Below are 245,771 nucleotides of genomic sequence, written 5' to 3' on the forward strand. Positions count from 1 at the left end.
GGCACCGTTCGCGGACGAAGACGGGGTCCCGTGTCCAGTGGACCTGTGGTCCCTTGGGTTGGACGAGTGACAGAGTGGATTCGCAATTCGGTTTCCAGGTCCACCTGGGGGAGGTATGGTAAAGTGTGGGACGAGTGGGCGGCCTTTGAGGACGGCTGTGGGGGTTTCCCGAATCACGCTGCTCGGGTTCGTGGCTTGCTTTCCCTCCTGTGTCAGTGGGACTCGACCGGGGTGTCCCCGTCTGCGGCTTCGGCTCGCCTGTCGGGTCTTAGTTTTTTGTGTAAGTTGATGGGCATCGTCGATTTTACCAAGGATTTCCTTGTTCGCCAGGCCTTGAGGGGATGGCGCAAGGGGGTTGTTGCGAGGGATACTCGGAGGCCGGTTTCGGCTGAGTTGCTGGTTCGGTTGTGTGGGGTGTTGGGTTCTGTTTGTGTTTCGGACTTCGAGGTTCGGTTGTTCAGGGCGGCTTTTAGCTTAGCCTTTTTCGGGGCTATGCGAATAGGGGAGTTGGTTAGCCCTAGTAAGCGTGTGCCTGGCGGTGTTTTGGCGGAGGATGTGGATTTGGGGGTTGGTGGTCTGAGCTTTCGCATTCGGCGCTCAAAAACGGATGTCCTGGGTCGGGGGTCTTGTGTTCGTTTGGGTGCCATTGCGGGCTCACCTATTTGCCCGGTGTCGTCAGTTCACGAGTTTCTCTTGGTTCCCCCGGCGGTGGGGGGTCCGCTGTTGGTGCATCAGGACGGGTCGTTTTTATCCCATTTCCAGTTTGTCAGCGTTTTTCGGAAGTCGCTGTCGGTCTTGGGTGTTCCTGCCGGGTCTTTTGGGGGTCATTCCTTTCGGATTGGTGCAGCCACGGAGGCTACCCGGGTTGGTTTGCCTGATTCCTCTGTGCAACGTATTGGGCGCTGGCGATCGGGTCGTTTTAGGTCGTATGTTCGTTTGGATATGCCTGTTTAATGTTCTCTGTTTTTTGTAGGTGTGGTTCTCCCTCAAGTCTGGCTCGTTGGACATTCCTTCATCTTCTGGGCCAGGAGGCGGGCGGCAGTTCGCCCGAACGGGGAGCAGTTGGGGTTCTCTCCTCTTGCGGTTGAGGTGCGGTGGTTCGGGAAGCGGGGGATGCGGTGGGTTCATCTCCTCCCTGAGCTGGTCCGGTTGTCTCGGTTATTGGGTCCTCCCTCTGTCCTGGTGATTCACCTCGGGGGGAATGATCTTGGGGTAGTCCCGGTCAGGTCTCTGGGGGACACGGTTCTTCGGGACCTTGCTAGGGTTCTTGTTTTGTTTCCTGATGCCCGCTTGGTATGGTCCGAGGTGGTGTCTCGGAATTTTTGGCGGGTGGCGACTAACCAGCGGGCCCTGGAGCGGTCGCGGGTTAAGTTTAATCGTTGGATTTCCAAGTTTGTGGCTAGCATTAATGGCGTGACGGTTCGGCATAGGGTGTTTGAGAGGGACGCGGCTAATTTGTTTCGGAGTGATGGCGTTCATTTGAATGACATCGGTTTGGATCTTTTCAATTTGGCTCTGCAGGAGGCTATCGGTCAGGCCATGGCGTGTGCTGGTGGGGGCCCCCGCTGATTTAAGGGGTTAAACAGCGGGGTTAGTGGCGGTTTGTGTGTCCTTGCCGGTCTGGTTTTGGTAAGTGATGGAGTTTGGATGCTGGTGTAATGGAAGGCTCAATCCTCCCCTAACCTCTGGTGTTTTATTGGACGTGCCCACCGAGCTTGTTGGATGGCTGGTGGTTAGCATTGGTGGTGGGACAGCGAAAGGTAGCTGTCAATTTTGTTTGGATGAGGGGGGAGGTGAGTACCTGTGGTCTGGATTGTGCAGTGTGAGAGGCCGGCAAGGACGGGGTTAATTCGGTTCCTGTGTTGGTTATGTTTTGAATATGTTACGGTAATGTGTTATGTATATTTGTATATTTGTATTTATTATTTATCGGTTATTGTATATTATTCTTATTGGTTTATGGTGTTTTGGGCCAACACAGTGTTTTATGGTTTTATAATAAAATTGTGCTGTGGCCTGCTTTATCCAATTTCGGTCTCCGTGTCGTTATTTGGTGGGTTAAACTGGTATTGGGTTTACAATGCACGATACACACTACCTACATACAAGGCCCCTGGGAATCAGCGTAGCTAAATGGACAGGGAGCATGTATGTGTGTGGGTTAGTGCATGCTCAGGGCATGTCCGTGTTTTGATTGGGGTATGTTAATTGAGGGGTGGGAGACCCTAGGTGATATAAGGTGCCCTCTGGGTGACCCCGGTCACTGTCCTTTTTTACAGACACGGCCAACAGTCTTACCTGCTTCCCACCCTCCCTCCCTATTTCTTGTGTACTAACTTTCTTTCTTTTGTCACAGCTGGCGGTTTGTGTGTCCTTGCCGGTCTGGTTTTGGTAAGTGATGGAGTTTGGATGCTGGTGTAATGGAAGGCTCAATCCTCCCCTAACCTCTGGTGTTTTATTGGACGTGCCCACCGAGCTTGTTGGACGGCTGGTGGTTAGCATTGGTGGTGGGACAGCGAAAGGTAGCTGTCAATTTTGTTTGGACGAGGGGGGAGGTGAGTACCTGTGGTCTGGATTGTGCAGTGTGAGAGGCCGGCAAGGACGGGGTTAATTCGGTTCCTGTGTTGGTTATGTTTTGAATATGTTACGGTAATGTGTTATGTATATTTGTATATTTGTATTTATTATTTATCGGTTATTGTATATTATTCTTATTGGTTTATGGTGTTTTGGGCCAACACAGTGTTTTATGGTTTTATAATAAAATTGTGCTGTGGCCTGCTTTATCCAATTTCGGTCTCCGTGTCGTTATTTGGTGGGTTAAACTGGTATTGGGTTTACAATGCACGATACACACTACCTACATACAAGTGTCTGGCCATTTTACCAGTGCTAGCATGAAGCATCACCTCAGCACTCAACACAACGCTGTGCTATTGGGGAAAGATGCAGAAGTAAAACCCCCAACAGCTTCTTCTTCTGAGCCAATAGCAGCAGCAGCAGCAGCAGCTAGTGCTGGCAGCCAGAGACCAAGGCAGGTTGGAGCACTGCATGTCCAGCCCACCCTGGAACAATTTGTGGCATTCCAATCCAAAAGGTCAATGCCCAAACAGCAGGCCAATAAAGTAACGCGACTGATTGGTCAGTTCATTGCTGTTGGAGGGGGCATCCTTCTCTATGATCGAAGGGGAGCCTTTCAAACAATTGATGGCGGCTGTGGCTCCGCAATATACACTTCCGTCACGTTCCACTTTCAGCAGGAACATTGTCCCCTCATTGTATCGGTCCTGTGTTGCAGCAGTGAAAGAGGAGCTTTCCAAGGCTGCTGGTCAGTGTGTTCATTTCACTACAGATTTGTAAAGTGCACCTAGCGGCCAGCATGCCTTTCTTTCTTTGACAGCACACTGGTGGCAGCCCGGTGTGTCTAAGGAAGCTGCTGCAGCAGGCTACCGATCTTTCCTTCTCCATGCAGAAGTGATGGATGAAAAGCACACTTCCCAAAATATTCTGCATGCAATGAGGAAAATGTTTAGCCTTTGGGTGGGAGCAGAGGCGGGGCACCAATGTTGAAGTTGGTTTTGTGGTAACTGACGGAGGTGCCAATATGGTGAAAGCGCTGCGAGATGGTCATATTGTTGGTGTGCGCTGTGCAGCCACATCATCCATCTTGTAGTGAAGGCAGCAATGTCAGAAGGAACTAATGTGGCAGCAGTAGTTCTGTCCCGCTGCAGAAAGATCGCTGGGCACTTTCACCATAGTGTTAAGGCTAGCCAACTTTTGAGGGAAGAGCAAGAGAGGTCAGGTCTTCCCGTACACTGCCTACGCCAGGATGTCAGTACACGGTGGAACTCCACGTTAGACATGCTGGAGAGGATTTTGGAGCAGCAGAGGGCAATCCATAATCTTGCCTCAGAGCACAATATTGGGATTACCTCTCCATTGAATAGGGAGGATTGGACAGTGATCGCCCAGCTAGTGGCAGTCCTTAAACCATTCAGGGATGCCACAGAAAATTTTAAGCTCAAACACTGCCAGTTCTGGCCCAGGTAATCCCAGTGTTCTCCCATCTAGGCAGCAAGATGGATGTGTTCCTTGGAAACCGTGAGGCTGTTCAAGGTGGCACTCTACATCCTGACGTAGCAGCCATAGCCAGGAAGCTGAAGGATCTGCTAAAAGTACACCTTCGCAAACGAATGGAAGAGAGTCCCGAAATGATGCTAGCGTGCCTTTGCGATCCAAGAATTAAGGGAAAGCTAGCTTTGAAATTTAATGTTCTCAGTAGCTACCGGGAGCAATTGGTCAACAAGGTGCGTGACTGGCAGCGTAAAATGGGAATGCTGTCCGAGGAGGGAGAGGTGCAGGAGGAGGAAGAGATGATGTGGTCTGCTACTCCTAGCAGCAGCATCAGCAGCAGTGCCACAAGCAGCACAACACAGCTGAGTGGAGCAGCTGCGTTTTGGGAAGAGGCACTTGGGAGTATAGTTGGACCATCTGACAGAGCTAGCAGCAGAAAGGAGAGTAGTGCTGCTGAAATGGTCAAACTTTACCTCTGTGAAGTTCCTTCTGCGCCTAATGTTGATCCTCTTAGCTACTGGGATGAAAAGAAGAGTGTGTGGCCTGCACTCTCATGGGTTGCGCAGCAGCTACTATCATGTCCGCCAACCACTGTTCAAAGTGAGCGCGTGTTTTCTATGACTGGAAAACATACTGAGTCCACAGCGCTCACGCATGGCACCTCATCTGATGGAGCAGATTGCCTTTCTTAAATTCAATCTGCCCAAGTTGGGTTACCCAGCTCTTAGCTTGGAAAGTAAATTTTTTTTCTCTGTAATGTTTAAGGTAGTTTCTCCCCCTGGTTGCACGTGTTTGTGGTGTGGCAACGTCTGCTACCTCCGCCGGTGTAGCCAATTTACGCTAGGGCCTAGTGTCTGAGTTCTGGAAGTCCGCTCCCAAACGCCATGGACTGACAGACTTTCATGCTTTGCCCTGGGGTGAAACAGGTGAGCGGGTCGTCAATTGTCCACTCATTCACCTTTTTCCGTTTCCAACGCTGCTGCTGGTGGTGGTGCCAGTATCTTTTGCCAGTTCGCTTCCTGGCTGAAATCATGCCTGAAATGTCCCTAATGGAGAGGGTAGTTTCTCCCCCTGGTTGCACTTGCTGTGGTGTGGCAATGCCTGCTACCTCCGCCGGTGTAGCCAATTTACGCTAGGGCCTAGTGTCTGAGTTCTGGAAGTCCGCTCCCAAACGCCAAGGACTGACAGTCTTTGGATGCTTTGCCCTGGGGTGAAACAGGTGAGCGGGTCGTCAATTGCCCACTCATTCACCTTTTTCCGTTTCCAACGCTGCTGCTGGTGGTGGTGCCAGTATCTTTTGCCAGTTCGCTTCCTGGCTGAAATCATGCCTCAAATGTCCCTAATGGAGAGGGTAGTTTCTCCCCCTGGTTGCACTTGCTGCGGTGTGGCAATGCCTGCTACCTCCGCCGGTGTAGCCAATTTACGCTAGGGCCTAGTGTCTGAGTTCTGGAAGTCTGCTCCTAAACGCCAAGGACTGACGGTCTTTGGATGCTTTGCCCTGGGGTGAAACAGGTGAGCGGGTCGTCAATTGCCCACTCATTCACCTTTTCTAATGTTGCTACTGCTGCTGGTGGTGGTGCCAGCGTCTCTTCTCTGCCAGTTCGCTTCCTGGCTGAAATCATGCCTCAAATGTCCCTAATGGAGAGGGTACTTTCTCCCCCTGGTTGCACTTGCTGCGGTGTGGCAATGCCTGCTACCTCCGCCGGTGTAGCCAATTTACGCTAGGGCCTAGTGTCTGAGTTCTGGAAGTCTGCTCCTAAACGCCAAGGACTGACAGTCTTTGGATGCTTTGCCCTGGGGTGAAACAGGTGAGCGGGTCGTCAATTGCCCACTCATTCACCTTTTCTAATGTTGCTACTGGTGCTGGTGGTGGTGCCAGCGTCTCTTCTCTGCCAGTTCGCTTCCTGGCTGAAATCATGCCTCAAATGTCCCTAATGGAGAGGGTAGTTTCTCCCCCTGGTTGCACTTGCTGCGGTGTGGCAATGCCTGCTACCTCCGCCGGTGTAGCCAATTTACGCTAGGGCCTAGTGTCTGAGTTCTGGAAGTCTGCTCCTAAACGCCAAGGACTGACAGTCTTTGGATGCTTTGCCCTGGGGTGAAACAGGTGAGCGGGTCGTCAATTGCCCACTCATTCACCTTTTCTAATGTTGCTACTGCTGCTGGTGGTGGTGCCAGCGTCTCTTCTCTGCCAGTTCGCTTCCTGGCTGAAATCATGCCTCAAATGTCCCTAATGGTAAGGGCAGTTTCTCCCCCCTGGCTGCGTCTGTATGCGGTGTGGCAACGCCTGCTACCTCCGCCGGTGTTAGCCAGCTTACGCTAGGGCCTTGTGTCTGAGTTCTGGAAGTCCGCTCCCAAACGCCAAGGACTGACAGTCTTTGGATGCTTTGCCCTGGGGTGAAACAGGTGAGCGGGTCACCAATTGCCCACTCATTCGCCTTTCCCAATGCTGCTGCTGCTGGTGGTGGTGGTGCCAGCGTCTCTTCTCTGCCAGTTCGCTTCCTGGCTAGTGTCATGCCTTAAATGTCCCTAATGGAGAGGGTAGTTTCTCCCCCCTGGCTGCGTCTGTTTGCGGTGTGGCAACGCCTGCTACCTCCGCCGGTGTAGCCAGCTTACACTAGGGCCTTGTGTCTGAGTTCTGGAAGTCCGCTCCCAAACGCCAAGGACTGACAGTCTTTGGATGCTTTGCCCTGGGGTGAAACAGGTGAGTGGGTCGCCAATTGCCCACTCATTTGCCTTTCCCAATTCTGCTGCTGCTGCTGGTGGTGCCAGCGTCTCTTCAATGCCAGTTCGCTTCCTGGCTAGTGTCATGCCTCAAATGTCCCTAATGGTAAGGGCAGTTTCTCCCCCCTGGTTGCACTTGCTGCGGTGTGGCAACGCCTGCTACCTCCGCCAGTGTAGCCAGCTTACGCTAGGGCCTTGTGTCTGAGCTCTGGAAGTCTGCTGCCAAACGTCTAAGACTGACAGTGTTTGGGTGCTTTGCCCTGGGGTGAAACAGGTGAGTGGGTCGCCAATTGCCCACTCATTCGCCTTTCCCATTTTTCAATGCTGCTGCTGCTGGTGGTGGTGGTTGTGGTGGTGGTGCCAGCATCTCTTCTGTGCCAGTTCGCTTCCTGGCTAGAGTCATGCCCAAAATGTCCCTAACGGTAAGGGCAGTTTCTCCCCCCTGGCTGCCTCTGTCTGCGGTGTGGCAACGCCTGCTACCTCCGCCGGAGTGGCCAGCTTACGCTAGGGCCTAGTGTCTGAGCTCTGGAAGTCTGCTGCCAAACATCTAAGACTGACAGTGTTTGGGTGCTTTGCCCTGGGGTGAAACAGGTGAGTGGGTCGCCAATTGCCCACTCATTCGCCTTTCCCATTTTTCAATGCTGCTGCTGGTGGTGGTGGTGGTTGTGGTGGTGGTGCCAGCATCTCTTCTGTGCCAGTTCGCTTCCTGGCTAGAGTCATGCCCAAAATGTCCCTAACGGTAAGGGCAGTTTCTCCCCCCTGGCTGCCTCTGTCTGCGGTGTGGCAACGCCTGCTACCTCCGCCGGAGTGGCCAGCTTACGCTAGGGCCTAGTGTCTGAGCTCTGGAAGTCTGCTGCCAAACGTCTAAGACTGACAGTGTTTGGGTGCTTTGCCCTGGGGTGAAACAGGTGAGTGGGTCGCCAATTGCCCACTCATTCGCCTTTCCCATTTTTCAATGCTGCTGCTGGTGGTGGTTGTGGTGGTGGTGCCAGCATCTCTTCTGTGCCAGTTCGCTTCCTGGCTAGAGTCATGCCCAAAATGTTCCTAACGGTAAGGGCAGTTTCTCCCCCCTGGCTGCCTCTGTCTGCGGTGTGGCAACGCCTGCTACCTCCGCCGGAGTGGCCAGCTTACGCTAGGGCCTAGTGTCTGAGCTCTGGAAGTCTGCTGCCAAACGTCTAAGACTGACAGTGTTTGGGTGCTTTGCCCTGGGGTGAAACAGGTGAGTGGGTCGCCAATTGCCCACTCATTCGCCTTTCCCATTTTTCAATGCTGCTGCTGGTGGTGGTGGTGGTGGTTGTGGTGGTGGTGCCAGCATCTCTTCTGTGCCAGTTCGCTTCCTGGCTAGAGTCATGCCCAAAATGTCCCTAACGGTAAGGGCAGTTTCTCCCCCCTGGCTGCCTCTGTCTGCGGTGTGGCAACGCCTGCTACCTCCGCCGGAGTGGCCAGCTTACGCTAGGGCCTAGTGTCTGAGCTCTGGAAGTCTGCTGCCAAACATCTAAGACTGACAGTGTTTGGGTGCTTTGCCCTGGGGTGAAACAGGTGAGTGGGTCGCCAATTGCCCACTCATTCACCTTTCCCATTTTTCAATGCTGCTGCTGGTGGTGGTGGTGGTTGTGGTGGTGGTGCCAGCATCTCTTCTGTGCCAGTTCGCTTCCTGGCTAGAGTCATGCCCAAAATGTCCCTAACGGTAAGGGCAGTTTCTCCCCCCTGGCTGCCTCTGTCTGCGGTGTGGCAACGCCTGCTACCTCCGCCGGAGTGGCCAGCTTACGCTAGGGCCTAGTGTCTGAGCTCTGGAAGTCTGCTGCCAAACGTCTAAGACTGACAGTGTTTGGGTGCTTTGCCCTGGGGTGAAACAGGTGAGTGGGTCGCCAATTGCCCACTCATTCGCCTTTCCCATTTTTCAATGCTGCTGCTGCTGGTGGTGGTGGTTGTGGTGGTGCCAGCATCTCTTCTGTGCCAGTTCGCTTCCTGGCTAGAGTCATGCCCAAAATGTCCCTAATGGTAAGGGCAGTTTCTCCCCCCTGGCTGCGTCTGTTTGCGGTGTGGCAACGCCTGCTACCTCCGCGGGAGTGGCCAGCTTACGCTAGGGCCTTGTGTCTGAGCTCTGGAAGTCCGCTGCCAAACGTCTAAGACTGACAGTGTTTGGGTGCTTTGCCCTGGGGTGAAACAGGTGAGTGGGTCGCCAATTGCCCACTCATTCGCCTTTCCCATTTTTCAATGCTGCTGCTGGTGGTGGTGGTGGTTGTGGTGGTGGTGCCAGCATCTCTTCTGTGCCAGTTCGCTTCCTGGCTAGAGTCATGCCCAAAATGTCCCTAACGGTAAGGGCAGTTTCTCCCCCCTGGCTGCCTCTGTCTGCGGTGTGGCAACGCCTGCTACCTCCGCCGAGTGGCCAGCTTACGCTAGGGCCTAGTGTCTGAGCTCTGGAAGTCTGCTGCCAAACGTCTAAGACTGACAGTGTTTGGGTGCTTTGCCCTGGGGTGAAACAGGTGAGTGGGTCGCCAATTGCCCACTCATTCGCCTTTCCCATTTTTCAATGCTGCTGCTGGTGGTGGTTGTGGTGGTGCCAGCATCTCTTCTGTGCCAGTTCGCTTCCTGGCTAGAGTCATGCCCAAAATGTCCCTAATGGTAAGGGCAGTTTCTCCCCCCTGGCTGCGTCTGTTTTCGGTGTGGCAACGCCTGCTACCTCCGCGGGAGTGGCCAGCTTACGCTAGGGCCTTGTGTCTGAGCTCTGGAAGTCCGCTGCCAAACGTCTAGGACTGACAGTGTTTGGATGCTTTGCTCTGGGGTGAAACAGGTGAGTGGGTCGCCAATTGCCCACTCATTCGCCTTTTCCATTTCCTTTTCCATTTCCATTTCATTATTTTCCTTCTGATACACAACCAACCAACCAAACATAACACACACAATAACACAAATAACACAGTGACATAACACATAACACATATAACACACAGTGACAACACACATAACACACATAACACATACACGTACAATGCACAAATCACAAGGACCTTTCCTCTTGTTATTTGTCCTGGCCTTCACTTCTACACTCACTAGCATTAACGCTATAACTCACACTTCATACTATAACATTTTTCCATCCACATACCTGCCAACAGACCCAACTTTTTCAGGGACAGTCCTGCTTTTTTCCAGTCCTGTCCCATCTAATTTAGCTATCTAGGTATGCAAATACACGTTGGTAGTTATAGCTCGGTAGGTAGCACTAGTATAAACATTAAATAAATATAATAAAGTACTAAATAATAAATCTAACTTTAAAATACATTTAAATAAACCCCTTAATTTTTTGAAACCCATTAAAATTAAATTATTATTTAGACATAATACATCTTTAACCAAACCAGTGCACTGCTACTAATCTTAAACATAACCGTACATTAACCCTAAGCTATTTTTTAGTTCTTGTCCAACATTTTTCCATCCGCATACCTGCCAACACACCTAAGATTTTGGTGGACAGTCCTGCTTTTTTCCAGTCCTGTCCAGTAAAAGTTAGGTTGTTGCAAAGTATGCCATTGTGAATAGGTAGCAAATGTTAGGCATGTATTACAAGTGGTCCAAAATCAATTTAAAAATGTAAAATAATCCCTATTCTTTTATTAAACATCTATGGATGATGATCTTGTGTATGATAAACGGACGCCAAGTTCCTTGGAGCATTTGTCTCTAGGTCATTTTGTGTACAGTACACCTCAGTACGTGTGTGCAACTCTATTGGTCGTTTCGGCAGGGGGCTGGCCTGCCATCAACGAATGAAGTGCGTTCTGCAATTCACTCGTTGATGCCAGACCAGCCCCCTGCCGAAACGACCAATAGAGTTGCACACACGTTCCTTCACGGCAGCTGCTGCTGCTCCGATGTGTTGTTAACCCCGTATTAACCCCTGCTAGGCAACCGGGAAGGAAACGAAGATTAAACGAGCACGAAGAATGTCCGCGAATATTCGCCCGAAGAGAAGACAGGAACGGGCGAATATTCGCGGAATACGAAGGTTTTTTTCCCCCCGAAGACGAGCACGAAGACGAACACGAAGAGCCCCCTGGTGCCCAAGTCTACTTTTCAACATTTCCTGAATGACATCTTCTGAGATTTGTTGGATGTCTTTGTCATGATGTATCTGGATGATATTCTAATCTACTCTCCATCTCTGGAAGAACACAGACAACACTCTCTCATTCTCACTAGATTACGGAACCATCAACTCTACACAAAGATTGAAAAATGCTACATAGACCCAGCCAAAATTACATCCTGTATCATTTTTCTCAAAGAAATTAGCTCCAACCAAACAGAATTATGCAGTAGGCTACCAGGGACTTCTTGCCATCAAAATAGCCTTAGAAGAATGGCGTCATCCCAATTACGCTATATACCGACCATAAAAATTTGGAATATTTCAAATCCGCTATGTTCTTTATATGATTCCAACTACATATTACATATCGTCCAAGATCCAAAAATGGTAAAGCAGATGCCTTGTCCAGACTGTATGAGGATACTACCATCGGGTCATTTCCTTGCTATACTTTTAGAAAAAGTAAAAACTGGATATTACACAAACTCTGTCATACCTGAAGGACTAACCCAAAAACAAGGTCTCTTTTATAAAGGAGGATACGTACCCGAAGCCCTCCGATCCAAGGGTTTCTTCCCACAGCCGGTCATGGAGGTGTTCACAAAATCTTAGAGCTAGTGCGTCATTCTTTTATTTTTATTTTTTTATATTTTTATTTGCGTTTTAAAAATAAGTACAAAAAAAATTCAATTGTGTCTTGACAAGCGAATTTTACAAACAAACAGAAAAGAATACATACATATTAACAAAATTAAAATTTCCGTTGGATCACAAACATTATTTTCAGGCACACTTTATTTTTGGTCCCCGCATCACCAGGGTTTATTATACCTATTGATTAAGTTCACATGCCTTGCTTGAAATTGTTTAATATTAATCTAATTTGGGGGGCGTGGCTTGGATGGAAACCTGAGCAGACGTGTTTAGAGAGAGCTCTGAGGCCCGAGAGCCAAATCGCACGCCATCCGCATTATTTCCTCACTACAATTTCTTCTAAAGTGCTTCCTAGTTCATGGCGGCCTCCAGATCACGTAAATCCTCCGCTATGCCGGGGTTTTTCGAACCGAAAACTCGTAAGAAGCACTCCTCCCGGGACTGCGGCCTACCGCGTGCGCTTGATGAGGATTCAGAGGCCTCTATGGGCCTACACTCACCGCCTCGATCCGAACCGCCCTCACCTTCTTCACATCACACGCAACATCCTCTGGAGGATCAAGATGGCCAGCAGCTTACCTCTCAGGTTTTGAAATCTCTGCTCCGTTGTAATAAATATAAGTCAACTATTAATCTCCAAGGACAACAGCTGGATCCCAACACAATGGGATTCCTCTTGAGTAAAGCAGTTTCAAGGAATTACACTAGTGGCGAAACCCAAATGTCCAGGAACTCACAATACATCAAAGGGCTATCTCTCTACCAGGTGGGAACAATAAACAGGAGATACAATCTACAATCTCCTACAACAAAAGGACTGCAGGAGATAGTATCTGGGCTGGAGACAAGCACGTGTTTCTCCTACAACAAAAGGATTGCAGGAGACAATATCAACCCACCCTGAATTTGCCCTGAGGACCATCAACTTCACTGTGGGGGCAATCTAACTTCCTGGACAAGAGCGGTCTCTACAGGCAGCTGGTGCAGGTACAAGATTGCACCAGTGGACACAAACTAAGAAGATGATTGGCTGGGACTGTTTGGGCATAGTGGCTATAAAGGTGTTGTGTGAGCAACAAAGACAGGAGAGAGAACCAGAAAGAAAGAAGGAAGGATAACATCAAGGTGACAGGGACACCCCATCCTTACATGCACACATACAGTCATTAGCATAGTATAGTTAGAGTCATAGAGCCTTGTATTTCAGACGCTTCTCTATATACTCATATATATGTATTTGTTATTTTAATAAACCCATTGTTTTAAGCCACTGGTGTAAGTGGAGTTTCATACGACGAGGAATCTGTAGTAGTTAAAGGAAATATATATAGAAAGAGTGAGAAAAACCAGTATAGGGAGTAAGATAGTGAATAATAGAAATAATCGGCAATAATGACTTTCCTTTCGTGTCTGGAACCACAGCTGCAACCCTTAAGCAACACTCTCCAGGTGTTGAAGTAATACTGCAAAAAGTCCACTAGGGGGCACTCGTGTGTTCCATTCAATGAAAAATAAAACAGAAAAAAATTATATATAGTGTAGAAGTAGAAAAAAGTGTACTGTGCCCTGCGTATCGCAGATTTCCCACTCACAGTGTGTTGGTATTGTTCAGTACATCATGGCGCTGGTCTTGGGATCCATATACGTGAGTGTATGTCGAGGAAAAAGCAGAAAAGCATCCAATAGTGTATTATGTATAACACTGCATACGCAACAAATGGAGATATACTTACACTTAAACAAGTGTCTAGATGCCCGTAATGTCTGGTGATGATCCGGTTGTATCCGTATGTTTTTCTATTTGATGGATCCAACGATCAAATATCAATGTGTGTGTGGTGTGTCAAAACAACCACTATCCACATAGAAAATATATTAAAAAAGAAATATTTATTTTCAATTAACAACCAGCTTGATCCATATTGGGTACAGCTGTAAAAGTATTTAAAAGTTTTAAAAGTACTGGTACAGATAAAAAATATAGTAAAAAGTCCTAAAAAGTTAACTCAACGCGTTTCACCATATAGGCTTCATCAGGAGTATTGTCTTCTTTCTAATGTAGGTCTTTTTAAATGTTTTGGCGCCATCTGCTTGCCGTCCGTGTTATGGCATCTGACGTCAGCTAGATAATTGCTTCCGGATTCCAATCATTCGTTCGTGTGCCGGGGTCACTGCCTTCAATGTAGCTTGATCCACGGTCAATGGAGCTTGGTTGCCAATCGGAGGATTCGTTGGACCGGAGGATGAAAGGTAAGTGTAAGAGCAGTGTTTGTATCTTCATGCAGTTGTATTTTGATTGTAATTGTGTTTTTATATTCTAGGTGCCCGTGGAAGGAAGAATATCACGATCGGTGTTGATACCTATATATCTACTGCCAGTAGGGGGAACCGTAAATACTATGAAGAGGAGACAATTTCAAGGACAAATGGGGGACTAGGGGCATACAGTAACATTAATTAAAAAGGATGATATTAAAGTGATAGAGATAAAACAAATGAATAAAATAGAAAATAAATGAATAAATGTAAAATGAAATGAAATAAAATGAACTAAAAATTAATATATAAGTTGATGTACGAGTATATGATCTAATGTGCTGCTATATCTATTTGATTAAACTGAATTAAGAGATGGTGATGAAATGATGAGAAATAAATAAAACCAATAAATGAATATGGAATGAAATGAAATAAACTGAAGATATTATATGTTACTGTATCTATTTCTTACATAAAATAAACTGAATAAATGGAAAAAATGCTTGAGACTCGTTATTTTTAGAAAGGAGAATTTATAATGTATAGGATAATATCTAGATGTGAGCTAGAATATCTAGCTCCATATTCAATCCCCCACTTTTAAAGGTTTTTAGTTTAAATATCCACTCTGTCTCTTTTTTAATAATATTTATTGGTTTTATTTATTTCTCATCATTTCATCACCATCTCTTAATTCAGTTTAATCAAATAGATATAGCAGCACATTAGATCATATACTCGTACATCAACTTATATATTAATTTTTAGTTCATTTTATTTCATTTCATTTTACATTTATTCATTTATTTTCTATTTTATTCATTTGTTTTATCTCTATCACTTTAATATCATCCTTTTTAATTAATGTTACTGTATGCCCCTAGTCCCCCATTTGTCCTTGAAATTGTCTCCTCTTCATAGTATTTACGGTTCCCCCTACTGGCAGTAGATATATAGGTATCAACACCGATCGTGATATTCTTCCTGCACGCGCACCTAGAATATAAAAACACAATTACAATCAAAATACAACTGCATGAAGATACAAACACTGCTCTTACACTTACCTTTCATCCTCCGGTCCAACGAATCCTCCGATTTGCAACCAAGCTCCATTGACCGTGGATCAAGCTACATTGAAGGCAGTGACCCCGGCACACGAATGAATGATTGGAATCCGGAAGCAATTATCTAGCTGACGTCAGACGCCATAACACGGACGGCAAGCAGATGGCGCCAAAACATTTAAAAAGACCTCCATTAGAAAGAAGACAATACTCCTGATGAAGCCTATATGGTGAAACGCGTTGAGTTAACTTTTTAGGACTTTTTACTATATTTTTTATCTGTACCAGTACTTTTAAAACTTTTAAATACTTTTACAGCTGTACCCAATATGGATCAAGCTGGTTGTTAATTGAAAATAAATATTTCTTTTTTAATATATTTTCTATGTGGATAGTGGTTGTTTTGACACACCACACACACATTGATATTTGATCGTTGGATCCATCAAATAGAAAAACATACGGATACAACCGGATCATCACCAGACATTACGGGCATCTAGACACTTGTTTAAGTGTAAGTATATCTCCATTTGTTGCGTATGCAGTGTTATACATAATACACTATTGGATGCTTTTCTGCTTTTTCCTCGACATACACTCACGTATATGGATCCCAAGACCAGCGCCATGATGTACTGAACAATACCAACACACTGTGAGTGGGAAATTTGCGATACGCAGGGCACAGTACACTTTTTTATACTTCTACACTATATATAATTTTTTTCTGTTTTATTTTTCATTGAATGGAACACACGAGCGCCCCCTAGTGGACTTTTTGTAGTTAAAGGAAAGCCAGACGGGTGAAGGTTATATATCCCGGGATTTAAAGGTGCTTTCTACATCCGTGACATGCGAGAACAGCTCAGGGGGGACATACAGGAAATTGCTACGCTTCGCCGCGACATTGATGACATAGGTGAACGCATGGATCAATTGGAGAGGAAAATGGACGACTTCACTGAAGCCCATAACACTCTCTCAGATTCTTACACCTATCTGCATACAGAGTTGGAGGCTCTTCGCACTAAAGTTATGGATCTTGAGGACCGATCCCGGCGCAACAACATCCGGCTGCGAGGCATTCCTGAAGAAGTCTCACCGGCGGACTTACCTCAATATGTTCAACCTCTTTTTCAAACTCTCCTGGCTGATGGCTCTGCTTCGCCGGTCCGGCTGGATCGTCTCCACAGAGTTGCTAGACCCAAGTCTCTCGCGTCTAACCTGTCCAGAGATGTTCTGACTCGGATCCATTACTTCGACATCAAGGACAGAATTATGCAGGCTGCTCGTCGAAAGCCCAATTTACCTGCACAGTTTCGCGATATTTTATTGCTGACGGACCTCTCGCAACTCACACTTCAACGGAGACGCTTGTTTGCCCCTGTCACATCACTGCTGCGATCTCATCGCATCCCATACCGATGGGGCTACCCGGTTCGCCTTCTTATCCAAAAAGATGGTTCCACGTCCACCGTCACTTCGCCCGAAGACGGTCTCAACCTACTCACCTCTTGGGGCCTCCCCCTGGATCAACTTTCTGCTGCCTCTCCTTCATCTGTTCCTCACCTGCGCTCTTCTCCCCCGAAGAAACTCCAGAAAGTGTGGTCGACTCAGGCAAAATCCTAACTTCCACACCCTCCGTGAGACCTCCGGTGCTACCTGCAAGCGACGCTTCATCCTTTCCTCATCGACTGACCTTCCACTTCTCTTCAGGACCTCGGTGTGCTGCGCTCCACTTCGCTGCAGTCCTCTTCCTCCGAGTGCCTCCTCACGGCCGCACCATGGACTGCATTGACTCGCTATCCAGCTAAGTGATCTGATTGTCCTGTGCCTTCTGTGCCTAAATTTTCGTATTCTAAATTTTATGCACTGCACTGCTTTACTTTGAACGCCTTGGTTTACCTTATGCTACCCTCCTCGGTTCTCGGGCCTGCCAAAGGCTCTCCACCCCACCCTTCAGTGCTACCTATTATGCTGGCACTACCACAAACTTGTACACATGTTTATTTTAGGTTTTTTGAGTTATGTTGTTATACACACTGTTCTTTTTTGGGTTTTTTTCGTGGCTCATATTGCAGGTTCATATTACTGATTGGTCAGGCGCGACTTCTCTGTGAGTTCTGCTTGGCTTTTGCAGTTGCATTTAGCTTGGACACACAAGCGAATCCTGAGCTGGGGCGAATCTCCTAAGTGACATCTCTAAGTGAGGAGTTACAAGCAAAGAAGGAGAGTATATTCATTACTATTGCAAGGGGGAGCACTGTGTTTGTTTGTGTTGTGTTCAGTGTAAAGTTTTGTTGAAAAAAGAAAAAAAAAAAAGGGGTAAGGGCTATTTCAGGTGTGTTGCTAATTAAGTAACCTTCTCTGTGAGTTCTGCTTGGCTTTTGCAGTTACATTTAGCTTGGACACACAAGCGAATCCTGAGCTGGGGCGAATCTCCTAAGTGACATCTCTAAGTGAGGAGTTACAAGCAAAGAAGGAGTTAAAAAGCAAGAAGGAGGGTAAAGTATAAATCCTTGTGATTCCATATATTTATATATATATATATATTGCACCTTACTGTCTGTTTTTGCCAGTTATTTGAGCTATCCCCATTGCCAAGATGTCCTCCATGTTTGACAATGCGGTCAGGTGTACATCTTGCTCAATGTATGCAATCCTTGATCAGCGCTTCGAGGGTGCATATTGCTGTGCGAGATGCGTGCGGGTTGCTCATTTGGAAGCACAAATCCTGAGTCTAGAGGAGCAACTGGCAACACTGAGATCTATTGACAACTTGGAGAGGAGTCTGCTGCTCACTGAGCAAGCTCTCTCGGGGGTAGAGGTGGGGGAGGATAGCGGGATGGAGGTACAGGACAGTCAGGCAGATAGCTGGGTTACAGTTAGAAGGCTGGGTAGGGGGAAAAGCGCCAGGGAGGCTAGTCCTGATCTAGCACACTCCAACAAGTTTGCCCGGTTGGCAGATGAGGGGGGTGTTAGTTCAGAGTTAGCAGTACTGCAGCAAGTCACTGCCTCTGACCACCAGAGGGGTGTCTGCTCCAGTAAGGAGGGAAGGAGGAGCGCAGGGCAGGCCAGACAGGTGCTGGTAGTGGGGGACTCAATTATTAGGGGGACAGACAGGGCGATCTGTCACAAAGACCGGGATCGCCGAACAGTGTGTTGTCTGCCTGGCGCTCGAGTTCGGCACATCGCGGATCGGGTTGACAGATTACTGGGAGGGGCTGGAGTAGACCCAACAGTCATGGTGCACATTGGCACCAATGACAAAGTGAGAGGTAGGCGGAGTGTCCTTAAAAATGATTTCAGGGACTTAGGTAGCAAGCTTAAGGCAAGGACCTCCAAGGTAGTATTTTCTGAAATATTACCTGTACCACGTGCCACACCAGAGAGGCAGCGGGAGATTAGGGAGCTAAACAAGTGGCTCAGAAGCTGGTGTAGGAAGGAGGGGTTTGGGTTCATGGAGAACTGGGCCGACTTCTCTGTCGGATACAGGCTCTACGGTAGGGACGGGCTGCACCTCAATGGGGAGGGTGCAGCTGTACTCGGGGAGAAGATGGCCAGAAGGGTGGAGGAGTGTTTAAACTAGGTAAAGGGGGAGGGAAACTACAATATAGAAGGGGAAGATAGTGTAGATAGAAAGCTGGGGCTTATAAATGTACCTGGGGGTGGAGCGGAGGGAGGGGTTAGAATAGTCAATAGGGATAGGCTTCATAGGGAAAAAAACCATACACCTCTAAATTGTATGCTTACTAATGCCAGAAGTCTGACCAATAAAACTGATGAACTGGAGTTAATAATGTCTGAAGAAAACTATGACATAGTGGGTATAACAGAGACATGGTTGGATGATAGCTATGACTGGGCGGTTAACATACAGGGTTATAGTCTATTCAGGAAGGATCGAAAAAAACGAAAAGGGGGAGGAGTTTGCCTTTATGTAAAGTCCAGCCTAAAGGCCACACTGCGGGAGAATATATGTGATGGAAATGGTAATGTGGAGTTATTATGGGTAGAAATATATGGAAAGAAAAATAATAAAATACTGATCGGGGTTTGCTATAAGCCACCAAATATAATGGAAGCAGCAGAAGATCAATTATTAAAGCAAATAAACAAGGCAGCAAATCACAATGAGGTGGTTATTATGGGGGACTTTAACTATCCCGACATAACCTGGGAAACAGAGACCTGTGAATCTCATAAAGGAAACCGGTTTCTGACTATAAGTAAGGATAATTATCTGTCCCAAATGGTACAGGACCCGACCAGAGGGGGCGCCCTACTGGACTTAATATTAACCAACAGACCTGACAGAGTAACTAATGTGCAGGTCAGGGGGCATCTAGGAAATAGTGATCACAATATGATACATTATAACTTGTCCTTCAATAAGGGAACTCTTAGAGGAGCCACAAGAACTATGAACTTTAGGAAGGCAAAGTTTGATCAACTAAGAGAAGCCCTTAACACTGTAAATTGGGAAAATGTCCTCAAAAACAAGAGTACAGACACTCAATGGGAGATTTTTAAGGATATCTTAAATTCTCACTGTGAAAGGTACATACCGTATGGGAATAAAAGAGTCAGGAACAAGAGAAAACCAATGTGGATAAATAAAAATGTAAAGGGGGTAATAAATGGCAAAAAAAAGGCATTTAAGCTACTAAAACAGGAAGGCAGTGAGGAAGCACTAAAAAGCTATCGGGGAAAAAATAAAATATGTAAAAATCAGATAAAAGCAGCAAAAGTGGAGACAGAAAGACTCATTGCCAAAGAGAGTAAGACAAACCCCAAAATGTTCTTTAACTATATAAATAGACGGGGATCAGGAAAAAGCTAATCTATTAAAAATATTCTTCTCTGCTGTATTCACAGAGGAAAATGAAATGCCAGGTAATATACAGCAGGATGAGATAACTGCCCCAGTACATGTCGCCTGTCTAACCCAGGAAGAAAAAATCAAAATAGACAAATCACCAGGTCCAGATGGCATTCACCCCCGCGTTCTAAGGGAGTTAAGTAATGTAATAGACAGACCCCTATTTCTAATATTCAAGGACTCTATAGTGACAGGGTCTGTTCCCCAGGACTGGCGCATAGCAAATGTTGTGCCAATATTAAAAAAGGGGACAAAAAGTGACCCGGGGAATTATAGGCCTGTTAGTTTAACTTCTGTATTTTGGAGTATCTCAATGAAAATAAGTGTATGACTCCATATCAGCATGGGTTTACAAGGGATCGGTCCTGTCAAACTAACCTGATCAGCTTTTATGAGGAGGTGAGCTCAAGACTGGATCGGGGTGAATCGCTGGATGTCGTATATCTTGATTTTTCCAAAGCATTTGATACGGTGCCACATAAAAGGCTGGTACATAAAATGAGAATGCTTGGGCTGGAGGAGAATGTGTGTATGTGGGTAAGTAACTGGCTCAGTGATAGGAAACAGAGGGTGGTTATTAATGGTACATACTCTGAGTGGGTTACTGTTGCTAGTGGGGTACCACAGGGGTCAGTTTTGGGTCCTATTCTTTTTAATATATTTATTAATGACCTTGTAGAGGGATTGTATAGTAAAGTATCAATCTTTGCAGACGATACTAAGCTCTGTAACGTGGTTAACACAATAGAGGACAGTGCAATAGAGGACATATTCCCAGCCTGGATTTTTCTTCCCCATGTGCATAACCTTACATTTATCTGTGTTGAACCTCATCTGCCACATCCCAGCCCAAGCCTCCAACCTATGCAGATCCATTTGTAATCACAAATGGATCTGCATAGGTTGGAGGCTTGGGCTGGGATGTGGCAGATGAGGTTCAACACAGATAAATGTAAGGTTATGCACATGGGGAAGAAAAATCCAGGCTGGGAATATGTATTAAATGGGAAAACACTGGGGACGACTGACATGGAAAAGGACTTAGGAGTTTTAGTTAACAGTAAATTTACCTGTAGCGACCAGTGTCAGGCAGCTGCTGCTAAGGCAAATAAAATCATGGGGTGCATCAAAAGGGGCATAGATGCCCACGACAAGGAAATAATTCTACCACTGTACAAGTCACTAGTCAGACCACACATGGAATACTGTGTACAGTACTGGGCACCAGTGTACAAGAAAGATATAGTGGAGCTGGAGAGGGTTCAAAGACGGGCAACCAGAGTAATAAGGGGAATGGGAGGACTACAGTACCCAGAAAGATTATCAGAATTAGGGTTATTTAGTTTGGAAAAAAGACGGCTTAGGGGGGATTTAATAACTATGTATAAATATATAAGGGGACAGTACAGAGATCACTCCCAGGACCTATTTATACCCAGGACTGTATCTATAACAAGGGGACATCCTCTACGGTTGGAGGAAAGAAGGTTTCTACACCAGCACAGACGGGGGTTCTTTACAGTAAGAGCGGTGAGATTATGGAACTCTCTGCCAGAGGAAGTGGTAATGGTAAACTCAATAAAAGAGTTCAAAAGGAGCCTGGACGTGTTTCTTGAAAGCAATAATATTACAAGTTATGGATATTAGATTAATATGATCCAGGGATTTATTCTGATTGTCATATTTGGAGTCGGGAAGGAATTTTCCCCCTGGTATGGGGCAATTGGCATCTGCTTCATAAGGGTTTTTTTTGCCTTCCTCTGGATCAACACAGTAGGGACGCAATATGTATATAGGTTGAACTTGATGGACTTTGGTCTTTTTTCAACCTTATGAACTATGTTACTATGTTACCTTTTTTCCTAGGGGTGTTATATTTTGATCTCTTCTGTGTCTCTCCTATGGGTCCTACAGGGGTCTACCCCTTAATTTGGCTCCTGCCACACCTCACTTATTTCCCCTATGCCCTCTCTTAATATTTTGTCCCTGAATGTTAAGGGCCTCAATTCTCCTCATAAGCGACGCCTATTATGGGCAGAGGCAAAATCGTCCAAAGCTGACATACTCTGTGTCCATTTGAAAAAAACTGCTCACCCCTTTCTCTATTCTAAATTTTTTCCCACACAATTCCACTCCATGACTTCTAAGAAAGCTGGAGTCTCCATCCTTATCTTTAAACGCCTCTCCTTCACTGTTAATCATAAGCTCCTGGACCCACGGGGGAGGTACGTTATTCTTAACTGTGTTATTAATTCTGTTTTATATACGATTGCCACGTTCCTTGCCCCTAACTCGAGCCAATTTACTTTCTTTCGCTCATTCCTAGAAAAGCTTGATCGCCATAAACAAGGCCAACTCATTCTATGCGGCGATCTTAATGCCACCCTGCATCCCCCCCTTGACAATCTCAAATCCTGTCACTCTCCTCACTCACACGCAACATTACGCAACATTACGTATGGGACGAGACCTTACAGCACTGATTCATTCACACGGTCTATTTGATTCGTGGCGGGTTCTGCACCCCTTAGACAGGGACTACACCTTTTTCTCTAACCCACATAATTCATATTCCAGGTTAGACTATTTTTTTACTGATAAGCTCTCTCTCCAACATACGTTGTCCTGCCATATAGGCACTATTTCCTGGTCTGATCATGCCCCGGTGGTGCTCACTGTAAAATTAGAACACCCCATAATGGGTAAGGACACTTGGCGACTCAACGACTCACTATTACACTCTGACGCTCACAAATCGCAAATTCGCTCTCATCTCACGCAATACTTTCAAGACAATCAGTCCCCGGACGTCTCCATCTCCACACTCTGGAACACTCACAAAGCGGTCATCCGTGGTAGATTAACCCCTTAACGACAATTGCCGGTCCTGGCACGACACGGAAAAGCATGTGCTTTACGACAATTGACGTGCCAGGACCGGCACGTCTTTAAACGGGTGCAGAAAGCGATCTGTTTTCGCTTTCTGCACCCAAAAAACGTTGCTGAATGCCTCGACCTCGAGGCATTCAGCAACGCCGCGATCGGAACGAAGGGGCCATCTCTGGCCCCTCCACGGAGCGTCAACATCCGCCCGTTTTAAAAGCGTTTAAATGGTTTTAAATGGTTTAAATGGTGTCGCTGGAATGCCTCGATCAGGAGGCATCCAGCGACACCAAACACTTACCTTTCGATGGGCTGTGACCGCTCCGGAGAGCGGTCACAGCCGCAGCTGCCGATGATCTTCGCCATCAAGCAAGATGGCCGCTGCCCTGTAACAGGAACCAACACATTTTAAAAGTTCGCTAGATGGTCCAGACCATCTAGAGAACTTTGGCTCCACTTGCAGGTTGAGTACAGGTACTGCATTCACCATGCAAGTTAATGGAACCCAGCTTTCTAATCACAGTGTGATTAGTAAAAATAAATTAAAAAATAAAATAAAATTAATAATAATTAGAAAAAAATAGTAAAAAACTAGTAAAATGTAAAAATCATTTCCCACTGATGTCACTATCAGGGGAACCTCCAAGTTGAAAAAAAATGTTAAATTTTTTTTTTTTAAAAAGACAAAAAAAAAATATATAAAAAATATATTTTTGTGAGCAAGTCCTAAAATTAGCATATTAGCTTAAAACAATTCTCGCATGGAAAGAGTTAAAATACTGGCATATTAAATGCCCGTGGGGTGTCTACTTTTAAAAAAGGTATGATTTGATGGGGTAAATTGAATTGGCCAGGTTCAACAACGTCCCAATTAACACCGGGGGAAGGATGGCCACACACCTAATTTCCAATTAGAAAAATGCACACGTACCAAATGTGGCCTTTTAGTTCCCACAAAAATGACAAACCCATGCATGTGGGATATCACTGCACTCAGGAGATGTTGCTGAACACATATTGGGGTGTCGTGTGACAGCGGCATATACCAGGAGCTGTAAATTCATACATAAAGTAGGTGTGTGTGGGAAAAATACACACACAAAAATACTACTGCAAACTTTGAAAACATGCTGGTGGTAAAATGTGTGCATGCAAAGAGTTAAAATACCAGCATTTAAAATACCCTGGGGTGTCTAGTTTTCAAAAATATATGGTTTTATTGGGCATACTGAAATGGCCCGGCTCAAAGATGTACCAAATAGGGCATGAGCAGTGGATCCCCAAATGCCAAAGTTCAACATTGAAAAATGCGCATGCCCCAAATGTGACCCTTTTGCCCCCAAACGGCCAGGCAAAATCATTCATGTGAGGTATCGCTGTACTCAGGAGATGTTGCTGAACACATATTGGGGTGTTTTGTGATAGTGATATATACGAGAACTTTTTAATTCATACCTGAAGTAAAATGTGTGTGGAAAACCAAATGCAAAAAAATGACTACCACAAAGTTTGACAAAGACTGGTGGTAGATATGGTGCATGGAAAGAGTTAAAATACTAGCATTTGAAATACCCTGGGCTGTCTAGTTTTCAAAAAATATATGATTTGATGGGGTAAATTGCATTGGCCGGGTTCAAAGATACCCGAAATGGCACATGGGGGGAAGAATTACCAGATTTGGAAAAAATGGCTTTGAAATAGCAAAACGCTACCTGTACTTATTGCCCCATAATGGGTAGAAAAAAGCAAAAAAACATAAAAACATTGTGTATTTCTAAACTCAGGACAAATAGTAGAATCCATTTAGCAGGTTTTTTCATTACCTTTTATAGATAAGTAAAAGATTTTTTAACTAAAAGTTAGAAACAGTCATTTTTTTCTAAATTTTTCACCATATTTTATACTTTTTTTAGTAGTAAATAATATGATACAATCAAAACAATGTCATCTAAAGAAAGCCCTTCTTGTCCTGAAAAAAACAATATCTAATGTGTGTGAGTTCAGTAAACGGGAAAGAAGAAAATTACAGCTAAACACAAGCAGCGCAGAAATGTTAAAAAGGCCATTGTCACGAAGGGTACAAAAAGTAAAATCAGCCTTTGTCACGAAGGGGTTAATGAGCTTAGCCTCCCATGTCAAGACGCAATCTGCCCTTACCTATGACACTCTTCTCCTTAAGCTATACGAACTAGATACTGCTAACAAGCTTTGTCCCACAGCCTCTCTTCTTTCTCAAGTCAGGAGGCTACGTCTCCAACTGGCTGAACTTAACTCCCAACGCACCTCTTATATGCTTCTGAAACTAAAGCAAACATTTTATGCCAAGGGTAACAAGGCTGACACACTTTTAGCCCGCAAATTACGTCACATCTTGGCGTCATCTAGACCTTCCCACATATGCGACCCCATGGGGCGTAAAATTTCCAACCCATCTCAAATGGTTAACATTTTTGCAGACTTTTACACTCAGCTTTACAACCTCCGCAACTCACACCCTTCTCCTCACCCTTCTTCTTCCGACATTGACTCTTATCTCTCTTCTGTTGTTCTTCCCTCTGTCCCCTCACACATAGCTACGGACATCGACGCCCCTATAGAACTCCGCGAAATAGAGAAGGCAATCGCTCAACTTAAAAAGAATTCTGCCCCGGGACCGGATGGGTTTACATCCTCCTACTATAGTATCTACCTTTCTACCTTAGGTCCCTTCATGCTAACCCTCTTTTGCTCTTACATGACCTCAGGACTGATTCCCTCGGAAAACCTTCGTGCTCATGTTATTACTATACCCAAGCCAGGCAAACCCACTGACAGCTGCTCTAACTACAGGCCCATATCTCTTCTTAATAATGACAGTAAAATATATGCCAAAATCCTCGCCAATAGACTGGCTCCTCTCCTCCCATTCCTATTGCACGCCGACCAGGTGGGATTTGTCAGAGGCCGTCAGTCCTCGGACAACACACGTAAATTCATTAACATGATCTGGGCTGCTAATCTCCGCAAGATTCCCACTCTCCTTATATCATTCGACGCGGAGAAGGCCTTCGATAGGCTGCATTGGCGATTCCTCCAAGCAACCCTCCTTAAATTTGGCCTCCCCCCCCTCATTTACCCAAGCCATATTAGCTCTCTACTCCTCACCTTCGGCTTGCATCTCTATGCTAGGTTTTCTCTCCTGCCCTTTCCCTATAACTAATGGCACCCGGCAAGGCTGCCCCTTGTCCCCTCTCCTATACGCCCTTGCACTTGATCCACTTGCGGAACGTATTCGACAGGACCCTCTCATCTCAGGCTTCCCGCCTTACTGCGACAATTTGAAAAGTATGCATCAGTTTCATACCACAAACTTAACATTTCAAAAACTCAAGCCCTTTGCCTCAACATGGACACTTCTCAATCGCGGTCCCTCTCTATTCTCTATCCTTTTGATTGGAGGGAATCCTCCTTAACATACTTAGGTATTCATCTGACTACACACATACGATCCCTCAATGCTTATAACTTAATTTCTATGTGGCGACAAGTCAAAAGGGACATCTCACGATGGAAGGGCTTTGAATTGTCTTTGCTGGGGCGCATTAATGCACTGAAAATGACTGCCCTACCCAAACTCCTGTATGTCCTACGTACCGTCCCTATCCCTCCCCCTCCCTCTTTACTGCATTCTATACAGTCCTTCTCCGTTGACTTCACAAAACAGAAGGGTAAATCCCGTGTTGCCAATTCCACTAGGTTCTCTCCCAGACTTTGTGGGGGATTGGGGGTCCCACATATTAAGTCATATCATGAGGCTTGCATTCTCTCTCAAACCCTTATGTTCCATGCCTCCTCTAACATACCGGCCTGGGTTTCCCAGGAAAATGCCCTCCTCTCCCCCCACTCCATTGCGCAACTTCTATGGTCCGCTAGTTCATCTCATCCCCCATTGCCCACCCTACCACCTTCCACCTCTTATATGCTCAAAGTATGGTCCCAAGCTAAACGTCGTTTCCCCTCTTTAGCCAGATGCTTTCCCTTTACGCCCTTAGGGATCCTTGATTTGTTGATCCCGGACCTGCATATTGATCGTTGGATTCGTCCAACCTTCCGAACCATGGGTGACCTCTTCCACAATGGTATCAACACGATTTCTTCAAATATTTACAGATACGTCACGCCCTTTCTTCCATTACCTCCCCCGTGGCTCCATCCCCATACGAATTGCACCCTATTCTCTCCTTATTTCGTTCCGCCCCGGAGATTAAAGGAGCAATCTCCCGTTGGTACCTTTTGTTGGTCTCCAAATTTTATGTACACAAATTGCCCCACATGCACGCCTGGGAGAGGGAACTGAACCAAACCTTTCCGTCCGATTCCTGGTTTGAGTCGGAAGCTATGATGCAAGGGGTATCCCATTGCTTGAACCACTTAGAATTGCAGAAAAAAATAAGCTGCCGCTGGTATCTGACTCCGTCCCGCTTGTCCCACATGGTCAAGGGCTACCCTAAATTCTGTTGGAGAGGCTGTGGTCAGGAGGGCTCCATGCTCCATATGTGGTGGTCTTGCCCACTTCTGGCCCCGCTTTGGCGACAAATATTCTCTGCCATTCGCTCTATGCTCCATTTCCACCTGGATCCCTTACCTGAAATTGCTCTCCTGCATATGTTTCCAGACCCTCCCCCGAGCCCCATACGTAAATTGATTATTCATGTATTCCTGGCTACTAAGCTATGCATTGCGATTCGCTGGAAAGCTGACTCTCCGCCACCACTAGCGGAAGTATTCTCAACTCTCGCCCGCCATAGCATGCTGGAAAAAATGTCCCATGCCGCCTCACACGCCTCTCCGCTTTCACCAGGTCTGGGACCCTTGGCTCCAGTATGAGAGTAGACTGTCGCCTGCTCTCTAACTTCTCGATGTTCACATTATGCCTCGCCTCACCGACCACACACACACTCACACCCCATTCGCGCCTGTACAATGACTGACTCTCCACCTGATGAGTCCTCTCATGATCCACACATAGGAGGGACCCTTCTCCTCTCATAGGGGCCTCTATGTTTGCATTCTATTTGGGCCGGGTACTGGTCCCCTGACTTACATTCCTGCCTGTCGTGTCCTACACTTGGATATGTGCCTTATTTTCTGTTTGCTTTGTTTGCCCGACTGTTTTCAGTTTTTAGTTTTACGTTGTTTTTCTTTCTGTTTTATGTTTTATCTGTGAGTGGCTTCATTGTATTGCGGGCTACATGCACGCACCTCGGTCAGTTTTTTTCTCTCCTGCTGCTCATTTTTTGAAAAATACTGAAAAATCTCAGATCCTTTTAGAGCCAATGTTAGGTACTGATTTTATTGCAACATTTGACACCCTGTACTGTATTGGCAATAACCTACATTGTGTCTGTTTCTCTCGTTCATTACTATGTAACTTCTTACATTTTGGGCCTACTGTGGCTAAATGTGTCATGGTTCTCTGCTGTACTGTATCTGACTCTTTGGATCTGAATAAAAACTGTTATTTACAAAAAAATAACATTAATTAGATTAATTAATCTAATTTGCCCTTTTGTAGTTGATCTACCCAGCCATTCCAGAAGAGATATTTTTCTCTACGAAAGATTGGGTAGCTTGCAATTCCCCTCTCCATTTGGCATTGGTAAATTAATTGCGCTTTAACTTTAGTCCAAGTAATCCCTTCAGCCTTTTTCCAATTCCTTGCCACTTCGATTTTTGCGGCTGTTAATAAATGGAGGAGGAATCTCAGATCATTCTTGTTTGTATTAGGGAGATTTAAATGTAACAAAGCCTGATCTGGGGTCAGGCTCCAATTTTGTCCAAAAATTATTTGCAAACGAGAAGATATAAAATTCCAAAATTTCTTGTTAACTGTACAATTCCACCACATATGTAATTCATCACCCTTTAATTCCCCGCACCTCCAGCAGTTAGGTATGGCATTGTGGTACATTTTAGCTAGTAGTGATGGAACTCTGTACCATCTATTCACCAGTTTAAACTGTAGCTCATTAAGGTTCAAACAGTGAACATGTTTCATAGTAAATTTCAAAGCGTAATTCCAATCTTCTGGTTCTATAACGCAGTTTAGATCTTTTTCCCATTTCTTTAAAGCTGGAGGGAGGGGAGTTTTTTTATATGAATTAATTATACCCAAGGATTTAGTAGTCTATTGTATTCATTAGATTTTAATATTTTTGTAAAAAGAAGAGTAGAACTGTTTTTATTATTAAAGCAAATATTTTTACTTAAAAAAGTTTTAATCCTTAAGTATTTAAAGCATTCCCCCTGGGGTAGAGCGAATTGTATTTGTAAAGTCGGAAAGCTTTTAATGATCTGATCCTCATATAGGTCTGAGATCTTTAATATACCAGCCTGTTTCCATGATGTCAAGGTTATATCTTGAATTAGATTTTCAATTATGATCAGTGGTAAAGATATAATAATTGTATCTTCAAATCCCATTTTCTTTTTTATCTGAGTCCACACCCTTAATAAATGTACCAAAATTAGGTTATTACAAGTCTTGACATATTCAATGCTTTTATTTTTGGGCAACCAAAAAAGTGTTTGTAGATCTTTAAATGGGGTATTATTTATCAATTCTAAGTCATACCATGATTCTTGTTGTGCATTATCAAATAAGGTCATTAATATATGTGTAAATTGCGCAGCCAAAGCATAATCCTTAATAATTGGGAAACCCAAACCTCCCTCATGTAACTTTTTTGCTAATAATTGAGAGTTCAGCCTAGGTTTTTTGAAGCCCAAATAAATTTTATAAATGCTTGTTGTATTAGTTCTAACCAAGCATCAGGGACAGAAAATGGTATTAATCTAAAAAAATATATGAATTTTGGTAATATATATATTTTGACAGCATTTAGCCTTCCCATCCATGAGATGTATAGTTTTTGCCAATTTTTAAATGATTGATTCATTTCTTTTATAGCTGGCAATAGATTAATTTCCAGCCAGGCAGCAGGGTTTACTGAAATTTTTATACCTAAATATTCTATTGAGTCTTTAGCCCAAGAAAAGCCAACTTTTTCTAACTGTGTCTTCTGAATATTCTTAAGAAATAAAGGTAAAGCAAGCGTTTTTGAGACATTTAATTTATAATTCGACAGTTGGCTATATTGGTTAATTAATGCCATAAGGCCCTCTGTTGATCTTACTGGATCCTGAATTATTAGGATGTCATCCGCGTATAGTTTTATTTTATGGGTCTCGTCTCCCCCACATCCTTTAATTTGTCGACTAGATCTAATCTCCCTAGCATGGGGTTCTAACGAAATAATATATAAAAGGGGGGAAAGCGAGCAGCCCTGTCGGGTACCATTAGTTAACAAAAACCAAGAAGACTCAATCCCCGGTCCAACTACTCTACCCTCAAGGCGAAAGGGAGTTCCCCAACTGACCGTCATTGTATGCGGAGAAAGCCTTCGACAGAGTCAGTTGGGGATATATGTCAGAAGCCCTACTTTCATTTGGTATTGGTGGGGATTTCCACCGAGCTATTATGGCCCTATATACAACCCCAATGGGTAGAGTAGTTGGGCCGGGGATTGAGTCTTCTTGGTTTTTGTTTACTAATGGTACCCGACAGTTGTGCTACATCTTAATTGTAAGTGTATTTTGATCTTTTAAGATCAGCTTATAGAAGATACTGCACCATCCTAGTTTATGTTTGCTTTTACAGAATACAGTTTTTAGAAGCCTGAATTTTGATGAGCCTGCTTCATCCAGTCCTTTTGTGAGTGGAACTTACACCATATAAAATTCTTTATTGTTTGACAATATCACACTATTGGTTTTGTTTTTGTTTTCTTCCCCATGTATATGCGCTCCATTATTCCTTGTTTGATCCTTCTTTACAACAGGTGTCTTGACATTGTTTGGAGTGAAAGGATACTGTTCCCGTTGCCCAATTGATAGAAGGATTGTGTCTTCGTAACCAAGGAAGTCCCAAAATAAGGGGAAATAAAGGAGACTGGATATGTGTTCAGTATGTTTTTTGCCGCACATGAGAGAGGGATTTTGTTTCAGCGGTAACAGGACCAGATTGAATTGATCTCCCCTTGACAAGCTGAATCAATACAGGTCGTTTTTTTTGATACGATGGCGTCAAAATCATGCTTCTCACAGCCTCACTGTAAGGAAATAGGTATAATCAGATGGGGGTACCAAGAAACACAAAGTTATTGGACAAAAAAGGCTTACGGGTTTGGTTGGGAAGTACGAGGTTCTTTCCAACCACCTCTCTCTAAAAGCGATGATCCATACGTATGACCAGGCTAATGGTTTAAACTTAAGAGTATGACAGTATAATTACATCTCTTGGGATCTTTTGAGGTTACATTACATTTATTTATAAAGCCCCGGCATATTCCGCAGCGCTGTTACAGTCAGTAGAACAATTTACATACAAAAACACATACAATAACAAACTGGTGCAAAGAAGAGGAGGGCCCTGCTCTTGCGAGCTTACAATCTAGTCGGTGGTTGAGGGGGAAGTGAGACAATAGGAGAGGACTGCTTGGATGGGGATGAGTTGATCTGGTTCCAATGATGTGTTGAAGCTGTTGATTGTTCTTCAGATGGCCTGATTATGATGGTTGGGAGTAATGGGAAGGAATGTTGTACGCTTCCCTGAGAGGTTTTGAAAGTTGCGTTTGAGGCAGAAGGTCTGAACGGAACGGGGAAGGGAATTCCACAGGAGGGTTGCGGTGCGGGTGACATCCTGCTTTCTGCAGTGGGTATGTAGTTTTTATGTTCTTTCCCTCCAGTGTAACTCGTAACTGCCCACTTATGAAGAGTCTACTAGGGGTAAGGCCACAGCAGCTACATTTCCAAGCAAGCTTGTTTCCAAGTGAGGCCTAGGAATTTATAGGGCTGCCCCACAAGTGGTCAGATAAGGTGAATGCATACAGGAGACGGATGTTTCATACCTTGGCTAACAAATGCAATTAAGCTAGACTAGTGGGCACCAACTTTGATAGCAGCAGGTCATGGAGACATGCATGATACAGACATACCGGGTAGAAAACAGGGGTAACAGCAGGAAATGAGGGGTTCAGATGAAAGGTGTGAGTCATATCGGGTGAAAAACAGGGGTGACAGCAGGAAATGAGAGGTTCAGGTGAAAGGTGTGAGTCATACCTTTAAGAGAAGGAGATATGGCAGACATTAGTGATTGCCAGAGTAGTAGTTGGATGAAAGCATGAAGACCAGGGATGGATGTCAGGATACTCCAGTGTAACTCTTAACTGCCCACTTTTGAAGAGGTTTCATAGTTCTATGGCAGCTAGTCAGATAGTTGTGTTAGGGGGCAAATGAATAGGATTAGTGGAACGGAGAACCAAAGACCAAGAGAGGGTCCATTCGGTCTGAGATGTGCCATGACCGACGCACCAGGTAGGCCTATAGAGGGCCACCTTGTAAATAGAAAATGAATGAAAAGGATAGAGGAGAAGAGAGGAAATAAAAGGAAGTAAATTAAAAGGGGGGGCCAGGGAGGGCAACGTTAGGAGCTGTAACATAGCTGTGGAAAGGAGAGGTGTTGGTTAAATAACCATAGCCCCTCCAACAACTACAGGCTAATATACATCAGCCTTCACATTTGTGTTAGGGGCAAATGAATAGGATTAGTGGAACGGAGAACCAAAGACCAAGAGAGGGTCCATTCGGTCTGAGGTATGCCATGACCGACGTACCAGGTAGGCCTATGGGAGGGCAAAAAGAAGAAGACACAAAGTTAGTTGTACCATAACATGACAATATGAATGACCAAGCTTATAGAGGCATTACGCATTCTGAGATTGGTTGTGAGATATAAAGAGGGAAACAGGAGGAGTTCCATCTGCCTAGCTTTTAATCATCTGGGCTGGAAACGTATTCTTAGACGCCGCTGAGGCTGCCCTGATTATGCAAGCGGTTTAAGGCCAATCCTGGTACGTAATAACCTAACATATCTGATAAACATGACTGATGAGCGGTCGGCGGCCATACCTGGAGGCAGCATATTGAGAGGGCTCCCCCGCGCTTGACACAATCCGGGGTGTATCACCCTTACCGAGCGCCATCGCCGCTCCCTGAGAGTGCCGGGAAGCGGCGGACACTCTCCGCGATCTAGCCAACACTTTGGTGCGGAGAGGAAACAGCGGGGGGCCCCCGGCCGGGAGCCCGGCAGTCGGGGCCTACCTTGACGACCACGTGGCCAACTTTCTGCCACACCGAGGCCTCGTTCCGGCGACGTTGGAGTCGGGGTTGATCGGCTGTCATCCCCTGAGCTCACCGGTGCCAGCACACACGCTACAGACGGTGGAAGAAGTGCCGTCCATCACTTTTCTCAAGCTCTCCGGAGCGCTGCGTGGCCGCCACCTGCTATAGGATCCTTGGCTCATCGTCACACCATTCAGGCCTGTATACCACCACAGCATATATACTTCTACAGTGAAAGAACATTGTACAAGAAAACGGCTTTTACTTAAATTTACTACTGATAGCCTATCAATATATATCGTATGTATTCTTCAAGATGTTTCACTGGGCCCCGATGCGCCTAACGACTCCATTGTTTTGATATATAACACATTGCATGGGGCTCATATCAGTCTGCACTCTACAATTTTGTACTTTATCACCGTTATCTTCAAGTGCCAAACTCAAAAATTCAAATTAACCCCTTATACGTCAACGGCTCATCAAATCCAGCAACGATTTAGGCGTTTTGGCCTTAAAATATAAGATCTCTGCTCTGGGCTGCTACTATATCATATATACTTGAATTTTACTACACAAATCTCCCTAGCACCTGTGCTGACTACCTGCTATATATTGGAGCCTTACTTCCACAGCAAAGCGTGGCTCAGTATTAGTTTTATTTTCCACGTTTTTGTGTATACTCATCTAAAGCCTGATTCACTTACTGACAGCAACAACGCATCGTGCGTGACGCTCTCCAACTTTTACCTTGAAACTCAAATACCTCATTGGCAATATTCTTACCTAGCAAATTTTATTGTCTCCACTGACTCGTTCTGTGCCAAAACGTCATTACCTATTACAGTGCCTATTCTTTTCTGCATATAACCACTACACTGTTCAAGAAAACCAGACAAGGAGAGGTGACAAAGCTAACGGCAACCACGTAAAGATGGATAAATTCCTCAACTCTTCGGGTAAAACACCCGGCAAATCCTCTCAAAAAAAGCGTTTAACTAAACTGCAGTCATCCCAACCGACAAGTGAAGACTCGCAGTCTCTTTCTCCCAAAGCTGCTTTCTTTGAAGAGGATCCAGAGGACAGCGCTACCCCTCCTCAGGCTCTGGCACTGGTGAAAGCGATTTCTGACATCATGATGCCAATGCTGGACCAGCGTTTTCAAGACCTCAAAGAAACTTTACTCACTATACGGCAAGAAGGAACAGATCACACTAGCAGACTCACCGCGTTAGAACAGCGACAAAGTGACAGCGAAGACCTCATTGCCAAAATGGAAACTGACCTATCCACTCAGGCCCAACAGATTAAAACACTCACTGACAAATTGGATGATCTTTAAAACAGAAGTAGAAGAAACAATTTGAGATTTGTGAGTATCCTGGAGTCTGTCAAACCGTCCTCTCTACTCGCGACACTTCAGAACTGGCTTCCGAAAGCGCTACAGCTGACTTTGGACAACGGCTTACCCCTTCAAATTGAACGAGCCCATCGTTTGGGCCCTGAGAGACCAACAAACAATAGCCGACCGAGACCTGTCATTATTAAGCTGCTGAACTTTGTCAACAAAATCAAAATACTAACAGCTTATTGTAAAGTTCCTGGTCTCCGATTTGAATCTAACAAAATAAATAATTTTCCAGGACTACTCGGCTTTGGTGGCAGCCAGGCGGCGCGAATTCGCTCCAATGTGCAAGCGGCTGATAGAGGGTCAAAAAAAATTTACCATGCTTTACCCGGCGAGACTTCGCTTCACAATCCACGATACGACCTGGGTCTGCGACTCACCCCAAGAAGCGGCGCTACACCTGGATGCGATGACGTCTTCACCTACTCCATCTGCTTCACACACCTCTCCATGAATTCTGAACTGTTCGTTGCGGTACCCACAATACTTAACTTCCTGTGTAAGCTGGGACACACAGGGATGCATATTGTGCCACTATCTTTTCAACAACTAAATAACCCCTTTCTACCCCCATTTCTAGATATCAATGACTTCACCATCTGATCAGACTCACACACAATGCCCCTTAAAATTGGTATCATGGAACGTGGCGGGACTTAACACCCCTGTCAAAAGGAAAAAAGTTCTAACAGTGTTACGAAGGTACAAACCCCATATAGTGTTTCTCCAGGAAACGCATTGGAAAGTAGGCTCTCAATCGACACTAAAGGATTACTGGATCGAAGCCTGCTACTCAGCCCCTTATAAAACTAAATCTCGGGGAGTGGCAATCTTAATTAGTAAATCCTTACCTTATGACATCCATAATACAATTATTGATCCTAATGGCAGATACATACTCTTGGATCTCACCATACATCGCCAGAGGTTTAATATTATTAATTTATATGCTCCTAACTACCCGAATCATTCATTTTATGTACACCTTTACAAAATGCTTATTAATATCTTTCTTTCTCCTTCAACTTCCTCATAGGCGGTGACTTCAACACAGTTCTAGATGACAATTTGGACAGGACGGGACGGACTTTACACTTGATGACCCCCTTGGAAGGTATTCACCTATTCACCAACTCATTACACCTAGTGGACCCATGGCGTGTCACACACCCTACACATAAAGAATACACTCATGCTTCTAGAGTACACCACTCTTTCTCTAGGATCGACATGTTTCTTACATCATCTTCGCTTTTACCGTTTATATCTGACACTCACATAGACACAATAGTAGTCTCGGATCACGCACCCATTTGTCTTACGGTCCAACTACCCAACACACAAAGGTCACATAGACATTGGACATTCCCTGCCCACTATACCTGCAGAGACGATTTTACCACCATGTACAAACATCTTGGGCAAATTATCAAGATGACAATCTGGAACACATTGATAATCATATGCTCTTCTGGGAAGCCTCTAAAGCAGTAATAAGGGGTAACATCATATCTTATGAGGCAAATCAACGTAAACGCTGGTACCAGAGGTATGATTCGTTACTTGCAGATGTGCAACGCACTTTTCTTGACTACTCCGTCTATAAAGATGACTCTCACAAAATCAAATACACGGAATGTAAACAACTCTTAGACTCTTTGTTATTAGAAAAAGCCCAAACTCAAATAGACTACACAAAAAACAAATTTTTCCAATGGGGCAACAGAGCTGGTAAATTGTTGGCCAATATGGCGAAATCCCGCAAACCAAAACATATTATTCATAAAATCGTTACGGACGCGAGTTTTTCAACCTAAGGATATTAATCATGCATTCTCCACTTTTTATTTTTTTTTTACACACCTATATACTCCAGCACAAGATAACAGAGTCAGGCATACAATTATTACAGAAGGCAAAACTGACAAAACTTACCAATGAACAAAGGGACAACTTAAAATGCTATTATAACAGAGGAAGAGGTTAAACACACTATTCACTCCCTGTCCAACGGTCGTGCTCCTGGCCCAGACGGCTTCTCCGCTGAATACTATAAGATACTTTCACAACACCTAGTGCCAGCCTTCACTGCATTATACAATGATATTTTTCAAAATAATTGCCCTCTACAGTCTTTGACACGTTCCACCACTATACTAATACCTAAACCACACAAAGACCCTACAAAAGTTCAATCATATCAATACTTGAAAATTCTCACTAAATTAATTGCTTCCAGACTGCAATCCTTCCTACCAAAATTATTAATCCATCACCAATTGGGTTTCGTAAAAGGTCTTAATTCGGTCAGGGGTATCCGTACAGCCCTAGCAGCTGTAATAACATCCAACTCTGACCCAGATCGCCATCCTCGAGCCTTATTAAGTCTAGACGCAGAAAAGGCTTTCGATACTGTAGCTTGGCCTCACCTCTACAGGCTCTTAAAAAAACGTTTCTTTGGACAAAATTTTTTAAACTTTATATGCAATTTATATACATGTCCAGAAACAGTTATCATCACAAACGGGATGGCGTCTGAGTCTATCCGCTTGGGCCGGGGGGGGGGGGGTTAGACAGGGATGTCCTCTTTCTCCTCTTTGATTTGGCTTTGGACCCCCTACTCCGTATTCTTATTTCTTCCAATGATTTTCGAGGTATTACTTTTGCTTCACTGGAACACAAACTGACGGCTTTTGCTGATGACATCCTCTTATACATCTCTGACCCCAAAACGTCCATCCCACACATTCTCTCTTTACTACACACCTGGGGGGAGGTGATAGGTTTTAAAATTAATGTCAACAAATCGGAGGCGCTTTATTTGGGCCCCTCTGTCTTGCCTCCGGATACCCCTAGTTTTGGCTTTCATTGGGCGACAACCTCAATTAAATATCTAGGCATCATTTTACCAAAACACCCACGTCTACTCTACAGATTAAACATTTCTAGAATCATTAAGGAGGTTACGAATGAACTGAAATTATGGCACGCATAACGCTTGACACTGACGGGTAGGATTTATCTCATTAAAATGATTAGCCTTCCTAAACTTCTTTACACCATACAATCCTTACCCCTCTTAATCAAATCCACTGATCTCAAATTTTTGGACAAACAATTTAACCTCTTCCTCTGGAAGGGAAAGAAGCCCAGGATTGGCTTATATAAACTTAAACACACACCACAGTCCTTGGGTTGTAATTTCCCGGATATTAAGCAATATAACATAGCTGCTCTTTCACGACACGCAATTGATTGGTTGTCGCTATCCCACAAATTTACAGATACCTCTCTTGAGAGTCAATTATGCACCCCGCATATGTTATCTGTCTTATTACACACGCCATACCTTTTATTACCGGAGAATATTAAGGAAAATACTTTATTATACTCCACGATTAGGGCTTGGAAATCTCTTCGTACCCTCCTCAAACTCAATTGGCAATACACTTCTCACTTACCGCTTGTTAACAACCTAGCCTTCCAGGAGGGACACTCCACATTTCCATTTACCATGTGGCACGCCATGGGTCTCAAATCAATTTCTCGTCTCCTTGATGAGTCTAACCAACGCATTCTTACACTGAGTCAATGTCGAGACAAATTTCCAAACCTACAGATTCCTTGGTTTGCATACCTGCAGCTTCAAAGTTATGTTGGTTCGGTCACTGCTCATTTCACCCGCCATGACTGGCACAACCTTCTTGACAGACACATTCACGAATACAGAGGACATACAACTTCCATCAGTTTTTTTATATAAGTTTATTCGATCTACATGTGACTCGACTGACAAGATTGGTGGACTGGACAGATGGACAAAATACATACCGACTATTACCAGAGATGATATATGTAAAGCTACCGCTACCGCCTCCTCTATTTTGCCAGTGGCGACGTATAAGGAAATGGCTTATAAAATAACTCATGTCTACTTTTCTCCTGAACGTCTCCACAAACTGGGTTTGAGGCCAACCTCTAATTGTCCTAAATGCAATGCTGAAAATGCACACTCCTTTCACTGCTTCTGGCAATACCCTTTAATTCAAACTTTCTGGTCCCAAGTACCTACTTTTGTTTTGAACCACAAGATTGTATCGTTTCCGCTATCTCCTGAGGTGGCGTTGTTTGGTATGGTTGGTCCTACTGGTCGTTCTTTTAAAAAAACCTCATACATATTGTTACTGCTGTGGCCCGTAAATGTATACTTCACCACTGGATCCGATCTCAACCACCCACTCTCACTCTTTTCCAAGACAAATTGTTCCACCTGGATTGGGTAGATGCCACGCTGACAAAAGAAAAATCCACCAGTAAATTTTTTTTGACACCTGGGGCACATTCATTTCCACATTGAAAACACACAATTGTTGATCCAATCCGCTTTTCAACCTATCTAGTGGTACAGTCTCCAACTCTTTCAAGGCAGAACTCCAATTGTACCTACATAGGTTCTGACGCTGTACACAACATGGTGTTTAATAATGGGCAATCCCCCCCCCCTTTTTTTTTTTTAACCACCACACAGGATGAGCAGAGGGTTTATCTGTTCTTGTTTGTTATGTTCTGTTTCACAGATTACATTTATACACGCCAATGTCTATGGATACACAGTATAATATTTACACCTACCCATATTGCTGACACACACATTACCATCTCACCTCCTCTTTGTAGATCTCTATCTGATACTATGTCATTCTCCTCAAATGTTGGGAACTACTCATGCTTTTCGTTATCTTTGCTACATATCCTTAACTTATATATATATTCTTACTTATATTTATTCTACGACATTCATGTTGTGATGACTCTGTACCCCTTCACATGCACTGTATGAATATGTTTGTCATTTGAAATTTACCATGGATCTGACACTGCATTATTTGTGACCCCCCCTTTCTTTCTGTATCCTTGACGTGACGAACCAAAGAAAACATAAAAAAGAAAAAACTTGAAATAAAAAGAAGTTTAAAAAAAACAAAAAAAAACATGACTGACGACAACGGCTCCCTGGGGAAGGGCAAAAGAATACTGGTTTTCGGTTTCCCAGTCAAAAAAAACAAGTCTCCCAGGACTGCAACTGGGCACCAAATGGAATCGGTAGGAAAGAACATAATTCGTGTACTTGGCCGGGCTGATTCGTTTTCGTATGACCGAGAGACAGAACAAAATGATCAGCAACAGGACACAAGTCCGAGACTTTCAGAGATGACAAAGAATAAGGTGTAATGGCCACGATTTGCGTATAATCGTCAATGCGTTAGAAGATGAGTGAATGATGACAGTCGCTGAGTGAGACCAGAAGGCTCACACTCAATCCTTTCTCTAAACGTCCCACTCACTAGAGCCTGAGAAGCAGACATGTAACGGACTTACAGACATGGAGCCTGAGAAGCAGACATGTAACGAACTCACGGACATGGAGCCTGAGAAGCAGGCATGTAACAGACTCATGGACATGGAGAAGCAGACATGTAACGGACTCACGGACGTGGAGAAGCAGAAATGTAACCGTCTCACGGACATGGAGAAGCAGACATGTAACAGACTCACGGACGTGGAGAAGCAGACATGTAACAGACTCACGGATGTGGAGCCTGAGAAGCAGACATGTAACGGACTCACGGACGTGGAGCGACAACCATGAGCTTACCTCCCCCCATTGACTCTGGCCTGAATACTGTACCCACAGAGGCGCATTTAAGGAAAAACTCATCAACCGGAATGAGGGAGTTGATGCTGAAGCTCGTATGGGGAATAAGGAGCAGAATTCAAAATCGGCCTGTTCGATTTGAGAATTTGCTTACAGCGATAGCAATCAGGCTAACCTTCCAGGTCAGAAAAGGAGGGGAATCAAAGGGCCGATAATAAAACCCTGTTGCCAACTCTTGTAACAAGAGAAGATCCTCCGCCTCTGGGTCTACTTAAGGCCGAAATGAGGTTGTACCTATGGAGCTTCTTGAGGTACAGCCACAATACCTGTATAGGAACCACATGATAAACCCTAATCAGAAAAACAGCAGCTGCTCTTAAAACCAGATTCCACACTAATAGGCAATAGACATTGCTTGGGAAATAATGCCCCGGGCACATCGCTTTGGTAGGGCCCAATGGCATCAGAGCAAATATGCAGTAGCATGTACAGACTAAAATGGCAACCAATGGTGGCAGGGCATGCAGGAGAGGAAGGGGGCAGGCCTTCCGGTGCAAGCTGGTCTTCCAAAATTGGCTAACCTCTCGTGAATGAAGTGAGGCGAGCATGTCCCTCATTGCACCCCGTCCACAGAACTAGATTGTGGTGGGCTGGATCTATGAGGAGGAGACAGGAGACTAGCAAACAGTAGGTAGAAAAATTCCGCTATGCTGGCCGAGGCCGAGAAAGGAATGCATCACCTTGTTAATACAGCCGTCGATTTAGCAATAGACTGAGCACGGAGAGAATTTGAGGCGGCAAAGTCTGACCCAGGAGTGTGTGTGAATAGGGAATGGAGGACCTCTCCTCTTGATCGGATAGGAATGACAAGTCTATGCAATGGAACCTGGACAGATACCCCGGACCTAAATCTGAACTAACTGAATATCTAACCGAGCTCCGCGATGGAGCGGGACGACAACGTAGAGGGGAGGCCTAGTTAACTAATAGTGAGGCACGAATACTAGCTTGTGGGGCGTAACCTCCAAACGAGGAGGGGAGATTGCCTCGGGGGGGGGGCAACTGCCTAGTTCAAGGAGGCCATCTATCTAAGCGGGGACGTAACGAGGTCTAGAGAATATTGCCTCCTATCTGACTTGCTAAACCTGACACTCTAAGGTTAGCAACCCCACGGAACATCTGTTTCTTCCAATTATTGGAAGAGGGGCCCCGGTTGTGATGACAGGACCCGACCTGCCGGTAATCTAATTATAGGAATGAGAAACCAGACAGTGAGATAAAACAGAGTACCTCAATAATGACGTGACCTGGACACGTATCCTGAATAACACGCAGTATGAAAACATAAAAAACCTAGAGCAACACGAAGAATTTTTTTTTTTTTTTTTAGCAGGACGGTTGATACGTGGAACCACCTCCCAGCAGAAGCCAACCATGAATACCTGAATTAGCAACAAGAGGCAAATAGCAGTACCTAAGGTGGCAGTCCGCTCGGGAACTGCTTAAGCGATGACTAGGTAGAGAAGACCTATAGCAGAAAGTACTGGAAGACCAAAAGCAACTAACCACGTGACCTGGACAATTATCCTAAATAACACGCCATAAAAAAACATTTGAAAACATAAAAACCTACACGACTTATCACACGGCCAAGCTGTAATCGTGTAGAGTAACGTGAGGAAAAAATCCAAGCGGGACAGTTGATACGTGGAACCGCCTCCCAGCAGAAGCCAACAATGAGTACCTGAATTAGCAACAAAAGGAAATAACCGTACCTCAGGTGGCTGTCCGCTTGGTAACCAACTAGACAACTAGTTAAGAAGCAAACAAACCAAAAAATGTATGGGGCGCAGGAACATATATAGGAAAAAAACAAAATGGAAAACAACACAATATAGTGTAGATTGTACTTTCAATATTAATGATTAAGTGATATATTGCACTCACAGGAAAAAGAGGCAAATCCAACCCTTCAATATGGACTGTAAAAAGGCTTTAATATTCTTCAATGAAAATCTAAAAAACAAATTTAAAATAGTGCAGTATCTTAGGTAAAAAGTATATACCAAATAGAAATGCACTCACAATTTCTTCATGCATAAAATGCATATACAGGCATAGGTTAAAGTCCAATTGAGTCTTTTTCTACGCGTTTCGCCCTTAGGCTTCTTCACGAAATCAACTGGTAAGGTCTCTGCGTGTATCAGCAAAGTCTGTAGTCTGTAAGTATTTCTGTTCGTTATGTCTGTTCTTTTATAGTGATTTGTATGTGTATTTCCGGGTATGTCACCGCGTATTTGACCTTTGTTCTCTGTTGTCATCACGTTTTGTTCGTCTTTTTCTGTTTTTTTCTGCTGTTGAAGTTGATCATTCTCTCGTATGTTAATAAAGTTTGTCGGCGAACTCGTTGGGAGGAACAGAAACCGCGTCATCTCCTACATTTAGGCGTCTCTGTTTGTCACTCAGAAGACAAAGAAGAAATACCATTACATAAGTTATGGTGGGTAAAAGGTGATGGAAACCCTTCCACTTAAATTTAAGGGGTAAATAGAAGTATTATTAAACACCCATCTACACACACCAGACAAGCCAGAAGGCTTGTTTTTCCCTCAGAAATCTCATGGTGCTTTCACAACCACAAGGGATTCTGGGTAGGCACATGCAAACAAGGTTAACAATTATCACCTTTGCCTCTATATCCACTTTATACATGGATTCCTTGAAAGTAATTGCCCGCTGTACAAGACAGCCTTTAGACAAAACTCAGAAAGAGGTACAATAGCCAGATCACCACTCATGGACAGCTGTTTCGTCCTTCATGGGACTCGTCAGCATGAGGTTGTGATACTGGCTTAATAGTATGAGGCTTGGGGTAACTAAGAAATACCATTACATAAGTTATGGTGGGTAAAAGGTGATGGAAACCCTTCCACTTAAATTTAAGGGGTAAATAGAAGTATTATTAAACACCCATCTACACACACCAGACAAGCCAGAAGGCTTGTTTTTCCCTCAGAAATCTCATGGTGCTTTCACAACCACAAGGGATTCTGGGTAGGCACATGCAAACAAGGTTAACAATTATCACCTTTGCCTCTATATCCACTTTATACATGGATTCCTTGAAAGTAATTGCCCGCTGTACAAGACAGCCTTTAGACAAAACTCAGAAAGAGGTACAATAGCCAGATCACCACTCATGGACAGCTGTTTCGTCCTTCATGGGACTCGTCAGCATGAGGTTGTGATACTGGCTTAATAGTATGAGGCTTGGGGTAACTAAGAAATACCATTACATAAGTTATGGTGGGTAAAAGGTGATGGAAACCCTTCCACTTAAATTTAAGGGGTAAATAGAAGTATTATTAAACACCCATCTACACACACCAGACAAGCCAGAAGGCTTGTTTTTCCCTCAGAAATCTCATGGTGCTTTCACAACCACAAGGGATTCTGGGTAGGCACATGCAAACAAGGTTAACAATTATCACCTTTGCCTCTATATCCACTTTATACATGGATTCCTTGAAAGTAATTGCCCGCTGTACAAGACAGCCTTTAGACAAAACTCAGAAAGAGGTACAATAGCCAGATCACCACTCATGGACAGCTGTTTCGTCCTTCATGGGACTCGTCAGCATGAGGTTGTGATACTGGCTTAATAGTATGAGGCTTGGGGTAACTAAGAAATACCATTACATAAGTTATGGTGGGTAAAAGGTGATGGAAACCCTTCCACTTAAATTTAAGGGGTAAATAGAAGTATTATTAAACACCCATCTACACACACCAGACAAGCCAGAAGGCTTGTTTTTCCCTCAGAAATCTCATGGTGCTTGCACAACCACAAGGGATTCTGGGTAGGCACATGCAAACAAGGTTAACAATTATCACCTTTGCCTCTATATCCACTTTATACATGGATTCCTTGAAAGTAATTGCCCGCTGTACAAGACAGCCTTTAGACAAAACTCAGAAAGAGGTACAATAGCCAGATCACCACTCATGGACAGCTGTTTCGTCCTTCATGGGACTCGTCAGCATGAGGTTGTGATACTGGCTTAATAGTATGAGGCTTGGGGTAACTAAGAAATACCATTACATAAGTTATGGTGGGTAAAAGGTGATGGAAACCCTTCCACTTAAATTTAAGGGGTAAATAGAAGTATTATTAAACACCCATCTACACACACCAGACAAGCCAGAAGGCTTGTTTTTCCCTCAGAAATCTCATGAGACATTAATCCGTTCATACAACCCACAGCGGACGATCGCGGCTAATACCCTTCAAGAGTGCACCGGCAACAGAAGACGCGTGAATAAAGTACAACTGAATAGAATACGGTGTCTACACCTCAAAAATAGAGTGAACGGGACAAGCGGAGACCCACACCAGAAGATTAGAAAAAAGAGAAGACGGAGAATAAATCTGTGGACTCAGGGATGAATGATGTGGTATTCAATATATATTATAAAAATAAAATCATTTAGAATCATGTAAAATGTATAAAGAATCGAAAATTGTTGTGGACGAAGTTATACATGGCTCCCAAAGTACATCAAATGTACATGTCTATCAGAAACTTATATAACTCAATATCTTCAAGATGAGCTATAATTAAAATGAATCACGGAAATAAAAGGAAAAATAATTAAGTAATCGATGTGTGTGTATTTAAATTGATTATCCTTATATTAATTGGAAAGGAATGAATCATGTATAGATAAAAAGTTAATTATATGTGTTGAATAATGAAATGATTTATTGAATTTAATGAATTGAATTAAATTAAAATGTTTTATATATAAATTATATATAAACGGATAAAAATAAAATTGTGTGCTGAATAATAAAATAATGATTTATCAGTGACTAACTGTGTGTTCCGTGTTATTGTGGTGTGTATAAGTGATCCTGAATGTGAATGTGGGATGAATTAATGTGTAAATGTGATTTGTGTGGAGATGTCTTATCTGTGTCATAATTAATTGGTGTCTGGGTATGTGTGATGGATGTGAACTTATCACTTATCTTCAATTTACCTCCTGTATAAATGAAAAGGAGATCGATTTTTTGGATCTCACTTTATATACACATGGGGAGGATATTTACACTAAAACCTTTTTTAAACCAACGGATAGGAATGGTTTTATTCATTTTAATAGTTGTCATCATCCAAATTGGCTACAGAATATTCCGAAAGGACAATTAGCCAGAATCAGAAGAAACTGTACAGAAGAAAAAGAATTTGTAACTCAAAGTAAAAAATTAATCACCAAATTTGAAGAAAAGAATTATCCGCATGATTTATTAGAAAAAAGCCTTATATCTATAAAAAAAGAAAAGAGAGGAATTTTTTAAAAAGAATCAATCACAATTAAATAAAAACTTTGAATTTGCCTTTTTTACCAAATATAACGATAAGGCCTTTGAAATTAAAAAAGCAATTAAAAAATGTTGGCCTATTTTAAAACAGGACAATGTTCTAAAAGATATTATACCTGAGCACCCCAATGTTATATATAAAAAATCTGATAATTTAAAATCTATACTAGCACCCAGTGCATTACCTGGAACAAAAAAGATAAATGTCCAAAATTGTTTCACTGTCAGAACGCCAGGATTCCACAAATGCGGTAGATGCAAATTATGCAGAACATGCAATTTACAAGAGAAGAAAAACATCACCATTTTCAAATGTACAAATACAGGAAAGGAATTCAAGGTGAAACTATTTATTCATTGTAATACGACGAATGTAATTTATTTATTGGAATGTAAGTGCGGTGCACAATATATAGGACGCACGTCTAGGAAGCTGAAAACAAGAGCACTAGAACACATAGGAGGAATCAGGAATAAAAATCTTAAACACAGTGTCCCCAGACACGCAAACAGCTGCCAAAAGTTTTCTCTTGATAACTTTAAAATCATGGGTATTGATACAGTTACCCCACATTGGCGAGGGGGAAATATAAAAGAACAATTAACTAAACGAGAGACCGAATGGATTTATAAATTTCAAACTCATAAAAAAGGCGGATTAAATATGGAATTAGATATTTTAGCGTTTATGGATTAAACACTTCAATTTTAATTTCAATTTTAATTATTTTTGAATTAAACATACTGTCTATTTATTATATATCATTAATATTTATATTATGAATTTTATTAATAATTTTATGTATAACTTATTATCCATTGATATTTTTAATATATATTTTTATATTTTATTAATGACTTTTTAAACACATTTCAGATCAATTACCCTCCACTTGAGTTACAGTTCATTTAATATATGAATTTAGATTTTCATTATATTCATCATTATTATGTATAATATATATTCTTATACTAAATTTATTATTCATCCATGACTTTATAATTTATATACTTCATAAGGACTATCAGTTATCTATTTTATTAAATATATAAATCCATATCCATATTGGTTTGGATTTAATGACTTTTAATATATACGAGACATTTATGACCAGTTTGGATGACATTATTATTATTTTTATTTCGATTTTAGAACCATTTTCACAGTCCAACACACCTCCCCCGGGTTAGCCCCCCCATATTAAATTTTTTTACAAAAGATCATGGCATTTGTTAGATCATTGTTAGATCAGGTTTGATCAACTGTTTTTTTCGTTAGATCTACTCTAAAATAGGCAATATTAACAATCTTTTTCAGGGGGGGCTAACCCGTAGCCAGCCCCCCCTCAACAAAAATTTCAACAAAATGTTACTGATTATGATAGCTCTACGTTAGATCAGGTTTGATCAGACAAAATTTTTGTTAGATCTAGTCTAATTACTGAGATATTGCATATTTAATGAGGGGGGGCTGGCCCCCCCTCAACTGAAATTTTGATTTTTTTTAATGGATCTTGGTAGATATTCGTTAGATCAGGTTAGATCAACAGTTTTTTTCGTTAGATCTACCACGCAGGAGGCGGTATTCACAATCTTATTTTGTGTGCGGGGGATGGGTACACATACGGTCTGGCCCCCCCTCAACTGAAATTTGGATTTTTTTTAATGGATCTTGGTAGATATTCGTTAGATCAGGTTAGATCAACTGTTTTTTTCGTTAGATCTATCACACAGGAGGCGATATTCACAATCCTATTTTGTGTGCGGGTAATGGGTATACATAGGGGCTGGCCCCCCCTCAACTGAAATTTGGATTTTTTTTAATGGATCTTGGTAGATATTCGTTAGATCAGGTTAGATCAACAGTTTTTTTCGTTAGATCTACCACGCAGGAGGCGGTATTCACAATCCTATTTTGTGTGCGGGGGATGGGTACACATACGGTCTGGCCCCCCCCTCAACTGAAATTTGGATTTTTTTTAATGGATCTTGGTAGATATTCGTTAGATCAGGTTAGATCAACAGTTTTTTTCGTTAGATCTATCACACAGGAGGCGATATTCACAATCCTATTTTGTGTGCGGGGGATGGGTATACATAGGGGCTGGCCCCCCCTCAACTGAAATTTGGATTTTTTTTAATGGATCTTGGTAGATATTCGTTAGATCAGGTTAGATCAACAGTTTTTTTCGTTAGATCTACCACGCAGGAGGCGGTATTCACAATCCTATTTTGTGTGCGGGGGATGGGTACACATACGGTCTGGCCCCCCCTCAACTGAAATTTGGATTTTTTTTAATGGATCTTGGTAGATATTCGTTAGATCAGGTTAGATCAACTGTTTTTTTCGTTAGATCTATCACACAGGAGGCGATATTCACAATCCTATTTTGTGTGCGGGTAATGGGTATACATAGGGGCTGGCCCCCCTCAACTGAAATTTGGATTTTTTTTAATGGATCTTGGTAGATATTCGTTAGATCAGGTTAGATCAACAGTTTTTTTCGTTAGATCTACCACGCAGGAGGCGGTATTCACAATCCTATTTTGTGTGCGGGGGATGGGTACACATACGGTCTGGCCCCCCCTCAACTGAAATTTGGATTTTTTTTAATGGATCTTGGTAGATATTCGTTAGATCAGGTTAGATCAACAGTTTTTTTCGTTAGATCTACCACGCAGGAGGCGGTATTCACAATCTTATTTTGTGTGCGGGGGATGGGTACACATACGGTCTGGCCCCCCCTCAACTGAAATTTGGATTTTTTTTAATGGATCTTGGTAGATATTCGTTAGATCAGGTTAGATCAACTGTTTTTTTCGTTAGATCTATCACACAGGAGGCGATATTCACAATCCTATTTTGTGTGCGGGGGATGGGTATACATAGGGGCTGGCCCCCCCTCAACTGAAATTTGGATTTTTTTTAATGGATCTTGGTAGATATTCGTTAGATCAGGTTAGATCAACAGTTTTTTTCGTTAGATCTATCACACAGGAGGCGATATTCACAATCCTATTTTGTGTGCGGGTAATGGGTATACATAGGGGCTGGCCCCCCCTCAACTGAAATTTGGATTTTTTTTAATGGATCTTGGTAGATATTCGTTAGATCAGGTTAGATCAACAGTTTTTTTCGTTAGATCTACCACGCAGGAGGCGGTATTCACAATCCTATTTTGTGTGCGGGGGATGGGTACACATACGGTCTGGCCCCCCCTCAACTGAAATTTGGATTTTTTTTAATGGATCTTGGTAGATATTCGTTAGATCAGGTTAGATCAACAGTTTTTTTCGTTAGATCTATCACACAGGAGGCGATATTCACAATCCTATTTTGTGTGCGGGGGATGGGTATACATAGGGGCTGGCCCCCCCTCAACTGAAATTTGGATTTTTTTTAATGGATCTTGGTAGATATTCGTTAGATCAGGTTAGATCAACAGTTTTTTTCGTTAGATCTACCACGCAGGAGGCGGTATTCACAATCCTATTTTGTGTGCGGGGGATGGGTACACATACGGTCTGGCCCCCCCTCAACTGAAATTTGGATTTTTTTTAATGGATCTTGGTAGATATTCGTTAGATCAGGTTAGATCAACAGTTTTTTTCGTTAGATCTACCACGCAGGAGGCGGTATTCACAATCCTATTTTGTGTGCGGGGGATGGGTACACATACGGTCTGGCCCCCCCTCAACTGAAATTTGGATTTTTTTTAATGGATCTTGGTAGATATTCGTTAGATCAGGTTAGATCAACAGTTTTTTTCGTTAGATCTATCACGCAGGAGGCGATATTCACAATCCTATTTTGTGTGCGGGGGATGGGTATACATAGGGGCTGGCCCCCCCTCAACTGAAATTTGGATTTTTTTTAATGGATCTTGGTAGATATTCGTTAGATCAGGTTAGATCAACAGTTTTTTTCGTTAGATCTACCACGCAGGAGGCGGTATTCACAATCCTATTTTGTGTGCGGGGGATGGGTACACATACGGTCTGGCCCCCCCTCAACTGAAATTTGGAATTTTTTTCATGTATTTTGGTAGATATTCATTAGATCCGGTTAGATCAACTGTTTTTTTTGTTAGATCTATCACACAAGAGGGGGTATTGACAATCCTATATAGTGTGCGGGGGGATGGGAATACATATGGGTTGTCCCTCCAACCGAAACAAACTGTTGATCTAACCAGATCTAACGAATATCTACCAAAATCCATAATTGTTTTTCCAAATTTCAGTTGAGGGGGGGGCCAGCCCGTATGTATACCCATCCCCCCGCACATAAAATAGGATTGTGAATACCGCCTCCTGCGTGGTAGATCTAACGAAAAAAACAGTTGATCTAACCGGATCTAACGAATATCTACCAAAATCCATAAAAAAAATCCAAATTTCAGTTGAGGGGGGGCCAGCCCCTATGTATACCCATCACCCGCACACAAAATAGGATTGTGAATATCGCCTCCTGTGTGATAGATCTAACGAAAAAAACTGTTGATCTAACCTGATCTAATGAATATCTACCAAGATCCATTAAAAAAAATCCAAATTTCAGTTGAGGGGGGGCCAGCCCCTATGTATACCCATCCCCCGCACACAAAATAGGATTGTGAATATCGCCTCCTGTGTGATAGATCTAACGAAAAAAACTGTTGATCTAACCTGATCTAACGAATATCTACCAAGATCCATTAAAAAAAATCCAAATTTCAGTTGAGGGGGGGCCAGCCCCTATGTATACCCATCCCCCGCACACAAAATAGGATTGTGAATATCGCCTCCTGTGTGATAGATCTAACGAAAAAAACAGTTGATCTAACCTGATCTAACGAATATCTACCAAGATCCATTAAAAAAAATCCAAATTTCAGTTGAGGGGGGCCAGCCCCTATGTATACCCATCCCCCGCACACAAAATAGGATTGTGAATATCGCCTCCTGTGTGATAGATCTAACGAAAAAAACAGTTGATCTAACCTGATCTAACGAATATCTACCAAGATCCATTAAAAAAAATCCAAATTTCAGTTGAGGGGGGGCCAGACCGTATGTGTACCCATCCCCCGCACACAAAATAGGATTGTGAATACCGCCTCCTGCGTGGTAGATCTAACGAAAAAAACTGTTGATCTAACCTGATCTAACGAATATCTACCAAGATCCATTAAAAAAAATCCAAATTTCAGTTGAGGGGGGGCCAGACCGTATGTGTACCCATCCCCCGCACACAAAATAGGATTGTGAATACCGCCTCCTGCGTGGTAGATCTAACGAAAAAAACTGTTGATCTAACCTGATCTAACGAATATCTACCAAGATCCATTAAAAAAAATCCAAATTTCAGTTGAGGGGGGGCCAGCCCCTATGTATACCCATCCCCCACACACAAAATAGGATTGTGAATATCGCCTCCTGTGTGATAGATCTAACGAAAAAAACTGTTGATCTAACCTGATCTAACGAATATCTACCAAGATCCATTAAAAAAAATCCAAATTTCAGTTGAGGGGGGCCAGCCCCTATGTATACCCATCCCCCGCACACAAAATAGGATTGTGAATATCGCCTCCTGTGTGATAGATCTAACGAAAAAAACAGTTGATCCAACCTGATCTAACGAATATCTACCAAGATCCATTAAAAAAAATCCAAATTTCAGTTGAGGGGGGGCCAGACCGTATGTGTACCCATCCCCCGCACACAAAATAGGATTGTGAATACCGCCTCCTGCGTGGTAGATCTAACGAAAAAAACTGTTGATCTAACCTGATCTAACGAATATCTACCAAGATCCATTAAAAAAAATCCAAATTTCAGTTGAGGGGGGGCCAGACCGTATGTATACCCATCCCCCGCACACAAAATAGGATTGTGAATATCGCCTCCTGTGTGATAGATCTAACGAAAAAAACTGTTGATCTAACCTGATCTAACGAATATCTACCAAGATCCATTAAAAAAAAATCAAAATTTCAGTTGAGGGGGGGCCAGACCGTATGTGTACCCATCCCCCGCACACAAAATAGGATTGTGAATACCGCCTCCTGCGTGGTAGATCTAACGAAAAAAAACAGTTGATCTAACCTGATCTAACGAATATCTACCAAGATCCATTAAAAAAAATCCAAATTTCAGTTGAGGGGGGGCCAGCCCCCCCTCATTAAATATGCAATATCTCAGTAATTAGACTAGATCTAACAAAAATGTTGTCTGATCAAACCTGATCTAACGTAGAGCTATCATAATCAGTAACATTTTGTTGAAATTTTTGTTGAGGGGGGGCTGGCTACGGGTTAGCCCCCCCTGAAAAAGATTGTTAATATTGCCTATTTTAGAGTAGATCTAACGAAAAAAACAGTTGATCAAACCTGATCTAACAATGATCTAACAAATGCCATGATCTTTTGTAAAAAAATTTAATATGGGGGGGCTAACCCGGGGGAGGTGTCCAACACACATAGGAGGCTTCACTGTCTTCAAGTTGTTTAGATACACACACTAATTATGATAATTCACATACATCCACATGAGATATATATATATAACCATTAATATATAGACAGGATAAGTTCACATCCATGACACATACCCAGACACCAATTAATTATGACACAGATAAGACATCTCCACACTCATCACATTTACACATTAATTCATCCCACATTCACATTCAGCATCACTTATACACACCACAATAACACGGAACACACAGTTAGTCACTGATAAATCATTATTTTATTATTCAGCACACAATTTTATTTTTATCCGTTTATATATAAAACATTTTAATTTTAATTTAATTCAATTCATTAAATTCAATAAATCATTTCATTATTCAACACATATAATTAACTTTTTATCTATACATGATTCATTCCTTTCCAATTAATATAAGGATAATCAATTTAAATACACACACATCGATTACTTAATTATTTTTCCTTTTATTTCCGTGATTCATTTTAATTATAGCTCATCTTGAAGATATTGAGTTATATAAGTTTCTGATAGACATGTACATTTGATGTACTTTGGGAGCCATGTATAACTTCGTCCACAACAATTTTCGATTCTTTATACATTTTACATGATTCTAAATGATTTTATTTTTATAATATATATATTGAATACCACATCATTCATCCCTGAGTCCACAGATCGGTTTTTTATTCTCCGTCTTCTCTTTTTTCTAATCTTCTGGTGTGGGTCTCCGCGTGTCCCGTTCACTCTATTTTTGAGGTGTAGACACCGTATTCTATTCAGTTGTACTTTATTCACGCGTCTTCTGTTGCCGGTGCACTCTTGAAGGGTATTAGCCGCGATCGTCCGCTGTGGGTTGTACGAACGGATTAATGTCTCTTCTTTGTCTTCTGAGTGACAAACAGAGACGCCTACATGTAGGAGATGACGTGGTTTCTGTTCCTCCCAACGAGTTCGCCGACAAACTTTATTAACATACGAGAGAATGATCAACTTCAACAGCAGAAAAAAACAGAAAAAGACGAACAAAACGTGATGACAACAGAGAACAAAGGTCAAATACGCGGTGACATACCCGGAAATACACATACAAATCACTATAAAAGAACAGACATAACGAACAGAAATACTTACAGACTACAGACTTTGCTGATACACGCAGAGACCTTACCAGTTGATTTCGTGAAGAAGCCTAAGGGCGAAACGCGTAGAAAAAGACTCAATTGGACTTTAACCTATGCCTGTATATGCATTTTATGCATGAAGAAATTGTGAGTGCATTTCTATTTGGTATATACTTTTTACCTAAGATACTGCACTATTTTAAATTTGTTTTTTAGATTTTCATTGAAGAATATTAAAGCCTTTTTACAGTCCATATTGAAGGGTTGGATTTGCCTCTTTTTCCTGTGCGTGCAATATATCACTTAATCATTAATATTGGAAGTACAATCTACACTATATTGTGTTGTTTTCCATTTTGTTTTTCCTTTATATGTTCCTGCGCCCCATACATTTTTTGGTTTGTTTGCATTTTACACTTTGAGGAGAGTGTTATTTGGGAGCTGCGGTCCAATTAGGGAAGTATTACTATTATTTAATTTTTTATTACACCCTACCTGAGTGACACGTGTTTTTTGTTTTTTTTCGGTTCACGATATTTTTTAACTAGTTAAGAAGACCTGTAACAGAAAGTACTTGAAGACCAAACGCGACAAATATACATAAACAGACCACGTGACCTGGGCACTTGTCCTAGATAACAAGCACCAATAATGAATAAAAGAGGGGGCCCAGCGAGAGTGCCTACTACCAGAAATACACAACAAATGTAACCTGAACATACAAGAACCAGCACAGAGAATACATAAGAACATACATGACTTATCACATGGCCAAGCTGAATAGTGTAGAGTAACGTTAAGAAAATTCGAGAGGACCGGTTGATACGTGGAAAAGCCTGCCAGCAGAAGCAGCCGAGGGCAACATACAGTTCCTCAATTAGCAATAACAGTGAAAGAGGGAATAACAGAACATGAGGTGGCTGTCCCATCGTTAACTGCTTTGGAGGCGACTAGGCAAAAGAGACCTATAGCCGAAAGCATTTGCAGACCAAAGCAACAAAAAAATAAAAAATATATATATATATTACAAATCATGTGACCTGGGCACTTGTCCTAAATAACACGCACTAACAGCGAACAAAGGGTTAATGAAGATAAAAAATAAGTGGTTAACTGGCAACTCTAGCAACAGAAATTTTCTTGAGCAGGGCCATTTAATACATGGAACAGGCTCCCAGCAGAAGCGGTAGGAGACCCACAGAGTAAACTAGTGAATGTAGCTTGTATGCTGATTATTATCCACAAATGGTGTGTACATGAATTAATTGAAGTATAATTTGAAAGAACTCCAACAACCAATGTAATTGACCAGCTGTAACATACCATGAGTAACTCCAAGAACGATATAGCGAGCGACTGTAAATACGCTTGGATAAGGAAATGAACTTCCGTAAAAGTGCAGACATAGTAACATGAGCTGAACAGTATAAAAGCATGAAGGAAAGAAAACGTGCTTAATGATGTGTAGTGCAGGACTAGAGGTATCCAACAGGTATCGGTAGTAAAAGGGTTAAACAGGCTTAGTAACATTTGAGTATAAGAACTGCACCTGTGTGGCCATGCATACATATAAACAATCCGAATCAAGAAGAGTACCCAGCATAGCTCCAGTGTACTGCTACCTTTAACACAGATGTTGTAATTAGGCACGGTTAGTAAAAGAAACATACAGAGATTACGAAGAAAGTGAAAACAGGCTTGGGAAGGTTTATGTTTGATTAACAGCACCTGCGCAACACCCTGTATACACAAAGCAGTCTGTACCAATAACAAAACCTCACGTAGACCCCGTAAATGAGATAATAAACGACATAGCAAGCAACGAGTATAAAGTATAACCGGACGGGGGGTGCCCCCTCTTGAATAACCACGAAAAAAAACCTGATTTGCAGGAGTCGTTTGGCTCCTGAAACGCAGACATGCTGCACAGCCAATTCTAGCCGAAAACCACAATGTTCCTTCCTGAAGTTCCGTGACATCACTTCCTGTTTAGCATCAGCCAACGTTAGGAGCTGTAACGTAGCTGTGGAAGGGAGAGGCGCTGGTTAAATAACCATAGCCCCTCCCACAACTACAGGCTAATATACATCAGCCTTCACATTTATGGCCTTCAGCCAAATTTAGGCCTATAAAAAAAAAAAAAACAATTAATTTTTCTAATTTAGTATAACTGTTTCTGGAATCCCTCTAATTCTCAAGTTGGAGAAGCTCTATCTTCCATATCATTGATCTTAGTTTCCAGGAGGCCTATTTTCTTTTCCGTCTCTCTTATTTGATCCTTCTGTAAGTTAGCTTGCATAGTTATTCCTTCTATCTTTTCTTCAATATTGATACATTTCTCAGTTAATTTCTCAATATTATAGTTTATATTTGATGTTTAAGAGGATATTTCATCCTTTTTCTTCCCCAGAAGAGATTCTAACCTTGAGTTCAGAAAATCTTGTGTGATATTTGCAGCTTCTGGCCATGAACTATTTGTCATAAAGCCAGCATCATCCATTTCGTTTTGGTCGAAGCCATCCGTATCTATCAGTTAAGTTTACTCTTCTGATTTTGAGTACGGCGAGAAGTATATTGATAGCCTCTTATCTGATTTGGAATCCTGCTTCTTATCTTTTTTAGGGTTCTGTTTGTAATCCTGAGTCCTTTTAGAAACCATTTTCAGACCTTCTTTAGTTTTCTCCTTCCCCTTCCTGGGGCAAAAACTCAGATAGACGTGTTATATCTGCTGGGGAGGTTCAAATATTTCATATAGGGTATAGAGTCTTCAGATAAATTATATCAATTACCCAGGCTGGGTCTTTTAGTAAGATCATATATAAGTTATAGACATCAATTATTAATATAATACATAGGGCCATATAGAGGTTATAAACATCAATTGTTGATGTAATACATTTTTCACTTTGATGTCTCTTACTTTATCGTAAGATAGTTTTCAGCTTTCCAGCATAACCAATTAGCTTATGTATAACATAGTATTTGGGTATAGATTTTATTCAGCACTTGTAACAGTCAAATGTCAATTTCCTCCTCTTTTTTTCTTCTTTTCTTTTCCTTTCTCTCTTCTTCCTTATTATAGTTTGGGTGCTTCAACAAGTATAGTCAAACTTTTTACAGCATCATAAATTACAGGAAAGCTTCTCTACAGAATTCACTGGCCATAAAGGAGTCGTTCCTGCATCTAGTCTGTCCCTACCCATCTTCGTTTTAAACTCACTCTTCCTTGGTAGGACGCTTTTCACAGACTAGCCTAGGTAAACCAGGACCATCTGTTTGTTACCTCCTCGATGCAGTTCTCCTGCGTATCTCCTTGTTATTATTCGTCTCCCCTCCTCTGCTCCAGTATCATTCATCTCCCCCTCCTACAGCCTCCTCCTCACGTTCACCTCAGGTCTTGGCAAACCCTGCAAAAAGTGCTCCACCCCCTGGACGCTCATATACAATTATACACCCCCGCTCACACACACAATTACACACCCTTGCTCACACATACACACTAATACAATTACACAGCCCTACTCACACATACACACAATAACACATCCATCTTCATGCACAAAAGTACACATCCATGCTCACACACACAAAAGTACACATCCACGCATACATAGAGTATATAAACACATATACCTATATCCCACCTCCCTCCCGTCCCGCTTAACTGACCCAAATATGCTTCTATCTCCCTGTGCCAGTTCAAAATAGTTTAGATGCTGAGAACTTGTCATTTACAAGCTCACTATATCCTTTTCCTGAATGGGTACTGTGGGTAACATTACTACACTTTTAAGCATGCACCAGTAGATTTATTGATGATATTGAGAGTTTGCAAGTAAAATGTAAAAAAACAAAAAAAAATACATATGCAGTTATTTTTTATTTTATTGTAACCAGAACAGTGATACTGAAAGCAAAATTTATCAGAGAACACAATAATCAATATTCATTATTTCATCTAATCATATCCCAGTGAAACCAGAGGAATTCAAACTTAACAAGCAATTAATTTTTACTTCCGAAATATATAAATAGCAACTGGTGTTATGCCCTAACAGTCATTAGATAATAATAATAATAATCATGATAATCAACAGGTAAAGCGTGTATCAGAGTATTGTTTAATATGGGGATCCGGCTACACATTGCCTCCAAATTTACTGGAAAGTTTGTTGATAAGACTCATCACTTTAGGATTTGCATGATATTTTGACATATTGGCAGGATTCTTAGCCACATCTTGGAATGCAGCCATCACCTCTGGGTCCTGTTGAGAAAATACACATACAACATTATATAAAACATTTCTTAAAGCACTTAAGACAATGCAGTGGGAAAACTGTCCAATAGAAAAATGTGAGATGCTAGACAGGTTATGACACCAGGGGTTGACATATTGGACTCATGTTGTACCTAACTGCTGATTGTGTTTAAAAAGAACTCTAGTCTGGTCTGACGTTTCACTGTCACCAAGCCATTGGAGAGCATGTACATAAGGGAAAAAAAAACAAAACAATAATAGTGCAATATGTTGAAACCAAATGTGTAATGTGTGATATGAAATTAATTCACTCACAAACAAACTTGGCGAATCGGACCCATCAGAGAATTCAAATAAAATTTCTGTTTAATGGCTTCTTAAAATCCGCAAAACAGTAAACTACAATGGTGTAGTATCTTTGGATAAAATGTTTTAAGAAATCAGGATGCACTTACAGTAGGTAGTAGCACAACATAAAAGGCTGTGCATCAAAGTTTCAAATCTTTAAAAGTCCAATGATCATCCGGTAAAAAAGCAAGGTCTGCAAATCTAGTGTCCTTCTCTACGCGTTTCACCAATTTCCTATGGCTTCCTAAGGAGAATTGTCACTTGGTAATTGAAGAAGCCAAGTTTGTTTGTGAGTGAATTTTATATTACACATTTGGTTTCAACATATTGCACTATTATTGTTTTTTATTTTTTCCCTTATGTACAAGTGCTCCAATGGTTTGGTGATTTACATTTTTACACCCTGAGGAGGCGTGTTTTACGGTAGCTGCAGTCATTTGGGAAGTACTTTATATTTACATTTATATTCATTATTATTCACTTCTTATGAAAATTAGGCCCTTATACACATCTTCTGACTTTTCAATATGTAAATGTAGAGAGGATTATGTGCTTCAAGTAATTAATACTCTTACTCCTTCCTCTAACTTTAAACCAAGCTATGAAAAATATCACTGACACACCCAAGGTTAGTTGACTAAATTTACCTGCACTGCCAACAGCACTTCAGGATCTGAAAGTAATTCACTGATACCAGGTACTCCTGCCATCCCAGGCATGCTGCTCCCACCAGGCATGCCACCCTGGAAACCTAAAAACAAAGCAGAAAAAAAAGACAGTGCCCATCCATAATCCACTTTTATTATTTTCTTAGAGGTAGTTCTCTAACCGGTCAGACAAATGACATCTAAACAATAATGTAACAAATGCTGGACCCTCATTGAAGGATTATAATGACTTGTTATATTTTGTGGTATTTAACCTTGTATATGTATTCAGAATGACTCACATTATAAAGTGTTAGTTCCCTAATCCCTTTATTCTTTATGGGTAATTACTTGTTATTGTGGTATGTGTTAATTATGGTAATCCTTTCCTGGTAAACTGGCTATATATATACTATATGCTCAGTCCCGATAAAGTGTTATTGTTCTTTGGGAGACCCTTTTCCCTGGAGGAGCACATTTACTCTGAGAACTGGAGAGGCTACCCATCTTGTTGCTGTTTTTTTTTTTCCTCTTGGAAACTTTATAATGTTTTTTTTATAGGATGCACCACCATCCTCCGAGTGGCAAAGTCTCTCGCAGCTTGGGTGAAGAAAGTAGATTGCTTTCTACACCAGTTTAAAGTCATGATGGTCCTGGCATGTCAATTGTTGTTAACTGACTATTTTGAGTGACATGCCTGGTCTTTTGTTGCCAAGGTTTAGACATTAATGGCTGTGTGTTGAGTTATTTTGAGGGGACAGCAAATTTATGCTGTTATACAGGCTGTATACTCACTACTTTACATTGTAGCAGAGTGTCATTTCTTCAGTGTTGTCACATGAAAAGATATAATAAAATATAAAAAATGTGAGGGGTGTACTCACTTTTGCTGTACATGATCTAAGATGTATACACCAAAAAAGGCAAGGGTTCAAATCAATTCAAGGAGTCCTCCTTCATGTACAGTCAATACATGTTAAGTCTGGGGATACTGCATAGCCTTACACATTTAGAGCGTTAGGCATGATATTTTTAGGTCTTCTATATTCTCAATAAAGCGCGAGTATAGGTTACGAAAAATTCTCTCTATGGCTGTATGATGGTTATAAACCTACTGCAGAATGATCTCCAATTAGTATACTGTATTCACTACTATAACAACAAAACTGTAAGTTAAATAAATCGATGCATTACAAAAACAAGGTATACACAGAGTGAAAAGCAATCCCTGTCAAATCACGCGGAAAGTAGGCACACAGACTCATTAGACAGAAAGAAATGCAATACATCATATTCAATATTCATGGCCCTGGGCTTCCTTGTTTCTAAATGGAAACTCCAATACACTTCTCTTTTACATATTATGTTATGTCTATCTTCTCCTAGCTTTGGTTTTTAAACCTCTCTATATCTTCAATAGTTCAAATTACAGTTATTACACATCTGAAAGTTGATACAGCAGAGGTTTTTCGTTCTAATATCAGACAGGTAATCCACCATGCATTCTCTAACACTCCTTCATCTACAACCCACATACTGCATCTGTGATTAGGTAATTAACATACACAGTGCCCTGTCCCCTGTACACAGTATGGAGTACCATTTCAGCAGTGTTTGTGTTTACCTGTAATTTTCTTCTAATTCACCATGCTCACACAAGTTACTTCATGTTCCAGGACAAGAAGGGCTTTCTTTAGATACCATCATTTTGATCAAATTATACATAGTTACATAGTTCATAAGGTTGAAAAAAGACCTAAGTCCATCAAGTTCAACCTTTCTATTCTTGATCTAATTTACTATTAAAACAAAATAATAAAATGACAGAAATGTAAAAAAACCTACCTTTTCTGACTTTAATTTTAAACATAATTTACCCAATGCCTTTTATGTTTTGTTTTACTTTCTTATAGGGCAATCATTACAAGTAGCTATTTTTTCCCTTTCCCAAATCTAGGCATATCAAACCATGTCCTATTTGGGACGTCTTTAAAGCCAGACAATATAATTTATCCTCATCAAACCATGTATTTTTGAAAACAAGACACCTCAGGGTATTTTAATGCTGGTACGTTGACTCTTTCCATGCACTAATTCTACAACCAGCCTTAGTGAAAGTTTGCGGTAGTAATTTTTTTCCCCAAACACATTAGGTATGTATTTATGACTCTTGATATACATCACTGCCAAAAATCACCCCTATATATGTTCAGCAACATCTCCTGAGTACAGTACATACATGCATGCATAGGTTTGTCAGGTTGTTTGGAGGCTAAAAGGCTGCATTCGAGAGGTACGCATTTTTGGAATTTTGACATCATTTTTAACATATATCCTCATCTGGGACATCATTATACCCTATCAAATCATATTTTTGAAAACTAGACATTCCAAGGCGTTTAAAATGCTGGTACTACATTCACCTGCAAGGTTGATTGCATAGCTCTCAGAAGGGCTCCCTCTAGGAACTCTTACAAAATGGCTGCACCAAATAAAAAGTAAGAGGCAGCATGTCACTCACTTTGGCGCTTGTGATCGCTCCTGCAATCATACAGGGCCCCTGACTATTTTTTGTGTTGCTAAATGCCTCGTTATTGAGGTATTTCAGCAAAACCGGCTAAGCTTAGAGGCCATGGTTTAGGGTAAGGAAAGGGTTTAACAACAAAACAAAATAAAAACAATCAATTAAATAAAAAAATAGCTTATTTGCACAGTTTGTGATTTATGCAGCATAAACAGGATAGCAACAGGTCATTGGAGGCAAGAACACCCCACCTGCACAGTTACACAGTCTAAGCTTAATTCTCATCTTCTCAACCTCTATACTGAAGTAAATGGAAAGAAGAAAGAAGAAAATAAAAAGGAATTGGAGAGGAAGGAAAAGAAACCAAACATATGCAAAGTCTGTCATGTTCATCCAGATAACTACTGCTTTGATTTTTTTGCGACATGATCTGTTTATTCTTGTGATGTATCATTAATTTGTCAGCACTTGATGTTCAGCCCAATCATAGCTCTGAAACTGCTAAGATGCTGTGCATGGAAAAACGTAATGGGACACCTGACCATTACACAAACAGAGACTTTTATTGCATTGCATTCTAAATACACAAGACATTAATATGAAGTTGTTCCCCCTTCTGCAATTTGAATAGCTTCCACTCTCCTGGGAAGGCTTTTTAACAAGATGTTGAAGTGTTTCTGTGAGACTTTTTGCCCATTCATCCAGTGGAGCATTTGTGAGGTCAGGCACTGATGTTGTCTTTGTTCTCATAGTTAGCTTGCTTCTGTAGATTCTCTACTTCTTGCTTATAGGTGAGAGGGCATCTACCAAGTGTCATCAACAGATGGCAGAAGGTTTCCCTTCTGTTGAAAGCTGTTGCTCCTTGTCTGTAGGGTCTCCTAAGGTGATCTTCATCGAATCTCAGTGGGTGTGATGTAAATTACCCATCCTTGAGAACAAGATGCTTTGCTCTCCCCCATGCTGGGGGTAGAAGCGTCTACAAAGTTCTCGGTAAATCTCCAAGGATTTATAATGTCGAAATAGAATTAAGTTTAGATAATCCGATTGTAGTCACATGGAGTGCTGGCCTGCACCTACAGTCAGATGGGCTAATATCCAACGATGTCGCACCATGAATCCTGCTTTCTTTCAGTATCAGATTTTCTATCTCAGGTGGGAAGGGGAATGCCCAGTGGTACCTGGCATTGTTATCATTCAGGTACATCAAGGTAGGTTTCAGCATTCGCCTCATCTGTAAGGTTGAGGCCGCCAGGTTGTTGAATATTTGAATGTTGTCACTTTCTGGCTCTAACCTGGTTTCCCTTAAAGCACTTAGCTTGGTGATGATATCTCTTGGGCTCCTGCCTGGACCTGGTTTCGGCATAGTGCCCTAAGTATTTTGTCAATTTTTAGCTCAGATTCAGGGTGATCAGGTAAAAGCGTGAAGACATAAGGGGTAAAACAACTTGTCCAAGTGGTGTACTGTCTCAGGCACTCCTCGAATCCGTAAGATTGATTGTCGAGACCTGTTGTCTCTATGTTTAGAATGGAGCTTGTGGACTTCAGCTTCTGAGGCCACCAATCCCCTCGCCTTGCGGTCTTGGCGTGATTCAATCTTGTCGATAATGGTGGGTCTGCAGATCCACTTGATGGATCGATCAAGTCGTCAAAGTTATTTTGGTCGTGTACGTTCAACAGTGTGGTGAAAGCTTCAGGCTTTTCTGACACTTTGGATCTCCTCCCTCTTTTCTGAAATATGTCAGCCATATCTTGGGGTTGTGGGCCCTTAGCTGTGCACCTGCATTTCCAGTTTTGCTGAGGTACAGTCATGTAAAAAAGAAGTACAACCTCTTTGAATACTAAGGTTTTACATATCAGGACATAATAAAAATCATCTGTTCCTTAGCAGATCCAACAATTATTTAAATTTAACCTCAGATAAACAAAAACACATGACACATTACAGTGTGTCATGATTTAACAAAAATAAAGCCAAAATGGAGGAGTCATGTGTGAAAGTACACTGTATGATTCAATAGCTTATAGAATCACCTTTAGCAGCAATAACTTAATGTAATAGTTTTCTCTATGACTTTATCAGTCTCTCACATAATTGTGGATGAATATAGGCACACATCTTTACAACGTTGCTTTAGTTTATTGAGCTGAGCATTGGTTTATGCATTGCTCTCTTGAAGTCCTGCCAGAGTTTAAATCGGGTTGAGGTCTGGACTTTGACCCGGTCATTACAACACTTTGATTCTTATAGTTTTCAGTCATTCTGCTGTAGATTTGTTGGTGTGCTTGAGATCGTTGTCCTGTTGCAATTTTGGCCAAGCTTTATTTGTCGGACAGATGGCCTCACATTCAAATCTAGTAGTTCATGGTTGACTCAATGACTGCAAGGTTCCCAGGTCCTATTCCTGCACAACAAGCCCAAATCATCATCCCTCCACCACCATGCTTGACAGTTGTAATAGGGTGTTTGTGCGGTGTTTGGTTTTTTGCCAAACATGGCGCTGTGCATTGTGGCCAAACATATCAAAAAAAAAATTGTTGCATTAGTGTTGTGGTTGGTTCACATGCAACTTTGCAAATCTAAGCTGTTCTGCCATGTTTCTTTTTCTTTCAATACACATTCAGTTTTTTTCTAATTGTACTGTCAAGAACGTGAAGATTTAACATGCTGACGCCTGTAGAGTCTGAGATGTAACTCTTGTGGGGGTTTTTTTCTCCGAGCATTGCACAACCTGACCTTGGGGTGAATTTGCTGGGCGGTTCACTCCTGGGAAGATTGGCAACTGTCTTGAATTTTTTCCACTTTTGAATACTCTTTCTCACTGTAGAATGATGGACTTTAAATTGTTTGGAAATTGTCTTATAACCCTTCCCAGATTGATGGGCAGCAACAACTGCTTTGATTGTGTTAACACACATTTGAATGCTCCAGGCCAGCAAATTGCTAAAACTTTGGCTTTTATAGAGGTGGTCATACTTGCTGATGATCAATTAATCAAACAACTTCCTGCTACTTAGCATCATAATTAATATGGAAGCAGTAAGGGTGTACTTTATTTTTTCACACATGGCTTCTCCATATTAGCTCTATTTTTTGTCGAGTAAATATGTCATCCGAGGTTGTATTTACCCAATTTTTAGAAATGATAAGGAAGAGAAGATTGCTATTACGTCCTGATATGTATAACCATAGAATTTAAAGAGGGTGTATCTTTTTCACATGACTGTAAGTTTCTGTGATCTGTTTTTGAGAGGCACAGGGCACAAGCAAAGCCTTAGTCGCTTTCGGCCATCTTAGTTGGGCGCCAAACCACTCCCTGAACAGTAAGGTACATCGCGTGCCGTGATTGGCTGGTTGTTGTATACTGGGTAGAGGGTTAGTCTTATACGGCGAGTATAGCCCAAACTCTATTTTAACTGGAAAAGTTGGGGGTTGTCTTATATGCCCAGTCGTCTTATACGCCGGAAAATAAGGTAAATAGTAAAATGTGGGAGCTACAGGATACTTTGTGACAACGTATTCTCTCTTTTTCATTCATAAGGTCCAGAGACCCTTCAATGTCTTAACCTGCTGAGTCCCCTTAGGACGTACCAGTATATCCTTAAAACATGTGGCAAAACGCCAATTTGGTCATACAGGTATTGACAGCATGGCTGGCTTCCTGCCGTTTGATTGTGTGTAATGACACTTGCTGCAAGCACAGGTACACCATTATTCAAGATCTGCTGACCCCCTACCAGAAGTTCACTTGAGGATAGGAGAGCCTCAGCAGGGTCTTTCTCCCCTTGCTGGCTGATTGCAATTATTATAACAGAAACAGAAACTCTCTCCAATGTGTCAATATCCTTCTGGTGATGTGGTCTCCAGGACTGTACACAAACCTATAGTGTAAGTGGCATAATTACCTCCTACTTCCTGCTACTAATGTCTCTCCCTATGCAACCCTGCTTGCTTTTTTGAGATTTTTTATTACATTGTCTGCTTACTAATAAATCATCAGAGAGATTCCCTCTCTTCTGTTGTTTAGGGCTGCAACTAACGATTATTTTAATAATCGATTAGTTGGCCAATTATTTTTTCGATTAATCGGATAAAAAAAATGCACATTTTTTTAAATTTAAAATAATGTAATAAAAAAAACTTACAATTTACACTTTCATCTCTTTATCGCAATGGCATTTCTCTATTCACCTTCTTATTTTACTGACATAATAAAATCTACAAGAACCCAAACACAGTGTTTCTCAAACTAGGTTTTAATACAAAGTTATTAGTAAGTATTAATTCATATGTTAAATATTTTTCATATTAAAAACTATGAGAAAAAAGCCTTGTTTATATTTTTTTATTTACCAAACTGCCCCCAGTTATGCACATCTGACCCCCAGCTTGCCACTGTGCCCCCAGATATGCCTTATACCTCCTATATGCCAAAGATTCCACTGTGCCCCCTGATATGCCACTGTGCCCCCGATATGCCTTATACTCCTTATATGCCAGTGATATGCAACTGAGCCCCCTGATATACCTTTTACCCCAGATATGTCTTATGCCCCCCTGATATGCCTAATATCCCCTATATGCCACTGTGCCCCCTGATATGCCTTATAACTTCCAATATGCCACTCGCCCCCATTTATGCCTCATACCTCCCTATATGCCACTGTGCATGCTGATATGCCACTCCGCCCGCCATAAATGCCCTGCACCACCCTGAAATTCATTATACTCCCTGATTCACCACTCTGCCTCCCCCAGATATGCCACTCTGAAAATTCATTATACCCCCCATACACCACTCTACCTCCACCTATACACCACTCTAACTCCCCCAGATATGCCACTCTGCCTCGCTGAAATTCATTACACCCCCATATGCCACTCTGCTACCCTGAAATTCATTATATCTCCCATACACCACTATAACTCACCCATACACCACTCTGCCTCCTCCCCCTCCTTTACTCCTCTCTGCCTCCTCCCCCCTCCCATACACCACTATTACTCACCCATACACCACTCTGCCTCCCTCCCCCCTCCCATAACACCACTCTGCCTCCCTCCCCCCTCCCATACACCACTCTGCCTCCCTCCCCCCTCCCATACACCACTCTGCCTCCTCCCCCCTTCCATACACCACTCTGCCTCCTCCCCCCTCCCATACACCACTCTGCCTCCTCCCCCCTTCCATACACCACTCTGCCTCCTCCCCCCTCCCATACACCACTTTGCCACCTCCATGGCAGAGTGGTGTATGGGAGGGGGAGGGGCCAGAGTGGTGTATGGGAGGGTGGCTCCCATACACCAATCTGCCTCCTCCCCCCTCCCATACACTGCTCTGCCTCTCTCCCGACTCCTTGGTGTTTTGTGAACCTCTGTTGCTGACAGGCACTTTCACCGCAGCTTCATAGAAGCCTCAGCGTAAGTGAAGGGGAGTAACGGAGGCTGTCTGTGCGCATCGCGCAGACCCCCCACCAGCTGACAGAGAGGATGATCCTCTGCAGGAGACCTCGATTCTCTGTCAGTCGGTGGGGGTCTGCACTATGTGCACAGACAGCCTCCGTTACTCCCATTCACTTTCGCTGGGGCTTCTACATCATGTGATGCTGCCACTGCATCGTAGGAGCGGAAGCGGAAGGGGGGAGGCAGAAATTGTCTGTGCGCATCGCACGGACACCCACCGGCTGACAGTGAGGGGAATCCAGGTCCCCTGCAGCATTGCAGGGGATCTGGATTCTAGTGTTACAATCCGATCTCTGTTTGAGGTCGGATTATATAAGGAGAGGAGTTTTTCAGAGCATTTGCTCTGAAAAAAACTCTTTTTCTAATCGATAAAAATCGATTCGACTTGTCGATAATGAAAATCGTTGTCAATAATTTTCATTATCGATTATATCGATTAGTTGTTTCAGCCCTACTGTTGTTACTAACAGAACAGCGCCCCAATGGTATATTCTGCCTTGGGAGTTTTACCCAAGTGCATTATTTTACATTTATTAATATTAAACTGCAGCTCCTACACTCTTGACCATTATTCTGACTTACTTAAATCATTTACCATTTGTCTACCCTGTTGAAGAGCTTTGTATCATTTGCAAAAATATATACCAAATCCATTAAGACTCAGAGATATACCATACCATTAAGTAATGTAATATTACTAATACAAATATTACAGGTACTGGTCCCAATACTAATCCCAGTGGTACTTTTGCTAAAAGCCCTCAAAGCCTGCAATATACTCCTCCACCTTCCCAACAACAACTGAAGCCCAAGCACACTTGCAAACTTTTGCTACAAGGTATACAGAGTGGACCAAGAGATCTCCATAATTCTGTTATTGTTTTCTGTATTATTATCATTTTCCCGTTTCTGTGCCAGAATTACCCTTTTCTATCTGTGCTTGATAGCCTAGAAATGCCCATACTTAAATATGTAGCATTTTTTCACTGATCTATCTGTCACTGATTCTATCTTTCTGCTCCACTAACCCATTATCTCCTATATCTGCCCTCTTACTGCCCCTGTCCACTTTAACTGTATTTAACACTCTATATTACAGCCCTCAAAGCCTGCAATACACTCCTCCATCTTCCCAACAACTGAATTATTTTCCCGCGTTGCCCCTGCGTTGTCCTAATACATAGACAGTGAATAACGATCTATTTAAACTTGCCAGTAGAGGGCGCCAACTCTTCCGATCACTTTTTTACCCATTACTAATTAAACCATCCCAAATCTCTTCCCTCTCCATCTCTCCACCTTCACAGCTACCCCAGTACTTCAACACTAAACCTTTATATGTGAAACCTGCCTGTGTTTGCTCTGCTACTTCTGTCCCTCACATATTCTTCCCTATTCCTATCACTGTCAACCACTAAACTCAACCAACATGCGCAACCTAAACAATCTTATCCCTATCATCTCCAACCATAAACTCCTTCCAGTCTTTAACTGTTCCCTTTGGAATGCCTGCTCAGTATGCAACAAACTCGCTTGTATACATTACCATTTTCTCTCCCATGCTTTCAACCTCCTAGCACTTACTGAAACCTGGATCCCCTCCCATGATACTAGCGCGTCTGCTGCACTCTCCTTCGGAGGATTACACTTCAGCCACACTCCTAGGCCTGATGGCAAAAAGGGTGGTGGTGTAGGCATCATCCTCTCACCTCACTGCACCTTCCAGCATATAACAAGCCTCTCATTCTGTTCCTTTGAGGTTCACACAATCTGTCTTTTCTCTCCATTCTCTCTTCAAATTGCAGTAATATATCGCCCTCCAGGTCCTACCTTACAGTTCTTTGACCACTTTTCTGCCTGGCTCCCTTTCTTCCTCTCTCCTAATATCACCATGTCTTATTATGGATGACTAACATTCCTTTACATATATCTAACAACTCTGCTAGCTCCATACTCCATGACATCCTTTTCTGGTCTTTCTCAATGGACTAATTCACCTACACACACACTGAGATCTGGTCACTTGATCTGGTTTTCTCCAGATCATGCTCCCTTTCAGATTTCTCCATTTCTCCATTCTCTCTGTCTGACCACCACCTTCTAACCTTTTCTCCAGTGCTAACCCCTAACAAAACAAACTTACAGTGCTCACCTCATATTTGTAGGCCATTACCATATAATACCATTACCCAACTGCCTCACTAGAACCTCTCTTTACCTTCCATTTAAAGCCCAGATGCAGCAGCCACTTTTTATAACAATACACTTGCCTCATCCCTCGACAGCATAGCTCCAATTACTAAATGTTACCCCCGACAATTGAAACGCCAACCGTGGCATACCAAAATCACATGGTTTCTTCAGAAGTGCTGCCGCACGGCTGAACGCTACTTCAGAAAATCCAAATCCAGCGAAGACTTTATTCACTATAAATTCATGCTTTGCACCTACAACTCTGCCCTCTCTCTCGCCAAACAGCTGTACTACTCCACTCTCATATCCTCCCTGTCTTCCAACCCGCGACACCTTTTTTCTACCTTCAATTCCCTTCTCTGTCCCTCCATACCCACACCACAAACCTCTCTCACTGCCCAATATCTTGCTACCCACTTCAAAGACAAGATCAAGACTATTAGACAAGACCTCTCTTCTTTACAACCCCCTCCTACACCACCCACCACCACCACTCTCTCCACTCATCCCATTCTAACTGCCTTTTCCCTTACAACCGAAGGAGATAGCCACTCTTCTTTCTTCCTCTCACCCAACAACCTGTCCCCTTGACCCCATCCCATCACACCTCAAAGTCTCTACGTCCATCCCTTGTTCCATCACTTACCCACCTATTTAATCTTTTTCTATCATCTGGAACTGTACCAACAGCCTTCAAGCATGCGCTAATCACACCCATTCTAAAAAATCCTTCCTCAGATCCCATCTGTCTGACTAACTACCGCCTATCCCTTTGCTTCCTTTTACCTCTAAGCTGCTTGAACGGATTGTGTACAATCGTCTTACTAACATCCTCCCCTCTAATTCCCTCCTTTACCCTCTGCAGTCTGGTTTCAAACCCCTTCACTCTACTGAAACAGCTCCAATAAAAGTCTCCAATGACTTACTCTCTGCCAAAGCAAAAGGTCACTTCTCCATTCTAATACTATTGGATCTCTCTGCTGCTTTTGATACTATTGATCACCACCTTCTTCTTGACTCACTTGCTTCAATAGGCATTTGAGATACAGCTCTCTCCTGGATCTCCTCATATCTGTCTAACCATTCTTTCTCTGTCAGCTTCTCTGGTAAGACATCATCAACCCCTTCTACTTTCGGTTGGTGTCCCACAAGGTTCAGTGCTTGGCCCTCTTTTGTTCTCTCTTTATACTTCATCTCTAGGCAAACTAATCAACTCATTTGGCCTCCGTCTTCTCCTGATCTCTCTCCATCTCTCATGTCCCGTATTACCAATTGCTTGTCTGCTATTTCTTCATGGATGTCACAACGCTATCTGAAACTTAATCTTTCTAAAACTGAACTCATTATCTTCCCTCCTTCCATCTTCACTCCACTACCTGAATTCTCTATCACTATTAACAACACGACTATCTCTCCTACTAACCAGGCCCAATGCCTTGGGGTCATCCTTGACTCTAACCTTTCCTTTATCGCTCACATTCAGTCCCTCGCCAGATCCTGCCGCTTGCACCTAAAAAACATCTCTCGCATCTGCCCATTCCTCATCCAAGAATCCACAAAAACTCTGATTCAGTCACTTATTTCCCATCTTGACTACTGCACCACTCTTCTGATTGGCATTCCACTGTCTTGACTCTCTCCTCTACAGTCTGCCCTAAATGCTGCTGCTAGGCTTAAATCCTAGTGCTAACATATAACACTGCTCCTCCATACATTTCTGCCCTCATAAGCAACTGATCCTTACGTTCTTCCCATGGGCTAAGGCTCTCCTCCTCACTTATCACCTCTTCCTTTTCTCGTCTACAAGATTTCACTGGGGCTGCCCCATAGCTATGGAATCTACTTCCATCGAACCTTCAGCTTCACCCTCTCTCCCAACATTCAAGAAACATCTCAAAACTCACTTCTTCAGAGAAGCATACCATTTTAGCTGCTAGAACTTCCTTGTCATTGATACAACCACCACACTACCTCTCACCCTTTCTCTGTGCCTTATGTTTGTCACCCCATTCCCTCAAGATTGTAAGCTTGCGAGCAGGGCTCTCTCCACCTAATGTATCAGTTTGTCTTAGTCTGTCAATTCTCGTCTTGTCATACCCCTTGAATATATGTATTGTATTAAGAGCTCTGTAGATTGTTGGCGCTATATAAATAAAAGATAATAATAATCATCTATTCATCTATTCTGGCAACCCAAAGACTGCAATTTCTGTCTTCTACGAGGGACAGTGTTGAATGGCTTAATAAATTCTATATTTTAATTACCCAGTCAAAAAAAAAAATTGTTAGTTTGACAGAATCTCCCTGTAATAAACCTGTGCTGTTCCTGATCTTGCAAACCATTTACTTTCAGATATTTAACAATCCTATCCTTTAGCATGGTTTCCATTAATTTGCCAACTACTGATGTAAGCCTTACTGGTATAGTTGGCCAAGTCTTCCTTACTATCTTTTTTGTGCAGTATTACTACAGTTGCCAACTTGCAGTCCTCTGGAACTACTTCTGTCATTAATAATTAGTTAAATAGGTCTGCAAGAAGTTTTGGCAAGACACGTCAAATCAATCGTGGAACGTTTTCTAATTTTGTTTAATGCCATGACGTTCCAGGCACAGCATTAGTCGTTAACTGACCATTTTTGCATGAAGCGCCTGGTACGTCATTGGTCGTTAAGGGGTCATTAATCTTAGCCACCACAGCTTGTGAGTTCTACTTTTCTATTTGATGCTTCCATTCCCGTTCTGTTTTGGTTTTTTTGCAAGCAGTGCTCTTTAGGCAGTCATTTCCTAACCCTCCTTTATGTTTTTTAAATCTCACTACAACTTGTCCAATGGCAAGGGAAATAAAGAGAATTCCTTATGTGGACATTTCTACCTGCTATCTCAGCCTAAGAAAATAAGGTGACAATTATCCACCTGTTCAACCAAAGAGGTAAGTAAATGAAATAAATATCCAGTTAAAAATTAGCCCTTAAACATCTGCTTGCTATACAGAAAGTTCAAACCCCAATTATAAGCCTCACACTGTGGAGGGTTTGAATTAATGGAAGAAGACCTGGCCTGTGATAGTTCCCATTTGATCAGGGCCAGACTGGGGATAACAAGGTGGCAGCCACCTAATCATGTGCAGCTGACAGTAGATATGACTGGCTGCGTGCTCTGTTTTTATGCTTACGTAGTGTGTGACCAGGAATATTCAGATGTTAGTCCAAGCATGCCCTTGACCCACTGAGCATACAGATTTTGGTATAAATAATATCCTTGCCCTTCTGAGCACTAACTAAACACAGGTTTTGCTCTTTAGGTTGGGGTGGCTTCCCCACTGCCCAACAAAACACTGCAGCCAAACAACATAAACCACCAGGGTTTTGCCCAGCAGCTTTCTTGGCTGGGATAAGAATGTAACGGAATTGCACCAGGCTGGTCTGTTTAACCCCTTAAGGACCGGGCTCATTTTTCGTTTTGTACCCTGTGGGACCGAGGCTGTTTTGACACTTTTGTGGTGCTTGTGTTCAGCTGTAATTTTCTCCTCACCCATTTAGTGTACCCACATAAGTTATATATTGTTTTTTTCAGGACAAGATGGGCTTTCTTCAGATACCATTATTTTGATCGTATCATCTTATTTACTATAAAAAAATTTAAAAAAACATGGTGAAAAATTGAAAAAAAAAACACATTTTATGACTTTTATTTGAAAAATCTTTTACTCACCTAAAAAAGCAAGTAAAAAAACTAGCTAAATAGATTATACTACTTGTCCTGAGTTTAGAAATACCCAATGTTTTTATGTTTTTTTGCTGTTTTTTGTAAGTTATAGGGCAATAAGTACAAGCAGCGTTTTATGATTTCCAAATCTTTTTTAACAAATCTGGTCAGTCTGCCTCCATCTCCTCTTTGGAACATCTTTGAAGCCGGTTAACTCAATTTAACCCATTCAAACCATATATTTTTGAAAACTAGACACCCCAGGGTATTCCAAATGCTGTTATTTTAACCCTTTCCATGCACCAATTATACAACTACACTTTGTCAAACTTTGTAATAGTAATTTTTTTTATTTTTTTTTCCACACAAATTGTACTTTAGTTATAGATATACAGGTGCTGGTATATGTCACTGTCAAACAACACCCCAATATGTGTTCAGCAACATCTCCTGAGTACAGCGATACCCCACATGCATGGGTTTGTCAGATTGTTTGGCTGGTAAAAGGCTACTTTTGGGGCATGCGTAATTCAGGTGGTCATTTGGTCATTGTGCCTCCCTCTCCTCTTTGGAATATCTTTGAAGCCGGTTAACTCAATTTAACCCATTCAAACCATATATTTTTGAAAACTAGACACCCCAGGGTATTCCAAATGCTGTTATTTTAACCCTTTCCATGCACCAATTATACAACTACACTTTGTCAAACTTTGTAATAGTAATTTTTTTTATTTTTTTTCCGCACAAATTGTACTTTAGTTATAGATATATAGGTCCTGGTATATGCCACTGTCAAACAACACGCCAATGTGTGTTCAGGAACATCTCCTGAGTGCAGTGATACCGACATGCATGGGTTTGTCGGGTTGTTTCAGATTTAAAATGCCACATTTGGGAAGTGCGCTTTTTTTCTCCATTTTGGTCAGTCTGTACCTATGCCCTATCTTTGAGCTAGGCCACTCCAATTTACCCCATCAGCCATTTTTGTTATATATTAGACACCCCTTGGGTATTTGAAGTGCTTTTATTTTAACTCTTTGTTGAGATTTTTGAGAAATTTTAGCACTTGCTCAAAATAATAAACTTTATTTTTTAATTTTATTTTATTTTTTTAATACTTTTTTTATATTTTTTTTTACACATTTTGCTGGTACTGGATGGTTCATCTAGTGACATCACTGCATAATTATTTTTAAATGTTAGCACATTTTTTTTTATTTTTTTTTTCCATTTTTTATTTATTTTTATTTTTTTTGAATATTTTACTAATCACATAGTGATTAGAAAGCTGGGCTCCATTGACTTGCATGGTTGAATGCAGTACCTGTATTCAACCAGCAAGTGGAGCCAGTTCTCTAGAGGGTCTGGAGACCCTCTAGCGAACTTTTTCGTCTTTATTGTTTTATTTCCCGGGCCGCCGCCATCTTGCTTGATGGCGAAGATCACCGGCAGCGGCGGCTGTGACCGCTCTCCGGAGCAGTCACAGCCCACCCAGAGGTAAGTGTTTGGTGTCGCTGGATGCCTCCTGATCGAGGCATTCCAGCGACACCATTTAAGTTTAGGAGGCGATCGTTGATCGCCTCCTAAACGCTTTTAAAACGGGCGTCCGCCGCCATACAATGTATGGCGGCTGTTGACGCCCCGGGGAGGGGCCAGACATGGCCCCCGATGCTGATCTCGGCCTTGCTGAATGCCTCGACATCGAGGCATTGCAGCAAGGCCGTTTAAGCTTATTTAATTTTTTGACGGTTCAGGACCGTCAAAGGTCATTTAGTGACCTTCTTGTTATGACGGTCCTGAACCGGCAAAGGTCGCGAAGGGGTTAAACTCTCCTAATTAGAGCAGATGAGCTGTAAATCCTGGCCTTGATTTTATAAGGCAGTTGAAGCACCAGCCCACCCAGCCCAATTAGCTAAAGCAGGCCGTATATACTGCCCATCAACCACTGTACCAGACTTTGTCACACTATTCTTTTTCTGGACAAGTAAGGGTATTCATAGATATTTCATTTCAAGCAAGCCATGCTTCCAATCATATAATACAGTAAGCAATGCCCCCCATATCAATTATTTCTCCATTTATTCCAAACTAAACAGTAAAGTTAATGGAAACAAAGTAATCTTCTTAACTCCTTAACGTCTATTGACGGTTCAGGCACATCACGAAAAAACGGTCACTTAACGACCTATGACTTGCCTGGCACATCATTTCATTAAACAAGCTTAGACGTGTTGCTGTAATCCTTTACCATAAATATACAGTCTGTGTTAATATCGTGTCTTTATATTGTAATACATACAAATTTAAATAACCAGCATCATTACTGTTTATCACAAAAAAAAATTATAGAACTTTAAATCTTTATATTTGTGGCAGGAGCTTCATTTTAATAAAACCCAGTTATATAATTTAGTTTTGAGCTGTTCTGGGTCAAAACATGTATAAACTTTTTCTTTATAGGTGGCCCGAATTTTTATAGGCAATCCCCATACATATGAGATGTTATTTTCTCTTAGACATGCTGTATAATTGGCAAATTTCTTCCTATTGAGTCTTGTAGCTTGTGAGAGATCAGGAAAGGCGCAAACGTAATTAAAGATGGAAACGTAATTTTTTTGTGGGTTCTTCCTCCATTCTTTGAGAAACTGGTCTTTTACCGAAAGGTTAGCAAAGGTAACCATGATGTCAATATTTTTTGTGTAAGATTGGGCATGGACCAGAGGTTTTAGAGTCCATATAAATTGCCAAAAGTTCTTAAATGTAATGCTCAAGATTAATTTCTTCTGAGACACCTCTGATTCTCAGATTTTTCCTTCTAGAGCTGTCTTCTAGATCTGCTAGTTTATGGTCCATATTCCATATTTAGACCATCATTTTGTATTTTTAAGTCCTTAATTATTGATTGAAGTGTGGAGATCTCTTCAGTATGAGAGAACAATGTTGATTTTAAAGTAGATATCTCTTCTTTATAGTCTCTTAGATTATTATCCGGGTCAGATTTTATTTTCAAATATAATGTTTCTAAAGGTGCTGATAAATCTTTCTGAGATATATAGGATTGTTGAATAAGGTCCATTTCGTCAGAACCATGCTCTAGCAGAGATTTGTCAGATGACTGCGAGGGGAATAGAAAGTGCTAATTGATTGCAGATTTTTAGACTTAATTGCATTAATATTCTTAGATTCCTCCCCTTTATCCATTTTGTCTGATTTCTCAGACTTATCGCTTTTAGGTGGCATGTTGAGTTATATAATTTCAATGCCAGGTTAGTCCAGCCTGTGTTTTGATAAAGGTGCAGTCTATAATAAGGATTGCTTAGTAAAATCAGAATTGTAATATGTATTCGTGTTCAGGTTATTTGAATTAAGTTGTTAAAAAGAAAAAAAAATTGTCAAGAGTAAAAATATGTCCAGCATATGTTGGCCGAAAAAAAGCATATATTGCATAAGTGGTTTCCTACCGGGTCGCCAAATCTCCGTTTTTCAATCTGTATATATCAACCGGTCCCAAGAGGGGTTACGTCTATCTGCACTGCATCTGAAGTTCTGCTCACTTCATTGTATAGGCAGAGCTTAAATGATTTTACCACTCTCTTTAGTGGCTAATACAAACCCCAAACTGGGGCCGTCAGTAGATCGGATCCGCCCGTGAGGACCCGTGGCACAGAGAGGGCAACAACAGTAAGTCCCAGGAGGAAAAACATTTTGTGCAGCCCGTACCCTCCAGACACGAGGTCGTCAGGATGCCGGCTAATCGCTGGCAGTTCAGGCTCCTGGACACGTCTCCCAGCGCAGCTCCGGTACTGCTCCCAGCCTGGCTACCGACCAGGCCCCCGGCACCTCTCTCGGCACAGCAACCAGCGTGACTCCCGGCGCGGCTCCAGGGACAGCATCCAGAACGGCTTAAAAGACAGCACCCGACGCGGCCCCGGCGAGACTTCTGGGACAACACCCAGCGAGGCTCTGGGGAAGACACCCGGGATGGGATGATACGGCATCCGGCACGGCACCCGGGACAGCTCCTCCATGCAGTTCCCCGGCTCAGCTCCTGGCACACAAACAGCCTCGGACACGTCCCCCAAGTAAGCACGTACGTCAGCCTGTGAATCCTCCTGCTGCTTTTATCAACAGTAATATCAACAATAAACATTGACCCAGTTTCATTAGCAGCCATACATGCCTACGCCATAACACTGCCTCCAGGTTTCACAGGCGATTTAGTATGCTTCGGGTTATCAGCTGATCCCTTACTTTTGCCATATTTGTCACCTCCTATCCTTCTGGAATAGGTTCATCTTAGTTTCATCTGTCCAAGGAATATGGTTCCAGAACTGGGAAGCCTTTTTATAGGCTTTCTAAAGTCTAACACGACCTTCTTGTTCTTCAGGCTTACTGGTTGTTTGCACTTTGTGGTAAACCCTCTGTATTTTCTTACATGAAGTCTTCTTTGATTGGAAATTATGACAATGATATACATACCTCCTGAAGAGTGTTCTTAACATGACTAGATCTTGTAAAGGGGTTTTTCTTCACCACGTAAATAATTCTGCGATCACCCACCCCAGTGTTTTTTTAAAGTCGTCCTGGCCTTTTGGTTTGGCTGAGCTAACCAATGAGTTCCATCTTTTTCCTAATGTACCAAATACAGTATTTGCTTGATTATAAGACAGCCCTGATTATAAGACGACCCTCTCAAAATCTGAATATTACCGTATTGGCTCGGATATAGGCCGCACCCTAAAAGTTGGGTGCTTTTTTAAAGAAAAAGTTTTTTTTAATAGACATGCTGCCACTCTGTCCTCCCCCCGAGATATGCTGCCACTGTCCTCCCCCCCGAGATATGCTGCCACTGTCCTCCCCCCCGAGATATGCTGCCACTGTCCCCCCCCCCGAGATATGCTGCCACTGTCCTCCTCCTCCCCCCCGAGATATGCTGCCACTCTGCCCCCCCCCCCGACTTACCAGAGCAGACTCCCGGGTGTCTTGCGGGGCACATCTACGCAATACGCGTATACAACTATTGCATATTTGAGGTCTGATTAGAAGACGACCTTGATTATAAGATGAGGGGTATTTTTCAGAGAATTTGCTCTGAAAAAAACCTTGTCTTATAATCAAGCAAATACGGTATATTGTACCCAGTTACTCTTATGATCCTTCAGCACACTGCAACAACATAATGGTGCCAGATCTTAGATAATCTTCACCAAATTTAAAAAAATATTCCTGTTAGGCTTAGGACATTTCAATAGCTTGTTGGGAATGTACTCAATTACAACCCTCTAGCTCCCATATAATGTACATTGGTAAGAGAAGTGAAGAGTGCCAGGTAATCATTTCTAGATTTTATAAAATTCGAAATATACTGACAGTACCTGGAAAACCTTCAAACGGTGCTCCTGTCTGTCTTTTGGTGTCTTTTTCCTATAAAAAGAAGTTAAATATTTACTTTGATTAAAAAAACTGACATTTAATGTAAAATTAGAAATACAAGTGGTGGTACTTCCTAGGAGAAAAACAGAACAACATAATATGTCCAAACAAAATACAAAACATAAAGAAGAGAAGTAAAATAGTTAAAAACTGAATTTCACAAGAATACAGGGAACAGTGTATACAGGTTTTCCTCTGTTTCCAATCTACTACCACAACCACTAAGGACCTATTTTGTTATGTTATAATGCACTATTGTTATATATAAAGCACTGTCTAAAATTTAGATAAGCTTTAGGCTATCAGAGGTGTCTATCTCCTTTCTTTTATTTGTTTTAACTAATATTGCAGACATCCCTTATGAGATATTTACCGTATTTGCTCGATTATAAGACGACCCTGATTATAAGATGACCCCCCAAATCTGAATATTAATTTAGGAAAAAAAAGAAAAAGCCTGAATATAAGACGACCCTATAGGAAAAAAGTTTTACCGGTAAATGTTAATTAATCTAAAGTATTTTTTTTTTTAATAAAAGCTATGATTGAGAAAAATATTTTGGTTTTATTTCCTTCTATTTTCCAACCTGCCCCCCAGTTATGCACATCTGCCCCATGATCTGCCTTTTAACCCTATATGCCACTCTGCCTTCAGAAATGCCTTATATCCCAATATGCCACTCTGGCATTTAGAGGGTTAAAAGGCATATTATGGGGAAGAGTGGCATATAGGGAGGTTTAAGGCATTCAGGAGGCAGAGTGGCATATAGAGGATCCTCCCGTCTCAACCCCCGCGCCCCACTTATCGGTACTTCAGAGTCCCCGGTGTGCAGCTGGGGCAGCGTGTAGATGTCTACGCGATTCGCGTAGACAACTTCCGCTGCAGCCGGAAGGAGGTGTGGCTAGCAGCGGGGGTTGTCTGCGTGCATCGCGCAGACCTTCCCCGGCTGTCAAAGATCAGAGTTCCCCGCACCAGTGCGGCACCGGCGCCGGGAACTATGATCTCTGACAGCCGGGGAATGTCTGCGCGATGCACGCAGACAACCCCCGCTGCTAGCCACGCCTCCTTCCGGCTGCAGCGTGAGTCTACACACTGCCCCAGCTACATGACAGGAGTCTCAGAAGTACCGGTAAGTGGGGCGGGGAGTGTTAAATGGGGGTCATAAGTCTTTTCTGGAGGCAGGGTGCTCTGTGAAATGCCTTTTAACACCCTTAATGCCACTCTGCCTCCAGAAATGCCTTTTTAACCCTCTATACACCACTCTGCCTCCTGAAATGCCTTAAAACCTCCCTATATGCCACTCTTCCCCATAATATGCCTTTTAACCCTCTAAGTGCCAGAATGGCATATAGGGTTAAAAGGCATATCATGAGGCACAGTGGCATATAGGGTTAAAAGGCATATCATGGGGCACAGTGGCATTTAGAGGGTTAAAAGGCATATCATGGGGCACAGTGGCATATAGGCATTTCTGGGGCAGATGTCCATAACTGGGGGGCAGGTTGGAAAATAGAAGGAAATAAAACCAAAATATTTTTCTCAATCATAGCTTTTATTAAAAAAAATAGTTTCAATGAATTAACATTTACTGGTAAAACTTTTTTCCTATAGGGTCGTCTTATATTCAGGCTTTCTTTTTTTTCCCCCTAAATTAATATTAAGATTTGGGGGGTCGTCTTATAATCGAGCAAAAACGGTATATTGGTTTTTCATATCAAAAAGGGCTTTCTTTAGACGTCATTGTTTTGATTGTATAATATTATTTACTATAAAAAAGGTATAAAATATGGTAAAAAATGTAGGGGAAAAAGGACTTTCTAACTTTTACTTGAAAAATATATTTTACTCTATAAAAGCTAATGAAAAAACCTGCTAAATAGATTCTACTATTTGTCCTGAGTTTAGAAATACCCAATGTTTATGTTTTTGTTTTTTTTTTGCTTTTTTCTGCACATTAAGGGGCAATAAGTAAAGGTAGCGTTTTGCTATTTCAAAACCATTTTTTCCAAATCTGGTAATTCTGTCCCCATGTGCTATCTCGGATATCTTTGAAGCCGGCCAATGCAATTTGCCCTATAAAACCATATATTTTTAAAACTAGACACCTCAGGGTATTTCAAATGCTGGTATTTTAACTCTTTGCATGCACACATTTTACCACCAGCATTTTTTAAAAGTTTGCAGTATTTTTTGTGTGTATTTTTCCCCCACACACCTACTTTAGGTGTCAATTTACAGCTGCTGGTATATGTCACTGTCACACAACACCCCAATATGTCAGGGGTGTCCAAGTTTTTTCTGCAGTGGGCCACTTCATCAGAATTGTATACGTGCGAGGGCCGCACTCATTATATGGCCTTTAATAAAATATGCAGATTAAAATAAAGTAAATGACACAAAACCTTTACTTTTCTCTCACGGATTTCTGGGATTTCTGGGCCTACAAATTCAGGATTCTGGATAAGTAAAAATAAAATAGTTCTATTTATTTTAGGGATGCACTAAAATGAAAATTCTGGACCAAAACCAAAAATTCAGGGTTCACTTAGCCGAAACTGAAAATGACCCCCCCACACACACACACTTTTAATAAAAGTAAGTTACACACCAAAATTGTACAAACAAATTATATATTATGATTGTTAACAGCAATCTCAGGCATACCCAGATTCCAGCATGTACTGGTTGGCTGGGCATTGTATTTTTTGTCCAATTTTAGTGTGTAACCACACTTTTATTAAAACTAACACACCAAAACTGGACAAAAAAAATCAACAATATGACTTGGCATGATAGGAGTGTGATTGCTAACAGCAAACACACTCTTTTTATACCCAGGCAACCAGTGAATGCTGGAACCTAGGCATGATGAGACTGATTGCTGTTAGCAATCACACTCCTATCATCCCAAGTCAGCCAATACATGCTGGTACAGGGTGGCTGTGAGTGCAGACCCCATACTGCTGGCAGCCTCAATACACAAGGGGGCAGCTAGCCAGGTTTCAGCATGTACTGGCTGACTTGGCATGATAGGAGTGTGATTTCTAACAGCAAACACACTCTTTTTATACCCAGGCAACCAGTAAATGCTGGAACCTAGGCATGATGGGACTGTGATTGCTGTTAGCAATCACACTCCTATCATCCCAAGTCAGCCAATACATGCTGGTACAGGGTGGCTGTAAGTGCAGACCCCATACTACTGGCAGCATCAATACACAAGGGGGGCAGCTAGCCAGTTTTCAGCATGTACTGGCTGACTTGGCATGATAGGAGTGTGATTGATAACAGCAATCATAGTCCCATCATGCCTAGGTTCCAGCACTTACACATCCATGCTATCACACACACACCAATTATTCATTCACAGATTCATTCCCTCAATCAGACATACTCATTCACACAACCTACCCCATCCCCTTACCTGCTCTACAGCTCTCGATGCCGCTCACAGACTTCAGCAGGGGGCACAGCCTCCCTCGTTCTCCCCACAGAGGAGGCAGGACTGGAGCAGAGAATGGACCCTCCCACAAGTAAGCAGCAGGGCTCTTATGATCCTGGCTGCCGATCTCACGCGGGCCGCACCTCGAGGTTCCGCAGGCCGCATTTGGCCCGCGGGCCGCATGTTGGACGCCCCTGCAATATGTGTTCAGCAACATCTCCTAAGTACAATGATACCCCCACATGCATGGGTTTGTTGGGGGCTAAAAGGCCACATTTGGGACATGTGCATTTTTCAAATTGGAAATTAGACGTGTGGGCATTCTTCCCCCGGTGTTAATTGGGACATTGTTGAACCCGGCCAATTCAATTTATCCCGTCAAATCATATAAAGTAGACACCCCATGGGCATTTAACATGCCAGTATTTTAACTCTTTCCATGAGAGAATTGTTGTAAGCAAAAGCGCTAATTTTATGACTTGCTCATAAAAATATTTATATATATATATTTTTTTTTTGCCTTTTTTATTTTTTACATTTTTTGGAACTTGAAGGTTCCCCTGATGGTGACATCAGTGGTAAATTATGTTTACATTTTACTTTTTTTTTTTTTTCAACTATTTTTCTTTATTATTATTTTCTAAAATGTATTTAACTAATTACATTGTGATTAGAAAGCTGGGCTCCATTGACTTGCAAGGTTGATTGCAGTACCTGCAGACTCTGGAGGGTCTGGAAAGACCCTCTTGGAAACTTTGGAATCTTGCGAGTGGCTGTAACTACAACTATAGAAACCTATACCTGGCTTAGCTCACTTAGAGCAGTCTCCAAAGTGGTTCACTGCTTGTCGTTACTTGAAATTCACTATAAATTGTTGAATAGGTGGTATATGGTCCCTAGTGTGCTTACTAGAATGCACACAGCAAGAGAGGATACATGTTGGAGATGTGGAGCAGACAGAGGAGACTATATGCATGTCACAGAACCAGGGCTGCAGAGGAATTTTAACCCTAAATATCTAGGATGCCCCTGGCACCACCAGAGCGCTCTTTTGTACAAATATACCACTGGTGGTGGGGCTCAGACAAGGGGTGGTTGGGAGAGGGAGCACCTTGGGATCACCCTGAGAACAACGAATCACTGGACCTGATGTGAAAATTCAACCTAGGCCCCCCAACTTCAATGCATTAGCCTTCTTTGCCCCCCTCCTTCCAACATAAAACATATGTAAACAAATTTACATACATTCACTAACATACACTCCATCTCACCCCACTTACACATACATGCTCATACATACACAATTACACATACATGCTCACACATACGAGAATTGTGTACAGTTCTGGAGACCCCATTTCCAGAAGGATATTGACACATTGGATAGAGTTCAGAGGAGGCCTACAAAAATGGTAAGTGGTTTACAAAATAGAAATTATCAGGAAAAACGGAGATCTTAATACCGTATTTGCTCGATTATAAGACGAGGTTTTTTTCAGAGCAAATGCTCTGAAAAATACCCCTCGTCTTCTAATCAGACCTCAAATAGAGGTCTGATTATGAGACTAAGATCCAGATCCCCCGCACTGCTGCAGGGGACCTGGATCCTCCTGTCTCCCCCCCCCCCCCCACACACACACTTACCGGTGCTTCCTGCTGTATTGCCGGGGCAGCGGGTTGACGTCTACGCGATCCGCTAGCAGCGGGGGTTGTCTGAGTCCGTTGCGGATACCTTCCCTGACTGTCAGAGATCAGAGTTCCCCGCACCGGTGCGGGGAACTCTGATCTCTGACAGCAGGGGAAGGTATCCGTGACGGACGCAGACAAACCCCCGCTGCCAACTCCACCTCCTTCCGGCTGCAGCGGAAGGAGACGTCAACCCGCTGCCCCGGCAATACAGCAGGAAATTGGAAGCACCGGTAAGTGTGTGTGTGTGTGTGTGTTAAATGGGGGCATAGGGCATTTCTGGAATGCCTTATACCCCTATATGCCACTCTGGCACTTAGGGGGTTAAAAGGCATATTATGGGGCAGTGTGGCATATAGGGAGGTATAAGGCATTTCAGGAGGCAGAGTGGCGTTAAGGGGGCATTTAATAGAGCACTCTGCCTCCTGAAATGCCTTATACCTCCCTATATGCCACTCTGCCCCATAATATGCCTTTTAACCCCCTAAATGCCAGAATGGGATATAGGGGTATAAGGCATTTCTGGAGGCAGAGTGGCACATAGGGGGTCAAAAGGCATACCATGGGGCACAGTGGCATATAGAGGGTTAAAAGGCATATCATGGGCCACAGTGCCATTTTGGTGTGGCAAGCCTGGGGGCAGATGTGCGTAACTGGGGGACAGGTTAGAAAATACAAGGAAATAAAAACAAAAATCATAGCTTTTATTTAAAAAAATAGTTTACATGAATTAACATTTACTGGTAAAACTTTTTTCCTTTAGGGTCGTCTTATATTCAGGCTTTTTCTTTTTTTCCTAAGTTAATATTCAGATTTTGGGGGGTCGTCTTATAATCGAGGAAATACGGTATGTATAACTTGGAGCACAGAAGAAAGTGGAGGGGGTGCAACAGACACATTTAAATACTTAAAGGTATTTTACCAAAGCACAAGAGGCAAGCTTATTAGAAAGGAAGGCAATGTCAGTCTCCCAGTGTAATTGAACAGTCTCCCAGCAAAAGTATTGGAGGCGAATGCATTGAGAGAATTTAAAACAGCTAAGGGATAGACACACAGCTTTCCTCACTATGGGACCAGATCAAGGAATGATACAGGTTTGAATCCCTTAAATCAAGAAAAATGGGCAGACTGGATGGGCTGTATTGTTCTTATGGTTCTTAGTGAATTCACATTTCTCAAATTTGGTATAGAGTTAATTCTCTCTGTGCTGCAGGGCCTATTTGGCATGCTCCCTATGACTCGGAAGATAAGGTGGATGGATTTATCTAGATAGTTAAAGAAAAACAGTCACACATTATTGGAATGCTGCAAGAGAATTGCACAGACCAGAGGGCATTAGTGTATACTCATAACGTCCTGATCATGTATTAAACCACACACACTAGGTTGTAAGAACCTCTTACGTTCAACTTAATAACTATTTTTGAACCTCTAATTCCATCAAACTGTTATGAAATTAGAGGAGTAGGATAAGTATCTTTATGGGATTCAGTCCATCATATCAATACAGGGTCTTAGACTCCCATCCTTCTTAGGGACGAAGAAAAGTATGGCTTTTGCTGGAGAAGTACATCGCCTAATAAAAATGTACTCAAGGATATCCTTAATATGATGTCTTTGGGATGGATAGTGGGTACACTGGTCTGCGTGGAGGTGCAGTACAAGGATGAAGATTGATGGGACAGTGGCAAGGTCTGTGTGGTGGTAGATGCTCTGCTCCGTTCTAACTGAAGACATCAGAATATGGCTTTGGAAAACTGAGGGTGCTTGGGTTAATCATAGCAGTCTGAATAGGAGATATTGAAGAGATTAGCGTAAACAGGACTTCAAGCTGTGATTTGCCCACTGATTTAATCAATATAGAGAGATTGTGTAATCGTAACCACGCAGGAGAGGAAATAATATTGGAGAACCCATTTCTAGTTGCGCAGTCTCTTGGTTGATCACAGCAGGTTGCAATGATCTACTGTTAATGGCCTCCACTAGCAGAGAACAGAATCACTCCCAAAGGGGCACACTCTAAGCAGCACACAACAAACTATCAATAAAGTCACCAGCTGCACCAGATTTAATAAGGGAAGAAGTGGTAATGGAATAATCAGACCAGGAAAGGCAGACTGGTACACATCTTGTGTGGGGCAGCTGCGCTCAAGGCTGCAGCCAGCCACTGCAGTGTGAATTGGAGTGGGACCAGTCGCTGGATCCACTGTTCGGTGTGGGACACCAGATGATGGCTGTCCCTTAGGGTGTGTCAGGACTATGGACCAGCAGGTAGGTGACAGATACAGTGCCTTGCAAAAGCTCCTCTTGGCATTTTTCCTATTTTGTTGCATTACAACCTGGAATTACAGCATGAGATTTTAATTAAAAGAAACCAAGTGTCTAAAATGTCTGGAATTCTGAAAGAAGGCAGAGTGGATATGGAATCTGTAATATCACAACCAGACAGGTTTTTTCTATGAACGCCATGATGGATTGTAAGGGGGACCTAACTTTTGTGAAGAGACACTATTTGACAGAAAGGTTTGTAGTGGTCGTGAATTGGCAAACCAAACTGCAGCAACATCATGAGTTAAAGATTAGTCTGAGAATGTTAGAAGTAAGGGTTAGGAGTAGGTGGAAATAAAGGGGTTCTGATATTTAAGAAAGTTCGTCTACATGGCCAAATTATATCTGGCAGGTAGGTCAGGAAAAATAGTGCTAGAGGAGTCAGAGACTGAGCAAAATTAACAACCTAAGTGTCAGGGCTAGCTATCGGATAACCGGACATATAGGGTATGGGCACGCAAGGGTTAACGATACCAGCTCTCTGGTCACTCACTTAACCTTTAAACCCGTAACGCCCAGTACCACACTGAACCGATCAAAAATTTATAAAAACCAATTTACGTAAAACAATTAAGTAACGTTTATTCCAGCTTTCTCCGAAGACAGAAACTGGATTAATATATAGTTTAACCCCTTCGTGACAAAGGCTGATTTTACTTTTTGTACCCTTCGTGACAATGGCTGTTTTATCGTTTCTGCGGTGTTTGTGTTTAGCTGTAATTTTCTCTTAACCCATTTACTAAACCCACACAAGTTATATATTGTTTTTTTCAGGACAAGAAGGGCTTTCTTCAGACACCAAAATGGTGTTTATGCAGTGATCAATGGCAATGAAGGGGTTAATATTATATGGGTGGCTCTTATAAGAGCCTTTGGATCAATATATATATATTTTTATTAGGGAATACCTGAAATACCAGAACACACCGATCTGTCTCTCTCCCTCACTAGAAGCAAGTGAAGGAGGGGGGCAGATCCAATACTGATCAAAGGCAATGTTTAGAAAACATTGCCTTTGATTTATCAAATCATGATCACTCTTATGAGTGATCTGACCACTAGGGGTGTTATTCACTGGATGTCCATGACATCCAGCAACACCCCCCCGATGATGTCAGCAGGCTCCGCCCCCCGGCTTGATGGGCGCCGCCATCTTGAAACACCGCGTGTGTTTCGAAGACACCGGCACCGGGAAGGTAAGTTGAGCATTTAGGAAGGGATCGCGAGTCGCTTCCTTTGCTAAACAGGTGTTGCAAAGATGCCTCGATACTGAGGCATCTTAGCAACACCAGCTAAGCAAAGGCAGCGACTCGCGATCGCTTCCTAAACCCGTTTTTCGGCGGCGGGTGCCGCCATGTTTGAAAGACGTGCAGTCTTTCAAACATGTTTTTTTTTTGCTCCTAGGAGCGATCGGGGGGGGCGGGAATGTTTTTTTTGGTGTTGCTCAATGCCTCGATGTCGAGGCATTAGAGCAACACCGTTTGAGTGAAAAAATCGATCACGGATCGATTTTTTCACCCGTTTAAAGACGTGCCGGTCCTGGCACGTCAATTGTCATAATCGTCACGATTTTCAGTGACGTGCCCGGACCGGCAATTGTCACGAAGGGGTTAATCTGACAAATGTCACAGTGCTTATGTACAAAAATATGAACAAAGGTAACTAACAATTTAGACACACAGTATACGACACAGTTTGTAAAGATAAAACAAGGAGAAACACAGAAAAACCTAACCTAATACGAAACCCATTTAGGTTATCTGCAGGAACCTCAATGTCCTTGTTGAGTTTTTTGATTTTCGTTGATGTTCCAAATCCGTAAAAGTTCCAGGAGAGGTTCTCAGATTCCCGGATTTTCCATAAAACAGTCAATTTTATCCCCTGGTGAGATGTTCTGCCCCCAGGCCTAGCCCTTAGTATCACATATACACATATACTCTTAAACCCTGCATAGAAGACCATCACCCTTGTGGAAGTTGAAGAATTTTGCTGATTCTGGATGTCAGTACAATGATCTTTACCTCATTGCTTATTCTGCTGATAGCAGATAAGATAACACTACAATCACCTGTCTACCTCATTTCTTAGTTTACTTATGTCTTGTTTGTGTCTTGGAAGAATGTGTACGTATGGTATGTTTTTGTGTGTTTTCTTTGCTCTAAGTGCCTTGTTGCAAAAGAATCAGAGTCCACTACGACAAAGGACAAGTTGTCCCTTTCTTGACCTTCTGTAAGTAAAGATTTCACATGTCTGGGGTGGGGGGGTATTTTTCTTGACCTCTTTAAACCGTGTGTGTCAGCAAATCAAAGTAAATATACCAATAGATGGCTAGACAATATGCTAATAACTGTTTGCGCTTCTTTGCCTATATATTGTTAGAAAATTAAGGAGGGGTAGAGAAGTCTGCGAACTGGACTCTCCCCTGTGCGCACTTGAATAAAGAAGCTCTTGCTTACTCAACTCATTGAACTGGTGTCGTCAGATTTCTTGCCGACATTCACACTTGGGGGCTCGTCCGGGATCCCAACAGTCTCGGAAGAGGTAACCGAAGGAGCGGACTAAACCTTGATCCACCTAATTCTTGGCCATCAAAAAGAGGTAAGGCACCTTTTGAAATGCCTATAGTTTAATTATTGGGTGGATGAGGGTAAGGTCGTCCTCGGTATTCCATCCGGGTGACGGGATCCAGAGTTGAGTAAGTAAGACCTATAAGATCTTGAATTGTTTAATTGTAACTATTGTTTACTACATGGTCAGGGACCATTGTAAAGTACCTAGTTGTGAGAGACTAGTGTAACTATTGTTTACTACATGGTCAGGGACCATTGTAAAGTACCTAGTTGTAAGAGACTAGTGTAACTATTGTTTACTACATGGTCAGGGACCATTGTAAAGTACCTAGTTGTGAGAGACTAGTGTAACTATTGTTTACTACATGGTCAGGGACCATTGTAATGTACCTAGTTGTGAGAGACTAGTGTAACTATTGTTTACTACATGGTCAGGGACCATTGTAAAGTACCTAGTTGTGAGAGACTAGTGTAACTATTGTTTACTACATGGTCAGGGACCATTGTAAAGTACCTAGTTGTGAGAGACTAGTGTAGCTATTTGAGTACATAATCACGGGCTATTGTAAAGTACCTAGTGGTGAGAACTAGTGTAAATATTTTGAAGTACATAGTCATGGATTATTGTAGCGGTGGAGATGAGGAGTTTGTTGTCGAAAAATGTGCCAAAGGGGACGCCCTTACAATATATGATAAGGAAACATGGAAAGGAGGCAGGAAAATATATGTCTCATTGGAATGAAAGCCGTTATGTTTGGCCAGCTGGCGGTAGTTTGAATGTAGAAGTATTAGATAATTTGAAAGAATGTTTGAAAATGTGTGATGTGAAAAGGAATGAGAGAATGATTTTCTTGAAATGGTATCAAGAAGGGTGGGACAACGTTAAAAGACAGAAACAGCAGAAGTTACTAGACCCCACCTGTTCTGCCAATTCCCAATATCCTTGCCGTCCGGCAGGTAACTTTAAGAATCAAAAGGGTGCTCAAATACCTCAACCTGTTGAGACTTCTAGGAAAGCACAGGAGGTGTCTGTAACCCCAGGACCACCTAAGGTCCATAATTTGCTATATCCATCCTTAGATCCATATGATCTATGGACTCAAGAATTATTTGACCCACTCCCATATAATGGACCTCAACCAGCAGACCCTAATATGCCTGGTTCTAATCAACACCCTGCCGGTCCAGAAGCAGAGTTGCCACTTTCTTTGGAGCTTGTCCCATTTGTACCACCAGCTCCTATTTCACCCCTAGACCAAGAAAGGCAACCTGATCCTCCTAAAATATCAAGGTCCAATATTCAGCCCACAGGAACATCATGTAGAACTAGATCTTCCTTCAGATTCTGATGCTAAGGAAAAGACATTTGTGCATGCTATGCCCATGAGAGAGATTGGGGAGGCTAGAGATGAGAGAGGTGTACCTCTATCGGTCCATCATCCATGGACACCAGGGGAATTATTGCTGTTGAAAGATCGATTCCCCAGACCTGAAATTGTTGGTCAGTTTTGTAAAGAATTACGTAGTGTGTCTACTGCTTATGATCCAGTGAAAAAGGATTTTATGCAATTGTTTGATTTGGTCATGACTGACGCAGAGAGAAAACAGTTCATTGACGCTTATAATAGAATTCCTGGTGTAACACCTTGGGCAAATGAACCGTTTATTGAGAGATTGAGTACTGAGAGACAACAGACAATAGATCGTATAATACAAGCTTGTGGGACTGCATGGCCACAGCGACCTGACTGGGGAAAGATTAACTCTACAATGCAAGGAAAGAATGAATCAGTAAGTGAATTCGCTGACAGATTAGCGAAAGTTGTAATAGGACACAGTGGTGTGACAGATCCAGAGGTTAATGCAAGACAGTTGATTGTATCTTGTTTTGTAAAAGGGTTGTTACCAGACTTCCATAAGGGTGTCACTAATAATGTTTTAGGATGGGAAGAGAAGCCGCTTTCTGAAATGATAGCAGCTGCTAAACATTTTGAAAAACAAAAGGAAGTGAATAAGGAGCGTCATGAGAAAGTTAGAGAGAAAGAACAGAGAATGTTGATGGAAAGTCAGAGACAGTTCTATTCACAGAACTCTCCGTCTGATGTAGTGGGAGATAACGGACAATCTTCCTCTAGAAAGGAAACTAGAAAGAATGTTATTTGTTTTAATTGTAACAAGCCAGGGCAGTTGGATAGAAATTGTAGATCTGCTAGTAACAATTTGCTGATGCTTGCTCTATTGAACCTAATACTGACGATGCTGAATTGATTTACCCTTTCAGTTAAAAGAGGCTTTGTGGAGTGCCCCTGCTCTTGGGCTCCCTAACTATGATATGCCATTTACTTTGTTTTGTCATGAAATACAGGGTAATGCCTCTGGAGTACTAACCCAGAGCCACGGAGAGGGACAGAGACCCCTTGCCTACTATCGCACTCCACTTGATTCTGTGGCAGCTGGATTAACCCCTTGTTTGCGGGCTGTGGCAGCGGCTGCTGCCTTACTGGAATCAGCACAGGCCATAGTTCAGGGACAGGAACTGAAAGTGATGGTTCCTCATGCAGTGAGTGCATTGTTAACCCGTCGATCGACACAATTTACTAATAGTAGGCTGACTAAATACGAGATTGTTTTGCAGGGTACACCCAATGCCACCGTCCACCGGTGCACAGTGTTAAATCCTGCCACTCTTTTGCCAGAACCAGAGGAGGGAACTCCTCATGATTGTGTGATTTTGATAGAACAATTACAAACTACTTGTGACTGATTGTATGAGCGACCTTTGACTGACCCTGATATCGAATACTTTGTAGATGGTTCCTCATTTATGGATATTGACGGCAGGCGTTGTACTGGGTATGCTGTAGTTACATCAGAAGGAGAAGTGGAAGCTAATGCTCTTCAACCTCACTGTTCAGCCCAGGTGAAAAGACTCCCTGTCCTTGAGGACACTTCCAAAATTTGCAAATTAATTTTATTGAAATGCCTAAATCTCTACATTATCAATATGTACTAGTGGTGGTGTGTACATATTCCCGCTGGATAGAAGCCTATCCTTGCCAACATGCGGACGCTCTAAAAGTTGGGACAAGAGTTCATTCCTAGGTATGGAATTCCTCGGCATATATACTCTGATCATTTTACTGCTGAAATAGTGCAAGAGATAGCACATAGGCTAGGAATTATGTACTATTTACATTGTCCCTACCATCCACAAAGCGCAGGAAAAGTAGAACGCGCTAACGGCACCTTAAAGAATAAGATTAGCAAGATATGTGCCGAGACAGGTTTAAAATGGCCAGATGCATTACCTATAGCCTTAATGTCAATAAGAAATGCCCGACACTCAGCTATTAAATGTTCTCCTCATGAACTCATAATGGGTCAACCCATGATAGCTGCTAATACTCTAGAGTTACTAAGACATGATCATGCTCTAACTGATGACACAATAGAAATGTATTGTAAAAAACTAATAAAATCTCTTGAGCAATTTAAATCCCAGGTTGCTGCTGTGCGCACGAACACCGAGGACGAAAAACCAATTCATCACATCCAACCAGGTGATTACGTGCTGGTAAAGCATTTCCAACGGAAAAAGACTCTTCAGCCCAGGTGGAAAGGTCCATACCAAGTACTACTGATCACTAAAACAGCTGTAAAGGTAGCTAAAATTACACCGTGGATTCATTGCACTCATCTTAAATTGGTGCCAAAACCCAATCCATGCTCCTAAATTAACCATTCCATCGGGCACAATAATCCCAGCTGGTTGACCAACATAAAACGAGATTGGCAAGAGCCCCTCGTGAATATACGAAGAATGAGGTCATCAGGAGATGCAAAAATGTTTGAGTATATTATCGTTACTTGTTTTATACTAAATGTATTTGCAATTTTTTTCTTTTTTCCTTTCAGTCCTTTTCAGGTGTTCAGATCAGAACCTACTAAAAATATAGCAGAGAATAAGATACATTCACAAATTAAACGTGATCTGCACGCTTCTCCTTGGGAAAAAGATAATACCTTTGTAGAAATGTTGAGAAAGGTGTATAATGCTTCTAATGTTTCGGAGCCTTGTTGGGTTTGTGGATATATTCCGCATACTCAGCAGAGCCCTTGGATAGGAATACCTTTTACAGGAGATGATTTTGGAATAAATTTTAATAGGAGCTACACTATCCGCACAAGTAGAACTAGTGCCCCTATTAGTTCTGAGAGAATACCATTAATGGATGTAGGACCAGCGGGTGGGACCCTATGGATGAGGCGGAATGAGTCTAGAGATGCTCCCCGTAAAGAAGTAGGTTGCCCTTCCAGATTGTTAAACATGACAGGATATAATATCTGGGAATCAGTAGAGTACGGAAATACCAGGGATTGGGTCGCCGCACAATTTCTTGCAGTTTATGCCTGTACTGCTAATCTGATGGTATCTAGTGAGAAAACTCACATCTCATTACAAACATTTGGAAACAATCTGCAAGTAGGGATTTATTGGTTGTGTGGAAAATGGGCCTATAGAGTGTTGCCATTAGGTTGGGTAGGATGTTGTTTATTAGGAAGAATAGTACCCGCAGTTACAATGCATAATACTTTACCGGCAGGTAGAGTTAGAAATTATCGGGATGTTTCCTCTGTATCCAAGACGCACATTAAGTCAGGACTTTGGGAAGAACAATTTTGGGGATCCTTATTCCCTATGGTGGGTGTGGGTCTATTATATGATAAAGTTAATGCTTTAGCTGATGTACTTGATGATATGCTTAATCATACTACTGCTGCGATAAGGAAACTAAATGATGAACAAAGACAAATAAGAATGCTTGCCTTGTAGAATAGAATGGCATTAGATTATATATTAGCTTCAAAGGGAGGGGTTTGTGTGCTTCTAAAAGATAAATGTTGTGTTTACATTGCAGACAATAGTGTATCCATAGAACATGATATGGAAAAGGTGAGAAAACTTCAGGAAAGACTTAGATCTAGGGAGACTACTTGGGATCCTTTTGGTCTGGGCGGACTATTTGGTTCACTTGGAGCAAAGCTGATGTCTGGTATGTTTTTGTTGCTTGTGGCTTTTATATGTATCTATGTAATTGTTGTTTGTTGCAAAACACTTATTCAAAAATGTCTCGGACCAACAAGAGCAATGCCACAGATCCAGGAGCAGAAATATGATGATGACTTCCCACTTGATGAGTTTCCCCTAGAGACTTTGTACAGTGACATGTTTGAAGATCAATATGAGAAGGAGCAAGGCTTATGGAATTAGCCAATTTATAACTCCACTGGACTCTGAAGAAATTGATTCTTACAGTGAGTCCGTAAGAATAAAAAGGGGGGACTGTGGAAGTTGAAGAATTTTGCTGATTCTGGATGTCAGTACAATGATCTTTACCTCATTGCTTATTCTGCTGATAGCAGATAAGATAACACTACAATCACCTGTCTACCTCATTTCTTAGTTTACTTATGTCTTGTTTGTGTCTTGGAAGAATGTGTACGTATGGTATGTTTTTGTGTGTTTTCTTTGCTCTAAGTGCCTTGTTGCTAAAGAATCAGAGTCCACTACGACAAAGGACAAGTTGTCCCTTTCTTGACCTTCTGTAAGTAAAGATTTCACATGTCTGGGGTGGGGGGGTATTTTTCTTGACCTCTTTAAACCGTGTGTGTCAGCAAGTCAAAGTAAATATACCAATAGATGGCTAGACAATATGCTAATAACTGTTTGCGCTTCTTTGCCTATATATTGTTAGAAAATTAAGGAGGGGTAGAGAAGTCTGCGAACTGGACTCTCCCCTGTGCGCACTTGAATAAAGAAGCTCTTGCTTACTCAACTCATTGAACTGGTGTCGTCAGATTTCTTGCCGACATTCACACCCTAAATTCCATATGATAGGGGAGGCACCACCAATGGTCACTGAGGCGGAACCTGAATGAATTTATGGGAGGGCTCTGGTATGTAAATGGTGTCAGTCAGTCTGAGTGGCTTAAGAGGACAAGTTGGCTGTAACACACATCTGGCTAGGTTAACCCTTCCAATGTCAAACCCTTGCGTTAGCCCCACACAGGCTCTGCATGACACCTCCCCCTTTAAGATGGTGACAGGGGTTAAGCCTTTGTCTACCTACACTCTAGTCTCCCTTTGACAAGACAAACCGTCAGCAATCCCATGCAAGCTGATTTTCCATGCTGCCCATTAACATTATATTGTTGTGGTCCTAAACTCCATTGGAGCAGCTTGCTATCCTTTTGAACTACTCTGTCTGCCCAGGGAGGGTTATCGTGAGATGTTATAACCATGAAGTTACAACCAAACAAGCATGGCTGCAACATCTGCAAAGCACACACCATAGCTAAGCACTCACGTTCCGTGAATTAACCTTTGGCAGAAACGTCCTGTTTATTACTGGATTTAAGGTCCATCCATCATTTTCCCTGTCCTGCTTGAGACAGCCCATTTTCAAGGAAGGCAACAAACAGGTGTCCATTGGACTGGGCTTCCTGTATGGATCCCAGGCTATTGGCCTCACTTGGCCACTCTGCGTGGCTAGGAGTTCCTTGCTGATGGGTCCACGGTTTTCTCCTCTCATCAACCCATACTATTTTTTTTTTGTTTAAACCTGTTTTATTTGCGACATGCATAACACTGTAAGGCAACATAGGAACAACACAGGTGACAAAACAGTAGTACAGTAGCATAAATCGAGCAAAGCACCGTGTCGTATACAAAATTCTACTAAGAGAACATGTAGAGGGACGTGCAACATAAGCCAGTAGCTACCAGAGAAGATGAACCAAGCCGAGTGCACCCCCTCCACAAGCTACTGAGTACAGTCATGCAACAACAGAAGAGTACATTTTATGTGGGAGAGGGGAAAGAAGAAGGCAGAAAAGAGGACGGGAAAAGAGAAGAAGAGAAGGAGAGAAGAGAGGAAAAGAAAAGAGCAAAGAAGAGAGGAAGGGTGAGCCATCCTGCAGAGCATCCAGCCAGTCGAGACTAAAGGCAAGCAGGGGAGCAGATGCCCTGGTATCCGAGAATGCTGTCAACCAAGGATCCCAAACGCTCTCAAACTTGTGCAGCTCGTCCCTGAGTTTGGCGGTCATGAGCTCCATCGTGAGAAGGTGCCATATGCGTGCCAAGATTTCGCCGTGGGTAGGAGGGGGGCCCTTCCACCTCCGCGCTAGGGCATGCTTTACTGCCGAGCAAATACGGTGAATGAGGCGCTGAGAGGCAGGCAACAAGGGTAAGTCCGGAACATCCATGACGAGCAGTGCCACTTCAGGCGAAGGGGCAACCTCAGTGCCTAAGGCTGTCGATAGCATGGCAAAGTAAGTGGACCATATCGGGCGCACCAGGCTGCACGACCACCAGGCATGCAAGTAAGTACCTCTCTCCCCGCAGCCCCGGAAGCAGCTAGCGTCACTATTCTGGAACATTCGTGATAACCGCACCGGCGACATGTACCAATGCGCCAGGACTTTGAACGCACGTTCCTTGGTGGACGTGTTAACTGTCAGTTTGTGAACGTTAGTCGAAGCTTCGTCCCAGATGTCTGTCATGAGCAGGGGACCCCGGTCTATGGCATTCTCCGGAGCCTTATTGCCGTCGTACAGGTTCTGGTAGTAGGCAGCGAATTGATTGGCGATATCGGTAGGGTGGACCCAGGTGTTCTGGAGGGGGTCCACTATTTTGGGAATGTTCTGCGCTTTCCTCTGCGACCGCAATCTCCTAGCCAGCATGGTGTCGGGTTTGTTGGCTTTTTCAAAAAATTTCTGATTAGTAGCATTGAGGGAGTGGAGAACCTGCTTGCTAAAGAGGAGGTTAATTTCGCCTTTTAATTGAATGATATCGTGAAGGACGTTAGTGTCCAAGGTGCGTTTATGCTGTGATTCCAACTCCTGCAATTTAGAGGAGAGCGTGTCAAGAGTTTCCCGGTAGAGTCGCTTGCGACGAGCCGCGATGCGGAGAAAGGAGCCTCTGATGAACGCCTTGTGAGTCTGCCAAAGGAGCGTCGGGTCTATTTCAGGGGATTCATTGTGGTGAAAGAAGTCTCCCAGATCCCTGAAGATCTCCTCCACAACCAGAGGGTCGGTAAGTAGAAACTCGTCGAGCCTCCATAGACCCCGCTGCTTCAGGGAGCCGCAAAAGTAGGAACGCTCGATGTCGACCCAGGGAAGAGAGCGAGCTGGGAAGGACCACGCCTCCAGTTGAGATATACGGGCCGCCACATAGTACAGGTACAGATGGGGCACAGCCAGACCCCCAGCCAATTTCTGCTTGTACATCGTAGTCCTATTGATCCTAGCACGCCGAGAACCCCATATAAAGCGAAATATACGAGACTGAAGTGTTGCAACGTCGGATTTGTTAACAGGCGTCGGGAGCGCTCGAAATAAATAGAGAACTCGGGGGAGAACGTTCATTTTTACCGCGTTGATGCGGCCCAGCCACGAGATTGGAAAACGGGACCACTGCTCGAGCTCCACCCGTAGAGCGGTGAAGAGAGGCGGGAAATTAGCTTGGTACAAGGAAGCAAAGTCTCTGGTAAGGAGAACACCCAGGTACTTGAGATGGGAGGGTTGCCAAGTGAAGTTAAAACTCGCAGCCACGGAGTTTCGCAATGAGCCGTCCAGGGTGAGATCTAGAGCCTCACATTTGGCCTCGTTGATTTTATATCCCGAAAGCTTGGAGAATGTGCGTAGAGTAGCGTAGAGGTTTGGAAGCGAGACGAGCGGATTAGAGATGGTGAGTAGAATGTCGTCCGCGAATAAGCTCAGCTTGTACTGAGTATCATGGATCCGGATGCCCGTGATGTCTGGATGACTCCTTACGGCCACAGCCAGAGGCTCAATGCAGAGGGCGAACAGGAGGGGAGACAGCGGGGCACCCCTGTCTCGTGCCATTGCGTATGTCAAGCACCGAAGACTCGCACCCCATAAGGGCGACAGACGCTGAGGGGTGACAGTACAGGGCTCGGACCCCCCTAATGAAGCCTCCTCCAAGGCCAAATCTCTCCAGAACAGCCCACATGTAGGCCCAGTCGATCCTGTCGAAGGCCTTCTCTGCGTCAAGGGCCAATAGCATGGAACCCTGGTGTGTCATCTTGGCCGCTTCTATCAGGTCTACCGTTCGACGGATATTGTCCGGGGCCTCCCTGCCCGGAATGAACCCCACCTGGTCCGGATGTATTAGCGTCGGAATGACCGACCCCAACCTTGTTGCAAGAAGCTTCGCGTACAGTTTAATATCCGCGTTAATAAGGGAGATGGGACGGTAGCTGCCGCAATTAGACGGATCCTTGCCGTCTTTATGGATGACGATTATCTTGGCCTGCAGCATCTCCTTAGGTGGAGGAACCCCGGACAGGAACCCGTTAAAAAGCTTGAGCAGGCGCGGAATGAGGATTGACTGGAACTTTTTATAGAAGGAGCCAGGGAGGCCATCCGGACCAGGGGCTTTGGAGGACTTAAGAGAAGCCACGGCAACGCGGATCTCCTCTTCAGTGAAGGGGCCACACAGTTTGTCCGCTTGGTGCTGCCGAAGGGTTGGCAGGGAGAGAGAGTCAAGAAACCGGAGCAGGGGACCCCGGTCTATGGCATTCTCCGGAGCCTTATTGCCGTCGTACAGGTTCTGGTAGTAGGCAGCGAATTGATTGGCGATATCGGTAGGGTGGACCCAGGTGTTCTGGAGGGGGTCCACTATTTTGGGAATGTTCTGCGCTTTCCTCTGCGACCGCAATCTCCTAGCCAGCATGGTGTCGGGTTTGTTGGCTTTTTCAAAAAATTTCTGATTAGTAGCATTGAGGGAGTGGAGAACCTGCTTGCTAAAGAGGAGGTTAATTTCGCCTTTTAATTGAATGATATCGTGAAGGACGTTAGTGTCCAAGGTGCGTTTATGCTGTGATTCCAACTCCTGCAATTTAGAGGAGAGCGTGTCAAGAGTTTCCCGGTAGAGTCGCTTGCGACGAGCCGCGATGCGGAGAAAGGAGCCTCTGATGAACGCCTTGTGAGTCTGCCAAAGGAGCGTCGGGTCTATTTCAGGGGATTCATTGTGGTGAAAGAAGTCTCCCAGATCCCTGAAGATCTCCTCCACAACCAGAGGGTCGGTAAGTAGAAACTCGTCGAGCCTCCATAGACCCCGCTGCTTCAGGGCGCCGCCCAAGCTCACAGTACATTCCACCGCACCATGGTCCGACCACGTGATAGGATGGATCCCTGAAGACACCACAGAATGCGCAGAGCGTTGGCCAAGAAACACATAGTCTATCCTAGAGTAGGACTGGTGAGGATGGGAATAAAAGGTATAGTCCAGAGACTTCGGGTGGAGAAGTCTCCAGACATCAACCAAGGCCGCGGTCCTCGCGAAGTCCCTAAGATGTTTGGCGTTCGTAGGAGGATGTCGCAGGGGCGACGGACCCCGGCGGTCCAGGAAAGCGTCCCACAAGGTGTTAAAGTCTCCACCAACTATAACTTGATGATTACGGTGTGGTAACAAGATGTCGGAAAGGTGCGCATAAAAGGAGGCCGCCGCTGTGGAAGGAGCGTAGACATTGAGGATGACCGTCGGTTGGGAGTGTAGAAGCCCGGTTACGAGGAGATACCTGCCCCATTTGTCAGCAGTGACCTGCTGGAGTTGAAAGGCCAGGGACGTGCGAAGAAAGATGCTGACCCCGTTCTTCTTCATGGTAGGATGTGTAGCGTGAAAATGAGTGCCGTAATGCTTACTCCAATACGACGGCAGATACGAGGATCGAAGATGCGTTTCCTGGAGCATAATAATATCACCTCGGTGTCTTTGGTAGTAGGTCATGGCCAGGCGCCGCTTCCGAGGGGAGTTCAGGCCCTTGACGTTGTGCGATATGATGGTGACGTTACTTGCCATTCAGGAATGGAGGGATGTGGCGGAAGGTCGGAACAGCAGCTGAGGAGCGGCCGGCACCCTGGAACACTCGAAAAGAGAAGAAGGGAAAGAGACCGAGAGGAAAATGGAGAAGAGAAGAAAGAGGAAAACAGAACAGAAGAAAGAGAAGAGGGGAAGAAGAGAAGGACCAGGAGAAGGAACAAAATGGCATGGCAAACAAATGATACAACAGTGCGGGTATAGGCAGCCAAGAAACATAAATGTAAGGAGCTGAATAGCCGTAGGGCAGCCTAAGGGGAGTCAGTCTGACCGGCGAGTCACAATATGGACTCGGCGTCTGAGACGAAGGCTCAGGTGTCAGATCACCACGAGACCGACTACGGTCTCTAGGGGGTTCTGGCATGGCGAAGCACCAAGGTGGGTCCTCCAGCCCTAGAGAAATGGACGAAACCTCTAGCTGCTAACCAGGGGGATAGAGGTTTACAGGCAACAAATATGGCCAGATGGCCATTGGAAATGTAGTAGGCGCATAAGGCCTTTAAGACATTAAAATGCGTAGACCAACAGAAGTGTCATGGCGGAACATGGTCAGCCAAATGTACCTTGTAATGAGCAGTGCAATGTACAAGAAAATAAGAATAAAAAATAAAAACCGAACCAAACGCGCAAAACAAAAGTGCAAACAGTTCAAAACGGCGAACTTAGCTGACCCGAGGAGCACAGAAGTCCCAATGAGAGGCAGCAGAACGGTAAGTCCAACGCAGCAGAGCGGCCAAAACGTGAAACGGGGAGACCAACCGGCCAGAGGGCACCGGTGACGAGCTAACGGCGCACCTGGCAATGAGCGAGTCGTCGACCGTAGAGCCGAAGCACCCCGTCGCCTTGATAGAAGAGTGTCGACGAATCCGGCGGTGTAAGCTACGAGTGGCGGTCAGCCCCGAGGGTCACGAGGCAAGTTCTACCGCCTGCCGAGGTATGAGCAACGCTGCTGCCGTACCTAGAGATGGCACCGTGTGGGACCCCGCGGACATCAGGAAGCTGACGGGCGGAACACATGCCTCCGGCGCTCAGGGGGCCGCCGGAGCTCCCGCGAGGGCCTGGATGTTGCGCAATGGTGGGGCTTGGGGGACATCAATCCACTCACCCACACGCTGAGGGCCCGGATCTGGTCGATTCCTCCTACGGGGCGCCTCGAGGGCCGGCAAACCCAAGTCGCGGAGAAGAAGGTCGGCTTCCGAAAGCGATTTGACCGAGCGCGTCACCTCACCCCTGACGACCTGGAGGGCGAACGGGAACCGCCACCGGTAAGGAATGTCGTGAGAGCGAAGATGGTCTGTGAGAGGCTTAAGGGCCTTTCGACGCAGCAGGGTCCTGGGGGCAACGTCCGCGTACACCTGCACTTCCGTATTATCGATCCTAAGAGCGGTGGTTCTGGCAGCGCGCAGCAGGTCTTCCTTATGGGAGAAGTCCCTAAGTCGAACCACGATATCACGCGGTCGTTCACCCGGTTTGGGCAGAGGCCGAAGGGCCCGGTGGACACGGTCGACCGGGACTTCGCCAGGCGGGACGCGGGGTAGCAATTGGGAGAATACCTGGCCCAGGATGTCTTGCATGTCGTGCAGGGTCTCCAGTATTCCCCGCAAACGAAAGTTGGCCCTCCTCGACCTGTTCTCGAGGTCCTCCTGAGCATCCTGGAGGGCAAGGACCTCTTGCTGAAGGGCGGCCATGTCGGACTCCATGTGGCGTTGATCACGCTGCATGGCCGATTGAGTGCGTTCGAGGACGTCCGTCCTGGATCCAATTTCCGCCACGTCTCTCGTCAGTTCTCGGAGCTCATTATGGATGTGGTCCATGAGGTCCTGCTTGACGGAGAGAACGAGGTCTTTGAGCTCGTCTACGTCGCGCCTCGTGCATGGTGTCACCGGCACAGCGGCCTCCATTAGGGAAAGCGCGGGAAGATCGGAGTTGGAGGGTTTTCGCTGAAAAATGGCAGGTACCGTCTTCCTTTTTGCGGGCTTTCGGGTACTGCCAGGCATGCCTGATCCCCCAGCTGTCTGGTGGAGCTAATGTGGTAGAGGTATCAGCTTCGTAAGTAGCTAAAAGCAGGGCTTCACGGAGGAGCAAAGTGACTACACGTCCATCTTGGAGACCAGCCAGCCACGCCCCCCCAACCCATACTATTTTATCCGCTATAGCCCCAGCTGCTTCCTGGCTTGTTACTACAGCTACAGTGAAAATATTGTTTTGCCCTACACACTCCCAGCCCAGGGAGACGCAAGTCCCTTTCCCACAGGCAAAGTAAAGTATGGTTTATCAGTTGCTGTTTTAGGATTGCGGTCACAGACCCACTCCCTGACCTCAGGTTTTCTCATCTGTAGGATTACAATTAAATTACTATTAACTCCTTGAGGGCCTCAAAGGTAGAGATGCTCAGACCCCCAGTCCACTATTTAAATGTGGTTTTCAACTGCCCCACATGTTCAGTGTAGCTGTCATTAACACTTTTTTGCATGGTGCGAAACTTTTTCCTGTAGGCCTCTGGGGTGAGGTTGAAACTTTGTAACAAAGCAGATTTGATAATATCATAGTCCTGATCGGCAAGGGCAGTAAGGAGGTCTTCCTTGCCTCTTCCTTCAGGGATTACATTTCTGGCATTGCAGAGCTCCCTCAGATCTGCAAATTATTATTACCGTATTGGCTCGGATATAGGCCGCCCCCGTATATAGGCCGCACCCTAAAAGTTTGGTGCTTTTTTAAAGAAAACGTTTTTTTCTTTAAAAAAGCACCAAAAAAACATGCTGCCACTCTGTCCCCCCCCCGAGATATGCTGCCACTGTCCTCCCCCCCGAGATATGCTGCCACTGTCCTCCTCCCCCCTGAGATATGCTGCCACTGTCCTCCTCCCCCCCCCGAGATATGCTGCCACTGTCCTCCTCTCCCCTCGAGATATGCTGCCACTGTCCTCCGCCTCCCCCCCCCCGAGATATGCTGCCACTCTGCTCCCCACGACTTACCAGAGGAGACGAGCTAACGGCGCACCTGGCAATGAGCGAGTCGTCGACCGTAGAGCCGAAGCACCCCGTCGCCTTGATAGAAGAGTGTCGACGAATCCGGCGGTGTAAGCTACGAGTGGCGGTCAGCCCCGAGGGTCACGAGGCAAGTTCTACCGCCTGCCGAGGTATGAGCAACGCTGCTGCCGTACCTAGAGATGGCACCGTGTGGGACCCCGCGGACATCAGGAAGCTGACGGGCGGAACACATGCCTCCGGCGCTCAGGGGGCCGCCGGAGCTCCCGCGAGGGCCTGGATGTTGCGCAATGGTGGGGCTTGGGGGACATCAATCCACTCACCCACACGCTGAGGGCCCGGATCTGGTCGATTCCTCCTACGGGGCGCCTCGAGGGCCGGCAAACCCAAGTCGCGGAGAAGAAGGTCGGCTTCCGAAAGCGATTTGACCGAGCGCGTCACCTCACCCCTGACGACCTGGAGGGCGAACGGGAACCGCCACCGGTAAGGAATGTCGTGAGAGCGAAGATGGTCTGTGAGAGGCTTAAGGGCCTTTCGACGCAGCAGGGTCCTGGGGGCAACGTCCGCGTACACCTGCACTTCCGTATTATCGATCCTAAGAGCGGTGGTTCTGGCAGCGCGCAGCAGGTCTTCCTTATGGGAGAAGTCCCTAAGTCGAACCACGATATCACGCGGTCGTTCACCCGGTTTGGGCAGAGGCCGAAGGGCCCGGTGGACACGGTCGACCGGGACTTCGCCAGGCGGGACGCGGGGTAGCAATTGGGAGAATACCTGGCCCAGGATGTCTTGCATGTCGTGCAGGGTCTCCGGTATTCCCCGCAAACGAAAGTTGGCCCTCCTCGACCTGTTCTCGAGGTCCTCCTGAGCATCCTGGAGGGCAAGGACCTCTTGCTGAAGGGCGGCCATGTCGGACTCCATGTGGCGTTGATCACGCTGCATGGCCGATTGAGTGCGTTCGAGGACGTCCGTCCTGGATCCAATTTCCGCCACGTCTCTCGTCAGTTCTCGGAGCTCATTATGGATGTGGTCCATGAGGTCCTGCTTGACGGAGAGAACGAGGTCTTTGAGCTCGTCTACGTCGCGCCTCGTGCATGGTGTCACCGGCACAGCGGCCTCCATTAGGGAAAGCGCGGGAAGATCGGAGTTGGAGGGTTTTCGCTGAAAAATGGCAGGTACCGTCTTCCTTTTTGCGGGCTTTCGGGTACTGCCAGGCATGCCTGATCCCCCAGCTGTCTGGTGGAGCTAATGTGGTAGAGGTATCAGCTTCGTAAGTAGCTAAAAGCAGGGCTTCACGGAGGAGCAAAGTGACTACACGTCCATCTTGGAGACCAGCCAGCCACGCCCCCCCAACCCATACTATTTTATCCGCTATAGCCCCAGCCGCTTCCTGGCTTGTTACTACAGCTACAGTGAAAATATTGTTTTGCCCTACACACTCCCAGCCCAGGGAGACGCAAGTCCCTTTCCCACAGGCAAAGTAAAGTATGGTTTATCAGTTGCTGTTTTAGGATTGCGGTCACAGACCCACTCCCTGACCTCAGGTTTTCTCATCTGTAGGATTACAATTAAATTACTATTAACTCCTTGAGGGCCTCAAAGGTAGAGATGCTCAGACCCCCAGTCCACTATTTAAATGTGGTTTTCAACTGCCCCACATGTTCAGTGTAGCTGTCATTAACACTTTTTTGCATGGTGCGAAACTTTTTCCTGTAGGCCTCTGGGGTGAGGTTGAAACTTTGTAACAAAGCAGATTTGATAATATCATAGTCCTGATCGGCAAGGGCAGTAAGGAGGTCTTCCTTGCCTCTTCCTTCAGGGATTACATTTCTGGCATTGCAGAGCTCCCTCAGATCTGCAAATTATTATTACCGTATTGGCTCGGATATAGGCCGCCCCCGTATATAGGCCGCACCCTAAAAGTTTGGTGCTTTTTTAAAGAAAACGTTTTTTTCTTTAAAAAAGCACCAAAAAAACATGCTGCCACTCTGTCCCCCCCCCGAGATATGCTGCCACTGTCCTCCCCCCTGAGATATGCTGCCACTGTCCTCCTCCCCCCTGAGATATGCTGCCACTGTCCTCCTCCCCCCCCCGAGATATGCTGCCACTGTCCTCCTCTCCCCTCGAGATATGCTGCCACTGTCCTCCGCCTCCCCCCCCCCGAGATATGCTGCCACTCTGCTCCCCACGACTTACCAGAGGAGACTCCCGGGTGTCTTGCGGGGCCGGCGGGGGACATCTACGCAATACGCGTACACAACTTCAGCTGAGTGCCGGCACCGGAAGTTGTATACGCGTATTGCGTAGATGTCCCCCGCCGGCCCCGCAAGACACCCGGGAGTCTCCTCTGGTAAGTCTTGGGGGCAGAGGTAAAAGGCATCGTGCGGACGGTCACCGACTGCGGCGATGCGGGTAAACAACCTCCGCAGCCGGTGACCATCCGCACGATGCGCTTTAACAACCTCCCGTGCCGGCACCCCCCCCCGTGGAAAGTGCTGGCAGGGGAGGCTGTCTAAGCGTATCGGGGAGTAGGATCTGTATCCTAACCCTGCCCCCGGGACTGCATGTCCCGGGCGTCGAGCGCTAGACCCCGAATATAGGCCGCACCCCCACTTTAAAGACTTAAAGTGGGGGGGAAAAGTGCGGCCTATATTCGAGCCCCTTTTGATGCACCCCATGATTTTATTTGCCTTAGCAGCAGCTGCCTGACACTGGTCGCTACAGGTAAATTTACTGTTAACTAAAACTCCTAAGTCCTTTTCCATGTCAGTCGTCCCCAGTGTTTTCCCATTTAATACATATTCCCAGCCTGGATTTTTCTTCCCCATGTGCATAACCTTACATTTATCTGTGTTGAACCTCATCTGCCACATCCCAGCCCAAACCTCCAACCTATGCAGATCCATTTGTAATCGTGCACTGTCCTCTATTGTGTTAACCACATTACAGAGCTTAGTATCGTCTGCAAAGATTGATACTTTACTATACAATCCCTCTACAAGGTCATTAATAAATATATTAAAAAGAATAGGACCCAAAACTGACCCCTGTGGTACCCCACTAGCAACAGTAACCCACTCAGAGTATGTACCATTAATAACCACCCTCTGTTTCCTATCACTGAGCCAGTTACTTACCCACATACACACATTCTCCCCCAGCCCAAGCATTCTCATTTTATGTATCAGCCTTTTATGTGGCACCGTATCAAATGCTTTGGAAAAATCAAGATATACGACATCCAGCGATTCACCCCGATCCAGTCTTGAGGTCACCTCCTCATAAAAGCTGATCAGGTTAGTTTGACAGGACCGATCCCTTGTAAACCCATGCTGATATGGAGTCATACACTTATTTTCATTGAGATACTCCAAAATACAGAAGTTAAACTAACAGGCCTATAATTCCCCGGGTCACTTTTTGTCCCCTTTTTGAATATTGGCACAACATTTGCTATGCGCCAGTCCTGGGGAACAGACCCTGTCACTATAGAGTCCTTGAATATTAGAAATAGGGGTCTGTCTATTACATTACTTAACTCCCTTAGAACGCGGGGGTGAATGCCATCTGGACCTGGTGATTTGTCTATTTTGATTTTTTTTAGGCGGCACTGCACTTCTTCCTGGGTTAGACAGGCGACATGTACTGGGGCAGTTATCTCATCCTGCTGTATATTACCTGGCATTTCATTTTCCTCTGTGAATACAGCAGAGAAGAATATATTTAATAGATTAGCTTTTTCCTGATCCCCGTCTATAACTTCTCCCTCATTACTTTTTAAGGGGCCAACGCTTTCATTTTTAACCTTTTTACTATTTATATAGTTAAAGAACATTTTGGGGTTTGTCTTACTCTCTTTGGCAATGAGTCTTTCTGTCTCCACTTTTGCTGCTTTTATCTGATTTTTACATATTTTATTTTTTTCCCGATAGCTTTTTAGTGCTTCCTCACTGCCTTCCTGTTTTAGTAGCTTAAATGCCTTTTTTTTGCCATTTATTACCCCCTTTACATTTTTATTTATCCACATTGGTTTTCTCTTGTTCCTGACTCTTTTATTCCTATACGGTATGTACCTTTCACAGTGAGAATTTAAGATATCCTTAAAAATCTCCCATTGAGTGTCTGTACTCGTTTTTGAGGACATTTTCCCAATTTACAGTGTTAAGGGCTTCTCTTAGTTGATCAAACTTTGCCTTCCTAAAGTTCATAGTTCTTGTGGCTCCTCTAAGAGTTCCCTTATTGAAGGACAAGTTATAATGTATCATATTGTGATCACTATTTCCTAGATGCCCCCTGACCTGCACATTAGTTACTCTGTCAGGTCTGTTGGTTAATATTAAGTCCAGTAGGGCGCCCCCTCTGGTCGGGTCCTGTACCATTTGGGACAGATAATTATCCTTACTTATAGTCAGAAACCGGTTTCCTTTATGAGATTCACAGGTCTCTGTTTCCCAGTTTATGTCGGGATAGTTAAAGTCCCCCATAATAACCACCTCATTGTGATTTGCTGCCTTGTTTATTTGCTTTAATAATTGATCTTCTGCTGCTTCCATTATATTTGGTGGCTTATAGCAAACCCCGATCAGTATTTTATTATTTTTCTTTCCATATATTTCTACCTATAATAACTCCACATTATCATTTCCCTCACATATATTCTCCCGCAGTGTGGCCTTTAGGCTGGACTTTACATAAAGGCAAACTCCTCCCCCTTTTCGATTTTTTCGATCCTTCCTGAATAGACTATAACCCTGTATGTTAACCGCCCAGTCATAGACAGGACATAACAAGCAGTATGTAACATAACAAATGACTAACAGAGACAACAGGTGAGGAGGGCCCTGCTCAAAGGAGTTTACAATCTAGAGGGATTTTAGGGTGTATTACGCAATAGGTAAAAGTGCCAGTGTTAGGGATAGACCAGCCACACTAGTAAAAGTATTGCAGAGAGGGACTAGGAAAGGTGAGCTAAGGGAATATGGGAGGGCATTAATTTACTATGTTGTAAGCGTCCATAAAGAAGTGGGTCTTGAGGGATTTTTTGAAGGAATAAAAGCACGGAGAAAGACGGATAGGCCGGGGGAGAGGATAGGGGCAGCTCTTGAGAAATCTTGTAAGCGTGCATGAGAGCAATAAATCAAAGGAGAGGATAGAAGGAGATAATTGGATGAGCGGAGAGACCGGTTAGGAGTGTATTTAGAGATGAGTGAGGAGATGTAGGGGAACTGCTGTGAAGGGCTTTGAAAGTAAGAGTGAGGATTTGGAAATGAATCCTGAAGCGCACAGGCAGCCAGTGAAGAGACTGACAGAGGGGAGAGACGTTAGTAAAGCGATGGGAGAGGAAGATGAGTCTGGCAGCAGCATTCAGGATGGATTGTAGAGAGGTGAGACAGTTAAGAGGAAGACCAGCTAAGACAGACAGTAATCAAGACGGGAGATAATTAGGGCATGGACAAGAGCCTTAGTGGCATGCTGTGTTAGGAAGGGACAGATGCGGGCAATATGTTTTTAAGATGGAGACGACTGAATACAGTGGGGCAAAAAAGTATTTAGTCAGCCACCAACTGTGCAAGTTCTCCCACTTAAAAAGATGAGAGAGGTCTGTAATCTTCACCATAGGTACACGTCAACTATGAGAGACAGAATGGGGGGAAAGAATACAGGAAATCACATTGTAGGATTTCTAATGAATTAATTGGTAAATTCCTTGGTAAAATAAGTATTTGGTCACCTACAAACAAGCAAGATATCTTTCTCTCACAGACCTGTAACATCTTCTTTAAGAGTCTCCTCTGTCCTCCACTCGTTACCTGTATTAATGGCACCTGTTTGAACTTGTTATCAGTATAAAAGACACCTGTCCACAACCTCAAACAGTCACACTCCAAACCCCACTATGGCCAAGACCAAAGAGCTGTCGAAGGACACCAGAAACAAAATTGTAGACCTGCACCAGGCTGGGAAGACTGAATCTGCAATAGGCAAGCAGCTTGATGTGAAGAAATCAACTGTGGGAGCAATTATTCGAAAATGGAAGACATACAGGACCACTGATAATCTCCCTCGATCTGGGGCTCCACGCAAGATCTCACCCCGTGGTGTCAAAAGGATCACATGAACAGTGAGCAAAAATCCCAGAACCACACGGGGGGACCTAGTGAATGACTTGCAGAGAGCTGGGACCAAAGTAACAAAGGCTACCATCAGTAACACACTACGCCGCCAGGAACTCAAATCATGCAGTGCCAGACGTGTCCCCCTGCTTAAGCCAGTACATGTCCGGGCCCGTCTGAAGTTTGCTAAAGAGCATTTGGATGATCCAGAAGAGGATTGGGCGATGAAACCAAAGTAGAACATTTTGGTAGAAACTCAACTCGTCGTGTTTGGAGTAGAAAGAATGCTGAGTTGTATCGAAAGAACACCATACCTACGGTGAAGCATGGGGGTGGAAACATCATGCTGTTTTTCTGCAAAGGGACCAGGACGACTGATCCGTGTAAAGGAAAGAATGAATGGGGCCATGTATCGTGAGATTTTGAGTGAAAACCTTCTTTCCATCAGCAACGGCACTGAAGATGAAACGTGGCTGGGTCTTTCAGCATGACAATGATCCCAAACATACCGCCCGGGCAATATAGGAGTGGCTTCGTAAGAAGCATTTCAAGGTCCTGGAGTGGCCTAGCCAGTCTCCAGATCTCAATCCCATAGAAAACCTTTGGAGGGAGTTGAGAGTCCGTGTTGCCCAGCGACAGCCCCAAAACATCACTGCTCTAGAGGAGATCTGCATGGAAAAATGGTCCAAAATACCAGCAACAGTATGTGAAAACCTTGTGAAGACTTACAGAAAATGTTTGACCTCTGTCATTGAGATTAATGGGGGAATCTCAGCATTGGAGGGAGGAAAGATGAGGAGTTCAGTTTTATTATCTGTTGATAATTCTCCATTTTGCCACAGAAAGATAAAGAAAAACAAGAAGTAGGGAAGGGGCACAAACTGTGTTGTATACTTTATCTATAGGAAGCACTGCGTTCAGTCTCTGGAAATTGCCCAAACTATACAATTTCTTTATTGCTGAATTCCAACAAAAATAAACAGCACTATAAGCTCTTAAAATACAAAAAGAGTATCCCACCTCTGCCACCAGTTTGTCAGGGCTAGCTATCGGATAACCGGACACATAGGGTGTGGGTGTGCAAGGGTTAACGATACTAGCCCTCTGGTCACTCACTTAACCCTTAAACGCAGGACAAAAACCCCCACCAGACTGGTAATACGCTGCCACCACCAAGTTATATGAACAAAGGTGATCATTTAGACACACAGTATACGACTCAGTTTGTAAAAATAAAACAAGGAGAAACACAGAAAAACCTAATTATACGAAACCCATACAGGTCATCTGCGGGAACCACAATGTCCTTGTTGAGTTTGTTGATGAAGACCATCACCCTAAATTCCATATCATAGGGGAGGCACCACTAATGGTCACCGAGGATGAACCTGAATGAATTTATGGGAGGGTTCTGGTATGTAAAATGTTGGTCAGTCCGAGTGGCTTAAGAGGGCAAACACATCTGGCTAGGTTTACCCTTCCAATGCCAAATCCCTGCGTTAGCCCAACACAGGCTCTGCATGACACCAAGTCTTAGGGAATCATTCTACTAGGAAAGTTAAGGTAATCTAGATGCCACTTGAGTTCTTCTTTGGCATAGGAGGATTTCTCAGCAAATGATTGGACTACAGATTAAAATGCGTACATGTTTCAAGGGGAGGATGCTAGCTGATGAAATTGCTTATAGGAGGAAGCAACACTTGGCACACGTTATTGGACAGTAACAGAAGTTTGGAGAGGCTGGAGGAAATGGAATGGGAAGGTACAATATAAAGTAAATATAACATGTAATGTATTAACAGGTAATAGAATGGTCTAAAAGACCAAGCTGAGTTTGGTCTTTTACACCAATAATGACTAATATATAATTTTAATATTCAAATGTTATCATGATCCCCAACGTGCCTGACATTGTCTACACGCCACATTCACACACATAACCACATAATTTATGAAATAACATGACAAGCTGTGAATTACAACCTGGATTTAAAATGGCGTAAGAGAAGGAAAAACTACCTATGCCTGTGAGAGCTACTAAAGAACTAAATGTAACTGATTCTTGGGATCCGTGTTAAAGGAGTGAAACTAATCAAAAGGAATTGAAATTTAGTTTGTGAGCTATGCATACACACACACACACACACACACATACCGTTAATGCTGGAGCAAGCACGGGTACACTCTGCTCTACAAATTTCTATTTTTTTCATAAATACATTTTTTTACAAACAAGTAACATGATTAATGTACCAGTGCTTTGTAATAAAATATAATCCTCTGTAAAGTTTTCATACTTTGAGCACACTGAAATTACAATTTTTCATTTCCAGACACTCTAGGACATGCATTCAAGATAGTATTTGGTTGTATGTAAATATTTCAGTAGTCATGCTTTACTCACTTGCTGCACTCGCTCATGTCCCTCTCGCGCTTCCTTTAATCGTTGCCTCTTCTCATTGATTTCTCTCTCCTCCCGCTTCCTTTCGTATTTTCTACGATGCTCTGCAATCTTTTGAGCCTAGTGGGCATAATGTTTATGTAAATATCATGAATTTGATCAGAGATCAACAGCCATATTCAGCATACCAAACCTTTGTGAAAATAGTTTTGGGAAGGCCCTTTTCTATTCCAGCGATCTTAGTTAATCTTAATTAATGCAATGCAATGACGAGACAGGCACGTCATTGGTCATTAACTGGCTGTTTTTCCCTGACATACCTGACATCGGTCAATAAGGGGTTCATAATAGAGGACAGGGGCAGGGACATTCACTTAATGATCACCCCCCACACACACACCAATTAATATGCTCAGATTGTTCTTTTCCACTTTCAAAAGGTAGATTCTAATCGCTTAGCTAACAAGCCATCAGAGGGAAATGTGGCAGCCTATTCATATCAGTTGTCACAATATTTATATACATTCTAAATGGACTTCATCTCATCACCTGTATATTACATCATTAATAAATTAAAGGAGAACATTAATTACCGTATTTGCTCGATTATAAGACGACCCTGATTATAAGACGACCCCCCAAAATCTGAATATTAATTTAGGAAAAAAAAAAAATAATAGAATATAAGACGACCCTATAGGAAAAAAGTTTTACCAGTAAATGTTAATTCATTTAAACTATTACATTTTTTAATAAAAGCTATGATTGAGAAAAATATTTTTTTGTTTTTATTTCCTTGTATTTTCCAACCTGCCCCCCAGTTACGCACATCTGCCCCCAGGCTTGCCACTGCAATATGGCACTGTGGCCCATGATATGCCTTTTAACCCTCTCTATGCCACTGTGCCCCATGATATGCCTTTTAACCCCCTATGTGCCACTCTGCCTCCAGAAATGCCTTATACCCCTATATCCCATTCTGGCATTTAGGGGGTTAAAAGGCATATTATGGGGTAGAGTGGCATATAGGGAGGTATAAGGCATTTCAGGAGGCAGAGTGGCGTATAGAGGGTTAAAAGGCATTTCTGGAGGCAGAGTGGCATTTAGGGGGTTAAAAGGCATTGCATAGAGCGCTCTGCCTCCAGAAATGCCTTATACCCCTATATGTCACTCTGGCATTTAGGGGGTTAAAAGGCATATTATGGGGCAGAGTGGCATATAGGGAGGTATAAGGCATTTCAGGAGGCAGAGTGGCGTTAAGGGGGTTAAAAGGCATTTCACAGAGCACTCTGCCTCCAGAAATGCCCTATGCCCTCATTTAACACCCCCCCACACACACACACACTTACCGGTGCTTCCAATTTCCTGTTGCATTACCGGGGCAGCGGGTTGACGTCTACGCGATTCGCTGCAGCCGGAAGGAGGTGGAGTTGGCAGCGGAGGTTTGTCTGCGTCCATCACGCAGACCTTCCCCGGCTGTCAGAGATCAGAGTTCCCCGCACCAGTGCGGCACCGGCACGGGGAACTCTGATCTCTGACAGTCGGGGAAGGTCTGTGCGATGGACGCAGACAACCCCCGCTGCTAGCCACTCCTCCTTCCGGCTGCAGCGTAAGTTGTCTACGCGGATCGCGTAGACATCAACCCGCTCCCCCAGCAATACAGCAGGAAATTGGAAGCACCGGTAAGTGTGTGTGGGGTGGGGGTGTGTTAAATGGGGGGGGGGGAGACAGAAGGATCCAGGTCCCCTGCAGTGGTGCGGGGGATCTGGATCTTAGTCTCATAGTCAGACCTCTATTTGAGGTCTGATTATAAGACAACCCCGATTAGAAGACGAGGGGTATTTTTCAGAGCATTTGCTCTGAAAAAAACCTCGTTTTATAATCGAGCAAATACGGTACTTCAAATTATTGGGCAGTGAATCTGGAACGGATGAGGATACAGAGAGAGGTTCCGATCACGCGACAGCAAGAACTGCATGTGACCAATCGGGAAAGGGCTGTACAGGGATCTGGGAACAAACCTGAACCACTAACCTCGAGAATTGTACATCTTGAAGAAGTCTAATGGTAAAACGCACTGTGAATCAAGTAAATTACTAATTTCTTTCCCTGCTCACAGCAATTTTAATTAAATTATTCTAATTAAATTGCGCATATATTTTTTCTAAAGTTACTTTGTCCTGAGGTTGTGTCTAATTTTGTGCTGCTGATAAGGTGACCACATTTTATTTCTGCCATTCAGGGACACACTATGAAGTGGATGAGATTACACACACAGGTGTATATTATATATCACATACACACTGATACACACCATCACATACCCATGAAATACCGTATTTGTTCGATTATAAGACAAGGTTGTTTTTTTTTGTTTGTTTGTTTGTTTTAGAGCAAATGCTTTGAAAAATACCCCTCGTCTTATAATCGGGGACCTGGATCCTCCTTGTCTTATGCCCCCCCCAACTTACCGGTGCTTCTTACTCCCCGGCTGCGGTTAGCAGCTGCAGCAGACAACACACCGGGAGTCAGAAGCAACGGTAAGTTTGGGAGGGGGGGAATGTTAAATGGGGGGCAAAAGGCATTTCTGTAGGAGTGTTCTATGAAATGCCTTTTAACCCCCTTAATGCCACTCTGCCTCCTGAAATGGCTTATACCTCCCTATATGCCACTCTGCCCCATAATATGCCTTTTAACCCCCTTAATGCCAGAGTGGCATATAGTGGTATAAGGCACTTCTAGAGGCAGAGTGGTACATAGGGGGTAAAAAGGCATATCATGGGGGCACAGTGGCATATAGAGGGTTAAAAGGCATATCATGGGGCACAGTGGCATTTAGAGGGTTAAAAGGCATATCATGGGGCACAGTGATATATAGGGGTATAAGACATTTCTGGAGGCAGAGTGGCACATAGGGGGTCAAAAGGCATCATGGGGGCACAGTGGCATTTAGAGGGTTAAAGGGCATATCATGGGGCACAGTGACATATAGGGGTATAAGGCATTTCTGGAGGCAGAGTGGCTCATAGGGGGTCAAAAGGCATCATGGGGGCACAGTGGCATATAGTGGGTATAAGGCATTTCTGGGGCAGATGTGCATAAATGGGGGGGGGCAGGTTGGAAAATAAAAGGAAATAAAAACAAAATATTTTTCCCAATCATAGCTTTTATTAAAAAAAATAGTTTACATGAAATTACATTTACTGGTAAAACTTTTTTCCTATAGCAGGGGCGTCCAACATGCGGCCTGTGGGCCAAAGAGGTGTGGCCCACGTAAGATCGGCAGCCAGGGCAACCGATCTTACGTGGGCCGTACCTCAAGCCCTGCTACAACAAGAGCCCCGCTACTTACCAGTGGGAGGGTCTTTTGTACTGCAAAGAGGAAGCGGAACCCAGCAGAGTTCACGTGACATCACATGACTCTGCTCCAGTCCTGCTTCCTCTGTGCAGTGCCAGAGAACGCAGAGGGAGGCCGCGCATCGAGGAGCTGCAGTGCAGGTAAGGGGGTGGGGAGGGTGTTTGAATGAGTATGCGTGATTGAGGGAATGAATCTGAATGAATGAGTATATGAATGAATGAGTGTGTGTGTGATAGCATGGATGTGTAAGTGCTGGAACCTAGGCATGATGGGACTGTGATTGCTGTTAGCAATCACACTCCTATCGTTTCAAGTCAGCCAGTACATGCTGAAACCTAGCTAGCTGCCCCCCTTGTGTATTGATGCTGTCAGCAGTATGGGCTCTGCACATCACTTACAGCCACCCTGTACCAGCATGCACTGGCTGACTTGGCATGATAGGAGTGTGATTGCCAACAGCAATGACAGTGCCATCATGCCTAGGTTCCAGCATTTATTGGTTGGATGTGTAAGTGCTGGAACCTAGGCATGATGGGACTGTGATTGCTGTTAGCAATCACAGTCTTATCATGCCAAGTCATAGTGCTAATTTTTTTTCTCCAATTGTGGTGTGTTACCTACTTTTATTGAAAATGTGAGTTTTTATTATTATTTTTAAAGGTGGGGGTCATTTTCGGTTTTGGCTAAGTGAATGTTTTGGTCCAGAAGTTTCATTTTGGTGCATCCCTAAAATAAATAGAACAATTTAATTTTTAATTATCCTGAATTTGTAGTCACAACACTTTCTAGGCCCAGAAATCAGTGAGAGGAAAAGTAAAGGTTTTGTGTCATTTACTTTATTTTAATCTGCATATTTTATTAAAGGCCATATTTTCTCACAGTGAAAAATGAGTGCGGCCCGCGCACCTATACAGTTCAGATGAAGTGGCCCACTGCAGAAAAAACTTGGACACCCCTGTCCTATAGGGTGGTCTTATATTCAGGTTTTCCTACATTAATATTCAGATTGGGGGGGGGCAAATACAGTATATATTATAAAATGTATCACATACACAGTGATTTACATTTACACACACTATCACAGACACTTTAAATATGTTTTATATTATATATGTATTGTGATAAGGCCACTGCAGAAACAGCAACTCCAATGTTTTTTTCCAGGATGTTTATTTTTGTTTGGTTGGGTTTTTTTATTGTTTTTTTTTTTTTTTTTTTTACAGTACTTACAGTACTTGCCAGCTAAACTGGTTCCCAGTCACAAAACAAAACTTGAGCAGAGTAAAGTTTTTCTTACCAATCAGGCTCAGTTTTACACTATATGTCTGATCAGCAGCACCTTAATGAGAAAATTTAGGAAGCTAAATAGGGATGGGTAGTGTTGATTAGGCAGCAGCTGAAGCTGCTACAAGCATTAACCCTAGAAGCAGGGAAAAACTGCACTTTCCATACACTGACTTATGCACCTGCCCTCAACGACCCTGTCACAGTATTCACATATACAGGTGTGCTCAAAAGTTTGCATGCCCTTGGAGAATTGGTAATATGTGTAACCATTTTTAAAGAAAACATGAGTGAGCAGGCAAAACATATCTTATATTTCTTATGGGATTCATATACAACTGGCAAAATCATAAAACAAAACATGTCAACAAAGAAAAACATAAAAAGTGACCCCTGTTCAAAATTCTGCATACCCTTAATACTGTGTATTGCCCCCTTTAGCAAGAATGACAGCGTGCAGTCTTTTGTAGTAATTGTCTATGAGGCCCTCAATTCTTGCAGGTGGTATAGCTGCCCATTCATCATGGCAAAATGCCTCCAGGTCTTTGGTCGTCTTGCATAAACCATAGGTTTGAGATATCCCCAGAGTGGCTTGATGATATTAAGGTCAGGAGACTGTGATGGCCACTCCAGAACATTTTTTTCTGCTGTAACCACTTGAAGGACAACTTGGCCTTGTGCTTAGGGTCAATGTCGTGCTGGAAAGTCCGAGAGCGCAGCTTTCGTGCAAAGGAACGCAAATTGTCTGCCAGTATTTTCGGAGAACATGCTGCATTCATTTTGCCATCAATTTCACAAGATTCCCTGTGTCTTTAGAGCTCACACACCCCCAAAACATCAGCGAGCCACCACCATGCTTCAAAGAGGGGATGGTACTCTTTTCGCTTTACAACTTGTTTAACCCCTTAACGACCTTTGCCGGTTCAGGACCGTCACGGAAAAACGGTCACTTAACGACCTTTGACGGTCCTGAACCGTCAAAAAATTAAATAAGCTTAGAAAGTGATCAACGATCACTTTCTTCGCTTAAACGGCGTTGCTGTAATGCCTCGACGTCGAGGCATTCAGTAACGCCGAAATCGGCATCAGGGGCCATATCTGGCCCCTCCCCGGGGGGGCGTCAACGATCACCTCCTAAACTTAAATGGTGTCGCTGGAATGCCTCGATTAGGAGGCATTCAGCGACACCAAACACTTACCCCAGGACGGGCTGTGACCGCTCTGGAGAGCTCACAGCCGCCACTGCCAGTGATCTTCACCATCCGCAAGATGGCGGCCGCCCTGTAAAAAAAATAAAGTTGAAAAAGTTCGCTAGATGGTCTCCAGACCCTCTAGAGAACTCTGGCTCCACTTGCAGGTTGAATACAGGTACTGCATTCAACCATGCAAGTCAATGGAGCCCAGCTTTCTAATCACAATGTGATTAGTAAAATATTAAAAAAATATATAAAACAAAAATATGGAAAAAAAATGCTTAAAAAAAAAGATGTGCTAACATTTAAAATTAATTATGCAGTGATGTCACCAGAGGAACCATCCAGTACCAGCAAAATGTGTAAGATAAATAAATAAAATATTTTTAAAAATTAAAGTTTATTATTTTGAGCAAGTGCTAAAATTAAAAAAAAAAAATCTCAACATACAAAGAGTTAAAATAAAAGCACTTCAAATAACCAAGGGGTGTGTAATTTAATAAAAAATGGCATGATGGGGTAAATTGGAGTGGCCAGGCTCAAAGATAGGGCATAGGTACAGACTGACCAAAATAGAGAAAAAAAGCGCACTTCCCAAATGTGGGATTTTAAATCTCAAACAACCCGACAAACCCATGCATGTGGGGTGTCACTGCAGTCGGGAGATGTTGCTGAACACACATTGGGGGGTTGTTCGATAGTGACGCATACCAGGAGCTATGAATTCATTCCTGAAGTACAATTTGTGTGGGAAAAAATACAAAATTAAATTTTGGGAAAGGCAGGTGGTAGAATCTCATGCATAAAAGGGTTAAAATACCAGCATTTAAAATACTTTGTGGTGTCTAGTTTTCAAAAATATATGGTTTGATGGGGTAAATTGAAGTAGCCGGCTTCAAAGATGTTCCAAAGAGTTACGCATGTCCCAAAAGTAGCCTTTTACCAGCCAAACAATCTGACAAACCTATGCATGTGGGGTATCACCATACTCAGGAGATGTTGCTGAACACATATTGGAGTGTTGTTTGACAGTGACCTATACCAGGACCTTTATATTTATAACTAAATTACAATTCGTGTGAAAAAAATAAATAAAAAAAATTACTATTACAAAGTTTGACAAAGTGTGGTTGTATAATTAGTGCATGGAAAGGGTTAAAATACCAGCATTTGAAATACCCTGGGGTGTCTGTTTTTCAAAAATATATGGTTTGATGGGGATTAATTGAGTTAACCGGCTTCAAAAGATGTTCCAAAGAGGAGATGGAGGCAGAATTATCAGATTTGGAAAAAAAGGTTTGGAAATCATAAAACGCTACTTGTACTTATTGCCCAATAACTTACAAAAAACAGCAAAAAAACATAAAAACATTGGGTATTTCTAAACTCAGGACAAATAGTAGAATCTATTTAGCTAGTTTTTTTACTTCCTTTTGTAGGCGAGTAAAAGATTTTTCAAAGAAAAGTCATAAAAGGTGTTTATTTTTTTTCAAATTTTCACCTTTTTTTTTATTATATTTCATTCTTTATTTTTTTTTTCCATAAAACAGACAATGTGAACAAAAATAAACAAACATACAATTTCCAATATTGTACATTATTTTAGGGAATAAAGTATGTCTAATAATTCATATCATAGAAAATATCCCCATCTAATCCAATATTGATAATTTACATTCAAATTCCTAACATTCGCAAGAAGGAGAATTTCTAAATAAAAAAAGGAAGATATAAGAGGAGTTACAAAGAGCATTTACCACGGAGATAAATTCATAAACAAGATATCAAAAATGTCAATGCACAGAGAGGGAGAGAGAATAACTAGGCATATTTAAGACAACGATGCCAAATTAATTCATATTTCTCTTTAGCATTAGCTTCCATATAAAAGTATTTTTCATCTGAACATTGGTGATTAATCTGGGATTTAATCTCTAACCATGATGGAAGGGACGGGTCCCTCCAATATCTAGCTAAGCAGATTTTAAAGGCAAGTAAGATATTTAACCAGAGAGTTTGGTCGTTCTTATTGATATCTGGTAAGTCTAAGTGAAAGAGAAACCCTTGGGGGGAAAGTACAATATTAAAGCTAAATAACTTTGAAAAAAGGTCCGTTAATTGGGTTTTTATCTGATTTAAACACGTACAGTCCCACCAAATGTGTTTGTGTGTCCCTAATTGAGATTGACATCGCCAACATAAGGCACCTTTTGATGGTTGGAATTTGACTATACGGGCTGGTACCATATACCATCTATGCATTAGCTTATAAAATTGTTCCTGGAGATTAATGCAGTGAGACGATTTACACGTGACCTGCCATGTTTTATGCCAAGAAGGTAAGGCAATAGAGAGATCAAAATCTTTTTCCAACTGAATTTGTGCCTTACTCTTCTCATAGTTGTTGTTAACCTTAAAAAGTTTCAAGATCTTAGATATTATTTACTTAGAAGTAGTAGAGGTAACAAATTTATACCAGGAAGTAGTCTCAACAGGCACATTGGAAGTGAGAAAATGCTTAATCCTGATATATTTAAAGATATCTTTAACCGGAAGACCATATGTTTCAATTAATAAAGGAAAAGAGGCCGTTTGGGATCCAACATAGAGATCACCTATCTTTACCACACCCGGTGTGAAAAGATCAGGTATAAAACAAGTCAAAGCATCTATCGGGCAACATTTCGCAAGTATTATCCCTTCTTGTAAACATTTCTTGATTTTATAGGAAGTAGAAAGAATGTCAATAATAAGACTAGGATTTTTTTTTTTTGAATTGAGCATTAGGCATCCAAAAGAATAGGAAAGGATCAAAGTTCTTACAGACATATTTCTCTATATCGTACCAGCCTGCAACATTTTTCTCTGTTGTCAAATTCCAAGCTAGCATAAAAGATAATTGGGAGGCTTCATACAATTCATTTAAATTCGGATACCCAAGACCACCAAAATCTGTGCTTCTCTTAGGCTAGGTTTCCACTTGGTTTTTTTATGCTAAAAACGCCCATAAAAACGCCAATAGCGCCACCTGGCGTTTTTTTAGTGGAAAAACGCAGCAGCCAGATGTTAGCTGTTTTTCAATAGGAAATCGCAAAATGCCATTTCCACTTGGCGTTTTTCTGTCTGGCGTTTTTTCAGTCCTCTTTGGCGTTTTTCTGCTTTTTTGGGCTCTGTGGCAGTTTTTCAAAATCGCAGCATGTTCACACTCTGGCGTTTTTTCAAGGAAATCTTGGCGTTTTTCTCCAATAGAAGTCTATGGGAGAGAAAAAACGCCATGAAAAAGCCATGTGGGTTTATTGCCTTGGCGTTTTTTATGGCGTTTTTTCCACAGTTACAATGCAGAGGATGGACCCAGTATCTGTGTGTCCTACGAGAAATAGGCTGAAAACAAACAGTTTCACACAAAACAAAGTCCTGGACTGGTTCATATTGAATTTTACACCATTTGGAACAAACATGCCATTACAAACAAACATACCCGACGCATCAACTGGATCCTGCGTGCCAAAAGCAACAGCAAACAATTTGCACCATCATTTGGGGCCAATCTTCCTAGAGGAGCAGACATTCGGAATAAAGCATGCCTTACAAACCACAGAAAAGAGACAAAGGGGTCTACCAAGTAAATGACATCGGGGGCAGATACTTGCCATTTATCCTAATCCCTTTTAGCTGGGTGAAACTGCTAACTTGTAAAGGCTGGAAAAACTGCCTAAGGTCAAAAAAAGCAATTTCCACAGAAAGGCTAAAACGCCAGAAAAAACTCCAGAAAAAAACGCCAAAACGCAGGAAAATGCAGTGGCAGTTTTCTTGGCGTTTTTCATCAAGAAAAAAAACGCAGGACAAAAATCCAAGTGGAAACCTAGCCTTAAGAAGATCAGTTGGGAGTCTTGTCATCTTAGCCGCCCAGACAAACCGTGAAAACAAATTATCCCAATCTACCAACATTTGCTTAGACACTTGATAAGGAATTAGTCTGAAAAAATATAGAATTTTAGGTATGATATACGCCTTAAGAATGTTTATACGCCCCATCCATGAGGTCTCCAACTTTCCCCAATTTAAAAGCAAAGATTTGACATCAATAAAAAGTTTTTTATGATTAACAATAGAGGTTTCTTCTGGGACTGAACGGATTATAATACCCAAATAATCAATCTGAGTCAAACAGGTATCGATATGGACCTGTGTTTGAATTAAGCATTTCTGAGAGTCTGAAAGATAAAATGGAACCAGTTGGGTCTTAGATAAATTCAATTTATAATTGGAAAACTGGCCAAACTTTATCACTCCATCTAGCAGAGCAGGAACAGATGTCAAAGGGGAAGACATTGTCAGGAGGATGTCATCAGCATAGAGAGTAATTCGATAATCATAATCACAATTTTTATACCCTGCATGTTCCTAGAATGTCTAATATACGCTGCTAAAGGTTCAATTGATAGAGCGTATAGCAACGGAGCAAGTGGGCAACCTTGTCGGGTGCCATTCTGGATAAAAAAGCTTTATGGAGTGATAAAGATCGACTCTAACGCAGGGCCCTTTATTTTAGCCGTTGGAACTGTATATAAAGCCATCGTTAAATGGAAAAAGGTGCCATGAATACCAAAGGCACGAAAGGTTTCCGCCATAAATTTCCAATTCACCCTATCAAATGCTTTTTGGGCATCTACAGCCATTATGACCGATGGAATTTTGTTTCTATGAATGAATTCAATAATATTGAAAATTCTACGAGTATTTTCATCCCCAGCCCTACCAGGCATAAAGCCTGCTTGATCCGGGTGAATGAGATCTCTAATCACTTGAGCCAGTCTTGAAGCTAATATTTTAGAATAGATCTTAACATCAATATTAAGAAGAGAAATTGGTCTATAGTTGGTAACCAGCGAAGGATCCTTTCCTGGCTTCGGGATAGGTGAAATACTGGCTTCCAACATTTCTTTAGGGAATTGTTTACCTGAGGCAATTGCGTTAAATTATCTCATTAATATAGGGGAAACCACCGGGTCTAAGATCTGAAAAAATAAGGCTGAATCGCCGTCAGGGCCCGGAGCTTTCCCATGTTTAAGCTCACGAATTGCCTTAGAGATCTCTTTTGTTGTAAATGCTTGGTTTAGTTCTATCATTTTTTCTTCTGAAATTCTTGGAAGAGAAAGTGTCTCTAAAAATCGTGTCATATCTAAAGAGGGAATTGTAGATTCAGGTAAATTGTATAGAGTTTCATAATAGTCCTTAAAGGCATTAACTATTTGTCTAGGTGTGATACAGGTATCCCCTTTGTATAGGACTTTTTTAATTCTAAATTGGAGGTCTTTTGCTTTTAATCTATTAGAAAGATCCTTGCCCACTCTGTTATTATTGCTATACCACCGCGACTTCAATCTCTCCATAAGTAATTCAGACTTAAGTTTAAGTTTGCTTAATATTAATTTTTGGGTGCTCTCTATCTGCCTACAAAGTTCTGGAGAGGGATTCTGTTTGTTTTGTCTCTCAAGTAGGGCTAATCCTATTTAAAAGGTCTGTCAAATGTTTGCACCCATGCTCCTTTTTTTATTAAATAGCCTCTCAGGACACATTTAAGAGTACACCAAAGATTCAGATCTGAGGTATCTTCATTATCATTTTGATCCAAAAATAACTTTGTCTGCTCTATCAACTCAGCCCTGTCAACATCAGTTTTTAAAATGGCTTCATTGAGGGTCAATCGAGTTCTCATTTTATAGTTAGGATTATCTTTTAAGGAAATGTAAACTGGGGCGCGGTCAGACCATATAATATTTCCCACGGATGAATTAATACAGGATTCTAAAATATGGCTCAACATTAAAAAGAAATCTATACGCGAATATGATGTACATTTGAAAAAAAGGAATAATCTCTATCATCTGGATGTTGAACCCTCCAAACGTCATAAAGATTCTGTTTAAAAAGACAAGCAGAAAAAAGGTCGGCTTTGGCTTTCAGACAAGAATCTGTTTTGCGTTTTTTTAGATGTTTTACTATCTTTCTTTATGTCTAATATACAATTCATGTCACCTGCCATAATCAATATCCCTTTAGAAACCTTCTCTAGTATTTCCATCGTTTTGTTTAGAAATCGAGTTGGGGCTTCAGATGGGGCATATAAACTAACAAGTGTATATATAACATCATTTATGCTACAAATCACAATAATTCTTCTTCCTTCCTGATCGATATCATGAAAAATATATTCGTATTTGTTTTTAATTGCCACTCCTCTTTTTTTTTTTTTTAATCTGAAAGAGAAGATGAAAAGACCTCACGATATCTACGTTAGCAAACGCTCTGAAAAATCCCCCTCATTATATAATCAGTTTCAGTGACTCACAGCAGCAGCTCCTACTTACCAGTCCCTCCCTGTAATCACTGTGACAACTGGCCCCGCCCCCCTTCCTTCTCCCAGAAGGCCAGAACCACATGGCTGTGACACTCATCTAGCTGTAAGTATAAAATTAATATTTGGGCTGCTGAAAGTTAGGGGAGGTGGGGTCTAATTTAGGGGCAGTTATGGTTAATGGGGTGTTTAGGGTTAATTTAGGGTTAATGGGGTGTTTAGGGGCAGCTATGGTCAATGGGGTGTTTAGGGGCAGCTATGGTCAATGGGGTGTTTAGGGTTAATTTAGGGGCAGCTATGGTTAATGGGGTGTTTAGGGTTAATTTAGGGGCAGTTATGGTTAATGGGGTGTTTAGGGTTAATATAGGAGCAGCTGTGGTTAATGGGGTGTTTGGGGTTAATTTGAGGCAGTTGTGGTTAATGGGGTGTTTAGGGTTAATTTAGGGGCTGTTGTGGTTGATGGGGGTCTTTAGGGTTAATTTAGGGGATGCTGCGGTTAATGGGGTGTTTAGGGTTAATTTAGGGTAGTTGTGTTTGGTGGGGTATTTAGAGTTAATTTAGGGGTAGTTATGGTTAATGGGGTGTTTAGTGTTAATTTAATGATGAGGACTGAGGGTTAATTTAATAAAGTTAACTTAAGGTGCAGTTAGAGGTAAAGGGGGGCAGAATAAGAGGAATCTAAATCCTGGGGGCAGTGAAGATTAACCCAGTACTTATTTATAAAAGTATGGTGTCAGTGTGCTGTGAACAGGTCTGTGACTCTGAGGGGACTATGAGATATCTGGGGGTATAAGGCATATCTGGGGAGGACGGAGTGACATATCTGGGGGTATAAGGCATATACGATATATAAGGCATATGTGGGGAGGGCAGCGTGGCATGTCTGGGAGGCAGTGTGGCATGTCTGGGGAGGATGGAGTGGTGTATCAGGGGGTATAAGGCGTATCAGGCACAGTGGCATATGTGGGGGTAGAGTGGAGTGGAATATGTGGGAGGCAGCGTGGCATATGTGGGAGGCAGCATGGAGTGGAATATGTGGGAGGCAGCGTGGAGTGGCACATGTGGGAGGCAGCGTGGCATATGTGGGAGGCAGCGTGGAGTGGTATGTGTGGGAGGCAGCGTGGCATATGTGGGAGGCAGCGTGGAGTGGCATGTCTGGGAGGCAGCGTGGAGTGGCATGTCTGGGAGGCAGCGTGGCAAGCCTGGGCTCAAATGTGCATGTGGGAGGCAGCATGGCATATGTGGGAGGCAGCGTGGAGTGGAATATGTGGGAGGCAGCGTGGAGTGGTATATGTGGGAGGCAGCGTGGAGTGGTATATGTGGGAGGCAGCGTGGCATATGTGGGAGGCAGCGTGGAGTGGCACATGTGGGAGGCAGCGTGGAGTGGCATGTCTGGGAGGCAGCGTGGAGTGGCATGTCTGGGAGGCAGCGTGGCAAGCCTGGGCTCAAACGTGCATAAATTGGGGGGGCTGGTTGGGAAATAAAGACAAGAAATGCATTTTATCAGTTTTTTTTTTATTCTGCGTTTGTATTTAACATCATTTGTTTATTAAATTATTTTAAATAAATGGAAAATGTACGTTCATTTTTTTATCCGATTAATCGATTAATCGAAAAAATAATCGGCCAACTAATCGATTATGAAAATAATCGTTAGTTGCAGCCCTACCTTCAAGTAAAAATCTAGTCTAGAGGCTTCTAACCACAAACATACATCAACACATAAAACTTTCAAACTCTTCATGTCATGAGGAGAGAACCATTTCTCCCTCATTGGCATAAAAAAAAATTTCTTGAACCATCAAGAAAAAGAAAAAATAGGTACGAGTCTCCGAGCCATTAGGCAGCGAAGAGAGCAGACTTAATTAGCTTAAAAGGGGAGGGGGGATAAAAAGAAGAAAAAAAAAAAAAAAGCAGCTTAGATATGCATGTCAAATATTCAGTTAAATAACGCCGCTTTTTCCCTAATATCAAGTTCCTTCACAAAAATAATACTACTATTAATTTGTCCCTATATTATTGCCGAGTTTAGACCAATATAGGTATTTAATAGGATACCAAGATCCAACAATGTTTAATAATATAACCCAACTAATATATATATATATATATATATATATATATATATATATATATATATATATATATATATATATATATATATGTGTATATATGTAAATAGTCATAAACCCATATTGTGTATCATTGAAAATTTAAGATAATAACTAGTCCCTTTTCTTTCATAAATTAATTAAATGGTGACTAACTCGTTCTTTAATAAAACCTAAATCAGTGCTCATTGTCTAAGGGTCTAAAAAATACAAATAATTGTGTCCTATTTCAATATGTAATATTTAAATCATATTTAAGTGAAAAACAAAGATATATAAACTAAGACTTATATTCAGTTTATAATGTGTATGTCAGGATTGGGCTGGGAGCGTAAGAGCAGAGGATTGTCCAAAGCGGTGTCAGTAAACAAGCAATAGGTCAAGGGCAGGCGGCGAGCAGAATAAACGGTAGTCCAGGCAAAGGTCAGGTAACAGGCAAACGGGGTAGTCCAATAGGGAAGCCGAAGGTCTGGTAACGAAGAATCCAATAGAGTGTCTGTAGCAGAGCGAGCAGAGGAGAACAGGAAGCTGAAGTCCACGGACATACAGGAACCAAAGTTCTGGAACACTGGAGTAAAGTGTTCACAATTGGAGGGGTTTTTATAGTGCTGCAGGTATCTACTCCTCCCCTGTGCTGAACAAGCTCCTTACTGGATTGGTTGCTAGGCAGGGTTAAATCCATAGCACCTGATTCATTAGTGTTGTATGTGGCCTTCATTGGTGGATGCTTAATGGGGATTGCTGGTGTTACCACCCTGCTACAGGTGTACTGCATTGTGTTGATGCTTGGACAACACCTGGAAGTCATTCCTTGGGTTTGCTGAAACTTTAGGCCGCGGTTTCGGCCTACCGCGATCGCGGGAAGACGTCGCTACTACAGTCCGCGGCTTTGGCCTACTCCGCGATCGCGGAGCTTGTGGATGGCATGCTGTAACGGAGGACAGCAGGGGAGAGCAGGTAAGGGTGAGAGGGGCATGACAGTGTAATGTGTTCGTGACAGTGTGACAATTCTTTTCCTCTTTTTCCCCTTTTCCTATCCCTTTCCTTTTAGCCCTTTTCTTAAATATTCTTTAAAGCCCAGGGAATCTCTGAGTCTCATGTTATATTTATCGTGTGTAACTAAAACTTATATTCAAATTATTGTACATTAAATACTTGTGACAATTTATGTGTATATTATTCTTATCAAATTTTCTTCCAAACTCTGAAAAACCCCAAAAAAGCATAATATAAGTGTTACACTATAAGCAGTTGTGTGAATAAATCTGTATATGGACACGTGTATGCGGGTGTATGGATGTACATGTGTGTAGATATGCATATGTAGGTATGTATGTGTATGTGTGTATATATATATATATATCATGGTTTCTGTTAATACTAGTTAAATCAAGATGCATGGGAGGTGGCCGGGAATGATAAATATTTGGGAAACCTTTTATCTTAGTTTAGATAACACTGATATGCGTGATGAAGGGTGTGTGGAAGAAAGACAGGTTTTCTCATGAAATAGATTGAATCAGGTCAGGAGATCTTTGGGTTTTACCGCCCCATGATTGTAAAGACCCCAGGGTGTGGTGTTGGCCAAACACTTACCCATTCACCTGGATAAGTGTAGTTATTGTACACACATTAGCCTTCAGGAGATATATCCGAATACATATTGTGATTTCATTGATATGTGTTTGGATGTATCTATCTGTTGTTGGATCAGTTGTAATCTTAAGCACATAACACATTCATAATTCTTTTAGATGGTATGCTGTAGATAAAGCATTAATCCATCTGATTGATATTTTAATAACACAATTCCCTAGTTCCCTCAAAAGAAAACTTAACTTAACATAAGTGACATGAGTAAACTTTTTATATCCTTTTCCTCTTAAAAAAGTTCCATTACCTTGTTAGGAGATTTTGAGAGTTCCTTTCTGGTCCCCATGGCATCCATGTGAGCGCTAACAAACTCATTGACTATTGATACACAGGCACTAATTGAAATTTAAAAAGGCCAATAACGTTTGGGAAATAACCTTTAATTGCCATTTTAGCCTGTATGTGTCACCTTGTGTGTCTGTAACAAGGCCAAACATTCAAGGGTATGTAAACCTTTGATCAGGGCCATTTGGGTCCTATCAGTTAACATCATGATTTAATAAGGAGCCATACAACTACGTACATTTTTTTTGCATGATCAGTCATATTTTCAAAATCAATGCCAGCATTTCATAATTTCTGCCAGGGTATGCAAACTTTTGACGACAACTGACTATTGTATATTAATTATTAGGATGCCTTGGGAACCATTTTGATTTCAGAGTTAATAATATGCTTATATTATAGTATACCGTATTTGCCTGAAGATAGGCCGCACTTTCCCTCTCCACTTTAAGGCTTTAAAGTGGGAGCACGGCATATAATCAGGGTTTATTTAGCCCTGCTGCGGGCAAGCAGCAGAGTTAGGATCTAGATACCCCACAGCAGTGCAGGGGACCTGGATCATCCTCTCCGGAAGCCGGTGGACATCTGCACGAGACTTTTCACAGTCTTAAAGTCACATTGCGGGACTGTCCGGGATATGTGTTCACCCTAGCTGCGGAGACTTATTGATGAGCCTTATTGGATGCTTCCTTGTAGCTTACTTGCAAGTTACATGTGCTATATTTATTGGTATGCTATTAAGTGCAATTTTTCTAGATTGAGGCACTATAGGTGTACGGTGCACACCTGGCGCTGTGGGTAGATTTCCTTTTTTCAAAGCCTAAACTCCCTCTCCCATGACAAGTGGGGCCCTGAGTTTTTAGATTGAATGCAATAGCTGTTACATTCAAAAGGGGCTAAGGAGTCCTCATAAGCTTAAATGGTGCCGCTGAAATGCCTCGATTTTGCCTTTGGTGGTATCACTGTACTCAGGGGATGTTGTTGAACATATTGGGGTGTTGTTTGACAGTGACTTATACTAGGAGCTATTAATTCATACCTGAAGTACGATGTGTGTGTGAACCCCTACCCCACAAAAAATGACTACCACAAACTTTGACAAAGGCTGATGGTAGAATTTGTGCATGTAAAGTGTTAAAATACCACCATTTGAATCATCTCGGGATGTCTAGTTTTCAAAAATATATGGTTTCTTGGGGTATATTGAATTGACCAGCTTTAAAGGTGGGGAAAGGATTACCAGATATGAAAAAAATGTTTTGGAAATGGCAAAATGCTACTTGTACTTATTGTTCTCTAACTTGCAAAAAAAACCCCTCAGGAATAAACTCAGGACAAATAGAACCTAGTTAGCTGGTATTGTCATTAGCTTTTGTAGATGAGTACAAGATTTCAAATAAAAGTGAGAACATTTTCTTTCAATTTTTCAACGTTTTTTTTTGTTTTTTTTTTTTATAGGAGATTCAATGATATGGTCAAAACAATAGTATCGGAAGAAAGCCCTTCTTGTTCTGAAAGAAACAATATATAAATTGGGTGGGTACACTAAATGAGAGAGAGGCTAAACAGAAGCACTGCAGAAATATTAAAACAGCCTCGGTGTTACGCCTACCTTGTCCGTCCTGGTCCCACGCCGGTCTGCCGCTGGTGGGCGTTGCTCACGTGGTGACGCACGCCTCCTCCGCATGATGACGTGCGCAGGACACGTCTGCAGAGTGACGTGCCCGCCGGCGAGCCTCGACCACGGCGGTCACACGAACCCGTGCAACTGGCTGTGGCACGCCAGCGGCGCTTGTATCCGCCTGTACATGCCAGCGTGGCACATCCGCGGGTATAGCCCACGCTGACACTGTATATATTTAGTTTAGCACATCCAGACAACGCTATTTCCGTGGGTTGCTCGCGATGATGTCATAGGACGCTCATTGGTCCGTTTTGCCATGTTCCCTCTCCTGGTCCTATTTAAACCTGCCTCTTACATTGTGTGTTGCCCGTTCAAAGAGACATGTTGCCTTTAGCTGGTATTGTCATTAGCTTTTGTAGATGAGTACAAGATTTCAAATAAAAGTGAGAACATTTTCTTTCAATTTTTCAACGGTTTATTATTATTTTTTTATAGGAGATTGTGTGTTGCCTGTTCGAAGAGACATATTGCCTTTGTGCTCTGGGTTCCTGTTTGTTTGTATTACTCGATTCCTTACCTGTGTACCGACCTTTGGCTATTGTTACTCGACTTGGATCACGTTCTGCCTGCCCCGACCTCCGCTTATCCTGACTTCGATCCCCTGCCTCTGGCCCTGAACTGTTTTGTTTGCTTTGGACTGCTCTACCTGCACCTGCTACCTTGTGAGTCCGCTACCGTCTCTGCATCGTGGGTTCATCCACCGGTGCTATTCTGGGCCTTGCATAACACTCGGTGTCTGGGTTCCATCCTACCACCCTGTACTTTTTGAGGATTATATGCAAGTCATGTTTCCTTGCAACCCCTAGAGGCCACTCTCCAGTATGTGGAACCTGGGAATCATATCACCTGACAAGCTTACCTGGGCGTTACCCTTTCTCCACATATACCTGCTCAGCACCTTAGTTAATGCCTTTACATTGCAGTGTCAGCAGCCTACTGCTGTGGCTCTGTAACCTGGACCTGTATTTCTCCTAGCAGTTTCCTACTGATCATCTGGTTCTGATCCAGCTTGTTTGAGACCATTCTCCTGCCAGAGGGCTCTCCTGCCGTGTCCCCTATCCAAGATTTTCCATTTCCTCGTCAGTATCCTGCCTGGTCCAAAGTCCCTATTCATATTCTGAAGATAGAAAGTCCCTATCCAGTGTGTTTCAAACTCCTTATCCAAGTACGAGGTGCCAATCCCATTTCCGAGTCTAAGGTGCCCGTTTCTGCCGTGTGTCCTACCAAAGAACTTCCTGCCATATGCCTTGCTTGTGGGCCTCCAGTGCCACGCCAGTCCAGCTAGGCTTTCCAACCGGTGTTACAGACAGAATGTATGCTGTTTGTGTATTCTGCTGTAGAAACCACTCCTGTTTCAGCTATGATTCTTCAATATACTTTATTCTTATATGCCAGCCTTGTGCGAGTCTTTAATCTCTTGTCTGTATTTACCTGTCTGTGGCTATGCATTGCGGAGTACAGACAGAACCTCAGATATTTCCTGCAATAGGGTTCCTACCAGACTTGAGCGCTGGCCAACTCTTCTTGTTTGTCTTTGTGTTCGTTTTCGTGGGGGGAAAAAAAATCTTCGTATACCACGAACAATCGCCCGCTCCTGTGTTCAGTTCGGGCGAATATTCATGTATATCCTTTGTGTTTGTTTTTTTACTTCGTTCTTTGCCTTTTTTGTAGAAGGGGTTAATACGGGGTTAACGCAGTACGCATTACGTACCAGCTTCGGCGCCAGGATTTTAAGAGGTCCGTACGAGCAACTTTATTGGTCGCACCTGCACTTCATTGGTTGATGGCAGATGACCCCCTGCTGGCGATCAATAGAGTAGCTCGTATGGACCTTTACCTCTTGGAGCGGGGAGACCATGGTCTCCATCAGGATTTAAAGGGACATGCCAGTGAGTCTAATGGCCCCTGCCGACACGGCCTTTTAAATCCTGATGGAGACCTTGGCCTGTCTCCCCGCTCCAAGAGTTAAAAGTCTAACTCCTGACGGCAAACCTACGGATTTTCGTTCCCGTTATCTGCACAGCATCTCAGGGGTTAACGGGAGCGGAAATCCGTAGGTTCGCCGTCAGGAGTTAAAGGGCTATAAGAACAACTTTATTGGTCGCCGGCATGCCAAGCATACGCAGATTACAGCATGTACTGGGTGCTTGGGAATGATAGGAGCTGTTAATAATTATATATATATATATATATATATATATATATATATATATATATATATATATATATATATATATATATATATATATATATATATATATATATATAGTGGAATCTTAGGATGTGGAGAGTTTGGGTAATAAAAGGTTAACTGTTTTCTGCATTCTGGTGATAAGAGTCTGATGCTCTGGGAGGTAGTATTGTTCTGTAGAAGAACATGATATATATGGTAGAGGGCATAGGTCAAATTATACAGCCGGATTTTTTTGGTGAGAAACTGGACCATAAGTGTAGACTTTTTCAGGGCACAGAATGTCTGCTTAAGATAACTGAAACCTCATACATATTAATGTTATGTAGGTTAAGCCTTGCTTTTTATAGTAAAAAGCAGAGTTATTCTAATTGTGCCAACCTTTAGTAGGAGTGTACTTATTTTCTTTTGTGATCAATGTATATATATTGTATGAATATATGAATATATTGTATGTTGTCAGATTTGCCTGCTTTTGTGCAGATCTCCCTGCAGCTGCTTGTATCCGGAATAAACTTTTATACATTCAAAGAAGTGTGGTGGTCAGCACATTTGATTTCCACAACAATATTAATATTGAATGTTTTTTGTCCAATTTTGGCGTGTTACATACTTTTAATAAAAGTGTGGTTATTATTATTATTTTATTTTTTTTTTTATTTTTTTTTTAAAGGTCGGTTTCGGCCAAGTGAATTTTTAATTTTCGGTTTCAGTCCAGAATTTTCATTTCAGTGCATCCCTAGTGTCTGTGTGGCAGAGCCTGTCCTGTTGTGTGTGTTTGGGTGTCAGTGTAGCAGAGCCTGTCCTGGTGTGTGTGTTTGGGTGTCAGTGTGGCAGAGCCTGTCCTGGTGCATGTGTGTTTGGGTATCGGTGTGGCAGTGGTCATCTGTTTCCTGGCACTTTAATTACTCGTCTTCGACAAGCTCATTCTAGCATAGAGAAGCATCTGCACACAGCTCGCCATATTATCACAAGAGCGTTGTCCAGCAATACCAGGAAGGCATACAATAGAGCCTGGTCCCTATTTGGCAGATTCATGCTGGCATCTGCCCCCACGAACACGTATTCAGTTGCCACCCTCCTGGCTTTCCCAGCATACTATCATTCTAGCTTAAACCTCTGGTTTGATTAAACTTTATTTAACGGGAGTACAACATCACATATCACTATATTTTCCTAACAAGCCCTCTCTGATTGCTACACACCCGGTCAAAACCTTACTTAGAGGTCTGGAGAAAACCAAGCCAGTTAAGGCCCCCAGTCGCTTGCCGATTGATGGGGAGGTTTTCAGAGCTTTGATAAATTGCTTAAATACTCACCCCTTTATTCCGGCTACTTGTATAGTGCTCAAAGCCACCATGTTTCTAGCATTTTATGGGTTCATCCGCCCAGGCCACGACACCTTATTCTATGTCATTTCTGAAGGTCTCGGACTTATGTCCCGTTGCTGATTATTTTGTTCTATCCCCCAGTCATACGAAAACCAATCATTCCGGTCCAAGTACACGAATTACATTCTTTGGTGCCCAGTTGCAGTCCTAGGAGCCTCGTTGGTGTTTTTGACAGGGAAACCGAGAGACAGTCTTTTGCCCTTCCCGTTGTCTTCTGTCACATTTACCAGATATGTTAGGTTATTACTTACAAGGATTGGCCTTAACCCGCTCGCATATTCGGGTCACTTTTCAAATCGGGGCAGCCTCAGCGGCATCTAAGAATAAGGTTCCAGCCCATGTGATTAAAAAGCAAGGCAGGTGGAACTCCTCCTGTTTATCACTTTATATCCCACAGTCACATCACTCACTTTATGAGCTTGGTCATTCATATTGTCATGTTTTGGTTATTACTAAAGTTATGGTATGACTAACTTTGTATCTTGGTCTTTGGTTCTCTGTTCCACTAATCCTATTCGTTTCCCCTAACAGCGTGTCAAGCCTGGGCTCAGATGTGCATTTTTCTCAAAGTTTTTCATTCTGCGGTTTGTTTTTAACATCCAGTTTGTTCATTAAATTATTTTAGCCAAACGGAAAATTGACAAAAAAAAATAATCGGCCAACTAATCGATCATGAAAATAATCGTTAGTTGCAGCACTAGTTCATAGTGCAGTATGGTTTGAGATAACTCCTTAAGGGGTAAAAAAAAAAAAAAAAAAGATTGCCAGGAGAATATGCTCTTCTGTACATTTATTAGCCCCTGTTTGCTGACGTGTTATATGTTTAAAAGCCTGGCTGAGAAATCTGGAGGAGAGAGGAGAGCATGTCCTCTGTTTTCCTGCACATGTGTATGGCGTTTCCCAATGTACAGGAAAACGCCATACTAAGCTTGAACCATGAATCAATATAATAAAAGTAACATCACAACATTTGATGTTTTTGGGGGAACGGTTTAGTGGGAAAGGAGCACACATTTGTGGTTCCGTTGTTTTTCATGGGACTATCCCAGGCCTTTTTGGCCCTCTTTACCCTTTTGTCGTTACTGTTTGCAGATTCCGCACCTTTTTGATCAGATATGAATCTGTTAAGTCCTGGGGGTTTTCATAACCAAAGGACAAATAGTCCGGCAGCTGGGGATCCACAACGCAGAGCCTAGACACGAACCAGAATAGGCAGACACCAAACAGGTAGCGTAGCCAAAGATGAGGCAGAGGTCAAGGGCAGGAGCAGGCAGGATAAACTGGAACAAGCCAGGGTCAAAACCGTAGACTCACAAACAACAGAGAACAGAGCCCACCGTACTAACAAAGAAACTCTATGACAGGCAATGGGTGGTAAGCTAAGGTGTCCTTAAATAGCCCTAGATAGAAAAACCCCACCCTTCAGGTTATTGCTGGGGTGTGGAGAAAATATGGTTGTATCTCTTTAATTCACGGGCTGCGTTTGACGCAGGTTGTAACGGTTGGCCATCTTTGGTTTGGCGCATGCATGCTTGATGGTTGGCAGAAAATGCTGGTCGGCAATCTTGGGTATGGCCCAGCAAGAAGCGGATCCTCTCCTGCGACGGTGGTAGTGAGTAGGAGAAACTGCTACATCCGTAGCAGTTGCAGATAAGTTGGTTACAGTTCTCAGTGCAGTATGGCTCGAGATCCCTCATACTTTTTAATATCCGTGATCTCACAGTGACATCACTTGGCTTACAATACTTGCAATGAGCCAGCAGGAGGAGTGATGGGTGAGCTCAAGCTCTCCTGTCCTCAACTGACAAGTGACACACGATCCAGAGACAGCCAGTGATGGTGGCTTCAGCCAACAATGGAGAGCCCAGGGTGTCAATAGACAGCCTCTCTCGTATGCAGCGTTACTGCCGCAACAAAGTAACTGGCTTCCCGTCACAGATTTTAAGGACAGGTACATCCTAAAGGGGCTTGATGGGCTATGGCATGATACACATGTGGGGTATAAAAATGTCTTAGAATGGTAAATTAAGTATTTGCACAAAAAAGTGGAAACAGTGTTTGTTCTAACCTTCGTAGCTATTAAAATTGTTGTTGCTAAACATAACTAAATCAGACCAGATTAAACAAATTGAATCTATCAAATTGTAATGCAATTTCCCAAAATGTATGACAAAACAATGATTGTGGGACATATCTATACACTTATTATATATGAACACATTTCCTACAGAATGTCCAATAGTTTTTCTCATCCAGAAGTGTAAAATATACACTGTTCAAACTGGATCACAAGGAAGAGGTCACAAAAACATGATGACTGTATTAATTTTATTTATGAGGTGTGATATAAAGAAGATTAAGACGTGCTTACCCGTGGCTGTACCTGCTTCAACACAGTGCTGGCATCTTCATCATAATCCAGTTTACAAGCCATTGCCAAATCACGTGCAGCTTCCTCCCACTGCCCAAGAAGCCTGCCCAATAAAATAAGTCAATGTATATATGCTGCTGCAGCTTTTATATCTGAAAATATCATTGTAATACTTTCCTCAAACATAATAAAATACCTAAATGAGGTACACATTCAACTATCCTGCATGGTTCTCAGTTACCAATTTGCCCAGCATGCAACACGAAATAAAACACTGTTCTTTGTGCATTTTATAAGAACCAACAGTCCAGACTGTGTGCCATGATACCCAATAACCAGTTTAATTTCCACTTCTGGCTGTCCAAGTAAGTTACCAGGACTACTACACTAAGTCAGCATTGCAAATGGGGTGTTCTGTTGGGTGAAAAACATTGTGGCATCACGATCCCACCAATGTTTCCACGGGTGGACAGTGGGTATACCTGTGTATAGCAATAGTAACCCTTGGGTGTTACAGGAATGGCAAAGCTGATTGTTTAGAAGTAAACTAAAAAACAGTTATATTATTTATGCAGCACCATTTTTAAATCAGATGTCTTTTTCCAGTTATATGAAATATAGCCACAAGACATTTAACACATCTTTTTACACAGCGTACACTGAGAGAGGTTATAAAATGTATTTGCAGTTAATGAAGTTTACCTATGATTGGGTGGTGGCAGGGGGTCACAGAATATGTCATGCTGAGAACAAATGAAAAACTGAGATTGGAGTAAGTTTATATTACATTAGCCAATGGTGTTAGATGTTGCCATAGCATAATGTTATGTGTGTTTAAACCTCACTGTTGTTACAGTGTTTGTCCAACAGAATTAAACAATACTTTGGTTTCTTAGTACAGTAAACACATCTGGCTAAACTACCCAGACAGTGTGTTATTTTATACAAAAACAAAAAAACTGTCTGCGCTTCTCACCCTAATAAAGTTGGAAACAAATATATAAACATAATATAAATGAGAGGTTTTTGTTATATGAATTGGCCAAAGCATAATTAAGCTCACCCACCACATCAAGGCACACTCTCAATAGGGTGAGACCCTACTTTCACCTCCTACATAGTGGGCACACAAAGCAGTTTATACTGCTACCAAAACCTTATTAATGTGTTGGGGGAGGTGCAATTAAACCTCCTCCCATTTAACCCCTGGACGGCAAGCTGCAACCAGATTGACGAGGAGCCAACAACCTCAAATATGTGCAAACAGGGAAAAGAAAAAATGTTGGTGCGCTAAGCTAGCCTCAGGCTCAAATAATACAAATGTATAATATGAGGCCAACCAAGTGGCATACAGGGGGTATAAGGCATTTCTGGAGGCAGAGTGCAATATAGGGGGGAGGTATAAGACTTATCTTGGGGGCAGATGGGCATAACTGGGGGGCAGGTTGGCAAATAAAAGGAAATAAAAACAAAATTATTTTTCTCAATCATAGATTTTATTAAATATAAAAAAATAGTTTACAAGAATTAATATTTACTAGTAAAACTTTTTTCCTATAGGGTCGTCTTATATTCAGGCTTTTTCTTTTTTTTTTCCTAAATTAATTTTCAGATTTTGGGGGGTCGTCTTATAATCGGTATTCTGTGTTGAGGGGTAGCAAAGTGTTTTTTGTTGTATTTTTTTTAATACTTTTAGTGATAGGGGTACAGAATTTTGGAACACACTTTGAAGTTTTGAAAGTCTATTTTTTTTCACTGTTCTATGTGCAAAATGACAAACCATCTTGTGAGGGTTAGATAGGAAGCTAAAACATTGGAATCCTAACCTGCTTAAATAGCTGAATTCAGCTACAAACTAAAGTAAGGTACACATAAATAACAGAAGCCGGAAGTCAACCTTATTGTTATTAGTTTTATATAGCACAATGAGATTCAGCAGTGCTGTACTTTAAGGATCTTTGTCCTTGGTAAACTACATACCGGTGTGCTTTCCCTCTCCACTTATACGGTTGTGCTGAGTCAGGATTGATAGCTATAGCTCTGTCACAGTCCCGGATTGCAGCGTTAGGCTTTTGCAGCATCACATACACACTACAAAAAAAATAAATAAAAAATTACCACATAATCAACCAAACCTCAATATCTGGCACTAGATAAACATGCAAACATTTACAACACGTTAGTATGATTGATATTTGCAAGGCATATACAAGGTATTTATAAGACATTATTTCTGGGCAAAACTGTCAGTACTTACATAATTCTGGTACCAAATCCACAATGGTTTTATATATGTGAACACTACCATTTAGTAACCATACTAAAATAAACATACCAATATCTATTAAAAGATAAGGACTCTGGGGGGGCGGGGTTGACCGAGCTTCAAGATGGACCTGCAGTGAACTTGCTCCTCCACAATGCCCTAAATTACTCACATTTTATCGGCTCAATCCCTCTACATCACCGCGCTACCTGACTGCTGACAGCCCAGGCATGCCAGGCAGCACCCGCAAACCCGCAAAAAAGAAGTCGGCACCTGCCATTTTCCAGAGAAAAGCCCCCGACTCTGTGCTTCCCGCGCTATCCACCATGGAGCCTGCAGGCCCCTTTGCCGCGGGCCCGGTTACGCCATGCACGAGGCGCGATGTGGATGAGTTGAACGACCTCGTCCTTTCTGTCAAGCAGGACCTCATGGACCACATCCATAACGAGCTCCGAGAACTGACGAGGGATGTGGCTGAAATTGGCTCCCGAACCGACGCACTCGAGCGCGCGCAATCCACCATGCAGCGTGACCACCACCGGCTGGAATCTGATGTCGCCGCTCTACAACAAGAGGTGCTTACCTTGCTCTCTCTCTCTCCCCCATTTTTATTTTTTTTTTGTGTTCCGGGTGCTCCAGAGCCGGCTGCCTCGCGACCTCCTTCGTCAGCAACACTCTCCACGTCTAAATGGCGGGTGACCTCACAGTGATTTCCCACAACGTCAAGGGCTTGAACTCCCCGCGGAAGCGGCGCCTCGCCATGTCATACTACCAGAGATATAGAGGGGACATTGTCTTACTCCAGGAAACGCATCTTCGGTCTTCGCATCTCCCGTCTTACTGGAGCAAGCACTATCGCACGCATCACCACGCCGCACATCCCACCCTGAAGAAAAATACTTACTAATCCCCAGGTGGTGGGCGAGATTGATAGAGACCTAGAGGAGTTCTTTCATTTCAATGAGGCACCTGAGGCTGACCCGCTGCTCATATGGCAAACTCATAAGGAGTTCATTAGGGGCTCCTTTCTGCGCATCGCCGCCAGGCGTAAGAAACTCCATCGGGAAGCCTTGGACTCTCTCACCTCTCGTGATGCCAAGGTCCTCCACGATATGATACCACTGAAGGGTGAAATTAACCTGCTCCTCAGCAAACAGGTCCTGCAATCTCTCAACGCCACAAAGCACACATTTTTCGAGAAGGCCAATAAACCAGACGCGATGCTAGCCAGGCGTCTCAGGGCACAGAGGAAAGCGCAGAACATTTCCAGGATTGTTGACTCCAACCAGCACTCCTGGGTTCATCCGACGGACATAGCCAACCAATTTGCTTCATTCTATCAAGACCTGTATGATGGCACCAAAGCTCCAGAGAATGCCCGCTCTCCCGATCACCTGCTCCACTTTCTCGACTCTCTTCCTTTGCCATCTCTGCCTCAGCAGCATGTCTCCTCGCTATGTAGCCCTTTCACCGAAGAGGAGGTCCGGGCCGCCCTGTCTTCTATAAAGCCCTCTAAAGCGCCGGGCCCAGATGGCCTTCCGGGGTCCTACTATAAAAAGTTCCAGTCGCTTCTTGTACCTCGCCTGCTCAAGCTCTTCAATGGTTTTCTGTTGGGGGTCCCCCCCGTCTGGTGAGATGTTGCGGGCCAAGATCATCGTCATCCATAAGGAGGGCAAAGACCCTGCCAATTGTGGCAGTTATCACCCCATCTCCCTCATCAATGCCGACATCAAGCTCTATGCCAAGCTGCTGGCGACCAGACTGGGGTCGATCATTCCTCTGCTGATTCACCCTGATCAAGTGGGCTTCATCCCGGGCAGGGAGGCCCCGGACAATATCCGACGCACAGTTGACCTCATTGAAACAGCTAGGCTCTCTCGACAGGATTCCATGTTGTTGGCATTAGACGCGGAGAAGGCCTTCGACAGGGTCGACTGGACCTACATGTGGGCAGTCTTGAGGAGATTTGGCCTCGGGGAAGGGTTCATCCAGGGGACCCGAGCTCTTTACTGTCGCCCGTCTGCTACTGTCGCCTTGATGGGTTGTGAGTCGACGACTATCGCCATACGCAACGGAACGAGGCAGGGGTGTCCTCTCTCGCCGCTCCTGTTTGCCTTGTGCATCGAGCCCCTAGCCGCGGCTATCAGGCAACATCCCGACATCACGGGCATCGCCGTCCTCGACACTCAATACAAACTGAGCCTCTTTGCAGACGACATTCTCCTCACCCTCACCAACCCCCTCGTTTCGCTCCCGAATCTTTACAATACCCTCCGCACGTTCTCTCATCTCTCAGGGTACAAAGTTAACGAAGCCAAATGCGAGGCTCTGGACCTCAACTTGGATGACCCTTTAAAGAGTTTGTTGGCATCTAACTTCAAGTTTACCTGGCAACTCAAGCATTTGAAGTATCTCGGCATCCGCCTCCCTAGAGACTTTGCCTCGTTGTACCAGTCAAACTTTCCTCCGCTTCTTTCTGCTCTGCGTGGTGAATTGACGCAATGGTCCCGCTACCGCATCTCATGGCTGGGTCGTATTTATGCAGTTAAAATGAACATTCTCCCTCGCATTTTATATCTATTCCGTGCGCTTCCTACACCGGTCATCAAGAGCGATATTGTGAATTTCCAGTCTTGTATCTTTCGTTTCATTTGGAGCAACAAACGAGCCAGGATCAACAGGGCCACGATGTACAAATCCAAACTGGCGGGGGGCCTTGCTGTGCCTCACCTCTACCTGTACTATGTGGCGGCAAGGATCTCTCAATTGGAGGCTTGGTCCTTCCCTGCTCACACTCTGCCCTGGGTCGATATCGAGCATAGCTATGTCTTACGCCACCGGTTGCCGCTCCTTCTCTGGTTGGATCCTCCCATGCCTCTACGTTCACCTGCTTTGCCCACTATCACTGCAGCTCTTGCTACGTGGCACACCTGGCGCTTTAAACTCCGCCTTAGGGGCTCTGTCTCGCAGCTCACCCCACTGCTTCTCCATCCCCTGTTTCCAGATGGTAACGACGTTGCCCGATTTCAATGGTGGCGGTCTGCAGGCCTCAGCAGGCTAGGCTCGGTGGTGAGGACTACCAAGATGCTAACTTTCCAGGAGCTTCGAGATTCCAAGCGCATCCCACCTGCCGAACTGTTTCGCTATCTACAAGTCCGCCACTTTGTCTGCTCACTACTCGAGGGGCGTCCTATCTCTGCGCTCACGGTCTTCGAGAGACGTTTTCTCACTGGCAGGAGGATCAAGGGCTCTATTTCGACGCACTATGCACACTTCATTGACATCACCTTCCCTCACCCTCCTTCGTACCGCGCGCTGTGGCATGCTGAACTTCAGAGGGAGCTCCCGGAAGATTCCTGGGACGCGGCAATTGCCAATATCCACAAGCTCACGATCAACACAGATACCAAGGAACGAGCATATAAAGTACTCGCACACTGGTACATGTCGCCGGTGAAACTGTCACAGATGCTCCGGAGCCGCGAGGCCAGCTGTTTCCGAGGTTGCGGAGAGAGAGGCTCCTATCTTCACGCCTGGCAGTCGTGCGACCTGGTGAGCCCACTCTGGTCGACCTATTTTGCCATGCTGTCCACGGCGCTGGTCGTCACGTTTGTCCCCTCGCCTGAGATCGCACTGCTCGCCATGGACGCCCCTGTCCCGAAACTTCCTCCCGCTGCCCAGCGTCTTATTCACCGTATCTGTGCGGCGATTAAGCGCGCTCTGGCAAGAAGATGGAAGGGCCCGCCACAGGTTCAGGGCGAGATCACGGCATACATCTGGCACCTTATCACCATGGAGCTCATGACGGCCAAACTCAGGGGTGAACTCCATAAGTTCGACAGCATCTGGGACCCGTGGCTCTCCGCCTTCTCGGATACCAGGCCGTCCGCCCCTTTACTTCGTTTACGATCACTGCCTTTGGCTCACCGACTGCGGCAACCCGGTCTCCCCTTTTTTTTTTTTTTTTTTAATTTTTTTTTTTTCTTTCTTTCTTTTTCTCCTTTTCTTTATTTCTTTCTTCTCTGGTCCCTCCCTGCCCCCTTCTTCCTTTTCTGCTCTTTGCCCTTTCCTCCCCTCTTCCTATTCCCTTGTGGCATATATTGAAAAACGAAAATGTTCGGCGTCTTCACTGTTGCACTTCGCAGAGGTTATTCGACTTATGTTACCGGGTGCTTCGCTCTCGGTCGTCCTCCTTTGCTCATCATCCTCTGTGTGTCTTCTGCAGGGCTCTGTACTGCGTGTCTTAACACTATATGTTACTGTCATTACGGACTTGTTAAGCTGTTATTGCGTTGTGTACGCTGCCCTACTGTGTTTTGCTTGTCGCCAATAAAAGATTTAAACAAAAAAAAAGATAAGGACTCTAGATAAAAAAGCATGCATTTTCAAATGTACCAAAAATCATCAATTCATGATAGTGAAGAAGAGGGGGTAGACAAATTTAGCCAACAAATTTCATTATCGATTAGTTATCGATTATAAAATCAGGATTTTTTTTCAGATCAAATGCACTGAAAAATACCCCTCGTTTTATAATCCGTTTCAGTATGACTCACAGCAGTTACTACTTACTGTCCCCCCCTGCAGTCACCGCCGATTGGTCCCGCCCCTTTTTTTCTCCCAGTCCCTCCCTGCAGTCACTACCGATTGGCCCCCGGCCATTTCCTTATAACACCCACACGGCTCTAACTGTGAGTATAAAATTTTTATTTGGGCTGCTGAAAGTGAGGGGAAGTGGGGGGTTAATTTAGGGGCAGTTATGGTTAATGGGGTGTTTAGGGTTAATTAAGGGGCAGTTATAGTTGATGTGGTGTTTAGGGTTAATTTAGGGGCAGTTATGGTTGATGGGGTCTTAAGGTTTAATTTAATGCTGAGGAGTGAGGGTTAATTTAATTTAAATAAGGCAAACTTACGGTGCAGTTAGAGGCAAAGTGGGGCAAACAAAGGGGAATCTAAATCTTGGGGGCAGTGAAGATTAATCCTGTATTTATTTTTTATAAAAGTATTGTGTCAGTGTGCTGTGAATGAGTCTGTGAATCTATGAGGGTATTATGGCATATCTGGGGAGGACAGAGTGACATATCTGGGGGTATAAGGCATATCAGGGGGTATAAGGGGTATAATCAGAGGTTAGGCAGGCTAGATGGGCCAAATGGTTTTTATCTGCGGTCACTTTCTATGTTTTTATAATTATAACCATAAAATACACAAAAAAGAACAGAAATATAAAATTAAAGATTTAACAATAACATATAGATATGACCATGACTGTGTCCTGCTTCAGGCAAAATTATAACAAGCTATGCAGATACAGAGTAAATTATACATAAAAACATTAACAACTGAAACGAAAAGGAAAATATACAACAAAAAATATCACATTAATAGGACCAAGTCATGTTACAGACTGTATCAGAATCTGTTTTCTTCTACCTTGAAACTGCGTATCCTATTTAGCTACAGTAGTTAACTACAGTATTTGCTCGATTATAAGACGAGCCCCAAAATCTGAATATTAATTTATGAAAAAAAAGAAAAAGCCTGAATATAAGACGACCCTATAGGAAAAAAGTTTTACCAGTAAACGTTAATTCATGTAAACTATATGAACATTTTTTTTTAATAAAAGCTATGATTGAGAAAAATATTTTGTTTTTAATTCCTTTTTTTTCCAACCTGCACATCTGCCCCCTGGCTTGCCACTCTGCCCCAGAAATGTCTTATATCCCCTATGTGCCATTGTGCCCCATGATATGCCTTTTAACCCTCTAAATGCCACTGTGCCATATGATATGCCTTTTGACACCCTATGTGCCACTCTGCCTCCAGAATTGCCTTATACCCCTATATGCCACTCTGGCATTAAGGGGGTTAAAAGGCATATTATGGGGCAAAGCGGCACATAGGGAGGCATAAGGCATTTCAGGAGGCAGAGTGGCATATAGAGGGTTAAAAGGCATTTCTGGAGGCAGAGTGGCATTAAGGGGGTAAAAAGGCATTTTCACAGAGCACCCTGCCTCCAGAAATGCCTTATGCCCTCCCTCCTCCAAACTTAACGGAGCTTCTGAGTCCCCGGTGCTTAGTCCGGGCAGCGTGTAGAGCTCTACGCGAATCGTGTAGAGCTCTACACGCTGCCCGGACTAAGCACCAGGGACTCAGAAGTACCGGTAAGCGTGTGTGTGTGTGTGGGGGGGGGGGGGAGCTAGATGCCGTACTAATCGAACACTTTGCAATACAGAAGTTTACTCAACATTGCTGCTATTTCTAATGCAATTGCATCCTTAATGGGGGTCATAACGTTGTTAAGTTTAAAGAAGATTATTTCAGCCTGCTTCTTCGTGCAATGAAAAGCATAATTTTTCTCAAGGGTAGCTAATTTTTTCTCACCTTGCTCTTTTTGCATATAACATGGAAACCAAAGGGTTCAGCTTTATGGCCTTAGTGAAAAGGTCAATGGATTTCTGCAGTTCGCCTGAAGGGAGTTAGAAGAAGAAAAAAAACTAAACGCAACGGTCAATTACAGTTATCAAAAGTGTTCAAATAAGAGTATTGCACATATAAAAGAACACATTTGAACCAGACTTTTGTAGGTGACAAATTTTACAATTTATATTTCAGAAAATTGTATGAATGGTTAATGAATCCAGGTTTCTAGTAGGGTGACTGGCTGCCTGGGAATGATAGGATTACTGTTAGACATTAAGGGGTAAATAGAAGTATTATTAAACACCCATCTACACACACCAGACAAGCCAGAAGGCTTGCTTTTCCCTCAGAAATCTCATGGTGCTTTCACAACCGCAAGGGATTCTGGGTAGGCACATGCCTACCCAGATTTAAATTTAAATTTAAGTGGAAGGGTTTCCATCACCTTTTACCCACCATAACTTATGTAATGGTGTTAGACATTATATATATATACATATACATACACACACACATACATACATAATATTGTTTGGTTTTTTTTGTTGTTTTTTTATTTTTTTTTCGGTCCACACTTTTTAACCCCTTCGTGACAAAGGCTGATTTTACTTTTTGTACCCTTCGTGACAATGGGCGTTTTAACATTTCTGCGCTGCTCGTGTTTAGCTGCAATTTTCTTCTTTCCTGTTTACTGAATCCACACAAGTTATATATTGTTTTTTTCAGGACAAGAAGGGCTTTCTTTATATGACATTGTTTTGATTGTATCATATTATTTACTTTTTAAAAAAGTATAAAATATGGTGAACAAATTTGGAAAAAAATGACTGTTTCTAACTTTTAGTTGAAAAATCTTTTTACTCATCTATAAAAGGTAATGAAAAAACCTGCTAAATAGATTCTACTATTTGTCCTGAGTTTAGAAATTCCCAATGTTTTTATGTTTTTTTTGCTTTTTTCTACACGTTATGGGGCAATAAGTACAGGTAGCGTTTTGCTATTTCAAAGCCATTTTTTCCAAATCTGGTAATTCTTCCCCCCATGTGCCATTTCGGGTATCTTTGAAGCCGGCCAATGCTATTTACCCCATCAAATCATATATTTTTGAAAGCTAGACACCCCAGGGTATTTCAGATGCTAGTATTGTAAATATAAAATTTAAATGAACACCATTTTGTATTAAATATACATGTTGTTGTAGACACTTTTGCCAACGTACACAAGTCTTGTTAATGATTTCTTTCTCATCCTTAAGTAACGAGATAACATATGTTTACCTGTCTGGATGCTAGGAAGATATTTACTCTTGTGTAAATAAGAACTTTTTACCTTAGTCTATGTTTGATGTGGATTAGTTCTACCCACTATATGCTGAGTGTTACATTTCCCTTTGTAAATGGTTTTGTAGCAATCCCCCTGAAATAGTATTTAAACCCGCTCGCAACAATGAATAAATTGAGAAGTGACTAAGAACGAACACCTTGTGTGTGTCTGAATTATTTACTTCTCCCAGATATCTGCGCTTGCTACTCTGAAGGTTCTGCAGATTTACTCAAGAGCTCCCGGGAGGCTTTCAGCTCAAGAGAGGTGTCCCCCATAAGAGGAGGGGCGAAACATTTTCAAGTATTTTAACTCTTTCCATACACCATATCTACCTCCAGTCTTTGTCAAACTTTGTGGTAGTCATTTTTTTTTCCACACACATTTTACTTCAGGTATGAATTAAAAGGTTCTGGTATATGTCACTATCATAAAACACCCCAATATGTGTTCAGCAACATCTCCTGAGTACAGCGATACCTCACATGAATGATTTTGCCTGGCTGTTTGGGGGCAAAAGGGCCACATTTGGGGCATGCGCATTTTTCAATGTTGAACTTTGGCATTTGGGGATCCACTGCCCATGCCCTATTTGGTACATCTTTGAGCCAGGCCATTTCAGTGTGCCCAACAACACCATATATTTTTGAAAACTAAACACCCCAGGGTATTTTAAATGCAGGTATTTTAACTCTTTGCATGCACACATTTTACCACCAGCATTTTTTCAAAGTTTGCAGTAGTATTTTTTGTGTAAATACACCTACTTTATGTATGAATTTACAGCTCCTGGTATATGCCGCTGTCACACGACACCCCAATATGTGTTCAGCAACATCTCCTGAGTACAGTGATACCCCACATACATGGGCATCCTTCCCCCTGTGTTAATTGGGACATTGTTGAACCCGGCCAATTCAATTTACCCCATCAAATCATACATTTTTTAAAAGTAGACAACCCATGGGCATTTAATATGCCAGTATTTTAACCCCTTAAGGACCAGGCTGTGTTTTACCTTTTGTGCCATTGGGACCGAGGCTGTTTTAATACTTTTGCGGTGTTCGTGTTTAGATGTAATTTTCTCTTCACTCATTTAGTGAACCCACACAAATTATATGTTGTTTTTTTCAGGACAAGAAGGGCTTTCTTCAGATACCATTGTTTTAATCATATTATCTAATTTCCCATAAAAAAAATAATAAAATATGATGAAAAATGTAAAAAAAACCCCACATTTTCTGACTTTTACCCCAAAAATCTTTTACTCATCCAAAAAAGCTAATGAAAAACCCTACTAAATATATTCTACTATTTGTCCTGAGTTTAGAAATACCCAATGTTTTTATGTTCTTTTGCTTTTTTCTGCACGTTATGGAGCATTAAGTACAGGTAGCGTTTTGCTATTTCAAAACCATTTTTTCCAAATCTGGTAATTCTTCCCCCCATGTGCCATTTCGGGTATCTTTGAAGCCGGCCAATGCAATTTACCCCATCAAACCATATATTTTTGAAAACTAGACACCCCAAGGTATTTCAAATGCTAGTATTTTAACCCTTTCCATGCATGAGATTCTACCACCAGCCTTTGCCACACTTTGTGTTAGTATTTTTTTGGTATTTTTTTTTACACAAATTGTACTTTGGGTATACATTTATAGCTCCAGGTATACGTCACTATCAAACAACACCCTAATATGTGTTCAATAACATCTCTCGAGTACAGTGATACCACCCATGCATGGGTTTGACTGCTGTTTGGGGTTAAAAGGCCACATTTGGGAAGTGCGCTTTTTTTCCCCTATTTTGGTCAGTCTGTGCCTATGCCCTATCTTTGAGCCTGGCCACTACAATTTACCTCATAAAACCATATATTTTTGAAAACTAGACAAGGTACTTAAAATGGTAGTATTTAACCCTTTCCATGCATCAGATTCTACCACCAGCCTTTGCCACACTTTGTGGTAGTATTTATTTTTTTTTTTTTTTCACACAAATTGTACTTTGGGTATAAATTTATAGCTCCAGGTATACGTCACTATCAAACAACACCCTAATATGTGTTCAGGAACATCTCCCGAGTTCAGTCATACCCCACATGTATGGGTTTGTCTGGTGTTTGAGGTTAAAATGCCACATTTTGGAAGTGCGCTTTTTTTTTTCCCCATTTCGGTCAGTCTGTGCCTATGCCCTATCTTTGAGCCCGGCCACTCCAATTTACCCCATCAAACCATTCATTTTTTTAAATTAGACACCCCTTGGGTATTTGAAATGCTTTTATTTAAATTTTTCCACGTCAGGATTTTTGGGAAGATACAGCGCTAATTTTAGCACTTGCTCATAATAATAAACTTTATTTTTTTATTTTATTTATTTTACTCTTTTTGGACTTTTTTTTTTACATTTTGCTGGAACTGGATAGTTCCTCTAAAGCATAATAATTTTTAAATGTTACCATGTTTTTTTTAAGCTTTTTCTTTTTTTCTTTTTTTTTTTTTAAATATTTTACTAATCACATAGTGATTAGAAAGCTGGCCTCCATTGACTTGTATGGTTGAATGCAGTACCTGTATTCAACCAGCAAGTGGAGCCAGAGTTCTCTAGAAGGTCAGGAGACCGTCTAGCGAACTTTTTCAACTTTATTATTTTTTTTCCCGGGCCGCCGCCATCTTGCGGATGGTGAAGACTTGCGTGCAGCTGCGGCTGTGACCGCTCTCCGGAGCGGTCACAGTCCATCAAGAGGTAAGTGTTTGGTGTCGCTGGATGCCTCCTGATCGAGGCATTCCAGCGACACCATTGAAGTTTAGGAGGTGATCGTTGATCGCCTCCTAAACGCTTTTAAAACGGGCCATACAATGTATGGCGGCTGTTGACGCCCCGGGGAGGGGCCAGACATGGCCCATCATGCCGATCTCGGTGTTGCTGAATGCCTCGACATCGAGGCATTACAGCAACACCGTTTAAGCTTAGAAAGTGATCATTGATCACTTTCTAAGCTTGTTTAAGTCTGATGATGTGTCAGGCACGTCATAGGTCGTTAAGTGACCGTTTTGCATGACGTGCCTGACCCGGCAATGGACGTTAAGGGTTTCCATGCGAGAATTGTTTTAAGCTAATGTGCTAATTTTAGGACTTGCTCACAAAAATATATTTTTATATATATATATAATATTTTTTTTTTTGCCTTTTTAAATTTTTTTTTAACATTTTTTTTTCAACTTGAAGGTTCCCCTGATTTTTTTTTTAACTATTTTTTTCTAATTATTATTAATTTGATTTTTTAATTTATTTTTACTAATCACACTGTGATTAGAAAGCTGGGCTCCATTGACTTGCATGGTTGAATGCAGTACCTGTATTCAACCTGCAAGTGGAGCCAGAGTTCTCTAGAGGGTCTGGAGACCTTCTAGCGAACTTTTGCATCTTTATTAATTTTTTTCCCGGGCCGCCGCCATCTTGCGGATACGGAACATTACGTGCAGCTGCGGCTGTGACCGCTCTCCAGAGCTGTCACAGCCCGTCCTGGGGTAAGTGTTTGGTGTCGCTGAATGCCTCCTGATCGAGGCATTCCAGCGACACCATTTAAGTTTAATCCAGATCCCCCTCTCTGAGAACTCTGATCTCTGGACAGCCGGGGAAAGTCTGCGCGATGGACGCAGACAACCCCCGCTGCTAGCCACACCTCCTTCCGGCTGCAGCGTAAGTTGTCTACGCGGATCGCGTGGACGTCAACCCACTGCCCCGGTATACAGCAGGAAATTGGAAGCACCGGTAAGTGTGTGGGGTGGGGTGGAGTGTTAAATGGGGGGGAGACAGAAGGAAGACTGCTGCCCCGGTATACAGCAGGAAATTGGAAGCCCCGGTAAGTGTGTGTGTGTGGGGGGGAGTGTTAAATGGGGGCATAGGGCATTTCTGGAGGCAGAGTGCTCTATGAAATGCCTTTTAACCCCCTGAACGCCACTCTGCCTCCTGAAATGCCTTATACCTCCCTATATGCCACTCTGCCCCATAATATGCATTTTAACCCCCTAAATGCCAGAGTGGCATATAGGGGTATAAGGCATTTCTGGAGGCAGAGTGGCACATAGGGGGTTAAAAGGCATATCATGGAGCACAGTGGCATATAGAGGGTTAAAAGGCATATCATGGGCCACAGTGCCATATAGGAGGGGCAAGCCTAGGGGCAGATTGGAAAATACAAGGAAATAAAAACAAAAAAATATTTTTCTCAATCATGAGTTTTATTAAAAAATGTAATAGTTTACATGAATTAACATTTACTGGTAAAACTTTTTTCCTATAGGGTCGTCATATTCAGGCTTTTTCTTTTTTTCCTAAATTAATATTCAGATTTTGGGGGGTCGTCTTATAATCAGGGTCGTCTTATAATCGAGCAAATACGGTATTTATCCAGGAAGAGATCCAGATAGACAGCTGCTGATCTGAGAGAGGACAGATGCAGAGAGATTGGGGGTGGATAGATAGATTTGTGTGTCGTCTGCATAGAGGTGGTATTTGAATCCAGCTGTCGATAAGTCTTCCAAGTGAGAAAGTATAGATGGAGAGCCCTGAGGTTCTCCGACAGAAGCATTAAGGAGGAAGAGTCTCCAGCAAAAAGACACAGAGAAGGATCTGTTGGAAAGGTATGAGTTAATCCAGGAGAGAGCAGTGTCACAGACACCAAGAGAGCTGAGAGTCTGTAGTAGGAGGAGGGGGTGGTCGACTGTGTCAAAGGCAGCAGAGAGGTGTTTCTAGCAGAAAGGTCATTTGTGACTTTGGTGAGAGCAGTTTCGGTCGAGTGCTGTGGGCGGAAACTGGATTGCAGGGGGACGAGCAGTCAGTTTGAGGACAGAAAGTGGGTTAGACGGTCGTAGATTAGTTTTTCTAAGAGTTTAGATGTTATTAGAAGTAGTGATATGGGGCGGTAGTTAGCAGGGGAATTTGGATCAAGGCAGGGTTTCAGGATGGGAGTGGACCTGTGCATGTTTGAATGGGGATGGGAATATGCCAGTAGAGAGTGAGGAGTTGAAGATGTGAATGAGGGCAGGAGTAAGGCTAGAGGAGAGTGACGGAATTAGGTATGAAGGGATGGGGTCGAGAGGGCGTGTACTGAGCTGTGAGGAAGAGAGTAAAGCGAGTACTTCATTCACTGTGGTTTGGGGAAGGAGTTAAGAGAGGCAGAGGGGTAGATTGCAGAAGGAGGAGGAACAGGGAGACCATGCACAGGAATGTTGTTGTGGATGGATTGTGTTTTTTGTTGGAAATAGTCAGCTAGGTCTAGTGCACTAAAGGCAGATCAGGGAAGAGGTGTGGATGGGGTGAGGAAAGAGTGGAAGTTGGAGAAAAGTCGTTTGGGGTTGGAGGAAAGAGATTAAGTGAGGGAAGAAAAGTATGTTTGTTTAGCGAGCTGAAGAACAGCTGTATAAGCGTGGAGGATAAACTTGTAGTGGTTGTAGTCAGCTTCGGAGCGAGATTTCCAGACACACTCAGCACTGCGGGTGTCAGGGCTGAAGCTGACGACGTGGAACTTTGCAAAGTTGAGGGGGAGCTAGTGAGTCAAGAGCAGTTGATAGAGTGTTATAGTGTGCCGTGGCTAGGTCAGGGCAGGGTATAGTAGAAGTCTGGGAAATGCCAAATTCAATTTGTTTAGAAAATTGGAAGTGATCAATATCGCGCAGATTTCTACAGGTGCGGAGGAGGGGAAATAGGTTTAGGTGTTAGAGTAAGATTGTAGGAGATGGCGATCGGAGATGGCGATCGGAGATGGCGATCGGAGATGGCGATCGGAGATGGCGATCGGAGATGGTGATCGGAGATGGGAAAGGGGCGACAGGTGAACCCTGATATGGAGCAGAGGTTAGAAAATACCAGGTCAATACGGTGTCTGTCACGGTGAGTAGGGGACAGGGAAGGTTGTAGGTGACCAAAAGAGGATGGGAGAGAAAGAAGTTTAGAGGCAGCAGGGGAGGGTGGGTTATGGATGGGAATATTGAAATCACAGAGGATTATGGTTGGGATGTTTGGAGAGAGAAAGTGGGACAGCCAGGCAGAAAAGTTATCCAGGAACTGTGAGGTAGGTCCAGGAGGGCGGTAGATGACTGCCACTCAGAGAGGGAAAAACAGGCATATGGGGTGAACTTCGAAGGAGGAGAATGACAGAGAGGGGAGGCAGGTGTTGATGGGAGCGGGGGGGGGGTAGGATTCCAACACCACCCCCAGGTGTCTCTCCTAGCCTAGGAGCGTGGCTAAATTGGAGGCCACCATATGTGAGAGCAGCAATGGAAGCAGGGTCAGCAGAGGAAAGCCAGGTTTCCATAATGGCTAGGAGATTGAAATTGTTTGAGAGAAATAGGTTGTGCACGGCTGTGAGTTTGTTACAGACCGAGCGAGCGTTCCAGAGGGCACAAGAAAAGAATGGGGATGAAAGCTGTGGTTTAATGGTAGTGAAATACTTGGTGTTGCGGGACCCATGGTGTTTTCTGTGGGAAGGTGAGCAAGACAGGGTGGGGATTGTTATGGGACCGGGGTTCGGATTGATGTCACCGGCACCAAGCAGTAGTAGGAGTGAGAGAATGTGGGAGTAGGACTTAAAGGAGCGGGTAGTTTTGGTAGCAGCAGAAGTGAATGGAGAAAGGTTTCTGAGGAAACATAGCAGATTGTGCGAAGCAAGCATAGGTGAGATAGGCGAGATAAGGATGGTGAAGGGATCATTGTGGGGCTTGGTGCAATGGGATATGGTGATTAATTTTAGCAGAGAGGTTTATAGAAGGAGCAAGATAGACAGTGTGAACATGTTGTATCGGTGTGATTAGTGAGGGTTACCTGTTAGTGTTTGCAGTTCCTCACTCCTGTTTCTAACTCCAGGTGTTAGCTCCTGCTTGCCACTTGAAAACACGGCCCAAGAGCCAAGGCTCAGAGAGCCAGGCTGTGGATGTTTATAGCCGAGTGGCCCAGATGCAACTGAATGTAATCAATTAGTACTGCTCCTGGAGACAGGCAGTCTAATCAGCTGGAGTGTTAACACTTACAAATTACAACTAAAGGGGTGGGGTGATAACATATACACAGGAAGGACAGTTAGATATTGATGATTGTAATATCAGGGTATCACAGATGATTCATACCAGTTAGATATTAAATGGAATATCAGGGTTTCACAGATTATTCATACCAGTTAGATATTAAATGGAATATCAGGGTATCACAGATGATTCTGGAACTCCCTTCCCTGTGCTGTCCGGTTAATGCATAAAAAGTCACTCTAACACATACTTACACATACACACACTCTCCAACACCATACAATAACTTCACACATCACACTCCTGTCTTCAGACCCATCCTACTGCTGCTGGGTCACCTATGTGGTAAGTGATACTGCTTGCCCCCCCCCCCTTCCTGCAAACAACAGTATTAGGAACCCCCTTGCTCCCTATTTCCCACATGCATTCACTTTAAAAACAAAAGTTAATTCTCATTCAGTGCTTACATACTGGACATCCTCAATATTAAAAGAAAAAAAGACAAACCTATACTTACCATTTGTCAAAGCATTAATTGCTTGTATTTTGCTTTCATTAGCCTGATCTATCATTTCTTCTGTAACCTATAGAAAGAGAGCCGGTTATATTTCAGGCACAATACTTATATATGCATACATTAACCCCATATAGACTGGAGATGTAATATTTCACCACTACATAGAAAGTGATGGCAGATAAGAACCAGTAGGCCCATCCAGTCTGCCCAACCTCTGAGTACTTTCCTTTAGTACTTGCCCTTATCCTATATCTAGCTTGGCTTTATGCCTATCCCATGCTTGCTTAAATGACTTTACTGTATTAACATCTACCACTTCTGCTGGAAGGCTATTCCACGCATCCACTACCCTTTCCGTAAAGTAATATTTTCTGATGTTACCATTAAACCTTTTCCCCTCTAGTTTATGGTTGTGTCCTATTGTTGTGGTAGTATTTCTCCTTTTAAATAAACTATCTTCCTTTACCTTGTTGATTCCCTTTAAGTATTTAAATGTTTCTATCATATCCCCGATGTCACGTCTTTTTCCCAGGCTATATAGGTTAAGATCCTTTAACCTGTCCTGGTAAGGTTTATCTTGTAATCCATAAACCATTCTCCAACATTTCTATATCCTTCTGGAGATACGGACTCCAGTACTGTACACAATACTCCAAGTGAGGTCTCACCAGTGATCTGTACAATGACATGAGCACTTTCCGCTTTCTACTGCTAATACCTCTCGCTATACAACCAAGCATTCTGCTAGCATTACCTGCTGCTCTACTGCATTGTCTGCCTTCCTTTTAATCCTCAGAAATAGTTACCCCTAAATCCCTTTCCTCACACGTTGAGGTTAGGACAGTATCAAATATTCTATACTCTCCCCTTAGAATATTTGATACTGTCCTAACCTCAACGTGTGAGGAAAGGGATTTAGGGGTAATTATTTAAAGGATTTAAAGGTAGGCAGACAATGCAGTAGAGCAGCAGGTAATGCTACCTGTGTTGACTTGACTTGCAATATTTATTACATATTGCATTTTGGCACATATGCACAGGTGATTTCCTCTGGGTGGTGACAGTCTGGTTTCCTCTTCATCAACAGCGGTCAGAATCCAGGATAAATGTAACACAAAGATTTGTAAGATACTTGCTCTGGCAAGCTGAAAACATCTCTTAAAAATGTCTGTGCTGCTTTGATAAAACTGCAATTTCGCAAGAGCAGGTCCCTCTTCTCCTTTTGTACCATGTTTAAATTGTTTGTGATTTTAAATGTATCCCATTGACTTTGTAAAGCGCTACGGAATCTGCTGGCGTTATATAAATAAATATAAATTAAAAAAAATATGACAGATCTACTAAGATTTATTTGCATACTAACTCAAAGGTGCTTCCAGGTCTGTTGCTAGCAGTTACACTCTGAAGTAACAGACCCCTTTCACGATGACACTCAGAGACAGGTCATCCAGTTCATACATAGAAGCGTATTACAACCAAGATTTCAACTACACAAGAGTGGAAAACGCAAAGGAACTCACAAAAAGTTCTTAAAATAGCCTTAAAATGTGGACGTGTGATGTTCCTAGTTTTTTTTAGTTCAATACTCAAAATAAGCCAATGCAATAGGACTGCAACAACTAATCGATAAAATCGATAATGAAAATCGTTGCCAACGAATTTCATTATCGATTAGTTGAATCTATTTTTATCGATTATAAAATGAGGGTTTTTTCAGAGCAAACACTCTGAAAAATGCCCCTCATTATATAATCCGTTTCAGTGACTCACAGCAGCAGTTCCTACTTACCAGTCCCTACCTATAATCACTGTGGACAACTGGCCCCGCCCCTTCCTTCTCCCAGAACCACATGGCTGTGACACTCATCTAACTAGTAAGTATAAAATTAATATTTGGGCTGCTGAACGTTAGGTGGGGGTTAATTTAGGGTAAGTTATGGTTAATGGGGTGTTTAGGGTTAATTTGGGGCAGTTGTGGTTAATGGTGTGTTTAGGGTTAATTTAGGGGCAGTTGTGGTTGATGGGGTCTTTGGGGTTAATTTAGGGGATGCTGTGGTTGATGGGGTGTTTAGGGTTAGTTATGGTTTATGGGGTGTTTAGGGTTAATTTAATGATGAGGACTGAGGGTTAATTTAATTAAATTTAATAAAGTTAACTTAAGGTGCAGGTAGAGATAAAGGGTGCAAACTAAGGGGAATCTAAATCCAGGGGGCAGTGAAGATTAACCCAGTACTTATTTATAAACGTATGGTGTCAGTGTGCTGTGACTCCATGAGGGGACTATGAGATATCTGGGGGGTATAAGGCATATCTGGGGACGACGGAGAGACATATCTGGGTGTATAAAGCATATGTGGGGAGGGCAGTGTGGCATGTTTAGGGAGGACGGAGTGGAGGGCAGTGTGGCATGTCTAGGGAGGACGGAGTGGTGTATCAGGGTGTATAAGTCATATCTAGGGCCACAGTGGCATATCTGGGGGTAGAGTGGAGTGGCATATGTAGGGAGGGCAGTGTGGCATGTCTGGGGAGGATGGAGTGGTGTATCAGGGGGTATAAGGCATTTCAGGGGCCACAGTGGCATATGTGGGGGTAGAGCGGAGTGCCATATGTGGGGGTAGAGTGGAGTGCCATATATGGGGGTAGAGGGGAGTGCCATATATAGGGGTAGAGGGGAGTGCCATATGTGTGGGAGGCGGCGTGGCATGTGTGGGAGGCGGCGTGGCAAGCTCAAATGTGCATAAATTGGGGGGGCTGGTTGGGAAATAAAGACAAGAAATGCATTTTATCAGTTTTTGTTATTTTGCTGTTTGTATTTAACATCATTTGTTTATTAAATTATTTTAAATAAATGAAAAATTTACATTCATTTTGTTTATCCGATTAATCGAAAAAATAAATCGGCCAACTAATCGATTATGAAAATAATCGTTAGTTGCAGCCCTACAATGCAATATAAGGATATATATCTATCTATCTATATATATATCTATCTATCTCTATATAGTGACACAATACCCCCCTTAACATGGTACTCTGTCCGGGAATCTTTACTCACAGTCTTCCAGGTTGCAGAGATGGCTCAGACACGGGGAGGGTTAAATAAAACACTGGGCCTGTTGTTATTTTTCCACAACAGGCATAACATAAAAATACGGGCACTAACTAAACTATGTTCTCCAACCTAACTGCAGTTGCACGGCTTATCTGTTACCAACAAAACAAAATAGCAAAATACATGTGATAATTGCAACCCTCAGTAGCTTAGCGGCTTTCTCCCTTTTCTCCCCTTGCTCTCAGATCAGGAGGCTAACTGCCTCTCCCAATAATTAGCGGAAACAGGTGAGTACTATTGAGAGCATCTGTGAATCTCCGGTCCGGATTCCCACCTGCTGTTCGGCTGCCCAAAAACTGTGGCGTGGAGCACTGGCCCACCCTACTCTCCAAGTGCTCCACCCCACGGACCCAAAATACACAATTAAGAGACATCCAATAATTCCAGACATATCCCTGGGGCTGGTAAAAGACTACTGAGGGTAACCACCCTTCCATTATTACCTCCTGCTTTCTGTCACTAATTTATATATATATATATATATATATAGGTGTATTTGCTCGATTATAAGACGAGGTTGTTTTCAGAGCAAATGCTCTGAAAAATACCCCTCGTCTTATAATCGGGGTTGTCTTATAATCAGACCTCAAATAGGTCTGACTATGAGACGACTAAGATCCAGATCCCCCGCAGTTGCAGGGGACCTGGATCCTCCTGTCTCCCCCCCCCCGCCCCACTTACCGGTACTTCTGAGTCCCCGGTGTGTAGCTGGGGCAGCGTGTAGATGTCTACGCGATTTGCGTAGACAACTTCCGCTGCAGCAGGAAGGAGGTGTGGCTAGCAGCGGGGGTTGTCTGCGTCGCGCAGACCTTCCCCGGCTGTCAGAGATCTGAGTTCCGTGTGGCACCGGTGTGGGGAACTCAGATCTCTGACAGTCGGGGAAGGTCTGCGCGACGCAGACAACCCCCGCTGCTAGCCACACCTCCTTCCTGCTGCAGCGGAAGTTGTCTACGCAAATCTTCCCCGGCTGTCAGAGATCTGAGTTCCGTGCGGCACCGGTGTGGGGAACTCTGATCTCTGACAGTCGGGGAAGGTCTGCGCGATGGACGCAGACAACCCCCACTGCTGGCCACGCCTCCTTCCGGCTGCAGCGTAAGTGCGTGGGATCTACACGCTGCCCCGGCTACATGACAGGGAAGTCAGAAGCACCGGTAAGTTGGGGGGGGGGGAGTGTTAAATGGGGGGCATAAGGCATTTCTGGAGGCAGAGTGCTCTGTGAAATGCCTTTTAACCCCCTTAATGCCACTCTGCCTCCAGAAATGCCTTTTTAACCCTCTATACGCCACTCTGCCTCCTGAATGCCTTAAACCTCCCTATATGCCACTCTTCCCCATAATATGCCTTGTAACCCTCTAAATGCCAGAGTGGCATATAGGGGTATAAGGCATTTCTGGAGGCAGATTGGCACATAGGGGGTCAAAAGGCATATCATGGGGCACAGTGGCATATAGGGTTAAAAGGCATATCATGGGGCACAGTGGCATTTAGAGGGTTAAAAGGCATATCATGGGGCACAGTGGCATATAGGGAGTATAAGGCATTTCTGGGGCAGATGTGCATAACTGGGGGCAGGTTGGAAAATAGAAGGAAATAAAACCAAAATATTTTTCTCAATCATAGCTTTTATTAAAAAAAAAAAGTTTAGATGAATTAACATTTACTGGTAAAACTTTTTTCCTATAGGGTCGTCTTATATTCAGGCTTTTTCTTTTTTACCTAAATTAATATTCAGATTTGGGGGGTCGTCTTATAATCGAGCAAATACGGTATATAACGGTCTCGTCCCTTTATGTACACCGCTGTGGCTATTATACCCACCCAGCCACCCGTTCGCCTGGAACCCATTTCGGCCTGACTAGGCAGCTAATACTGGTGAACTAAATCCAGAAGGAAAACGTTTCCCATATCCATTCGGTGTAGTTTCCCCAAGTTACTTGGACTGTTGTCCGTGGAACCCCTATATACCCTTTTTCGTATTGCCCCGACCCAGACGCTGCCCCTCTGGCATCCACACCTCCAAGCCCACTACCGGGACATGCAGGTTTTCCCCCTCTGGAACTACTGGACGGCCAGAATAGCTCCCTGCCCTGCTATGGCCTCTGCGAACCAGACAGGATTATCTCCACAGGGTGACCAGACAGGGCTCATGCCTGGTGATCGGTGGAAGTCTGTTTGTGGAGGCTAATACCTTTATCTCCCCTATTGTTCCTGGGAGACCTGAATCATCTAAAGGGTGTGGTTATAGTACTCGGCTAGTGACTGGGAACCTGGGGAAAGAGTGTCCCAGGCTAGGGGAGAACAAGTCAGCAGAGGTAGCCATTCCGACAATAGTTGGTCCGTGACAATATATATATATGTAAACCTGCTTGTGACGGGACCCCCTGTACACTGACTGGGTACTCCCGCCAAACGTTGCTTCCTCCTGCCGGGACACCAGCGATTAACCCCTTCAGCGCCAGACAGAACCAGCGTTGTAGAGAGAAGGTAGGACGCCGTTGCACTGGAGCTGTGCTGACACTGTGGCTAGCTGAAGCTTAGCTACACAGTGTGACTACTGTCCTGAAAAGAACAATAACGGATCATAGCAATCTACCCCAAACATCAGACAGCACTCATGTTGAGGTGAAAACGGCACTCACCGGTATTTAAACAGTACAATGGGGTAATTTACAAACAATATAGACACAACAAACCACAAAGTTCTACATCAGGTCCTCTTTGCACACAGCCCAGTATTTGCACTCAGCTCACCTTAGCCCAATGGGGGGGGGGGGGGGGTCGCTATTGTAGTCTGTTGGGAGGATGGAAAACAGAGGTGTTTCTCTGACTTCTGGCTGAAACCTGCTGCCTATCGAGGCATTTCAGCCACACCATTAAAAACTGTATGACGGCTGTTGATGCCCCGGGGTGGAGCCAGACATGGTGCCGTTCTCAGTGTTGCTGAATGCCTTGACATCGAGGCATTACTGCAACTCCGTTTAAAGCCATGATGGTCCTGGCACATCAATTGTCACTAACTAGATGTTAGTGCATGATGTGCCCAGACTGGCAATTGTCAATAAGGGGTTTTCAATTAAATCCACAAATCTGGGAGGTCCAGCTCCCTGAAATCCCGGATGTTCTCAATCCGCCACTCCACTGTACTGCCGAAGTCTGGATCCTCTTGGAGACTGTCCCATAATAATCCCGAGCCACCAAAGTGATAGCCCTCTGGAGAACATTCTTTCACAGTTCCCCAATATGCTTGCTCTGCATGCCACTGTAGAGCCCAATACCGATTTTCCAGCTCTATCTCCTGTTGGACCAGCTTGTTCAATTCAGATACCCATTGCTCTTGGGGTTGCTGTCCCAGCTGGTATCTAATCCTTTGTACGGAGCTTGGAAGATAGCCTCCTGGAGGGACACCTGCCATAGTAACCTTTCAATCTGTTGCCTCACTTCCTGATGTTGTTCCATAGGCAGAGCAGTGGGGTAGCAAGATAGGATGACCTGCAGCAGCCCCTGGAATTCTGATGGCACAACCATGTCCCCGTTAAGGAGACCAAGGTCTGCCGTCATGTCGGTCAATCCCGGTAGGAAGGAAGCATCCCACTGCTCCCACCAATGTGGAGATATGGATAATTTTGTATCTTGTCAGCTAAGAACACGATACTGAGGCTACAGTTCATACAGACTCACCAAAATTCTGATGAGTCTCGATTCCAGCTGTGACGTTCAGATGGCAGGGTCACAATTTGAGGTAACATGAAAGTGTAGATCCATCCTGCCTTGTATCAACAGTTCAGGCTCTTGGTGGTGGTGTAATGGTGTAGGGGACATTTTCTTAGCACACTTTGGGCCCCTTAGTACCAATTGAGCATTGTTTAAACGCCACCACCGTGCACCCATCTTCTGATGGATACTTCCAAAAAGAAAATGCACCACATCATCTCAAACTGGTTTCTTAAACATGACAATGAGTTCACTATACTCCAATGGCCTTCACACTCACCAGATCTCAATCCAATACAAAACTTTTGGGATGTGGTGTAACAGGAGTTTCCCATCATGGATGCGCATCAGACAAATCTGCAGCAACTGCGTGATGCCATCATGTCCATACGGATCACAATTTCTGAGGAGATGCCACGAACAATGAAGGCAGTTCTGAAGGCAATAGTGGGTCCAACCCAGCATTAGAAAGGTATACCTAATAAAGTGGCCAGTGAGCGTAGTTACACTGCATATATCTCACACTCATTCCCCTCTATAATACACTACAATATGGTATGCTTTTACTGGGAAAAGGTTAATGGAAAATACTAGACAACTGGTTAAAAACTGATAAATATTTACATTAAGGGGAAAAATAAGCACTATAATCATCTTAAACAGAAATTAACAGTCCTAGTGGAAAATCCCTTTAAAATAAACAGGCTATAGTTGAAAAATATAACTCATAAAGTAAAGAAATGAGGTGTTAAAATGCCTGGAAAGGTATTACCATATTTACTCGATTATAAGACACGGTTTTTTCAGAGCAAATGTTCTTATAATCGGGGTTGTCTTATAATCAGACCTCAAATAGGTCCGACTATGAGACTAAGTTCCAGATCCCCGCAGCGCTGCAGGGGACCTGGATCCTCCTGTCTTATGCAACCCCCCCCCCCCCAAACTTACCGGTGTTTCTGACTCCCCAGTGCGTAGCCGGGGCAGCGTGTAGATGTCTACGCGATCCGCGTAGACAACTTTCGCTGCAGCCGGAAGGAGGTGCGGTTAGCAGCCCTTCCTCGGCTGTCAGAGATCAGAGTTCCGCGCACCGGTGCGGGGAACTCTCCTCACTGACAGCCGGAGCGGTGAACTCACTAACAGCCATAGACGTCTACACGCTGCCCCGACTACACACCGGGGAGTCAGAAGCACCGTTTTTTGGTTTTTTTGGGGGGGGTGTTAAATGAGGGGCATAAGGCATTTCTGTAGGCAGAGTGCTCTATGAAATGCCTTTTAACCCCCTTAATGCCATTCTGCCTCCAGAAATGCCTTTTTACCCTCTATACGCCATTCTGCCTCCTGAAATGCCTTATACCTCCCTATATGCCACTCTGCCCCATAATATGCCTTTTAACCCCTTAAATGCCAGAGTGGCATATAGGGGTATAAAGCATTTCTGGAGGCAGAGTGGCACATAGGGGGTCAAAAGGCATTTCATTGGGCACAGTGGCATATAGAGGGTTAACAGGCATATCATGGGGCACAGTGGTATATAGGGGGTATAAGGCATTTCTGGGGCAGAGTGGCAAGCCTGGGGAGAGATGTGCATAACGGGGGGGCAGGTTGGAAAATAAAAAAGTATTTTTTCTCAATCTTTTTCCCTATAGGGTTGTCTTATATTCAGGCTTTTTCTTTTTTTCCTAAATTAATATTCAGATTTCGGGAGGTTGTCTTATAATCGAGCAAATACGGTATAAGCCATCCTTACTAGGCCTTTACTTAGTGTCACCCATGAATTGCACCCAATAGAAACAAGCTCTAGGAAAACGCTCTACTTGGTCATCTGGCTTTGCAACAAGTTACTCCAGGGGCCAGGTGTTCTATACGTTAAAGAGTCATTCCATGTATGTTAGATGGGATGTTTTAACCCAATGGCAGGGGACCAAGGCTATCGCCTCATTCAACAGATATTTAACTAAAAATACACAAAACAGATGAAAGTAAGCGCTAAAGGGAAACCAAAAAGAGAGATTCATACCCTAAACACACCCCTCCCCTAAACACACCCAAAATTAATAGATAATTAGAAAAAGAGTAAGAGTAGGTGAGCTCTATAAGAGAGGGGTTATGCTTACAAAACAGCAGCACATCATCAGCATATAGAAACCAAAATCCAATCTGGCTCGAAGGGAAGCAGCAGTCCGATGGGCAGTTCTCAATATACTCCGGCAGCGTTTCCTTCCCTCCTCGTGGACGAGGCAACTGAGTAGTTCACGGGTACTCGTCTATGACGTTACCACTTAACGGGATCAACAAAGGTCCAAACAGCACAACACGTTTCGCCTACAATACCGACTTCATCAGGTGCATCATGATCGATGTAAATGTCCGTCTTTTATATTGTATCCAATTCATCAGAGGGTGCAAAATATCATTAACCATTTGATGTATGGATATAAACCATTTACCATTAGTATATAAGAAATAAACATCATTGACCACTTGATGTAAGAATATTAACCCTTTGAACATTAGCATGGATGAAGAATGTGTATGCATATATAAATAAATACATGAATTCATTAAATTAATCTATATTAGAATATCAAAAATCTATTAAATATATAATTAGAAATCTTATTTTTATAAAAAATAGAATAGTTTATTAGTATCATTAATTAAAAAACATATATATGCAGACCACTAAAATCCATCCATTTACATAAAAGAAAATATACAATATAATAAATAAACATCAAATTATACATATACAAAATAGATCTCTCTATGGGATTTTATTTAAAGGTTTTTTTAACATTTTAAAATATTTGACTATAAATAATAACAATAAAGTGCTATTGTGAGATTTATTATTTATACGAAAATCCACCTATAAGAGAAAAAAAGTTATATGATTTGCCTAAAATATCTACATGTATAAAAATACAGAAATATTTATAAAAAATTATACAAAATGTATTAAAAAATTAAATCAAAATTCTATATTAAGACCTTTTGGAGCTAAGGTCTCTAAATAAGGTCTCCAGTATTTCTTAACTCTCTCAATCCCTATAAAGTCCAAACCTGTAGGGCAGGGGTGTCCAAGTTTTTTCTGCAGTGGGCCACTTCATCAGAATTGTATAAGTGCGAGGGCCGCACTCATTTTTCACTGAGAGAAAATATGGCCTTTAATAAATATGCAGATTAAAATAAATTAAATGACACAAAACCTTTACTTTTCCTCTCACTGATTTCTGGGCCTACAAATTCAGGATTCTGGAAAAGTAAAAATAAAATAGTTCTATTTATTTTAGGGATGCACTAAAATGAAAATTCTGGACCAAAACCGAAAACTCAGGGTTCACTTAGCCAAAACTGAAACTGACTTTTTGATAAAAGTAAGTTACACACCAAAATTGTACAAAAAATTATATATTATGATTGTTAACAGCAATCTCAGGCATACCCAGATTCCAGTATGTACTGGTTGGCTGGGCATTGTATTTTTTGTCCAATTTTTGTGTGTAACCACACTTTTATTAAAAGTAACACACCACAATTGGACAAAAAAAATCAACAATATGACTTGGCATGATAGGAGTGTGATTGCTAACAGCAAACACACTCTTTTTATACCCAGGCAACCAGTGAATGCTGGAACCTAGGCATGATGGGACTGTGATTGCTGTTAGCTGTTAGCAATCACACTCCTATCATCCCAAGTCAGCCAATACATGCTGGTACAGGGTGGCTGTAAGTGCAGACCCCATACTGCTGGCAGCATCAATACACAAGGGGGCAGCTAGCCAGGTTTCAGCATGTACTGGCTGACTTGGCATGATAGGAGTGTGATTGCTAATAGCAATCACAGTCCCATCATGCCTAGGTTCCAGCACTTACACATCCATGCTATCACACACACAAATTCATTCACAGATTAATTCCCTCAATCAGACACTCATTCACACAACCTCCCCCACCCCCTTACCTGCGCTACAGCTCTCGATGCCACTCACAGACTTCAGCAGGGGGCGTGGCCTCCCTCGTTCTCCCCACAGAGGAAGGACGGAAGGAGAGAATAGACCCTCCCACAAGTAAGCAGCAGGGCTCTTGTTATCCTGGCTGCCGATCTCACGTGGGCCGCACCTCGAGATGTTGGACGCCCCTGCTGTAGGGTCTTTATTATGTACTTTGGTGAAATGGGTTGATATGCTATGTAGCATATAGCCTCTTCTAATGTTTCCAATATGTTTATTTATTCTAGTTAAAATCTTTCTAGTAGTGTGCCCAACATATTGGATTCCACAGGGGCAAAATAATAAGTATATCACATTAATTGATTGACAGGTTATTACTTCTTTTATATCATATCTTTTATTTGTGACATTTGTATTTAACCCCTTCGTGACATAGGCTGATTTTACTTTTTGTACCCTTCGTGACAATGGCCTTTTTAACATTTCTGCGCTGCTTGTGTTTAGCTGTAATTTTCTTCTTTCCCGTTTACTGAACCCACACACATTAGATATTGTTTTTTTCAGGACAAGAAGGGCTTTCTTTAGATGACATTGTTTTGATTGTATCATATTATTTACTACTAAAAAAAGTATAAAATATGGTGAAAAATGTAGAAAAAAATGACTGTTTCTAACTTTTAGTTGAAAAATCTTTTACTCATCTATAAAAGGTAATGAAAAAACCTGCTAAATGGATTCTACTATTTGTCCTGAGTTTAGAAATACCCAATGTTTTTATGTTTTTTTGCTTTTTTCTACCCATTATGGGGCAATAAGTACAGGTAGCGTTTTGCTATTTCAAAGCCATTTTTTCCAAATCTGGTAATTCTTCCCCCCATGTGCCATTTCGGGTATCTTTGAACCCGGCCAATGCAATTTACCCCATCAAATCATATATTTTTGAAAACTAGACAGCCCAGGGTATTCCAAATGCTAGTATTTTAACTATTTCCATGCACCATATCTACCACCAGTTTTTGTCAAACTTTGTGGTAGTCATTTTTTTGCATTTGTTTTGTCACACACATTTTACTTCAGGTATGAATTAAAAGGTTCTCGTATATGTCACTATCACAAAACACCCCAATATGTGTTCAGCAACATCTCCTGAGTACAGCGATACCTCACATGAATGATTTTGCCTGGCCGTTTGGGGGCAAAAGGGCCACATTTGGGGCATGCGCATTTTTCAATGTTGAACTTTGGCATTTGGGGATCCACTGCCCATGCCCTATTTGGTACATCTTTGAGCCGGGCCATTTCAGTGTGCCCAACAAAACCATATATTTTTCAAAACTAGACACCACAGGGTATTTTAAATGCTGGTATTTTAACTCTTTGCATGCACACATTTTACCACCAGCATGTTTTCAAAGTTTGCAGTAGTATTTTTGTGTGTGTATTTTTCCCACACACACCTACTTTATGTATGAATTTACAGCTCCTGGTATATGCCGCTGTCACACGACACCCCATAATGTGTTCAGCAACATCTCCTGAGTGCAGTGATATCCCACATGCATGGGTTTGTCATTTTTGTGGGAACTAAAAGGCCACATTTGGTACGTGTGCATTTTTCTAATTGGAAATTAGGTGTGTGGCCATCCTTCCCCCGGTGTTAATTGGGACGTTGTTGAACCCGGCCAATTCAATTTACCCCATCAAATCATACCTTTTTTAAAAGTAGACACCCCACGGGCATTTAATATGCCAGTATTTTAACTCTTTCCATGCGAGAATTGTTTTAAGCTAATATGCTAATTTTAGGACTTGCTCACAAAAATATATTTTTTATATATATAGAATTTTTTTTTGTCTTTTTAAAAAAAAAAATTTAACATTTTTTTTCAACTTGGAGGTTCCCCTGATAGTGACATCAGTGGGAAATGATTTTTACATTTTACTAGTTTTTTACTATTTTTTTTCTAATTATTATTAATTTTATTTTTTAATTTATTTTTACTAATCACACTGTGATTAGAAACCTGGGTTCCATTGACTTGCATGGTGAATGCAGTACCTGTATTCAACCTGCAAGTGGAGCCAAAGTTCTCTAGATGGTCTGGACCATCTAGCGAACTTTTAAAATTTGTTGGTTCCTGTTACAGGGCAGCGGCCATCTTGCTTGATGGCGAAGATCATCGGCAGCTGCGGCTGTGACCGCTCTCCGGAGCGGTCACAGCCCATCGAAAGGTAAGTGTTTGGTGTCGCTGGATGCCTCCTGATCGAGGCATTCCAGCGACACCATTTAAGTTTAGGAGGCGATCGTCGATCGCCTCCTAAACGCTTTTAAAACAGGCGTCCGCCGCCATACAAAGTATGGCGGATGTTGACGCCCCGTGGAGGGGCCAGAGATGGCCCCTTCGTTCCGATCGCGGCGTTGCTGAATGCCTCGAGGTCGAGGCATTTAGCAACGTTTTTTGGGTGCAGAAAGCGAAAACAGATCGCTTTCTGCACCCGTTTAAAGACGTGCCGGTCCTGGCACGTCAATTGTCGTAAAGCACATGCTTTTCCGTGTCGTGCCAGGACCGGCAATTGTCGTTAAGGGGTTAAAGAAGGCGACTTTCTTATTATTAGGTTTGTTTTGCAGGCTTGGCTGTTAGCAATCACACTCCTATCATCCAAAGTCAGCCAATACATGCTGGTACAGGGTGGCTGTAAGTGCAGACCCCATACTGCTGGCAGCATCAATACACAAGGGGGCAGCTAGCCAGGTTTCAGCATGTACTGGCTGACTTGGCATGATAGGAGTGTGATTGCTAATAGCAATCACAGTCCCATCATGCCTAGGTTCCAGCACTTACACATCCATGCTATCACACACACAAATTCATTCACAGATTAATTCCCTCAATCAGACAATATATAAATCCTTTCAAATTATTAAGGAAATGAGGAGCCTGTTTTTTATCTTCCCTAATTTTAACTAGTTTCTTTCTTAAATTCAGTGCTCCTCTAAAAACAATATTATGGGAGGAAGGAAGAATTTTACTAAGGTCTTTATCTTTCAACAGTATGGACCAGTGAGTTTTTATTATTTTTCGTAATTGCTTGTGGCTAGCATTAAAATCAAAGATTAACGGAATTTTTTCACTTATGCCTCTATTATCCTTAATTGCTGGTGTTAGTAAAGATTGTCTATCAATTGCTTTTACCTTGTTAATAGTATTATCTAAAGATGTAGGGTCATAACCTTTTTCTACAAAATCTTTCTTCAATTTGTTCATTTGTACATCCAAGATTTCTGTACAATTTCTTTTAATCCTACAGAATTGGCTCTTAGGGATAGTTTGTATCCATGGAGGAAAGTGGCAACTGGATGTTTCAATGAAACTGTTTGTATCTGCTTTTTTGAAGAAGGTACATGTCTCAATTTTATTATCACAAATATAGATTTTTAAGTCTAAAAAGTCAATTGCACTTTTGCTGATTTCTGAAGTGAAATCAACTCCCCATGTGTTAGTATTAATGTGTTTCAAAAATGTAGATAGTTGGTTTTCAGTGCCATTCCAAATAAATAGACATCATCTATATACCGTTTATATAATACAAGATTCTGTATTGGATACAATATAAAAGACTGACATTTACATCGATCATGATGCACCCGATGAAGCCACTATTGTAGGCGAAACGCGTTGTGCTGTTTGGACCTTTGTTGATCCCGTTAAGTGGTAACGTCATAGACGAGTACCCGTGAACAACTCAGTTGCCTCGTCCACGAGGAGGGAAGAAAACGCTGCCAGAGTATATTGAGAACTACCCATCGGACTGCTGCTTTCCTTTGAGCCAGATTGGATTTTGGTCTCTACATGCCGACGATGTGCTGTTTTGTAAGCATAACCCCTCTCTTTTGACTCTGTTGTTGAAATTTACAGCTGGCCATACGCTGTTTAATCGCAATTTGGGAATCGCTTTACTGATTGTCCCTACTTGTTGTACATTAAACTTTATTACCCTTTCAAGCGCTTTTCGACGAGCTGAATCCTTTATTCTTTTCTTTCATGTAAATCATATACACTTGTAAGAAGAATCGTGGAAACGTTTTAATACATAAGTATACTTTTATTTTTACGGTGGTGTTTATTTGATATCACTTTTTTACATAGAGCTCACCTACTCTTACTCTAACTTTTTCTAATTAGATATTTAACTAAAGATGATTTGTATTGTAAGGTTGGTATGGCAGTGTGGTGAAGGAGCAAAGGAGCAGGAAGAAATGGAGAAGGCTGCCGCTATAGCTTTAAATTTCCAGTTAAATCATACCATATTGTAAGATATTACAGAGGGGTACTTTGTGTGAGGTATATGCAGGGCAAATACAGTGTATTGTTCTATTGGGAGATTTTAGTACTCTATGCAGAAATGTTTAAAAGTGTCATCTGCTGACAATAGGCTGATAATTTTTTTTTACCTTTAATTTTTTTTTTAAATAAAATATAATTTTGTAGAGAGATTAATGAGTGAGAACTCTGCCTAATCCAGTCATAATTGTTTGTATCATTATATGTTAAGTATTGCTGTTGCAGTTATTATACATTTAATGCTTATCTGAAACAAAAAGTGTCTGATAGCTTGACCACAAATATGAAACGGTTTGATAGCTTGTCTTCAATCCACCATTCCTCCCTGGAACCACACGGGTAGATGGCAAGCTCAGGGACAGGGTTCTCTTCTACTGATGTGTCCGTAATGTGTTATGTATTTTAACTGTAATTTGTTGGTGTTTAATAAATCAAAGTAATAATAATAATAATAAATAATAATAATGCCTATGTTTACAAGGCATCTTGCATGAAGAAGAACAAAGGTAGCTTTTTCGGCCACATGCTGCCATAAATGGTATCTGGAGAACTTGCCATACTCTACCATAAAATTAGTGCAATGTAGGCAAGCAGGGCATCTGTAAAGGATGCCAGATGCCCTGTTCTGGATGCCATACAGTGGACCAGCATTTGGGGCCACACAGGGAACACAATACCTAGTACCTTCAGAAATATGGTTAAAAGAAATATGGTAAAATCACACACATACATATAAATGTATATATAAATAAAATTTATTTTATGTGTATATGGGGTGGGATATGGGATGTGTATATGTGAATCAGTGTGTATGTGAAACAGGAAGTTCTACTTACCGAGAGCTTCTTTTCCCTGCCAATCCCTGGTGACATTAAGGATAGACTCCTCCTCCGTACCTGAGATAGGGCAGGCCTCAAAACTTTAAAAGCCCCTCCCCTCCTACCAACCCCAGTGAATACCAAAGACCACACAGGAAAAGCAATCTGATGCAACAAAATTTATTGAAAGGAAGGGAGGGAACAAAAACGTGTCACCAGGGATTGGCAGGGAAAAGAAGCTCTCGGTAAGTAGAACTTCCTGTTTCCCTGCCATCCCAGGTGACACAAAGGATAGATGTACCAAAGCAGAAGGGTAGGTAAACTTAAGGAGACAAAACAGCCTCAAGGACCTTCCGACCAAAAACAGAGTCCTCCTGAGCCATCTGGTCGAGGCGGTAATGCTGTACAAAAGCGTGGAGGGTTCGCCAAATAGCCGCCTTGCAGATGTGGTCAGGCGAAATACAACATCTTTCAGCCCAGAAAGTGGAGCTTTCCAAATAGATGGCGAGGCATCTCTTCAGATCAAGAGTGTGAAGAGCTACTTCTTCAGCTGAGCCAGGAGCAGAAAAAAGGTAGGAAGCACGATCTCCTGGTTCTTGTGGAAAGCCGACTGAACCTTGGGTGCAAACTCCGGCAGTAGAGAGAGAGCCACCTTATCCGGGAAAAAACAGAGAAACGGTTCCTTCATAGACAAAGCCTGAAGTTCACAAATCCGACGAGCAGAAGTAATGGCTACTAAAAAGGCCGTCTTCAGTGATAATAAATACAGAGAAACCGACTGAAGAGGCTCAAAAGGAGGTAATGTGAGTCTATGAAGGACGAGGTTCAGGTTCCACGGTGACAGAATGAGGATGCATCCGGACGATGGCCTTGGCAAAACGTCTGACCGCAGGCGGAGATATAAGCTCGAACCCCAGGAGAGCACTGATGGCAGAAATATCCACCCTGATAGTGGAAGTCCACTGTCGAATCCCTCTTGGAAGAAGTCCAGAATGGAGGTCGAGGAACAGGAAGATGGCAAAATTCTCCTGGAAAACCAACCGTGAAATCTCTTCCAGATCTTAATGTATCGCAGAGACGTAACCTTCTTTCTACTCTGCAGAAGAGTCTCAGCCACAGGAAAAGAAAAACCTTGCGCTCTCGGCAGTTTGCGTTCAATCTCTAGGCCGTCAGGTGGAACACGGCAGGGTTTGCATGCAGGAATGAACCCTGACGCAGAAGGTCTCTCCAAGCCAGGAGCTTCAGAGGGGGAGAGATACCTAGAGTGATCAAGTCCAAATACCAGACGCGCTTCGGCCATTCTGGTGCTATCAGGATCACAGAGGCACGGTCCATCTTGATTTTCTGTAGGACCCTGGAGATCAGAGCAAACGTAGGCGAGACGGAAATTCCACTCCTGGGCGAAGGCATCTAACGCCAAGGGATGATCCTGAGGCTTGAGGGAAAAGAAGACAGGAATCTGAGTATTGTCTCTGGATGCCATCAGGTCGATCTCAGGCAAGCCCCACTGTTGGACGATGAGGTCGAAGGCTGCCGGATTCAGAGCCCACTCGCCGCTCAGCACAGGAGTTCTGCTCAGGAAATCCGCTTGAGAGTTCAAAGTCCCTCTGAGGGGGACAGCGGACAGAGTCATGAGACGGGACTCTGTCCAAAAGGAAATCCTGAGCGATATACAGAGAAGTCAAGGACTTATTTTGCCCCCCTGGCTGTTGACATAGGCTACCACTGCCTGGTTGTCGGAGCGAAGCAAAATGTCCTTGCCGGCGAGCAGATGTTCCCAGTGATGCAGAGCTCTTTCTACTGCAAGCAACTCCAGACAGTTTGAAGGAAGAAGTTTCGTAGCTGGAGACCAGAGACCCTGCACGAACAGGTCCCGATATGTAGTTCCCCATCCCCTGATGCTGGCGTCGGTGGTGAGAAGTACCTTGGAGGCAAGAGACCATCTTCTCCCCGCAGCAAGGATGTTCTGTTGGAGCCACCAGGAGAGGGATGCTGTGACATGCGGTGGAAGACAGACAAGCCTGTCCAGAGCCAATGGGTTGTCCCCTAGATGGTTGAGGACAAATCTTTGAACTCTCATGTGGGCCAGAGCCCAGGGCACCGCATACCTTGCGGAGACCATCTTGCCCAGCTCCTCAGGGAGCTTCGGTGCGTGGAGCAAACCCGGCATTCTAGGAACCGAATCCCCTCGATCCTGGCAGGTGGAAGGAAAGCTTTCCCGGAGCAGGAATCCAGACGAAGACCCAGAAACACAAGTTGTTGAGAGGGAATGGCGCAGGATTTGTCCCAGTTCAGAATCCAGCGGAGAGATTGTAACAGATTTAGGTCTGTCAACTGTTGAATGGTAGATAACAGGACCAACCGCCTTGCCTGGTCTGGAGGAAGGTGGGAAAAACTGTCTGAAGGTTTGGTCCGAAATTGAAGACGATAGCCGTGCGATACGATGCCTCTCACCCAAGGATCTCGGGTGAGTGAGAACCAACTGTCCCTGAAAAATCGGAGCCTTCTTCCCACCGGAATGGAGGAGGCGTCATGCAGAGTTCTTGGGGTCTTGAAACGCTTTGGGGAAGGCGAGTCTGTCAAATCCCCCCCTTCCTCGAGGTAATCTGCCTCGGAAGCTCTGTTCTCTGGACGAGGGGTTGACTCTAGAACTATGGCCTCTAGATTTTCCCGGGAATAATGGCCGAAAGGACTGTCGTCTTTTCGAAGGAGGCTTTCGGTGAGGCATCCAATGCTTGTCCCCTGAGGTTTTCTCCTAAAGGGACTCCAGCTCTTCCCCGAATAAAGTCTTACCCTTAAAAGGGATATTAAGAACTCCCTTCTAGCTGCAACTGAAAGTGCCGAAGCACTGGCTGTCATCCTGATGTTTTCAATGGAGGCATCACAGAGAAAATCCACGGCAAATTTCAAGGCAGCAACATTCTTGAGGATAGTCTCCCTGGAGGTCTTGGCAGCAATATCCTCTTCGATCTGGGAAAGCCAAAGCTTGACTGCTCTGGAAACTGAGGCAGAAGCAGGAAAAAACACTGAGGTTAGTAGGAGGGGAGGGGCTTTTAAAGTTTTGAGTCCTGCCCTATCTCAGGTACGGAGGAGGAGTCTATCCTTAGTGTCACCTGGGATGGCACGGAAATATATAGAAAATCTAACATATAAAATAAATTTTTTGTATGTGACAGTGTGCATAAGTCAATCAGTGTATATAATATACCCCTGTGTGTTTACAATATTAGACAGGAGTTTGGACCGGGCTCATTTTTTCTTTTTGTACCCTGTGGGACCGAGGCTGTTTTAACACATTTGCGATGCTTGTGTTCAGCTGTAATTTTCTCCTCACCTATTTAGTGTACCCACACATGTTATATATTGTTTTTTTCAGGACAAGATGGGCTTTTGGATCATATCATCTTACTTACTATAAAAAAAAATAAAATGTGAAAATTTGAAAAAAATACGTTTTATGACTTTTCTTTGAAAAATCTCTTACTCACCTACAAAAGGAAGTAAAAAAACTAGCTAAATAGATTCTACTATTTGTCCTGAGTTTAGAAACACCCAATGTTTTTATGTTTTCTGGAAGTTAAAGTACAAGTAGCATTTTATGATTTTCAAACCTTTTTTTCCAAATCTGGTCATTCTGTCTCCATCTCCTCTTTGGAACATCTTTGAAGCCGGTTAACTCAATTAATCCCCATCAAACCAGATATTTTTGAAAAACAGACACCCCAGGGTATTTCAAATGCTGGTATTTTAACCACACTTTGTCAAACTTTGTAATAGTAATTTTTGTTTATTTATTTTTTTCACACGAATTGTAATTTAGTTATAAATATAAAGGTCCTGGTATATGCCACTGTCAAACAACCCCCCAATATGTGTTCAGCAACATCTCCTGAGTATGGTGATACCCCACATTCATAGGTTTGTCAGATTGTTCGGCTGGTAAAAGGCTACTTTTGGGACATGCGTAATTCAGGTGGTCATTTGGTCATTCTGCCTCTATCTCCTCTATGGAACATCTTTGAAGCTGGCTTCTTTAAATTACGCCATCAAACCATATATTTTTGAAAACTAGACACCCCAAGGTATTGCAAATTGCTGATATTTTAACCCTTTTATGCATGAGATTCTACCACCAGCCTTTGCCAAAGTTTAATTTTGTATTTTTTTCCACACAAATTGTACTTCAGGAATTAATTCATAGCTCCTGGTATGCGTCACTATCAAACACCCTAATGTGTGTTCAGCAACATCTCCCGAATGCAGCGATACCCCACATGCATGGGTTTGTCGTGTTGTTTGAGATTTAAAATGCCACATTTGGGAAGTGCACTTTTTTTCTCCATTTTGATCAGTCTGTACCTATGCCCTATCTTTGAGCCCAGCCACTTCAATTTACCCCATCAAGCCATTTTTTTTTTTTTAAATTAGACACCCCTTGGGTATTTGAAGTGCTTTTATTTTAACTCTATGTTGAGATTTTTGAGAAATTTTAGCACTTGCTCAAAATAATATTTTTTTTTTATTATATATATATATTTGTGGTGACATCACTGCATAATTCTTTTTAAATGTTAGCACATTTTTTTTTTTTTTGAATATTTTACTAATCACATTGTGATTAGAAAGCTGAGCTCCATTGACTTGCATGGTTGAATGCAGTACCTGTATTCAACCTGCAAATGGAGCCAGAGTTCTCTAGAGGGTCAGGAGACCATCTAGCGAACTTTTTCAACTTGATTGTTTTTCTTTTACAGGGCGGTCGCCATCTTGCGGTTGGTGAAGTCACTCACAGTGGTGGTTGTGACCGCTCTCCGGAGCAGTTACAGCCTGTCCCGGGGTGAATGTTGATCGCCTCCTAAACACTTTTAAAAGGGTGTCCGCCGCCATACAGTGTATGGAGGATGTTGACGCCCCGGGGAGGGGCCAGACACGGCCCCTAGTGCCGATCGTGGTGTTACTGAATGCCTCGAGGTTGGGGCATTACAGCAACACCATTTGGGCCATTTAAAGTCATGATGGTCCTGGCACGTTAATTGTCGTTAACCCTTCATTTTCGGGTGACGTGCCCGGACCGTCAATTGTCATTAATGGGTTAAATAAACCTACCATTAAAATTATAGACTGATCGTGTCTTTGTGGACAAACGTACAAAATCAGCAGGGGATCAAATATTTCCTTTACTGTAACTAAGAGTAGGTATGTTTTAAGAGACCCTTCTCCTAAGTACTCTGGGGCAAGGCCAAGTTACCTCTGTGGTTTCATCTCCCATTTGCTGAGGTGCATCTTCATCTGGAGGAATAACTCCATCATTGTCAATCTCTGAAATCAAGAAATGAAACAAACACAAATACAATTAAGAAGACTAGACTTTTGTTGCTAAACAAAAAAAAATAAGGTAAAATATGCTTTAATATGAAACTTGTCTAAACCTTAGTTAATTAGGTCTGGTAACATAGTAAAGCTGTATTATGTAACTGTATGACAACGAGCAGGACAGAGAATCCTGACATACATTATGACTGCAATTAGCGTGGTTCAAAGTGTACATCTCTTTTGTGAGAATGATTTGCAAAAAACTGTTCACATTTTGATTGTGTACTTATTGGTCATTATAATTCTAGCAGCAACATGGGAATCTGAACGTATATGCCTTTTAAGAGTTTTAAGTTATGCACTCCACTTTCTGTATAAGCTTTTGCTGTGTATATTTGTAGATTCTGACCAAACCTTAGGCTTGAGCATCCCCACAGGCAGAGGCCATTTGAAAGTGAGCGGCTTTTAACCCCTTCGCGACCTTTGCCGGTTCAGGACCGTCATAACAAGAAGGTCACTAAATGACCTTTGACGGTCCTGAACCGTCAAAAAATTAAATAAGCTTAGAAAGTGATCAAGGATCACTTTCTTCGCTTAAACGGCCTTGCTGCAATGCCTCGATGTCGAGGCATTCAGCAAGGCCGAGATCGGCATCGGGGGCCATCTCTGGCCCCTCCCGGGGCGTCAACAGCCGCCATACATTGTACTTATTGCCCTATAACTTACAAAAAACAGCAAAAAAACATAAAAACATTGGGTATTTCTAAACTCAGGACAAGTAGTAGAATCTATTTAGCTAGTTTTTTTACTTGCTTTTTTAGGTGAGTAAAAGATTTTTCAAATAAAAGTCATAAAATTTTTTTTTTTTTCAATTTTTCACCATGTTTTTTTAAATTTTTTTATAGTAAATAAGATGATACGATCAAAATAATGGTATCTGAAGAAAGCCCATCTTGTCCTGAAAAAAACAATATATAACTTATGTGGGTACACTAAATGGGTGAGGAGAAAATTACAGCTGAACACAAGCACCACAAAAGTGTCAAAACAGCCTCGGTCCCACAGGGTACAAAACGAAAAATGAGCCCGGTCCTTAAGGGGTTAAATGCGTCTTTTTTTTTTTTTGATGCGGAGGAGAAAGAGGGGTTGCCTAGCAACCGCTCGGCGCCCATCATTCTCCTCCACGAGGCCTCTACCCCCGTCGCGGTGCCGGCATTTCATGCTGAGGGCTGGAATATAACGTCATATATCGGCGCTCAGCAGTGAAGCAGCGGGAACCGCAGCAGAGCAGGAAAACAGAAGCCTCCTGCTCTCGTCGCTGGACCTAAAGGTGAAAGAACTCCAAAGGGGGAGGGTAGATAGTGAGTAGGGGGAGGGAGAGGGGTTAGAAAGTGATAAGGGAGTGAGAGGGGTTAGAAAGTGATAAGGGAAGAGGGGGTAGATAGTGAGAAAGGGGGAGAGGGGGTAGATATTGAGGAAGATGGTAGTAGGGAAAGGGGAGGGAGAGGGGTTAGAAAGTGACAAGGGAGGGAGAGGGGGTAGATAGTGAGGAAGAGGGTAGTAAGAATATTGAAATAAGTAAAGAGTGTGAATTAATGTGTGGATGCATTGAGTGAATGAGGGAGTTCATGAGTCAATTTGTGGATGAGTTGTCTGAATGAGGGAGAGCATGAGTTGTCTGAATGAGGGAGAGCATGAGTTGTCTGAATGAGGGAGAGCATGAGTTGTCTGAATGAGGGAGAGCATGAGTTGTCTGAATGAGGGAGAGCATGAGTTAATGTGTGGATTGTCTGAATGAAAGTGTGAATTAGTGAGTGACTGTAAAAGTGTTTGTGCGTATAATAGATGTATAATTGTGGAATGGCAAAGATGGCACTAGCAGGATGTTTGAGCCTTGGGGACCAAGATGGCACAGGCCGGATTGTTTGGGGTCAAAGTTGACTTGTGCTGGGTTATTTGGGGACAAAGATGGCAAATCTGGGTGCTTTTTTCACACTGGTCTTCACACTCTTTCAGTAATCTGGGTGCTGGCCAGGTTCTATGTGGGCAGTGTGGACGCAAGGGCTGGCTTTGGGGTGTGCAACCTGTGATCTATGCCTGTAATTTAGGGTGTTTTAAATATACCTTTAATGCTGTGTTTTTATGTGAATTCCAATTGATCTGTACCTGCAAAGCTGGGTTTTTGTGTTATTCTGTAGATCCATATCTGCTATGCTATGTTTCCATACATTTTTTATGTATACCTGCAAATACAGGGTTTTTACGTCATATTCAGTTGATTAATACCTGCAATGCGGTTTCCATATATTATTATTGTATACCTGCAAATACAGGATTTGTATGTCTGATTCTGTTTATGTGATATATAGGGCTGCAACTAACGATTATTTTCATAATCGATTAGTTGGCCGATTATTTTTTCGATTAATCGGATAAAAAAATAATTTAATAAACAAATGATGTTAAATACAAACAGCAGAATTAAAAAAAAAAAAACTTTGATAAAATGCATTTCTTGTCTTTATTTCCCAACCAGCCCCCCAATTTATGCACATTTGAGCCCAGGCTTGCCACACTGCCTCCCACATATGCCACTCCACGCTGCCTCCCACATGTCACTCCACTCTACCCCCACATATGCCACTGTGCCTGATACACAGTTATATACCACTCCATCCTCCCCAGACATGCCACGCTGCCCTCCCCACATATGCCTTATATACCGTATATATGCCTTATACCCCCAGATATGTCACTCCATCCTCCCCAGATATGCCTTATACCCCCCCAGATACCTCATAGTCCCCTCATAGTCACAGACCTGTTCACAGCACACTGACAGCATACTAGTTCCCCTTAGTCTGCCCCCCTTTACCTCTAACTGTGCCTTAAATCCTCATCATTAAATTAACCCTAAAGACCCCATCAACCACAACTGCCTCAACTTAACCCCAAACACCCCATTAATACAGCTGCCCCTATATTAACCCTAAACACCCCATTAACCATAGCTGCCCCTAAATTAACCCTAAAGACCCCATCAACCACAACAGCCCCTAAATTAACCCTAAACACCCCATTAACCATAGCTGCCCTTAAATTAACCCTAAACACCCCATTAACCATAACTGCCCCTAAATTAACTCCCACCTCCCCTAACTTTGAGCAGCCCAAATATTAATTTTATACTTACAGTTAGATGAGTGTCACAGCCATGTGGTTCTGGCCTTCTGGGAGAAGGAAGGGGCGGGGCCAGTTGTCACAGTGATTACAGGGAGGGACTGGTAAGTAGGAGCTGCTGTGAGTCAGACTAAACGGATTATATAATGAGGGGTATTTTTCAGAGCGTTTGCTCTGAAAAAACCCTCATTTTATAATCGATAAAAATCGATTCAAATAATCGATAATGAAATTCGTTGGCAGCGATTTTCATTATCGATTTTATCGATTAGTTGTTGCAGCCCTAGTGATATATACCTTCAGTGCTGGGATCACAAGTAAAATTAGATAGGACTTATTGGCTATAGTGTGTGTGTGATAGAATCCCCAATATTCATGCCTTAGATAGGTGTTTTTTTAATGGTATTCACTGGGTATGTGCTGAATTGTTGCTTTGTTATATAAAACTTTTCATACCTAATTCACTTTCCTCACTTTCAGAATTTTGAGGTTGAGCGAGTTTTTCTTCTCTCACAGATTCCTCCTAGGAAAAGAAATGATACTTAATTTAAAGGAAAAGCAAAGCCTCACTTTAAATCAAAAGATTAATTCAAAAAAGCAAATTAGTAACTATTCCATGACGAGACTACATTTTAGACAGGCTAAGGCAATACCTTTAAGCACACATTACAAAACTGCAATAGAGGTAAATTAACCCCTTAACGCAGGGGCCCAGTTTGGAGCCTCCTCGGGGAGTAAACGTCCTGTTTAAAACGCCTGCTTTAAATGAGTTTAGGAGGCCATCAACAATCGCCTCCTAAGTTTAAATTGTGTCACTGAAATATCTCAATAGCAGGGTGAACTGCGAATGATCCAGGGATTTTGCCTCTCTCAAGATGGTGCACCCTTTAAAATAAAAAATACATTTCCAGAGGCTCTCTCCAGAATCGCCCAGCATCAAAGATGTCACGGAAAGCTCAGTGCCCTGGGCTCCTGGAAGAGCCAGCCTCCTTGTTACAGGGTCACCGTACCCAAGGCTGGGTACCCCCCTGTTTGAGGGCTGAGGAATCACCAGTCAGTCCCTCATACGGATAGCACTCAGCTATCCACGGATCAGTCAGACCACCATTCGTAGTAAACCAAGAAGAACTCTCTTTATTACAAACACACAGAACTTTATATATATAATCTCAATGCAATGTGCACTGAACCCAACCCCCAATCCCATCAGCCACATCCCATCACAAATCCCATCGGTATACAGGGGATGTATCAAGTGAGGGGGAATAAGGGATACAATGGTTTCCTCTACCTGTGTAACCCCCCTGTAGTGCGGGTGCCGTCTGGGCAGACAGGGCTGTGTTGGTTGATTAAGAGCCCCAGCCAGATTATAGGATTGTCTCTTTGAAGACTGGATCTGAAGCCACATCAGTCTCTGGGCCAGTTGCACAATAATACACAATATAAAATATTACCGGGTCACGGTATACGGAACCGGACACAAAAGTGCTCTGTGACCTGGCTAAACTTCATTTGACACATGAGCCAGCTAGCCTGGCCCTGTCACAGATCTCCCCCTTGACCAACGGTCCGGCAGACCAGGCAGATCCACACGGGTCTGCTGCAGGTTGTCCGAGTGGACAAAGTTCACAGGTGCAGGCCTTAGTTCATGGCGCCCTTTGTCAGAAGCATCCAGAGAAGGTGGGCCAGGGCCCTGGTTGCCCAAAAAGATAGTCAGTAGTCCTCTGTGAATTGGAGGATGGTCTCAGCTCAGCCGGGGGCACATGGCTATCCCCCTCACCGGGGTAACAGTGGCACCTGGGGACTTTTGCTCCCTAGCCTTGGGCTTGGGAACTGGGTCTGGGGCAGCTGCCAGGCCAGGGTTGCATGGAAAGAAAGCTGTGCTCATCGGGCCGGGGCCACTCGGGGAACCTGGGAAACACGTAGTAGGAAGAGGGGCCTCTACCGGGAGCTGGGAAAAGACAACAGGAAACACAACCTCTACCCCCGGGACCAGGGTCTCTGCGGGCAGGTCTGGGGCACTGTCGGAGCTGGGGGCCAGTACCCTTACAGGGTTACTGGGTGCACTCAGCAGCTCTGCTGAGATCTCTGGAACAAAAGGGGTGTACTCAGGGGCAGGGGCCTGGATTTCATCCACGGACTCAGGAAACACTTTGGGGATAGGGACCAGTGTCAATACTGATGCATCGGGAGGGCTACGCAGGCCCTCAATCTCCCTCTCTGGGATAAATGTCGCTACCAGGACACGGGGAAATTCAGGGGTGCACGCAGGGCCAGGCAGCTCTGCGGGAATATCGGGAAGACAAGGGTGATGCATATGAACAGGGATCTGGGCTTCTTCCAGGATACTCAGGGAATCAGGGGGCACTTTGGAGAACACAGGGATAGGAACCAGGGCCTGCGCTAGGCTACTGAGAGGACCCAGGGAACTCGGCAGCCCCTCTGGCGGCCTCGCTAGGTCGGGGAACAGTGCCTCTACCGGGTTACCGGGGACTTCATAGGGAACCTCTGGGGCAGTGACCGAGGCTTCTTCCAGGACACTCAGAAAATCAGGGGGACAGTCTGGGGCACTGGCTTCTACGGGCATAGCTAAGGGTTTGGTGAGGGGGATTGTGCCACTTACTCGGGCGGTGGGGACAGTCATCTCTTCTGCCGGGGTAGAGCAGCCAGGGTTGTTGGTGACGACTTGGGTCGGAGCTTTTGGCTTCCTCCTCTGCTTCTTCTTGCTGGCGAGGACCTCGGTCAGGGCAGGGGCCGCGGAGTAGGTGAAGAGGAACTCGGTACCACTCCCGCAAGTTGTAGTATCATGCTCCCAGTCTCCTTGTAACTCCTGGAGCTCCACTCTCCGCAGCAATTCTTTATAGTCCCTCTCGAGCTGCCATTCCTCTTGGACCAGGCAATCCATAACAGCCTCCAGCTCGGGGGGAATAGCATAAACCAGGACTTCTGCACGGTTGTCCCAGATTGTATCCCTGCGGTACTGGCAGGGGCTTCCGAAGGACGAGTCAAATTGGAAGGCATCATATATCAGTCCTCGGTCGACGGGGCTATACAGCATCAGAGGGTCGCTGTGGTCTTCACCTGCTAACTGCTGGGAGAATCCCTGGTAGCGGCTCTGGAGGTCGAGCTCTGCATATACGACACCCCTCAATTCCTCTTCCCACTCCGGCAACGGGTTCTTCCCAGGAGTGGAACTCTTATATCCCACATTATCCAGTATTGTGCCCAGTACGTTTCAAAATGGGGATGGGAGAAATCATCCCTCCAATCTGCAGGCGCAGACTCTAACCGCCATTGCTGGTGTTCCAGCTCACACACCTCGGCTGTAACCCAGTCTGTCTCATCCTCTGGTTCTCGGAAGGATTGGATATTCTGGTGCAATATTTTGGTGTTCTGTTCCCCTAGTCTGGGAGATACAGACCCACTCTGGCTCAGTTCCCGGTGACACATTTCAATCACCGTCATCACTTGCTCCGATGTAGCCCCTCCTGGGTACAGGGATAAGTGCCATAGAATGTTCTTTTGTAGAGCACTCAGTCCGAGGCTCTCCTCTGGGGCATCCTGGTGCTGGTCCATCTCTCTGCAGTCCGCAATCAGAGTAGCCTTTCCTTTGCTACAAGCCTCCAGGAGCTCTCTTGGTGTCTCTCGTCTGCAATCCCAGTTGGTGGTTTGGATTTCACCCAAGTCGTGGGATTCATCCCACCGCTGCCAACCAATGTTACAGGGTCACCGTACCCAAGGCTGGGTACCCCTGTTTGAGGGCTGAGGAATCACCAGTCAGTCCCTCATACGGATAGCACTCAGCTATTCACGGATCAGTCAGACCACCATTCGTAGTAAACCAAGAAGAACTCTTTATTACAAACACACAGAACTTTATATATAATCTCAATGCAATGTGCACCGAACCCAACCCCCAATCCCATCAGTCACGGTATACGGAACCGGACACAAAAGTGCTCCGTGACCCGGCTAAACTTCATATGACACATGAGCCAGCTAGCCTGGCCCTGTCACACTCCTCCCTACAGACTATGGGCCCAGGCTCTAAAGAAACTAAAGACTGTGGATCGCAGACGCAGATTTGGGGAAGTTGCACTTTGGGAGGGGGATTATGTGGGGTGTTTTAGTCTCCATCAGGTGAGGATTTATAGGACAGATACCTCCATGGCCAATTTTTGTACAGGATCCGATATCCATCAGGTTTCAGCCAGAAATCAGGGAACCGCCTGTGTTTACCATCCTCCCCACAGGCTACAATAGCGACCCCCTACTGGGCTGAGGTGGGCCAAGTGCAAATACCGAGACATGTGCAAAGGAGGGCCCGACGGAGAGCAAATGTACGATTGTACTGTTTAAACACCGCTGTGTTTTCACCTCAACATTGTTTCTGTCTCATGTGTGGAGAAGGCTGCTGTAATACGTCACTGTCCTTTTCAGGGCAGTACATGCGCTGAATACGCTAAGCTACCAGTAGCCACAGCAGCAACGCAGCTAGGGTGCCGCGGGATCTCCCATCTCTCTAAAACAATGGTTCTGTCTGGTGCTGAAGGGGTTAACTACTGGTGTGCCGGCAGGAGGAAGTGTAGTTTGGCGGGAATACCCAGTCAAGGGTACTGGGTGCCCCGTCACATTGGTGGCAGAAGTGGGATTGCTTCCTAGTCGTTAAGACATTCCAAACCCCAGCCGGGATCTATTTCTAGAAAAGGGGATGGGAGTAAGCTATGCAGAGCTGCTGGACTAATTGAGAGCTCTACGCCGCTCGTCCCGGTATGGGACCAAACTCTCTGGTGTAGGTGATCCTCGCAGTAATTGCAGAAGTGGATCAGGGGCCGTTTCATCGTGAAAAATAGGCCGTTGGTAGTTGATGGGACTGCGGTCTCCAGTGGCACTAACCCAGCACAAGAGCTGATATCAGAGCAGCACCACCATGGAGGGGATGCAGGCAGCATCAATCCCCAGCGGCCGAGTGAGTGCGTGGGAGATGTTGCAGCCGGCCCATCTCCCCAGCAGCAGCAAGAGCACCACGCAGTGATTGCAGAGGTTGATCAGCTCTCGATTACAGTGTATGAATGTCATGGACAGGGGCTGTTCTATCTTGAAAAATAGCCTGAGACTGTGGTAGTGGATGGGACTGCAGTCTCCACTGGCACCAACCCAGCACAAGAGCCGGCATCAGAGCAGGAGCACCAGTGAGGGGATTCAAGCTGTATCACTCCCCAACGGCTGAGTGCCTGGGATATGGCGCAACAGGCCCATCTCCCAAGCGGCAGCAGGAGCACCAGGGAGGGGATGCAAGCAGCATCACTCCCCAGAGGGTGAGTATAACGGGCCGTCCGGTACCCCGACTGTTTACTACCGTCCAACCATTGCTTCCTCCTGCTGGGACACCAGCGATTAACCCCTTCAGCACCAGACAGAACCAGCGTTTTAGAGAGAAGGGGGGATGCCGCTGCACTGGAGCTACGCTGGCACTGCGGCTAGCCAAAGCTTAGCTACACAGTCTGGCTACTGTCCTGAAAAGGACAATAAAGGATCATAACAGCCCACCACAAGCAGAAACGCCTGTGGGTAATAGGGCACCAGGCTAAACGCCTTAAAGTGACCGCCACTATGGCAACCCCTAGAGGCTCCACTCTTGCCTCCGTGGACGATGTGCTTTCAGAAGGGCCACTGACACTCTTGGACGAACGGCCCGTGGGAGGTTCGGGCGAATCTGCCCGGACACTCCGGGTTCTCCCGGTGGCAGCATGTCACGCTTCAAGCGTGAGTACATGGTGGGTGAGCCCCATCACCCAACGTCCTCCATGCCCCCTGCCATCTCAGCCATTCCAGACTCTCCGGTCTTGGATCCTTCAGGAACGCCCCTCTTCGATCCTACAGTTATGTGCCACGCCAGGGCTACGGAATGGGATCATACCCTTATATGGTACCGGGTGCTGCGCTCACTCTGCCTTCTGGCAGCCGAGCTCTTTGGAGCCCAGCTCGGCTAGACGAGCATCCATACGGAGGAGGGCTGCCATTCTACGCTCCGTAGCCAGAAGGCAGAGTGAGCGCAGCACTCGGTGCTACATATAAACTGCCTCAAACCAATTGCAGGCTCCATTCGGAGTCTGGCAAAGAACAGCTCTGCTAGAGACAACCTCCCAGCATCCCTTAGCGCTTCCATCTTTCCCTTCTCTACTGACGGACTCAGGGATTCTTCATTACCCTGTGGTCCTAAAAAGGAGACTATCTTTAGTTGCCTGGATGGTCTCGGGGGTTCCTGCTCAGGCGGTAGCTTATCGGAGGTGGGTCGACTTTTGCTCCGAGAGTCCTGGGACAACAGGTGGATTTTTGGCAGACCAATATGTCAAAGGTAACTCTCACTGGTCTATTAATCTGTTCCGCTCGGCTATCTCTAGCGGCCATGTGGGAGCTTCAGGCGAACCGGCGCGCAAGAACCTGTTGATCTGTCGTCTGCTCAAGGGCGTGCGGTTGGCTAGGGCTGCAACTAACAATTATTTTCATAATTGATTAGTGGGCCAATTATTTTTTCGATTAATTGGATAAAAAAAATTTACATTTTTCATTTACCGTATTGGCTCGGATATAGGCCGCCCCCATATATAGGCCGCCCCCTAAAAGTTTGGTGCTTTTTTAAAGAAAGTTTTTTTCTTTAAAAAAAGCACCAAAAAAACATGCTGCCACTCTGTCCCCCCCCCCCCCCGAGATATGCTGCCACTGTCCCCCCCCCCCCGACTTACCAGAGCAGACTCCCGGGTGTCTTGCGGGCACCGGAAGTTGTATACGCGTATTGCGTAGATGTCCCCCGCCGGCCCCGCAAGACAACCGGGAGTCTGCTCTGGTAAGTCTTGGGGACAGAGGTAAAACGCATCGTGCGGACGGTCACCGGCTGCGGCGATGCGGGTAAACAACCTCCGTTGCCGGGACATCTGTACGATGTGCTTTAACAATCTTCCTTGCCGGGACTCCCCTCGTGGGAATTCCCGGCAAGGGAGATTGTTAAAGCACATCGTGCAGACACGCCGGCAGCGGAGACTGTTTACCCGCATCGCCGCAGCCGGTGACCATCCGCACGATGCGCTTAGACAACCTCCCGTGCCGTCACCCCCCCCCCCCCCCGTGGAAAGTGCTGGCAGGGGAGGCTGTCTGAGGGTATGGGAGAGTAGGATACAGGTCCCCTGCACCGCTGCGGGGGATCTGTATCCTAACCCCGCTGCCTGCCCGGCACTGCATGTCCCGGGCGTCGGGCGCTAGACCCCGAATATAGGCCGCACCCCCACTTTAAAGACTTAAAGTGGGGGGAAAAAGTGCGGCCTATATTCGAGCCAATACGGTATTTAAAATAACTTAAGTAACATAGGATGTTAAAAACAAACCGCAGAATAAAAAAAAACTTTGATAAAAATGCTTTTCTTGTTTTTATTTCCCAACCTGCCCCCCAGTTATGCACATTTGAGCCCAGGCTTGCCACACTGCCTCCCAGCTTTGCCACATACCCCCCCCAGACATGCCACACTGCCTCCCAGACATGCCACTCCACCCTCCCCACATATGCCTTACATACCCTATATGCCTTATACCTCCAGATATGTCACTCCGTCCTCCCAAGGTATGCTGTATATCCCCCTGATATGCCATAGTGCACTCATAGATTTGCAGACTCGTTCACAGACACAATACTTTTATAAATACAGGGTTAATCTTCACTGCCCCACAGGATTTAGATTCCCCTCAGTTTGCCCCCCTTACCTCTAACTGCACCTTAACTTAACTTTATTAAATTAACCCTCAGTCCTCAGCATTAAATTAACCCTGAAGAGAAGACCCCATCAATCATAACTGCCCCTAAATTAATCCTGAAGACCCCCATCAACCACAACTGCCTCTAAATTAACCCTGAAGACCCCATCAACCCCAACTGCCCCTAAATTAGCCCTAAAGACCCCATCAACCCCAACTGCCCCTAAATTAGCCCTAAGGACCCCATCAACCACAACTGCCCCTAAATTAACCCTAAACACCCCATTAACTATAACCGCTCCTAAATTAACCCCCACCTCCCTTAACTTTCAGCAGCCCAAATATTCATTTTATGCTCACAGATGAGTTCTTGAGCCATGTGGACGCTATAGGAAATGGCCGGGGCCAATTGGCCGTTTGGTCCCGCCCCTTTCTTTCTCCCTCCCTGTCCCTCCTTGCAGCCAATCGGCAGTGACTGCAGGGAGGGACTGGTAAGTAGGAACTGCTGCTGTGAGACCCTCATTTAATAATCAATAAAAATCGATTCAACTAATAGATAATGAAATTCGTTGACAGATATTTTAAGGGTGGCAGACTGGTCCCGTGTCCACATTCCACACCTTTTACTTCCACCCTTTGTGTTTCGCAGGTCTGGCGTTGATTTCCTAGCGTTAGAACTGCAAATAAGAGCTGTCAGGCCCCATCCAGGCTGCGGAGCTACTATCTCTACTTTCCCTCGACTCTCTACAGTTCCCCTGTCTTTGCCGTTATCCATTCCTGGATTTTCTTATGCTCTGTCATGAGCTTCTGATTCTACAGTTCCTTCTGTTTCCTTTATAAGTTGTGTCTAAAGGGCTATAGGTATATTTTATCTCTGTTCTATGTTTACATTTAATGTTTAGTTTCAGATTATTAGTAATTCAGTAGGCAGGGTTTAGCGCTAGGACCCACTGAATATTGGAGTACTTTGATGAGTGTTGTCTGATGCTTGGGGTGGGCTGCTATGATCCTTTACAGGACAATAGCCACACTGTGTAGTTAAGCTTCAGCTAGCCACAGTGCCAATGCAGCTCCGGTGCAGCGACGTTCCCCCTTCTCTCTACGACGCTGGATCTGTCTGGCGCTGAATGGGTTAATCGGTGTCCCAGCAGGAGGAAGCAGCGTTTTTGCAGGAGTAGCCAATAGGGGTAGAGGGGGTCCCGTCACACAATATACATGGGGGAGTAGATCTGAGAGCAGGAGTCTGGCTAGGTACAATAAGTTTTTTGGTATTTTTTGCTTAACCATTACGTGTCTATTCTGTAAATGGTTCCCAGATTCTGACACTTATTCTTTTTCTAGCGACTAGTAATGGAGTTAGTGACAGCTTATGCAGTCTAGAGGGGGGGGGGGGGCTGCCCCATGATCATTCTCTTATGTCTCTGTATCACATCAGTCCTGGTTTGCACGCTTCAAAGTGTTCCTTATACAATACCTTATACATAGCATTGTTCTTTGTTTAACCTAAAGGTTATGTAACTAGCATGTATTCCTCCTGCATTGCTTTACTGAGGTCTAATGTAGCTTCCCCCCATATAGCTAAATAAGCTGTTAGCAAGATCTAAACAGTTTGATTGGGGCTCCCTCTACCATTATGCTATTTTAACCTCATCTTGTGCTGAACATTATATTAACAAACATTGTATATTCTAACTGTAGTAACACTTCCCCCAAAGGGTTAAATTATTTTAGCTTATGTAAGTGAATTGTGACTTCTGGTATGGAGTTACCACTAGGGCTTGTTTTCTGTCTGTTTGCATGAATGCTTCCTTAGTATAAAAAAATAATTTGATTCTGGTGATAACATCCCTTGGAGCTGCTTATTTAGGGGTTTTGGCAGACCGTGGGATCTTTCTACTATTAGATCTCTTGGGATCTTTCTACTATTAGATCTATTGGGTTACTCTCCAGTAGCAAGTGTAAAAATAGTAATTTTAGATATGCTGTGAGCTTAGACCTTTTCACTTCCTCTCCTATCCCCTCTGTATCTAATGGTTTTACAATGTTTTTCTTCCATGCTTGATAATCTCAGTTTGAGTGAGTATATTTCTTCTTTTAGCTTACTGTATGTTTGTTATTGTGTGTTCTGGTTATTGTGGGCCGTTCACACTTTGTCTATTTTGTCTTTAAGGTGGGAGGTCCTGTTCCCAATTTCATATGTCTCTTCTTGGTTCTGAAAATGATTCAGTGAAGTATTTTTGTATGGAGTTTTGTTTTAATTATTATTTATTATGATAGTAGATTCTTCATTGTTTTTACAGGAACCACATGTCCTACACTGTCTTCCAACGCCGAGCCTGATTCACCTTCCGAAGTGTGTCCCAACATGCGTCTCGTGTACGTTTTGGTTTGTTTGTAAGCATTGTCTTATTTTGTCTCTCCCTGTTTCTGTTTTTTTCATTGGTGTCAGATTCAGTTTTTTGACACATTCGTTATGGATATTTAAAAAAATACTCATGTTCAAATTTGAAGAAATTAGAGTATAAATATATTTTTTTACCCCAAATATATGGAATATCTCTGAGGGCATCTATGGTCCCAACCTATGCTAATATGTACATATATGTGTATGAGCAAGAACTTAAATTGCATACATGTATATTATATCCATACACACAAAAACATGCTAACATACACATAACATATATAACATTACATAATATATCTCAGAGAGTAGTGCACATATCTACATAATTACCTGGCCAGCTTTTGCACAGAAATCTTTGGTCTCTGGAAATGGCAAATATGCACCTATGCTGCAAAACAGAAAACGAAATAGCATTACAATCCTTTCAACATTTAATTTATTTAGCCCTGGGATGACAAAGTAGGAAAACAAAGGTTTATTTGCTATTTGTTTTTTACAGTTTGGTTTCCTTTTCCTTGATTAGTACACCTACGCACGTCTATATAACCGTAATATATATATATATACACACACATATACATACACATACCGTATTTGCTCGATTATAAAGACAACGTTTTTTTTCCAGCAAATGCTCTGAAAATACTCGTCTTATAATCAGGGTCGTCTTATAATCAGACCTCAAATAGGTCTGACTATGAAACTAAGATCCAGATCCCCCGCATCGCTGCAGGGGACCTGGATCCTCCAGTCAGGTAACACACCCCCACCCCCCCCAACTTACCGGTTCTTCTGACTCCCTGGTTTGTGCTAACGGAACTTCCTTCCGGCTCCAGCAGAAGTTGCCTACGCGAATTGCGTAGACGTCTACCCGCTGCCCTGACTACACACCAGGGAATCAGAAGCACCTGTAAGACATAGTGGGTCAAAAGGCATATCATGGGGCACAGTGGCATATAGAGGGTAAAAAGGCATTTATGGGGCAGAGTGGCAAGCCTGGGGGCAGATTTGCATAACTGGGGGGCAGGTTGGAAAATAAAAGGAAATAAAAACCAAAAAAAATTTTCTCAATCATTTTTCTCAATCATAGCTTTTATTTAAAATAGTTTACAAAAATTAACATTTACTAGTAAAACTTTTTTCCTATAGGGTCGTCTTATATTCAGGCTTTTTCTTTTTTTCCTAAATTAATATTCAGATTGGTGGGGGTCGCCTTATAATCAGGAATAAAGAAGCTGAGGCTCAGCACTCAAATAAGGCTAGTTTATTTCACGCAGGCAACGTTTCGACGCACAGGTCTTTCTCAAGCCTTAGAAACATTAGTGCACACGCTCAAATATTTATGCAAAACAAGTGATTAAGGGGTCGGACACACCAGATCCTACATAACAATTTAAAGTGACAGTGCAAACTGACCAGTCTATATATAAAGTGACAGTGCAAAGATAGCCAGTCAATGTGTATATATAAATTAGGGCAGCAACTAACGATTATTATTTTTTTTTTTTATTTAAAATAATGTAATAAAAAAAATTACAATTTACACTTTCATCTCTTTATCACAATGGTATTTCTCTAGTCACCTTATTTTACTGACATAATAATAAAAGCTACAAGAACCCAAACACAGTGTTTTTCAAACTAGGTTTTAATACAAAGTTATTAGTAGGGCTGAAACAACTAATCGATAAAATCGATAATAATATTCGTTGTCAACTATTTTCATTAGATTAATCGAATCGATTTTTATCGATTATAAAAAAAAAGGGGGGTTTTTTCAGAGCAAATGCTCTGAAAAACTCCTCTTACATAATCCGACCTCAAACAGAGATCCGATTATAACACTAGAATCCAGATCCCCCGCAACGCTGCAGGGGACCTGGATTCCCCTCACTGTCGGCCGGTCTCTCACTTCCGTCTCTCTCCCCCCTCCCATACACCCCTCTGACTCCTCCCCCCACCCATACACTGCTCTGCCTCTCTCCCGACTCCCTGGTGCTTTGTGAACCTCCGTTACTGACAGGCACTTTCACTGCAGCTTCATAGAAGCCTCAGCGTAAGTGAAGGGCAGTAACGGAGGCTGTCTGTGCAATGCAGACCCCCACCGGCTGACAGAGAATCATCCTCTCTGTCAGCCGGTGGGGGTCTGCATCGCACAGACGGAGCCGGGTAGAGAGGCAGAGCGGTGTATGGGAAGGGGGAGGAGTCAGAGGGGTGTATGGGAGCCACCCTCCCATACACCTCTCTGGCTCCTCCCCCTCCCATACGCCACTCTGCCTCTCTACCCGGCTCCCTGGTGTCTTGTGAACCGCCTTTGCCGACAGGAGGCAGAGTGGAGTATGGGAGGGGGGGAGGAGGCAAAGTGGTATATGGGAGGGGGAGGAGGCAGAGTGGAGTATGGGAGGGGGGAAGAGGCAGAGTGGAGTATGGGAGGGGGGAAGAGGCAGAGTGGAGTATGGGAGGGGGGGGAAAGAGGCAGAGTGGAGTATGGGAGGAGCCAGAGTGGTGTATGGGAGGGGGAGGAGCCAGAGTGGAGTGGGGGAGGAGCCAGAGTGGTGTATGGGTGAGTTTTAGCGGTGTATGGGGGGGTATTATGAATTTCAGGGCATATAGGGGGTATAAGGCATATCGATATTAGGCATATCAGGGGGGCATAAAACATATCTGGTGGTAAAAGGTATATCAGTGGGCTCAGTTGCATATCACTGGCATTTAAGGAGTATAACGAATCTGGCATATATGAGGGCAGAGTGGCAAGATGTGCATAACTGGGGGCAGTTTGGTAAATAAAAGAAAATATAAACAAGGCTTTTTTCTCATAGATTTTATTAAATATGAAAAATAGTTAACATATGAATTAATATTTACTAATAACTTTGTATTAAAACCTAGTTTGAGAAACACTGTGTTTGGGTTCTTGTAGCTTTTATTATGTCAGTAACATAAGAAGGTGAATAGAGAGAGGCCATTGTGATAAAGAGATGAAAGTGTAAATTGTACGTTTTTTATTACATCATTTTAAATTTAAAAAAAATTTGCATTTTTTTATCCGATTAATCGAAAAAATATGTTAACTATTTTTCATATTTAATAAAAACTGAGAAAAAAGCCTTGTTTATATTTTCTTTTATTTACCAAACTGCCCCCAGTTATGCACATCTGACCCCCAGCTTGCCAAACTGCCCCCAGATATGCCTTATACCTCCTACATGCCAGACATTCCACTGTGCCCCCGATATGCCTTATACTCCTTATATGCAACTGAGCCACCTGATATACCTTTTACCCCCAGATATGTCTTATGCCCCCGATATGCCCAATATCGATATGCCTTATACCCCCTATATGCCACTGTTCCCCCTGATATGCCTTATAACTTCCAATATGCCACTCGCCCCCATTTATGCCTTATACCTCCCTATTTGCCACTGTGCACCCGGATATGCCACTCCGCCCCCATAAATGCCCTGCACCACCCTGAAATTCATTATACTCCCTGATTCACCACTCTGCCTCCCCCAGATATGCCACTCTGAAATTCATTATACCCCCCCATACACCACCCTGAAATTCATTATATCCCTCCCATACACCACTCTGCCTCTCTCCCCCCTCCCCATACTCCACTCTGCCTCTCTCCCCCCTCCCCATACACCACTCTGCCTCCCTCCCCCTCCCCATGCACAGACAGCCTTCGTTACGCCCCTTCACTTCCGCTGGGGCTTCTACATCATGGGATGCTGGCGGTGCGTATGAGCCCCAGCGGAAGTGGAGGGGAGAGGCGGAATTTGTCACCCACCGGCTGACAGTGAAGGGAATCCAGGTCCCCTGCATCGTTGTCAACGATTTTCATTATCGATTAGTTGTTGCAGCCCTAATATAAATATCATTATATTAAAAGTCTAAATAAATATGAAAGTGAAGTGATAAATATATATCTATTATCATATCAAAAAAGTGTACACAAGTTTAAAATCAACACTGTACTACAAATACAGACACTATATGATCTAGAAATATTACTGTAACAAAATATAATAATGCACTTTATATATAGACGAGTCAGTTTGCAGCGTCACTTTAAATACCTGTGTGTCGAAATGTTGCCTGCGTGAAATAAACTCACCTTTGGTATAGTCCTATCTGCTTCAGATATAATGCCAGTAGTTTAATACAACCTTGCTTCATTGCTAAACATTACTGAATAATCAGGATATTTAATGCTGACACAAATATAAGAGTATCATACAATGCTGCATCACCGCTTAACACTCTGACCTGCAAGAAATTACAGAAGCGGAGCCACTAGTTAAAGTGAGAGGGGCAGTGAGATGCAGTATCCTACATTTCAGGTATAACAACCTTATCATTTGAGAGCTGAGCCTCTGCTTCTTTATTTTGGATTTATTGAAGGACTTGGTGGTACCCTGGCTCGTGCACCATCTCACTACTGAGTGCTGCATTCCAACCTTTCTTTCTGTGTCTTATAATCAGGGTCATCTTATAATCAAGCAAATACGATAGATAGATATAGATATATCTAATCTATATCTATCTCTATCTAATCTATATCTATCTCTATCTATCAATCTCTCTCTCTCTCTCTCATCTATATCTATATCCCTCTCCCCCCCTCTCTCATGGCCTCACATGCATGGTTCACATACAGAACTGGAACGTGCGCATTTTAGTTTACAAATTTGGAATTTTCAGAAATTGGTTTGCTGGGCCCATATCCCATTTGGGACATTTTGGAAGCCCCCCCAATTTAAATTACCCCATAAAAGTATATGTAGGGCTGCAACAACTAAATCGATAAAATCGATGATAATCGATAATGAAATTCGTTGGCAACGAATTTCATTATCGATTAGTTGAATCGATTTGTATCGATTATAAAATGAGGGTTTTTTCAGAGCAAATGCTCTGAAAAATACCCCTCGTGTTATAATCCGTTTAGTGTGACTCACAGGAGTCACAGCAGCAGTTGCTACTTACAGTTCCTCCCTGCAGTCACTGCCGATTGGCCCGCCCACTTCTTTTCCAGTCCCTCCCTGCAATCGCTGCTGGAGAAAGAAAGGGGCGGGGCCAATCGGCAGTGACTGCAGGGAGGAAGAAAGGGGCGGAGCCAAACGGTCGATTGGTTCCGCCCATTTCATTAGCATCGCCATGGCTGTGACACTCATCTAGCTGTAAGTATAAAATTAATATTTGGGCTGCTGAAAGTTAGGGGAGGTGGGGGTTAATTTAGGGGCAGGTATAGTTAATGGGGTGTTTAGGGTTAACTTAGGGGCAGTTATAGTTAATGGGGTGTTTAGGGTTAACTTAGGGGCAGTGGTGATTGATGGTGTTTAGGGTTAATTTAGGGGCAGTTGTGGTTGATGGGGTGTTTAGGGTTAATTTAGGGGCAGTTATAATTAATGGGTTAATTTAGGGGCAGTTGTGGTTGATGGGGTCTTCAGGGTTAATTTAAGGGCAGTTGTGGTTAATGGGGTCTTTTCTTCAGGATTAATTTAATGCTGAGGACTGAGGGTTAATTTAATAAGGTTAACTTAAGGTGCAGTTAGAGGTAAAGGGGGGCAAACTGAGGGGAATCTAAATCCTGGGGGCAGTGAAGATTAACCCTGTATTTATTTATAAAAGTATTGTGTCTGTGAACGAGTCTGCAAATCCTATGAGGGCACTATGGCATTTCAGGGGGGTATACAGCATACCTGAGGAGGATGGAGTGACATATCTGGGGGTATAAGGCATATAGGGTATATAAGGCATATGTGGGGAGGGCAGTGTGGCAAGCCTGGGCTCAAGTATGCATAACTGGGGGACAGGTTGAGGAAATAAAAACAAGAAAACATTTTTATTCTGCCGTTTGTTTTTAACATCCTATGTTACTTTATTAAATAATTTAAAATAAATGAAAAATTAAATTTTTTTTATCCGATTAATCGAAAAAAATAATCGGCCAACTAATCGATTATGAAAATAAACGTTAGTTGCAGCCTTAAGTATATGTTTATGAACAGTAGACAAGCCAAGGTGTTCAACTAGGGTAATTTTGACAGTTGTCAGGCTTGATAGTGACACGTTTAGGCCACTGATATTGATCAATAATCACCGACAAGTGTTCAGGTAATAATCATGTTTTTTTTTGTTTTTATTAATTTATTTTTCCACAATTACCCTAGATGACCCCTCTCTCTTTCTAAGGCAGGGTCATCCAGGGGCTGACATAATAATCAGATCACTCCAATTGGCCAGGAGTGATCTGATCATAATCAGCCCACTTAACCCCTTAAAGTAATATATGCTGGCGTTGTAATACAAAGCCAGGTGATTACATGCATATATGGTGGGAATGTGATACAGTTAAGAGATTATGGAATATGGTATTCTCTAAATTAAATCAAATGGGCATCTCCTCAATAATTCAAAACCCAGAACTGGCACTTTGCCAGAACAGTGGCGTTGGTCGATGCTTGGCGGTTGCTTCATCCTAAAGTCCTCGATTACTCGTTTTTCTCCCATCCTCACCGGACTTACTCGTGGATAGATTATATATTTATTGGTCAACACATGGCTCGTTCCCTTCATGCTGCGCGGATCCACCCTATCATCTGGTCGGACCATGGCGTGGTCGAGTGTGTACTTCATCTCACTGACTGGCACGGCGGCTCAAGGCAGTGGAGACTAGACGAGTTTTTGTTGACGGATCCGTCGTTAGTCTCGTAAATCAATAAGGATTTGACAGAGTTTTTCGATTTTAATGAGACCCCGGGCGTTGACCCTCTTCTTGTTTGGCAAATGCACAAAGCATACGTTAGGGGCTCCTTCCTCAAACTTGCAGCGAGGCGCCGGAAACTGCGACAGGCTGAGATTGAGTCCCTCACGTCTCAGCTGGAAGCCCTGGAAACCCGTCACAAGCAGCTTCTTGATAACTCGACACTGCACGATATAGTCCGGACGAGGGGGGAGCTGAACCTTTTGTTGAGTCAAGATGTTTTATACTCCCTGAACCTTACCAAACAAATTTTTTTTGACAAAGCGAACAAGCCAGATGCCATGTTGGCTAGACGCCTGAGAGCGCAGCGGAAAATTCAGAACATCTCCAGGATTATAGATCCCAACAAGAAAAGCTGGGTACATCCGAAAGACATAGCTGACCAATTTGCCACCTTTTACCAGGACTTATATGACGGCAACAAGGCTCCTCAAAATCTCCATGACCACCGACCTCTGCGCCGCTTTTTGGACTCGGTAGCGCTACCGCGTCTCTCGCCTGCTCAGCTGGAGTCACTTAACGCCCCTGTCTCAGTGGAGGAAGTCCAAACGCTGATCGCCACACTCAAGACCTCAAAGGCTCCTGGCCCCGATGGGCTCCCAGGTTCATACTATAAAAAGTTCCGGTCTCTGCTTACTCCTCGTCTGCTGGCTCTTTTTCAGCATTTCCTCAGAGGTGACCCTCCATCCAGTGAAATGTTGAAAGCTAAAATTGTGGTTATACATAAGGAAGGTAAAGACCCCTCTGCTTGTGGGAGCTATCGCCCCATCTCCCTCATTAATTCGGACGTCAAACTTTATGCTAAATTACTTTCGACCCGTCTCAGCTCAGTTATTGCATCCCTAATCCATCCGGACCAAGTCGGTTTCATCCCTGGCAGAGAGGCCCCCGACAACATTCGGCGCACAGTTGATCTGATTGAGGCAGCCAAGGCTTCTACTCAGAGGTCCATGCTGTTGGCGCTGGATGCCGAGAAAGCCTTCGATAGAATTGACTGGACATATATGTGGGAGGTGATGCATCGGTTTGGCTTTCAAGGCAGATTTCTGGCCGGGGTCCGGGCACTCTACAGTTCTCCAATGGCGACGGTAGCCCTGATGGGCTGTGAGTCTTCGGTACTGAATATTAAGAATGGCACGCGACAGGGTTGCCCCTTGTCTCCACTCCTGTTCGCCCTGTGCTTGGAGCCTCTCGCAGCTGCTATTAGGGCCAGTCCGGATATACAGGGGATAGTGGTCCACAGAGTGCATTATAAATTAAGTCTGTTTGCCGACGACATTTTGCTCACCCTGACGAATCCCCGGATTTCACTTCCTAACCTCTTTCACCTCCTGACGGATTTTTCCCGAATCTCCGGGTACAAAATAAATGACGCTAAATGTGAGGCGTTGGATATTAACTTAGAGCCTCATGTTCAACAACTCATTGCTACTAACTTTAAAGTTGCCTGGCAACCGTCCTCCATCATATACTTGGGCATCCGCCTAACCAGGGATTTTGCAACGCTGTACCAAGCCAACTACCCGCCTATTCTGGGAGCGCTGCGATTGGAGTTAAGGCAGTGGTCCCGGTACAACATATCGTGGCTAGGGCGTATATACGCCGTCAAGATGAACTTATTGCCCTGGCTTTTATATCTTTTTCGGGCGCTACCCATTCCAGTTCAGAAAGATGAGATTGGGGCCTTTCAGTCTACCGCTTTCAAATTTGTATGGGCCGACAGGAGGGCGCGTGTCAAAAGGTCTACTATGTACAAACCTAAACACCTCGGGGGTCTCGCCGTTCCGGATTTTTTCCTCTACTATGTGGCGGCTAGAGTATCGCAATTGGAGGCATGGTCCTTACCTGCACACACCCTTCCGTGGGTAGATATAGAACAGTCGTTTCTTCCGCACCAGTCCCTCGGGCAGATTTTGTGGCTGGATAACCCGTTGCTCCTAGGCCCTCCCTCCTCTGCAGTTGTGTCAGCTGCGCTCCGCCTCTGGCGGACCTGGCGATTCCGTTTACGCCTTACCGGGCCTCTGTCTCCGCTCACGCCGCTGTGGTCCAATCCCCTTTTCCCGGCGGGAATGCATCGGTCGCCGTTTCGCTGGTGGTCGGAAGCTGGCTTATTTACTCTTGGCGACCTAGTACGCGGCGGACGGATGTTCTCTTTTGCCACACTCCAGGAATCCAAGCACATCCCGTCTACTGAAACGTTTCGCTATTTACAAGTACGTCATTTTATTCGCTCCCTGCTGACCAGAGGCGAGATGTCTGCTCCCACAATTTTTGAGCGTCGCTTTATGGCTCGGAAAAGGCTTAGGGGATCGATCTCAGCGCTCTACTCCAGCTTTATCTCTGTTACGTCCGCTCATCCTCCTTTATATCGTTCCCAGTGGCATGCTGACCTACTCTCTACTTACCCTGACGACGTTTGGGATTCGGCGGCAACAACTTTGCACAAACTCACGATCAACACGCTGGTTAAAGAAAGGGCATATAAGGTAGTCGCAAGATGGTACACTTCTCCCGTGCAACTGTCCCATATGGTTAGGGGCTCCAGTGACTGCTGCTTCAGAGGGTGCGGGGAACGCGGCACCTATTTTCATGCGTGGTGGGCGTGTGGATTAGTCCAATCTATATGGTCTTCTTTTTCTCTCCAGCTGTCGAGAGCGTTGGCCACTGATGTCCGCTTGTCCCCTGAGGTGGCGCTCCTTATGATGGATGTTCCGGGTTGCGCCTTGTCTGTTCCGAACCAGCAACTTATTCATAGGATATGCGCTGCGATCAAGCAGGCTATTGCACGGAGGTGGAGAGGAGTCCCTCCGACCTTTGGCGAAATCCAGGCTAATATATGGCATCTCATCAGCATGGAGAAGATCACCGCCAAGCTCTCTGATACCATGTCAAAGTTTGAGGCCATATGGGAGCCTTGGCTCTCTACGTTTCCAGGCCCTCGGCCGGTTCATGCAATACTTCATTGGTAACCCGGCTCAGACGATTTAGCCTTTCTCCTCTCTCTCTGTTCTGTTTCTTTTGTCTCTTCTTTCTTTTCCTTTCCTCCTTTCCCTTTTTCCTTCCCCCCATCATGTGAAGTGTTTGACAGTAAGTTGCTTACCTTACAATGTGTTAGCTCAGTAATCACGCCCGGTACCCTCTGGGGTCAGGGTGCCTATGCCTATATTCTGTGTTACGCTTGTGTTGCTCTAATCTGCCTCTGTCTGCGGTTTTGTGACATGGTGATTGTGATGTGTTTTAGCGTTTATGTCTCCTGCTCGGTACTGCTGTAAACACTATGGATTAGGCAACTGTTGCTTTCTTTATGTTAAAATGCAAATAAAATACTTTAAACAAAACCCAGAACTGGCAATATTACATCTAAACTGGCCAAAACTAAACAGAAGAGTCTCTTATTTTTTTGTAGCAGCAAAACGCCTTATAGCACAGAACTGGAATAATAGCTCCCCCTTTGATTGGCCACAATTAAAGAATCAAATTATATTTCAATGCCAAATGGAGAAAGGTGTAAATTGGATAAATTCAGGCGCCAGGAGAGATGCATTATATTATATAAAAGCAAACTCTACATTTCACATCACTAACTAAAGTAAACCATCTCATACTTACAGGCAATAGCGAGCAACTTCAAATAAAGTAAACATTGCCCTAGTAAATTAGATAAATGGTTTAAATGTTATAATGAGGCTTAAAGTGATATTTATTAACTAAAATAAACTGAGATAGCGCGTTCTATCCAATTATGCGAGATAAATTATTGTCTTTTTTAACTAAAAATGTTGTATTCAATAAAATGAGATAGATTAATTTAAGCCTCTGAATAGAGGTGGATATTTCAATATGCTGATTTAGACGTGTTAAGCTGGACCAACCTAGGCTTATTTGGCTTTTAAAACATTGACAAATTAGCCCTGCATTATACATAATTAAATTGGTAAGATTTCTTTAAGGATGCGATTAACCCCAGCGTTTATTTTACAATGCTTTCCAAAAAACTACATATATAAAAACTATATATATATATATATATATATATATATATATATATATATATATATCCCATTCACCACTCTGCCTCCTCCCCCCCTCCCATTCACCACTCTGCCTCCTCCCCCCCTCCCATTCACCACTCTGCCTCCTCCCCCCCTCCCATTCACCACTCTGCCTCCTCCCCCTCCCATACTCCACTCTGCCTCCTCCCCCTCCCATACTCCACTCTGCCTCCTGTCAGCAACGGAGGTTCACAAGACACCAGGGAGCCGGGTAGAGAGGCAGAGTGGCATCGCGCAGACCCTCACCAGGAGACCTCGATTCTCTGTCAGCCGGTGGGGGTCTGCACGCACAGACAGCCTCCGTTACTGCCCTTCACTAACGCTGAGGCTTCTATGAAGCTGCAGTGAAAGTGCCTGTCAGCAACGGAGGTTCACAAAACACCAGGGAGTCGGGAGAGAGGCAGAGCGGTGTATGGAAGTGGAGGGGAGAGGCAGAAGTTGTCTGTGCGTATCGCACGGACACCCACCGGCCGACAGTGAGGGGAATCCAGGTCCCCTGCAGCGTTGCGGGGGATCTGGATTCAAGTGTTATAATCCGATCTCTGTTTGAGATTTTTCTCCCATTATATCCTATGGGCATTCCCTCAACACTGTCATAATTCACAGCCATAATTCCACCTAATCTGACACTTAGATCATGTGTCTGTAACGGGGGAGTATGTGTTCCAAAGATCTACATCATATGTCTAATGTTTTTCTCTGCAAAACAAGTTACATTTTTCTCCCATTCTATCCTATGGGCATTCATTCAATACTATCATTCCATAGAAAACGGCTATAATCCCACATAGTATGAGTTTTAGATCCTGTGTCTGTACTAGAGGAGTATATGTGCCAAAGATCTATATGATATTTCAGAGGGTTTTCTATGAAAAACAGGTTTCATTTTCCTCCCATTCTATCCTATGGGCATTCACTCAATACTGTCATTCACCTGTCATTCTATAGAACACAGCTATAATCGCACAAATTATGTTTTAGATCCCGTGTGTGTACGAGGGGAATATATGTGCAAAAGATCTATATGATATTTAAGATGGTTTTCTCTAAAAAACAAGTTTGATTTTTCTCCCATTATATCCTATGGGCATTCACTCAAAACTGTCATTCACCTGTCATTCCATAGAAAACAGCTATAATCCAACATAATCTGAGTTTTAGATCCTGTAGCTGTACTAGAGGAGTATATGTGCAAAAGATCTAGATGATATGTCTTAAGCTTTTATTTAAAAATCAATTATTCTTTTCCCCTCTATTATAGCCTATGGGCATTCCTCCCCATTATAGTCTATGGGCATTCCTCCCCATTATAGTCTATGGGCATTCCTCCCCATTATAGTCTATGGGCATTCCATTTTGTAATTCGTTTTAGTATGTCCCCATATTGGGATGTTTTATGATAGTGGCGTATACCAGGACCTGTTAATGTATACCTAGAGTAAACTGTGTGTGGGAAAAAAAAACTGAAAAAAAAAACCGACTACCACAAAGTTTGACAAAGACTGGTGGTAGAATTAGTGCATGGAAAGAGTTAAAATACCAGCATTTGAAATACCCTTGGGTGTCTAGTTTTCAAAAATATATGATTTCATGGGGTAAATTGGATTGGCCGGATTCAAAGATACCCAAAATGGCACATGGGGGAATAATTACCAGATTTGGAAAAAATGGTATTGAAATCGCAAAATGCTACCGGTACTTATTGCCCCATAACGTGCAGAAAAAAAGCAAAAAAACATTGTGTATTTCCAAACTCAGGACCAGTGGTGACTCTAGAAACAATATATGGGGGGGGGGGGCACACAAGATACCACAGTCAAACCGGGGGGGGGGAGGTATTCATAATTTCCAAAAGTAATGTGCTATGGAATTATACCTTTGTTATTGGGCTAAAATAATACTTGATCATTCAACATGGGAAGCCTGAAGCCACAATTGAGTGCGACTAATCCTTGAAATAAATATTATAACACAATAAATAACTTTTCCACTAAATGATTTCAGGGCCTTGAACGATTTGTCCCCTGAAGTCACTACAACTTCAGGAGGGCATTTTATCTCTGGATAAATATAAATTAAATAATTCCTACTGTAAGTTAAGTGCCAGGAAACAGATGACCAAACACACACCAGGACAGGCTCTGCCACACCAACACCTATACACACCCGAGGACAGGCCCTGCTACACTGATAACCAAAAACACACAAACAGCAGGACACAATCTACGTCACAGACGTCTACATCAGGATGAATTTTTCACACTGCATTGTCTTTTATGCCCCCCTTAGTGTTTTTGCCCCTTGTGTATTGATGCCCCTGCTGCCCATATATATTAATATTAGCCCCAGTTGCCGATAGCAGGTATAGATCAACACACAAACCAAGCTTTGCATGTATAGATCAACTGAAATTCACTTGTGATCCCAGCACTTAAGGTATATATCAAATAAACAGAATCAGACATAGAAATCCTGTATTTGCAGGTATAAAATAGTATATGAAACATAGCATTGCAGGTATAGATCAAATAAATACATGGAAACAGCATTGCAGGTATTAATCAACTGAATAAGTCATACAAACACTATATTTGCAGGTATACATAAATAATGTAGGGCTGCAACAACTAATCGATAAAATCGATAATAATCGATAATGAAAATCGTTGCCAACGAATTTCATTATCGATTAGTTGAATCGATTTTTATCGATTATAAAATGAGGGTTTTTTCAGAGCTCTGAAAAATACCCCTCATTATACAAACCGTTTAGTCTGACTCACAGCAGCAGCTCCTACTTACCAGTCCCTCCCTGTAATCACTGTGACAACTGGCCCCGCCCCCTTCCTTCTCCCAGAAGGCCAGAACCACATGGCTGTGACACTCATCTAACTGTAAGTATAAAATTAATATTTGGGCTGCTGAAAGTTAGGGGAGGTGGGGTTTAATTTAGGGGAAGTTATGGTTAATGGGGTGTTTAGGGGCAGCTATGGTTAATGGGGTGTTTAGGGTTAATTTAGGGGCAGCTATGGTTAATGGGGTGTTTAGGGTTAATTTAGGGGCAGTTATGGTTAATGGGGTGTTTAGGGTTAATATAGGAGCAGCTGTGGTTAATGGGGTGTTTGGGGTTAATTTGAGGCAGTTGTGGTTAATGGGGTGTTTAGGGTTAATTTAGGGGCTGTTGTGGTTGATGGGGGTATTTAGGGTTAATTTAGGGCATGCTGTGGTTAATGGGGTGTTTAGGGTTAATTTAGGGTAGTTGTGTTTGATGGGGTGTTTAGTGTTAATTTAGGGGTAGTTATGGTTAATGGGGTGTTTAGTGTTAATTTAATGATGAGGACTGAGGGTTAATTTAATAAAGTTAATTTAAGGCGCAGTTAGAGGTAAAGGGGGGCAGACTAAGGGGAATCTAAATCCTGGGGGCAGTGAAGATTAACCCAGAACTTATTTATAAAAGTATGGTGTCAGTGTGATGCGAACAGGTCTGTGACTCTGAGGGGACTATGAGATATCTGGGGGTATAAGGCATATCTGGGGAGGATGGAGTGACATATCTGGGGGTATAAGGCATATACGATATATAAGGCATATGTGGGGAGGGCAGCGTGGCATGTCTGGGAGGCAGTGTGGCATGTCTGGGGAGGATGGAGTGGTGTATCAGGGGTATAAGGCGTATCAGGCACAGTGGCATATGTGGGGGTAGAGTGGAGTGGCACGTCTGGGAGGCAGCGTGGAGTGGCACGTCTGGGAGGCAGCGTGGAGTGGCACGTCTGGGAGGCAGCGTGGAGTGGCACGTCTGGGAGGCAGCGTGGAGTGGCACGTCTGGGAGGCAGCGTGGAGTGGCACGTCTGGGAGGCAGCGTGGAGTGGCACGTCTGGGAGGCAGCGTGGAGTGGCACGTCTGGGAGGCAGCGTGGAGTGGCACGTCTGGGAGGCAGCGTGGAGTGGCACGTCTGGGAGGCAGCGTGGAGTGGCACGTCTGGGAGGCAGCGTGGAGTGGCACGTCTGGGAGGCAGCGTGGAGTGGCACGTCTGGGAGGCAGCGTGGAGTGGCACGTCTGGGAGGCAGCGTGGAGTGGCACGTCTGGGAGGCAGCGTGGAGTGGCACGTCTGGGAGGCAGCGTGGAGTGGCACGTCTGGGAGGCAGCGTGGAGTGGCACGTCTGGGAGGCAGCGTGGAGTGGCACGTCTGGGAGGCAGCGTGGAGTGGCACGTCTGGGAGGCAGCGTGGAGTGGCACGTCTGGGAGGCAGCGTGGAGTGGCACGTCTGGGAGGCAGCGTGGAGTGGCACGTCTGGGAGGCAGCGTGGCGTGGCACGTCTGGGAGGCAGCGTGGCAAGCCTGGGCTCAAATGTGCATGTGGGAGGCAGCGTGGAGTGGAATATGTGGGAGGCAGCGTGGCATATGTGGGAGGCAGGGTGGAGTAGAATATGTGGGAGGCAGCGTGGAGTGGAATATGTGGGAGGCAGCGTGGAGTGGTATATGTGGGAGGCAGCGTGGAGTGGTATATGTGGGAGGCAGCGTGGAGTGGTATATGTGGGAGGCAGCGTGGAGTGGTATATGTGGGAGGCAGCGTGGAGTGGTATATGTGGGAGGCAGCGTGGCATATGTGGGAGGCAGGGTGGAGTAGAATATGTGGGAGGCAGCGTGGAGTGGAATATGTGGGAGGCAGCGTGGAGTGGTATATGTGGGAGGCAGCGTGGAGTGGTATATGTGGGAGGCAGCGTGGAGTGGTATATGTGGGAGGCAGCGTGGAGTGGTATATGTGGGAGGCAGCGTGGAGTGGTATATGTGGGAGGCAGCGTGGAGTGGTATATGTGGGAGGCAGCGTGGAGTGGTATATGTGGGAGGCAGCGTGGAGTGGTATATGTGGGAGGTAGCGTGGAGTGGCATATGTGGGAGGCAGTGTGGCAAGCCTGTGCTCAAATGTGCATAAATTGGGGGGGCTGGTTGGGAAATAAAGACAAGAAATGCATTTTATCAGGTTTTTTTTATTATTCTGCGTTTGTATTTAACATCATTTGTTTATTAAATTATTTTAAATAAATGAAAAATGTACATTCATTTTTTTATCCGATTAATCGAAAAAATAATCGGCCAACTAATCGATTATGAAAATAATCGTTAGTTGCAGCCCTAAAATAATGCATGGAAATATATAGATATGGATCTACAGAATAACGCAAAAACCCAGCTTTGCAGGTATAGATCAATTGGAATTCACATAAAAACACGTCATTAAAAGGTATATTTTAAACCCCCTAAATTACAGGCATAGATCACAGGTTGCACACCCCAAATGTCATGCCTATGTTCCAGCACTTACACATCCAACCAGTAAATGCTGGAACCTAGGCATGATGGGACTGTGCTGCTGTGATTGCTGTTAGCAATCACACTCCTATCATGCCAGGTCAGCCAGTACATGCTGGTACAGGGTGGCTGTAAGTGATGTGTAGACCCCATACTGCTGGCAGCATCAATACACAAGGGGGCAGCTAGCTAGGTTTCAGCATGTAATGGCTGACTTGGCATGATAGGAGTGTGATTGCTGACAGCAATCACAGTCCCATCATGCCTAGGTTCCAGCACTTACACATCCATGCTATCACACATACTCATTCATTCACAGATTAATTCCCTCAATCACGCATACTCATTCAAACACCCTCCCCACCCCCTTACCTGCACTGCAGCTCCTCGATTCCGCTCACAGACTTCAGCAGAGGGCGAGGCCTCCCTCTGCGGTCTCTGGTACTGCACAGAGGAAGCAGGACTGGAGCAGAGTCATGTGATGTCACGTGAACTCTGCTAGGTTTCGCTTCCTCTATGCAGTACAGAAGACCCTCCCACAGGTAAGTAGCAGGGCTCAAGGTGCAGCCCGCGTAAGATCAGTTGCCCTGGCTGCCAATCTTACGCGGGCTGCACCCTCTCTCTCCTCCGCATAATAAACAAAATAATAATAAAAAAAAAACAAAAACTGGATTTAAAGTTGCATTGCGACTTTATTCCAAATTCGGCGGGGGGGCAACAGGGGGGGGGCAATTGCCCCCCTGTAGCGACGCCACTGCTCAGGACAAATAGTAGAATCTATTTAGCAGGTTTTTTCATTACCTTTTATAGATGAGTAAAAGATTTTTCAACTAAAAGTTCGAAAAAGCAATTTTTTCACCATATTTTATACTTTTTTAAAAATAGTAAATAATGATACAATCAAAACAATGTCATCAAAAGAAAGCCCTTCGTGTCCTGAAAAAAAACAAAACAATATATAACATGTGTGGGTTCAGTAAACGGGAAAGAAGAAAAATACAGCTAAACACGAGCAGTGCAGAAATGTTAAAACAGCCATTGTCACGAAGGGTACAAAAATAAAATGAGCCAAGGGGTTAAAACGTTGATCCTCTTAAAATTCAGTCAGAATAAGGAATCAAACAATAGATATGTGAAACGACGCACTATCCAATGGGAATCGTGTGTAAATCTATTAACAAGCAGTGCATTTAAAATATAAAGCAACCTAAATCACCTGAGAAGCCATTCCTTAAAGAAGCCGAGCTCCGGACGGTGTAAAACACCAGGATCGCCCTGACAAATCTTCACGAACTCCCGCAATTCTTCTAACTTCCGCGAATCCATGCCCAAAAAGAAGTACGAGACCGAGTACTAGAAGACCTGAAAAGTATCAGCAAGCCAGTATGCAGTAGAAGAGGGCGTGACTAAGTGAGGAACGGAAGGAAGAGCTTATTAGATACGGCTTTTCTGTTACGCTATTGTTACAAGTTTATTGCAATAAGGTACGTCAGTTGTAAATTAATGTGTACTTGTGTTACGTATAAATGTATTCTATTGCTTTATATTATCAATCAGTAAAATTAAATGTATACTAAAATACATATGTAAAACCACAACACGTTTTGAATGAGATCGAAAAACACAAACTTTTTAAACGGCATTACACGATCAAAAATATTCGTCATGGGGAGGAACTAGCACGGAAATTTCCACTTACTATATATAAACATTTTATACTTGGTGACTACAATACTCTAGTAACGGAAGTAGCAAAGTGACGAAAAACACGAGCGCCTAAAGCAGAGTTCTAAACACAAAAGACGGCGTAATATTTAAATAGTCATTTTGTTCACTAATGCATACAGCTGGGTTAAGATGTCTCAATTTTTTATAGTATAGTTTATCGGTATAAAACCTGCAGTATTAGGTCGCGTTTACAAATGTTCATCAAAAGGTGCGTACAAAGATTGCTTCTTAAAAACTACCATTATGTTGAGTTTTGCTTAATATAAGTTACCAGAAACGTTTCTGTCATAATTATTCTTAATTTTTTAATTAGAGAAATCTGAATCTTTTCTTTCTAGGCTTGCAGTCATGCGGTGTCTTCTTTCTCGTTTCTCTCGCGCGTTATTACTCCAACGTCCTACAGGTCAGCCCCATCAAATATACGATCTTTATTTTTTATATATATATGTTTGTTTTTTAAACAGGAATTAAGCTTAAAGGTCATTAAGTAAGATACTTTAACTGTTGTTTTGTGTTACTGTAAACAAAATGTTGAATTGTAGATTTGTATACAATGCAGAATGGCATGATTTAACAATTCAACCCCTACTTTAATGAGGATAATTTGTCACCAAAAATCTCACTTTTCTTTAAGCATTTTTTACCCTACTTTCCATGAACCATGATTCTCCTTCTTAATTTTTTATGCACAAACACAAATAGTTATGGTAAGCAGTATGACCACCATACCTGGGAACTCTCTGGGTTTGACCCGGAGATTGGCGGGTGAGCACTGGTTCTCCGGGTCGCGGGAACGGGGTCTTGACATGCCCTGCTCCCCGCCCATTTTCCCTTTTAAATGGGGGCGGTAATGCCTACCGATGTCACAGGACCACCCGCTGATGTCAGTGTGTACGCCTGGCCGTGCCCTGCAAGGGAAGGCTCTGGGTAGCTGGAGCCCAGATGTTCCCAGGTATGGTGACCACTCTACCACCCACCATCATAGCCATCTTCCTAATACCCGGCTACAATTTGACTAGTAAATATGCACTGGGAAAAGTCTCCATACCACCAAACGCAGCAAAGTACCCCAGTCGAGAAACCACACACTTTATTCAGGTAACACAGGGCTTTAACCCCTTTAGTCCTCTATGGACATACCGGTACATCCTGGCAGTAGATGATCAGGCTGTCTTTGACAGCCCTGGACTCCCCTCTATCATCAGAAGCCAGCATCGCTCTGTGGGGACTTGCATAGAGATCACAGTGTGATTGGTGCAGGGGGTTCACAGGGAGGAGAGTTTTTCTCACATACTGAACAACGAAACAAAAAAGAAAAAAAAGTGTTTTAGTTTTGTTTGTTTTTTTACAATAAAAAAAGTTATGGTTGATGGGGGTCGTTGGGGTTAATTTATGGGCAGTTATGGTTAATGGGGTGTTTAGGGTTAATTCAGGGGCAGTTATGGTTGATGAGGTCTTTAGTGTTAATTTACGGGCAGCTATGGTTAATGGGAGTCATTAGGGTTAATTTAGGTGCAGCTATGGTTAATGGGAGTCATTAGGATTAATTTAAGGGCAGCTATGGCTGATGGGGTTTTTAGGGTTAATTTAGGGGCAGCTATGGTTGATGGGGTCTTTAGGGTAAATTTAGGAGCAGCTATGGTTGTTAGGTCTTTAGGGGCAGCTAAGTCCTATCTAATTTCACTTGTGATCCCAGACCTGAAGGTATATATCACTAGGGCTGCAACAACTAATCGATAAAATCGATAATGAAAATCGTTGACAACGAATTTCATTATCGATTATTTGAATCGATTTTTATCGATTATAAAATGAGGGTTTTTTCAGAGCAAACGCTCTGAAAAATACCCCTCATTATAAAATCCGTTTAGTCTGACTCACAGCAGCTCCTACTTACCAGTCCCTCCCTGTAATCACTGTGACAACTGGCCCCGCCCCTTCCTTCTCCCAGAAGGCCAGAACCACATGGCTGTGACACTCATCTAACTGTAAGTATAAAATTAATATTTGGGCTGCTCAAAGTTAGGGGAGGTGGGAGTTAATTTAGGGGCAGTTATGGTTAATGGGGTGTTTAGGGTTAATTTAAGGGCAGCTATGGTTAATGGGTTCTTTAGGGTTCATTTAGGGGCAGCTATGGTTGATGGGGTCTTTAGGGTTCATTTAATGCTGAGGACTGCGGGTTAATTTAATTTATTTAATAAACTTAACTTAAGGTGCCGTTAGAGGTAAAGGGGGGCAAACTAATGGGGATCTATAGCCTGGCACATTGAAGATGAATCCTGTATTTATTTATAAAAGCTTGTGTTTTGTGAACGAGTCTGTGAATCTATGAAGGCACTATGGCATATCTGGGGGGTTAAGGCATATCAGGGGTATAAGGCATATGTGGGAAGGGCTGAGTGGCATATCTGGGGGTATATAAGGCAGGGCTTGACAAATTTGTTGTGAATCTAGGCGCCAGCTAAAAAAGTTAGGAGCCAGGATTTTTTTTTAAACTAACAGTTGGTCAGGTGTGATCTGATCATCATCATCAGCCCACTTACTAAACTCACAGCATTTTTTTTGATTAACGCTTTCAATGCTGATGTTCCATTGGAGCACAACATTGACTGATATTTAGTCCCCGCAAGCTTGTGGGGACAAATGTTAACCCCTGCAATGCCACGAATGTGTCATACACAATTGTGGAATTGAAGGGGTTAACGGTGCACTGTCGCTCTCATGGAGCGATCAGGCAGCAGTGGGGGTGGGACGCAGTGGCTGGTCTATTGCATGGGGAGAGTCTCTGATGACGGCTGTAGGCTTCCATGCCTACAGGAATCATCAAAGGGCTTGTGGGGGCTCGTTTTTGCTGTTCCAGGCAGACTACCAGCAGCAGACCCCCGTACAAAACGGGAATTAACCCCTAAAATGCCGCAATGGAGCGATCAGGCAGCAGGGGGGTGTTGTCAGGTCCCCACGCTCGGGTGGCGGCAGACGGCAGCAGCAGCAGCAGCGCCCCCGCGACCACAGGCTGACAAACACCTAGGCGCCAGGACAAAATTCTGAGTCGCCATGGCGACCTGGCACCTGGGGTTTGTCGATCCCTGATATAAGGCATATGCCTTATATCAGGGATCGACAGGAGGGCTGAGTGGCATATCTGGGCTCAAATGTGCATAACTGGGGGGCGGGGCAGGTTGGGAAATAAAAACAAACAGCAGAATAAAAAAAAACGTTAAAAATGCATTTCTTGCTTTTAACGTCCTGTTTGTTAAATTTTAAATAAATGAAAAATTTACTTTTTTTTTTAATCAGATTAATTGAAAAAATAATCGGCCAACTAATCGATTATGAAAATAATCGTTGAGTTGCAGCCCTATAGTTTACATGGGTACACTATTCGCAGGAAAGGGGAATAATTGCTGAACTGACTGCAAAAAGGGGCAAAATTGCATCGGTACTTAAGGTACCAAAAACATTTTCAAGTGCAGCATTTGGTCCAAAAAGCAATAGCTGAGACCTCGCTCTCTGGGCGACGACAGCACTACTGGAGCAAAGATCCCGCTCGTATTCCCTTGCCTCCACACGCATGCATGGGTTTTCCAGCTTGATAAACCCCTTGGGTCCTGCTTTGCTACACGATTATAGATTGATACCAAGATTTAGGATGAGTAATTAGATTAATGAAGGAAAAAGTTTAGTTGACCAAAATATTTACCCCTTGAGGACCAGGCTGCTTTTTTCTGTTAGTACTGTGAAGAACCCTGTCTGATCTTCACTGTTATTATTATTATTATATTTATGTGTACCTTTTTTGAATGTGGCTGCAGCTCCAGCCTTCGAAGAGACGATCCTATAATCTGGCTGGGGCTCTTAATTAGCCAGCACAGCCCTGTCTGCCCAGACGGCACCCGCACTACAGGGGGGATAACACAGGTGGGGGAAACCCATGGTATCCCTTAATCCCCTCACCTGATACATCCCCTGTATACCGATGGGATTTGTGATGGGATGTGGCTGATGGGATTTGTGATGGGATGTGGCTGATGGGATTGAGGGTTGGGTTCGGTGCACAGTGAATGGAGATTGTATATAAATTCTGTGTGTTTGTAATAAAGAGAGTTCTGTTTTAACCTCAAAGCATGAAGTCCTGTCTCATGATTGAGGGAAGTGCTGGTCTGTGACTGCTTTCTTCGTACAGCCACAGCGTGTCCGCTTACTGGGAGAGGGAAGGAGCTGACGGGCGGATGTGTCCAGTCTGGGGCACAGGACGATCCGTCACAAGTACCCTTTGGGGGCTGAGGCTTTTGCGGTGCTCGTGTTTAGCTGTAATTTTCTCTCATTTAGTGTACCCACACAAGTTATATATTGTTTATTTTCAGGACAAAAAGGGCTTTCTTCAGATACCTTTTTTTTTTCTTCTTCTTCATATATATTATACAAATACAAAAGGGGAGCACTCACCTGAACTAGCATTAACATTAATTATAAGGGGGTGCTGCTGAAGACCAAAGCCATACACAATCTCTAAATAAGCGCACTCGCATCAAATAGGTTATAAACTCTCATAACTGTAGTCCTTGTTAAAGCTACTTAAAAACACTTTTCTAAGATGACAAAATTTTGAGTTTGTCACATCATATGGCCATATCATGCTAAGCCCACCACTATGCCAAAGTACTCCAATGTAGGTGGGTCCTAACACTAAATACTGTTGCTAACATGGAGCTTAATCTTACCAGAAGCCAAAAGGCCTTCCTAAACACAGACACTCCTGCAATTTATAGGGGGTGAGAGATCCAGAGTTATCTATTTCCCAGTTTCCCCCTTCCTCCTGGATGTCTGACCAATATTATTGGTTCTGATGGCAGGATTGTGTAAATTGGTGTTGGTTGTGTAATTTGCATATGCTCTGCATATTATGTTTTACATATGGTGTGATGCATGCTGGTCATAACTCACTGCCACCCTATTGAAAGGCTCTTGGAGACTGGTGGTGATTGTTTCTTCAATAATGTTAGTACCTGTTTTACCTCAATACGAGTCCCGTCTTGTTCTTGGGGTAAGCCTCAGTGCTGCCCTTGTCAGGGCGATAAAGCACTGTATTGCTATGCTTCTGTATACTACAGTGGCGCTGAGGTTCTCGAAGAGCTATGTTTCTTGCTGTCTTCGACGCTAGTCCTGTCTGACTGTTGAAGTTTCGTGTTCCTGGTGGCCATGGGGAGAAGGAAGGGTCGTCTGGCGGGTGTACCCTGTCCGGGTGCAGGTCGTTCCCGTCACAGTATACATAACTTTTAAGAAGGGGAGGGTGGGACGTTCATACAGGAACAGCTCTTCGCGATTTCAGCAGAGGTAACACACCAATCAGCTGTGCGCATTTTCCCGCTGCAAATGCTCACGCTGCAGCACCAATCAGCTGTGCTACCTGTCCTACCTGCCTGACAACTCAAAAACTGCCCTGACCTGCATTTGACTTCAACCCCTAACTAATGTTCTACAATGGACATTTGCAGTGCATCTTAGTTAGCCTGCACCTTTTCAATTCCCTCCCCATATAAGATTATCTTTTTGGCGCCGATGAGTTTCCAGATCATATAAATAAGATCCCTGTTACCCCAAGAATTATGGAATAATCTTTAAGAACCCTTTTCAGAATTACTCTATACCCCAATATATCATTGGAGCGGGTCATGTGGCTTGTATTCAAGTCACCAAGTGGGAAGGCAGGCAAAATAATGTACAGGTCGACCAGACAACATGCCAGCCTTCTGAGGGCAGAACTTTAGCAAAACCGTGCTAGATAGCAGAGGAGGGAAAAATGTGAATAGTATCATGACATATCGTGGATTACTTAATTACCAATTATGTGTGGCTATGTAATGCCCTTAAGAGGCCCCTAACACTATAATCTCACGTAAGTAGCTATACAAAATATCCACCATAATATTTTAAACATGATGGCGTGTCTAGCTTATCAAGCTAAAGATATTGTATGTGTTGGTATATACTGTCACAGTCCCGGGTCCTGGCGAGCACAGGCAGGGGTCGGGGACATCCACATCGGACATGCAGGGCTTTCTCCGGGGGTCGATCTACCACGCTGCAGCAGCCTGCCCCCCGAGGTAGAGACCCCCAGAGACAGTTACTTACCCACTCCCGGCTCATCCATGGTCCTCGCGGCGTAGACGGGGGCGTTACATTGCCACGTAGCTAGAGGCGCGGTCTGGATGGCCGGATGGAGCTACAGCGGTGACGTCATCTAGGGGCGGGGTTTAGGTCTGGGGGCGGGGTTAGGGTCTGGCGCCAGTTTTAAAAATCTGGAAATGATCTAGCCAGTTACCCTGTTGTGGTCTATGCGTTCAGTAGTGTTCCATGTTGTTTCCTGTAATTTTGACCCTTTGCTTCCCTGACTTCTCTTTGCCTGCCGATTTTGTGCTGTTGCTTTTCTGATCCTGTTGCCGAATTTTGCTTGTCTGACTACCCTCTCTAGACCTGGACCCTGGCTTGTATGACTACCCGTGTTTGTGTACCGACTCGGCTATCCTGACTTTGCGTTGTCCTGCACCTTGTTCATCCAACTCCGTTCCTATAACCTATACCTACCTTACCTGGCCTCCTTGCTGTTGGGATCATCTAAATCCTGGGGTGCTGCTGCCAGGGGCTTTTCCTTTGGTCGTAGTATTCTGGGTGAAAAAACTTCCGCGGTGAGTGCCAGTGTTAAGGGTGGTCGTGACATATACACTCACTGGCCCCTTTATTAGGAACACCTTGCTACCACCGGGCTGGACCCCCATTTGCCTTCAGAGCTGTCTTCATTCTTCGTAGTACACTTTCTGAAAGATGCTAGAAAACATTTTTTCAGAGATTTTGGTCCATGTGGACATGGTGGCATCACGCAGTTGCTGCAGATTTGTCGACTGCACATCCATGATGCAAATCTCCCGTTCCACCTGACTGTGGAGGCCATTGAAGAACAGTAAACTCATTTATCATGTTTGAGATGATATGAGCTTTGTGACATGGTACGTTATCTTGCTGGAAGTAGCCATCAGAAGATGAGTTCACTGTGGTCGTAAAGGGATAGACATGGTTACATAGTTACATAGTTCATAAGTTTGAAAAAAGACCTAAGTACATCAAGTTCAACCCTTCTACCTAACCTTTCTATTCTTGATCCAAAAGAAGGCAAAAAACCCCCTAATTAAGCTACTTCGAATTCTGCCATCAGGGGAAAAAATTCCTTCTTGACTCCAAGAGACAATCGGATTTCTCCTTGGATCAAGAAGCTCGAAAATATTCTATTTATATCCCTGTATATCATGCCTTTCTAAGAAAATATCGAGGCCCCTTTTGAAGGTATCTAATGTATTGGATTAGGGCTGCAACAACTAATCGATAATAATCGATAATGAAAATCGTTGCCAACGAATTTCATTATCGATTAGTTGAATCGATTTTTATCGATTATAAAATGAGGGTTTTTTCAGAGCAAACGCTCTGAAAAATACCCCTCATTATATAAACCGTTTCAGTGACTCGCAGCAGCAGCTCCTGCTTACCAGCCCCTCCCTGTAATCACTGTGACAACTGGCCTTCTCCCAGAAGGCCAGAACCACATGGCTGTGACACTCATCTAGCTGTAAGTATAAAATTAATATTTGGGCTGCTGAAAGTTAGGGGAGGTGGGGGTTAATTTAGGGGCAGTTATGGTTAATGGGGTGTTTAGGGTTAATTTAAGGGAAGTTATGGTTAATGGGGTGTTTAGGGGCAGCTATGGTTAATGGGGTGTTTAGGGTTAATTTAGGGGCAGTTATGGTTAATGGGGTGTTTAGGGGCAGCTATGGTTAATGGGGTGTTTAGGGGCAGCTATGGTTAATGGGGTGTTTAGGGTTAATTTAGGGGCAGTTATGGTTAATGGGGTGTTTAAGGGTTAATATAGGAGCAGCTGTGGTTAATGGGGTGTTTTTGATTAATTTGAGGCAGTTGTGCTTAATGTGGTGTTTAGGGTTAATTTAGGGGCTGTTGTGGTTGATGGGGGTCTTTAGGGTTAATTTAGGGGATGCTGTGGTTAATGGGGTGTTTAGGGTTAATTTAGGGTAGTTGTGTTTGATGGGGTATTTAGAGTTAATTTAGGGGTAGTTATGGTTAATGGGGTGTTTAGTGTTAATTTAATGATGAGGACTGAGGGTTAATTTAATAAAGTTAACTTAAGGCGCAGTTAGAGGTAAAGGGGGGCAGACTAAGGAGAATCTAAATCATGGGGCAGTGAAGATTAACCCAGTACTTATTTATAAAAGTATGGTCTGTGACTCTATGAGGGGACTATGAGATATCTGGGGGTATAAGGCATATCTGGGGAGGATGGAGAGACATATCTGGGGGTATAAGGCATATGTGGGGAGGGCAGCGTGGCATGTCTGGGGAGGATGGAGTGGTGTGTCAGGGGGTATAAGGCGTATCAGGCACAGTGGCACATGTGGGAGGCAGCGTGGAGTGGCACATGTGGGAGGCAGCGTGGAGTGGCACATGTGGGAGGCAGCGTGGAGTGGCACATGTGGGAGGCAGCGTGGAGTGGCATGTCTGGGAGGCAGCGTGGCATGTCTGGGAGGCAGCGTGGCAAGCCTGGGCTCAAAAGGGCATGTGGGAGTCAGCGTGGCATATGTGGGAGTCAGCGTGGAATATGTGGGAGGCAGCGTGGAGTGGCATATGTGGGAGGCAGCGTGGAGTGGCATATGTGGGAGGCAGCGTGGAGTGGCATATGTGGGAGGCAGTGTGGAGTGGCATGTCTGGGAGGCAGCGTGGCATGTCTGGGAGGCAGCGTGGCAAGCCTGGGCTCAAACGTGCATAAATTGGGGGGGCTGGTTGGGAAATAAAGACAAGAAATGCATTTTATCAGTTTTTTTTTTTTTTATTCTGCGTTTGTATTTAACATCATTTGTTTATTAAATTATTTTAAATAAATGAAAAATGTACATTCATTTTTTTATCCGATTAATCGAAAAAATAATCGGCCAACTAATCGATTATGAAAATAATCGTTAGTTGCAGCCCTATATTGGATAACACTACCTCCCTTGGAAGTGAATTCTATACCTTTATTGTCCTCACTGTGAAGAATCCCTTCCTTTGTCGTCTATGAAACCTGCGCTCTTCTAGTCTCAGAGGGTGACCTCTTGTTCTTTGTATATTTCTGTTAGTGAACAGGTCACCGAAGAGCTCTTTATATTGGCCCTGCATATATTTGTATAATGTTATCATATCCCCTCTGAGTTTCCAGTGTATATAATTTTAACTTTTTTAATCTCTCTTCATAACTAGTATCTCCCAATCCCCTTATTAATTTCGTAGCCCTCCTTTGCACTTTTAATAATTCCATAATGTCCTTTTTTAAGGACCGGTGCCCAGAATTGTGCCACATATTCAAGGTGAGGTCTTACCAATGACCTGTAAAGAGGCAAGATGATATCCTCCTCCTTTGAATCAGTACCTCTTTTTATGCATGCCAAAACCTTATTGGCCCTCGCAGCTGCTTGCTGGCCTTGCGCACTGTTGTCAAGTCTGTTTTCAACCGTTATTCCTAAATCCTTCTCATTGGTAGTTTCCCCCAAGGATATTCCATTTAAAGAATAGGTTGCATTTTTATTATTTTTACCATAATGCATAACTTTGCATTTCTCTATATTGAACCTCATCTGCCACTTGCACGCCCAGTCCCCAACTCTGTCTAAATCTTCCTGCAATGAAGAAACATCAAGATTAGTCTGAATTACCCGGCCTAATTTTGTGTCATCAGCAAAAACTGTGACATGGCTCTTAATGCAGCTTGGGAGATCATTTATCTTAAGAGATTTATGTTAAGCTTACTGGCCTGTAATTGCCCGGTTGAGATTTTGATCCCTTTTTAAATATTGGCACAACATCTGCCTTGCACCAATCTAATGGAACTATGCCCGAGCTGAAAGAATCCATAAAGATTAGCAATAGTGGCTGGGCCAGAATTAGGCTTAGTTCCTTCAGTACCCTTGGGTGTATACCATCCGGTCCAGGGGCCTTGTCTACCTTAACAGTATTTAATTGCTTGAGCACTTTTTCTTGTGTCAGCCAATCCCATGTTTGCTGCAACGGTTCCTTAAAATTAGCCAGCAGGGGCTCCGTCATTGGTTCTTCCTTGGTATAAACAGTCCTTACTAACCAAATTTCCAGTTTCAGATAATAACGTACCAACGTTCTCTACCTTTAACTTTTTTCCATTCACATACTTGAAAAATTTCTTGGGATTGGTTTTACTTTCCTTGGCAATAAGTTTCTCATTTTCTAGTTTAGCCATTTTAATCTCCTTTTTGCAGGCTTTGTTGGCATCTTTGTATGCCATAAATGATACTACCGACCCCTCGCTTTTATAATGCTTAAATGCCAATTGTTTATTCCTTATTTCCCGTTTTACTTTCCAGGTAAGCCACATTGGTTTTGATTTGTTTCTTTTGTATTTGTTTCCCATAGGTATATATTGGGATGTGTAACTTTGCAATATGTGCTTAAAGGTATTCCATTTGTCCTCTGTGTTTAACCCAGAGAACAATCCATCCCAGTCTATACATTCCATGGTGGACCTTAGCCTGTCAAAGTTTGCTCTTCTGAAATTAAGTGTTTTGGTAGAGCAGTTACCCATTTGCTTTTTGGAATTAATCTCAAATGAAACCATGTTATGGTCACTATTTCCCAAGTGTTCTCTTAGTTTAATGTTTGAGATAAGTTCCTCATTGTTAGTTATTACCAGATCTAGACAGGCATTCATTCTGGTTGGGGTCTCTACTAATTGCGACATAAATTGGTCATTAAGCAGGTTCAGAAACTTACTGCCCTTATTATCCACTATTCCTTTTTTTTTTTTTTTTAAATGTTTTTAGTGTTTTTTTCAACTATACAATTACAAATATTACAAACAACATAAATAAATAAATACATATAGTAGCTTATAATATAATTCATTTTGTTTATAATAATGGTTATTAACAATAGTCAGAATTTACTATATATAGATTTCTGTAGCTTATATTATACCTATATATATCTATAATGATAATGTTTCATCGAAGTATCTTTCAAGCTCATCAGTATGTTTTATAATAGTTAACTCTAACTTTCGTTATAACATAATACCAAAGCCATTATATTAAATTCCTGTCACATAAAAAGAAAAAAAAAATGTATTTAATATATATCATACATTCACACTACGATCATACAGCTATAATATGGTAATGTCTTATTAAATTCAGATAGGGTTAACTTATTCCAGTGATGTTTCTTTAGAATGTGCATAGGTAATCCAAGGAGACCATATCCCCAAATATTTCTTATTGTTTCCAATACTCTGATAATAGCCCTCCTCCATTTTACATTGGAATTGTATCTGTTTATGTATCTCTTCCCAGGATCATTTCCCTGGTTTCTTCCAATTTCTTGCTATAACAAGTTTACTGGCCAGGGCTAATTGAACCAATAAATTTTTTTTTGTGGTTTTTGTAGTTTAGTTAAACCGATATGGAATAGAAATATTTGGGGTAATGGATTAATATCTAAATTTAGTATTTCCCTTATAATCTTAAATAGAGTTGTAATGGTGTTTTCTAACTCCTCACATTCCCACTACATATGGTACATAGTACCGTCTTTTTTTCCCCCAACGCCAGCATAATATAGAAATATTTTTATTAAATTTGGAGTCCTATACCATCTGTGTATTATTTTATAATGCAGTTCTTGCATACTTAAACAGTGAGAGAATTTCCTAATATCGTTATAGGCTTGTAGACAATTCTCTGTTGAATATTTTTCCCATTTCTCTTTCAACATAGACCATGGAAGGAGAGTATCTAAATTATATAAATCAGATATGTTTTAAATTGAGTTGTGTCCACTTCCTTATATTTAGATCTTTGATATAGTTTGTCAATGCTTCTAATGGAGCAGAGTATTGTACTCCTTTCTCGATTTTCATACTCTTTTTACATTTGTCTAAGGGTATTAGTAGATCTTTGATTACTGTATTATCAATTGTAATATTTTTGACTAAATCATGATTTATCCAAATTAAATGGTTGTGGAAGATTGATATTGTCCATTTCCATTTTAACCCCTTCAGGACCGGGATTTTGATACTAACGTGTCGCTAAAGGACCGGAGCCGTTTTTGTGTTTTTGCCATGTCTTTCTTCAACTGTAATTTCTCTCTTATCAGTTGGTGCACCCACACAAATCATATATTGTTTTTTTCAGCACAAGTAGGGCTTTCATTTGAAACCATATTAAGCTGGGTAGTACATTGTTTTGTTTGAAATAAACTGGAAAAAGTGGGGAAAAAATGAAAAAAACGCATTTTTTTACAGTTTTGTATACATACAAATTGTACACACATTGAACCAATGGGAAAAAATTATCCCAAATATATTCATTAAGTTGTCCTGATTTGGAAACCACCCAACATGGCCAGGATTTTTATCTATTTTGACCAGTATAGGGCAAATATTGCAAGGCATGCATCACGTTTTTGAAATGTAATTTTTTTCAAATTTGGCATGGTAGTCTAATAACTGCAATAGTTGTCACAGATACTGATTATCCCCCCAAAATTATGTTTATGAAAAATTGCTGCCAAATTTTGAGGTATTTTTATATTTTTTTGTTTTTTTTTGCATATGTTGCAATGTTGCTTTAGATTTCATATTATATTTTGTATAGAATATGTGCAACTGCAGAAAAAAACACCAAATTGTGTTCACCAACATCCCCCGGTTCCAACAAGGCCTCACATGCATGGTTCATGCATTTTTTGAGGAAGCTATGAGGGCAAAACTGGAACATGCGCATTTTCGTTTTCACATTTGGAATTTTCAGAAATTGGTTTCCTGGGCCCATATCCCATTTGGGACATTTTGGAAGCCCCCCACTGTAAATTACCCCATAAAAGTATATATTTATTAACAGTAGACAAGTCAAGGTGTTCAACTAGGGTAGTTTTGACAGTTTTCAGCTAGCCATTTCTTCACTTATGTCTGCCAAACTTCACAGTTTTACTGCTTTTTTTAATGCATACATTTCAATGTTTCACTGAATTTCTTGCACACCATAAGTGCAACAGTGGAAGAAAACACCACATTTTGTTCACCAAGATCCCCTGATTCCAACTAGACCTCACATGCATGGTTCATGCACTTTTTGAGGAAGCTATCAGGGCAAAACTGGAACATGTGCATTTACATTTTTTTAAATATTTTTTTTCATCAGATTACTTGTAAGTGACAGGTTTAGGCCACTGACATCAATCAGGGAGACCGATCAATAATCAGCGACTTAAAATGTCACCGACAAGTGATCAGGTAATAATTATGATTATTTCATTTATTAATAATTTGTGTTTTTTCATTATTACCCTAGATGACCCCTCTCTCTTTGTAGAGCAGGGTCATCCGTGGGCTGCCATAATGATCCGATCACTCCTATTGGCCAGGAGCGATCTGATCAGCCCAGCCCAGCATTTGACCTGGAAGCACCCTGGACTTTCAGGTCAGTGCTGTTATTTTTTTTTATTATTATTATTATTTTATTAATTTTTTTAATTAAATTTTTTTACATTTTTTTTTTTAACTCTTTCAATGCTGATGCTCCATTGAAGCACAGCATTGACTGATATTTAGTCCCCACAAGCTTGTGGGGACTAATAACCCCTGCAATGCTGCGATGGGGGTCATACACAATCGCAGCATTGAAGGGGTTAATTGAGGAAGAGGTGGGGTAGGGGTTAACTGAGGAAGGGTGGGGGGGGTCTGGTCTCCACATGAGACCAAAGAACCCTGTCTCCCTGTCCCTGAAGCTGCCTCTGGCAGCTGGGACACAATCTCCAATAGACTGGAGATTGTAGGGGAGGAGTCTCTCTGATCAGTCCTACAGGACTGATCAGAGGACTTCTGGGGGGTCGTTTTTGCTGTTGCTGGTCTGCCTGGAAGCTTCCAGGCAGACCACCAGCAGCATAGCCCCCTACAAAACGGGAATTAACCCCTTCAATGCCGTGATTGCGGCATTGAAGGGGTTAACGCTGCACTGACGCTCTCATGGAGCGATCAGGCAGCAGGGGGGTGTTGGATCAGGTCCCCACACTTGTGTGGTGACCCATTCAACACCCCCCCCCTTCCCTGAAGCTGCCTGTGGCAGCTGAAACCGCGATTGCAGATTTTTCTGCAATCGCTGTCTCTGCCTACAAAATCACTCCGTGGGAGTGATCGTAGGCTTGGGGGCGGTCTTAGACAGGCTGTGCTGTCTGCCCAGGAGCAGCAGCGCCCCCACGATCACCGCGATTGTGGTGATGTGGGGGCGTTTTTTGGAGGAGACGTACCTGGTACGTCCCGGTCTACCAGTGACTGTTAACCAGGAAGTACCAGGTACGTCCCGGTACTGAAGGGGTTAAACCAAGCTGTGTTATCATCCCTAGGTCTGTCCCATAACAAATAATGGGTAAACATACAGGTTTCGTGTAGCTCTATTATGTTAGGAAAGGATAGACCACCTTTTTGTATACTATTGGCTGATCTTTTATAGGAAATTCTCGGAGTCTTATCTTGCTATACAAATTTTTGGATAAGCTTTTGGATTTGGAGGAGAATAGAGTAAGGAACTCTTAATATGCGTTTATTGCGTTTAATCTCCCCAACCATGAAATTTCGAGCCCTTTCCAGTCTAGTAATTTTTCTCATTTTATTAAGTAGTATTAGATAGTTATCCCTAATCATTTCTTTCAAATTGTATTTTATTAGTATTCCTAGATAATCAAGAGAGTTTTTACTCCAATCCACGTTTATGTATGATCTTAGAGTTTTAGTTTGTTCTTCCGTTTGGTAAATAGAGATGATTTGGGTTTTGTCGATATTCAGTTTATAGTTGGAATACTTACTGTATTCTTTGATCACTTCTAAGACTTGTTTTATTGATTTTTCAGGATGAGGGAGTGTCAGGATAATATCGTCAGCAAAGAGCGTCAATTTGTATTGTATATCTCCAATATTAATACCTTCTATTTTAGATGAGTTTCTAATCGCTTGAGCCAGTTGCTCGATTGTTAGACTATAAAACAGTGGGGCTAAAGGGCATCCCTGTCTCGTGCCATTACTGATTTTAAAACTTTCTGAGGTAAACATAGATCCGGTTACAAGTGCTGAAGAGTTATTATATAATGCTAAAACATTATTTCTGAATTGTCCTATAATGCCAAAAACATCTAGTGTTTCCTCCAGAAATAGCCAATCTACCCGATCGAATGCCTTTTCAGCATCTAATGCTATAAAGGCGGTATGTACATGGTTTTTATTAGATAAGTCTATAAGGTTTATTATTTTGCGAGTATTATCTGTTAATGTTCTGTTTATTACAAATCCTGTTTGATCTGGGTGGATGATTTCTGGCAGGTATATTTTAAGTCTTTCAGCTAAGATCTTCGAGTATATCTTAATATCTATGTTTATCAGTGAAATTGGTCTATAATTAGAAACGTGGTTTGGATCTTTATTTGGTTTTAATATTGGACATATTGATGCTTGAAGCATTTCGGGTTGGAAATTTATTACCTTCAGTTATTTCTTTAAATACATTAAATAGTAGAGGAATTATAGTTTCTTTAAATATTAAATAAAATGCTGCTGTATAACCACCAGGGCCCGGAGCTTTCTTTCTCTCTAGGTTTTCTATTACTTTTTTAATCTCATCTTTGTTTATAGGGGCATTTAATGTAGCTAAGGCTTCTTCAGTTATTTTGGGTAGTTTTAAAGATCTAAGATACTTCTTAATATTATGTTGAGATTTAGGAAGATCAGTTAAATTATATAAGGATTTATAATAATTTTCGAAGCATTGAGCTATCTGTGAAGGATTTAAATAGGTCTCGTTTCCCACTATAACTTTTTTTATAGCTCATTTGCTATGTTCGAATTTTAATTTATTTGTTAAATATTTTCCCACTTGATTATTTCCATAGTACCAGTTTTGTTTAATTCTTAGTAGTTTTTTTATTTAACATAGTAACATAGTTCATAAGGTTGAAAAAAGACCAAAGTCCATCAAGTTCAACCTATATACATATTGTGTCCCTACTGTGTTGATCCGGAGGAAGGCAAAAAAACCCTTATGAAGCAGATGCCAATTGCCCCATACCAGGGGGAAAATTCCTTCCCGACTCCAAATATATATAATATCAGAATAAATCCAAATGACAGTTTAGATAGAAGATCCAGCTCCACAAATAAGGGTTAAAAATTCAAAATTTAATTAGACCAGTTAAAACATGATAGACAAAAAAAGAGAGATGTGCTCAAGTGATTGAGAAAAAATACGCCAACGCGTTTCAAACCTTACGGTTCTTAATCATGGCTTAAAAGTATGTTGCTGCTACTGCACCTTATATATAAATGACTCTGTCTAGAGATTGATCTATGCTCACGCCCCCTCGTTAACCCATAATTAGTCAACATAGGGAGTGGGTGCAATTAATACAAACCAAACCAAGGGAGCGGGTGCAATTGATACAAATCAAATCAAAAGCAAATCAAGGGAGTGGGTGCAATTGATATAAATCATGGTACACATGGAAATTCTACATCAAATGATAATTTCAGTACGTATAACAAATGAACAAAAATCAACGTAATAATAATAATATAATATATAAGGTTTAATAAATATATGCTAGGTCATTTCTATAATTCATGCCCACAGGAAATCTCGTGTCAAGGCATAAAATCCAAAAAGCTTCCCTTAGGCGAAGAGCACGGGACCAATCACCTCCCCTATTAGGGGGGTGAACGCGTTCTATGCCTATTACTTCTAAATTTGTTGTATTACCATTATGTATTTCACTGAAATGTTTGGATAAACCAGACATGGATCGTAGCGAAGAAAGAGCTGTACCTAAATCATGTATGTGTTCATATATACGTCTTTTAAACTTTCGGGTAGTGCACCCGACATATTGTACATTACATGAAGTACATGTTGCTAAATATATGACATGCGTTGTATCACAATTGATGAAAGTTTTTATAGAGTAGCTTTTGCGATTACTTAGTGACCTAAACAACTTAGTTTTCTTGATGTAACTACACAAGTTGCACCTGGGTTTAGAGCATTTGTAACATCCTTTAAGATGTAACCAACTACGTACATTATCACTGGTTGAAAAATCACTAGGAGACAATTGATTACGTAGTGTACAGCCTCTTTTCGCTACTACTTTAACACCATTTCTGAGAATCTCACTGAGGATGTCACTTTCATAAAGCACCGGTAAATGCCTGATTAAAATATCCTTTATGTGTGTGAACTCAGTGCTATATGCAGTGGAAAATGTAATATGCTTTGGATCATAATTAGCGTATTTTTTGGGCTTATGGGATGAAACATCTGAATCTATGGTGAATAATAAATCACTACGTTTTTTTGAGCTTACAATATTTTGGGCTCTATTTAAGATGGTATTAGAGTAACCTCTTCTTCTGAGTCTATTGGTAATATCATTACGTGTGATGTCATAACTCAATTCATTGGAAGAGGCTCTTTTCGCACGAATATATTCACCTACAGGGAGATTACGAATTACATGTCGAGGATGGCAACTGGAGATTTCCTGTGGGCATGAATTATAGAAATGACCTAGCATATATTTATTAAACTTTATATATTATATTATTATTATTACGTTGATTTTTGTTCATTTGTTATACGTACTGAAATTATCATTTGATGTAGAATTTCCATGTGTACCATGATTTATATCAATTGCACCCACTCCCTTGATTTGCTTTTGATTTGATTTGTATCAATTGCACCCGCTCCCTTGGTTTGGTTTGTATTAATTGCACCCACTCCCTATGTTGACTAATTATGGGTTAACGAGGGGGCGTGAGCATAGATCAATCTCTAGACAGAGTCATTTATATATAAGGTGCAGTAGCAGCAACATACTTTTAAGCCATGATTAAGAACCGTAAGGTTTGAAACGCGTTGGCGTATTTTTTCTCAATCACTTGAGCACATCTCTCTTTTTTCTCTTTTTTTGTCTATCATGTTTTAACTGGTCTAATTAAATTTTGAATTTTTAACCCTTATTTGTGGAGCTGGATCTTCTATCTAAACTGTCATTTGGATTAACCGAGGATATGGCTCGGCCTTCTATCCCGTGCTCCCTGCAATTTGAAGTGTCTCTGCAAAACATCTAAATGGTGAGCTGGAGTTATCTTTGTTTTTTAATCAGAATAAATCCCTGGATCAACGTTCTGTCCCTATTAATCTAATATCCATAACTTGTAATATTATTGCTTTCAAGAAACACGTCCAGGCTCCTTTTGAACTCTTTTATTGAGTTTGCCATAACCACTTCCTCTGGCAGAGAGTTCCATAATCTCACCACTCTTACTGTAAAGAACCCCCGTCTGTGCTGGTGTAGAAACCTTCTTTCCTCCAACCGTAGAGGATGTCCCCTTGTTATAGATACAGTCCTGGGTATAAATAGGTCCTGGGAGTGATCTCTGTACTGTCCCCTTATATGGGGAATGGGAGGACTACAGTACCCAGAAAGATTATCAAAATTAGGGCTATTTAGTTTGGAAAAAAGACGGCTTAGGGGGGATTTAATAACTATGTATAAATATATACATAGTTATTAAATCCCCCCTAAGCCGTCTTTTTTCCAAACTAAATAGCCCTAATTTTGATAATCTTTCTGGGTACTGTAGTCCTCCCATTCCCCTTATTACTCTGGTTGCCTGTCTTTGAACCCTCTCCAGCTCCACTATATCTTTCTTGTACACTGGTGCCCAGTACTGTACACAGTATTCCATGTGTGGTCTGACTAGTGACTTGTACAGTGGTAGAATTATTTCCTTGTCGTGGGCATCTATGCCCCTTTTGATGCACCCCATGATTTTATTTGCTTTAGCAGCAGCTGCCTGACACTGGTCGCTACAGGTAAATTTACTGTTAACTAAAACTCCTAAGTCCTTTTCCATGTCAGTCGTCCCCAGTGTTTTCCCATTTAATACATATTCCCAGCCTGGATTTTTCTTCCCCATGTGCATAACCTTACATTTATCTGTGTTGAACCTCATCTGCCACATCCCAGCCCAAGCCTCCAACCTATGCAGATCCATTTGTAATCGTGCACTGTCCTCTATTGTGTTAATCACGTTACAGAGCTTAGTATCGTCTGCAAAGATTGATACTTTACTATACAATCCCTCTACAAGGTCATTAATAAATATATTAAAAAGAATAGGACCCAAAACTGACCCCTGTGGTACCCCACTAGCAACAGTAACCCACTCAGAGTATGTACCATTAATAACCACCCTCTGTTTCCTATCACTGAGCCAGTTACTTACCCACATACACACATTCTCCCCCAGCCCAAGCATTCTCATTTTATGTACCAGCCTTTTATGTGGCACCGTATCAAATGCTTTGGAAAAATCAAGATATACGACATCCAGCGATTCACCCCGATCCAGTCTTGAGCTCACCTCCTCATAAAAGCTGATCAGGTTAGTTTGACAGGACCGATCCCTTGTAAACCCATGCTGATATGGAGTCATACACTTATTTTCATTGAGATACTCCAAAATAGCATCTCTTAGGAAACCCTCAAACAGTTTACACACAACAGAAGTTAAACTAACAGGCCTATAATTCCCCGGGTCACTTTTTGTCCCCTTTTTGAATATTGGCACAACATTTGTTCTCTCCTGTATTTTATTTATTTCATTTCTTAATTGAGTTCTGTCGTAACTAGACTGTTTGGGTTTTCTTTATTTAATTTCTCTTTTACGTCAAGGTTAATATATAGATTTGTAAGACTTTGTCCTTTTTTTTTTTTATTTATTTATTTTTTTTAAATATGAATTTGCTTGACTTCCGGTCGGCAGCCATACCTGGAGGCAGCATATTAACATGGCTCCCCCGCGCTTATTACAATCCGGGGTGCATCACCCTTACCGAGCGTCATCGCCGTTCCCTGAGAGTGCCGGGAGGCGGCGGACACTCTCCGCAATCTGACCAACGCTTTGGTGTGGAGAGGAAACTGCGGGGGGCGGTTGAGGCCTACCTTGCCGGCCAAGTGACCAGCTTTCTGCCACACCGAGGCCTCGTTTCGGCGACGTTGGAGCCGGGGTTGATCGGCTATCATCCCCTGAGCTCACCGGTACATCTTCAGACGGTGGAGGAAGTGCCGTCCATCGCTTTTTATAAGTTTTCCCGGAGCGCCGCGTGGCCGCCACCCGCTACAAGACCCTGGGCTCATCATCACACCATTCAGGCCTGTATACCGCCACAGCATATATATGTCCACAGTGACTGACCACTGTATAGGAAAACGGCTTTTACCTATATATTGATGGGCTATCAGCCATAAATTCATTATACGTATTTTTCAAGTTGTTTTACTGGGCCCGGTCTGCCTAACGGCTCCATTGTTTTGATATATAACACATTGCATGAGGCTCATATCAGTCTTCATTCTATAAATTTTGTGCTTTATCACCGTTATCTTTAAGTGCCAAACTCAAAAATTCAAATTAACCCTTTACACGTCGACGGCTTATTGAATTCAGCAACGATTTAGGCGTTTTGGCCCTAAAATATAAGATCTCTGCTCTGGGCCGCTACTATATGATATATATTTGGATTTTACTACACAAATCTCTCTAGCACCTGTGCTGAATACCTATTATATATTGGAGCCTTACTTCCACGACAAAGCGTGGCTCAGTATTTGTTTTATTTTCCACGTTTTAACATATCATTTCAAGCCTGATTTACTTACTGACAGCACCGTGAGCAATAGCGCATCGTGCATGACACTTTCCCCTTGCAACTACAATACTTCATTGGCAATATTCTTACCTAGCAAATTCTAGTGTCTCCACTGACTCTTTTTGTGTCAAAGTGTCCTCACCCATTACAGTACCTATTCTTTTCTGCAAATAATCACTACACTGTTCAAGAAAACCAGACAAGGAGAGGTGACAAAGCTAACGGCGACCACGTAAAGATGGATACATTCCTCAACTCTTCGGGTAAAACACCCGGCAAATCCTCTCAAAAAAAGCGTTTAACTAAACTGCAGTCATCCCAACTGACAAGTGAAGACTCGCAGTCTCTTTCTCCCAAAGCTGCTTTCTTTGAGGAGGTCCCAGAGGACAGCGCTACCCCTCCTCAGGCTCTGGCACTGGTGAAGGCAGTTTCTGAGGTCATGATGCCGATGCTGGACCAGCGTTTCCAAGACCTCAAAGAAATTTTACTCACTATACGGCAAGAAGTAACAGATCACACTAGTAGACTCACCACGTTGGAACAGCGACAAAGTGACAGCGAAGACCTCATTGCCAAAATGGAAACTGACCTATCCACTCAGGCCCAACAGATTAAAACACTCACTGACAAATTGGATGATCTTGAAAACAGAAGTAGAAGAAACAATTTGAGATTTGTGGGTATCCCAGAATCTGTCAAGCCGTCCTCTCTACTCGCGACGCTTCAGAGCTGGCTTCCGAAAGTGCTGCAGCTGACTCTAGACAACGGCTTACCCCTTCAAATTGAACGTGCCCATCGTTTGGGCCCTGAGAGACCACCAAACAATAGCCGTCCGAGACCTGTCATTATTAAGCTGCTGAACTTTGTCGACAAAATCAAAATACTAACCGCTTACCGTAAAGTTCCTGATCTCCGATTTGAATCCTACAAAATAATAATTTTCCAGGATTACTCGGCTATGGTGGCAGCCAGGCGGCGCGAATTCGCTCCAATATGCAAGCGGCTGATCGAGGGTCAAATAAAATTCACCATGCTTTACCCGGCGAGACTTCGCTTCACAATCCAAGATATGACCTGGGTCTGCGACTCACCCCAAGAGGCGGCGCTACACCTGGATGCGATGACGTCTTCACCTACTCCATCTGCTTCACACAACTCTCCATGAACTCTGGACTGTTCGTTCCATATCCACACGTATACACGTCTTGTCTGCGGTACTCCGAAGACCCGACGATGATGGTGCTCCTTACGGTTTTAAGGTTTCATTTGTTTTGTTTAATTTTTGTACTGCTCCTGCGTGGTGTGTGCGGGCATACCCGCTTTTTCTTTTTCTCCTGTTTTTGGTTTGTCCACAATACCTCACTTCCTGTGTGAGCTGGGACACACAGGGATGCATATTGTTCCATTATCTTTTCAACAACTGAGTGACCTCTTTCTACCCCCATTTCTAGATATCAATGACTGCACCATCTGATCAGACTCACACACAATGCCCCTTAAAATTGGTATCCTGGAACGTGGCGGGACTTAATACCCCTGTCAAAAGGAAAAAGGTTCTAACAGTGTTACGAAGGTACAAACCCCATATAGTGTTTCTCCAGGAAACGCATTGGAAAGTAGGTTCCCAAACGACATTGAAGGATTACTGGATTCATCTTACCGTCCAACTACCCAACACGCAAAGGTCACATAGACATTGGACATTCCCTGCTCACTATACCTGTAGAGACGATTTTACCACCATGTTACAAACATCTTGGGCAAATTACCAAGATGACAATATGGAACACATTGATAATCATATGCTCTTCTGGGAAGCCTCTAAAGCAGTAATAAGGGGTAACATCATATCTTATGAGGCAAATCAACGTAAACGCTGGTATCAGAGGTATGATTCCTTACTTGCAGAAGTGCAGCGCACTTTTCTTGACTACTCTGTCCATAAAGATGACTCTCACAAAATCAAATACACGGAATGTAAGCAGCTCTTAGACACTTTGTTATTAGAGAAAGCCCAAACTCAAATAGACTACACAAAAAACAAATTTTTCCGATGGGGCAACAGAGCTGGTAAATTGTTGGCCAATATGGCGAAATCCCGCAAACCAAAACATATTATTCATAAAATCGTTACGGACGCGGGACATAGCGTTTTTCAACCTAAAGATATTAATCATGCATTCTCAACTTTTTTTACGCACCTATATACCCCAGCACAAGATAACATAGAGTCAGGCATACAATTATTACAATTAAGCACACCATTCACTCTCTGCCCAACGGTCGTGCTCCTGGCCCAGACGGCTTTTCCGCTGAATACTATAAGATACTTTCACAACACCTAGTGCCAGCCCTCACTGCATTATATAATATTTTTCCCTGCCATCCCAGGTGACACTAGGATAGACTCCTCCTCCGTACCTGATAGGGCAGGACTCAAAACTTTAAAAGGGCCCTCCCCTCCTACTAACACCAGTGTTTTTTTCCTGCCCTACCAGGTAGGGGACTCGTCTACCTTTTATTATTTTCTAGGCTCTAGGTTGAGCCGTTTCCCCGGGCTAAGCCCCCATTCCTGGGGGATACCTTGCACCTCAGCCTGATGGCTGGTGCTGCGTCGCCCACGCTTGTCCCGGTCCCTGCGGTGATCGCGGCTGCACCGGCTCCTGGCGGTGATCTTGGCACCGTCGTCCCGGCGGTGATCGGGCCGCGGTGATGCCGGCGGTGTTCGGCTGTACCGGCGGTGATCGTGGCCGCCGTCCTGGCGGTTAGTGTGGCCACCGTCCTGGCGGTTAGCGCGGCAAACCCCTCCGGCCGTGTTTAGCCGGGGACGCCTGCTGGTCTGGCTGTTCGGCGTACAGATGCTGCTGTTGCGGCTTACTGGCTTCGGCCAATATGGCGTCTAATGTCTTCCGGTTTGGGGCTTCTGCACTTCTGGTTGTGCGTTCCAAGCCTCGTTTTGGTTGTAATTCAAAATTTTGGCGCCAAACTCTCTGCTGTTGCAGATTCCAGCCTAATTTCAGCTCCCTTCACTGTATATATATATATATATATATATAGAAGGTAAGTGATTTGGATGTTGTGTGTGTTCCTGCTGTTTTCTTTTGCTCAGGTGCTGTAGCATCTTTCATCATGTCGGCCCCTGATAATTCTGAGCCGCCCTCTGTTGAGGACAAGCCTAAGAAAGCGGTTATGAAGTCTAAACATGCCCAATGCTCTGGGTGTCACAAGGCTTTGCAGGATTCAAGGAAGAAACTCTGCCCCGCTTGCCTGAGGTCTGTAGCGGATTCTGAGCCCTCTGGGGGTAGGGAATTTTTGGTCTGGCTTAAATAGGAGATGCAGTCTACCTTCTCTGCCTTCCGTCAGTCGGTTCCTGTTCCTGTTCCTGCTTACCATCACCTTCCCGCGGTACAAGACCCTGCTCTTCTGGGGCGTCAGCCCTTGTTTTCAGACTCTGAGTTTGATTATCCTGAGGTAGAGGAAGGTTCCTCAGAGGAAGGAGAGATCCGGGAGGAAAGTTCTTTTTTATTCCCGGTGGAGGAAATTGAGACTTTAATTTCTGCTGTGAGATCAGCTATGCATTTGGAGGAGGCCTCCACCCAGGAAAATGACTCTTTCTTTGGTGCCAGCTTCTCCAAACAGTCTGCCTCGTTTCCTGTTCATCCTGCGCTTTCTGACATTATCAAGCAGGAATGGAACCACCCGGAAAGGAGGGTTAACCTGTCCAGACGGGTTAAACGCATGTTTCCCTTTGATGAGAACTTTGCTGATTTTTGTGCTACCCCGCTGGTGGATACTGCTGTTATGAAGGTCTCCAGGAAGACTACTCTGCCGCTTGAGGATGGCTCTCATTTTTCTGACCATATGGAAAAGAAAGCCGAAGCTGCAGTTAAGAAATCTTTCGAGGCTTCAGCTGCGACCTTTAAACCTGGAATTGCTTCTTCCTCAGTTTCCAGAGCTGTCAAAATTTGGCTCTCCCAGATCGAGGAGGATATTGCTGCCAAAACCTCCAGGGAGACGATCCTCAAGAATGTTGCTGCCGTGAGATTGGCCGTGGATTTTCTCTGTGATGCCTCAATTGAAAACATCAGAATGACGGCCAGAGCTTCGGCGCTTTCGGTGGCAGCCAGAAGGGCCTTGTGGCTTAAGGCCTGGGCGGCGGATAATGCCTCTAAGAACAAGCTTCTTAATATCCCTTTTAAGGGCAAGACTTTATTTGGGGAAGAGCTGGAGTCCCTTTTGGAGAAGACCACAGGGGACAAGCATTGGATGCCTCAACGAAAGCCTCCTTCAAAAAGACGGCAGTCCTTTCGGCCTTTTTTCCCGGGACAATCTAGAGGCCATAGTTCTAGGTTCAACCCCTCGTCTAGAGAACAAAACTTTCGAGGCAGATTCCCTCGCGGAAGGGGGAGATTTGACAGGATCGCCTTCCCCAAAGCGTTTCAAGACCCCAAGAACGCTGCATGACGCCTCCTCCATTCCGGTGGGAGGAAGGCTCCGTTTTTTCACCGACAATTGGTTCTCACTCACCCGAGATCCCTGGGTGAGAGCCATTGTATCGCACGGATATCAACTTCAATTCCGGACCAGACCTTCAGACCGTTTTTTGATCTCCCACCTTCCTCCAGACCAGGCAAGGCGGTCAGTCCTGTTATCCACCATTCAGCAGTTGTCAGACCTCAGAGTCCTGGTTCCTGTCCCCTGGCCAGAACTGGGCCAAGGGGTTTATTCTCCGGTTTTTCTGGTCCCCAAGAGACCGGGTGGTCTTCGCTTAATCATAGACTTACGTTTTTTGAACAGTCACCTCCAGTTCATCAGGTTCAGGATGGAAACCGTAAGATCCACCCTCGACACCTTATGCCTCAACGACTTCATGGCTTCATTAGACCTAAAGGATGCATATTTCCATGTTCCCATCCATCCGTCCCATCAACGTTTCCTGAGAGTGGCGATTCCTCGGGGTTCAACTGTCCAGCATTTCCAGTTTCAAGCCCTTCCATTCGGATTGTCGGCGGCACCAAGAGTTTTCACAAAACTTCTGGCAGTCGTGGCGGCCCATCTCCGTGTCCAGGGAATCTCAGTCATTCCTTATCTGGATGATTGGCTTATCCATGCCCGGTCAGCGCAGATTCTTCGAGTTCATCTTTCCACGGTGGTCAACACATTACAGGATCTCGGCTGGATTCTGAACTGGGACAAATCCTGCACCGTTCCCTCTCAACATCTAGTGTTCCTGGGTCTTCGTCTGGATTCCTGCTCCGGGAAGGCTTTCCTTCCGACTGCCAGAATAGAGGGGATTCGATTCCTAGTACGCAGGATTCGCTCTGCGCACCGCAGCTCCTTGCGGTTATGTATGTCCCTGCTGGGCAAGATGGTCTCCGCAACTTATGCAGTACCCTGGGCTCTGGCCCACATGAGAATACTTCAGGGATTTGTCCTCAACCATCTGGAAGACAACCCATTGGCTCTGGACAGGCGTGTCTGTCTTCCTCAGCGGGTCAGAGCTTCCCTCTCCTGGTGGCTCCAACGGAACGTCCTTGCCGCAGGGAGAAGATGGTCTCTTGTCCCCAAGTGTACTTCTCACCACCGACGCCAGCGTCAAGGGATGGGGAGCTACGTATCAGGACCTGTTTGTGCAGGGTCTCTGGTCTCCAGCTACGAGACTTCTTCCCTCAAACTGTCTGGAGTTGCTTGCAGTAGAAAAAGCTCTGCATCACTGGGAGCATCTGCTCGCCGGCAAGGACATTTTGCTTCGTTCCGACAATCAAGCAGTGGTAGCCTATATCAACAGACAAGGGGGCACAAGAAGTCCTCGGCTTCTTCATATATCGCTCAGGATTTCCTTTTGGGCAGAGGCCCATCACATGACTCTGTCCGCCATTCACCTCAGAGGAACTTTGAATTCTCAAGCAGATTTCCTGAGCAGAACTCCTGTGCTAAGCGGCGAATGGGCTCTGCATCCGATGGATCGACCTGATGGCATCCAGAGACAATGCTCAGATTCCGGTCTTCTTTTCCCTCAGGCCTCAGGATCATCCCTTGGCAATAGATGCCTTCTCACAAGAATGGAATTTCCGTCTCGCATACGTTTTTCCTCCGTTTGCCCTAATCTCCAGGGTCCTACAGAAGATCAAGAAGGACCACGCCTCCGTGATCCTGATAGCACCGTACTGGCCGAAGCGGGTCTGGTATTCCGACTTGATCGCTCTAGGTCTCTCTCCCCCTCTGAAGCTCCCAGCTTGGAAAGACCTTCTACATCAGGGTCCATTCCTACACCCAAACCCTGCCGTGTTCCACCTGACGGCCTGGAGATTGAACGCGGACTGCTGAGAGCTCAAGGATTTTCTTGTCATGTGGCTGAGACTCTTCTGCAGAGTAGAAAGAAGGTTACCTCTCTGCGATACATTAAGATTTGGAAGAGATTTCACAGTTGGTGTTGTTCCAAGGGGATTTTGCCAACTTCCTGTTCCTCTGCCTCCGTTCTGGATTTCCTCCAGGAAGGATTCGACTGTGGACTTCAGCCTTCTACGATCCGGGTGCAGATTTCTGCCATCAGTGCTCTCCTCGGGTTCGAGCTTATATCTTTGCCTGTGATCAGACGTTTTGCCAAGGCCATCGTCAGGATACGTCCTCGTTCGGTCACCAGGATGGTTCCGTGGGACCTGAATCTCGTCCTTCGAAGACTCACATTACCTCCTTTTGAGCCTCTTCAGTCGGTTTCTCTGTATCTATTATCGCTGAAGACAGCCTTCTTAGTAGCGATTACTTCCGCTCGTCGGATTTGTGAACTCCAGGCTTTGTCTATGAAGGAACCGTTTCTCCGTTTTTTCCCGGATAAGGTGGTTCTCTCTCTGCCGCCAGAGTTCGCACCCAAGGTTCAGTCGGCTTTCCACAAGAACCAGGAGATCGTGTTACCTACCTTTTTTCCTGCTCCTGGCTCGGATGAAGAAGAAGTTCTTCACACTCTGGATCTGAAGAGATGCCTCACCATATATTTGGAACGGACTCTACCCCTGCGTAAGTCCTCTCGTTTATTCGTGGCCTCTTCAGGGCCCAACAGGGGCATCAGTATCTCCAAGTCTTCCATCGCTAAGTGGATTGTTGCAACCATCACCTTGGCATATTCTGCAGCCGGCCAACCTGCTCCTGTGGGGATCCGTGCCCACTCTACTAGGGCAGTCTCCACTTCCTGGGCTGAAAGATGTTGTCTTTCGCCCGATCAGATCTGCAAGGCAGCTACTTGGCGGACTCTCCACGCTTTTGTGCAGCATTACCGTCTCGACCAGATGGCTCAGGAGGACTCTCTTTTCGGTCGAAAGGTCCTTGAGGCTGTTTTGTCTCCTTAGTTTGCCCTCCCTTCTTCTTTGGTAAATCTATCCTAGTGTCACCTGGGATGGCAGGGAAACAAGAAGTTCTACTTACCGAGAGCTTCTTTTCCCTGTCAATCCCTGGTGACACGTTTTTGTTCCCTCCCTTCTTTTCAATAAATTTTTTGTTGCATCAGATTGCTTTGCCTGTGTGGTCTTTGGTATTCACTGGTGTTTAGTAGGAGGGGAGGGCCCTTTTAAAGTTTTGAGTCCTGCCCTATCAGGTACGGAGGAGGAGTCTATCCTAGTGTCACCAGGGATTGACAGGGAAAAGAAGCTCTCGGTAAGTAGAACTTCCTGTTTCAAAATAATTACCCACTACAGTCTTTGACACGTTCCACTACTATACTGATACCTAAACCACACAAAGACCCTACAAATGTTCAATCATACCGACCCATCTCACTTCTCAACCAAGACTTGAAAATTCTCACTAAATTAATTGCCTCCAGACTGCAATCCTTCCTCCCAAAATTATTAATACACCACCAATTGGGTTTCGTAAAAGGTCGTAATTCGGTCAGGGGTATCCGTACAGCCCTGGCAGCTGTAATAACATCCAACTCTGACCCTGATCGCCATCCTCGAGCCTTATTAAGTTTAGACGCAGAAAAGGCTTTCGATACCGTAGCTTGGCCTCACCTCTACAGGATCTTAAAAAAACGTTTCTTTGGACAAAGCTTTTTAAACTTTATACGCAATTTATACACATGTCCAGAAACGGTTATCATCACAAACGGGATGGCGTCTGAGTCTATTCGCTTGGGCCGAGGGGTTGGACAGGGATGTCCTCTTTCTCCTCTCCTCTTTAATTTGGCTTTGGATCCCCTACTCCGTATTCTCATTTCATCCACTGATTTTCGAGGTATTTTTTTTGGTTCACTGGAACACAAACTGACGGCTTTTGCTGATGACATCCTCTTATACATCTCTGACCCCAAAACGTCCATCCCACACATTCTCTCTTTACTTCACACCTGGGGGGAGGTGATAGGTTTTAAAATTAATGTCAACAAATCGGAGGCGCTTTATTTGGGCCCTTCTGTTTTGCCCCCGGATACCCCTAGTTTTGGCTTTCGTTGGGTGACGACCTCAATTAAATATCTAGGCATCACTTTACCAAAACACCCACGTCTACTCTACAGATTAAACATTTCTAGAATCATTAAGGAGGTTACGAATGAACTGAAATTATGGCACGCGTTACACTTGACACTGACGGGTAGGATTAATCTCATTAAAATGATTAGCTTTCCTAAACTTCTTTACACCATACAATCCTTACCCCTTTTACTCAAATCCACTGATCTCAAATTTTTGGATAAACAATTTAACCTCTTCCCCTGGAAGGGAAAGAAACCCAGGATTGGCTTATATAAACTTAAACACACACCACAGTCCTTGGGTTTTAATTTCCCGGATATTAAGCAATATAACATAGCTGCTCTTTCACGACACGCAATTGATTGGTTGTCACTGTCCCACAACTTTACAGACACCTCTCTTGAGAGTCAATTATGCACCCCGCATATGTTATCTGTCTTATTACACGCCATACCTTTTATTACTGGAAAATGTGATGGAAAATCCTTTATTATACTCCACGATTAGAGCTTGGAAATCTCTTCGTACTCTCCTCAAACTCAATTGGCAATACACTTCTCACTTACTGCTTGTTCACAACCCAGCCTTCCAGGAGGGCCGCTCCTCACTTCCATTCACCATGTGGCACGCCATGGGTCTCACATCAATTTCTCATCTCCTTGATGAGTCTAACCAACGCGTTCTTACACTAAGTCAATGTCGAGACAAATTTCCTGACCTACAGATTCCTTGGTTTGCATACCTGCAGCTTCAAAGTTATGTTGGTTCGGTCACTGCTCATTTCACCCGCCATGACTGGCACAACCTTCTTGACAGACACATTTACGAACACAGAGGACATACACCTTCCATCAGTTTTTTATATAAGTTTATTCGATCTATGTGTGACTCGACTGACAAGATTGGTGGACTGGACAGATGGACAAAATACATACCGACTGTTACCAGAGACGACATATGTAAAGCTACCGTTACCGCCTCCTCTGTTCTGCCAGTGGCGACATATAAGGAAATGGCTTATAAAATAACTCAAGATGTATATTTCTCTCCTGAGCGTCTCCACAAACTGGGTTTGCGGCCAACTTCTAATTGTCCTAAATGCAATGCTGAAAACACACACTCCTTTCACTGCTTCTGGCAATGCTCTTTAATTCAAATTTTCTGGTCCCAAGTACATACTTTTGTTTTGAACCACAAGATTGTATCGTTTCCGCTATCTCCTGAGGTGGCGATGTTTGGTATGGTTGGTCCTACTGGTCGTTCTTCTAAAAAAACTCACACATATTGTTACTGCTGTGGCCCGTAAATGTATACTTCACCACTGGATCCGACCTCAACCACCCACTCTTACTCTTTTCCAAGACAAATTGTTTTACCTATTTCGGATGGATTGGGTAGAAGCCACGCTGACAAAGGAAAAATCCACCAGTACGTTTTTTGACACTTGGGGCACATTCATTTCCACATTGAAAACAGACACACAATTGTTGATCCAATCCGCTTTTCAACATACCTCGTGGTACAGTCTCCAACTTTTTCAAGGCAGAACTCCAATTGTACCTGCATAGGTTCTGACGCTGTACACAACATGGTGTTTAATAATGGGCAATTCCCCCCCCCTTTTTTTTTTTTTTTTTTTTTTTTTAAACCACCACGCAGGATGAGCAGAGGGTTTATTTGTTCTTGTTTATGTTCTGTTTCATTTCAGACTACATTTATACACGTTCACGTTTATGGATACATAGTGTCATATTTACCTCACGACGAGAACCTCTGTGCCTACCCATATGGCTGACACACACATTACCATCTCACCTCCTCTTTGTGGACCTCTACTTGATACCATGTCATTCTCCTCAAATGAAGAGGACTACTCGTGCTTTTCGTTCTCTTTGCTACATATCCTCAACTTATACATATTCTTACTTATATTTATTATACGACATTCTTGTTGTGTTGGCTCTATACCCCTTCACATGTACTGTGTGACTGTTTGTCATTTGAAATTTACCATGGATCTGACACTGCATTTTATTTTTTGTGACCCCATACATAAAAAAGAAAAAAAACTTTAAATAAAAAGTTTAAAAAAAAAATAAATATGAATTTGCTTTTATTAAACATCCTCTCATGTAACATTTAAATGCATTCCATAATGTTGTACTGGAAACCTCTCCATTATCATTTGTAGTTAAAAATAAAGTAACTTGTTTGTTTAATTCTTCCATGACCTCTACGTTGCCTAGTATGTATTCATTTAATCTCCATCTGTAATTATTGTTATAATGCTGGTTATTCTTAAATTTTATATAAATTGGTGCATGATCAGACCAAACTATTTGGCCTATATTGGAGTATGTTATTAATCGTAAATTTTCTAATTCAGTTAGTATAAAATCTATCCTAGAATAAGAAGTGTGGGGTTGGGAAAAGAAGGTAAAATCTTTTTCTTAAGGGTGAAAAATTCTCCATATATCGTATAATGAGGTTTTTTTTCTTCTATAAATGATCTTATTTTCCTTGCTTCTGTTCTAATAGTTAAATCTAAAGATGTACTTGGTGGTAGAGCTTTATCTTTTCCAGGATCAATTATACAGTTGAAATCACCTCCCATGAATATTTGACCTTTTTTTATTTGTTGTACTCTTTCATAAATTTTCTAACACATTTGGAAGGATTTTTGGTATATATTATGTCATTTCATTTGCAAATAAGAATTTGTGATCGACCTTGTGTATCTTCTTCATGCAACATAAATTCAAATTTAAGTTTATTAGAAATTATAATCGCGACCCCTCCTTTTTTTTTTTTTTTTTTTTTTTTTTTTTCCCCTTCCAAATTTGAGTGGAATAATTCTGGATAGGATCTATATTTCCATATTCTTAATGGGTTTATTACCCAATGTGTTTCTTGTAGAAAAACTACATCTATTTTATTATGGGTTAGTGTTTCATATAGATGTTTCCTCTTTTGTGGGCTATTTAATCCTTGCACATTCCAAGACATAAGTTTTATGGAGGTCCCCATTTTTATGTGATTCATCGTTACTTATTAACATTACCGATATGTTATTTATCATCATATTTTCTAAAACAATCATACTACATAAACTCATTCTTCTATCAATTTTAAGACATTTTTAAATATATTATAATCATTCACTTAAAGCTTTTATAGCCTCGGGGGGGTGTGGCTGGCTGGACTCCGAAATGGCTGTGCAGTGATTCTGCTCCTCCAAGCCGCCCTGTATTAAGCACTTAAAAATAGCGTTTCACCTGACGATTTCCAGCTTTTTTGGCAGGATTGTATATGGGAATGCCGGGAGGTGTCCGCAAGTCCGCTAAAAAGAAAGTGGTGCCGGACATTTTTCAGAAAAAGGCGACTTACCTCGAAGCTCCCGCACTTTCCCCAATGGCGTCCCACAGCCAGGATCCAGATGGCGATGCGGTGGCCTGCACGAGGCGCGACATAGTTGAGCTCAAGGACCTCGTCCTGTCTGTCAAGCGCGACCTGTTGGCTCACATCAGGGACGACATTCGAGATCTGAAGAAAGACATCAATGACATAGGCACGCGTACGGATCAACTGGAGAGGGCCCAGTCTGCCATGCAGCGGGACAAGAGATCAACGGAGGCTGACATAGCCGCGCTGCGCCACGAGGTTCAAGATCTGCAGGAGGCCCATGAAGACCTGGAGAACAGGTCGCGAAGGGCTAATTTCAGGATACGAGGCGTTCCTGAGACCTACCAAGATGCCGAGGTGGTGTTGGGCATTATCCTCCAGCAACTCCTACCGAACAAGCCTACCGACGAGGTCATCATAGACCGGGCTCATCGAGCTTTGAGGCCTAGGCCCTCCGATAAGCCTCGTGACATCATTGTGAAGCTCCGGGATTATGCGGTCAAGGAAGAGGTCATGAGAGCGGCCAGAGCTACCAAGCTATCCCTTGACAACTTGGAGATCCAAATATTTGCGGATTTGTCTCCGCGGACATTGCTGCGGCGAAAGGCCCTCAAACCCCTCACGGATCATCTGCAGGCCCAGAGTATCACCTACCGTTGGCGGTTCCCCTTCGCCCTTCAAGTGGCCGCAGGTGACAAAAGCTACACCATCAAAGACATGTCGGAGGCCGCCGAGCTCCTGCATTATCTTGATCTGCTGCCCTTGCCTGTGAATCGGAAAAGAAGCCGCCAGGACCCGGGATCACTACCAGCGGGGGAATGGTTTGAGATTCCTTCGACACCGAGGAGGCGCGATCAAGACTCCGTTCCCATGGACAGGTCGACGGATGACTAGCTGTGCTTTTATTGCTTTTCTTGTTTGTTTTTCGGCCGTTTGCTTACCCGATCGTGATTTATTTTCCGGGACTCCATCTTTTCCTTCGGCATTCCGGAGATGTCAGATTGGTCCTGCCCAGGCGGCGTCCAAGGTTGCGTTGGGACACCGCCATTACAGCGGAGGTGCCTCCCTGATGGAGATCTACAGCTCCGGTGTGCCCGGGTAGGGCAGGTCACCGTTCACACTACAGCCTAGTTGGCTATTAAACTGGGCAAAGTTATTGAGCGTTTGGCTTATTTCCCCAATGGCTCTTGGGATACAGGCCATATAGTCTCGGGCCTTAGCTACTCATCTATGTCAGGTGATTCTCATTCACGAAGGGCTGGAGGTTCCATTTTGAGGTTCCTTTCCTTACACCCCCCTTGACCTGAGTTGGTCCACGCTCTGCCTGACGTACACTTATGCCTTACACACTGCCCCACCTGCTAAGTCAGAGCAGTGCTTTACTGGTTATATGCGCTTCATATGGCACCTTTTCAAGAGACCAGTGTTTTATGTTCTATGCCGTTGTGCATTGTGCATACATATTTGTGTTGTTCTCCCCTTTCCCCTCCTTCCCTCTCTTCTCTCTGTTCTTTCTCTCCTTCTCTTCTTCTTTTCTTCTAGGTTGCGATTGGCGTTGATCTCTCCACTCACCTGCAGACTTACCTTGCGGTGCCACTATCTGAGGCGCCATGGCTAGTGCTCTTAAAATTATATCTCACAACGTCAAGGGCCTGAACTCGCCCCAGAAGCGTAGAGCTGCGATGCGTTACTACCGTAAACTAGTGGGGACATTTTGCTCCTTCAGGAAACTCACCTGCGCAGTACTCGCTTACCTGCCTACTGGGATAAGTCCCACGGGTCACACTTCCACGCCGTGCATCCAAGTCAAAAGAAAAATGGGGTCAGTGTGTTTTTTTGCTCTTCTATAGGATTTCAACTGCAGTCTGTACACAAGGATAAGTGGGGCAGATACATCCTGCTCCTGGGGCTCCTTCAAAATAAACCTACAGCTGAATGTAGCTGTACAATCCTGAATGTTTATGCCCCTTCTACGGCGGCTGCTGCTTTCTACTCGCACATCACGGATCTCCTGTTGCCATACCACAAACACAATCTGGGATTTGACAGAGTTTTTCGATTTTAATGAGACCCCGGGCGTTGACCCTCTTCTAGTTTGGCAAATGCACAAAGCATACGTTAGGGGCTCCTTCCTGAAACTTGCAGCGAGGCGCCGGAAACTGCGACAGGCTGAGATTGAGTCCCTCACGTCTCAGCTGGAAGCCCTGGAAACCCGTCACAAGCAGCTTCTTGATAACTCGACACTGCACAATATAGTCCGGACGAGGGGGGAGCTGAACCTTGTGTTGAGCCAAGATGTTTTATATTCCCTGAACCTTACCAAACAAAAATTTTTTGACAAGGCGAACAAGCCAGATGCCATGTTGGCTAGACGCCTGAGAGCGCAGCAGAAAATTCAGAACATCTCCAGGATTATAGATCCCAACAAGAAAAGTTGGGTACATCCGAAAGACATAGCTGACCAATTTGCCACCTTTTACCAGGACTTATATGATGGCAACAAGGCTCCTCAAAATCTCCATGACCACCGACCTCTGCGCCGCTTTTTGGACTCTAGCGCTACCGCGTCTCTCGCCTTCTCAGCTGGAGTCACTTAACGTCCCTGTCTCAGAGGAGGAAGTCCAAACGCTGATCGCCACACTCAAGACCTCAAAGGCTCCTGGCCCCGATGGGCTCCCAGGTTCATACTATAAAAAGTTCCGGTTTCTGCTTACTCCTCGTCTGCTGGCTCTTTTTCAGCGTTTCCTCAGAGGTGACCCTCCATCCAGTGAAATGTTGAAGGCTAAAATTGTGGTTATACATAAGGAAGGTAAAGACCCCTCTGCTTGTGGGAGCTATCACCCCATCTCCCTGATTAATTCGGACATCAAACATGCTAAATTACTTTCGACCCGTCTCAGCTCAGTTATTGCATCCCTAATCCATCCGGACCAAGTCGGTTTCATCCCTGGCAGAGAGGCCCCCGACAATATTCGGCGCACAATTGATCTGATTGAGGCAGCCAAGGCTTCTACTCAGAGGTCCATGCTGTTGGCGTTGGATGCCGAGAAAGCCTTCGATAGAATCGACTGGACATATATGTGGGAGGTGATGCATCGGTTTGGCTTTCAAGGCAGCTTTCTGGCCGGGGTCCGGGCACTCTACAGTTCTCCAACGGCGACGGTGGCCCTGATGGGCTGTGAGTCTTCGGTACTGAATATTAAGAATGGCACGCGACAGGGTTGCCCCTTGTCTCCACTCCTGTTCGCCCTGTGCTTGGAGCCTCTCGCAGCTGCTATTAGGGCCAGTCCGGATATACAGGGGATAGTGGTCCACAGAGTGCATTATAAATTAAGTCTGTTTGCCGACGACATTTTGCTCACCCTGACGAATCCCCGGATTTCACTTCCTAACCTCTTTCACCTCCTGACGGATTTTTCCCGGATCTCCGGGTACAAAATAAATGACGCTAAATGTGAGGTGTTGGATGTTAACTTAGAGCCTCATGTTCAACAACTCATTGCTACTAATTTTAAAGTTGCCTGGCAACCGTCCTCCATCATATACTTGGGCATCCGCCTAACCAGGGATTTTGCAACGCTGTATCAAGCCAACTACCCGCCTCTTCTGGGAGCGCTGCGATTGGAGTTAAGGCAGTGGTCCCGGTACAACATATCGTGGCTAGGGCGTATATACGCCGTCAAGATGAACTTATTGCCTTGGCTTTTATATCTTTTTCGGGCGCTACCCATTCCAGTTCAGAAAGATTGGGGCCTTTCAGTCTACCGTTTTCAAATTTGTATGGGCCGACAGGAGGGCGCGTGTCAAAAAGTCTACCATGTACAAACCTAAACACCTCGGGGGTCTCGCCGTTCCGGATTTTTTCCTCTACTATGTGGCGGCTAGAGTATCGCAATTGGAGGCATGGTCCTTACCTGCACACACCCTTCCGTGGGTAGATATAGAACGGTCGTTTCTTCCGCACCAGTCCCTCGGGCAGATTTTGTGGCTGGATAACCCGTTGCTCCTCGGCCCTCCCTCCTCTGCAGTTGTGTCAGCTGCGCTCCGCCTCTGGCGGACCTGGCGATTCCGTTTACGCCTAGCTGGGCCTCTGTCTCCATTCACGCCGCTGTGGTCCAATCCCCTTTTCCCGGCGGGAATGCATCGGTCGCCGTTTCGCTGGTGGTCGGAAGCTGGCTTATTTACTCTTGGCGACCTAGTACGCGGCAGACGGATGTTCTCTTTTGCCACACTCCGGGAATCCAAACACATCCCGTCTACTGAAACGTTTCGCTATTCACAAGTACGTCATTTTATTTGCTCCCTGCTGACCAGAGGCGAGATGTCTGCTCCCATGATTTTTGAGCGTCGCTTTATGGCTCGGAAAAGGCCTAGGGGATCGATCTCAGCGCTCTACTCCAGCTTTATCTCTGTTACGTCCGCTCATCCTCCTTTATATCGTTCCCAGTGGCATGCTGACCTACTCTCTACTTACCCTGACGACGTTTGGGATTCGGCGGCAACGACTTTGCACAAACTCACGATCAACACGCTGGTTAAAGAAAGGGCATATAAGGTAGTCACAAGGTGGTACATTTCTCCCGTGCAACTGTCCCATATGGTTAGGGGCTCCAGTGACTGCTGCTTCAGAGGGTGCGGGGAACGCGGCACCTATTTTCATGCGTGGTGGGCGTGTGGATTAGTCCAATCTATATGGTCTTCTTTTTCTCTCCAGCTGTCGAGAGCGTTAGCCACCGATGTCCGCTTGTCCCCTGAGGTGGCGCTCCTTATGATGGATGTTCCGGGTTGCGCCTTGTCTGTTCTGAACCAGCAACTTATTCATAGGATATGCGCTGCGATCAAGCAGGCTATTGCAAGGAGGTGGAAGGGAGTCCCTCCGACCTTTGGCGAAATCCAGGCTAATATATGGCATCTCATCTGCATGGAGAAGATCACCGCCAAGCTCTCTGATACCATGTCAAAGTTTGAGGCCATATGGGAGCCTTGGCTCTCTACGTTTCCAGGCCCTCGGCCGGTTCGTGCACTACTTCATTGGTAACCCGGCTCAGACGGTTTAGCCTTTCTCCTCTCTCTCTGTTCTGTTTCTTTTGTCTCTTCTTTCTTTTCCTTTCCTTCCCTCCTTTCCCTTTTTCCTTCCCCCCATCATGTGAAGTGTCTGACAGTAAGTTGCTTACCTTACAATGTGTTGGCTCAGTAATCACGCCCGGTACCCTCTGGGGTCAGGGTGCCTATGCCTATATTCTGTGTTACACTTGTGTTGCTCTAATCTGTCTCTGTCTGCGGTTTTGTGACATGGTGATTGTGATGTATTTTAGCGTCTATGTCTCCTGCTCGGTACTGCTGTAAACACTATGGATTAGGCAACTGTTGCTTTCTTTATGTTAAAATGCAAATAAAATACTTTAAACAAAAAAAAAAAAGCTTTTATAGCCTCTAATAGAGGATCTTTAAATTTAGAGGAAATATAGGAAAGGAGATAACAGTATTGTAATAGGAAGGAGAGGACGTAGTAAATAAGAGATATCTATAAGATATCTATGTTTTAATATTATAATATTATAATATTTGTCAAATATCGTGAGAGAAAAAAAAAAAACCTGTGAAAATGAATTAATTATAGGGCTGCAACTAACGATTATTTTAATAATCGATTAGTTGGCCGATTATTTTTTTCGATTAATCGGATAAAAAAAATTTTTTTTTCAATTTAAAATAATGTAATAAAAAACGTACAATTTACACTTTCATCTCTTTATCAGAATGGCCTCTCTCTATTCAACCTTCTTATTTTACTGACATAATAATAAGAGCTACAAGAACCCAAACACAGTGTTTCTCAAACTAGGTTTTAATACAAAGTTATTAGTAAATATTAATTCATATGTTAACTATTTTTCATATTTAATAAAAACTATGAGAAAAAAAGCCTTGTTTAAATTTTTTTTATTTACCAAACTGCCCCCAGTTATGCACATCTGACCCCCAGCTTGCCACTCTGCCCCCATATATGCCTTATACCTCTTATATGCCAGTGATATGCAACTGAGCCCCCTGATATTCCTTTTACCCCCAGATATGTTTTATGCCCCCCTGATATGCCTAATATCGATATGCCTTATACCCCCTATATGCCCTGAAATTCATAATACCCCCATACACCACTATAACTCACCCATACACCACTCTGGCTCCTCCCCCTCCCATACATTACTCTGCCTCCTCCCCCTCCCATACTCCACTCTGCCTCCTCCCCCTCCCATACTCCACTCTGCCTCCTCCCCCCTCCCATACTCCACTCTGCCTCCTGTCAGCCACGGAGGTTCACAAGACACCAGGGAGCCGGGTGGAGAGGCAGAGTGCCATATGGGAGGGGGAGGAGCCAGAGTAGTGTGTGGGAGGGTGGCTCCCATACACCCCTCTGACTCCTCCCCCCTCCCATACACCGCTCTGCCTCTCTACCCGGCTCCGTTACTGACAGGAACTTTCACTGCAGCTTCATAGAAGCCTCAGCGTAAGTGAAGGTGAGTAACGGAGGCTGTCTGTGCGATGCAGACCCCTACCGGCTGACAGAGAGGATGATCCTCTGTCAGCCGGTGGGGGTCTAAACGATGCGCACAGACAGCCTCCGTTACTGCCCTTACGCTGAGGCTTCTATGAAGTCAGTAACGGAGCCGGGTAGAGAGGCAGAGTGATGTATGGGAGGGGGGAGGAGTCAGAGGGGTGTATGGGAGGGGGAGAGAGACGGAAGTGAGAGACCGGCCGACAGTGAGGGGAATCCAGGTCCCCTGCAGCGTTGCGGGGGATCTGGATTCTAGTGTTATAATCCGATCTCTGTTTGAGGTCGGATTATAATTTTTATAATCGATTCGATTAATCGATAATGAAAATCGTTGACAACGATTTTCATTATCGATTATCGATTTTATCGATTAGTTGTTTCAGCCCTAATTATATATATATGTTGTAAAGAGGTGTGTATATATATATATATATATATATATATATATATATTCGATATGTAGAGTGCTCTTTTACTTTATAATATTCATATGTAAAGTAGTCAAATTATGTGATCCGTCAGTGTTATGTATTACCTAAAATTTGAAGGGGGGGGGGGACAGAGAAAAAAAACTAAAAAACTTAGTTGTGTATAGTATATATAAATTCAATATATTAAGTGTTGGGGCGTGGCCTGCAGCCGAAGAGAGAAGATGCACGACTGAACTTCTCTCTTCAAAACCCTGTAAAATCCGGCACAAATCATCTCACTGACCGGATAAAAAAACAGCACGCTCAACCCGGAAGAGCTGCTCGTCCTGGGGCACACACCGGACAGTACTTTTACCGAGATCCGCGCTACCCACAGCCAAAAATCAACCACAACACTGGCGGCTCCCTGGAACAACACGTGGGAAGAGGACGCCATCTTACCTCTCCCCGGCCCTGCTCCACACTTACCGTCTGCGATTCTGCAGAGAGAAGGTTCCGGCACATCCACACAGCAGCTACACCGTGTATTGAGCTCCGGTCGAGGCGTCAGCAACCTGCATTCAACCACAAAACTGCACCGAAGCGCTACAGTTCCAAGGGTAAAGGATACCTTCATCCCCTCCCTTCGCCATTTCACTCATATCCTACCTCCGGCTATCATATAAGGGAGGAATATCGGCCAGCACCTCCAGAACTCCCTGCCATCTAGCAGACAACGCCAACAACCTCCTACAGCTGACATAAACACTGTTATTGGGCAAATAACTGTCTGGGTTAGGTGGATTATAGAAGGAAAATAAATATAAGGAAGAAGGGGGGGGAAATAAAAAATAAAAAGTTCTCTTCACTCATACTGCACGATTTAAATACTACCACGAGAGGGCAGCATAGCACAACAAATCCTATACGACGCCACATTTCTCTATTTGAAATCTAAAAGGCATGTGAAATAGTCTAGGAAAAGACTGTTCCGCTCTCACCAATCTTATCTCAGCCCAAACTATGCCCAGCAGGAGATCTAAAAAACAAACCCCTCTTAAGCTCACTACATTTTATTCTCCAAAAGATAACAAACCACCATCATCTTCCTTACCTTCCTCAGCGGAACCCAACCAAAGTGACTACCACTCACTATCACCTTTCCACTACTCTACACGCTCAAATATGCCTCAACAATCTATTCCAGCAGCCTCTCCTACAATGTTAGATGACAATGCCTCGAACGCATCACTAGAAGACTCTAAAATCTCACCTACTTTAGAAACCACCATTCGATCCCTTTTTCAAGAATTTAGGGAATCTTTACAGCAAGACTTCATGTCCTCCCTCAGCACCTTAGCTAAAGAAGTCACTAACATTGGGGAACGAACTGCACATCTGGAGGAAAAAATGGGAGAATTTACTGATGCCCACAATGCCCTTGTAGACAACCAAAATGATATGACTGATGATTTATTTGCAGTCCACCTGAAATTGGCAGACCTAGAAGCGAAATAACATCAGTACATCTGTACAGGCTTCTGACCTTTAGAGATTTCCTCATTGATTACTTTACAATTCTTACACCTCAAGCGGTTCAAAGAGACATGATTATAGATAGAGTCCACAGGATTCCAAAACCCTCTCATCTCTCCAAAGACATACCCAGAGATGTCTTGGCCAGAATTCACTTCTTTCACTACAAAGAAGAGGTACTTAAAGCCGCCAAGAAACCTCCTATCCTACCTGAACGTTTCTCTAAAATAGCGTTATTTGCTGATTTATCAGCAGCTACTTTGAAAAGAAGAAAGCAGTTCGCTATTACCACTACAATTTTACGTGAAAAAGGAATTCCTTACCATTGGGGATTCCCTGTGAAACTTCTTGTAACCAGAAATGGGGCCACTCATGTACTTCATAACCCCACTGAGGCTTTTCATCTACTCAGCAAATGGTTCCCGGACTCCATACAGGAGACTCCCCTGACTCCATACAAGAAGCGGCCTTTCCCCCTTCACCGAGAATGGACCACTGTCAGGAAGTCTCCATCTGCAGAATCTTCACATGGACATAAACTGTGGCGTGCCCTTTGTTTTTTCATTACAGCCTCCAGTACTGATAGTGCCTCTGGATTGAACATTCATCGCGCCCGGCTTATTCAACAACTGCCTTCGGTCGAAGCTCCTGATCCCTCCTGAACGGACAATCTTTAGTCATGTATGGTTAGTGACAGTTACCTATCCTAGGTCAGGGTTAGGCAGTCAGTTATGCTCTCTGCCTTAATGTACTTATACACT

At 43.5% G+C, this 245,771-nt stretch overlaps 1 protein-coding gene across 1 annotated transcript; it reads right to left on the reverse strand.

Moving 5' to 3' along the window:
* Positions 1–57,061: 57,061 nt before the first annotated feature.
* Positions 57,062–181,539, reverse strand: LOC149275464 (hsc70-interacting protein-like). Its single transcript, XM_089504703.1, has 14 exons — positions 181,430–181,539; positions 180,545–180,678; positions 177,568–178,070; positions 176,244–176,310; positions 172,543–172,613; positions 151,355–151,421; positions 142,457–142,541; positions 135,784–135,894; positions 133,804–133,906; positions 109,928–110,044; positions 77,439–77,487; positions 76,543–76,545; positions 58,180–58,283; positions 57,062–57,190 (listed from the first exon to the last, which is right to left on the reverse strand). Exons 1-14 carry the CDS (start codon positions 181,537–181,539, stop codon positions 57,062–57,064), a joined length of 1,653 nt encoding a protein of 550 aa, XP_089360829.1.
* Positions 181,540–245,771: the final 64,232 nt, after the last annotated feature.

Source organism: Sceloporus occidentalis, unplaced genomic scaffold (genome assembly GCF_023333645.1).
Source record: "Sceloporus occidentalis isolate IW3139 unplaced genomic scaffold, rSceOcc1.0.p SCAF_285, whole genome shotgun sequence".
Taxonomy (NCBI): Eukaryota; Metazoa; Chordata; class Lepidosauria; order Squamata; family Phrynosomatidae; genus Sceloporus; species Sceloporus occidentalis.

Coding starts and splice junctions, on each gene's coding strand:
- LOC149275464 (XM_089504703.1), bottom strand. CDS start 181,539: ATGCTGCCACCGGGAGAACCCGGAGTGTCCGGGCAGATTCGCCCGAAC. Junction 180,679..181,429: donor AAAGCACATCGTCCACGGAG/GCAAGAGTGGAG, acceptor GTGCTGGGTTAG/TGCCACTGGAGACCGCAGTC. Junction 110,045..133,803: donor TGAAGCAGGTACAGCCACGG/GTAAGCACGTCT, acceptor TATGCCCACTAG/GCTCAAAAGATTGCAGAGCA.